This window comes from Calliphora vicina, chromosome 3 (assembly GCF_958450345.1).
Source record: "Calliphora vicina chromosome 3, idCalVici1.1, whole genome shotgun sequence".
Lineage (NCBI taxonomy): Eukaryota > Metazoa > Arthropoda > Insecta > Diptera > Calliphoridae > Calliphora > Calliphora vicina.
The window spans coordinates 129,627,321-129,915,678 of record NC_088782.1 but is presented as its reverse complement, the minus strand read 5'-3'; the positions used below and the strand labels follow the sequence as shown (position 1 = coordinate 129,915,678).

The 288,358-nt window shown below is 28.6% G+C and overlaps 12 protein-coding genes across 20 annotated transcripts; 7 read left to right on the top strand and 5 right to left on the bottom strand.

Moving 5' to 3' along the window:
- Window positions 1–51,444: 51,444 nt before the first annotated feature.
- Window positions 51,445–53,392, bottom strand: LOC135954441 (mpv17-like protein). Its single transcript, XM_065504616.1, has 4 exons — window positions 52,986–53,392; window positions 52,791–52,888; window positions 51,940–52,052; window positions 51,445–51,881 (listed from the first exon to the last, which is right to left on the bottom strand). The coding sequence occupies exons 1-4, from the start codon at window positions 53,112–53,114 to the stop codon at window positions 51,637–51,639; spliced, it is 585 nt and encodes a 194-aa protein (XP_065360688.1). The 5' UTR covers window positions 53,115–53,392; the 3' UTR covers window positions 51,445–51,636.
- A 1,967-nt stretch (window positions 53,393–55,359) lies between these two features.
- Window positions 55,360–56,660, top strand: LOC135955849 (uncharacterized). Its single transcript, XM_065506217.1, has 3 exons — window positions 55,360–55,769; window positions 55,991–56,192; window positions 56,432–56,660. The coding sequence occupies exons 1-3, from the start codon at window positions 55,360–55,362 to the stop codon at window positions 56,639–56,641; spliced, it is 822 nt and encodes a 273-aa protein (XP_065362289.1). The 3' UTR covers window positions 56,642–56,660.
- A 545-nt stretch (window positions 56,661–57,205) lies between these two features.
- LOC135953556 (uncharacterized) lies at window positions 57,206–63,793 on the bottom strand. Its single transcript, XM_065503502.1, has 5 exons — window positions 63,511–63,793; window positions 63,050–63,134; window positions 58,109–58,218; window positions 57,970–58,050; window positions 57,206–57,892 (listed from the first exon to the last, which is right to left on the bottom strand). Exons 1-5 carry the CDS (start codon window positions 63,560–63,562, stop codon window positions 57,720–57,722), a joined length of 501 nt encoding a protein of 166 aa, XP_065359574.1. The 5' UTR covers window positions 63,563–63,793; the 3' UTR covers window positions 57,206–57,719.
- A 7,740-nt stretch (window positions 63,794–71,533) lies between these two features.
- On the top strand, window positions 71,534–72,277 carry LOC135955762 (protein twisted gastrulation-like). Its single transcript, XM_065506119.1, has one exon. The coding sequence runs from the start codon at window positions 71,534–71,536 to the stop codon at window positions 72,275–72,277; it is 744 nt and encodes a 247-aa protein (XP_065362191.1).
- Window positions 72,278–72,763: 486 nt separating this feature from the next.
- Window positions 72,764–74,735, top strand: LOC135955263 (uncharacterized). Of its 2 annotated transcripts, none has more exons than XM_065505599.1 (3): window positions 72,764–72,947; window positions 73,006–73,599; window positions 74,591–74,735. In XM_065505599.1, the coding sequence occupies exons 1-3, from the start codon at window positions 72,818–72,820 to the stop codon at window positions 74,599–74,601; spliced, it is 735 nt and encodes a 244-aa protein (XP_065361671.1). In that variant the 5' UTR covers window positions 72,764–72,817; the 3' UTR covers window positions 74,602–74,735. The 2 variants fall into 2 exon arrangements, with proteins under 2 accessions (XP_065361671.1, XP_065361670.1); XM_065505598.1 differs by having other exon boundaries at window positions 73,003–73,599.
- A 751-nt stretch (window positions 74,736–75,486) lies between these two features.
- LOC135955609 (receptor-type guanylate cyclase Gyc76C-like) lies at window positions 75,487–161,727 on the top strand. Of its 6 annotated transcripts, none has more exons than XM_065505964.1 (17): window positions 84,767–85,133; window positions 85,772–85,955; window positions 119,162–119,249; window positions 150,730–150,973; window positions 151,041–151,238; window positions 152,846–152,911; window positions 152,980–153,192; window positions 153,248–153,402; window positions 153,559–153,781; window positions 154,396–154,573; window positions 154,636–154,796; window positions 154,981–155,277; window positions 155,338–155,670; window positions 155,734–155,899; window positions 155,958–156,267; window positions 156,333–156,561; window positions 156,624–161,727. In XM_065505964.1, the coding sequence occupies exons 4-17, from the start codon at window positions 150,782–150,784 to the stop codon at window positions 158,619–158,621; spliced, it is 4,719 nt and encodes a 1,572-aa protein (XP_065362036.1). In that variant the 5' UTR covers window positions 84,767–85,133; window positions 85,772–85,955; window positions 119,162–119,249; window positions 150,730–150,781; the 3' UTR covers window positions 158,622–161,727. The 6 variants fall into 6 exon arrangements, with proteins under 6 accessions (XP_065362037.1, XP_065362035.1, XP_065362036.1 ...); XM_065505962.1 differs by having other exon boundaries at window positions 150,727–150,973; XM_065505965.1 differs by lacking the exons at window positions 84,767–85,133; window positions 85,772–85,955 and adding an exon at window positions 75,487–76,179.
- On the top strand, window positions 149,405–150,454 carry LOC135955197 (uncharacterized). The gene has a single exon (XM_065505522.1). It carries the CDS (start codon window positions 149,607–149,609, stop codon window positions 150,339–150,341), a length of 735 nt encoding a protein of 244 aa, XP_065361594.1. The 5' UTR covers window positions 149,405–149,606; the 3' UTR covers window positions 150,342–150,454.
- Window positions 161,728–162,350: 623 nt separating the features above from the next.
- LOC135953162 (mucolipin-3-like) lies at window positions 162,351–167,362 on the bottom strand. Its single transcript, XM_065502883.1, has 3 exons — window positions 166,660–167,362; window positions 163,523–164,373; window positions 162,351–163,458 (listed from the first exon to the last, which is right to left on the bottom strand). Exons 1-3 carry the CDS (start codon window positions 167,047–167,049, stop codon window positions 162,717–162,719), a joined length of 1,983 nt encoding a protein of 660 aa, XP_065358955.1. The 5' UTR covers window positions 167,050–167,362; the 3' UTR covers window positions 162,351–162,716.
- A 30,465-nt stretch (window positions 167,363–197,827) lies between these two features.
- LOC135953575 (ankyrin repeat and BTB/POZ domain-containing protein 2) lies at window positions 197,828–219,543 on the top strand. Of its 2 annotated transcripts, none has more exons than XM_065503524.1 (5): window positions 197,828–198,419; window positions 214,901–217,920; window positions 217,988–218,351; window positions 218,413–218,737; window positions 218,796–219,543. In XM_065503524.1, the coding sequence occupies exons 1-5, from the start codon at window positions 197,848–197,850 to the stop codon at window positions 219,069–219,071; spliced, it is 4,557 nt and encodes a 1,518-aa protein (XP_065359596.1). In that variant the 5' UTR covers window positions 197,828–197,847; the 3' UTR covers window positions 219,072–219,543. The 2 variants fall into 2 exon arrangements, with proteins under 2 accessions (XP_065359596.1, XP_065359597.1); XM_065503525.1 differs by lacking the exon at window positions 197,828–198,419 and adding an exon at window positions 211,312–212,149.
- Window positions 219,540–220,370, bottom strand: Cpr78E (Cuticular protein 78E). The gene is made up of 2 exons (XM_065503526.1): window positions 220,242–220,370; window positions 219,540–220,171 (listed from the first exon to the last, which is right to left on the bottom strand). Exons 1-2 carry the CDS (start codon window positions 220,251–220,253, stop codon window positions 219,671–219,673), a joined length of 513 nt encoding a protein of 170 aa, XP_065359598.1. The 5' UTR covers window positions 220,254–220,370; the 3' UTR covers window positions 219,540–219,670.
- A 15,968-nt stretch (window positions 220,371–236,338) lies between these two features.
- Window positions 236,339–237,024, bottom strand: Rpb8 (DNA-directed RNA polymerases I, II, and III subunit Rpb8). The gene has a single exon (XM_065503835.1). The coding sequence runs from the start codon at window positions 236,990–236,992 to the stop codon at window positions 236,540–236,542; it is 453 nt and encodes a 150-aa protein (XP_065359907.1). The 5' UTR covers window positions 236,993–237,024; the 3' UTR covers window positions 236,339–236,539.
- A 1,280-nt stretch (window positions 237,025–238,304) lies between these two features.
- On the top strand, window positions 238,305–246,195 carry LOC135954009 (zinc finger protein OZF). Of its 2 annotated transcripts, XR_010576232.1 has the most exons (5): window positions 238,305–238,412; window positions 243,212–244,109; window positions 244,241–244,633; window positions 244,704–245,407; window positions 246,148–246,195. XR_010576232.1 is itself a non-coding variant. In XM_065504055.1 (4 exons), the coding sequence occupies exons 2-4, from the start codon at window positions 243,483–243,485 to the stop codon at window positions 245,298–245,300; spliced, it is 1,617 nt and encodes a 538-aa protein (XP_065360127.1). In that variant the 5' UTR covers window positions 238,305–238,412; window positions 243,212–243,482; the 3' UTR covers window positions 245,301–246,195. The 2 variants fall into 2 exon arrangements, 1 of the variants encoding a protein (XP_065360127.1); XM_065504055.1 differs by having other exon boundaries at window positions 244,704–246,195.
- The last annotated feature ends 42,163 nt before the right edge of the window (window positions 246,196–288,358 follow it).

Here is a 288,358-nt window from a genome sequence, read left to right as displayed (position 1 = left end):
ATAATAGATAAAATCTTTAAAATTTGTACTTTTAATTATCATTTAGCATTTATTACAATCAAAATCAATTTATTTAATTTTTTGGATTTAAAATATGTATGGCATTTTATGATTTTTTGGGTCTCAAGCTCTTTAAGGGCATCTCAGAAAACAAGTAAATGAGAAACTATTTTACCTAGTACCTTTATCTTATTTGTATACAAAATGTTTTTACTGAAAAGGTTTTTTTGCGTAGAAAACCATTCCTGGGTAAAAAAAAAAAGTAAGAGAGCGATATTCGGCTGTGCCGAATCTTATAAAGCCTTCACCAAATTATACTTTAAAATAAAAAAATTAAAAATTTATAGACAAAAAAATTTAAAAAAATAATTTAATTAGTAAAATTTTTTTCCAAAAATTCTTAATTTTTTTAATTTTCGACCATTTTAGATAAACAAAATTTTTTCCAAAAATTTTTTATTTTTTTAAAAAAAATTTTTTAAAAATATTTAAATTAATTAGAGAATATTTTTTATGGAAAAAAAAAATTTTTTGGTGAAAAAAAAATCGAGTTAAACAATAGTTTTTCCGATTTTGACTCATTCGACATACTATGGCGTTGCAAAAGTCTTTGAAATATCTATCATTAACGACTTAGTAATCCAGATATAGAACAAAAATAAGTCACAAAACGAAGTTGTCCTCGTTTTTTCTTATATCTCAGCCATTATTGTCCGATTTTTCTCAATTTTAAATAGCAACCGGTTCTATAGCGGATATATTGACGTATGAATCATAACAAACGAAATGACAAACTTATATATACCCTTACCACTGAAGGAAAATACGGAAAATATTTTTCGAAAAAAAAATCAAAGAATAAATACCGCGATAAGGTTTTTTAGGTAAAAGCCCTTTTTGTGAAAAAGGTTTTTTTTGGTTGAAAAAGTAAATATGTTTATATTACAAAAATTTAAAAAAATCTTTTTGTTGGAAAAAAACTTTTACGATTTAAAAGCTTTTTTGAGTGGAAAGCTGTATCTTGTGTTAAAAAGCTGAAACAACTTTCTTAACTAAAATATTTTAAAAGCTTTTCAAATGTTGCATTACATCGTGAAACCCACTATTATTACTATTATGAAACTTTACAAAGTAATTACTTTCATCTTTTTCTTTCAATACAAGATTAAATTACACAATTTTCCTCTACAATTTCACTCTACAAATCCTGTCAATTTCCATTTTCTTTATTAAATAAACGACATGTGAGTAATTTATGTTAGAAAAAACTTACTACAAATTACTAATATTTTCACATACAAGTAATTTTCAACCCTTTTTTTCCTGAATTCATAGTCATAGTAATGCAATGTCTACATATTACATATATAAATTAGAATTTGTGTGTAATATCTGTATAAAAGTATAAATTGATTTTTTTCCCACACAATACAGTAAATGATGACATCAGCATCCATGATTTATGGCATTCATTCCCCTACATCGAACAATATTGTTTGTTTGAATTTGATTTTGCTTTCGTTTTTTATTTTCTCTGTTTTCTTTTTTTTTCATTTAGTTTAATATTGACGATTACCCTTCTAAATTTTAATTCCATTAAAAAAGTTTACTTTTTCCAACCATTTGTTGATGATTACAACGAATAGGAATATTTATATTTGGCAAAGAAATAAAAAACCAAAATAAAAAAGTACGCAGTTTAATATTGAACTTATGGCTATAAAAATAAAAATTGTGGAAACTGCGGGTTTGGTAGACAAATTAAAGCCACCCTCTTTTTTGGGCAAAAGAAACTGTGTAAGCAGGAGTGAATACACCAGCAAACAAATACTATGAGTTTAAACAAGTATCAGAAACCAATCATAAAATTAAGAGCATTTTTCAATTTCCTCTAACAGAATTTTGACTCAAACACACTCACTCTAACTCACATACACTCTAACAAAGAAACACTTTAATACTTGTGCAATTGTATATGTATGTGTGGCAAAAACACATAAAAATATATGCTTGCAGGAAAAATATAAATTCCAAAAGGATTTCATTTGATTTTTTGTTATAATTTTGATATTTTATATAAGGGTTAGCGTTTCAAAGGGAATATTGCAAAAAAATAACTGTAAATTTTACTTTAAATGGGCGTTAAACTGTTTTACAGCTAACGTTTCAATTTCTAACAAATATATAAACACAAACACATACAAACAAATAAACAAACAAATACATACATACATAGATTTATACACAAATATTATTACGCTTCAAATGTACACAAATGGTATGAGTTTATATTTGAGTTGAGTAGAGATCATTGTTCAACAACACAAATATTTATTTAGGAAATTAATAAATGCGTTTTATAGCATTCAATGTATTTACAAGTATTGTTGCCTTTTTTCCCCCTGCTGTTACTTTTTCTAAAACTCTCTCTCTCTCTCTGTCAAAGGTTATTGGAAATATATACCAAACTTAATATTTTAATTAAATAATCTAATAACAATTTCTTAAATAAACAAACCAACTCAATCCCCTGTTTTTTAATGGAATTATTTAAATTCTTTTTTTGTTTTTGTTTTAACAACAGAAATATTTGAGTTAACTTATGCATATTAAATGCTCTAAGGACTACAATTAAATTGGTTATAGATTGATCGATTTAGTTTGGGACTTTTTAACAGCCACACGCAGAGACAAAATATAATTGGGCATGGTTACTGTAACCATTTAAATAGTGTTACAAGATTTTTAACAATATTATAGTCACAGTAACCATTTACATGATTGTGGTAACCATAATATGGTTAATTTACGATTCACATGATTGTATCATCCATATGTATGGTTACAGTAAACAGTATGTTTGTGACAAGCATATTTATGATGAATAATTTTATCATACTATGTTGTTCTCAGATTATGATAAGCCTTAAGCCGTGAGCACCATAATATGATAAGTCCTATATGTTGGTTGTCACAAACATATATTTGTTTACTGTAACCATATATATGGTTGATACAATCATGTGAATCGTAAATTAACCATATTATGGTTACCACAATCATGTAAATGGTTACTGTGACTATAATATAGTTAAAAAACTTGTAACAATATTGAAATGGTTACAGTAACCATGCCCAACTATATTTTTTCTCTGCGTGCAATATTATGGAAATGAGTGAAGCTCAACCATACGATTGAAGCTTAATTGAGGCTATATAAAAGCTCATGATTGAAGCTTAATTGGCGCTATATAAAAGCCCATGATTGAAGCTTAATTGGGGTTATGTCAACGCCCATGATTGAAGCTTAATTGGGGCTATATAAAAGCCCATGATTGAAGCTTAATTGGGACTTTATAAAGACCCACGATTGAAGCTTAATTGGGGCTATATAAATACCTATGATTGAAGCTTAATTGGAACTATATAAAGCCCTACAATTGAAGCTTAATTGGGCTATGTTAAGACCTACAATTGAAGCTTAATTGTGATTATAAAAAGACCTATGATTGAAGCTTAATTACGACTATATAAAGACCTACGATTGAAGCTTAATTGGAGCTATATAAAAGCCTCAGATTGAAGCTTAATTGTGACTATTAAAAACCTATGATGGAAGCTTAATAGGGACTATTTAAATACCTATGATTGCAGCTTTATTGGGACAAATTTGAGCTATATAAAGACTTATAATTTTTGTTTATAAATCTTTCAATTATATATATTTCATACTAAGTTGAAGGGTATATAAATTTAATTAAATCATGATCCACACTTTCACATTTTTTGTAATATTTAAAAAAACGAGAAAAACAAACCTTTTACCCTTGTTCATTGCATACATTTAGGGGTCAACTAATAACCTTCAAATCTGTAGCCATAATCAAAAAGAAGTCATCAAATTAAATCTTCTATTAACAATAAAAACAGCAAAAATAATAATAACAAAATAACAAACAACTTGCTTTGTTTTTTTTGTGTTGTTTTGAATTATTGTTACAAAAAATAAATTTACAGTAAAACATCTAAGAAATGGTTTGACTAATCATTCTAGTCAATGTACAAGATATAGCTGTGGATATTTTGATTACAAAAAAATTGGAATTTAGCAAAACTACAACAAATATAACATTTTTTTCTTAAATTTGAGCAACAAAAAAATAAATCTAAGTATTTGTTCCCTAGATTTAAGCAGCTTTGACTGTTTAAGCCACTTACATTGGTGACCAAAGAGAGAGTGAGCGTGTATCTGTGTTTACGTCTGGGGTCTTTAGATAGATAAAAAACAAGTCAATTTCCGACAATTTTATAAAAAATTCATTACAGTTTTTTTTTCCTTTGAGAAAAAAATCGGGATTGTTAAGATTTCTTTTTTACATTTTTCGTTTAAAATTCATAAATAAAATAAAATGAAATGAAATATAAATAAAATAATAAACAAACAAAAAGGAATTTCATTATGTATCTGACCATTTTTATAGGTTTTTATTTGTGTTTTTTCCGTTTATTTCATATGAAATCTTTACAATCATAATTTTATGATTATATTTCGGTTTGTTGTTATTATTTTGATGCCTTTGATGGGATTTCGTTTTGTTCTTTAAATTCAACTCTTATTAAGAGATTTAATTGGCTTTTGCTAATAAACCGCAGTATAAATGTATTGTACAACACTGGAGATAAAATGTGAGAGGACTAAAATCCACAAACAAAAATAACATGAAACGATAACGTTTATAATTTCTTGAATTATTATTTCAATTTCAATATTTTTTGTTAAATAAAAAAAAAAAAATATTTTTTATTTTTAAATTTTTAAATTGAATTTTTACCTTGACTGTAATTTTATTTTTTGCACTCTTATTTGTAATTTGTGTTGTTTTTTTTTGTGGAAAATGATGCTTAAAACCTGTTTTTTTCGGTTTTAGTTTATTTTTATTTCCTCGTGGTTGCTGTTGTTTTCATTATTTTCGTTTTTTCCCATTCACAGTGGGTGGATTGTGTTGCTACTTCATATTCATCGTTCTTTTATGGTGTTTGGTTGTTTCATGCTTGATTTTTTTCCAATGTTCATAAAATTATTTGCAAAGATTGTTTTCGTTTAATTCAGGGTTCCAGTTTCTGCTTTTTTCAGGGGTTTTTTATATTTATTTTATTTTTTTTTTATTTTTATGTTCATTGTGGCGCCTATTTTAGTAGTAGTTTGGCGCGTCTTAATAACGCCAAAATAACCATATCGAAAGAGAATAACAACAAAAACAAAAACAACAATAATACAATAAACATATAAACACATTTAATCACATACAATCGTACACACACACAAACACATTTCTGCTAATAAACGGAAGAAGTTACTTGTTTGTAGGTATGTAGGGGTCATTAAAGGCGAAATACCGTAGAAAATAACGTATAAATTTTGTGTTAAGAGGTGGAAAAAAATATTGAAACTGTTTAGTATGTCTTTTTTATGGGGAACGGAAGTTAGTGGGTTTTATGTTGGTTTTATCAGTTGAATTATTCAAATTAATTTAAAGACATATTTACGGCAGAGTTCAATTAAATGTTAAGAGTATCAAAGATTTTGAACACAAAAGTAATAATTTAATTAAAAAAAATACACAAAAGTAATAATTTAATTCAAGCTAAATTGGGACTATATAAAGTACTACGATTAAAGGTTAATTCTGACTATATAAAGACCTACGATTGAAGCTAAATTGGGACTATATAAAGAGGCATAAGCCAACAAGAAAACAGCCACTAAGGAAGGAGGAAATTTAAAGCTATATTAAAGAAATTCAGCCATATTAACGTAAAATGTTCATGAACAATTTCGACAAAAGAGTGCGTATGTGCCAGCAAATCCGTGATGGAGGCCGTCTGCCGACTGTGCTATTTCATACATAACCCTATCCCTTGTACTTTATGATTCAATAAAAAACTGTGTTTTCTATTATATTCAAATTAACGATAATTTTCGATTTTTACTATTGGTTTAAAATGATTTTTTTCTAAACTCAGCTTATAATTCTAATAATAGTTTCAATAAATATTTATTTAGTTTTTCTTTATTAATTTTATTACTTTATATACATACATATAAATGTATGTAAGTTAGATCGTCTTACTTCGTATGGAGAGAAAAGTTATTTTTTTACTCCCTTGGTTTGTTTTAGTATGTCTTCCAAAATAGTTTGGATCTAGTGATAACCGTTCATGAGCTGGGCCATTTTCAAAAAAAAAGCTTTTCTCATCACGAATATTGAAAATAAAATTAAAAAACTATTTTTTAAATCAAGTAAATTTTTTAAATATTTCAATTTACTTTCAAAATAAAAACACTTTCATAAAAAATCCTTGAAAATCGTATAAATTATGGAATATCACAATATAAAGGGTATGCTTGGACATGCATGCGATGTATGGAGCTGGAAGAAGAATGAAATGTGGGGTATCTTTAAATGATATCCCATATTATATGTGTTGGATTGGGAGATAATACAAATATTTTGAAAAAACCAAAAATATTTTTTCTCGAACGGTTTTCAATAGACCCAAAGTATTTTGCGAAACATCCTAAAACAAACCAAGGGGGGTAACAAAATAACTTTTTTTCTGTGAGTTGGCCTAATGTAATATGTTTTATTAAAAAAACAAGCGGCTAATTAGTTAAAAGTTCGTATTTGAATGCTACATTAAATGCAAACATTATGGAAAAAGTTTACTAGCAACCAACATGTATAAACAGGAAACTGTGCATAATTATTATAATATGTATGTACTCGTATATTTAAATAAAAAAAAAATCATATAATTGCCTATATAAGGCATCATATATTAATTAATTAAAACCTTGAAAAATGTGCCTTGTTTCTTTTTAATTTTTTTTTTCACAAAACAATCGTGTGCCTTTTATCCTGATTAATAACAAATGATGTATTAATTAACAAGAAAGCACTAAAAAGTCGTTCTTTTTATGGAATTTTTTATTAAATTATGTAAAAATAAACGAAAAAATATGATGAAAAGAAAAAAGGCACATCTGAAGAATGTGGAAATTTTAAATGAAAAACATCAACATCTTAAAAGTACTTAAGATTTGTACCACTAATAAGTATAGTACTTGTTGTACATGAGATGTTTTAAATGAAAAAAAAAACAAAAAGAATTGTAAAACAAACAAAGATTTCAAATTTTTGTATATATTTGAGTATATATAACCCAACGAACCATTAAAACAAATATAAAAGTTACGCTCTACATACAGACATCAACATTTCAAACTTATTTATATAAATAAACAGGGAATTTAGCTTTAAAAATTAAGCTAATGGCTATTAGATATTTAATTATTTGTTTATTAAATAATTGGTAAACAAAAAATATATAGTATGGCGAGAAAAACCAACAACAAAACTTTGATCATTAATTATAATTTCATTTAATTTAGGTAATGCTAACAATGCTTGAGGAAAACTTTTAATTTTTTCCCTTTGTTCGTTTTTTTTTTCACATTATCATCATTAAAGCAACTATGTATTTGCAGCAACAAAAACAACATGTAAGAAGGAAATCACAGAAGTAGTCTTGAGTAGTCATCTAATAACAACAAAACAACTTTAACAACCACACCAGCCAAAGAGTAAGAGAGAAAAAACCAAAAACTTTATTTTAAGTGACATGTAAGAACTAAAAATAACAACAAATAATGTTAAACTAACTCTGTATGCACACAGATGCAAACACACACACACCTATACACAGCAGCATATGTGAAATTGCATATTGTATGCACACTAGGCTGGCACCAAAATATACTTTTAAAAAAAAAAGTTCGAATTTTTTTTTTTATTAGAGACAAAAATTTATGAGAATTTTTTTTGGAAAAAAAATTCGGGTTAAAAAATATTTTTCCCGATTTTAACCCAAAATTCAATAGCCTTATATACATCGTTGCAATTGACTTTGAAATATCTATCATTAGATATAAATATTGTCCATATTACTGACTTAATAATCCAGATATAGATAAAAAATAGGCCAAAAATCGAGGTAGCAACCGAGCCGGGAGAATTCCCGATATTTTGATGTATCAATCATTTGGGGCTACGGAAACATACAGAAGGACATGGCTATATCGACTTCGCTATCTATAACGATCCAGAATATATAATATATAACTAGGTGATGGGTATAAAAATTTGCATGTGTATCTCAAATTTCCAATTATCCAAATTTTTTTTTAATGAAATTTCAAAAACCTTTAAACGAATTTTCGATTCTAGTGCTAATATGTAAAAAATGTATGGGCAAATGAAATACAAAAACTATGTTTAATTGGAACTCGAAACTTCATAATACTTCGTTATCAGATATTGCTAAAATTTTTCACATTTGGTTATTAGATAATGGAGAACAATTCTAGACCTTGGGAAAATCGAAAATCGAAATAGTGCGACCCTAATGCCCACATTACACACAATAGCTAACCACCGCCATCCATACAAATATCAGCACTGCACAATGCAAGTAACAAAGCCACAAAGTAATTCAGCATGAAATGGAAAATATTGTTGTTGTTGTTGTTGCTGATGTTGTTATTATCATTGTTGCTATAGCACTATACAACAATGCATTTTCCTTTACTTCCTGTTTCTTAGGACTATCCCCTCCCCTTTAAATCCTTCTCCTCCTCCACAGCTTACTTTAGCTGACGGGATTTTATTGTGAGAAAAAGCCACCAACAACCAAGAAAAACTTTTTATGCACTGTAACTGTAACGTAACTTAATGCTCAAAATTTGTTTTAACACACACACACACAAGTTCAGGAGCAGCAGCAGCAAAAAAAACTGCACTATACAATGAATAAAGCACGCGACCCTGTCAGTCTCACTTAAAAAGTTGGCTTAAGTTAAATTTTTCAATTATTTGTATATACATGTTTTTTATGTTGTTATTTTACTTATTCTCATCCTTCATTCTTTCCTCTTACGTTTCATTCCTTTACTTAACTTCCAATTTTCTTTTTGTTTTTTCTTATATATGAGTGTGTTCGTATGTGTATGTGCATGCCAGCATTGTTGTGTGTGTGGGTGCGAGTTTTTTTTATGTTTTCTTTACTTTTTTTATTCAGTTTAATTTTCTTTTGCTTGTGTGAAAAGAAATATAAAGTTTCTTAATAAAATTATTTATTTACTATTAAAAACAGGTAGAAGCTGCTGCTGCAAGCAGCAAGAACAATTCTTACCATAAGTATTTAATATTCTTTTAACCAGTCTATTAAAACGAGATTATACAACAAGATTTTATTTTATTTTCTTCTCTTACAAGTGCGGATACTCGTTTTTTTAAATTGTTTAAAATCTTTAAACCAAAAAGAAAAGTTGCGCAGAAAGTTTGCAATTAAATCAATATTTAATAGATTTTAATTTACTAACAAATATTTAAACATACGGCATATAGGAAAGTGCAATTTTAGTAAGTAGTTTATAAAACAAAATTTGTATACAAAATTTGCTTTATAAATCTAAATTCGCTAATAACTTGGCCAATAAGCGTTTAATCAAGAAAAAGAGCTCGATCTGTGATCACTCATGTTTCTAACCAAAAATCGATTTTTTATATAAAAACTCAAATATATAAATTCGCAAATAACTTGTCCAATAAGCGTTTAATCAAGAAAAGAAGCTCGATCTGTGATCACTCATGTTTCTGACCAAAAATCAAAAAACATGAGTGATCACAGATCGAACTACTTTTCTTGATTAAACGCTTATTGGCCAAGTTATTAGCGAATTTAGATATTTGAGTTTTTATATAAAAAATCGATTTTTGGTCAGATATTTGAGTGGTCACAGATCGAGCTCCTTTTCTTGATTAAACACTTATTGGCCAAGTTATTATCGAATTAAGCTATTGTGAATTTTTATATAAGTAATCGAATTTTGGTCTGAAATATGATTGATCACAGACCGAGGTATTTTGCAGATGTATTTAATAAGTGGGCGTATTAGTGGACGTGGACAATTTTTATTTATGTAAAAACTTTATTAAAAATTTAGTTAAATCGGCCCAGGCGTCCTGCGATTTTAGATACATTTATCGAAAAAAAATTGGAGTGGTAAATTTTTCTTTCAGTAAAAACTTAAATTGGATTACTATGATCATTTAAACAAAAAATTAGCCAAATCGAAATCGAATTTTAGATAAATCGAAAAAAGTGGGCGTGCTCAATTTTTCATTCCGTAGAAACCTAAGTTGAGATATGGCCAACATTTTGAAAAACAAATTGTCTAAATCGGTCCGGCCGTTCTCTACTGATGCAATTACCAAAGAACGACATTTGATTTTTATTTATATAGAAGAAGAAGATAGATTTAAAATTTCAAAATAAATATTAAATTAACATTAAATATTAATCTTTAAGAAGCTAAACTTCCGAAGAAAAAAACTGCAGTTCATTGAAGCATTATTCTAATCTCTTTAATCTCCTACAATTATTTATAGAAATTATGGCAAGAAAATTACGCATAAAATATGATTATCAATATTTATTTTTTTTAATACCCTTTTGACTATGGAAAACAAGGAGTTGTTTCAACTTTCAAACGCAAATCTAAAGCTATTAAAGTTGTTTTTTTTTTCTTCTTTTGTTTAAGTTCTTTTTACCTTTTATTTAGCAATGCTATGTGGCCTTAAAATAAGTAGAACATGAGTGTGTTTGGATATTATGTGTATGGATATTAAATAAAATAATGTATGAATAAATTTGAAACTGAGTGATGAAGAGGAGTGGTAAGAGCGGGGTAAAAATAAAAAATAAAATAAAGAAAAGTTATATTCTTTGATGTATTCTGAAACATGTTCTTTGTGCAGAAATATAAAACTGAAATAATTTTAGGTTTGCAATACGTGACAATATTATCGATAAAAACAACATAAACTCAAGTTGAGCTGCGCTGAGTTGAGTTGAAATGTGTTGAAATGCATATTGAGTACGAGTATAAAGTGATGTGTTTGTGTGTGTGTCTATGTTAGAGTAATGCAGGGAAAAAGATAATGAAATGATCGGATATATAATCGATTTCTTTTTATTATTTATTACACTTTGATAAGTCATGCATAAGGCTTTTTAATAAAAGACAATAATAACAAAAAATAGCTAAAGATTTAAAGCAGTTTTTTTCTTTTAATAGTGCAGCAGTCCCCAATTATAAAATATTTTACATGCTATTTAACCCTTGCCAGCCTTTACTAATTGTTTAGCTCTTTTGGCCATCCAGCCATCCCTAAACACTTAATTGCTTTTTTCCTCTTTAGAAGTTTTTTTTTAATTTTTTATTAACAAAAAGTTAACGAAATCTTTTTTATATATATTTTTGGTTTAATAATTTAATTTACCCTTTTTTCAGCATAAAATTAGCGCAAAAATTATCAATTATTTCTTATTTTCCTTTTCATGTTCTAATCAAGTTATATTTTAAATGTAGATCTTTCGAAATTCTGAGCTAAATTATAAAAAATGTTGTTAAAACAACAAGGAAAAAAGACACATTTATGTATATAAATTATTCTTTATGAAACAAGAGTTTAATGTATCCTTTTACAAATAAAATAGGAAAAAATAAAGTTCAAGGAAATTTATAATGATGGGTGGAGATAAGAGGATAGTAGAACGAAAAAAAAATAAAATAAAAAAGATTTATCAAACACAGTGTAATTAGCTTAGCCTTGCTGCGACTCTTTTAGCCTAGGCAAGAAACTTTTGCTTTTTATCATCTGCCTTTTCTATTTAAAGGGCTAAATTATGTAAAAAGCTTTGAGATGTGTAATGAAAACACAACAAAACGAAAATAAAACAAAGCTAAGAAAAAAAATCACACAAATTGTACAAAAATAAATATTTTTCTTACTTAGTTCTGGCAAAAAACTGTTCGAAAAGAGCTGATTATGTAAAGATATGCTCATATACTTACATATTTACGCAGACACAAACAAAAACATACATTAGGGTGGTTCTTATTTCGCTCTTTTGGGAATTTCAATAATTCCAAGTTCTAAAATTTGTCTCCATTTTCTAAACACTAAATGCTAAACATTTCATGAAATTGGGATAACGTTTAGAGGTCATTTGATGTTTCGAGTTTTGGGTCAAAGTAGCAATATTTTCAACAAATTTTCAAAATTAAATGTTGAAAAAATTCAATTAAAACAGTTTTTATATTTCATTTACCCATAGATGTTTAAATATAAACATTTTTTGATAGAAATAAACCATTAAAATCATAAAATTTCACGCGTATTTCAAATCCCAAATTTTATATTTTCAAAATTTTTATTAAACGAAATTTCAAAAAATTAAAAAGTTTATTTTCGATTCTAATAAATACTAAATGAGTATTAAAATTGCAAAACTATGCGGTTGTATCTTTTATGGATTGGCCCGGAGACCGATTTGAAATTAAAGAATTTCGAGGAAATTTTGTTTTTGGTCCCAGAACAGTTAAAATGATCTGTTCATTTTGTAGCCTATTTTCAAATATTTAATTTCAGATTGCTAACTTACGATTTCGCAATATTAAAATTCTCAGACATTATTAGCCCTTTAATATCTGAGCATTTTATTTTTGTGTGACAGAGATGACAATTTTAGACCAACAAGTGCAAAATAGGGGCCACCTTAATATATACACATTCAATCTTAACTTAAGTATGTCTACAGTTTATTTTTATTAAGAATATATAAAATACTTACAAACACATATTCGTAAAAAACAAAATAGAAAAAAGTTTTTTTTCTTTTAACTTAAAACTCCAAATATGTATAAAAACAGAAATAAAGAAAAAGAGTTTTTTTCTTATATATAAAGTAGAGAGTATATGTGTGTTCTGTATACAATTCCTAATATGACAAAGACTTAACAATTTATATTTAATGCACAAAAGCTTTTGTAATTTGACATTATCTTGACTACAAAAAAAATATTGAAGACAAAACAACAACAAGAGCTCTTAAACAAACTTTTTAAATATTATTGGAATTTTTCGAAATGATAAAACAATAAACTAAAAGACATAAAGAACAACAACATGATGCTTCAATTAATGTCAAGTTTAAAACAAATCAAGTTGGATATTTCAAATATCTGCACAATTTAAAAACGTTTAGGAAGCACTTGAATTTACAAAATCTTTTTAGTTTTAACAAACAATTAACAGCTACCTACATACATATAACAAAATATTATAGCAGTATTTTATGAGACAAATGATTAGAATTATTCAAGGTAAAGAGTCCCAAAATTGCATATATGTACTTAATTACCACTATCATATATATGATTGCTACACTCATGTGAATGGTAAACTTAAACATATTATGGTTACCGCAATCATTGTTTTTCCAATATATTAGCAATAAACTTGGTATCGAGAACGCTTTAAAATAATAAAACTATTTTTGGGCTACTTCTAGAAAAGCGCAAAAACTGAGAATTTTTATGCTAAAGTAGAATATTGAGAGCTCTCTATTGATAGTTGTCATGTTTGCATTCGTTTTTTACAGCCTTTGGCACGCGACATTTCTAACACGACATATTTTTCCATCACGTTTGCAATAAGGATTAGTTCAAGCAATTTTAACAATAAATTTACAATAGCGCTTCAATATTTTTAACTATTTAACTAAGCATACGGGTATTGCATTTTCTGCCTTCTCTACTGCTTTTCCCAATGCAGATATAAGGCTCAAACTTCTCTTTTTATTTCAGGCGCTCAACTTTTTCTGTCTTACACAATATGTTTCCCCTTTTTTCTTTCAACAAAAATAATAAAAGGTTTGTTTTTGAAAAATATACACTTACGATAGCGAACGCGACAAACCAAAATAAAATGTTTAGAGTGATTACTTATTTTAGTTAAAGCCACAAAATTTAGATTTGAATTAAAATATTCAGTCACTTGATTAGAACGATCTCAGAGTACTGATAACAAATGATGATATAGATACCAGAACGCGACATCAGAACATCAGCAAAATCAAATGAACTGTACTTGTCACAATTTATAACACAAAACATTGAATCCTATTCCTAAAAATCCTTTTAAACAAACCCACGAACTTAATCCAGCATTTATGTCTGTTTTTAACAAATTTTTATTTTTATAACACCAATAAACAATTTTATTAAGCAAAATATTGTACAAACAATTTTTCCAAATTCATCATATTTTTTTAAGTCTTTTAATATATGTAGATAAACTCTAAGCTCTTAGAAATTTCTTCGATGGAAACATTTTTTAACACAATTTGCAAAAAAAAAATATGAGCAAAATTTATTTAAATAAATAAAAATTATGTAAATTTTTTCGGTATCAAATATAAAGAGGTTGTAAAAACTTCTATACTTTATTTTATTGTTTAGAATTGTTGTTTTATACTTTTTGCCTCATATTTTGATGACATTTTATTTAAGCATAAAATTTAGGCAGAAAAACAAACCCTCGTTTGTTACAGTTTTGAGGTTATGAAATGATGATGACGATGGTTTGAATGGGATTGTAATTTGTAGCCCTGGCAGGAGTAATAATCGTATTGATTTGAGTAAATTTTTGTCATATTTTAACAATTGTATTGTTTTGTTTCGATACTAAATACAAAAACGAGTAAAATTTATTTTAGAGACGTTTTTTGCTTAAGTGCAACAGTTAGGCTTAAAAACACGTATTTTACCAAATTATTATAATGTTCGAATAAAATCAAAATATATATATGTATATGTATATATAATGTTTGACTATAGATACTGTATACTTACATTTGTTAGGTTGGATTCATTTTGGTTTTTTTTTGTCAAATGCCTGCTCTTCAAGTTGAGAAAAACAAAGACCCTAAAAATATAAGAAGGCTAAAGGAATTTTCTCTGATTTTTCTAAGACTTAATTTCTTTCAATTGCAAATAATACTTTGTTTATTAAAAGAATTGTTTAATTGCAAAATTATTTTCAAAAACATTATTTTATAGTTTAGATCTTCTATAATCTTTGTTTTTTTTATTGATTGTAAGAATATAATTGAAATTTAAATTTTATCAATTGTATTTGTAATAAAAAAGGAAATGAAATGTTTGCATTTCAAAAAAACAGATTGAATAAAGCAAGTAAATTTGCTATATATGTTAAGGAAGAATATTATATGCCCTTGCACGAATAATCGCCCAGAAATATACAACAAAACTGATGGGCGATTTTTTATTCCCATCCGTTTGAATCTTTTAACATGATTGCCAAAATTGGGAATTGTTCATAATATGCATATTTATGCAAGGTTCAGTACGAAATGCAGTTCTTTATAAAAACGACTGAAAAATGGAAAAACTTATTTTTCAAACAAAAAATTTTTAAACTTTTTTTTTTAAAACTTGGGTTGATACTGTCTATTAATCCAAATTTATCAGATTTTCTCCTTCAAATTTCCTTAATACAATTTTTTTAAATGTTATTGTTGAATGAAGATCGAATTATTGACTCCATGTTATATTTACTTTATTTATTAATCTATATTTGCAAATAAAACATTCAAATAATTGTAGCTCTGAGCGTATGAGTATTATCAATTTAATACAAAAATATTAAATATTAATCATACGCCTCTAGTTTTATTTCATAACTATTACAAATGATTTCATAGAATTTTAAGACAAAACAACACCTAACAATAGATTTAGTATCCCCTTTAGCTTAACATTAATTTTATTAACGAGATTTATTTTAAAAAAATTAAAAGATAAGCCACATTTAAGACCTTGTTATGACCAAATAATTCATTTTGTAGTTTAAAAAAGAAGAAAGTAAAAAAACAAACAACAAACAAATTAAATTCAACACAAGCAAACATTTTTATAGACCATACTAATAATAAAATAAATATAAATTACAGCCAATGTCCTAAATAAGCCACTTAAAATCAATATGAGCGTAAAGACAGACCATCAAATTCCCAGAAACAACAAAACAAAATCATTATTTCATTTCAGCAAACAACACTGAGGGTAACAGCAGAAAAAAAACTCATAAATATGAAGGCATTCCAATGGAATTCTGCAAGAAAACCTCAACAAAAATAGGGAATTATTCTTATAATTTGGTAAGTAGTATTTGTTACAAGTAAAATGAAAATGAAAAACATCCAAAATAAGAAAATGAGAAAAACATTAAATTTCAAATAAAAACAATGAAAGCGAAAACGAATATAATAATAAGCTGGCGAATTACTAATGCTTATAAAAGCATAAAATCAAAGCGCCCTCTATTCAAATGTATACAAGCAACAACAGGAGCAGCAACAACAACTTACAGATGGTTTCATAATTAAATAAAGATTCGCTTTATATAGGAAACAAACTGAAAGGAATACAAATTTTTTTGTTTTGCTTTAAATTTAGGACCTTCAAAATACCAGAGGGGAAATAAATGACTTTATCAACAACATTTCTTTACGTCATCCCTTGCTGATGCTCCGGCGGCAGCAATATTTAAACAAAAACAAAAGCAGCAACAACAAAACATTATTTTCAACTGAATGAGCGAATGAAAATCGTATAAAAAAATTAACAATTGTCTTTTGTTGCTTTTTTATTACACCATTTTCTACTTCCTCTTACTTTAGTTTTTCAGTTTTCAACTTGATTTTATTTATTTTTTTGTGTAAAATTTGAGAAGCGTAAAAATAAAGTCACTTCAAGTGTATACGACAATTTTGAAGGTGTAATATTTAATTTTGTGTGTTTTTTTGTTCTTTCTTTTTTTAGCATGACAATAATTTACGTAATTGGTAATTTAAGGCAGTTTTGTACAAGTGTGCAGCAGAGTATGTTGTCAGTTACAACAATTTACATATATTTAATCATTTACATCTGTATATAAGTATGTCGTTTCTACTGTTCTCAGTTATTTACTTTGTTTATTAGTCAGTCATTCGTATTTGCGAAAGCGGAAACGGAAATAGTACTTGTGTTGATATTAGCACAATGACTTAAGAATTATTTACTCGACAATACTTTCTTTTTTGCCTGGTTTTTTTTTAGCAAACAACTGTTTAATTTTATCACTTTATTATACGTTTTATTTACCATCTTGTAAATTAGACTTTACACACATTTACCTAAACTTGAAGTAAAATAAAAGTTTGGTGTTTAATTACGAATATTAACATTTGAAAGTAGTTCTAACTGCCAGCAAAGCCTGTTCAATTAAATTAATTGAAAACAGCACCATATTTGAGTTAAAATGATTTGAGTTTAAAGTCAAAATTTACAGGAAAATAATTTAAACAAAATAGCTTCATTTTATGAGCATTTTTTGTCTAAAATTTTCAACCGCTTTTAGTTTGATTGATACTCATTAGTGTGATCCTTATTTTGCATTTTATGTATTTTAGAAGTTTCCAAGTTCTAAAATTGTTCACCGTCATCTAAAAAGCAAATGCTGTACATTTCAGCTATATTGAATAACGTTTAGAGGTTGCACTTTTTGATTGAAGTTTACAGTTTCCGGTCATAGTAGCAATATTTAAAAAACAAGTAAATATTCGGCTGTGCAGAATCTTATTACCCTTCACCAAATTATACTTTAAAAGAATAATTTTAAATATTTTTAGGTTAATAAAATTTAAAAAAAAAATTATTTTTTTGGTTTTAATTTCAAATTTATATTTTTAATTTTTAGTTTTTAGTTATATCATGTGTATAATTTTTTTCAAAAAATTTCAATTATTACGTATGTTTTTCAATTCTTTTCTTACATGCTTTTGGTGTAATGAATAAAAAGTTGAGCCTGGTCATCAGTTTTTTATGCTGGCAGTTTTGAAAAAATCAACCAAGCTGTGATTTTTCCAACTGGGCAATGTTTAAATCATCAAAAATTATAACAAACTTTACGTCAGACTGATAAACTATGTACAAATGAAATAAGAATTAAAAACAAACCAATATTAATTTATAACTTATCTTAAGCAATTTTGATAAGTTTACTTACAGTTCAATTCGTAATTTTTTTCACAGAACACACCTTCTCCAAAAAAAAAGAAACATTAAACTTGTGCTAGTAGTACATACTCGCATGATTGTGTAAAGACAAAATGTTGCATGTTTAAAAGCTCCTACATAAAATACACATTTTCCTACCTACACACACATTCATATTGTATGCTTCCTTTAACCTTGTTAGCAACATTATCACATACGTTTAATTTGGTTGCTTTTACAAGCCACAAGTTCAATGAAGAGTATGACTTTTCCCCATCATCTTAATATGTTAGTATTTTTCTTTTGCTTCGTTTTTCAGCTTCTTTAAGTTTCTTTTCGTTTGTTTTCTGTTTTTTTATCATGCACACTCATACACTGCCAAAACATAAAAGGATCAATCAACGTGTCAAATCGACCTGAAAAGACATTTTGGCGGTAACCTGAAAAGACAGAGTGTTCTATACCATTTACTCCAGACGCCGCTCCAACAACAACAACAGCAACATCATAAAAAAATCTATCTATACATACACATTTTAGCATGTGAGTAAATATTCAACTAAAAACTTGTGGTTTCCGTTTTTCCTACAATCAAACAAACTCTATAATACTCAAATCACATGCACAACATGAGTTGGGTTGTGCTGTGTTTGTTCAAACAAAAAAAAATGTCTCTTTGGGACCTCATAAGCTTAAACTCGTTATGTTTAAGGATTTGTGTCAAACACTGTCAGGTGCTGAACTTGTTAAAATCGAAGGAAATTTATAAAATAGGAACGTAAATACACATGTGTGTGTTTGGATGCTTGCAAACAAAAAAGAGGTGGCAGCATTGAAGATGAAAAATAAGAAAAATCGCTCAGAAATCTTAAGAAAAAAAAAACAATCTATACACGTACAATTGACTTGTGACAGGTTCAAGTAACACTGCATATATCTGTACACGTACTTATATACTTTTGAATATATTTTCGTGTGTATTTAGCTTTATGTTAGTATGTTGAAATCAACATATGTTTTACACTCATCGAATACGTTTTGAAATGATGTAGATAGGACAAATAAATCAGGGGTTTAAACCCAACATTTATTAAAAATATTAATTATCAGGTTCCCTTATATACTTGCCTACCTATATGTTACTCAAATCTGTCCGATATTTTCTAAAATCATGAATTCAAAAATATTTGAGAAATATGAGATTTAAAGCTTTTTACAATAAGCTTTAATGAAAAAAGTTTTTCATCAAAAATGTTAAAATGCAAAAAAGCCCAGTTCTATCAAATATTTTTTTAAATCAGTCAATTCAAACCCAGCTAAGAAATCAACGATTAAAATATGAAATGCAGAAAGAGTCTTTTCTACATAATTATTTTTTTTACAAAAAGGTATAACAAAACAACATTTTACCAAAAATGTTAAATTGGAAAAATACTCAGTTCTGTCCGATATTTTCTAAGACCAGCCAACTCACTTTAAAACCAGCTATGAAAAATTATTTAAAGCTTATTTAAATACTAAAAAAGCTTTTTCCAACAGAAAATATTACTTTAGCTTAAAAGCCTATTAAAAATATTTGATACACTAACCCCCACTAACCAATTAACATTTTTTTATCGTCACGATAAAAAATAACCAAAGAAAAAAGCTTTTTTATTAAAAATTTTCAAAATACAAAAACAAACTTATATCTGACAGATATTTTCTAAAATCAGAAAATCAGCTCAAAGCTTTCTATAAAAAAGCGTTTTCTAGCTACTTTAATACATTTTTGACCAAAATTTTTACATACACGCAGAGAAAAAATATAATTGGGCATGGTTACTGTAACCATTTAAATAGTGTTACAAGCTTTTTAACAATATTATAGTCACAGTAACTATTTACATGATTGTGGTAACCATAATATGGTTAATTTATGATTCACATGATTGTATCAACCATATGTATGGTTACAGTAAACAAATGTATGTTTGTGGCAACCATATTTATGATGAATAATTTTATCATACTATGTTGTTCTCAGATTATGATAAGCCTTAAGCCGAGAGCAACATAATATGATAAGTCCTTCATCATATGAATGGTTGTCACAAACATATATTTGTTTACTGTAACCATATATATGGTTGATACAATCATGTGAATCGTAAATTAACCATATTATGATTACCACAATCATGTAAATGGTTACTGTGACTATAATATAGTTAAAAACTTGTAACAATATTGAAATGAATAACCATGAATAAAAATTTTAAAAAAATATAGTTTTTTAAGAAAAGTTGTTTTTATTACAAAAACTTTTTTGACTTTATAACTTCAAAAAAAAAACGAATGATTTACAAAAGAATCACATTTCATTCGAAATGGTATCAATTCCATAATTATAATTACTAAAAGATATTAATTACTAAAAGATTTAATAATTTTTTCTGATTTTAATTTAACAACGTTTTAAATATTAATAAAAAAAATCAAGCTTTTGGTAAAGAAATTGATTAATAATTTAAGAAAAATTAATATGTAATTTAACAGGAATGTTAGAATGTTAAAATGAAAGTGGTTTCAACAAATTATACAGATATGCATCAGCTGGTTTCAGTAATATGGCAATAGAAAACAAACAAAAGAAAATGTCGAAATGATTGTGGTTTGGAAAGAAGGACAGATATGGTCACACTTGTAGCCTATTGAAAATTGTATTTTTTCTTGCTCTAGTAAATTACAACCATTGAAAATTGGTAGTAGAATGTCAAAATAACCATAAGGTTCAATATTAATTTTTTGACAACATTTATTTGTTTCATAACTGTATAAATCTGTGGTTTCATTCAAAAAAAATCGTTTTAGTTTTTGTAAAGAAGCAATTAAAATTTCAATCGTAATAGAATTATTGTATATAAGTGTTTATATCTCAAATTGGTTCCACTTTAATTATCTTTTACTATTTCCTTTCTTCGGCTGTATTTCTATTAGTATTTATTTATGTCTATATAGCAATATTTAGAATGTATATAAACTTATAAAATCATTGTTATTTTTATATAGATAAACTATTGATTTAAACACAATATCTTTGACTTTAAATAAATTAAATTCCAAATATAAACGACTTCAAGTATAGATAAAAAAACCCTAACCAAAGAAAGAAATGGTTTGGGTTGGGTTTGGTTTGTAAAAAATTACGAACAAACAATTTTGTAACAAATTACTAAAAAGTTAAAGTAACAATTGATGTAGATAAAGCTGATGCTAAGTACGGAGATAGAGATGAAGATGAAGAGTTTACTAGATTAGGTTAACTTGTTACTTATTATCATCTTTTATTCTTCCCTCCCTAATTTGTCGTCTGCTTTCAAGTCAACATATTTGTGGATGAGAGCAAAGAATGTATTTGAGTTTTTGTATATTTTGTTGTTTTCAACCACTAGACATGTTAAATTGTTTAACATCAAAGTCAACGTTGACATTTTTCATTTGAATTCAATCAATTTTTAGGTTTAATGTGTTTTTTTTTGCCTTCGCTTTTTGTCTTAAGTGAGGAATCAAAAGATTTCTTTAATAAGAAGGTGTTGACTTTTGTTCATCAATTTTTATTTTACTTTATTTCTATTTTATTTTGCCACAAACCCATAGCTACATACATATAGCTGTTATATTTCCTTAGCTTGTTGTACTTTTAAGCCCTTAAGACGTTAAAAGCAAACATACACACCTAGTAATACAGAGAGTGAAAGAGCTAGAGAGAGAGAGTAGGCAAAAAGCACATTGAAATAAACGAATTGTTTAGATTCAAGTCCCTTTAGCTATGAAATGGTATCGAGTCAAATGCAAAGTGTGACTTTGACAGCTTGTAATGAAATTCGATGCTTCACACCCGTAAGCGAGTTTATGCCAATATTGTTACCATTGATATTTCTTGGAGTTAGTGTTTGTTTGTGTTCTTTCTTGGTTGTATTGCTGTTGTCCTTAAGTACTTTAGCAAATGTTCTTCTTGCCTTTATTTGCGTACGCATTCAAACGCCTGTTTCCTGTTATGTTTTATATCAAAATAAAAACCCCTGCTGTAGTTGAGTTGTTTAAACTGTGCACCGTCTTGACGTTATTTAAATTATTGAATTTTTCGTTGTGCGCTCGCTGTGTAATGGCATCTAAAGGGGCAGGTCATGTAAGAGAAGGTATTTTGATTGACATTTGATTAAACAGAAAAAATACCAACACACACACACAAAACTTTGGCGGTGTTGTTTAATGTAAAATTTTCTTATTGTCGTGGAGACAGCCAGACTCTAGCGTACTTCTTTTTTTGCAACCTTATTTATTGTACTTAATACTTGGTAATATTGATTGTCTCGTTGTCAATTGGTGGGGCGAGTCAATCAATTGTTTGCTCATAAATTTTCTTATTATTTTTATTTAATTTTCATTGTTGAGGTGTTGGTTGCCCAAGCGGAAGCATTCAAGCAGAGAGTTTGCTGAAGTTGTTGTGCTATTTTGTTTGTTTGCGATTTTAAATAATGTTTGTAAATTTGTTAGCTAATGATTAATGATTTAAGTTGTTGTTGCGCTAGACAAATATTGAAATTTGAGGAAAAATTACGACAAAAAGTTAATCATTTTTAAGAGGTAATTTGAATTTTAGGAAAACTTTGTAGCAATCATCAGATAATCTGGGAGGGAGGTGGAAATTTTAAAATTAAGTATAACAAGACTGTAGGTACAATTTAGGGCGGTTAATGAAGTATACGTTTTATTGATTTTATATTAAATTAGCAGAAATACTTGAGTAAATTAGAGAAATTCTAAGAAATATTATAATGTAGGTGGGGTTTTAAACAGTTGAAATGTTGTATAGAGAATAGAATATTCGTCAAAGAACAAGCAAAGGGTGAGACAAAATAAATAACAAAGAGTTACCAACAAAACAAACAGCTTCACAGTTGACATATAAATAATCTGCGTGTGTATTCTCTCTCGTTGCGGTTATCACAATTGGCTCGCTAGATCGTGTAGTTTAACACCATTAGAATTAATTGTATGGGGTTATTAGAAGTCAAAGGACTATGCCTGCATTGAAGGAGGAATGTCAGCGAAATTCAGACACATTATCATGCAAAATTTTCGTCAAAATAGTGCGTATTTGGATGATGTGCTATTCCATACAGAACCCTGCCCTGAGTACTTTATGATTCAATAAAAAAATAACAATTTAAAGAAATAAACAGTGTTTTCTATTTTATTCAAATCTTGCGTAAATTTTGAGACATTTCAAATATCAATAGTTCAATAGTGTGTGGAAATATTTCATTCGACGCCCACTTAATATGGGCATGACAGCATATTAAATGTAAAAATCACAGATTCATTTCAAGAATGTTCAAAGAAGTCACATTTCGAGTACCTCGCTTTGCAATTATATTAACATGAAATTTTTAGCCCTATTCTAAAAAAACGCACATTGAGTTTTCAAGTTGATAAATCACAGACTCATTTTCGAACGACGAATTTTAAAGCATATAAAAATAAATTTATAAATCTGATTAACTATAACTATGGATGGAGCACATTTGAGATTCACCACAAAAATGGCTTTTTAAAGTACTTAAAAAATACATTCCCATTTATAGAAGACACAATTCTGGAAATTCTATTGACTCAGCTACTTTTCCTGTTACCATAATTTTAACTTAGTGATATAATTTTTCTAGCTGAACGTAAAGTATTGGTTTGGCAGAAATGGATTTGGATTCAATTTTGTTATTATTTGCTGTAGGGTAACAGTTCACAGCTACTAAAAGCAATTATTTGCTCTCCTTATTGAATTTATATACACAAATTTAAATTAGATTACTTAATTTTCATTAATTAACAGAAAATTAATTTCAAATAACATTCCTGCAAATAAATAACCTTTCCTTAAATCCAGCTAAATAATAATTAACAATAAATAAACCTTGATAATTGCCAAAATATATATATAATTTCAATTTCAAGAATTTAATTAATTTTAAACACTTTTTTTTGGCAAAAAATAAAAATAAACACAACCAGAAAAACAACCTGATCCAAAATTAATAATAATTCCATAAATACAATAAAACCAGTTCAAGAGTCTGCTTAAAAGTAAATAAAAATCCAACAGAAAGACAGCAGCAAAAGGGAGAAGAGAAGAGGAGACAAAGCAAAAAGTAATTGTAAATATATAATAAAGTAGTAATATACCGTTAAATAATCCAAAAAACCAACACCATTAATAAAATGCCACAAACACTCGCACTCTGCGTACACACTCAATAACAAACTGGAATTGATAATAATAAAAAAATACAAGCGCGCATTTTCACATTACAACAAAGTAAACAAATAAATACTTATACAAAATTTGACACATACAAGAACAAGTACAAATAGCCTGATGGTCCTTCGGTCTGCGTAAGAACAACGTAACCAAACGACACAGTCCAATCAACTTAACAATTTTCTGGGTCTAATATAAAAATAAAAAATGAAAGAATAAAAATTAAAAAAAAAATACAACCAAAGGGAAATACTCGTTGGTACTGGTGGTGCTACTTCATTTATTAGACTTTACTGGACTTAACTTTCACAGAAACAGAGAGTGAGTTATGTCATAATGTCCCCTAAAATATAAAATATTGGGAAATAAAACAATTTTGACACTGAATTTAAAACAAGTTTTCTTGTTTTTTTTTTTTGTTTGTTTCTAAAATGTTAATCTCAAAGGTCTGTTAGACTGCAAAACCAAAACAAACAGAAAATAAACAACAATAACATTTGTTATTCTTTAATATTAAAATACAGTGTTTAATAAAAGCAAAACAACAGTTAAATTAATATTAAAATAAAAGTTACATATTTTATATATAAAACAACAACAAATTGTTTAGTTTTATTGTGTTGTTTTACTTTTATCCTTTACTGTAACTGTCTGCTTAATATAAAACACAACTAAATAAAAAGTATATGGTTATTTTATGATTACTTTTATTTAAAGTGAAAGATAAAAAGGAAAATAACAATTTTATTAGCCACCTTGTTTAAACAAAGATATTAAAAAAATACACGAATTAAAACGGCTCATTATTTATTAAAGTGACTTCAATATTCAGCTAATATTTTCTAGAAATTTATTTTTAAAGATATAAAGAAGAATTTTCTAAAATTTTTAAAACTCTTTAAAACCTAGCAATTAAACACAGAAGCATTTAAAAAAATCTGAGTTAAAGTACAAATTATTGGGTGTCTGACTTCAAAATGAGGGATTTTTTTAAAAATTTTAGCTTTTATTTTGAAACATTTGTACAATATAAATTTATTCAAAGTATTGGCCATTGTTAGCTATGAACTTTTTCCATCTTTCTGGCAATATATGAATTCCGAGCCAAAGGAACTGCTCATCTTTTTAGTTGGATGGGGCCCTGGACTGGACTATAAAGCGGGTGCGACAAAATTCGCAACCACATCATTCTTAATAGTTTTTAACAGGTATTACTGTGGCCGAGCGTTGTCATGATGGAATATTACGGCATTTTTCGGCCAATTTTCGCATGAAATGAATCAGTTGCGTTCGGTACAGTTTCCCTGTGATGATCTGGTCAGATTTCAGCACCTCATAATAGATAGGACCCTTTTGCTCTCACCAAATACAAATCATTACCTTAGCGCCATAGATATTTGGTTTTGGTATCGATTCGGCTGGTTGGCCGGGCTTCGTTCAAGCTTCATTTCAGACATACAAAAGCAGCGTCTTTCAAGGTCTCTAAGCTTCAATTCGTATGGTACCCATTTTCCCTGCTTTTGGATGAATCCTGCTGCTTGCAAACGTTTTGAAATTGCTGACTGAGTAGCTTCCAATGATTTAGAAAGCTCTTGTTGCCTCCATTTCTTGGTTTTCAAACTTTTTTGACTGTTGTTTTCAGTGTCAAAATCACCACTTCTGAACCGAACAAACCATCTCACTCACGTTGATTCCGATGGAACACATTCACCATAAGCAATCTGTGTTCATCAGCGGCACTTTTTTGGAAATTAAAGAAGTAAAGCAAAACTGCCCGCATATGACGCTATGTAGCAAATAAACGTTGTTGTTTACACTATAATGTTCAATAACTAAGAGAGAATAAATGACAGATAGGGTGAATTCCAAAATGTATGTATGCAATGCAACCTTAAAAAGTCAAGCGATTCTTAATGCAAACGTGTAAACTTTGAGGTTTCATATCGCAAAATGTATGAAAAAGTAAAAACAGGCAGTATGATAAGTTTTTTTTTAAATTTAAACTACGCGTTTGGGATTCACCCATATGTACCCTTCAAACAAAAACCGGGTTCAAAATATATGCCATTTATTGTGATGCACCCACTGAAACGTAATTGTCTATAAGTCGGTAAATAGTAGTCCAAATGAATAAAGTATGTGATCACCAAAAATCGGATTTTATATGAAAATTAACCGAAAACGTGGCTAAAAGTCGATGATTGATGACAATCTGTGGTCACTTGAAAATCTTCATAAAAATGCTTCATAATTTATGTTTCATTGAAGAGACTTCGTTAAATTTCAATTCCAGATAGCTTAAGACAATAATAAATACACTGAATGAAACTCATTTACTTCATTCAGTGCGATATTTTTGATGTGACCGTGAATTCTACAAACAAACATTTACAATTTGATTTTTAAGACGTTTCCTTTTTTTAATTCTTCTTTGAAGTTGCTACTAAAAATTATAAGCATTTCTATCATCTGAATCATAGAATAAACGCATAGAACGGAAGGAGAGAGTAAAAAATTACTCTGTTTTCACACATATGGGTGATACAAAAACAAAATACATGCAATACACTCTCATTAATTAGGTTTTTGACAACAGACTTAGGTTTTTGGCTCTAGTTACCTATCTAGTTGTTGTCTATGATCTGGATTATCATCACATTAGATGTAAAAAGTTCTTCTATTTATTTTTAAAATACCAAATAAACTAAAAAATTTAAATTATGTCACACACATTAAAGAGACACAAAAAGAAATAAAAAATTTAAAGTCTAAACAAAAACAACAATATTTATGCAAAAATTCTGTGTACTAGTTTGTTTATATTTATTTTCATTGTTAAGCCTTGACAACGACATTTACAAAATTAACTTCAAATTTTAAGCCTCTATTATTTTAGCGATTATCCGCAACAGCCAAAAAAAAAAGCAAATAATGATAAAAACAAACTCATAGTAACCCAGTATTCTAAATAAGTATGCGAAAAACCCCATCTCAAAAAAGCAAATACATATACATACACATACACCTAATGAAATAGTAGGGTGAGCCTTTAAAAACAATCAAAAAATGATTGCTAAAGTAAAAAACAAATAGAATTCATTAGAAAATTATAAATCAAGTTTAATACAAAAATCATTAGAAAGGTTTAAAATAAAAAAAAAAAATATTTAAGGGTTTCCCTAAAGTTCAACACATAAATACAGACAAATTGGTTCAAATGTCGAATTGTTTAAATGTATTAGTAAATAAAATTGCTGTATTTTATATTGATTTTCATAATTTTGCAAAATACTGAAGTTGAACACAAGTATTTCAAGCTTAAATATTTATATATTTGTACATAAATAAGAGCATGTATGATTGTGTGTGTGTGAGTGTATCTATGAGTCTATATTTGTGTAGTGGCATTTATTGTTAATTTAGCATTTGTATTTTGTTTATTTTCCTGGTTTAAGTTACAAATATTGAGTTTCCACATTTTAGAATTTTTCTATTTTAAAAACACTCATATACATATAAACTATCTAACATATTTGCTTTTAAATGGCTCGATGTATGAGTGTGTAAAGTTAATTTTCTCTTTTATTTCACCCTCGCTCTCTTTCCCTCCTACATTCTTTATTTGTTATTTAAACCAAAAATATGAAAGTACATTTTGAAAATCCCATAAAAATTCCTATAATCGCATGAAGAGATTTTATTTTTATTACTTATTTTCAAAACATAGTGGCAGGCAGCTAGCAATATTGTTGCCGTTTAGGAAGGCGATGTTGGAAATTGGTTGAATATCTTTTTTTTTCTATAAAATACTCGTAGAAAAATAGAAAAACAAATCATTAGTAAATTTGATTTTAGCTTAATAGCAATGTCAGGCATCAGCCAGTAAAGAGAATGATTGCCTCCATTTTTGGGCTAATAGACGAATAAACAAATAAAGTTTTTGCCACTCACTCACATATGTACATACACAGCCACATTCATACTCACACACAGATATATAAACTGAAGTTACTAAATTGGATTTATTAGGTTGAAATGTAAATAAATTTTTGTTCATAGTCAGCAATAAAAATTTGTATTTTTTTTCTTCAAACAATGTTAATTAGTGATGGAATGCTTGTGATGATTTAAATTTTAACAAAAAGGGAATGTTATTAATTCCTTTCTAAGGATATTATAATTTCAGAATGAAAACATCTGGTATTAAGGGAATATCCAAAGTTCTATTTGCCTGAAAACCTCAAGCTGACAATTAAGTTTGTTCCCAGTAAGCACCAAAGCCCCAAAAATTCAAGCACTTGAACATTTTGTTGGAATTTGACTTGAATGCAAATGTAATTATACTTTAAACATTTTTCAAACAAAAAACATTTGGCTTGAATTTATGTTTTCTTTTTACTGAAGAATGCTATTGAAATAAAGTTTAAGACAACTGTAATTCAATTGCTTGACTATAATTCAAGGCTTGAATTACACTTGCTTTCAACTTGAATGCTTAAAATGCTTATTGGGTTTACCATTAATATTTTAGAGCAACTCATTGGTTCATATTTAAAAGTACAAAACCAGAAGTACTTTGAAAAGTACCAGAAATTAAAACTAAATGTTTTTCTTAATTTATTGTCCCCACAAAAAGTCCAAAAAAAAAATGTAACAGAAAAAGTACTGACTAAAAAAAAATAAAATATCCAGACGCAACATGATTACATCTTGATTTTGGGGATTTTTTTCAAATTATTAGCTTTGAACTTTGCCAGTCTTCTGGCAACATGTAGATTCAAGTCAAAAGAACTGCTCATCTTTTTAGGCCAAGAACGACTCAATCCAATATCGGATACTCTGTTCCAAAGTGAAGTATATCCCAGTGAGAGCGTTCTCCATCTATCGAAACTAATAGTGCCATGGATATTTGGCTTTGGTGTCGATTCGGCTGGGCTTCGGGTTATCGTAAAGGATCCATTTTTCATCGCAAGTAGTGATTCGTAGTTCAAGGTCACTCGGCTTTAATTCGTATGGTACCCAATTTCCCTGCTTTTTGATGAATCCTGCTGTTCGCAAACGTTTTGAAGACAATCTACATGGAGTAATGCCTCCAATTCTTGGTATTCCAGCTTTTTTGGGTGGCCTGGGCTTTTTTGTTCCGTGTCAAAATCACCACTTCTGAACCACAGAAATCATCTCTAGCACATTGAATCCTATGGATCACATTCACCATAAACTTTGGTGAGCAATCGGTGTGCTTTAGCGGTACTTTTTTTCTTCCCACATAAGACGCTTTGTTGGCACAAAATTCAACATTTTCGAAGCAAAAAAAAACGTCATTATTTACACTGTAATGTACAATAACTAAGTCAGAGTTAAAGACAGGTATGTACCCTTCAAAATTACATATACAGGTAGGCCTCCATTTACGCGGTTTGTTGGGCCCAAAAAAATAGCGTGTAAATCAAATTCGCGTAAAACGAGGTTCTAATTTAGAACAAAATGCTTTTGTGGGCCAATAATTTTGGATTTCGCGTAAAACAATACATCAGTCACATAACAATAAAGAAATTGAGACCTATAAATCGCGTTAAATATAAAACACATATGCACATACATATCGTCACCTTAAATGAAAGCGGAAATAAGGCGACGATATATACTTTAAGTAAACTTATTTTATTTGTACTTTTAGAAACTTAGTTAAAACAAAAGTAAAGTAAAAAAAACTCAACTAAAAAAATGTTTTCTTATCGAAAATTATGGAAAAACTGTTAATTAAAAAAACAAAATATTCTAATACATAAAAGAGATCAAAACATAACAAAAAATTCATAAAAATTAATGAAGTTTTCAAAAAAGAAATCCGCGTTATATAAAAATCGTGTAAAAAAAGTCGCGTATTTGAAAAAATGGTTGCTAATTTGAGTTCGCGTTACCGAATTCGTGTAAATAAAGTACCGTGTAAATGGAGGCTTACCTGTAGATAGAAAATTCAAAGATACGCCATTTATTGTAAATCTAGCATTTTTAAGTCATACACCCAATAAAAGCAAAAATAGTTTCCTGTATAAAACAAAATTGAATAAAAAAAACTCCAATTAAATAACACTCCCAATATCTTATAAAAATAATTACACACAAATATATTTAACAAATTCCAACAAATGTAATAACAAATTTTAATGCAGCCACAAACATTTCATGGTACAGTTTAATCTGAGAAAAAACCCAAACCTCAATGAAATTTATAACCATAATTTTAACAAAATGCCATTAAGTTAAAAATTTGTCCTTTTATTTTTGCCAGAGATCTTGCAGTTTCTTAATGCCAGCCAACTACATACGTTTTTATGCAGAGCTAAACGAAGTGAATGTACTTTTGAGCAGAGTGTTTTTGTATATTTATGAATGCATGACCATTTTTAAGAAACACAAGACATACGAGAGCACACTTGTAGCAAAATAATGCATAAATGACATTCAGCTCTATGTATTCATATGCATAGTAGTAGTCTGAACACTTTTAGTTGGTGTATATTTGCATATCCAGCATATTTGCTTATAGACAATGGGAAAAAATTAAAACGCGCCAACACACGACAATGGCCAACAGCAGCAACAACTGCCACTACTACGACTCTACTACAGTCTCTAAAAGTTTTCCTAGATAATAAATGACCCACCATTAAATTGCAATTAAAAGCTCATATGTGTCCGTAAACTGCTACGAAACGTTAATTTTCGAAATGTTGCCAAAGCCAACAGAAAAATGCAAAAAAAAAAACAAAAATAGCTTCAACACAGCTACCAACCAACAACAAATAATAATAATGAAACGAAATAAAGCGAATGTTGTTGTTTGGTTGCTGGTCCTTGTTTTGCATTGTTGTTTTCTCATATTATTGCTAAAATTGTAGCAACATTAAATACCCAACCAAAGACGTGGTAATACATATAGGAAGGCGACTCATACATATTCTTTGGAATACTTATTGGAGAACAATTTGCATCTGCATATAGTTTATGCATGCAATATTCTTTTTTCATGGCCGCTATTACAGGCAACATTCTGCCGGAAACTTGAATAATGGCCCATTTTCAAAAAAGTTTCTCTCTGGCAGCCAAAATAAAGGAGCCCAACTCAGCAATACCAGCAACCAACCATACAGTTACATAAACAAAATGCAAAATTGTATTTTGTTTATCATTATTACTTTTAGTGCGGAGTCTGGTAATGCATTATTGGTCAAAAAATTAAAAGAATTATAACATTAAATGATCACCACAGATTCACACACGTAACACTAAGAACTTTAAAGGAATGCAATAATAAGTGATTAAAACAAAGCATTAAAGTAAAATATTCCACAAAAATTTGACAACAAAAAAGGTAAGCAACGTCCCTTTTTTAAAATCTCGTTATAAAATATTTTTTTGGCAGAAACAACACATTTGCCAACAAAAAATGTTGTTCCTAGTTCACAATACATATGTGTGGAAATCCACACACTAAGGTAAGCAACGTCCCTTTTTTAAAATCTCGTTATAAAATTTTTTTTTGGCAGAAACAACACATTTGCCAACAAAAAATGCTGTTCCTAGTGCAAAATACATATGTGTAGAAAACCACACACCAAGGTAAGCAACGTAATTTTTTTAAAAATCTCATTATAAAAAATATTTTTTGGCATAAACAGCACATTTGACAACAAAAAATGTTGTTTCTAGTTCACAATACATATGTGTGGAAATCCACACACTAAGGTAAGCAACGTCACTTTTTTAAAAATCTCGTTATACAAAATATTTTTTGACAGAAACAGCACATTTGACAACAAAAAATGCTGTTCCTAGTGCAAAATACATATGTGTAGAAAACCACACACCAAGGTAAGCAACAACGTCACTTTTTTAAAAATCTCATTATACAAAATATTTTTGAAATAAATGCGTTTTCTGTGCTAAATTAATAGATTAGTTCAAAATTTATGAGAATTTAATATTTGCTGTTATTGACCAGTATCATTTATCTATGCAATTTTAATTTTCATTATTTTAATATTTTCTTAAGTTTATCTTAAACAAATTTAGTCCTTGTTGGTTTTCAAGTCCGAAAAACAAAATCACTCATTTCATGCCATCTACTCTCCAACTTGCACAATATTGCTGCACAATTTATTGGCAATAGTCTCATGTGAATTTGATAAAATATGTGCTGATTTAACTTTAATACAACAAAAATCTCATGAATCATAATTAAGAGAGTCTTGGTTCATTTTGACCTTTAACACTCTGAACATTAAACAAATTAAGTGCCATAAAATAAAAAAAGCTTGGGATTTTCTTTAGTAATTTCAGTTATAGATCTCTCTCAAACTATCGCTACCGTTTCCATACCGATAGCCATAAACGAAAAAAACATTAAGCTTTAATGTAGGCAAATATGGTAGGAGTTCAAAAGCAACTAATACTGCTACACAATCTGCACAAACACTTATAAACACAGATATTAAATCGTACTCATATATGTGTGTAATTTTAGCTTCCAATATGAAGACAGACTGAAAAGTTATTTCACAATAGTGTTTTAAAAAATAGCAATAATATGGTTAATCTTCAACGTATTTATAGTACAAGCAGAGCGCTGGAATAATATATATATTCTCAAAACAATCAAATTAATGTTTGTCAGAATAATTTACATAATTATATACTTAATAATATATTCTATTATTATTCGATGCTGTACTGTATGATTAATGCAACAATAATATGACAGCGGCTTTATAACAATAACCAAATTATTGCTAAATAACTTGTGATCATGTTACAAAATTTATTAAAATCAAATCGCAACCAATCCTACCCTAATTTTCAAAACAATCTAATATTTACCTCTTTCAAACTACAATCAACCAATTATAAACAATATTTTCTAACATCCTTCTAAACATCCTTTGTAATTGCCCTCCTATATTTAGTAGTCTATAGAATTCTTGTTTACTGTATTCTGTTTTTTTTTTTCTAATGTAATTTTAAAAACATAAATAAAAATTTATGGCCAATAAACTAATAGTGGGTGGGAGAATGTTCATAAGAAATTATATTTGTAGGTTTATATATGTATGTTTGCATATAACAGCGAATGAGTATGAAGATGTGTCTGTTCATAAATGTGCAACAAAATTTGTACTGTAAACAAAGTATAGAAAAAAATTCCCTTTAATGAATACGAAAAAAAAAATCATTTAATGGATTTTCATAATAAATTATATGCATAAATATAAATGTATGTGCATAAAAAAGAAGCATTACAACAGTATTGTTAAAAATTGTAATGAATAGCTTAGTTTTGTTAATTTTTTTCCGGATAAAATTAAATAAATACTCAACGAAATAAACTAAGCACACAAAATAAAAACAAAAACATTAAATTCCCAACCTCTGAAAACCTCTAAAATACATTTTATACATACGTAATTATATTAATACTTGTCTTAAAGATGTTTACTTTTGGTAATTTTTATATTTTTTACATGGATTAAATAGTATTTACACTAGGTAAACAATTAAATAAATTACCTATGCATACAAAATAGTAAAATTTGACTTCCCAACATCCAAAAACCATGATTTACATACATTTTCTGAAAATTTTCTATAAAAAACCTTGTTTACATTGTTTTTAAGTATGTAGGCGAAATCGTGCAAAATATTTACATTGTTTACCTTATTTTTTACGTAAGGTAAACAAATGAGATTTTGAGTTTTATTATAATTATTGAAATTTAAAATGAATTTGTATAATATTTTGAAAGTATTTTTAATATTTACATTGTAAATTTATTGTATATGTATTGTAGCAAATTGTACAATATGTTTATCAGAATAAGAAATTTTAATTAAAACTAATATGATTTAAAAATACGATATTTTATAATATCTACATTGTTTACACAGTTTTTTACATTATGTAAACAATCGAAATATTTAGATTTATTGATGCATTTTTAATCTAAAATTAGTTTTATTCATTTAATTTAGTTCTACATTGAGTAAACTACTAACTATTGTGTGTATGACGGGATTAACAATAGATGGCGTATCATTTCAACGCGGTTTTTGTTTTTAATAATTTATATGTCATTATATGTTCGAATTTTTAAGAATGAATCGTCATACGCGAGAAGTTTTGCTTTACTTTTTTAATTTGAAAAAAAGTGACGCTGAAACACACCGATTGCACACCAATGCTTATGGTTAATGTGTTCCATCGGTGCGGTTCAGAAGTGGTGTTTTTCAAACGAAAGACAAAGATCGTCCTGGCCAGCCATAAGAGTTTGAAGACCAAGAATTGAAGGCATTTCTCCATGAATATTGTTGTAAAACTCAACAAGAGCTTGCAAAATCATTGAGAGCTACTCAAGCAGCAACATTTGCGAGCAGCTGGATTCGTCCAAAAATTGGAAAATTAAGTACCATATGAATTGAAGCCGAGAGACCATGAAAGACGATCTTGCATGTCCGAAATGATGCTTGAACGCCATAAAAGAAAATCATTTTTGCATATGAAACGTCCAGACAGACATCAAACCGTAATATTGCATCATATAGTTCAGACATTGCCCCGTCAGACTACTATTTGTTTCGAACGATGCAAAAAGCTCTCTCGGGAATAAGCTTCACTTTGGAGCGGAGTATCCGATATTGGCCTCAAACGATGAGCAGTTATATTGGCTTGGTATCCATATGTTGCCAGAAAGATCATAGCTAACAATTAACAATACTTTTAATAAATTTATATTATACAAATGTTTCAAACTAAGAGTAAACAATTTGAAAAAATTCCGTTTTTTTAATTTAATTTTATGGCATTTTCTAGATTTTTTTTTATTAACTTTCTTAAAACTGTTTTTAATTCATAGAATTTATTTGCGAAATTTTCAACTATGTACATTATTTACATATGTGTTTACATAAGGTAAACAATTGAATTTTTTTGGAGATTCGAGTAAATATGAAATAATTTTTCTGCACCCAGAGAAAAAACAACTTAAAATCAATAAAAACCATATTGAATCAATAAGAAACATTTACGAAAGTCTAGTAATGTTGAAATTTTTTACTTCAATATGGAAAAATATTAATTTAAAGATGAAAATTATTGATTTATCGTATTTTAATATGGTTTTTCTATTATAATGAAAATTATTATTGTATAAGTTGCAGTTTTTCCCTTAGTATAATTTTTATTTTTTTTAAAAAAATGTTAAAAATCTCCCTTAAAAACTGTTTTTAATTTATAGAATTTAAGTTTTCATACTTTCGTCAGACACTGTACTTTTAATATACTCACTCATATTTCTAATACATATCAAACATACAAATGTACATAGTAGATAAAATGTTAACTATTATAAAATAAAAACCTAGTGTATGTAAACCTTTTTATGTAAAATATACAAACAAACAAACTAAATAAAAGCCAGTAGTGGAAGTTAAACGTCATAAACAATAATCATAACCTAAAAATGGAATAATACTCGTAAAACAAACGCCACTAAAAACAACAACCACAGAATTCATTCATACCCATATACTATAATACAATTTACAATTTGTTAGTTTTACCAGCCTCTATATTCCTTTCTCTACCTACCAAACTGCCTCCCTCCCACTCACTGTCTGTATTACAAACAATAGCAGGCAGTACTTAGCGAAAAAAAGTGGCCAGTGTTAGCCTTAGTAACAGCTTTAACAAATACAGCAATAACAAGTACTGCATTTACAACAACTGCTAAAAAAATGTACAATTTAGACGGAAATAGGAACAAACGGACAGACAAACAAAGAGATCTTAACCACTTACATGTAATGCATTTTACACGCATTTTTCCAAAAATATAAAATCCACTTTCGCATGTATACATTCATAACATAAAAAAAAAACAAACAAAAATACTAGAACAAAATGAAAACAAAACAAACTGAAATTCATTTGCACTTATACACAAACACACACATACAAATGCATACAAATACATATAGAACGTTCGAGAGGTCCGGTAGTTTTGTATAGTTTAGGTTCAGTGAAGCTTACCGATTTTAATATGCAACTGATTGTGAGTTGTACAACCACAGCAAATCTCTTGATAGCCCAGTATATGTAGGAGTATGCAAAAACTGCACCAACAACAACTACAAAAACAAAAGTAAAAACTTTGTTTTTGTTGGTCCAGTTTTTTTTTGTTGTTTTTTGTTCGTTTTCGATTTGCTGCTGTAGTTGTTGTTTTAGTTTAGTTTTTTTCTGTTTCTTTTTTTCTGTCGATGAAAGCCAATTTGTAAAATCCTTTCACAATCAAAATCAACCGCAGAACCCAACAACATTTCAATGCAAAATTTAGTATTATATACGAGTATAGCTGGCATGCATGCATGTATGTATTAGTGAATGCATGTGACCTAAACCCACATATACACACACACATACAACACTAACATTCACACAAAGTTTCACTCACATGTGGACATGCACGAGGCAATATTAGTGTCATAATACTGACCAACACATGTTTATCAGCACACCAACACACATAACAATATACATAAATAAATCCACCCACACTTTCACAAAAACCATTTAAATCAAAATCTCAAATATGTATAAATGTAATCATTCACGTGCGCCTGTTTAAGTGGGTTTGTGTATAATGCCTGACATTTGTCCTTTTAGGCCAGAAAATTGTAATCTAATCTGCCGCAATTATCCAACGGTTTAGATAATGACCGCAAAATAAAAAGTACTGGGGATTAACAATTAATTTTATCTTGTCAATTCATTTAATCGTCATTAAATCCATTGAGTGGTAAAAATAAATGTTTTTCTTTTATTTTTCATCAAAATCATCAGAAACCACAAAAATTATGTTCTTAGCTAATGTGTTTTACAGGATTTTTTTAAGTTGTTTTAAATTGCAATAAATTGGATACATTTTGTTAAATATTTTAAAAGAACAAAAACTTTAGGGAGGAAACAAACATTTTCGACAAGGCATCGCACCTTACCCATTCAACATTTTTAAAAACTTGATGTACAGGTTCTTTAGGGTTTTACACAATTTGGCCAAGTTATTAGCGAATTTAGATATTTTGAGTTTTTATATAAAAAATCGATTTTTGGTCAGAAATATGAGTGATCACAGATCGAGCTCCTTCTCATGATTCAACGCTTATTGGCCAAGATATTAGCGAATTTAGATATTTTGAGTTTTTATATAAAAAATCGATTTTTCGTCAGAAATATGAGTGATCACAGATCGAGCTCTTTTTCTTGATTAAACGCTTATTGGCCAAGTTATTAGCGAATTTAGATATTTTGAGTTTTTTCTTGATTAAGCGCTTATTGGCCAAGTTATTAGCGAATTTAGATATTTTGAGTTTTTATATAAAAAAACGTTTGTTAAGAAATATGAGTGATCACAGATCGAGCTCCTTCTCATGATTCAACGCTTATTGGCCAAGTTATTGGCGAAATTAGATATTTTGAGTTTTTATATAAAAAAACGATTTTTGTTAAGAAATCACAGATCGAGCTCCTTCTCATGATTCAACGCTTATTGGCCAAGTTATTAGCGAATTTAGATATTTTGAGTTTTTATATAAAAAATCGATTTTTGGTCAGAAATATGAGTGATCACAGATCGAGCTCCTTCTCATGATTCAACGCTTATTGGCCAAGATATTAGCGAATTTAGATATTTTGAGTTTTTATATAAAAAATCGATTATTGGTCAGGAATATGAGTGATCACAGATGGAGCTCCTTTTCTTGATTCAACGCTTATTGGCCAAGTTATTAGCGAATTTACAGATCGAGCTCCTTTTTTTGATTAAATGCTGATTGGCCAAGAATTTAGAAATTTTGGAATATATAAAAAAATCAATTTTTGGTCAGAAATATGAGTGATCACAGATCGAGCTCCTTTAAATGATTCAACGCTTATTGGCCAAGTTATTAGCGAATTTTGATATTTTGAGTTTTTATATAAAAAATCGATTTTTGGTCAGAAATATGAGTGATCACAGATCGAGCTCCTTTTCTTGATTAAACGCTTATTGGCCAAGTTATTAGCGAATTTAGATATTTTGAGTTTTTATATAAAAAATCGATTTTTGTTAAGAAATATGAGTGATCACAGATCGAGCTCCTTTTCTTGATTGAAAGCTTTTTGGCCAAGTTATTAGCGAATTTAGATATTTTTAATTTTTATATAAAAAATCGATTTTTGTTAAGAAATATGAGTGATCACAGATCGAGCTCCTTTTCTTGATTAAACGATTATTGGCCAATTTATTAGCGAATTTAGATATTTTGAGTTTTTATATAAAAAATCGATTTTTGGTCAGAAATATGAGTGATCACAGATCGAGCTCCTTTTCTTGATTAAGCGCTTATTGGCCAAGATATTAGCGAATTTAGATATTTTGAGTTTTTATATAAAAAATCGATTTTTGTTAAGAAATATGAGTGATCACAGATCGAGCTCCTTTTCTTGATTAAACGCTTATTGGCCAAGTTATTAGCGAATTTAGATATTTTGAATTTTTATATAAAAAATCGATTTTTGGTCAGAAATATGAGTGATCACAGATCGAGCTCCTTTTCTTGATTCAAAGCTTATTGGCTAAGTTATTAGCGAATTTAAATATATTCAGCTTTTATATAAAAAATCGATTTTTCGTCAGAAATATGAGTGATCACAGATCGAGCTCTTTTTCTTGATTAAACGCTTATTGGCCAAGTTATTAGCGAATTTAGATATTTTGAGTTTTTATATAAAAAATCGATTTTTGTAAAGAAATATGAGTGATCACAGATCGAGCTCCTTTTCTTGGTTCAACGCTTATTGGCCAAGATATTAGCGAATTTAGATAGTTTGAGTTTTTATATAAAAAATCGATTATTGGTCAGGAATATGAGTGATCACAGATCGAGCTCCTTTTCTTGATTCAACGCTTATTGGCGAATTTACAGATCGAGCTCCTTTTCTTGATTAAACGCTTATTGGCCAAGATATTAGCGAATTTAGATATTTTAAGTTTTTATATAAAAAATCGATTTTTGTAAAGAAATATGAGTGATCACAGATCGAGCTCCTTTTCTTGATTCAAAGCTTATTGGCCAAGTTATTAGCGAATTTAGATATTTTGAGTTTTTATATAAAAAATCGATTTTTGGTCAGAAATATGAGTGATCACAGATCGAGCTCCTTTTCTTGATTAAACGCTTATTGGCCAAGATATTAGCGAATTTAGATATTTTAAGTTTTTATATAAAAAATCGATTTTTGTAAAGAAATATGAGTGATCACAGATCGATCTCCTTTTCTTGATTCAAAGCTTATTGGCCAAGTTATTAGCGAATTTAGATATTTTGAGTTTTTATATAAAAAATCGATTTTTGGTCAGAAATATGAGTGATCACAGATCGAGCTCCTTTTCTTGATTAAGCGATTATTGGCCAAGTTATTAGCGAATTTAGATATTTTGAGTTTTTATATAAAAAAATCGATTTTTGTAAAGAAATATGAGTGATCACAGATCGAGCTCCTTTTCTTGATTCAACGCTTATTGGCCAAGTTATTAGCGAATTTACAGATCGAGCTCCTTGTTTTGATTAAATGCTGATTGGCCAAGAATTTAGAAATTTTGGGTTTTTATATAAAAAATCAATTTTTGGTCAGAAATATAAGTGATCACAGATCGAACTCCTTTTCTTGATTAAACGCTTATTGGCCAAGTTATTAGCGAATTTATATATTTTGAGTTCTTATATAAAAATTCGATTTTTGTAAAGAAATTTTAGTGATCACAGATCGAGCTCCTTTTCTTGATTAAGCGCTTATTGGCCAAGTTATTAGCGAATTTAGATATTTTGAGTTTTTATATAAAAAATCGATTTTTGTTAAGAAATATGAGTGATCACTGATCGAGCTCCTTTTCTTGGTTCAACGCTTATTGGCCAAGTTATTAGCGAATTTAGATATTTTGAATTTTTAATTTTTTGTAAAAAATCGATTTTTGTTAAGAAATATGAGTGATCACAGATCGATCTCCTTTTCTTGATTAAGCGCTTATTGGCCAAGTTATTAGCGAATTTAGATATTTTGAATTTTTATATAAAAAATCGGTTTTTGTTAAGAAATTGATCACAGATCGAGCTCCTTTTCTTGATTAAGCGCTTCTTGGCCAAGATATTAGCGAATTTAAATATTTTCAGTTTTTATATAAAAAAATCCATTTTTCGTCAAAAATATGAGTGATCACAGATCGAGCTCTTTTTCTTGATTAAACGCTTATTGGCTATATTTTCAGATATTTTCAGTTTTTATATAAAAAATCGATTTTTGGTCAGAAGTTTTAATGATCACAGATCAAGCTCTTTTGCTTGATTAAACGCTTATTGGCCAAGTTATTAGCGAATTTAGATATTTTGAGTTTTTATATAAAAAATCGATTTTTGGTCAGAAATTTTAGTGATCACAAATCGATTAAACGCTTATTGGCGAATTTAGATATTTTGAGTTTTTATATAAAAAATCGATTTTTGGTCAGAAATATGAGTGATCACAGATCGATCTTGATTAAACGCTTATTGGCCAAGTTATTGGCGAATTTAGATATTTTGAGTTTTTATATAAAAAATCGATTTTTGGTCAGAAATATGAGTGATCACAAATCGAGCTGCTTTTCATGATTCAACGCTTATTGGCCAAGATATTAGCGAATTTAGATATTTTGAGTTTTTATATAAAAAATCGATTTTTGGTCAGAAATATGAGTGATCACAAATCGAGCTGCTTTTCATGATTCAACGCTTATTGGCCAAGTTATTAGCGAATTTAAATATTTTCAGTTTTTTTATAAAAAATCGATTTTTGGTCAGAAATATGAGTGATCACAGATCGATCTTGATTAAACGCTTATTGGCCAAGTTATTGGCGAATTTAGATATTTTGAGTTTTTATATAAAAAATCGATTTTTGGTCAGAAATATGAGTGATCACAAATCGAGCTGCTTTTCATGATTCAACGCTTATTGGCCAAGTTATTAGCGAATTTAAATATTTTCAGTTTTTTTATAAAAAATCGATTTTTGGTCAGAAATATGAGTGATCACAGATCGAGCTCTTTTTCTTGATTAAACGCTTATTGGCCAAGTTATTGGCGAATTTAGATATTTTGAGTTTTTATATAAAAAATCGATTTTTGGTCAGAAATATGAGTGATCACAGATCGACCTCTTTTTCTTGATTAAACGCTTATTGGCCAAGTTATTGTCGAATTTAGATATTTTGAATTTTTATATAAAAAATCGATTTGTGGTCAGAAATATGAGTGATCACAGATCGAGCTCCTTTTCTTGATTAAACGCTTATTGGCCAAGTTATTAGCGAATTTAGATATTTTGAGTTTTTATCGATTTTTGTTAAGAAATATGAGTGATCACAGATCGAGCTCCTTTTCTTGATTCAAAGCTTCTTGGCCAAGTTATTAGCGAATTTAGATATTTTGAGTTTTTATATAAAAAATAGATTTTTGTTAAGAAATATGAGTGATCACAGATCGAGCTCCTTTTCTTGATTCAAAGCTTATTGGCCAAGTTATTAGCGAATTTAGATATTTTGAGTTTTTATATAAAAAATCGATTTTTGGTCAGAAATATGAGTGATCACAGATCAAGCTCCTTTTCTTGATTCAACGCTTATTGGCCAAAATATTAGCAAATTTAGATATTTTGAGTTTTTATATAAAAAATCGATTTTTGGTCAGAAATTTTAGTGATCACAGATCAAGCTCCTTTTCTTGATTAAACGCTTATTGGCCAAGTTATTAGCGAATTTAGATATTCTGAGTTTTTATATAAAAATTCGATTTTTGGTCAGAAATATGAGTGATCACAGATCGAGCTCCTTTTCTTGATTCAAAGCTTATTGGCCAAGTTATTAGCGAATTTAGATATTTTGAGTTTTTATATAAAAAATCGATTTTTGGTCAGAAATGTGAGTGATCACAGATCGAGCTACTTTTCTTGATTAACAATGTCTTTTCTCTAGGTGTGAATGTCTCTCTGTCCATATGTCGGTTGACATTAATTTTTAGATGATTGTTGATATCGGCTTGTAGTACTAGTTTTAGGTGAAGGGCATTTATCCAATTGTAACGTGTTTTATTTTAATTCGTTTAAGTAAGAAAAACACTATTTTCGGGAATGTCAAGAGGATATTTCTGGTTGATTTAAATTAATAATCATTAAAGTATGTGTAATTATGTTTGATATGCATTCCAACATAATTATATACCAATCATTACGTTACAATAAAATAATTTAAATGGAAATCAAGGAAATTTTTAATGACAAAATATTAATTTTTAATTAATAGCTTTCGATATACATAGTATGTATGTACTACATACATACTATGTAGTATTTGACAAGCAATTTCCAGAAAATGTTAATCATTTGTATTTTTTAGTTTAAAATGAGGCCTTTAGTTTGAAATTAAACCATGTACAATAGAAATTAAAAAATTTAATAATAAATGTTCATTCGTGGTAACTTGTAATTTATTTGGAAATTAATCCTTTAGCGATATAATCAAAATGTTTTTTTTTTAATTTTATTTATATTGCTGTTTTTATTTGTATATATACTAGTGAACATTATTATATTTAATTATCACTTTATTTCTCTGTTGTAATGTTTGTGATTTCTATTTCATAGTTTATATTTTTCGTGTTATTTACAGTTAAATAATCGATTATGTTCGTCGCCTGGTGGGTATGAGTGTCGACCATTGATGTATATAATCGAGCATTTTACTTTTTAATTATGTTTGCTACCTTTAACATTTTTATTTAAAATATAGTTATTCATTTGAAAGCTAGTATTTAACTTTATCGAGAACAAAACTTTATTTAAATAAAATAATTTACGTGGAAATCAATGAAATTATTAATGACAAAATATTAACTTTTAGTTTGAAATCAAACCAATTACAATGGAATTTAAAAATAGAATACATATTAAATTTCCATTAGTGGTAGCTTTACAAAGGTTTATCATGAAATGCACCATAGTGCTATTTAAGGAATAATTTCTATGAATTTTAAATGAATTGTCCCTGCTTAATTTCTTTAGAATATCAAATGATTGTTTGTTACACGTTCATATCCTTCACCATGGATATAAGGTACAAGTATTTACGTATTCTATTCTTAACTATGTCCGTCCGTGAGTCTGTCTTTTTATACCCTTCACCATGAGTGGCAAGGGTATATACTAAACTTGTATTCCATTTGTAATATCATTTTTCATTTTCGACCCCACATTCTGGATCGTTATACTTAGATAGCGGAGTCGATATAGCAATATGTCCGTCTGTATGTTGGAATCAACTTTCCGTAGCACCCAAAGAACTTACATACATGATTCATACATAAATATATCTGCTATAGACTCGGTTTGGTTGCTATTTAAAATCGAGAAACCAAAAATGGCTGAGATATAAGAAAGAAACCCGGACAACTTCGATTTTTGAACTATATCTGGATTACTAAGTCTTTAATATAAACAATATGGATATCTAATGATAGATATTTTAAAGACCTTTGCAACAACGAGTAGTAAGTCGTAGTAAAAATGTTTTTTAACCCGAATTTTTTTTTCACGAAAAAAATTTTTTTTCAACAATAATTTAAAAAATAAAATAAAAATTAAACAAACATTTAAAAAAAAGTTTTTTACAATATTTTCAACTAATAAAACATGATAAAATTTCCTGTTATTGTAAAGAACTTTTCAGGCTACTTTCGCAAGTGTACGAGTTAGTACATTTTGTTTGTATTGGCAAAGAACAAATGAACGAAACGAAATACAAATACAAATACAACTGTTAAATTGATTTCTAATTCGTTTTCAGCTTCGTTGTCGTTTTCATTACGAGAACATGAACAAATATCACAAAACATACGAGAATTCTCACCAGATAACAACAGCAACAACAACATGAAGATGAAGAAGTAGAAGTAGAACAACAACAACAAAAACTAAAACAACAGAACGTGAAATGTCTTAAAAGCATTTTTGTTCATTCTTCTTGATAACTCCTGTTTACGAGGAGCAAACGTATATGAATGAGTCTAAGATAAATAGCAAGTACATGTGTGTATAAATTTTTTGGTAAACATGTACACTACACACATTCTATCTATGTGTGTAATATTAGGATAGCCCTTATTTAGTAGTTTTTCGAAATTGTTCTCTGTCCTCTAAAAATCAAATGCTGAAAACTTGAGCAACTTTAGACAGCGTTTATAGGTGGTATATTTTTTAAAAAATTTCGAGTTTAGCTAAATGATGATTACAAATGCAAATTTAAGGGGTCGTACTAGGGTTCCTAAGCGGGAAAAATTTAGTTAGAACCAATAGTTGCATATCAAATTTTTCGCTTAAAGCATCATTTCGGATATGTAAAATCGTTTTTCAAGGTATCACGGCTTCATTTTTCCTGGTTTTGTATGAGTTCTGCTGCTCTCAGACGACTTGAAATTGCTGCTTGTGTAGCTCCCTCCCAATGGTTTTGCAAGCTCTCGTTGAGTTTTACAACAATTATCATGGAATAATGCCTCCAATTCTTGATCTCCAAACTTTTTTGGCTGGCCTGGGCGATCTTTGTCTTCCGTGTCAAAATCATCACTTCTGAACTGCACAAACAATCTCTCGCACGTTGACACCGATGGAACACATTCATCATAAGCTTTGGTGAGCAATCTGTGTGTTTTAGCGGCACTTTTTTTTCAAATTAAAGAAGTAAAACGACCCCAAGCACTCTTCACATGTTGTTAAATCGTGGTTAGCACAAGAAAGAGTTTCGGTAATGGAATGGCCACCACAATTACCAGATCTAAACCCGATTGACAGCCTTTAGGAAATCGTGAATCAAAGAATCGATGCCGAAAATTGGACTAATTCAGATATTATGTTTCAAGGATTGGTAGATGCTTGGAACGCTATTCCTGCAAATTTGATAGCTTCACTGCCTTGCCGATGTAAGACCGTCATTGAATATTCAGTTGTCAGTTGTATATACCCATACGACTAAACATATTTTTAATTCGATTTTTTCAACATTTATTTTTTTTTGGAAAATATTGCTGCCTTGACCCAAAACTCTAAGCTTTAAATTAAATATGTTATCCAAATTTTTAGCATTTGGTTTTTAGATGACTGTGAAGAATTTTAGACTTTGGGAGCATCGAAAATCGAAAATGTGCAAAATAAGGTCCATCCTAATACTTATTCATATGTATGTAGTTCAGTTAATGTAGTGGTGTGTTTATCCAACACATGATCTTGTACCGTTCTTCTTCATTTATTTGCAATGTATATGTGTGAGTCCTTATTATTATTTGTGTGTGATTGTATTACGTTTATTTGTATTGGTATGGAATTTACTGTTACTGCTGCTGCTACTTTTCTTGCTATTAATATCTCGTTTTAGTCTTATTATGTATTTGTTTTAGCGGTAATTACGAATTACTAACTAACTTGTTTGCAAACTGGGTCCCGCCAGTGAGAGTGGGAGAATTTGTTGTATTTTCTTTTATCATTAAAAGGTGGTTGCATGCGGGTATTCTTAATGGTGGCAGGGGGTTGAAGTTTTGGTTTAAATTCAATGTTTGTTGGTTTCCAGATTATGTGCCAAGATTTTACAAGTAGCTTTAGTAGAAAATTTACAGCAATTAAATGGCATTAAACAGACAGCAGCAGCAACAGACGAGACGCTAAAAAAACACACTAACAGTGGCAACAATTTCAAGCCCAAACATCTTTGAAGTGAGGCAACTGTTTAATTTTAATGAAAAACGGAACAACAAAAATAATTAAAATACAAGTCAAGTTTTTTTTCGCGTCTGACTTTATTTTTTCACTTTCAAAAGTGTTTATACGACAACAGCAACAACCAACACGAAAATTAATTTTTTAAATTAATATTTCAAGTTTTTAGCTTAAGTAATTTTTACTAAATGTATGTATGTAGCTGTATGCTTTATGGTAGGGAGAGGAGTTTTTGCATGTGAATATTTAGCTGTGTTGTGTAAAGTACTAGACTATAGTTTATTAATGCTGACTGACTGGAACCCTTGGTCACTTCCTTCCTTTGTTTTTTTTTTTTTTGTTGTCTATTTTTTTTATTTGCTCAAGTATACAAGGCAAACAATAACAAATATTTCGGAAAAAAACAACATCTATGAGAACATCTTTGGTAAGTTGTGAAGGATACAAAGAAAGTATGTTTTGGTGTGGCAGTTGGTTAAAGACGAATTTCGAAAGTACTACAATAAATTAAATAAAATTCGGATTTGATCTAATTTTGAATAACGAACACAATTAATAAAATTCGCTAAAATAAATTCTAAGTCGATTTTATTGACTGTTCGCTAACGAAAGCAAAATATCTCATAAACTGAGTTCGCTAGCAAATAGGTCGACCCATGTCAGTCGGAGTGGCCGAGTGATCATGACTAAATCGAACTGAATTTGAGCGTTTGCCTGGGTTATATTGACTTTGATGTCATCGGTAGTTTGAGGCTTATTGGCGACTTTAGATAACCCCTCCAAAAGAAGTCTAGCGAGGCAATTGAATTACGCGACCGGGACATTTTTCATAAAACATTTGTTTGGACGAATGTGTGACTATTGGTGTCGTCTTTTTGAAGACAAAGATTAGTAATGTCGAAGGATGAAGGAAATTTTATCGGTTCGGGACCGGGAAATTTAGTTTTTGGTCACAAATTTGTAAAAAAAAAAAATATTTCTAAAAAACACATTTCCTAGCCTATTGTCTAATATTTTATTTCTGATTGTTTCTTTGTATTGCTAGTTTACGTGTTTGTAATTTTAAATACAGTTAAGCCTTTATATACCTGGGGTCAAACCCGCCCAATATGGCAAAGTTAGACTTCTATACCAAAAATATAAAATAGATGAAATTTGTTTGATATATGCCGGCTTTTTCTTTAGTTTCCAACATAACAACTTTTATTGTAGAGCATTTAAAATTCGTTTAAATGTTATACTTTTACTTAATTTTCATCTCTTTTTTTAATTTGACCTCCAGCCTTGAAGCAAAAAATCCCCAGCCCTCCAACCCCAAACAACTGCTCGGTCACTGCTCTAAAAATCAACAACAGGACCCCAAAAAGAAAACCAAATATATCAACGTATGGAAGTAATAAAGAAGAAAATAAAAGTAGAAAATAAGTACACAATACTCACTCACACTTACACATATAAATAAATTCAAATAAATACAAGTAAAAATAAAAGCGAAATGAGGACTAACAAAATAATAAACTCAACACAAACTACGAGTAGATGTATGTTGTACATCTACTTCTATTTACACTTTTGTTGTAAAATAATACAAAAATAAAACTTATATATAGATACAAAATAAAATAAACAAAACAAAAAAACCACTGCTTACTAGTCAGTCAGTTTGTCTACTGCCTGGGTAAGTCAAGTTGTAGGAGCATACACAAGATGGAGCAAGCAAAAAAAAATGTGTTTTACAAGATAAACGGAAACAAGCCAAGATGGAATTAATTTTCCGCTTTGAACAAACAAGCGGAAGTAAATAAGAAGACCAACTTCTAACAAAAAAAATATATATATAAGAAAAAAAACACAGTGGCAAACAAACTGGTAGCAGCATTGTGGACGTGGCAGCATTGTGGAGAGCTAGCAGAGACAATGATGTTTGGTCTAGTATAACAAAAAGTATTGTAAGAATCTAGTAAAAGAAACTTTATTGTGTGTATTTAGGTTTGAAAGCTTAAACTTTCTATTTCAAAATAATAAGTAATTTAGGAAACAAACTCACACACACACATACTCTTATATATTTATATACAAAACAGGCAACCACAATGTTCAACCATATGAAGCCCAAAGTACGTATAACCAAAACTCAAGCATAAATAAATGAATGAATGAATGCGAAAATTCCCCAGTGATGGTGACCACTAATGGAATTATTGTTAAACATTAAATGATTGAGCATGTATGTGTTTAGAGAGCTGCTTGCTCTCATATAAAATTTAAATAACACAAAAACACACACAAGTATAGTCGCTCAAGTCCTGCCATTTGATACCCTACAACTAGTACATGAGTACAAACACTATCCTATTAAAATTTTGCAAATATTGCATATTTTATTTACATATGTACCAACCTTTTTAAGAAATTTATGCTCGTTAAAGTGATTTTCGGAAGTGGACCTTATATGGGATCTATGACTAATTATAGACTGATCGTCATATTTGTTTGCATGATTTTCGTATATATGAAACATATTAGTGTTGAATTTTATTGGACTACAAGCATATTTCAGAGATTACCGAAATTTTCGAGAGTTGTCCTTATATGTGAGCTAGACCGATCGGTACTAAAGTTGGTAGTGCGTATTTAGCTTATATAAAACCTTTTTGTATATATTTGTTTGGATATCTATATAGAGAGCATAACCATTTTCAGATATGGGAGTTGTATGGGGGCTAGGAGAAATAAAGGATCGATTCTAACCAAATTCAATGAACTTCATTCTTGGGACAATAAAATTTTGCCAAATTGTGTGGTATTAACTTTGAAGATGCGACCTGTAGTTTTATTACAAGGTTTACATTGACGAACGGATGGACGTCACTTAGTCAACTCAGAAAGGTATCCTGATGGAACAATATTTTTGCGCGTTACAAACATCAGTACAGTACACAATTGGTCATACCCACTTTGTTGGTGTAGTGTGTAAATATGTATAATTAAACATACCATAACAAACTTTAACTTCCATGTACACAAATTAAACACTGCTATAAATCATTAATATTTTAGTTTGTTTTTCCTCTCACTCTCTTTCTCTCTCTTTACTTTTCTCTTTTTAAATTGGTCCTTTTTAAACAAACAGGAAGTTCAATGGTTGTAGTGTACATCACGAGAAATTAAATAAATTATACCATTATAATATTCTTAACTATACTGCCACAACAACAAGATCTTATTAAGATTTTTTTTTTTTTGAGTAATTTACTTAAGAAAAGGTGGATTCCTGTTTTTTGTGACTGTTACATGAATTACTGGGTTATACGTGTTTTACAAAACTAAAATTACATAAATTTTACTCGTTTCACTGTACACAAGAGGATGTACACTAGTGGGGCCCCTATTTTGCACTTTTTAGATTTTCGATGCTTCCAAGGTCTAAAATTGAAGGCTCTTTCTTTTGGGCCAAAGTAGCAATATTTTAAACAGAAAAAATATTAAAATTAAATGTAGAAAATAAATTCAATTAAAGAAAATAAATTTTAGTATTTTTTTGATTTGGTATCAATAGTAAGTTTTCATTTGATTTTGTTCATGTTCTAGTATCGCGTTCTTGTACCTAAATCATAATTTTTGTATCAAACTCGCGATCGTTCTAATCAAGTGACTGGATATTTTAATTAAGAGACGAGAAGTAATTGTCAAAAACCTAAGTCTGTTGTCAAAGCCCTAACTCTTACAACAACAAAATTCATGCTAGTCAATGTATTTTGTTGTTGTATCAAACATATGATTTGTTGTATTTTTGTTTGACAAATCGGAGTGTCTCGTCCATAGGGAATAGACATAGAACGGAAACTCTCCTGTCAAAGACCTAACTCAGTTGTCAGAAACCTATGTGGTGAGAATGTATTAGTAGAAAAAAACTATGTGAAAACAAAAACAACACTCTTATGTGTGACTATTTTGATTAATTTTTTGTTTCGAGTTTTTTCTAGTTTCCGCTCTATGTTCTCTTTGGTCTCGTCTCTATGTATTGAGGCTTTCACCAAAAAAAGTTACTGAGAACCGCTGCTCTTAAGTATAAAGTATACTGCGAAAAGTATAAAGAAAACAAGAAGTTTTAGCCTTAACAGTGGCCTTAATAATTGCGAAGCTTTTGTTGAAATTACTTGAACTAATCCTTATTATAAACTTGACGGGAAAATATGTCGCGTACTAAATCATACTAAAGATTGTAAAAAAAAACCAATGTAAATATTTCAACTTAACAACTATTAACAGAAAGCTACAGTATTACAATTCGCACAATTTTTAATTTTTCTATATCCATGAAAATGAGTTATATTTTCTGATGAGTTTAGAACCCATGTTTATTGCTAATATATTTGAAACAACAAAATCTACATATTGCATATTACTACTAAAATGCTATCGCAAAATGGAAACAAGGAAATAAATTATTAAGATTTCTTTATTTGTTTCACTTCAAAGTCGTACAAATGTCGCGTTCTTGACCCATATTCAATAATGTTCAAATACCCTTGTATTAGTTGAAATTGTTCTTTGGATACCCCCAGATATCCTAGGGATTCACCATACATAATAATGTATATATCTATTAAGTTCTGTACAAAGAAAAACTGAAAATTGGTTGAGAAATTTTGTTTAGGTAACTTTTGAAAACTTTTCCAACTTCAACAACCATTATACCTCAAATCATGCTACTTCAAGTAAATGTGAATTCGTTTTAAAAATTAAAACATTACTCATATTCGGTTTACAGAACAGGGGGATATTTAGAGTAAAACTAATTTTATAAGCAACATGTTTGCTAACATTTCATAGAGAAATAAACTTAGAGCTGAAACTAGAAAATACTCCAAAAAAAATTACTCAAATTAATCACACAGTGTTGTTTTTGTTTTCACATAGTTATTTTACTAATACATTCTCACCACTTAGGTTTTTGACAACTGAGTTAGGTCTTTGAAAAGAGAGTTTCTGATGTATGTAACATTCTACTAATTTGTATATTACTTGGAATAAATAAATAAATAAATAATTAAAAAAATTATGACTCCCTTGGCAGGGTAGAAAATGCATTCCAATTTGCCATTTGCAGGAAAATTAATTTTCAGTGATATTCATTAATTTATTACAGATAATTTATAATAAATTAACTTAAACCTAATTAAAAATTTACTTTCAAATTAATTTAAAAAAAACAACAACATTTTTTAAATATTTTTCTTAGAAAAAAATGATTTATTTCCCTTACAGAGAAAAAACAACAACAACAAAGCCCCTGTAAAAATTGTGCTTATATAAAACTTTTAATTACAATACTAACTAACTATAAATTCTGTTATTTGGAATGCGTTTAATATCAATTCGTTTACATCTTCAGCTATCATCTTGTTACTTCATAACCTTAATTTGCTGTCAAGGCAGGTTGTTCTTCAGTAGTTTCAGTTTGTTGTCTCTTAATCCAGCATAAAATATTCACCCAAACAAAACCACAAACACCCATATAAATGACACGGAATTTGGGAGGAATCAACACGAAATTGAATACTTGAGCGGGCAGCCAAAACATGCAGGATCTTTCGAAAGTGGGCAAGAATTTTTGCTTTAATTCCAGAGTAATATCTTCACGACCCTCCATCCAGGACATGCCTAAAATTAGTTTTGTTTAGATTTTGATTAAAATTACTTATAAAATAGATTTATTTACCTGTATAAAACACTGTCAATAAATAGGGAGTCAACACAAATTGATCAATGAACAATTTTTTTAATATAACTTTCTTGGCTGTTCCAGGGAATGTACGATCCAACCATTTGTACCTTTAGTTTAGAAGGAAATGTATTAAAATTCTGTGTAACGTATGATTGATGTGTACTTTTGTAAATGACATGCCGCATACGTCTGGTGCATCAAAGACAGTGAGTGAGTTAGTGCATTTAATTAATTATGTGAGAGTGTTTCTATTTAAATTTAAATCGTTACCAAATTTAAAGAAAAGCTGATAAAGTGTAAGTTTTAGTTAGATTTTGTTGTTATCTTGCCGTAAATAAAGCTTTAAATACATTTCTAGTGACGTCATATAAAATATGTAGATGATTTCCATTTCTTGTTTAAAGCTTTAATTGCACGTGTTACTAAATTTGTTATTGTTTACTAAATAAACAATAATATAACACATCCAATGGTGTATTAAAAGCTTTAACAAAAGCTTAATAGCAAGTCTATGAAATGAGAGAAGAGTGTTTGAATGTTATGAATTGCGGACATAAAGAGTGATGGACATGACATAAACATACCTCTGGGCTTAACTAGTGCTCTTTTTTATATTTATTTATTTGTAATTTTTCTATATATAAACTAAATAGTTGTGCTTGCCGCAGTGCTTTCTTTCAATAAAAATGTCAATTTAATACTATAAAAACAAAAACAGTGATTTTTATATATAAAAAAAAGAAGAAATGTGATAAAAGAGAAATGTGATAATAAATAGGCAATGACTTGTAATAAATAAAATTCATAAATAAAGGAAATGAAAGAAAAATAAAGAGGAAACAAACCATATGTATAACGTAGGTGCATAAACAACAGTTCCCATTGCCGCATAACGACCCACTGTGGCATAATCAATGTCCTGTTTCAAGGAATCTTTATCCACCTAAGACATATAGACAGTAAATGTGTTGTTGTGTGCATGTTTGTTAAGTGTTGGTAGCAATTTGTTTATAACATATCTAATACTTTTAATAACTTACCAGCACTCTTTTGGTTAAATATTGTTGGGAAAATTCAGCTCCTACATAAAGACTGCCATACACTGCACTGTTGGTTAGGAAGGGGTGCTTCTTGAAAAGTGTACCCACCACATTAAATATTTTAGACATGATGGAAAGTTTTTGTTTTTTTTTTTTGGTTTGTTTTGTTTTACGGATAAGTATTTATTTGTTTATACTTGAAAACACTTAACAATTTTAATTGTTTTTTTTACTATTTTGCTTGTAAAAATATAACAAAAAAAAAACTTTATCAAAGTAGATTAGGTGACTGAATTTTAAGTGTGTTCTCCTCCACTGCTTGTTACTCAATTGAATTTTATTTCTGGTTTTGGTTTTGATTTGGACAGAAAGAACTTGTCTTCAATTGGGTTGAATGTTAATTTACTAATGTCGAGATATCAGTTTGTGTCTGGCTGAACGAGTGACAACCACAACAACAACAACAAAATTAATAATAATAACAACAGCAATCAGTAAATAAACATAAAAAATAAAAACAATTTATGGCATTATTATTAGTTTTATTGTTATTATTACTCGTACGATGAGTACCAGTGTATGTTGAGTAAGAACAAGAGTAGACAGAGATAGAGAGAGTAACAAATGTTATATAAACAATTACTATTTCTTATCACACAAAGTTTTGTTAGTGCCGTTATTTGCTGGCAAAGACTTGGCAGCACTTGGAGATAGAAATAAGCCGTTAATATGAAATTTAGATAGAAACAACGGTATTCATAACAAAAATTTCATTTTAGCAAAGCTTAAAAGTTTTAAAACAAACTTTGATAAATTTACGATATTATTATGAATTCCACCGTAAATATGTATTTAAATATGTATAACAGAAAAATAAGAAATTTTATTAAAAATTATTCATATTAAACATAAATAAGATTGTTATGCTAGGTATACACGTTACGATAAATCGTATAAGTATGAAATTAGTAACGTGTATCATGTTGTCGTACTAACGAAGTATGAAAATCAAAAATTTTTGATTTTTGTGATATTTTTATTACTTGTCATTTTTTTCAAAGGAAATAGTACGATTTGTAGTAACGTCTATCACAAAATCGTACTTCAACTCATACTACGATTAGTACGAAAAATAGTATCGTGTATACCCAGCATTACACAATCAATTTGGCAGCATGTCATTATTAAATGCTGCCAAGTCTATTGTATTGTATATAGAGTTGCCAAATACAAATGTACGTAAAAACCCGTTAATTTCAAATTGTTAGCTTTGTTTTTTTATTTTGTAAGAAAGCTGTAAATTAATACAAATTCTCAATTTAGCATCCTCAAATTAACAGTCAACAAAATAATCTTATTAAGTATTGTAATAGGCCCCCAAACTACCCATAAATACAAATTTATAAATATAACAAAAAATAAACCATTTTTATCTAAAAAAATTAAGAAAAATATATTTATTTTAATAAAAACAAATTTTTGAAATCAAATTTTTCAAAAATTTCTAGACAAAATATTTGGTGGCGAAAATTTTTTTTCTGAAAAAAATCCTAAATATTGGAAGAAATTATTTTCACATTATCGCAGTTAATAAAATTAAGAAAAATATATTTTAATAAAAAATTTTGTGAAATCAAATTTTGGATTCAAAATTTTTTAGAGGAAAATTTTAAGACAAAAAAAATTTTTTGGCGAAAAATAATTTTTACCTTAAAAAAAATCCTGAATATACTAGGTCTAAATCGTGTATAATGTAAGTCATATAGACATGAAATTCTATAGAAATTTCAAATGAAAAGTATGAAATAGTGTCAAAAAGTACGATCGTATCAACTTATTCATTTATCACAGGCAGTTTTTGCAATATTGTGAGAAACAGTTTTATATTTATTGGACCCACTTTGATATCAGGGAGAAAATCTTACCTTTTTCCTAAAATTGATATTAATTTGAAAATGTACTCTTTTTAATCAGCTTCCGTATTGAAAACATTAAAAATGGCGAATAAGTAAAACACAGTAGGCTTCGGAACGACCGAGTCTCATTCGACCATATTCTTGTTCAAACATGATCAGAAATAGCAACACGTTAAATTTTTGTGTTTAGACAAGCTCTTTAAATGAGTTAATAGTTTTAAATTCCCTAAATTAAAATATTAAATTTCTTAATCCCAAGATGTTCCCCTATATAGCTTTCGAAATTCAAAGGAACCCTATTATCATAAAAAATTATCGTTTTAAAACCACAACTGACAGAATTCTTAATTTATTTCATACATATATTTTTATTTTAAAGACACTTTCAACAATTTTAGAAAAAGGACTTTGTAGCTATTAATTTAAGTCTCAACTAGAATACAACAAATAAACCTAGAATGTCCCGCGATTTTACGTCGAGAAAACCTAGAATGTCTCGCGAGTATACACCAAGAAAATCTCGTCATTGTAATAAACCTATAAGCTTTAGAGAAGAACAATCACCACATAACGAGGAACTTAATTTTAATACAATTTGGCATACAATTTCACAACTGGAACATTATTTAAGAGAAGATCATAGGCAGAACTATAAATTACGCATGGCTTTGGATCGACAAACCGAAAGAGTTTTGGATTTACATGCTTGTTTACGAAATGAAAAGCAAAGAAATAAACGTTTAGTAGATTTAATTTTAACAGGGGACAATTGGTCCTCAGTGGAGGTTCAGGAGGAAGATGAAAAAGTAACATCAAAATTTGTAAATGAATCATATGAAACGATAAGTCCTTTGTTAATGCATCAAAGGTAAGCAAATGACATTTTTAAAAATATGTATATCTACATAATGATGAAACAAATACAGTGTATATTAAAGTAAAAGCGAATCTGATAATTTAATTGGAGGTTGTAGTCTAAGTTGAGAAACCACCTTACATGTTTCCATTAAGAATAGTTATAAAATTGTTTGTTAGCAATTGCTCTCTCGTTTTGAATATGACATTTAATTAATATTTCCTTAAGTTTAGATATGAAGAACTTTCCTGCTCTTATAATGTCTGCCGCAAACAGTTACTAAAACTGGATAAGGAATTAAAAGTTTACAAATGTAAGAGTGAAATTCAACAATCAAAATATGAGAATCTCTTGCAAGAATACAAACAAGCTCAAAAACGTTTAGAGAGAATATACAGCCACTGCTTGCGTTTAGAAAAATCTAAAAATTACAAGGTTTGCAATTATTTGAAAGAACTTAGGGGCTGAATTAACGCATTCGTGATCAATTAAAACTGATCGTAATTTTTTATAATTTCGATATCGAAATTATAAAAAAAAAGTAATTTCGATATCGAATTAAAGAATAATTTCGATATCGAAATTACTTTTCGATACGAAAGTTCTTTCGATAACAAATGCGGAGATTCCGTCTCATTTTTTTAATCCCTCTAACATTTCTTATATCCAACTAGATACATTATCTGCAAGAAGCCTTAACTTATGCTACAAATAGTTTACTAACAGCCCAACTAATTTTAGACATATTTCTTACTACACCGGACCAGAATCTTTCGTTATTTAGACAAGATTTTCAGCAAAATTTACAATTATTTTTAAATTGTCTACAATTAAGTGAATGGAACTATTGTAATTGCCAGTTAAACACTAGCAGAAGTAATTAATAAATTAAAGAAAACTAAAATTTTATAATTTAGCTTGTTTTCATTTTCTTTTCTTTTTTTAATTCTTACAACTCCAAACAATTGTGTTGATGGGAAGAACATTCATTTAAAAAAAAATAAAATAAAATGAATCATTATAAACTTATTTAAAAACTAAACTTAATGATTTACAAACAAAAACAATTAACAATAATTACAAAACCAATTTCGATATCGAATTAAAGAATAATTTCGATATCGAAATTACTTTTCGATACGAAAGTTCTTTCGATAACAAATGCGGAGATTCCGTCTCATTTTTTTAATCCCTCTAACATTTCTTATATCCAACTAGATACATTATCTGCAAGAAGCCTTAACTTATGCTACAAATAGTTTACTAACAGCCCAACTAATTTTAGACATATTTCTTACTACACCGGACCAGAATCTTTCGTTATTTAGACAAGATTTTCAGCAAAATTTACAATTATTTTTAAATTGTCTACAATTAAGTGAATGGAACTATTGTAATTGCCAGTTAAACACTAGCAGAAGTAATTAATAAATTAAAGAAAACTAAAATTTTATAATTTAGCTTGTTTTCATTTTCTTTTCTTTTTTTAATTCTTACAACTCCAAACAATTGTGTTGATGGGAAGAACATTCATTTAAAAAAAAATAAAATAAAATGAATCATTATAAACTTATTTAAAAACTAAACTTAATGATTTACAAACAAAAACAATTAACAATAATTACAAAACCAATTTCGTTTTCTTAATTTTTATGAATAAAGGAAGACATTATTTTCTTTGTTCTCTAGCAAATGACTGGCGAATTTTTTTACAATGATATTTTGTTCTCTATACACAGTTTCTTTTTAACGTACTTTTCTGTTTCTGTTTGAGGCATAAAGCTTAAATTAGAATTAATTAGTAGAGCGTTATAATTAAATTTAGAACTTAAAATTACAAAATATGAATTAATAAACAGATTACAATTAAATGAAACAATGGCCAAAACAAAGAAAACACAACAGTTCACGTATATCTGACTACTGTTACGGCTGCTAACGTTAAGGGTCTAAGCTGATGATTCAAAGACTTTTGGTGATGTTGTTAAATAGACGGCGACCCCACCATGATTCCAGATCAAAGGGTTTAAAGTCACTTAAAACAGGACTTGGAGGTTCAACACAATAAATGGAAGAAGACGAAGCTATTTGGCCACTAGTACCATTGGTGGCTGGTTTTATGATAAGGGAGGTAGCTAATAAGAACAATAAGAACACAATTATAAAATTCATTGCTAGAAACAAAGTTTTTTTCTTCTTGATTTGTAATTACCAGTATTATTATTAGCATCAGCCACAGCTGTTGTAGAGGGCGCTCGATCGTAGGGATTGTGGGCCACTATTATGTTCCAGGCTATTAAAAAATTAAATTTCATTATTTTGTAAGTTATGTGTAAAGTACTTGTACTTACAATCATTTATATATTTGATAATTTCCTCATGCTGTGGTGTCAACACTTCCTCTTCAACAATCTTTGGATGCGTATAAATTTTCTTTGTTTGAAAAACTGGACGTGGTACACTGATAAACAAAATTATTAAAAAAAAAAAAACAAAAAAAATCAAAGGTATATAATATTTATTTATGCATACGTCGTCTACACAATACCAAACAAAAAAATGTTATTATATTAATGTTTTTTGTTATTTATTATGAAACAAAACAAAAAAAATTAGGGATATTTATAAGTATTTATATGGAAAAAGCACTGATATTGTTATGAAATGAAAAGTGTTTTAGAATTTGTTATTGTTTTTGAAAACTTTGGCAAGATGTCTTTCTTTTGTTTATATTTTTCTTCTTATTATTATTAAAGCACTTAATTTAAGGGGTTATTTGTTTATGAAAATATATTTAAGTCTATGGAAATGTTTTACAAAAATTATCTAAATTGTGGGCCAGTGTTAGATAATGTTAAGTAATAAGCAGTTAGATTGTTAATTTTGTTTAAGTAAAAGACGATAAGATATAGCAAAAAATGTGGCAAATGATGTTTTCAAATAAAAACAATAATAATAATAATAGATTTTCTTTGTAAATTTCTAAATCGCTTGTAAGCATTCTTAAGAATTTATTTTTATTTGTAAACCTGTAGAGCACTTGAAAACATTCTAATGAATTTACAAGTTTTACATTATTTAATTGTTGTCAAGTACCTAGAACGTAGACTTAATTCGTATTACACTACAATTATAATAAGTTTTGTTTGAAAAGTCATAAATACATATGTATGAGTTTGGCATACAAATTATTTTGCATGGATTTTTTAACACAGTACAAATATAAATATAAAACTTGAGAAACGTGTAAAATGAATTAAAATAAACAATTTAGTCTGGCTCTTAACAGAATTCATAATTATTGTAGAGTCGTTGTTTTTTATGTTGTTCTTTGTAACAAAAAATCTGAAAATTAATGATTAAACAGTTTTAGAACTTTTAGATGAACAACAATTTGGGGTGTCAATTTTGCAATTCAAATTCAAACCATTATATTATAGAATTCATTACGAATGAACTCACGTCACCGTTTTTTACCATTTCGAAAATTCGAACTTTCGCACACATAACAACGTATGATTGTTATAATTGAGAGAAAATTCACATTTTCGGAATAGTAAAAAATGGTGACGTGAATTACCTTATAGGCAGATTTAAAACCTCTTGATGAACAACAATTTTGTGTCAGATGAGGGCAAAGTTTCATATTTTCAAAGTTAAATATCAATGTAATTATCGTTAAATTAAGAAAAGTTTTACAAATCAACCCTTTAATGGGACAAAATGTTGCTCTTTATGGCAAAAATGTTGCCTTTTTGCTTTTTAATACAAGTGTTTATGTAAAATAGATTAAATTTTTATAAATAGGAAATAACTCTAAAAGATTTCCCCCTATCGCATGGTATTAAAAGAGGGTCCTAATAAAAACCAATAAATTTAGCTGAAATGAAAAACTTTCCGTCGCAAAAAATTTCTTTGAGTGCGAAACTCTTCATAAATACATAACTCTAATATAATACATTGACGTAAAAAAAGGCCTGTCATCATTAATTTTTCAACCTTTTTTCTATTAACCATACTCTATTCTCTATATTAATAACAATTGATAAAAACTGGAGCATTGGAAACAAATTGTAGCTATTGACTGCTTATATTATGTGTCCCCATAGTTGCTTGTTAAAAATCATTTTCTTATTGTACCACAGCCACTTTTTGAAACTTATTTGAATAATAAATGATTAATGATTGACAATTCAAATCTAAATACAAAACACTTTGGCTCCTCACAAAATAAATAAGTAAAACAGAATCTACACATTCACACGCCAGCTTCCAAGTTAACCTTAACAGCAAAAACAAAATTTCCATTATAGTACAATACGCTTTTGCTTATCAGTTGAAAACAAATTATACAAACACATAGGTATTGTAAGAACGACAAAAGTACGGACGAACGTTTAGCTAGACGGTCAAACAAGATGATCTATATAAGATGATCAACAACAAACGTATATAAATAAATAAATTTACTATGGGGTAAAGTGTAAAAGAAAAGTTGTGCTACAATTTGAAAATATTAACAAACACGAACTTATGGGATTAACAGACCTTGGAAAGCTTATTTATGATTTATTTAAAGTAAAAATTGGCCGGTTTTTTTTAAATGTGTAAATTATTAAAATAGAACTTATAAATGATATAGCTATATTATATATACATATTATAAGTATATTTTAAATTCGTATATTATGTATAGATTAGACCCTGTATGAGTGCTATATACAGTCAGTCACAATACCATTAAAACTTAATTTCCTTAATTTCAGTTATCAAAAACAAAACCATTTACCATACCTTCATTATCATAAGGTATAGTTATGTTTTAATCTAAAGTTATACTGATAGTTTTCAACCAACAATTATTTTATCATGCTGTTTATGAGGATAAGATACCTAGCAAAAACTTGGTAATGACTTGCAATCACTGGACAACTTGCTTTTCACTGACTATACAGTTTGGTAATTGCTGACATATAATCTGATATATATTACTTTTTTACCAAATTCATAATTAAATCATTATAAAACTCATTATGACCCTTTGAATGATTACATTTTTGTTAATTTAAATTAATTTAAACAATTTTTTTCTTCATTCTAATTTCTTACTATATAAAGGAAGACTAATTTTAAAATACAATTTGTAATTGATTACTTATTTAAATCCCTATTTTTAAGCGAATGTGATAATGACTTATTTAAGTCCCTATTTGTAAGCGTTTGTGGTAAGTACTTGCCTCCAATGATATCAACATGTTAAAATAATGATTCAAAATGATAATGTATAAATATTGAAGAGTAAATGTATTAGCATTTTACTTCCTAGCATTGGGAAAACAATAAAAAAAATTAAAACTTTTGCAAGAAAAAAAAATAAAATAAAAATAATTTTTAGGAAAATTATGTAAAAAGCTTATTTTACTGTTATTACAATATTTATTCTTTTTGACATATTTTTTCGCACAATAGGTTTTTTAATTCGTCAGTAAAAATGGTGATAAATATGAGATAAATATTTAATTAATAAATCAGCAGTTGCAAAAATTATAAAAAAATATCCTGTAAAAACTAGTAAATCTATTCCAAGGCAAGATAACAATATAATAACAAGAAAGTTTAAGAAATTCTCTAAAATGACTCCCCGGGAGTTTATCAATAATCTAAAATTGGAAATTAGTAATCGATCGAAGGGCAAATGAGGCTGGTCTTGGTTGCTATCGCTCCGGGAAAAACCTCTTATTTGTGCTCGAATACAATTTGCCAAAGAAATTAAATACTGCTAGCTTTTCGGATAAATTCATATAAAATGGAAGAGGCAGTGATGTGAGAACATAAGACACTGAACCACAAGTATACAAAGAAGACCTTAAAGTTTGGCGGTGGCAATATTATGTTGTTCGGCTATCAGTGCAAGGTATAAGTCCAATTCATATAAAATATACTATGATTGGAATTGGTTACAGATCCATTTTAAACGTAGAAGAATATATGGCCCTAGTTTAGAGATTCCAACACATTAATGACCCCTAATATTCCTCTAGGTTTGAAACAGAATGGTTACAATCCAATAAGGTAAATGTTTTGAAGTGGCCTGCCCAATCTCATAGAAAACCTATTGTGGATCAAAATACGGATTCAAAATTATTTCACGAAGGAAGCTTTATCAAATGCAGTTATAAGGGAATAGCAAAATATTTCAAAGGAGACGATTGAGTCTTCAATTACTTCAATGCATGGATGCTGTGAACAAGTAATAAAAAAGGGATATGCTGCAAACCTACAATTTTTGTAAAAAAATTAATGCTAAGCTTCTATAATACCATAATAATGAATACTTTTAAGTTTATTTTCTATTTTCAGAATTTAATAAATAATGTCCTTATAATACCTATAAACCACAAACTCGAATTGATTAATTAAATTTTAGCTTAATTCACTAAAATCTTAATTCACAATTAAATAATAAAAGCCATTAATTTCCAAAATCAAATTTTTTGGCTTCATTCAGAGTTTTACTTAAATATAATTTATTCATTGTTGAATTAATTCGTGATAGAATTAATTCATAATAGAATTCGTTCAAATTTTGAATGATACAATTTTTGTTAATTCAAATCTATAGATAGGTATTAATAATTCAAATCTCTAGCTAAAAAAAATAAAAATTTCCTAACGATTTTTTTTTTTTTTGGATTGTGACATGTTAATTGAATAATTCGAAAAGTTTCCATTGTATTGTCAATCACTGTATACTTGACGCTGTATGTATTACATATCTAATAAAAAGGCAAGTAAATTTTTGTTGAGCACTGTTAGTTGAAGTGTCTTCTTCATAATATAGAAAAGTGTTCCTATGTACCTACTAAGTGTTTAACTATGACGTACATATTGAAATAAAAAGTGGGGACTATTTTACATATTAACATACAGACAGACACAACCAAAAACAAATAAGTATTTTGAAATTTCAGAATTCCTTGAAGAAAATCTGTATATTTTATACAACTAACTTGAAACACATGGTTATAAATCATTTGATTTTTCACTATGTAAAAATAACGACAAAAAAACTTAAAAAAGAAAAAACTATTAAGCATGTGCTTTGCTTTTTTCTGTTAAGTAATTAGCGAGGATGAATTAATTTTTTGTTAGCGGAAAATAAAATGTAAAACATGCTGTGTATTAAATGTGAGAAAGGGAGATGAATTAATGGTGAGGGGCAACATGATGATAATTTTAATTTTATTCATGACAGTTGTGTAAATTAATTAAAGAAAGTTTATTGAACTTACCTTAATTTTTCCGGGCTATTTGCATCGTTGTTACGTTTACTGCTCTCTTTAATAGTTTCGAATTTTTCAAAATTTTGTGATAAACCTTCAAATATAAAACATTAAACACACAAATTTCATTAATTTACTTTAGAATTTAAATGTAGTTAAATATTTTTAGCGCCTTTTAGTGCACAATAATTAATAAAATAAACAAACCGGCACAAAAACAACACAATTTAAAAGCAAATAACACTCAATTGTAATAAATGCTCGTTTTCGTGAAAATTCTCTCTCTTTGAGTCGTTACATTTTTTCTCTTACTCTTTAAAATTAATTTGTATTTTCATTGTGTCTGCTTGCTTGCTTATGTTGTGACATAACAATTTTAATAACATTCATTTTCATCTTTACAAAAAACTCCTTTTTGTTAACTTTATTAACTACTTTTCTAGAAATAATCCGTTCTTCCTTTCACTTACCTCTACGTGTTTTGGCCACAATTTTGCTGGGACCTTTAGAAACAGTATACATTTTCTTATATGTAGCTTGTTTGTTATATAGTTTTTCTTTGCGATTTTCTTATAGGAACTTTCTTGTTATTTTAGTTAAACACTTATTTTTCCTTTTTATACTAGAAGTTCTTTTTATTGTTTTCCAAATAACTTTAAAAATATTATTTTATATTGTATACTATCACCGAATTTGTATCCTTTGTTAACTCTATTGATTGGAATATATTTTTTTATATTGTAATAATAATTTTGTTATAAAAAAATCAATTTAACTGTATTTTTATTGCTTGCTTTCTGCTTTGACTTTGTAATTTATAATGAAATATCAAAAGTAACGTGCAATCATCTCACCGTACTTTTACAGGCAGCCGTGGAAACACTCAAGAGAATTTTAACACAACACACAAAGAAAAACAACAAAAAAAATACAATAAGTTAAACAGCTGTTCTATGAAATATGTCATTCAGCCTGAGATGATGACATGTTGGAGGGAAAAATACAAATACTACTGGAAACTAGGGTTCTACAAGTCGATTGTTAAAAAAAATATTTAATTGCAATAGTTTACTAAAACTAAATATGCATGTCCATATTCTAAATATTCAAAACAAAAGCGATAATATTATTTAATGCATTACTGTGATACATTAAATTGGAAAATGCTCATCAATAAATATAGAACCATGTATTTTGTTTACTAATGATACGGTAAAAATTTAAAATATGTATTCGAAAAGGTAATTTATATAAAAAAAGTGGAAAAGTCGACTTTTCATAAAACACCAAAGTCTAATAGTCGACTTTTCGAAAAATGGTGAAAAGGAAACTTTTTGTTTCGACTTTTCGAATAAATTCTCCTTTTTTTTAATATAAAAAATATATGGTTGTCTATAGTCGAAACAAAAACTCGACTTTTCGACTTTTGCCGATTTTTAAAATGTCAACTTTTCGACTTTTTTTTACATTTTTGAATAGTCGACTTTTTCGAATTTTCATCCTATTTTGATAGAAAATATGTTTGCTAGATTTATTGATGAGAAAAACTAATTTAAAAAAGTTTTTACCACAAAATTTTTAAAAAATCTACTATTCGACTTTTTAGTCAATCGACTATTCGACTCTTTTTAGCAAACGTAGAGAACCCTACTTTAAATTAACTTCAGTTATAATAAGGGATGGAAAAGTTGACCAATAACGCATTTTGATACTTTTTCGCTTAACATAAATAAATTTATTATAAAAAGCTTAAGCAAAACAGGAAGCTTATTTATTTCATTTAACTTTACACTAACACTACCGTATCCACTTGCGCACTAAACTCTACGAACAAACAAATGAACGAACGACATAATCTGTAAAGTTTTTCCTACAACTTTACAGACTTTCATTTTACATTAATTTTAAATTTTCTGAAAATATTTGTACACGCAGACGTTTAGAAACAATTAAATTATAATTTAATGCAAATATATTTAAACTTGAACTATTTTTTATTGCAATAATAATGATTTTCTTAGAGACTTCTAATTAGCAACCGAACCGATTGAAAAATGCGCGTAAACTAAAGGGCCAAAGTGCTAAAACTCACAAAGAAATAAACTCGTACTAAAAAGATTTTATTTGGGAAATGAGGTGAGAATGCGCTAGTAGCTTAAAGTCATACTTTTTTGGTACTCGTAAAAGTTTTTGAGCTTAAACTTCTTATAATACATACAATTCTTAATTTTGTGATTTTATATTTATATACACAGAAAAAAGTTTCAACTTAAATATTATGATTTGATTTCATTGATTTCAATTCATAACATTTATAAATAATTTCTTAAATATTAAGATTTTTTCATATTTTATGTTTTCAAATTAAATCTAGAAGGCTTGAAAAATATAATATCAATTTTCATTTATATTTTTATGTTGTTGAAAAATGTTTGAACATTTTTTGTTTATTTTTATGATTTTCAGCTACAAAATGAGAAAATATGCGCGAAATTGATTAAATTTGTTTAAGGCTTAATGTTTATGGATTAAATGATATTTAAAAGTTATGAATTAATTCATTAGATAATGCAATTATAATGCAATTTATTATAAAAGTCATGTTTTTGAAAATTGAATTAAGAAATATTTTTAAAAATATTTACTATTTTTCTACTAATTTTTCCTAAAAGAAATTTTCTATAGAAAATTCTGATTAGAACACAATAAGTAATATTGTGTATAACACAACATTCTACAATTGTCTTATACATATTTCAATAGTTAGCATTAAGCAATTAAAAAGCATTAAAATACTTTGATAATTTTAATTTTTAAAATTCAATAACATATTTTATTCAAATTTGCCATCCCTGATGCAAATACTTCATTATTAATTTAAACGTAAAAAACACTCAAGAGTTTTAATAAACCGCATGAAATAATAAACCAGAACAAAAACAAACACATTAAACAACTGTTCTGTTAAAAATATCACTCAAAATAAAATAACTAGGGGGGAAAATTGGAGACACTTGGAAACCTTCCACTCAATACAATTTGTTTTACTCAATGCAAGTGCTTCTTGTGTCAACGTTGGGGATGAAAGGAACTGACATCTACCATAAAGAAATAAACATTTCATTCATTCATGGACATCTACAACATTTTTGTTGCCCCCTCGCTCTTCTACATAAACAAACCACATAAACTAACAAATGTTAACAACATTTTTATAATTTTTTACCACCTGTCCCCCACTGTAATCATATTACTTTTAGTTTTCGCGCATTTTTCATACGGTTAGGTTGGTAATTTTGAGTGCTATAATAGAAATGCTTATTTTGCATTAAAAAATAGTTAAAGATTAAATATTTTTGCATTAAATCATAAACTAAGTGTTTCTAAATGTTTGTGTGTAAAAATATCTTGAAAAAGTTTAAAATAAATACATGAAAATATTGTGTAAAGTTGTAGGAAAAAAATTTGTTGTTTGTGTGCCGGTCGCTGTGTTTCTTTTATCTCATGTTCGTTGCGTTACTAAAAAAATGCAAGTGGATTAGTAAGGCGAATCTATAAATTCGCCTTAGGCATTAGTGTAAAGTGTTTCATTAAATAAAGCTTTATTTTTGTATTGAGAAAATGTGTGTAGAATGGATATTTTTATTTCTTGATTAGTGAAATGATAAATAAGCTTACTTAAAGGAAAAAATTAAATATTAAAAAAATGATAAGCTAATTAAAAAAGAAAGTAAATAAATACCTATGTAAAATAAAAGCAAATTAAAAAAATCATATTGTGCAATCAATTTTAAAATAATTTCAAAATAGGTATTATTTGCATCACCTAAAAATATTCTCTAAGCGGAAAAGGAAGCGATATAAATACAAAGTAAGTCCGTTTCCTATTATTTCTCACTATTTTTGAAGAAACTTTTATAAAAGATCTTATAAGCTGTTTCTAAAACAGAAACAAGTATGTTGGGTTTACCTTTTTATAGGTAATTTTTATAATATTTAATAAATTTTATGTTGTGTATAACACAACATTCTACAATTGTTTTACATATATATTTCAATAGTTAGCTTTAAGCAATTAAAAAGCGTTAAAGTACTTTAATCATTTTAATTTTACAAATTCAATAACTTATTTTATTCAAATTTGCCATCCCTGATGCAAATACTACATTATTAATTTAAACGTAAAAAACACTCAAGAGTTTCAATAAACCGCATGCAATAATTCGTTGCGTTACTAAAAAAATGCAAGTGGATTAGTAAGGCGAATCTATAAATTCGCCTTAGGCATTAGTGTATAGTGTTTTATTAAATAAAGCTTTATTTTTGTATTGAGAAAATGTATGTAGAATGGAAATTTTTATTTCTGGATTAGTGAAATGATAAATAAGCTTACTTAAAGGAAAAAATTAAATATTAAAAAATGATAAGCTAATTAAAACAATCATATTGTGCAATCAATTTTAAAATAATTTCAAAATATTATTTGCATCTCCTAAAAATATTCTCTAAGCGGAAAAGGAAGCGCTACAAATACAAAGTAAGTCCATTTCCTATTATTTCTCACTATTTTTGAAGAAAGTTTTATAGAAGATCTTATTAGCTGTTTCTAAAACAGAAATAAGTATGTTGGGTTTACTTTTTTATACTTTTTTTATAATATTTAATACTATAATAACAAAACCATCATTAAACTAACCGAATTAAATTGAACTAAACTAATATAGATACATAAACTAAAATTACACCGGTCACCTTCTTTGTTTCTTTTATGTATTATGTTATTTAGCACAATCTAAAACATACCGAAACTTTTAAATTTTAATATTAGGATTTTTATTATCTTAAAAAAAATCAAATAATTTGATTCTGTGTGTATTTATGGGCATATTTTCTTGACCTTTCACACTAGGCAATTTAGATGCGCAACTCTTGTGTTTGTAGATGCCAGAGGTAATGTCGGGTTAAGGAGAAGAAAATTTTACATGCTGTTTTATTGTTGGGCAAGAGACTTGCGCAACTAAATTGCCTAGTGTGAAAGGCGTCAATCTAAGTTTACAAATAATTGAAAAAAATTAGTTTAAATTTAAATACTCCAGACACTTATAAATATTTTGTGGTTTTGGCTAATTTTATTATTAAATTTAATTAATAGTGTGTTTTTTGAGACCTATACAATGTAAACTGTACCCAATACGCACAAAAGATCCAAAAATTCAAGCACTTGAATTTGACATGAATGCAAATATAATTGTGTTTTAAACTTGAAAAATATTTGAAAAAATTTTATATTTTTCAAACATAAAACGTAGATATGGCTTGAATTTATGTTTATTGTAATACTACTATAATTCAATTCATTGACTAAAATTCAAGCCTTGAATTACACTCGCTTTCAACTTGAATTCCACTAAAAATGCTTATTGGGTACACTAGAAGTACTAGTGTACCCAATTGTTTATGTACTTCGTGACAATAACAATTATTTTGAGAAAAGTTGTGAAATTCCAAAAATATTAAAGTAAAGTTTATAATAAAAAAAGCAAGGACAAAATAAAATGGCTTTATTTTTACTAATACATACTCACCACTAAGCTTTTTGACAACTGAGGTAGGTCGTTGATAGTAGAGTTTCCGATCTATGGTTATTATATTTTACAAATGGAAAACTTTAAAAATGAACTATAAAATGGCGAAATACAATTGAAAGATGGAATAAAATGGAAATAATTCTGAAATATAATTATAATTTTCTGAAATTCAATTAAAAAGTTTTGAATTATTTATAATTGGAAATTTCTGAAATATAGTTTGAAGTGGTAATAAATACTAATTATTCAACGATAAAAAGGTCTTTAGAAAAATCTCAATATCAGAACAACCGGATACATTTAAAATCTTTTAATAGCTTAAATATATTCGGACAATTCGTCAACAAATTTAAATATAATTTTTACATTTCCATGAAAGGGTATAATGTATATCTATATTTTTGTTCAAAATTGAGGTATATACATATGTAGTTTTGTAATGAGTAACTACTTCGATGAGAGTAAGTAGGAAAAAAAAACTTTATTTATTTTTCTTCAATATTAAATCTAAAAATATGTATGCTTATTTGATAATTTGAAATTGATGTCTAAAAAATATGCTTATTTGATAATTTCATTGTTTTGAAATCGATCTGAAGTTTATTGTTCCACTTTAAACAAAAAGCTTGACCACCCGCGATTAGTGATAATAATATTGTTTGTATGTATGCATGTTTGTACATATTGTTGTGGACAAACATGAAAGCAATTGATTTTATGCTGAATTTAAGTATGCATATTATTACGTATGTTTGTTTTAGTTTTTGTGGGTAAGCGCGTTAAGTTGCAACATTGTTTTCGTTTCAATGGAAAGCAATTGATTTTATTTTGAATTTAGGTATTAATATTTATATGTGTATTTGTTTTTATTGATCGATTTCAATAGAATTAATATACTTAAATTATTATATTATTAGGGCCATATCTCAGCCATTTTTTGCCCGATTTTCTTGGTTATAAATAGCAATCTAAGTTGGATGATAGTGGTCATGTTGATTTATCAATCTTGTGTGATAGTAATTTAAGGGCCAACGGTCCAGAATATATACATTATGAGGTCGCAAATGAAAAATGTAGAAATTAAAAACGGAATGATAAACTTGTCATGGTGAAGGGTATAAATAAATTTTGAAAATATTCATTTTAAAATAACTAAAACGCATCTGCAAAATAATTTTAAAGCATTTTTCGCATCCACCGATTTTAAAACATCTGTTCCACTAATGACATTTATTAAAATTCTAGGAACTACAAATTCAAATTGCCCAAATGTGAAAACCATTTTAGTGAGAATTGAATTGGATTTCCCATAAGTTTATTAGGCAGGTAATAAATTTGTGCAGAAAATAAGAATGAGAAATCGAAGAACAGGTAAAAGAAAACATCGGGAAAATATGCAAATATTTCCTAAATTCCCTCACTATTTAATCCCTTTATTAAATCGATATGATTTTTTGCTCATATCCCAGCCATTCATTTGTCGATTTATATGATTTTCAACTATCAAAATTCTTGAACGAATTTCTGAAATATGAACCAATAATACGGATGCGGGATACGTAAGATATGTATATGATAAGGACGGTGTAGGGTATTAAATAGGTATCATCATGCATTTGGGATAGATATATAACCATAACCAATGAGAATTTGCCACGTCCTAACATCGTAAAAATGTCTAGTATTGAATTAGATATACAGTCACATATTTCATGAATCGAAAGATTTTAAATGGTATTATGAATTTCGATTGATCTGAAACTTAATTTTAATGCCTTTTTATTAGCAAATTGCAGTATGTTAAAGCATTTACTTTTCCTAAGATTTTGAAAACATCTGTTCCACTAATGACATTTATACAAATTCTAGGAACTACATATTCAAATTGCCCAAATGTAAAAACCGTTTTAGTGAGAATTAAATTGAATTTCCTGTACGTTTAATAGATAGGTAATAAAAATGTGCAGTAAATAAGAATGTAAAATCCACGCAGGTAGAAAGCATTTGCAAAATGTGCAAATATTTTCTTTATTTCCTCACTAATTAATCCCTTTATTAAATCGCGCTGTAATATGTCGCGAATATCCTTCAAGAAATTGGTATATAAATGACCTGCTGATTAAGGTAAGATCATCAGTATCACAACATCGTTTTTACGAGTAACATCCGTTAACACAGGCAAATTATTTAGTAAATTTATTCATACATACAATGGATCACACTACCTTAGCCCAGCAATTGATCATCAATTTGAAATCGCTCAATTTGAATGATTTCGATTTCACCAGCCCTCACAATAAGGATGAACTCAACAGAACATTTCCAGCAGAAACCACGAAATTTGTGCCAGCTACTCCTAGTTCGGCTTCTTCCCACAGCACGGAATTGAAAAAGAAACGTAAGCAGCAAGCACGCATAACGCCATATGCTGCAAAATCTTCATACAATGCCAGAAAATCATTGAAATTTTGAGAAGGACCTTGGAGAGAGAAACGCAAGCCACCAGCAGGCATAACGTTACATTCCCAGTAAATCGTTGACAATTGGAGAAGGACATTGGAAGGAAAAATAACGCACTTAATTTAGTTTATAAACATTTTCATAGAAAATATTATCATTTTGCTAGCATAGCTTCATGTATCCTTATATTTAGTAAATAATTAATAATAAGTATACATAAATTTAGATAGAATTAAAAGTATCAACAAAACAATTTATGTTTTTCATTTTTACTACAGCACGCTCTTAGGTAAGTTGCATCTTTGATAGCACAGGTAAGTAACAAGTCATATTTTTTTACAGGTAGAAGTCGAAATTTTTCGTATAAATGGTCTCAAAAGTAAGAATTTCCCAACAGTATTAAACTAACATTCCATAAAGCAGCAGCTAACTAACAAAAAGAAAAATGTGTTTAAAAGTGTATACTATTCTAAACATCTTGTTGATATTAAACTTGGTATACAAGTATACGGCCGCATCATGCAACGAGGATATTTGTGGTTCCATAGTCTCAAAATGCACTTTAACGCAAAGTTGCAACTGCGAACAAAAAGATGTAACTTGTTACAAGGAGTGTGTACAGTGTATGGGTAAAAAATACTTTGAAGATTGTTGCGGCTGTGTTGATCTGTGTCCCAAGACCATAGATGTCAAAACATCTCTATCACAAAAATCCCACGTGGAAGACTTTGAAGGCGTACCGGAGCTATTTGATGAATTAGTATCATCACCAGCAGATGATTTGGGATACAGTTGGAATATTTTCACATTTCCTGTCAACTATGAAACTGTATTGTCTGGCTTCAACTTAAAAACCAACGAAATCTATAGCGGTCATACAGACAAGGAGACTGATGCCAATTTGACTGTCAACTGCACTGTGGTGTATTTAGATCAGTGTGTTTCGTGGAATAAATGCCGCCAAAGTTGCAGAAGTACCGGAGCCAGCAGTTATAGATGGTTCCACGATGGCTGCTGTGAATGTGTGGGATCCACTTGCCTCAATTATGGTGTAAATGAAAGTCGTTGCAAGTTTTGCCCAGAGGCGGATGACGAGGAGGAATTTGATGAAGCTTACGATGATTTTGAAGATGATGGATCATATGAGTTCGAAATATTCGATGGAAATCTAAAAGATAATACAATTTAGAATAATAATTATTATGATTAATAACATATACATATGTACTTTAAACTAATTGAAAATATATTGTTTTTAATATAAAATGAAAATTGATAAATCTATATTTCTGAATATCCCTGAAGACCTAGATAGTAGAAATTAGGCATACTTATAATACAAATCACCCTTCAAATCATAACAGAACAAATTTGTTATTCCCATCAAGACGATATTGTTTGACATTAACTCTAAATTTTTCTGTCAGGTGAATGTCAATCTCGATATATAACAAATTATTGAATTCTCTTGAATGTTCTCAAATTCGCCTTTGCAATCACCTATGTATATAAATTCACATTGAGTTTGATCAGGGAGCTGAGATACTGCCAGGCTTACATATATCCAGTCTAGAATCTAGTTTCTTTAACTTTTTCCTAAAAAATTTAAATCAAATTTACCTTGAATTTTTTCAAACAATTTAAAATTTTACATTAATTTTTTATTACATTTCCCTACTACTACACAAAAACGTATTTTTCAAAATTGTTAAAAAATAAACTTAAAAATATGATTTCTTCCATAAATTTTCTATTCCTACTGTCATTAGGCATTCTTTCGTGGTTTATTTTGTGTTACATTCAACAAATCGAGCAAATTTTAAAAGTTGATAGCAATAAAGCCCAGGAACTACCAAAAGGTTTGTAATAGCCATAAAAATTCAAGAATACTGTTTCAAATATTTTAATTTTCAGAAGAATTTCAAAGCATGACCACCGCTCAAACAAATCCTCAGATGGTTAAAATTGTTGACACCAATCATGATAATTACGATCTCTATATTAATTTCTTGGGTATCTTTGTGTGTATTTATGCTTTGGCCAAAATTACCCATATAGCAGAAATGTATATGGCTAAACGTATACGTCATAAAATCTACATACCAACAATTCACCAAACCGAATTGGAAGACTCGGAAACATTAAGCGATTTAAGGGAACAGCAAGAAAATCTTAAGTGGAAAATCAATCAGATGGAAAAGCAAAGTCGTGAGCTAAAATTGAAACTTAAAAAAGTGGTGGAGAATCAAACGCCTGTGCCTGTACAAGGGGAGTTGGAAGAGAAAATACACAATATATTCATAAACCATCGGCATATACATTTAAATCGTCAGATCTATGTGAATCAGGGCGGAACAGTTAATATGGAATTTGGAAAAGAAAAAAAGGAACCATGTAGCATTTGGGACAAGTATATGGAGCTGAAAAATTCTACGTCTGAGAAAAGCAATGGAAATTTGTTAAGTCATATGCCTGTGGTAATGTCTAGTGAAGAGTTGGATAATATAAAAGGTAGATCAAATGTTTAATATACAAATGTTTTGCGATGACACGACCTGCAAACTTTTGCAACAGATAACTAAATGATGCTTTGGTTGCAGAAATTTTGCAAATATGCATTTTCGAACGCTAATCTTTTAATTTGCTGCAGTATTATGCAATATTACTGAATTTCCGAACGTAGCCCCTTTTTCATACAAAAATTTTAAAGTTGTTTCTGAATTATTTTCATACCAACCACCATATTGAGAAGGGTTAATTGCGTTTGTGAATCACTTTCTAACAATGTCCGTCTGGCAGGTTGTCCATGTTTTTGCTATTTTGAAGACATTTCGATTAAATTTGGTCCACATTTTTACCGGACCAAGAACGAAACCTATTTGTTGAAATCGGCTCATTATTGCACCCAGCCCCTATACAAATGTTATCCAGAAGTAGGACTTTTTATGTCTGATTTATATAGGTATCCACATTAATTCCTCCACAAATAAGTTTAATATAAGAGAAATCACAAACGCCCACTTCTGAAAATCACTTTAACGAAAATTATTGAAATTTCAAAGGAAATATGATGTGCAGTGTAGGCAAAGGTTTGAAATAATTCATAATTCAATTTTAAAAATCAAATTAATTTTTATCTCCTAACAATTCCATTAATGAAATAATTAATAGTCTTACTTCCTTAGAACTTTAAACGTATTGAATTCATTCCTTTGAGAATTCATTCTTTGTAGTATTGAATCATTGTTCTTAATTCTGAATTAAGAGTTTTAAGTGAACTAATCTTAAATTGAATTAGCTAATTTGAAGCTCTGAGTGTAGGGTATTTCATAGTCGGGCTTGACTTACTATACTTTATTATTTAATTTAAATTTCTAAATTAAAAACCAAAAAACAGGATTATTAAACTTTTGTTAATTATTATACGTTTTTTTCAAAATTTGTTACGGACATTTAATTTTTAAGTCAAATTATTTACTTTATTTAATTTTATACTTTTTAGCTATCTTTTAAATTTCGGAAATATAACGGAAGTTCACCATATAATCTATCAAACTTTTTACTTATGTCTATATTTTATAAAAAATACCATTTATCTATTTTATACTGTACATATAAAAACTAATTTGAAATAAAATAACGAATAACACTGCAACTTTGAGTGTATGGCATCTCTTTAGTTTCAGGTAGATAAAACAGTTGATAAGGCAGTGCCCAAAAGCATTTTTGAATAATGCAGTGCACACACATTGTGGGACAAAAATACTTTTTTTGTTAAAATTTGTTTAATTCAATTTTTTTCTTGGTTGGTGTTAATGAGTATATTTTCATTTTGTAGATTATTTTTTTAATGACCAATTAAATTTGTGAATTCATGTCCCGCTTTGCTTGTATTTACTTTGTTGAAAAAGCTTTTACTAAAAAGCTTTTCTCTGAGCAAGATAAAAGTATGTTGCCATACTTACCTAATTAATTTATAAGCGGCAACTAGAAAAATAGTTTAAATTGTAATATAAACAAGTTAAGGGAAGGGTTGATGGCTTGATTTCCCATAATTTCTACTTTCATCTACTAAACTAAATCATTTTATTTACCAAATATAAAATTGTGCTGTTGACATCAATTTTTAGACAAATATATTTAATTTGGCTTAAAATTTGATATGTTTCATTAACAGGGTTTAACTTAGAAATAAATGTTTAAATATATTTGTTAAATCTTAGTTTTTAAATCTCTCAAAAGAATGTTCAAAGTCATTTAATTCAAAAAATTCATCAAATTTTTTATATGTCGTATTTGTTTACTTTAAAATAAACAAAAGCACTAAATCAACTGTTGAAAAAAGCACTGAAATGACAACGTTGTACACTTATCCACTTGTTGTCTGCTCTGCACTTTTACATTCAGTTGTCTTTTGTCAGTCGTTCGTGAGACATTACGAATCGGTAGTGTGTGCTTTGTTGTATTTAGTGGCATTCACTAAATTTAGTTAGTGCCGTGTTGTGTGAAAGATACAATTAGATATTAATTTAACTAAATACCGTTTAAATTAATGTAAATTGCTATAATTAAACATATTTCGGCTTTATTAACAGACAAAATTCAACGAAATCTATACAACAGATTAAAAATAAATAGTGTCTAATCAATTAATTTAACAAAAAAAAATAAATAAAAAAAGAAAAGTTACAAAAGAAATCAGGAAAAATAAAAAGAATATTGTTCTTTCTGTTCGTTCACCTACACTTGCATACACGATCCCGTAGAATATAGTAAATATCAAAATACGACTAAAATATAAGAGATAAAAGGGAGAACGAGCGCCAGAGAGCGTGCTGCAGAAGAGAATGAGTGAGATTTAATGAATAGTTTAACAAAAACACGCGCAGTAAAATAAGCAACGCGAGTTGAAGGGAAAAATATATAAAATTATTATTAATTATTGTTCGTATTATTTTGAAGTGATAAAATCTAGAAAAACCAATAAAAAAGTGATCATTTTTTCGAAAAAAAGTGAAAAATAATAAAAATAAAGAAAATTTTGTCCATTATCGCTGCACACGTTCATCGTATTTTTATAAAATATTTAATGTAAGTAGAAAGAAACTGAACAAAAATTTATGATTAAGTGCTATGAATTTTATTTTAAGAATTTTACAGAAATGTAAATATTGAAAAATGTTCTGCACTTGCATACGTATTAAACAGTATTTCAGTGCATATTGTTTATCTATGTCTGTCTGAAAGTCTGCCTTTAAATAATGATAAATGTTGTAAGTACATACTTTATGGTTTGATTAATATGATTCGTGTACATTATTACACTTGCAAGTGTCAGTGTTGGTAAATTTTGATAAACTGCATTTGGTACTAAATTTTATTTGTAAACTAGTACCTTCTTAGACCCATTTCAAACTAGGCAATTTAGTTACATAATATCATTTTTACTCATTATTTTATCACGCTGATATCATTGGGGACAAGTACTTACTACTATCGCTTATCTATAAGTCATTACTTTGATATCACTAAAACTATTTCCAAGTATGTAATGACTTTAACAACTGATTGATAGTTAGTTCTCACAGAAGCCGACATCAGTAGAAACCCAAATACAGAGCATTTCGAACTTCAAAGCATCTCTCGGTACCCAATTTCCCTGCTTTTAGATGAATCCTGCTGCACGAAAACGTATTGAAATTGCTGCTTGAGTAGCTCCAAATGTTTTTGCAAGCTCTTGTTAAGTTTGACAACAATCTATATGGAATAATGCCTCCAATTCTTGGTCTTCATACTTTTTTGGATGGCCTGGGCGATCTTTGTCTTTCGTCTCAAAATCACCATATCTCACGTTTATGTTAACAACCTTTGTTTAAACTTTAAATTTATCGTGAATTTTTAGAGCTAAATCTAATAGGATTATTTTACAGGGAGTAAAAGCGAATATCATAGTATAGTTTTAAGAAATATTTTTAAATGTATGTCCCTCAAAAAGTACCGAAAACCGTCCGAATGTATCAACTAATACATCACTGATACATCGTCTACTACATGCACATCGTGTGTGTGAGTTGGTGTATTTGTAAAAACTGAACTACAACAAAAACAACAACATCCACTACGACAATATCAATAGAAAAGAAACACAAACAACACAAGATCTTGTTTGTTTACATTTTAGCTGTGGCTTTAATTTGTTTTTGTTTTTAGTGAAACGCACTCGTGTTTTAAAAATAACTCTAATATGGCAGAGAGCTTTTTTCATTGTTTTTATATTTCTTTTATACGAAGTCCAATAATAATAATATGAAAAAAGTACAAATTGTACAAGATGGAATTTAGGAAAAACAACAACCTGCAACTTTTGTTTTTCATTTGTATCTACGTAAGTGTTTGAGAGTGTATTTGTATTTCAACTCTCTCACATTCTTATTATTGAATAAAATCAGTGTTGCCAGAACCAGTTTGTAAAAAAACTTTTTTTAAATTTTCGAAATCCTTAAGTGCCTCTAACGTATTGGAATGTTTTTCAGAACTATTACCCATATTTTTATTTAGAAATGTATCTATCTGATTTATGTTATACCCCCATATTCATAAACAATTTTTAAATTTATCACAGGTTTATAAGATAAATTGTGTAGCAAAATTTTGTTTTATAAACCTTTGATAAATTTAAAAACTGTTTATGAGTATGGGGGATAGTATGTGAGATTTACTTGTGTATTTATATCGTTTTGAAGGTAAAATAATATTATGTATCTTTAAAATCCAATCTTAATTGATAATATATGTACTTAATGAGATTATTGTGGAATTTAGAGAAGTCATATTTTGGATTTTGGAAAATTCATGAAAATCAGAAGAGAATATAGATTGATAAAAAAAATATCTTAGAAATGCACTTTGAAACACTGAACAACACATTTCATGCAGTTTTACTCTCACTTGATTTTGCTTCTCTGGCCACACTATCTTCTCTCTGGGTTAGTTGATCGTTTTGAATGTGAACAAAAGTGAAAGATACGACTGAGTATAAGAAGAAATTAAAAACAATAAAATTTCGAAATAATCTCGTTTTAGCAATAAAAATCGCCATAAAATTAAAAATAGGCCAGATATTAAAATACATAATTATGTATTAAAATTTTTTATTAGCTGGAGGTTAATAATTTGCTTGGCATTCTACTTTAAATACAGTTATATTGTTCTTCATAATATACACATGTACATTAGTTTTGAATTGATCAAAAGTTTTACGATTTAAATTAGAGATTTTTAACAGCTTATTTTATACATACATACATACCTATGTAGGTATTTATATTTATTTTATAATTTATAGATTTTTGGTAATTATTCAAACTTTTTATTTTATATAATTTGAAAGTAAATTTTTAATTAGGCTTAAGTTCATTTTATTATAATTTAAATTCAAAGAACATCACTGACATCACATTTTAAATAATTGGCAAATTGGAATGCATTTTCTAAGCTGCCAAGGGCTTTATCAACAATCTTTATTGTCAAGGTCTATTGTAGATATCATCTTTTTAACTTACTATTATTAGGAATTAGAATATGGGAAGCCAAATTCATATTTATCGTTTCAAAAGAATCAGTTGCGTTCGGTACAGGTTCCCTGTGATGGTCTGCTTAGGTTTCAGTAGCTCATAATAGATAGGACCACCAAATGCAGAGCATTAGCTTAGTGCCATGGATATTTGGCTTTGGTGTCGATTCGGCTGGTTGGCCGAGATTCACATACATACGATCTTTTACGCTTCGGGTTATCGTAATGGATCCATTTTCATTGCATGTAATGATTCGGTCCAAAATTGATTTTCTTTTATAGCGTTTAAGCAGCATTTCAGACATACAATGAATGGCCTGGGCGATATTTGTCTTCCGTGTCAAAATCAGCACTTCTGAACCGAACAAACCATCTCTCGCACGTTGAAACCAATGAACAACAATCACCATAAGCTTTGGAGAGCAAGCGGTGTGTTCAACGATTCTTGTCAATCTCAACAGGTTTTGTCCCCGTACAAAAATAATAATATTCATGGAATTATCTACAACATAACAAAAACATAAGCTTGTCTGTCTCACATGTTTATTAATTTTGAATTTAAGAGTTTTTTAAATGGTCGGACGATTGGGTTTGTAGGCCTTCTTGACTATATCATGGAACTTCATTTAGCTGTTAATCTCAGTGCGTTGAAATTTGTAATCATTACTTCAATGTCTACTAATTTGTAGATCCCTTACGAACTTCAATACTTTTACTCATTCAACTATTTAACTGTAAAATAGTCTACTGTAGCAGTTTTAAATTATTTTAATAAATTTACATTTTCTGTGTATCTTTAATGTTCAAAACTTTATTTCACTGCAGTATTTATATACGAAATTTTAAAACTCATTTGCTCATTTAAATAAAAGCTGAATTAGCATATTCATGAAAAGAACAAAAATATATGAAATTCATCGGAAAAAAAACAAAACAAACAACTCAAGACAGAACAGAACAGATCGATAATATGAATAAAACAAACTAAGAAAAAATGCTTTGATGTATTAATCATGCATATTTTCCAGTTAAATGTGCAACAATTTGTGATTTAAACAAAAAATAAATAAAAAAAAAAAGAATTTAACAAAAAAAATATTTTTAATTAAAATTTTCTCAAGCTCCACTAAACAAAATGTTAAACAATGCAAACTAAGTGATGCACTAATAATAATAACACTAAAATATGTGTGTGCAATTGTTTTCTAACAAATGAACAAACAAGAACAAAAACGACACAAGCAATAGTGTCACCGTTAAGCACAATCATACGAATTGAAATCTCCTGGATACGAAGAATGACAGATTTCTGTGTTGATGTGAGTGAGTGAGTGTTAAAGCGGAAATGTCATCATTGTTTTGTTTCTACGAGTAGAGCATAAGAATGTTTATTGTGGCGCTTACAGACATTTTGACACACAAACTATACACACACAGAGACCAATTCACACTGGCACCGCCACCACTTGCATACATACACAAAGGATTTGTATTTAATTTTTTTTTTTTATTTTCAAAGTCGCAAATTTCAATAGTTCGTTCGTTTTAGTTATTTTGCTTTCATACAAACAAACAAAAAATCGCTTCAAATTCAATTACGTCTTTTCATACAATATTTTCTGTGTTATTTTTATTTTCTACATATTTCTGTTGATTCGTTCCTTGTTTTTCTGTATTTTTTTTTTATAATTTTTTTTTCGTAGAGAAATGAACGTATGTATAAATGTATAAATGAACATTTGATTTAAATATAAGTCAATATAATAAAGATTAACTTGGTGCTGCTTATCAAACTTTTATTCCCATTTTTAAGCATTTTATTTGCCACCAATACATTCACACATACTGTGGACGTGTATGTGTTTACATGCATGTACATATATATTTATTTACATATGTATGTGTTAGTGTATCTGTGATCATTTGTTGCTTTGGTGCTAGCGGGTTAACTGGCGTTTTTATTATTTTGTTTTTCATACCCTCCACTATAGTCCAACCAGATGCTATATAGTATAGTCGTGCAATAAAGCTTGTCAGAAGGTTGGTAGTTTTACCTTGAATATACTATACACACCACACAGTGAGATAATATTGCTAAAAGTCGAAAGAAATCTGTAATTTCTAAAAGGATGGTGAGAGAATGGAAAAGATAATGTTTTTGAATGACATTTTACAGTTGTATAAAATGATTAGATCAGAATGCTGTACTGGAAAGAAGTTTGAGACTGTAAATCCAACAATCGCCATTAACTCCCAATAAAAATTTCGAAAATCCCTTTACAACATTTTAAAAGTGTTTGATTAAAGAAAATTTGGCTTAAAACAAATTATATCTACTTTAAAATATAAATTTTTAGACAAACAAAATTTAAAAAATTAATTTTAAAAAAAAATATTTTTTTTTACATTAAAATTTAATTTTTAATGACAATAAAATTTTATTTTCAAAATTATTTTTTTAATTTTTAGAAAATTTTTTTTTTTAATTTTTTAGTGAAAAATATTTTATGACAAACAAATTTTTTGGTGAAAAAAAATTAGGGTTAAAAAATATTTTGACCCATATTAATGACTTGGTAATCGATATATTGCCCAAAAATAGGTAAAAAATCGAGATTGTCCTGGTTTTTTCCTTATTTCTCGATTTTAAATAGGAACTGAACAGGGTCCATAGAGCATATATTGATATATGAATCATGTATTTAAGTTATTTGGGGGCTGCAGAAACATACAGACGGAAAGACTGATATGGTTATATCGACTCAGCTATCTATACCGATCCAGAATATTGTGTCTGTCAAATAGTATATTACTCTCATATATGGAGAGTTCAATCGGTTGAAGAAATATATTGGATCTGCACCTGTGGTTGGCACAAATAGCCAACTTCGGCTATTCAGATGTCTACAACACAACGAATATGAGAGAAATTCGTTAAATTATTAAAAAAAGGGAAACAAATTGGAGATTGAACTTCAAAAACGCATTCAGAAAATTCGTTTTATGCAACATTACAATGAATATACTAAGGTGTGAAACATATTTCAATTCCTATTTGTTAAAGTTATTGAACAAAATCGATGCTTCTTAGGTCCTAAATGGGAGAGTTAGAATTAAGACCCTCCTGGCTTTTTCGGAAACATTAATTTATAGAAGTGTAACATTACGGTCCCAAAATGGAGGATGCGAGAATGAAGAGAGTCATTTTTTACTTATACTTTTTATAGCGCATCCACAAGTCGTCTTAAATGAATATGTCAAAGACGCTTTAATATATTTTCTGTAATTTATATTGTGTGTACAAAATAAACACTTGTTTAAATATGGAGAAAATGAGAGCAATAATACTCTAAAAGGGATTAACTACAAAATAATAATAATAAAATAAAATCAAAAAATAAATAAATAAAGAAAGTCTTTGCAAAACAATGTCTGCTATTAATAAATAAGTTAACAGTGGTGGCAAAAATAATAAAGACAGCGACTATAAAGTTTAATAAAAATTTATAAAATTCCTTTTCCCTTTAAATTCTATTACTAAAGAGTATTTACAAAGTCGTTAAGACTGCCCTTCTAAACACATACAGGAGCACAGTGGCGTATGATACGTAGATATACGAGTATGTACGTTCAGATGATGATTGTCAAACACTTTAGTTCTACTACTCGTACACAGAAAGCAGCTGATAAAATAAAAAGAACATTGTTAACACGAGTTTAAAAATAGAATTGCTCTGCTAATTGATGAAATTTCGCTTGCACAAGAGTGTAGGGTATTTTCGCTTGATACTACTTGTGTTGCTGTGTCTGCTCGAGTGTGTTTATATTTCTCAAGTACTCTATAGTATCAGACGTTTGGTTTGTGTTGACCGTTCGCCGCATCGGCAAAGAGGATGTCCAATAAATTTTGTTAAACGTATGTGTATTTCTTTTTGTTTGTTTATTTTGTTTTTTTCTTCTTTATTTTGGAGCATATAGAGTAAATTCCTTACATTTTTATTTTGTTTAGCTTCTGGCGATACGAATATTGAGATAGAAATTATATGCGTATATTTCTTCATATTTTTCCTATATATTCTTTACATACATATGTATGTAAGTATCTGTGTATGTAGGCTTGAGTGCTAGTAAGTGTGTAAGTACTTTCAAAATGAATACACACTATTCGTACGTACTTACAAACATGTAGATTTATTTTATATATATTTTTTTTTGTATAAATATTATTTATATGTATATTTAAATGTATGTAGTTAGTAATATACGCGACATCACGTTATTGGAATTGAGCCGTTGAGAGTATGATCTTGCAAAACAAAACAAAAAAAGAGCGCACGATTTATTAAACTCTATAGGTCTTGGGTACACCCAAAAAAAATTTACTGTTAATGAGATTTTGAGCATTATAGAATATATAAGTATATCGCTTGAAACACAGGGACCTAATGTTAACAAATAGTTTGAGGGATGTTCCAGTTTATCGCACGATCATATTTTTACTGATCCCTTGGAGATTACAGACCACTTTAAGATGATTCTTAAAAATGGGACATGCTCCAAACTTAAAGCAATTAAAAATATACTTATAATAGGATTCGACTAACTGAACTATTAGAAGGTTGTGGGGGAAATATCTAAAAACACATGTACAGAACTTAGAATCTGAGAAATAGGCAAACATTTCGAAAAACATATTACACAAGGCCAGACGGAAATGGTTAAATCGACTTCATCGGATCTAAAATGAATTTGTAGAAATTACAAATGTCAAACGTATTCACACATACTCATCGCTCAAATTCGGATCAAATTCTGAACCATGTTGTCATGATCATAATTGAACAGTGTCATATTTTGATTGAATTTTATGGTTACTGCCTGTTTATATTATTGTTAGTCTTAATCATTGCTTGTTTATTAATAATCATAGTATAATCATAATATTCATATTATAATAGTAGCACAACCACAATACGATTGTATCCAACCATATATACATATATATTTCACCACAACCATACAAGTTCATGTAAATACATAATAACTGATATAATCATATGATTGCAGACAATCATATTATGGTTGTACCACAATCATATTATGTTTGTGGTATAATCATATTATGGTTGCAGCACAATCAATATGGTTAGATCCAACCATATTATAATTGTGGTAACCATATTATGGTAGAATCCAACCATACTATGATTCTAGCTCAATCATAATATGATTTTAAAATAATTCATAATTTTATTTGATAACATGATCATATGTTGTAGCCAGATCATGTCAAAATTATAAATATAACAATATTATTTTCATAGTTATCATAATATAGTTATAGTTAGAATGTTCACACACATATGTAAATTGGTTCCAAATTAATCTTATTGTCAACTATATGTATAGCGACAGTAATTAAAAATATGAATCAAAAAATTATTGATGAAACGAAGTTATTATTGAAATAAAATGTACACAGAGAAAACAGATTCGTAGTAGCAACCGAATTTGTTGCTAATCGAATGATTCGGTTGCACACATAAAATTTTTCGGTTCTATCAACAGAAAGTCAGTTGACAAAGAAGAATTTCGCTTGAAGCAACCAAATTTTTGTTACCCATTCTAAAATTTGGTAGCCACAACTGTAAAATTCGGTCACTAAGGTAGAATCATTCGATTGGAAACAAATTCGGTTGCTATCACGAATCTGTTTTCTCTGTGTAGGTAACAGGGTTGGTTGAAATGAAGTAAAAATTATTTTACATTTCGGATTTGCGTCTGATTTTTTAATAAGGTTTATTTCCAATTTTTTTTTTCACTAAAATTTGATTCCCCAAAAAATTAATTTTCAATATTATGTTCAGTGCTTATTTATGTGAAGTCTATAAAAGTTTCAGATTTAATTTTTGCCAAAAATAATCTTTCACTTTTTCAACACAAACGATTTTGTAACAAAATTTGCAAAATGTTACAAACCCCATGACTAACTTAAAATGTTTTGCTACGCCATCATAGGTGGCAGAGTATTAAATATTACGATTGTTAATTTGTTTTTCTTTTATCCACATCTACTACATAAATATTTGTGTATTTTTTAAATTAATAAATGTTTTTTTGCGGTGTGTATGAAATTTTCTCAGAGTTGGTTGGTAAATTCATGAAAAAGTGTCCATCTCTTCTTAAGGCAGATACCACGACGCACTCTCAATAAATACAACCAACTCAGTGTGAATTTGTTTTCTTGTTGTTGCTGTTTCGGGTGCTATTTCAGTAGTGTTGTTGTATCAGTAAAGTAGAGCGCCGCACTTGTGCTTTGCGAGCAAATTCAGTATTATTCTACATGTCTGCGATAATAGTCGTCTTTATTTTCTGGTACTAAAGACATACGTCGTCGTCGCGTGCTGTAATTGAGTAGTTGAAAAAATTAAAAAAAAAAATTATTAAAAAAAAAATTCAAGAAACAGAAAAAGTAAAAAAAAAATATTATAATAAATAAAACAAAATATATATAAATAAATAAATATATTTTTTTATTATTGTACATAAATAAATACATTTATATGTTTACGTACTATGCATATATTTCTTCTTTAATAAATGCTTGCATTTGCAATTTCTTTTTGTTTTTTCTCTTGGTTCTTTCAACGATCGCTATTCAAGTGAGAATTGAAATTTAAAAGATTTTCTTTTACTATTTAAAATATTTAATATGCATATGTATGAATATGAATATTTTTTTAATTGTCGGTTTATAATATTATTTATAATTATTATTATTTTTCCATTGCGCCTGTTTGTTAAAGTAAATAATTAAGTGATTTTAAAATAAATTTTAAACATGATTATTATGATAAAGAATAAAAATAAAATTCCATAAAAACAAATAAAACAGAAATATTTCAGTTGTGTGATTTAATAGAAAATTATTAAATATTTATTTGCTCATGTGAATTAAACAATATTACCTATCACACTGTTTAGCCATATAGTATTACATTATTAAATTATATAATTTATTAAATGTTGTCTTACAAAAAATATAAAATAAATTTTGTTTTCTATTTTTCTATTTTAAACAATGTGTTGTTGAATCCTTGAATCTAACAGCTATCTGATACCGTTAGTTTCAATTTATCATCTTATTATCCAAAAGGGAGAGAAATATTTATAAAAAAAGTAAAACAAGTTGCATCTTTACACTTTACACTAAAATCGATAAAAAAAAAACAAATAATTGCACCATTAAAAAAATTAAGTGCGAAAATTGCAAAGAAATTCAATTTTGTTAAATGTGAGTATAAAAAAAATTCAATTTATATACAATACATTCATTTATTTATTTAGTTAATAACATTGAACATTTATAGTGAATATTTTAAATCTTCATTATTTTGTACAAAATGTTATTTTATTGTTAATACCCTTGTATAGCTCGTTATAAAGTATATTTCACTAAAGTGACAAAATGTATACTGTTGAAGGATTAACTTTGTAATACCATATCAAATACATAGAAGTGATTTTATTTATTTTTTTATTAAAAAATACAATTTTATAATCAGGGCAAGTTTAAATATGCTAAAAAGAAATTAAAAAAGCTTAAACAATGTATGCAAAATAATAAGAGCTTAAATTAATTTAATTGTACATTTTTTTTTAACTTAAATGATAACTGAACTTAATGAAAAAAATATTATTTTTAGATCGTTTTTTTCTTCTTTTTTCATAAACCCAAAAAACTTACTTTTCAAGCTTTATGTTTGAAAAACTTGCCCTGTTTATGATATATAAACAATATTTTTGATTGATTTTCCATTTTAGAATATAATACCCATCAAATACTTTTATTACAAAGTAAAGGGTTAAAATTGTAATATATGTTTGTATGCAATTACATAAAACAGTTTATACATTTATTATTTTATTGGTGTATAAAGCTAGGTACTCTGTTCAAAATTTCGTGCGAAATGCTGTCAAACTACATATAAAATATTTGGAATGAAATATATGCGAAATAATTTCGCAAAAGCAGTACTCTGTTTTTATTGTGGAAAACATGTGAAATAAATCTGGCAACCTTATTTTTCCACACCTTATTTTTACATGTCAAACAGCATGTAAAATTGTTCGCATGAAAAAACCATAATTTTTCGCAAATATGAACAGAGTACTAGGCTTAACTTAAAAATGCGTGACTTTATTTAATTTTATTTAAAGTATTGGCCATTGTTAGCTATGTCCTCTTCCCATCTTTATGACAACATATGGATTCCGAGCCAAAAGAACTGCTCATGAAGGAATCAAGCCAATATCGGATATTCTGTTCCAAAGTATGCCAGAGAGAGCGTTTTGCATCAGGTCAGGGCCCGGTCTGGACTATAAAGTCGGTGAGGCAAAACTTCCCCACCACTTCTTTCTAAATAGGGATTGCAACATATGGCTGAGCGTTGTCATGATGTAATATTACGGTTTCATGTCTAGCCGCATATTCTGGGCTTTTTTCGGCCAATGCTCGCTTCAAACGAAACAGTTGCGTTCGGTAAAGGTTCACTGTTATCGTAAGTGATTCGGTGCAAAAATGATTTTCTTTTATTACGTTCAAGCAGCATTTCAGACATGCAAAATCATCTTTCAAGATCTCTCGGCTTCAATTCGTATGGTAACCAATTTCCCAGCTTTTGGATGAATCCTGCTGCTCGCAAACGATTTAAAATAGCAGCTTGAGTGGCTCGTACTGATTTTGCAAGCTCTTGCTAAGTTTTACAACAATCTTCATGGAGTGATGACTCCAATGTTTGGTTTTCAAACTTTTTTGGGTGGTGTGGGCGATCTTTGTCGTCCGCGTCAAAATCACCACTTCACAAAATTCTACATTTTCGAAGCAAAAAAAAAACCTTTTCGAAATTCAAAATTTCGAATATTATATTGCGTTGTCATCAGGTTTATGCTTAATCTAGAGATTATTTTAATAGTTTTAAACATTTTTCGAACATTATTTCTAATTTTGATTTTTGATATCGAATTTTCGAACATAATATTGCATTAGCATCAGGTGTATGCATGAATACCAAATTTCAGCCTATTAGTGGTAGACGAACCAGTTGAAAATTTAATTAAAAATTTTGAGCTAAAGCTGATTTCGGTTTGTTCGACTTTCAATAGTTCGGATGAGATATCTGCTGTATATCAAGTAAACTATTAGTTCATAGCATTATTAATATCGTACCAAGCTATCTGATTATTATAGACATCTTGTGTGTCAAATATAATCACAGTGATAAGGTATTTTTCTTCTAATTCTAACAAACTTCTAACTAATTGGCTTTTGCTCCAAAAAGTAAAAAGGAACCAAAATACTTCAAAATTAATAAATTTAAAGCTAAAAATTCATTAATGAAAATTAGTTGGAAACATATAAATAAAATATCTTGTACAATTATTTACCACAACTTAGCTTCTAATGAAAGTATATAGGACTCTTTGGTTGCTAGGCAAGATGAAAATTTCTATATATTTTTTTTTTCACATTTAGCTGTGAATTATAAGTATAAACATTTTTTTAATGAGTTTCTACAACAAGTGATTTAAAACTATTGAATTAAATAAAATTTATTATGTATGTGAGTTTGTAAGGAATTTTTGCTTAAGAGAGAATAATAAATTTAATTCGAAAATTAATAGGAATTTTGGATAATCTCAAAAATAATTTATATTTAATTAAAACACAACATAACAGTAAGTTTTCTTTTGTTAGTTAATGGCTAGGGAATCAAATTAGGTTTAAACTATAGTTTGTAAAACTAATTTGTAATTTACAAATCAGTGATGCATTAAGTAATTTTAAGTTTAAGAATATCATAAATTTTTACTGAAATTCTACTAAAAACTAAATACCATACAATAATTGCTTAAAGCTAATAAAATAGAGAGAATAATATAGGTTTAAAGATGGTTTAAATCCTTAAGTATTTACAGTATTGCTGGTTTAAACTTTAAATTTAAAACAAACATATCTGAGATAATCTTTCAATGAATTTTAACAGCTTACAGGATTAGAGTTGTGTTATTTAAATGGAATTCATTGGTTTACTTATCAACGGCAATGTGCCAGCTACTTTATGGTATATTTGTTTTCCGCGTTTGTTTCTGTAAGGTTTTTGTTTAATACAGAAAACAAAACCATAAATTGACCAAACAACAAATAAAACAGACCCCATCTAATTTCTATTAAATAAAATGTTTGTTTCAAATAAATATCCACAAGTATCTATTAGTATGTGTGTTTGCAAGTGTGAGAGTTTTAATTTAAATAAAATATATTTAATAACACTTGAATTAACATTATCATCAATTTTGTGGTTGTATTGTTTTTTCTTCTTCTATAAACAAAAGAATATTATACTCTTACATTTGTTTCTTCTTCCTCTGCTGGCGTTTCGTTTAAAAAGAAATTTCCGCAGAAATATGTATACAAAAATAAGCTTTTGGCAAAATAAAGCGAATTAAAAAAACAGAAAAACAGGCATATTTTCACAATCTTATAAGAAGCCAACAAAATTTATACTTGTATACATATTTGGGTGGCCCTTATTTTGCACTTTTTGAATTTTCAATGCCCCCAATTTGTAAAATTTGTTCTTTTATTAACCGTATTTCATTCCGTAGCAACCAAATTACTTGCATACTTGATTCACACATCAATACATTCGCTATAAACCCGGTTCGCTTGCTAATTGAAATCGAGAAAATCGGCCTACAAATGAGATATAAAGAAAAAACCAGGACAACCTCGATTTGTTTGCCTATTTTTTTTATCTATATCTGGATTACTAAGTCATTAATATAGACAATATGGATATCTAATGATAGATACATATATCAAAGTTATTTGCAACCATAGTAAGTTGGACCTACCAAAAATCTATAAACAAATTAAGAAACTTTTTTTTTAAAAAAATTATAAAAAATGTTTGAAAGAACCTACAATGGGACCTACAATGGGTCAATTTAGAAAAAAAATTTCTTCAAAAACAAATTTTATTTTATTACAATCAAATTAAAAATTTTTTTTTTTAAATAATAAAAAATGTTTGAAAGAAAATTAAAATTTTTTTTGAAAAAACAAATTTTTATATTTTTGAAAAAAAATTATTATTTTTTTTAATTAATAAAATTATGTAGGTACTTGATAGTCTCAAATTTGTTAAAATTATTTTGTATTTATTTGGTTGCTGATTTGCGATTTTGTAATTATAAATGTCTAGGACATTGTGGAACAAACATCCCGATCAAGTTGTTCCTGTCTTTTTAATGTAGAAATGTTCAAATGAATGTCCACAAACACTACTCCATCATTCCTCCCTCCAATAACCTATGTAATTTCCTAATTTTTTGAAATTTCGTTTTAAATTCGACCCTAAACCTAAAACTGGAATGTGAAACCTCAAAATGTTGTGTGATTTTGCTAAAATGTTCAGCATTTAGTATTTAGTTGACGGATACCTTGGGATCAGCTTAAACACATGAAAAATAAGGGCCACCCTAATATGTATGTAAAAATGTAGATATAATGAAAAATATATTTATAAAAATAATTTAATGATGGCAACGTGAAAATACTTAAATATGTATGTTTGTATGGATGGATGAATGGATGGATAGATAGATGTTTGTGTATAGTGAGGAGGATTGTGCTGTGATGATGTTTATTTAATTTATTTATATTGTTTGTATATAAATGCTTTTTTTAATTGACGGATATTTAAAAATACCGACTACTAACAAGTATAAACAATCAAGTGCCTACAGTAAGTAACAAAATATTCAAACAAATTAACAAATAAAGTAGAAATTATTGTGTTAATTAAGTTGTTAATTCAAACAACTTGAATTCAGATGAGATTTGTAATAAAAATCTCTCTCCTTAGATTTCTCAAGTTCTTGAAAGAACTCGTATATTCTTATCAACTTGGTGTTATGTCATGGAATTTTGGGCTTTTTTTTCAAAAAAGTTAAAGATCTCTACTTTTATCACACACTGTAACTCATACACACATGTATTTACTCTTACACATATTTGCAGTATTTTTGTTTAATACCCATTTAATAATAATATTTAGTACATCTGTAAATGGTCTATTTTAACAAGATTAATGGATAGATAGAATTATAGCACAAACCAAATGAAACGAGTGAAAAAAAAAACAGCCACAAACTACTTGTTATTTGGGTGACATAAAGACCCAGTTTCACAGAGGAGGTCCCTTTCTACGACCAGAAATATATATACATGTATGCATTTGCTTTTACAAAACCAAAAAATAAAATCTGTAAATAAACATGACATGTATAGGTATGTATCTCATAGACGAGCTATTAAAATTTGTATTACCAAAAAAAACCACAAAATCTGATGTTTTGCTTTTCAATAAAATCCTTTACATACCTACATATGTAAATTATTCATGATTTAATTAATATTAAATGTGTTAATAGAATTAAATTGATATTTTGCTAAGTATTTTTAAAGTGTAATAATTTAAACTACAAATATAAGATGAAAGTACTTAGTGGTCAGCAGAAGATGCATCTAGAATATGTACTTGAATCCAGAAGATTTTTCAATGGAAAACACACATTTGTATAACTTCCATCGCATTTACCATATATTTATAATTGCAAATTTACACAGAATCGGTTAACTAATAATTTATATATATAAACTTAAACAGAAATAAATATTTATCAATATTTTAAAGCTTTCAAAAATTACCATCGAAACCAGCATAATTGGTAATTGCTTCCTAGTCGCCTCTTTTTAAGGGCATGGTTTTTCAATAAAATTATAACCAAATCACAATTATCTGAACTTAGATATCGTTTAAACCCAAAAATACCAGTTTCTATTTTTTTTATATTTTTTGGTTGGAAAATATAATACTATTGGGTGTATAACATAAAAATGGGGGATTTTTTAAAATGTTTAGCTTTTATTTTGAAAAAATTTTACAAAATATATTTACTCAAAGTATTGGCCATTGTTATATGATCTTTTGCCACCTTTCTGGCAACATATGAATTCAGCACCAGAAGAACTGCTCATATTTTGAAGCCAAGAATGAATCAAGCCATCAATCGAAACAAATAGTATTCGGACGAGGCAAACACTTCATTCTAAATAGTTTTTAATGTGGCCGAGCGTTGTCATAATGGACTATTACGGTATCGATTTTCGCCCAATGCTCACTTCAAATTCAAATGAATTAGTTGTTTTTAGTACAGGTTTCCTGAGATGGTCTGACCAGATTTCAGCAGCTCATTTTTTTGGTCCCACCAAACACAGAGCATTAGCTTAGCGCCATGGATATTTGGCTTTGTTGTCGATTCGGCTGGTTGGCCGGGATTCACGTACATACAGTTTACATCGCAAATAATGATTCGGTGCAAAAATGATTTTCTTTTATAGCAAAATAGTCTTTCAAGCTCTATCGGCTTCACTTTGTATGGTATCCAATTTTCCTGATTTTTGGATGAATCCTGCTGCCATCTATTGTAAATCCCGCATTTTTAAGTCATACACCCATTAATTGGACCACAACCATAATGTGATTCCACCTCAAACATAAAATGGTTAGATAAAAAATGGTAGCTGATATGATATGATAATATTATAGTTGTAGCATAATCGTATTATAATTGAGCCTAACCATATGATTTCTCCTCAAAAATAATATAATTATTTTTAAAGATATTAGATGACATGACTCTGATCTGCTTATGGTATTTCTTACTCTACTCTCAAAAATCGTTTATTAATACTATTTATACATAACTTTGTTTTTATCTATAAAATACATTTTATAACTTAATAAAATTGAAAAAGAAATTAAAAACTTACTTTTATCATAAAAACCATTTCAAATCACATGTTTTCTTTGAAGACTTTTTTTACAACATGCAGATATTTTATTGCTATAAAAGTGTAGAAAAAAATGGCCATTAAAAAACTATGCAACAGCAAATGCTCTCAAATGTCTGGTATATGACCTTCAGTATTATAATCTTGTTTAATTAAAAGAAAGGCATATTTATTTATAAAAATACCTAGAAAAAGTAAATACATACATAGATACTAGGTATATTGGGGAAAACAAATTTAAACAATTGAAGTTTTATAACTTTGTTTATTTTATAATGTGGCAAAAATATGTTTTTTTTATGTTTATATATTTTGATAAAACTAAATTTATTACTTCAACGTGCTACGTACGTATTTTTATTCTCTGCTAGACATGAATAATATTTAATAAAACAAAAAGTGTGGAAAGATACAAAAGAATTTTGATTTTTGCCTGGAGACAACCAGTAATTTTCGATAATTTGGAGAATGAATACAATCTTTTAAATTCACTTTCAATTTTGCTTCAACACAGTTTTTATCTAGTTATTTTTAGATTAAAAGCAAAATTGCTTGTTGTTAGACTAAAATAGATTAAAATATAGGAAATTACATTCGTACTTGCAAGTTAACAAATTTTATCTTATTAATTTTCTCGATAGGTATATGTTTATATGTATTTATTTAGTTATTTATATGTATATATTCATTTGTATATAATAAGAAAAAATACAGGCGCTCATGATGTTTTACACAACAGTTTTGCTAATTTTATTGTTTGAGAGGATGCATCCACACTCTTCTAAAACAAAAACAACCAAAAAAAAAAACGTTTGTTCTTTTGATTTCTGATTTTTGTTTTGTTTATTCCGATACTTATTTTGATTCTTATTGTTTGGCATGATTTAAACATTTGTTTACATTTCAGTTCAATTCATTTCTTATAGTTTCTGTTTGTGCCGGTTGTACAATTTTGTTCTTTTTTTTTTTTCGTTTTATGCTGATGTTAAAAAAGCTTTTTAAAAATATTTAAACGAAAAATAAATAAATAAATTGTTTGTGCAAGTATTAAAAGTTTGCCAAAAATAATAAAGAAATATTATTTCATTGATGTGCAATGAATATTTTATTAAATGTTCTACAAAAATATACTTTTGTATTGAAAATACCCACCTAATATAACGCAGTGAGCATAATTAGCAGGTTGTTTTATGGATTTATATAAAGTTTTTTTTTTATTTGGATTCAGCTTGTATATACTGTTGGTATTTATTATAAAGTGTGTTTGGGCGTGTATTTTGAAGCATGTTGAAAAAAGTTTGTTTGCATACATTAATATTTTTTTATGTTTATTAGCTGTTTTTGAACAAGGTTATTGAAACTATTTTAAGTATTCGTTAACGGCATTTTAAATTGTTATAAAATAACTTATTGGTTTAACATGTTTAAAAAAATAAATTTCTTAAATTTAAATGGAAATAGAAAAAATAAGAGAATTTTTTATGATATTTTTTATTGCTATAAATTTTTTTTCAAAGAACAAATAAATGCATTCCAATTAACGTGAACATGCTGATCTATTATCAAAATGCATATTATGTTTAGTTATTTTTATTGTTTTCTACAAAATATTATTAATCATAAAATTAACTTTAGAAGCAAAAAAAGTTCCTGGAAATTTTCTTAATAACCGTTAAATAAACAAAAAATACAAAATTATATTAATTTTGTATTAGACTATATTGATTGTAAACAGAAGATTTTAAAATTATTATTATTTTTAAATTTTAAAAATAATAGTAGCAATGCTACTTTTTTTAAAAAAGTAGTAAATTTTAAATTTATTCTGCAGAATATAAATAATCATAAGATTTACTTTAAAAGCCAGGAAATGTTCTAAAAAATTGCTCATTAGTTGTTAAAAAACCTACTACTGTTTTGCAAAAAGTACTAAATTATGTTAAATTTTTAAATGATTTTATTGATTACAAAGAGTAGATTTCAAAATCATTATTATTTTTCCATTTTAAAAATAGTAGTAAAAATACTACTTTTTCTAAAAAGTAGCAATCTATAAATTTTCTAATAATTTTATATGCAAAAATTTTTTTTTACAAAAATTTGCCTTTAATTATTAAAAAATCTACTACTATTTTTAAAGACAACATTTAAAAATATTGTTATTTTACAATTTCAAAAAGAGTGTAATATAAATACAACTTTTTTCAAAGTTTTTAATCATGAAATTTGTTGTTTATATTATAATTATTTAGAAAATAAATTTTTCATGACAATTTGGTAAAAAGTACTAAATTATCTACTACGTTTTTACAAAAAGTTCCAAATTATGTTAAATTTTTGTCGAATTATGTTGTAAATACAGGATTTCAAACAAAATTCAGTTTTTTATTTTAAAAATAGTAGTAGAAAAACTACTTTTTTATAAAAAGTATTAAATTCATTATAATTGTTCAGGAAATAAGTTCTACGATAATATACATTTTCATGACGATATGTTAAAAAGTACTAAATTAGGTACTACTTTTTTGCAAAATTTACCAAATTATCTTAAATTTTTGTCAGATTATGTTCATTGTAAATAGCGGATTTCGAAAACATTGTTAATATTTAATTTTGAAAATAGTAGTAGAAATACTACTTTTTAAAAAAGTACTAAATTTTTTATTTCTTCTGTAGAGTATCGTTTTTCTATTTTATGAAAACAAAAAAAATTTTAAACAAATATGGACAAAAATTAAAAAATTTTTTTTTTATAATTTTTATCTGATTGTATTGAATGTGAAACTAATATTTAAAAAAAAGTACTGAATTAGGTTAAATTTTAGACAGATTATATTGAATGTAAATAGGGGATCAGGTATATAGGCTACGGTATTTGATGGCTAACAAAAGTAGGAAATACATATTTGTAGATTTCAATAAACTTAACCATTGAGATCAAGAAAGGCTTATTATTAAAATATAAAATTATTTATTTATTACGGTTTAATTTTTAAAGCTGCCAACAAAGTAGTGAATCCGTCTTTCTTTGGCTTAATAATGTTTGTGATTTTTTCAGCTGGATGTGTAGTAAACTTCAACACAACTTTAATACGCACTTTTTTTAATTCAAATTTCTATTTCTTCAACTAACAAACTTAAGCGATAATTTCAACTGAGCATCCGCAAAAAACCGCTAATTAAGATGCTGTTATTTTAAATTTTAACGCCACTTGTTGTTTTGAATATCTAAAGATCTACACGTAACGTAGTGCAGTAGATATTTTTATTTATTGCCTACAGCTAGGAAAGTGTGATAAATTATTTCCAACACACATTTAAGCCGCAAAAAAACCATAGCTATAGATGTCTCAGTGTTTAATAAATTAATAAATGTTAATTATTAAAAATCGTGTGATCATTTAGCACATAGATCAATGCTAATTAGAGATTTTGCATGAGTCTAAGTAAAATTTACTTTAAACGTGTTTACGGGTAATTCTGCAAAATACTTTGTATTTTTTTCAATTTGTCACTGGGAAAATTAGCTTTTTTCTTCATTGAACGAAAACGTGTTGAATGGCAGGTATTTGAGATTCATTAATATCGAGTTTGTACATATTTATTTAAATTCATAGTTTGTTGTTGTCACTCGACATCATCGTAGATCTTAAATATTTAAAGTATTTCTTAATGGAAAATGTACACAAAAAAAACTTAATGTAATTATTTCTCATTATAGTTTTATTTTACTTAACTTTTGCTACCAGACGTTTTTAAGCTGTAATAACGGACTTTGGGGAACTAGTTCGTTGTTTTGTTTGCTCATTTAATTGATAACGTAATTTGGCATATCGCTACGAAGGTGTACTTAGTTCCACTTTATAGATTTAACAATTTATACAGTTCGTTCGTTTATTTGTTTTCAGTTTATTAACTGGTTTTTCGCTTAACCATATTTTTTGTTTGTAATACACTCACAAAAATTTATAGTTTATTCAGATTAAAATAACTTAAGAGATTCAATTCCTGATTAAAGTCCCTGTTCGTATTTTCTTTCTATTTAAAACTGTAGCTGCTGAATGAAATGTTTGCCAAAATTTTAATTTCAGAATTACATTTTTTCTTATCTCTTGTTTGTCATTGAAAACTACTCGTATAAACTTACTTAGTTGCAAAATTTTTATAATGAATCATAATTACTGCCATAAAATTTTCGAGTGTAGTTATTTCGCAAATCATCGTTATTTATTTTATCCCTCAAACTTAATAAAACTCTACACTATGGTGATAACAAGATAAATCTACATTATTTTTCGAATATTATTGTATATAGACTTTTACACGACAGTCACTGAATTCGATCGAATCAGTTCCATTTTTGTTTTCCTATTTTGTTTTCTTAATATGTGTTTATAATAAATAACACTTTTTTTGTTGTTCGAAATGCAAACAAAATATTTGTGGAAATTTTCCATGGCACCGGAGAAATAAGAAATATCGTAAATTGTTATGATTTTATAGCAGATAAATAAATATATTCTTGTTTTTTTTTGTTTTTTGCTGCTGCTCTCCATCTTTTTTGTTCCAAAAGAGGAAGCAAGTTGGAAACGAACGTGCATGGATGAATGAATGAATGAATGAATGAACAAATTAAGCAAAAGAATAGAAAATCATAAAATTAAAAATTATTTTTTAATATACAATTTATTATTTTGTAATTTATTTTTCAATGAAATAAAAAATTAAATAGTTTCTTTAGCAAGCTGGTTGTGTGGTGGTAGACATACACATAGGATAGGTTAGGTTGAGTAGGGAAACAGTCCATATCGCCATATTGTAAGCTCTTGGGGAAGTGTTCTTTCCCGTTTTTGCGGAAGCCTAAATAAATGAGAACCTAGTTGAGAACTAGGTTTGGCATGGTATCCAAATAGAAAATGTGGCACAGATGTTTCAGTGTTTCGTTCTATTCCTCACACGTTATGCTGAACCTATTGGCGAATAGATCAGTATAAGCCAAATGAACCTTCTACTCTGTATCTCCAGTTAACACTTCCACTAGTATTCTGAGTGTTGGCTTATTTAAGTTCATAATCTCCTTCATTTTCATTAGATTTGAGTTTCCCCAAAGGATAGTGCTCGTTCTGCCGACTTCAGAGTTCTGCCACTCTCTGACTTGTTTGTACCTTAGTCTCTCCTCTCTCATTTAGTTCATCCTTAAAACTCGGGAAGGGTTTGGTATTTTGCAGATTGACGGTATTCATAATTCCATGATGGCTTGGGATCCATATTATACGAGTTGGAGTTTTTATATTAAACCTTTTAATGCTCTGCGTAATCGACATGATCTCACCCTGAAGTACTGTTTACTATAATCTGGTTGAAGAAAGTATTTACTTTCCTATTTGGTTACCTATTTTTGAACCGTCTGCATATAGATCAGTTCCTTGCTCTTGTTACTTCATGCTACATTCGAATTCAGTCAAATCTTTCAGTGGATAATCTGGTAAAATATGTATTATCCTCTGGTGTCAGGTTGCATGGTCATTCATTAGCCTCCCTCACAATAACATCAACCTAGTTGCAGTATGGTTTATAATTCACCTGTATTTCGATCGGTAGCATTGATCAAATATTCTCAATCGATTTTTAAGAAATGGTTTCCATTGCACCCCAGATGCTTGTCCCTATATTTTTTGAAGATGATTTTTTATTTTCCTTCATCTCTAATAATGTCCACTCGTATATAGTCACTGTGTCATCTTATAGTTTACACTCCATTTCGAGCCTATCGCTCTTCGGCAGAAAGAAAATATTGTATGTGCTTTTCTACTCTGCTATTGCTGTGATCCTTCCAGTTAGTCTTTAATCGAGTACTACTCCTATGTATTTGACTTTCAACGTTATTTGTATTGGTTTGTTTTGAAACATAATTTTGAATTTCCCGAATTCTAGTGATCATAAAAAATTCGTCTTTACATTCAATCCCGCCTCTCTGGTCCAATTATAAGATATTTTGAAGGGCTTCCTTAGCTTCCAAGGTTTTCAAACAAAAATGAGGATAAGTTTGTGGGTCTATATGCTTTTGGATTTATCTTGATCTCTTTTCCTGGTATTCGTATCTTTCCTGAATCCCTTGTAACTAGTTCAACATATGATAAATAAAGGAAACAAATTAGTTTTGTGTTCATCCTAGAAACCTACCTTTTCCACATACTGTACTCTACAAAGTAGATATTTAATAAGTCAATGTAATACAAATATGTTGACAAAATCAATATCAATAATAAGGGTATTAAATACAAACAATAATTCATCCTTATAAAGGCGGCTAAACCCTGTCTATATAGACAGTGTGTATAAGTGTAGGAATTTGTTGACTTAAAAAGGAGAAAACGCGTGTTTTGATTGCTTTTTGACAACAATTCCAACGAACTATGAAAATGTACACATATCAGCCACAATTAATACACATGTACATTAAACTACAAATAAATCTACATATCTAGGCAAAAATATCAATCTATACATTAGGGTGGCCAAAAAAAAATGTTACCAACTAAAATAAAAGTATAATTCATTTTATGATACCGTTTCTCAAAATGTTTGTTCTGTCGTCAATATTTTGATGAACTGGGTCCAAGTATAACAAGGTCCTTTAAGGTTTCTATGATTTTTTTCATACTTCTTGCAAAAGAAAACATATGAAATATTGGTTTTAAGCCATATCTGATAATATCGTGTAAGTCCAAAAAATCTTTCATATGATGCTAATATTTAATATGTTTCATTTGCGAGAAATGTGAAAAAAAATCAGAAAAAACCCATCGAAATAGAACCTTTTATCATTTGATCCATCTCCAAATACTCAAAAAATGAGAAAAAATTTTAAAATAAACATTAATTATAGTTGGGAATATTGCTCCATATAAACGGGGCCACCCTAATATACAGTACACACAAACACACCTAAAAAATAAAATAAATTTTTTTTTTTTAGTTTTTTGCAAAATTTACGTTGTCATTACATTGTCAACAAATTCAAAAAGTAACATGTGATGATTGATTTTCGACTGTCAAACAATAAACCGTCATTAAATGGGGAGAGAAACAAAAATATTTACTTTCTGCCGTCTATAGAGAAAAATAAACACTGGAATTGTGAAATATTAATTAGTAAGACATTTAAAGAAGCCCATACAAACTAACAGCTGGTTAGAGTGTACAAAATTTGAAAACAACATGTGAATTCCATCTGTTTCTATAATTTAGAGGACACTGTATCAATTCAAGAAAGAAAAAATGTATAAATAACGCTTAACTTTGGTCCATTTAACAAGTAGCTTCTAATCAATACAAATCAAATTAAAGTGATTAAGAGAAAAATCAAAGAAATCATAAAAAAAAAACATGTATTCGTATGAAGAAGAACTTGTATGATATTTAATTGAATTTCTGTGAATTTGTATTTGATAAGAATAGGGTTGGAACAACACCACTACTATTACATTAAAATATGGCAAGTGCATTCTGGTATTCAACTAAAACCGATTTTGAAAATCAATTTTTAACTACATACAAACATGAATTGAAAAGCTAAAGGTCTGAAATTTTCATATATTTTTGTTTTGTATAAAACAGTTTTATTATAAAGACACAAAGTTTTATCGGTTAGCTTTCAAATGTTGATAGTTTTTGTAGATATCAAACTCTAATTGCACACAGATATCTGTTTACCTACATGCGTAATTATTAGGATGACACCAAATATAAAGTATATAAATAAAAACCAACTAAAATACTTTAATATAAAACAATTTTGGAAAAAGTGAAATTTTGGTATAGCAACTTATTTTGGACTTGTTATTTGGGGGCTTCGGAAAGTTGATTTCAATAGACAGGCGGACATGGCTATATCGACCTAGATATCTATAACGATCCAAAATATTATACTTTGTATAGAAACCACTGCCAGTCATAACGATTTTACATTTTTTTAATTTGTATATGGTTTAATCAATTTAAGCTAAAAACATAGATCTAGATAACTAATACTCAACCTCATTAATGGCCAAACAATTTTTTGGGAAAATCTAAAAGAACTATTTAAAATTTGATTTTAGTTGCAAACATCAATACAATTTTGTATTCAATATAAACAGGGATTTCTTAATGTGCAAAAGTGTATCATATTATTATTTATATAAATAATTGTTCTATTCATATATTCATTGATTTAGTATCCTCATGACAGAATTACTATTTACCTAACCAATATTCATTTGTTACCCAACAACTGGTAGTTGCCTTTAAACATACATAGCAGTGGTTGGCACTCATAGCCACCAGGGGTAAAACATAACAACACGAATGTCAAGTTCATAAAAAATTATAAAATAAGAAATTGAAATCACATTAAAGAAATCATATAACAACAGAGAAAGAAAGTGCACAACATGTTTTATGTTCTTCTCTTTATGCCGACCACTACGTTGATTATATATGTACATAAACATATGTTTGTATGTACGCAACACATTGCATTTCCAACAAATTCAAATTATTATTTAATTTCAAATGTATTAAATACACATTTGTTTAAACAGAAAGTAGAAGAATTAAATAATTGCTATGTCTATTTGAAATATATGGTCATAACATTAATTACATACAAGTGTAATGGGTCAAAGTACTTATATAATCACTTTTCATCAAATTCATTCATACAAATGGGACTTAATATTTAAGTTACATAAATTAATTAAAATAAATCATGGATTATAAGGACTTATTATAAGTCGTTAATGGATTTAGACTTGTTAAAACATTACAAAATGGTCACAACGTAAACTGCTCCCCTACCTTTAAAGAAAGCGATACTAATTTAACTTAAAATATTCCAAACTAAATGAGACACATATTGATTCCTTCTTCTTCTATATCTGGAAGGAATAATAGGATAATTTTTATTTTGAAATTTCATGTAGGCGTGGCACTTCCCATACAAAGTAAATAGTTATTATGGAAAATCTGGTGAACTATTGTATAATTGTGAAAGCCACAAAACCATTGTGTGCAGCTTGGCTAAAAATGGGAATGATTGGATAAATGGGCGTGGCACCACCCATACAAAATAAATATTTTTTTTTGTATATTTGCAGTACTGTAATTGTAATAGTCTTCAAATTTTATACGGAACAATTTCTCATCAGTGCATGAAGTCTAACCAAAATTGGAACGGATCGGAACAGGGGGTGTGGCACCGCCCATACAAATTAAATATTTATTTTCGAATATCTGGGAACTATAATTGTGAATGTCTTAAAATTTTGCCCGAATATAACCCTAATTATCTTACATAGTTTGGGAGAAAATGGGCGGTATTGCATTAGTGGGCGTGTCACCTCACATACAATGTAAATTGTTAATTTCGAATATCTAAAGATCTATAATCGTAAAAGTATTTAAACTTTGCTTGAATAAATTTCTTATCACTGTACAGAGTTTGGCTGAAAATGGTATGGATTGGATTAGTGGGCGTGGCACATATCATACAAAGTAAATATTTATTTTCGAATATCTAGAGTACTCTAATAGTGAATGTCTTAAAACTTTATCTGAATCAATTTCATATAACGGCATGAAGTTTAACAAAAATGGGAATGATCGGAACAGGGGTTCAAAAGCTGACAGAACAACTAATATCCTATGATGAAACATAAACCTATAGAAAACAAAGAAGATTCTCAACCTAAATAGGGCAAACTGAACGCCCATGGCTAGCATTGTTCTATCTGACAATATATTTTTTATGATAAAGCGGTTTTAAGGTGGAAAATCAGATCTTGGTGAAACAAATATTGTTGTTATGGCAATTTTTTTCTGATTTTCTGATCGTATATCTGATATAGTATGGATCCGTAAGATAACTTAGGTCTTCGGAAAGTTGATTTTAACTAACATACAGAGATCGTTATAACAACTTTTCAAGCTATAATGATCGAAAATATATATATTCTTATATTCGTAGATCGTTTTAAAATTCTTGGTTTAAAATATTTTTTAAAATCTGTCCTTATCATTCTATAGGGTATTAAATATTGTAAACGAAATCACAATTAATAAATATTGTTTCAACATCATTAATTAACTAAGTATACCTTTATTATAATATGAATAACGTTTAGGCTGTTTCAGTAATTCTTTACGAATGCATGACAATTTGAACATTTGTGGCAGAGTATTGTATGGTTTGTGGTTACAGTGGTATGAATTACTCTCAGCTTATTTTGAGATTTAAAATAAAAGAAATGATAAGGCTGGACCCCCAGCATATATGAATGTTAAACAAAATAGGATTATTTAAGGATTTATATTCAACTAAACAAAATATTTTAAATAAATTTCAAATTGTAGCTGCTGGTTTAAAAAGGATTTGTTTTAGTTTTAAGTGTTTAAGCTGGAATTTAGATTGTTCTCTGTTGCTCTAAAAATCATATTTTGGAAAATATTTTAAATTAAAGTTGCTCGGCTCGTACATAAATAACTATCAACGATTTGGAAAATATCTATATGAAAATATACGAATATGAATGAGTTTATGGTCATTAAAAAGGATTTACCAACAAATTCGTATCCCCCTCAAGTATGAAACGAATGCAGCTAATGGTTGCTTAGGTAATGCTTATTTTTGGAACACTAAATTGGCGATATGCTATTATTTGGGTTTTTTTTCTTTGAAAATTAAGTTCCAGTATACATGATTTTATTTTGTTTGACTAAACATAGTAGAAATGATGTTTGTGTAAAAAATATGTGTATATATACGTACTTTATATCTAACATTTATCTAATCTCAATAGCTATTTTGTATTATTAAATGCTGACGCAGTTACACTTGTCAGTTGCTAATTAGTTTGTGTTTCCATTTTATAATGATCTGCCAGGAATTGAAAATGTAGTGTAAATGAAATGTGAGAAAAGGTTAGAGTGTAGCAAAAAAAAAAATAAAATAAACACCTTCCCATTACTTTACAACTTAATAATTTCTAATTGCAGAATTTCCCTTGTTATTTGTTCACATTATTTCTTGTTCACTTAGTTATACCAACTAACTACTTAATAATCTCAATTTGCCCTTTAGCTAGCTGCTGGCCATATTTTCCACTTATATTTTAATTTTTTACTTTAAACATTTCTTATCCTTAGTTGTGGTTTCCCTTTTAAAGGCTGTCATATAAAATATTGCTTTTAATTTGAGAAGAAAGTTTTGCGAATTGCCCAGTAAGAGAGAAATTTGTTTGTAGTTCTTTGTTTTTTTTAAAATTTTTTTAGTAATTACTACAGTTGCAGTAATTTTTAATAAATAAATGGTTTTATGAGAACATTTTTTTTTTCTTTATTTTATAAGCTTCTGTACTTTTGCTTTGAGCAAATATTTTCTTATTTAACTGAATGTGAAAATTAAAACTGTCTAAAACCCCCAGTAGCAGCCAAATAGCACATTTTAAATTACCATACATTTTTGTAGAAATTCTTAAATAAAAAAAATAAAAACAAGCTCATTAAATTTTAAATAACTTGTTACAAATATTTTATGGGAACTTAAAAGCCACATTGTTTTTTTTCTAATTTAAATTTCAACTAATAAGAAAAAATGTACTACAACAAGTAAATAATTAACAAAATGCACAACAATATTAAAAATATATAAACATTTTTGGTAACAAGTCCCGTGTTTAGTTAGACTGAAAAGTATTTATATTTAATCAATTTTCCAATTACCACTTTGATGTGAATATCTGCATTTAAATTGTAAATACTTATTGTTATTATTGTCTAGCAAAAATTCCATTTCTTTATTGGGGTAATGGAATATTTTTATTCGTTTTCGCTAAAATCAAACAATTTTGACAAATTTTATATGCAACATTTTCGACGAGTTTTCTACTATAGAAATCTTTTTATTTATGATTTTGATAGATAAGATTTATAAAGAATATTTGAAAAAAGGAACATTTTGTGTAACTATTCGACCCAATAAATTTTCTTTCAGTTTCCTACAGAACCTGTTTTTAATACAGATTTGTAGAAGAATATTTAATAAGTTTTCTGTAAAAAAAAAACATTTCGACCGCTTTCTTTATTCACATAATTATCTTTGAATTTGAATTAATATAAAACATTTGGGAACAAGTGGAAATAAGTCTCCTTTCCTTGCAGTAAATTAAAATTTCTTTACTACATTTATATGATTTTTAAGCAGTTTTTACAATTTGTTCAAAAAAATTCAGAATTTATTCCTATCATTCATGATAACATAATCAAAGGATAATTCAAATTTCATTAATCACCAATTAAATATAATTTCATAGGAAAGTATATAGAAAATATGCATAATTTCAAATTAAGAAACAAATCTTCAGATTCATAAACAAGTTTTTGAAATTTATCAAAGCAAATTTTGTCTTGTAAATGTTTTATAAATTGTTTATGAATATGAGGAAAAATCTTTAATATTTAAAAAAAGCCTTCACCTGTTAATTGTAATTAACTGTTATGTTGTTTTGCTTAACAAGTTTTCAAAATTCAAAATAATTGGTTATCATTTTTGTGTTGAACTTAAAAAATCTGGTTTTGACTTATTGAAACAGAATTGTAATTTAAATAAAAACACAAATTTATTACGACATCTATACGTGTCTTTAACTTTAATTTATGTCTTAACATTAAAGTTAACTGTTGGTGTTTAACCCTTGACAAAACGAATTGTTTTTATTAAATTGTTGGGGAGGTATATTGATTTTGTCATTCCGTTTGTAACATATATATTCTGGGTGCTCATAAGATTCTAAGACGATCTAGCTAGGTCCGGCCGTCCGTCCGTCTGTTGAAATCACGATAGGACCCAAATGAAATGAGCTAGCTGACTGAAATTTCCCACAAATATTTATTGGTATTATGTAATATTGGTACCTGATTTCACCTATCCCCCATACAAATGTACCTCCGGAATTATGCGACAATCCCGATAAAATGTTGATAATTATAGCGAAAATCGGGCAACATTTGACGCTAGTTCAAAATGAATTCAACATTCATAATTGTCTTAAAATAATTAATATCATGATGAAATTGGACATAAACCAGTTTTATTAAGCTAAATATTTCTAGCTACTTTAGTGAGGATCGGTTTGGATCGGTAGTATAGTTTTATTAAGTTTTCAATTAAAAAAATTATCGTTTAATTTCAACATTACTACTGTTACTGTGGGGGTTTACTGCAAATATTTCCAATACTTAAAGGAATGAAATGTTTCCTAATTTAATAGACAAAATCCTTGAAATGATTTTTTTTTTTGGAAATAATGTCTTGACAATAGAGCTAAACTTTTGATATATTTTTCCAGACACTAGACTGCTTCATTATGGAAATGTTGTTTGGTTGCAGTGCGAGTAAATCGTATAAAGAGTTGTGTTGTCTTTTATATAAACGATGAACTTGATTAGCCTTCATTTGAGATTACAGACAACAAGGTGCTTCTGTTCTGGTTACTCTCTGGCCATTTATTTCTGTTTTCTTCGGTTCGTTTTCTTATTATTGATTGTTGTTATTGTTGATGATGTTATATTTATAAATATTTAAGGCCAACCAGTGATGCTGTTTATTTTGTTTGTTTTATAATTCTTTATTTTGTGGCAAATTGCAAGTGCATTTGTATTAAATGTGCTAAGTATAGTATTTCATTAAAACTCATACATGTAATAAATTATTATTTATTGTATAAAAAACAATACATAATGAAATATTCACTAAACTGCGATAACGCATCATGGTTACGAATTATGGCTATTTATAAATACTTATATTTATTATGCATGTGTATTTATATCACTCAATTATTTAGAATTTAAAATTTAATATTCAACGTAAGTACACTGAAAGAAATGTAATGTGTGATATTCATTATTAATTTAGAATGCTGTGCATATTCTGGTTCCTTGTAAAGTTAGGAGGTTTATCTGGCTGTATATCGGTTGGCATCAAGTCTTGATAATCTGCAGAGCTCTGTGTACAGCTATTCTTTCAAGAATTTTACTATTGAAAATCAGAGAGACATTTGATTATTCACGAATATTTTTGGAGAGTTCAGGTGAAATATACATTCTAGATATAGCGCCATGATATTTGGCTTTGGTGTCGATTCGACTGGTTGGCCACGCATCACATACGATCTCTTACGCTTCAGATTATTGTAATTAATGCATCCATTTTTCATCATTGGTATGCTTCAGCGGTATTTTTTTTTGCAAATTAAAAAAGTAAAGCAAAACTTCCAGCATGTGATACAGACTTTATTTCTCTAATGTAATCTGACCAGCTATTGATTGAAATTTTTGTTTCTTATTTTCACATTTCTATGAATTTCGTTAATATTCGTGTTGTTTGTTTGTTTGTTTGTAAATAACCGATCATGTTTAGTCCCTAGTTGCTATCAGTGCCGACCACTGTTGTAAAGACGAGTGCTTTTGTCCTTCTTTGTGACAAAGCGAGATTTCGTATCAAACTTACGAAGTTTTGGAGTAATAAAAACAGCCTTGATTTCTCATTTCTGCACCAATTGAAAAGTTTTTTATAAAATACTGCTGCTTTACACTGAATAATTTATTATTTATTTATTAATTATGTGTCGTGAAGTCCAGTTTTTTAAATAATAAGTTAATTGACAATGTAAACAATAGAATTTCAATTCAACAATAAAAGAAAACCCCTGAAGAAGTTTGAAACAAACAAACGAAACGTTGGGTAAATAATAATAAAAATGAAAATACTTTGATTTTTATTTACACATTTGGTAACAAATGATTGACCATAAATAGCCCGTAAGATTGGAATCTTAAAAACTAAAATTATTTTTTAAGTTGCTGTGAATCAAACAAATACATATTCGGAATTGTTGCTAAGCAATTTTGTTATGATTATATGGCACTGATAAGATTAGTTAAAGAGATATGGGATTTACAGAAATGTTTTTTCACTCTCATTTGTTAAACAAAATTACTATACTTTATAATAAAATGTATAGCAATGTTTCTAATAATGTGTTCCAAAATTCACTCAAGATTTGTAGTTGTTGCCAAACAAAGACATAAACAATTTGCAGCTTTAAATTTTGGGTTAGTAAAAATGGAACATTTCACGAGAGAATAAAGCGTTTGCATTGTTGAACAATATTTCAAAATTAAAGAAAGTTTGGTTGAATTTTCGAGGACAATCATCAAAATTTGATATTCATCTGATGGCTTGTTAATCGTCAAAATTGTCGCATTTTGGAGTTCAGAGAACCAACATGTGTTTGTCGCGTGTCACTGTCACGTGAATTGTAATTACAGCATGAGACATTTCCTGGTAGTATACTCTCTCGTTCTAGTTATCAGAATTGGCCACCTAGATCGTGTGATTTAACATCTTTGGATTTCTTTTTATAGGTTATTTGAAGTCAAAGGTCTATGCCAAGAAGTTCACAACGTTTCATTAATTGAAGGAGTGAATTTAACGGTATATCAGTGAAATTCAGTCACATTTGGGTGCCACGATAGTGTGCTGGACTATCAATCCAAGGGTTGAGGGTTCGATTCTTGCCAGAGACTCTGGGTGTTTCTGCAGACAAGCGAAACGTTCGCAGTTGGTATTAAATTTTGAAGAATCTTTTATAAATATTTCAATTCCATTTCCCAGTGTAAGATATCTATGATTATATAAATATACGAATCTCTGCATGTTAATTTCTGTTTTTTTGTTTTTTATTGTTGCATAAATAACTCAACAAAATTTAATCAATATAAAAGCTAAATTAAATGCAAAAACTTTTTTGTCGTCACCACAACTACGCAAATAATACATAACTTAAACACACAAATGACCAATTAGACTTTTTTTAACGGTTAAGTAGTATCTCACAAATAAATTCATACAATCATAATTTGCTAAAACAATTTATCTGTATTCAATTCTTGTGTAGTTTAGTTTTTTCTTTATTTTTGGGTTGACAGAGAAACAAAAAAAACAACAAGAGAATCGTATTAATACAAGATAAAAAATGATTCTTATCTGCAAACACATTAAATTTGCGTTATAGATAAGGATTCTTTTTTTATATATTTTCATATAAATAAAATAAATTCTTACTTATCAAATAATTTACTGACGCTACAAATTCATGTACATTCATACGAGCATACATAAATACATTTGCAGTGGGTGGTAAATATGGCAAGGCCTTTGAATTCCGGCCCTTTTGGGCCTTTGAAAATACCAATATTTTTATAAAGTTTGTTATAAAAATATCTAAATGATATACATAAGTGCAGCTTGGCCTTGAGTTTGTTAAAATAAGGCCTTTGTTAAGGCCTTGTTACTCTCTATTTTAAGTGTTAGATAGTTGTATCTGATCTCATACATACACAATTGACTGTATGTATATTTTTGACAATATGATGGTGAAAAACAAACAGAGCTTGCAAGTACAAACATACATTCATAGATTGGTTATTATTATTTTCTCATTTTCCTAACAAAAGTAACTCACATAGAGAAACACATTAATACAAATACACTTCTTCATAGTGTGTGATTATATATGAATGTATGTATGTGTTGCTATTTGTATATACACTTAGTGCTATTCAATTAAAGGCGGGACTCTTATATTAGCTACAAATTTTTATTGATACTGATAACGCTTACTCAATGTCAGCGTATAAATTATTGCTATTTCAAAGCAATAAATTTATAAAATCTAACAAATTTGTTTCTTCCATACATATTTATGTGACACCCTCTATATGGTGCCAACTAACTACATTTTAAACATTAATTAAATTTACTGTTGCAATACAGACATAGCTATTTAAACAATATTCTATATTTATAATATTAAACCAGAAAATTATCTTGAGCACAAACAAGTGTACTAGAGATAACAAAGATAATCAGAACATCATGAATTTGCAGGTTAAATACGAGTATGTAGCAGGACTCACCTGCTATCAACAGTATTTTAAGATCTGTCTAGATAAACTAAATTCAAACTTTGTCTAAATTTAGACAAGCACTCTTGCAATCATAATTTATGTGAAATTTCTAAATAGCATTGAAATTTATTTTTAACCAAGTTTTATAATATTGTTTTCTTGCTTGTAGCAAAAGTTATAAAAGCTAAATTATAGTGCTCCACCTTGCTACATAAAAACAATAATTGATAACCAAAAAAATAAAAAATAAAAAGGTTGGAAGGTTTATAGACCGTCTAACTTAGTTCAAAAAAAATATAGTTTTATTTATTTATGTACGAATGGAAAATTCTTATTATTTATTTTTATACCCTTCACCATGAGTGGTAAGAATGTTTAAAAATTAAAAAATAAAAAATTAGTTTTAAAAAATTTATTTGCCATACAATTTGTTTCACTAATAAATTAAAAAAAAAGATTTTTAAAATTTTTTTTTAAAAATTTAAAAAATAAATTTTAAAAAATTCGTTTGCCATACAATGTGTTTCATTAATAAATTAGGAAAAAAATTCGTTTTTCTTAAATTTTACATACATGATTTATAATTGACTATAGTATTTATACCCTTTACCATGAGTGGCAAGGGCAGGCGCGGATCCAGGTCAACCATTTGGGGTGAAAAATTAAAATTTATTTTACATTTTGCTTTTTTTTCCCTTTTTCATATGAAAACTTTTCGGATCAGCGCCTGGGCAAGGGTATATATATATGTTTGTCCTTTTGTAATTTCTACATTTTTCATTTGCAACCCCACAAAGTTTATTTATTTTGGATCGTTATAGATAGCGGATTCGATATAGCCATGTCCGTCTGCCCGTCTGTATGTTGAAATCAACTTTCCGTAGCTCCCAAATAGCCTACATACATGATTTATACATCAAAATATCCGCTATTTATATGCTATTTAAAATCGAGAAAATCGGCCCACAAATGGCTGAGATATAAGGAAAACTCCAGAACAACCTCGAATTTTGACCCCTTTTTGATCTATATCTGGATTACTAAGTCATTAATATAGACAATATGGATATCTGATGATAGATATTTCAAAGACCTTTGCAACGGCGTGCATAAGGCCATTGTAAGTCGGACCTACAGTGGGACAAAATAGGAAACAATGATTTTTAACACGTACTTTTTTTCACCAACAAATTTGTTCGTAATAAAATTTATTTTACTAATAAAATTACAAAAAAAAAAAAATTTTAAAAAAATTAAAATTTTTTTTTTTAAATTCAAAAAAAAATTTTTTTAAATTCAAAAAAAAAAATTTTAAAATGGAAAAATAAGTTTTAAATAATTCATTTGCCATATAATTTTAATCACTAATAAATTTAAAAAAAAAATTTTTTAAATTTTTTTCACTTAAAAATTAAAAAATAAATTAAATAAAATTGGTTTTTCTTAAATTTTGTTCACCTAAAAATATTTAAAATTTTTATTTTAAAGTGTAATTTGGTGATGGGTATATAAGATTCCGCACAGGCGAATATAGCTCTCTTATTTGTTTTTTTTTACAATTTTTTTCTTCTGTATACCATGTGCTAATAATTTCAGTAGTAAATGGTTATGCTGATGGTGTTAATTGAACTTCTAACAGTGATAATGTGTAAGTTAAATTTGTCATTCAACAGTGGGTGGGAGATTAATCAGCGGTTGTAATGAAACTAGTTCCATGGCCTGCAGGACAATGTACTTATAAAATGTTTGCTGCATATGCCAAAATCCCACACGTCACAAGCACTAAATGCAGCTTGTCAAGCAATTTTGACTGTTGCTAACCCCCCATCATAATACGTGTATAATAACTTTCAAGGAAAAATTCATACATATATAATAAATTTACTTTAAACTGTGTTATCAAAATGCTTTTTCAATGTTTAGATTGAAAAAAGTTCCTAAAGTTTTTTAAGAAATTCATAAAAAGAAAAAAAAAACTTTTTGTATTCATGCATCTAAAATTTGTTGAAGCATTAAAAAGCAACAATAAAGTATTCATTGTTTCAAAGGCAAATAAATTACAGCAAAATGTAAATGCTGGCTAACACATGTAGTTAAAAAATTTAAAAATCTAGTTTGTTTTTAATTTGTTTTTAAGCAAATAAGCTATATAATAAAGAACTTAATACTTTAATACTAAGGAGTGAGATCGAAAAATTCTTAACATACATATATGTTTATAAAAAAGAAACCACTAAACTTACAGCTTTAATTTTTTTTTTATTTGATTGAAATTATTATTACAATTTACAAAAAAAATTATTTTTATAGTTTTAATCACTAGTGATGAAATTTTGAACCTTTTTCGGAAACCCTTCCATTAACGTTTTTATAGTGCTTTCTGTCACTTTGCTCGAACATGTAGTCCATCTCCGTTTAAAATCTACCACACTTTTGGACACCTTTTTTGTACTCTTCAATTCTCTTTTAACAAGAGCCCAATATCTCTCCACTGGCCTTAGCTCCGGGCAGTTTGGAGGATTTGCCTCTCTTGGTACAAATACCACATTATTGTTCTTGTACCACTCAAGGGCTTGTTTGCCATAGTGACAGGATGCCAAGTCAGGCCAAAAATAAGTGGACACATTATGAAGTCTTATGAATGGAAGCAGCCTTTTTTGTAAACATTCCTTGATGTAAATTTCGGTATTTATAGAGCCCGTTGTAACAAATGAGTGGCTTCTTTTGCCGCAACTGCATATTGCTTGCCATACCAAGAACTTTCTGGGAAATTTTGTCTGCTTTTGGGTCCTAAACTTTTCTTCAACATTCCCTCGAGCATCAGCAACATAAAATTTTTGACCTGGAAGTTGCGAAAAATCTGCCAGAACATACGTTTCGTCATCCATTATGCAGCAAGAATATTTTTTTATAAAACTTGACTTCAATTTCCGTGCTCTGTTTTTGGCCTCTAAATTTTTAGTAGCGTTCCTGTCAGGAACTTTTTGAGCCTTGTATGTTTTTAAACCTGCATTAGCTTTAACTTTTCGTACCAAATAGTCCGAGCACTGAGCTAACCGGGCTGCTTTCCTACCGGATGTGTTGGGAGCTCTTTTGAAAATGCGTTCTATTTTTTTGGCTTTAGAAACATCATGTGGACCATTCCTTCTACCTGAACCAGGTTTTCTATCAACTGACAAGTTCTCCCGGTACTGTTTAATAACATTGGAAATAGTTTGACGGCAGACCTTTGTATGCTTGGCCAACTTTTTGTAAGACCAAGTTGGGTTTTGTTGAAAATATTTAATAATTTCAGTACGCACTTTTTTCTGGTCACTCATTTTAATCAGATTAACAAAAAAATTAATATAATTGACATTACACATAATAACTGACATGTTTTTCAAAGGTAACTTGATCAAAAAAAAATTCAAATTTTACTTGGGTTAAAAAATGTAATGAAAAACGTGTGTTAAGAATTTTTCGATCTCACTCCTTAAATCCGATTTGTATTTTTTATATACAATTGTTTATAAAACAAACTCATATACTTCTATAAATTTGTAAATGCTCTTAAATTGTTTACCGCGAAAAAACCTCCTCGTTTGAAGTGCTTTCATACTTGTAGCAGGAATTCATAGTATCTACCACACATTAAACGACACACACTCATATCATATCAATCATAATTCCATATGATTCTTAATCCAGCAAAACTTTCAAGTAAAGTGTTGAAATGCTATTATTCTGACACTTCACGATTTATACAACAGCATTATTTTAGCACTGTGATGTAAGTCATTACTTGCATATCATTAAAACTAGTTACTGGTAATGACTTCAGTAACTCATTGATCATAAAAACTCACAAAAGCCGTGATCAGTAATATCTGAACTTGCTCATGCTAATAACTATTGGGTGTATGACTTAAAAAAGTGCGGGATTTACCATAGATTGCGATTTAAAATAAATGATTTTAGAACGTTTTTTTGATTCTCCTGTAAAATGTGTTAAAAAGCTTTGCAAACGATATGTTTAATAACTGTTTAGTTAATTATAATTTATCCTGTTCCTATGAAGCAAACATTTTAATAACTCCTTAAAATGTGTAAATTGCAATGAACCACACTTTGAAACTGCAAGCTATTAGAAATTTTACTTACATTTGACATCAACAGAAAACAAAAACTCTAAGAAACTTTACAATGTGGGTCGAGATAACCCAGCAAACAGTTTCTTATAGCAAACGAAAATAAGCCTACGATTTGCTATAGATTTGCTACAACATGTATGGATTTGAATAGTTGTTACCCGTTGTTTGCAGGGTTTATTTTGTGTCACAATAAAATTTATAAGCTGTTTTGTCTTGTTTGTAGATTTGTACCTTTAAGTAAGTGTTAATGGAAAATTGAAAACGGTGCATAGAATATTTAGTTTGAAATACACCGGAAGTGTAGCTAAGCATACAGGTTTTTAAAACACTCACTCTTTCCTCTTAGCAAGTAAGTAAGTGAGTGAGTGAGAGCATTTCGTTGTAAGCGTGTGTGTCAGTGTAGGAAGTTTAAAAAAACTGTTTTTTTTTTTTTTGCTGTGGCTGTATTGTAAGCTAATAATTGTCTTTAAATTGCAACTATTTTTCCAGCTTATAGTCTTTGCAGTTGTGTGTTCCTGCTCTAAACACATACAAAAGAATAGTTTTGTCTATCTTGTGGAAATTTCAAATGAACTTCAAATGTGTTGTTGCATTTGTAATACAGAAGAAATAATATTAATTCAATTATTTTTGTTAGTTTGTTTGTTTGTATAAAAAACTAAATTAAATATATTTTAATATATTCTAAGAAAGTTTGTGCATAATAATACCATAGCATAGCATAGTTTCATTTTACTTTTCTTTTCTTTTAACCAGAAAACAATAAGAAAAACTAACATTTTATTTAATATTGAACTATAAAAATCCTAGAGGTTTCCGTTAAGTGGATTCTGCTTTCCATTTTATTCTCTTTATTCTGTAGTTCATTTGGTCGGTTCTTCATCATTTGTTTTTTTTTTTTCAGGGACATTGGTTATACAATAATTTATAACAATCGTTGTTGGTAGTTTTAGTTTATTAGCAAACTATTTTGTAGGTAAATACAAGAATTTGGGCTTGTCTACTTTTATTGTTAACTGCTGTTTGTCAAGTAAATAAAAATTGACAAAGTATCCCCTAAGTTGCTTATCCCCCCTTGAGTAGCCATCAATTTAGTATTTTGTCTTAGAGTCTTGGTGATATTTTGTTTGTATTTTGTATATAAAAATGTTTTTTTTTTTATTTCAATTCGTTTCATATTAAATACTCGAGACATTAACTGGACATTATGAATCGCTTTCTTCCAAGTGCTTTTCTGCAAATTGTGTTTATCCTTTTGTGAATATTTATTTATTTTCTTTCTTTATTTTAGTTTTTATTTAAAAGACTTTATGACCATGTTTATTTATGCCTCTGGTATAAGTATTTCATATTGCTCGATATTTTCTTTATGTCAGTTAGTTAGTTAGTTAGCTGCTTGTTTGTTTGCTTTAATGTTCACAAAACTGTTTACCTTGCAATTTTCCATTAACATTTCTGTTGCCATAATTGTTGGGAAAATTTATGGGAACGTGCATATTTTAACGCTATTTTATTGTGGGGGTAATTAAGAAGTTATGCCTTTTATGGGGTTTGTATGGATGTAGGTGAAACTGTATAGCTCTGACTAATCGTATGTGTTCATATAATATTTTAGGAATTTTCCAACATTTCAGTTTATGTTAAATGCTGTAAAAGCGGTTTTGTTATGTGTTCCATTAGGATCTCCTCAGCAAATAAAATATAATTTTAAAATAACCCTTTAAAAAAGATGTTTGGTTCATTTTAAGTATAATTTCGAAAATTTTGTTTTAAAACCTTTGTTTAATTTTTACTCATTTGCTCCAAAATATGATTATTTCACATCATAAATGAGGGATTTGAAAGGCTCATTTACGGTTCGATCACTTCCTCAATTATGGAATCTTATATAACCTTCACAAACGTACACTTTAAGATAAAGAATGAAAAAAAAAGTTTTAATAACATTTTTTTTCATCCAAAATTTTTTTAAACGAAAAATAATTTTTTCTCCAATATTTTTTTCCTTTTTTTCAAAGATTTTTTCTAGATTTTTTTTCACCAAAAAAATTTTTTTTTTTAAATTTAATAAATTTAAATAACAATTCGAAAAAATTTTTTTCCAAAAAATTAAAAAACTTTTGAAAAAACATAAATTTTGTTTGCCTAAAAATATTTAAAATTTGTTTTTTGAAGTATAATTTGGATAGTTGTCTTACTTACCGTAATAATCCAATTTAGCGTTACCGTTTCGAATTTGTAACCAAACTTGCCTATAATATATGTATCTAGTCAAGGAAAAGTCCTAGATCAATCAAATTCGAAAGGTTGTCATATAATGAACCAAATTTAAATTTTAGGGGAGTCACTGTTCTAACTTTTGTTCGTGGACAGACCTAATATACACACATATGAAGTATTTTTCAACACTCCCAACAGCACTAGATTAATACACATAGACCCTAAACTCTCCTGTCAAATACCTAACTCAGTTGTTAAAAACCTAAGTGGTGAGAATGAATTTTTGAGTTACGTTTTTGTGAGTTTTTTTCTAGTTTCCACTCTATGTATATTTTCTCTATGGCTAAAGTATCTTAATATTTGCCATATAAATCAATTAAATTTTAAAGAAAAATCAGTAACGTATACTTTTAATCGGTATTTTGAGAAATATATTATAAAACTTAAAACGATTTTTTCCTGTTAAAAGTCATTGCTATATAAGGCTGCTTAAAACAACTGCTACCTTAAGAATCCACTAAACCTAAATATGTGTTTCCTTAATTAAATTAAAAATATATGTATGTATATTACTTCGTACATTAATTAAGTTCCTATTAATTGCATTAACAGGATGCTAATACAATTTATTAAAATAAATGAATTGATAATATGCACTATACTTGCTAATAACAAACATTAATCAATTAATATTTATGTATTATAATTTATATTTTAAATTAATACATTGTAGAGGGAGAAATAAAGAGCAAAAATATGAAATAATCTTGAAAATTTGTTTACAAAAAAAACTTAATTGTATAATAATAATAACAATAAAAAAAATCTATTTTTAGAACAAAAAACAAAAAGCTTTATTAGTGGAAGTACGTGAATTAGTTTATAATCTTTTGTGTGCTGTGACTGATAGACAAACAATGGAATAAATATTGTACAAGTAGTAAATATATTTACTACGGACGATTGTTGTATATAACAATCATGAACATTCTATTAACACTTTAATACAACTACTTATGCACTGCTTTTATAACTACTACTACTAACACAATATTTCAAATAGCAAAATTTAATAAAATTAAGATTTTTGCTAAGATTTCGTTTAAATTATTTTACACAACCGTATTAAACTGGTTGTAGAATCCTTTTTCATTTACTTTTTGTGAGTAGAAAATATTAAGTATATTTTTTATGTTTCCTTTATATGAAATTCATTTTCACTTTTAATGATTGATGGAGTAACAATGACTTTGGTTTCATGTCATTGAAATTTCCTGCAACTAAAAGCAAAAAAAAAGAGAATAATATAAATGATGCTTATCATAGTTTCATACTTGTTGTAGTAAAAACCCTGCAGTTTTAATTAAAGGTTAACAATGAAATCAGACAAACAATGAAAAGAGCAATGCACAAAGAATAGTGAGTGCTTGTTGCAATTTACTACAGATGAGTATGTACATGGGAGGCAAGCAGCAGTTACTGCATGGATCTGAATGCGTTATAAAGCTGTCGATTTTACGATTATATGAGGTGTTTCTGTCATTATATGAGCAGTCATAAGCAGAATATGGCATAACTATAGTGATCTTTGTCATGTCCGTGGAATGAATGACACCTTAATGGTGTCTACAGCTAGGAGCTTTGCTGTACGATATCCTATTACCCCAATTAAGGTGGTTTTAGACTTGACGAAGAGAAAATAAAATTAAATTTCATCCATATCCCTACACATTTGACAAAAAGTCGTATATCTATTAATTTTTCCTATTTCACGATCAGTACAAAGTAAAACAAATATTAACAGATCATATTATTTGTATGGCAATATCAACTATAGCCAGTCGAAAGCCTTGCAAGTAGCTTAGTAGGTAACTAGTGATAACAATTACTTATTTATAACGTCTGCAGGGTATAGTATGTCACTAAGTAAATATTTACACATCTCTCATGTACATGTAGGTATTTTTATAAGGATTCAGATTGTTTTTATATGCATTCATGTATACATATGAAATTCCTGATATAAAGACCATAAAACTATTTATACTACTTAATATCCTAGACATATGTATATGATTTTCTTCCTGTTTGATGCCTTTAAGCCTTAATAAGCTATTGTCATTGTGCCCAAATACATGTTAATACTTGTATAATTTATCATATTATAATCATAATTTAAATATACAATTGCGTACAATTTATTTTTGTTATTGGACACGATGGTTGATAATGTTGTGTTAATCAGAAACAGCTGCAGTCAATGTTTTTCCAAACAACTTCCGTTTGAGTGACAGGTTACAATGAAATTTAATAATATGAAGTTGATAAACTTCATGAAATGAGAGTAAATTACCGTGAATTAATTTATTAAAGGTCAACTGTTGGTTGATGATGTTAAAATAATTTAAATTTGAACAGTAAATTTTAAGTTTTTTTTTGTTTTATTTGCTAATAAAGGAATAAAATAAGACAAAACTTAAGTGGAGCCACATATGAGGCTATCAGCGCAAAAGTGGTGTAACCCCAAACTATTTACTTATTGGTATATTCAACTTACATCACTTTTGCTTCATTACTTTGTTATATTAACTGTCTGTTCCACGATGTCGTAAGAAAAATGAGTCGAATTAATTTGCATGAAAAACGCTCAGTTTTTTAAAATTCTTACGAATAGTTTTCATAAAAATTTTTTCGAAATATTTTTTCGACATCGTGAAACATGCCTTCAGCTCCATCTGATTTTGTATACCAATAGATAGCTTACCCCAATACTGTAAAAAAATTGTGGGTTACACCACTTTTGCGCTGATGGCCTCATATATAAATAATTATGAAAATCTTCGGATTTTCTATTATATTCCTACATTATTAATTATAATGTGGATATTTCGATATAAAAATTTATTATATTCTTAGAGGAAATGAATCTGAAACACTACAACGGGGACTGTCCAGTGTCAGTTCCCTTCATCCTAGGTAAATCATAACAAATTAGATTGAAGTGATATGTATATTCTCTTTCAACATTTTCATAACAGAAACGGAGGGATATTCCGTTTAATAGAAATTAATTGAGGTATGAAAACCAATTACATATATTTTTTTTGCAAAATACATAATAAAAAGTTATTTTTTATTACCAAAAACTATAACACAATGTTCTTTCTTTTCTTTTTTAAACTTTATTTTTCCCATTTTTTTTTTTACTTTCAGTTATGGATAAATGAAATCAGTAGTGGTTTATTGGTTTTTTACAAAATTAAAAACACGTCAACTGCTTCAATCATCACAATAACACCATGTGAGTAAACATTGGGGAAAAAATGCATTTAATACTACCACAATCACGAAAATTCATCAACACATATGTACATGAAAATATTTTAAGCAATTTGGGGTAAAATTGTTGATGATTTTTGTGCTAAAAACAGGATGGAAAATTGTAAATAAAATAATTAAATATAAAATTTCTACTATATTTACTTTTGTTGTGTATTCTATTTATGTATATAATTTTGACATTTAAATATATGTACATATATTTTATGCAACATTAAATGCAATCAAATGATAATAAATAAATTCTATGGATACGGTTCCAAAATAAGTTTGTTTAATAGACTGCAAACAAAATATTAAACAATTTTAAAACTTCTATTTCAAATAATTTTGAATTCCCATAAAATTTAAATTGGTTACACATCTAAATTATAATAGAAATTGATCCTATCCTGTTAATATCCTTCATCATGAATAGTAAGTTTGTCATTCTGTTTGTAATTTTCGACTGTTGAAATCAACTTTCCAAAACCTCTAAATAACTTACAAACTTGATTAATACATCAATATATCGATCGGGTATAGTCCTGCTTCAGTTGCTATTTGAAATCGGGAAAATCGGCATATATTTACATATTTTACATATTTTTTCCTATAACTTGATTCCTAAGTCATGTATATAAACAAGATGGATATAAAATGAACCACATTTCAAAGACCTTTCACACGACGATTAAAATGTCCTAGACATTTGGACTGACAATGGATCAATGATGGAATGAAATAGTTCTTAGGCGTATAAAGCACCGCTAGTGTAAAGCTTTTTGCTCTATAGATTTTTGGAGCCGTCTATTGTGCAATTCTACACTTATGTCTGTATTTATGAAACTACATATAAATTTAAATGCATAGAATGCATATATACATAGATTTCAAATTATTTTTTTCATATTAATTTTACTTTTTAAAACAACACGCTCAACACTATTATTATGTAAATAATTTAATAATGATTTGAAAAATAATTAAAGGCTTTTAGCTATTTATTTAAAACAAAGATGTTAAACATATTTCAAACATAATATGTATTATAAATTTCAATTTAAAAAGGCCAATAATAACCAACAACATTTTTTTGTTTCTAGTTGGTAACAAAACGCTGGCCTTTGTTAGTTAATGATTGTATACAAAGTAGATACTACTGTTTATATTGTTATTTAAATTTGGCTTTGTTGAAATTATTATTTAAATCAAATGTTTAAACAGTTTAATCATCGACAAATGAGCATTGATATGATTTGTATTATTAATTGATTTGAATAAACTTAATGTGACCAACTAGAGGAAGAAAATACATGGTTCTGGGGAAAGTCTAACTTCTGTTATCTGTGCAGTTTTTGTTTCCATCCGGGGTATGCTTAGTCTGACCAGGTCTGCTTCCTTTGAAATCATCTTTACCACAGAGCTTTCTTGTATCTTAGGGATATGTTTGTTAATAGACGAAGCTTTTAATAGAGGATTCGTCGAAATAAAAGCTTCGGCTCTCGGTCGACTCAAGACTTATTATCGGAAAGTAAATGCAACGGATGCAATTCAAGGAGATGAATTCGTTGGCTCTATAAGTTGGGAATAGCTAATGAGTACAATTCGACAAGATAAATGCTTCGGCTCTCGGTCGTCTAATTATGGATTTTAACTACGGCATTAGTACGAAGTAAGAATTATAGTCTCGTCTACTTAATCTTTATTACCCGGAAGCAAAGCATAACTAGATCGGGAGTTTGATTCTGGTTTCCTTTGTTCACGTTTTTCTTAGATGTCTTAGAATCAAATTCACATAAACTATTTGGGAATTATTAACAAAAATAGCCACAGAGAATTTCACATGGAAATGTGACACTTTTTATAAAGAAAAGCTTGTATTCTGGATCCTTAGAGGAAGGAGAGGTGATATAACGATTTCTGTCTGTCTGTCTGCCTTTCTGTCTGTCCCCTTTTACAATGCAGAAATTGAAAGACAGACATATTTCTCATTCTCTTTTGAACTAACCTAAACCTGTGTAATACACGCTTTACCTCTTCAATCCCTCGCCTACAAACATCGTCTGTCTGCCTTTAAATTTCTGCATTGTAAAAGGGGACTATGTAGCTTGAAATCATATTTCTGATGTTATCTTAAGAACTCACATCTTGTATCAATGTTAATTCGAAAAATTTCCTGAATGCAGCGAAGAATCAGTAACGTTAGTTGCATCTTTGCTGCATAACATTACATTACTGCTGGAAGTAATAGTATGGCCGAATTCATTTCGATTGCATTTATTTCATACTGGTATAATAGACCAAATTTTCAAATTTTATTTATTTTTATTCTGCATTGTTTTGGAAAATTGTACTCGTATTTGTTCTAAATATTACCAAAATTTCAAACAATATTTAAGCCTCCAGACAGGCACTTGGTTTTGTTATATTTAGTTTCTTTTTTATTAATATGTATTAGGGTCGCCCCGTTTGTATGGAGGAAAAATAAGGTGTATCAACACCTGGCATCAACATTTGGTTAGCTGAATCAAAGGATAAAAATGTTCTTTTTAAGGTTATTATGATTTTTTTATATTTCTCGCAAAAGCAACATTTGAAAGATTAATATCATATGAAAGGTCTTTGAAAATTTTGGAGAATTTAACTTTTATTTTAATTGGGAACTTCCACTACATTTTTTTGGGGCCAACCTAATGTATATATGTATGTATGTAAAAGGTTTTATAATATCACACATTTATTTTTATTTAGTTTTAATTATTTCAAGCCTTCAATGGTCAATTAATGAATGTTTTGTTTTAATTATACAATCACTTATGTATTATTACTTTTTTTTATTATTAGTACATAGACATTTTTATTATTATTGTTTTTTGCGATGGTGTTTATTCTATTATTAACTTTACAAATTGAAAGTCATTTGTCATAGACAATGTGACAGCTGTATAGTTGTGTTTTTAATAAACAAACAAATAAATAAATTAATTAAAAATACACATACATAAACGAAGAAGAAAATAACCATTAAACATTTGTTATGATTTTAAAAATAAAAATTATTGTGATAAAAATGTTTTGTTAATAGAAGAAACATTTTATTAATATTAATTAACTAATTTATGTTAACAATAACAGAAAATTAATTGAACTGTTATATTTAATTCAATTAAATCCCCTTTTTTGATTATTATGTTAATTATGATATTTTATTAAATACATATAGAAAAGAAGTATTAGACATGCCCCTAATTATATTTCATAAATAATAAATAAGTAACAAAGACTTTTCGAAAACATATATTCTTAAAGAAGTTAGTATGCAACCCATAACATATCAGCTGATTCGAAATGTATACATTTTTGTAATAATGTAACTATCTTAAAATAATTGTTTTTCCTTACAACAAAATACAGGTTTAATATTTATATCTTACTGTATTTGTTTCAATACTGCTCATTTGTTTATATAAAATAAATTCATTTCACAGTATGAATACATTACGCACATATAGAAAAAGGATTGAATTTCTACATAATTATTTATTTATTTCTTTATTTCTTTATACACATAAGTATTATGTAGAAACCAGCAAATGCTCATTAAATTAATTATAACATATTGCTATAATTAATGACATATGTATTTTTATTTGTCAAATAAACTATAATAGAATTTTCGCTTCAATTGATTATTGCTTATGTATGTTTATTTAACTATTCTTTGGAATTAATTCTTAATTCTAAGACTAATGAGTGAGTGGTAGGGTATACATATATGAGTGGACTTTTGACAAAACAAATGAAGTGGATTTTTCCGGAGAGCGTAAAAAATTTGAAAATTCCAATTAAGTTGTTTTGTCAAAACTACACAGATATATAAGTTTGTCATTCCTTTTGCAAATTATCTCTATTATGAATCGATATAGATGACGGAATCGATAAAGCCACGTCCGTCTGTGTGTTGAAATCAACAATCCGAAGCTTCCAAATAACTTGCACATGTGATTAATACATTAGTTTATCGGATATACTCCTGGTTCGGTTATAATTTAAAATCAAGAAAATTGGCCGGAAAATGGCTCAGATATTAGCAAAAAACCATGACCAATTATACTGTCCAACAAATTAAGACTTTTTAATTGGAACAGAATAGCGACCCTAGGACTATTTATATTAAAACATTTTAGCACTTTCGGGTAATAAATCGATTTTAGGCTATTTTTTCTAAAAAAAAAAAGTGAGACCCAAGGTGGAGTGTAATTTTGCTAATTAATCGTAAAGAGCTTTATTTACAACTTTGGTGTCTTTGGTGACCCCCACTAAAATTTTCCGGCAAAAATTTTCGTAGACTATTTTAATCCTTAAATGTCCTTTTTGAAAGGACTTTTTTTTGATTTTCTCAAATTGACCCCTAAAGAGAGCACCTCGTAAAATGCCACAATATAAATCTGACAATAAGAATTATCTCAGACATTAACTTACACCATTTTTTTTATTTAGTTTAAAGCTCCTTTCGATAAAAAAAATTTAAACATTGATCCACTGTAAAATAAACTCAGACCAGCTAGCCTATAAGTTTATTCTACAAAAATGACATGCCCTTTCAGAATTATACGGTCACTTTTCTGTTCCAAAAATGCTGCTGAGATATGCGCAATATATTACAGATATATCATAGTTGTGATATAATCAGAGCTATATTTTTAACATGATTATATGTTATTCTACAATACTATGGTCACTGCAATTATTTATACGATAGCCGTAACCATAACCCCAGTTACCATTCACAATACTGCTGCAGTCACATATATGGTTGTAGTAGTTAAGTATGTTATGTTTGTGGCAATCATGTCCATAATGAATGATTATATCATAATATGTTGCATTCAGATTATGATAACCACATATCAATAAAACATTTAGACATAATCATTAATCACGGAAATTATTGTCAAAGACATATATTAAATTACTACTACCATAAAATGATTGCAGCAATCATGTAAATTTGTTGCTCAAATTTTCAGCATTTGATTTTTAGATGATAGTGGACAATTAAACCTTGGTAGCATCCATAATTGCAATATAAGGTTGGTCTTGTATACATATTGCAACAGTATACAAAACTGTGTATTTTGAAATTTTAATTATTTTTTTTTCATTTGTGTAAATGAAATTTTTACTTTAACTATGCACTTGAAACGTCATTAAACTGTTATGCCTGATTTGTCACTGTTAAATTTATAATATTAAATTTTGCTAACTGCAAAACACTATTCTAACAAATGAAACAAATAAAATAAAATATGTTTGTAATATTTTTTTTATTAAAATAGAATATTTAGAATTGTTGGCTTAGTTTTCCATCGAAATGTTATAAATTATTGTTAAGGTTGTGAAAAATAAAAGGAAAAACAGTTGCTCATTTGTTATTGCTTTTGTTTTACAGTAATTTGTCAAGTATTACACACCCACACTCTCTGTTTTATTTTACATGTGTTTGTTGTGTGAGTGGTTATTGTTATTGTTGTTTGGTGTCAAGTGCAGTTATTAGGCCATAAATATCCATTTAGTTGTACATTTTGTACGTAAAAATACACTGGACTGCAGTGCAATTCTTACACAGTTACACTATAGTGTGTTAGTGTATGGCTTGAACGTTAATTTATTAACTTTATGTTTTTTTAAAGCACTTCTTTTTCCCTTACATTTAATCCCAATTTAAATTTCCGGTTTACACACCCACCTCTATGTAGAATTTTGTGTATATGTCTAGTTACATATGTATGTGTTAGATTTATAAGTGTTATTTGTTGTTTTTTTGTTGTTGGATTTTTTTTACAGATCTTTTTGGTTTTTATTAATTATTTCAAGTGTTTTTTATTTATATATAATTGTAGCAACACAATTGCAGTAAATTTACATACACATTCATTCATTTATATGTATGTATGTATGAGTATGTGCTGTGGTGTTTTGTTAGTTTTTTACTCCCTGTAACATTTCTATTGTTGTTAACTTATTGTGCTCTCTATTTTTTGTGGCCAAACAAACGAACAAATTTTTTAATATGATTTTGTGTTTTTTTTTCTGTTATCCAGCAATCTATGTTTTTTTGTTTGTTATTGATATATAAACTTTTGCTATAGATAGATACATACATACAGTGGTTGACAATACAATAGAAATTTTTTCAATTATTCAATTAATAGGTCCAAAAATCCCCCAAAAAATAAAAAGTAGATGGTATTTCTTTAATATATTTTTCATTCTATGAAATAATTTTTTAAATTTGTCACACATATACCCTATTTTGACATTTCCATTTTTAATTTTACGAATTTTGAAAAACTCGCGATTTTATTCACCATTTTCGATTTTGAAAAAGTGACAAAATTCAACAAAGTATGTATATAATATGAATTTATATATTGTTAAGCTGTGGTCTGATTGGGATCCATAGGAATATTTGAAAATAAATGTGCAATCACAATGCAAATACATTTTTCTGATGCAGTTTTGACAAATTTCTAACCTTTCTCTCTTGCTATTAAATTGTCTTTTCTTGGAGTAGTTGTACGAGATCTTACTACACCTATTTGTTGAGTCTTTCCAGTACTTGCCTAACGAAATTATGGAATATAGTTTTCCAAACAAAGGTTTGTATTGTATTGTCATCCACTGTATATACACTTTTTACGTAGTGTGTTTTTAATTATTTGTTTTTGTGCAAAACTCATACATGCAGACACAGTTATATTTACAATACATGCCATATTTTTGTTTAGGTGGCCCTTCTTTAAAAAATATGTGGTCAAGTTACCTGAATGCGTATCCCTTTAAACTGTATGAATTTCAGGTTAAAAATTAAATTTGATACACAAAGAGTACTCCAGAAGCTTTGATAACACCCCCTAATCCTCACTTAGATCTTCTAGATTTTCTAGGTTTTTTATAGAGACAGTGAAGTTAAATAATCTAATATATCCCCAGGTGTTAAAAAAATCCAATTAAATTCCAGAAATTTCTAATTATATTGCACAAGTTTTTAATTATATTTCGACTCTAGTCTCTTAACTTGCCTTGTCTCTAGTCTATTGTAATTTCGCATTGTTTACAGCTACAAATACTATCATGTTCGGCCCCTGGTGGCTATGATTGGCGACCACTGGTATAGTTAACCAACTAGAGACAGACTTGAAAAAGACTAGAGGTTAATAATAGGCTTGACAAATGTTTGAGACGTACAAAGGAAGCCAGACTAGAGTTCATTATAATTGTTTGCTGTCCAAGCATGAAATTCTTGCTTCATTTCGAAAAATTTGAATCTCTTACGGGATCATCCAGATAAAGTTTATATTCAGAAAAATTTTCAGATGATGTAGATTCTAAATTATTTTGTTTTAAAAGTTCAACCTAAATATATGTTCAAGGTCCAATAATATTAAAAATTTTTATTTAGAAACAAAATATCATATATATTTTATATTTGAAACATAAAAACAATTTTTAATTAAATTTTTTTTCAACATCTAATTTTTTGAAAAATATTAATATTGACAAATAATTTCTAAACGTTTTCCGATTTTACTTAAATGTTCCGCATTTGATTTTTAGATGACGGAGAACAATTTAATATCTTGAGAAATCGAAAAACTCTATTGTGCATCTAAAATGGACTACAAGTGGTATGAGTAATAAATATTCTTAATATTAATTCCCATTACACTTGCTAAGCACTAAGTAATTCAAGCTAATTTCTTATTTAAGGCGTTTAAATTTATTTGAAAAACCTCTGGTCACCTTAATTATAGTAAATATTGTTATTTTTTTATTTTTTTTTTTGGTTTAGATTTGTTTGTAGACTGCAATCTCCCGAGATTGTTATTGTTGTTTGGTGGGTGCCACAAAAACAAAAACAACCACAACAACCAAAGCAGTTTTGTTTCTGTTATTGTATTTTTTTTTTCTTCTACACAATACACTCGAAGAAAATATTTCATGCATATGTACATATGTAGATACATAAATATGCAATAAGTATTATACAGTTTTTGTTTGTGTATTATTTACGCCACACAGTGTCGCGGCAGAAAACTACAAAAACAAAACAAAAAAAAGAAGTTTATTTTTAGCTTAACGTATTTTTAAATGGCCTTGGATCGTGTACGAGTGAGCGTGAATTTGAAATAACCAAACGATAATCTTGAAATAACCAAACAATGATCATGTCTGTTTTCGTTGTAAAAAAGAAATACAAAAATAAAACAAATACAACAAAAAGCTGCAAACAAAAAAAAAAAATTGAGCGCCATCTAAAGTACGACAAATTGAAAACAAAATAAAATACAGACATACTAATAAAAACAACATGATGATAGTTAAGTATTTAATTTTGTTTCTTTTTTTTATTGTTCTTGTTGTAAATATGTACAAAAATATAGTATACTACGAGTATATAAAAATAATGTCGTAGAAAATTTTCAGCGCCAGTCAATGGCCAAATGACAAGAAAAAAAAATCAAAAAAAAAAAAATATTGTTTACCGACGAGCATTCAAATAAATACCTATAAACATACACTTATATGTAAATATAAATTGATTTATTTATTTTTTTTAAGAGGGTAGGCTTTTAAATTCCCTTCAAAATATAACCAAATAGAATTTCAATACTAACAAGCCACCCAGCAATAACTTGCTTTTCAATGACTACTATTTGCGTTCTGCATTACTTGGAAGTGGTTGTTTAATGACTTATTTGTTATCTATTCTTTAACAGCTTATTTTCTGGTAATTTCCATGAGCACATTCTGTTTTAACTGATAATGACTTCTGCAAGATCTACTTATCTAATTAGGTTATTTAAGTCTACTTGGCAATGAAAGTTTTAGCTTGGCTTGTCACAAACTTTAACAACAACGATTTTATATTTTTTTTAGATATTTTCTAAAGACTTATTAGTTTAAACTCGTAAAAATTTAAATTGCATTGCAATATTACATTTGTTCTAAGAAAATCTTGACAAAAATTCTACAAAATGTTAGTCACTATTACGTATTAATAGAAATATTTATTTATTTTACCCCGAAAAGTCGGACGTATGACAGATGCAATTTTGACATATGCAAAATATAACATTTCAAAACAGTTATTGAAGGACTTTTCATATGAATTTGTATTGCATAAAAGTTCAAGTGAATTTTTTTAGAAACTTTGTAAAATTTTATTTAGCATGTAGTATAATTGAATTTTAACAACTGTACTCATAAGCAAAACTGATACTGTAACACCCTGGTGTATAAAATAAAATGAAACTGAAAATGTTTCTGTTTCTCTATAATAAAATCATTTATCAAATGGTATTAGACGTTACATAGTGGCTCGAGTAGGAATATTTACAATTTGAGTTGTATTGTATTGTATTTATGTATGTTTCTAGTTTTCATATTCAGGAAATAAAGGACGCTCTTTACTTTTCTTTTACATGTATATATTTTATTAGATGACATTTTTCTCTCTTTAGTTTCTAAATAAATAAATTGCTAAATTTCTGGGAATTCATATGAAGGCCATTTGCAACAATTTGTTAGTTAATGAATCATTTTTAATTGATTGAACAATTTGCTGGTAGAAAAAGGCGGTATTTAATACTTTTTTCTTTTTTGTTTTATTAATGTACACTATAAAATCTAAAGTGAGGAAACAGCTGGAGCAGGGGGTACAATTTGTGGAGAAGCGATGGATGTAGTGTTCAGTGTTCATTACAAGATATTTAATTCATACGTGTTTATATGTATTATAAGCGGGTGACAGGGTAATTATTTTGGCTTGAATGCTTGGCTGGCTGGCTGGTTGTTTTTCTGCTTGCTGGCTTGATTGGTTGGCTGGCTGGCTGTTCGGTTGATGTTGTATGTAATAGATAAATGACTTTAGCTGGTTTTCTAAGCAGTTTGACCAGCTGTGCTATCTAATCAATTTTATTTTGATTCGCATTTTTTTGTTTTTGTTTCTTTTAGTTTAATTTAAACATCTAACGAGTTTCAGTCATATTGACACTATATAAAGTTTTAGTTGCGCCTTGTTGTCTGTCTTCTAAAAAAGTGCAAAAGTCTTGTTGCCACCATCAAAGTGCCACCATTATCATCATCATCGTCGTCGTCGTCGTCAAACATACTCGTACAACTATTGTAGCTAAAGAAAAACGAAAACTGGTTGCATCTATACAGATGTTGTTACAGATGTACGCCCTGTACGTTTATAAGTATCAGATACTTATGTATATACATATGTTCATAGATAGATGAGTATACATGATTAAATTAAACCAGTGATAGAAATCTAATACATATAGTTTATTTTTTTCAATATATATCCGGATGTTTAGGAAATTAAACAGACTATTTAATTTAAAGCTGTTTAAATCATTTGCATATTTGAATTTTATATGAAATTCTAAACAAAATATTAGTTTTCTATTTAATTTATTGATCTGTAAAGTCCTATCAACGAAAATATTCTCAGATAAAAGAACTTCGAATTAATTAATTCAATTTGAGCATAATTCACTAAAATCTTAATTCAGTATTTAAAAATGTAAAAAATTCATTCCCAACAAAACAAATCCTTTAGCTTCAGTCCAGACTTTTATTTGAATAGAATTCATTCATTCATTGTTAAATTAATAACAAAAATCTAGACACTCTGTTTGTCAAACAGAAATAACACAACTCATATGTCTCATACGAGAGTTAGGTTTTTGACAATTACGCCTCGTCTCTATGTTACCCTATGGTCTAAAGCCCATTTGTAATAGATTTGAATTAAAGGGAAATATAATCATTCTGGTTGTAGACCAATTCATAGAGAAATACACATAGAGCGGAAACTAAAAAAAAATCAAATCACAAAAAAATACAAAATAATCACTAATACATTATCACCACATAGGCTTTTGACAGCTGAGTTAGGTCTTTCACAGGAGTGTTTCCGATCTATGTGTATTTATCTATGGAACAATTTATTAAAAAAATTCAATTCATTGTTTAGCAAAGAAAATATGTACTACTTAATAAAAATAGCTCATGATTTTTGGTTCCAGAACCGTTCCAGCGAATTGGTACTTGTTTCGTTACGATTCCGTAGAATTTGTCAATTTCCGAAGGTGTCTATAAACATGAGTTCTATAAATGGTTGTGGGTAGTTTTTCTTGGTAAATAGTCTGTATTAACATAATGGTATTAAATTTTCCAGCATGAGACAATGATGCAAAACTTTTCCTGTTCAAAGCATAAAAATGCCCTCTTTTCATGTTAATCTGATTACTCACATAATATGGTGAATCAATTCTTTGGCATCATTATATCATATTGAAGAATATTTTTAGTTAGAAGAATGTAACATATGATCAATTTTATGTAAACCTAATCCGAGTAACGTTTTCGCTTTAAAAACGAATTTACATTTTTATACCCTTCACCTTCGTGAGAGAAGGGTATATATAAGTTTGTCATTCCTTTTGTAATTTCTACAATATAATTTTCCGACCCTATAAAGTATATATATTTTGGATCCTTACAGATAGCCATATCCGTCTCTATGTATGTCTGTTGAAATCAACTTTCCGAAACCCCCAAATAACTTACATACACGATTCATACATCAATATCTCCGGAATTCTTCCGTCTCGGTTTAAAATCGAGACAATCGGTCCATAAATGGCTGAGATATAAGGAAAAAACCAGGACAACCTCGATTTGTTACCTATATCTGGATTACTAAGTCATTAATATAGATAGTATGTATATCTAATGATAGATATTTAAAAGACCTTTGCAACGACGTATAATAAGTTGGAACTATAATTTTTTTTTTCACCAAAAGTTTTTTTTGCTCTAAATATTAAAAAGAATTGAAAAAAAAAACAAAACAAAATTTTAATTTAAAAAAAAAAATTTTTAATTAAAAAAAATTTTAAATTTTAAAAAAAAAATCGAAAAAACAATTGGAAAAATTTTTTTCCAAAAAATTAAAAAAAAACAACTTCGTTTCCTAAAAAATATTTCAAATTTTTATTTTGAAGTATAATTTGGTGATGGGTATATAAGATTCGACACAGCCGAATTAGCTCTCTTACTTGTTTTTTGTATTATTTAAATCGAAACCACATGATTTACTAGTTTTTCTTTTGAGTAAATAATCCTGTTTCACTTGATTTACAGAACAGAGGCGAATATAACAATGAAAGTTTCGTAATTTTTCGTAAATAAGTATTAAATGCTCTCGTCTATGTTCGGTAAATCGAGTGGCTTCAAGAACGGATGATTTTCAAAAACGATTAATTAAATGAATTTCTGTATTGTAAATCGAAAGTAAAACCAGAAATTCGATTTACAAAACACTAAAATAGGCCATATCATATATCAGATTGTATTATTAGTCACTGTATACAGAGAATTGATACTTGAATGAATGGCAGAATTGAAATATAAATAGCTTGAAATTTAAACTAGAAAGACTTTTGAAAAATCTTTATAAATCTTTATAAATATTTAAAATTTTATAGAATATTAGTTACTGGTAACTTATATATATATAAAATAGTAAAGTTATTGGTAATTTTCCTAAATAATAGTAAAGTTATTGCTAAATTTTCTATGGAATATTAAAGCTGATTGATAACTTTTCTATAGAATAGTAAATCTATAAATGTATACCCTCCAATGCTGCTGTCAAAGAAATTTAATATGATATCAATATTGAATATTGTTCATTTGAAATAAATATAAGATAAATCAGAAAAATCACTATAGTATTAAACTATTTATTAGGAATCAGCGACAAGGAATGATTGTACACTTTGGCTGGATTCAGAAGATAGACTAATAATGTAATAATGTAGATATTCGAATATTTGACGACACTAAATTTTAAAGTGTTTATTACACATGTATGTATAGTATAGTATATGAATGTCTTGTTGGTCATCAAACAACGATGTCTGCTGACTGAAGTTGTTGATCTGGTTTTTTGCAGGTGTTTATTATCATAATGTTTTATTTTTATTTATATATAGTTTGTTTTATTTTTTTTTTAATAATTATTTTTGTTTGTAGTAGGTATTTTTAATAATTTCTTGGGATTTTTGCATGTTTAAACTTAAAAATAAAGTAAATTAAGAAAAATGCAGTTTTAGTTTAATTGAAATACATATGTATTTATTTAATATTTTAGCCTATTTACTGAAAAGCTCTCTCGCCTATACAAGTACGTAAACACTCATTGAAACAACAATTGAAAAACTCAGACAGTTGCAGGGGGTTGGTTGGTTGTTTATTTTTTTTTTAGTTCGTTCGTTTGTTTATTTTTATTCCTTCAGTTTGTTTACAGCATGAAGACAGACGTAAACAAATTTTGAAGACAAAACGTGTTGGAATGCTGCTGCAATTTACTATTTATTGCATACGTTCCTTGTTGTTGTTGCTGTAGCTGTTGTTGTTTATTTAATTTTTTTTTTAGTTTCCAGTAAGCAGCGAGTGCAATGGTTTGGTTTGAAAAAAGGTTTTGTTGTTTATTTTAATTTGTTTGCCAAAAACTGGATTTTCTAAAAATAGACCGTGGGGAAATACTTGAATGCGCCCCACATGTGCGCCACACTTAAAGTAATCATGCAGACAAATAAACAATACATATTTACATCCACACACAGATACAAATCCATACATATACACAAACATGCAAAAACTCACTTAAAAATGCATACATGTTAAACGAAACTAGCAATAAAACTCTTGTAAAAAAAAAATAAATAAAATGCATAACATTCAACTAGTTATTCTCTTTTGCTCGGTTTGTTTGGTTTCGCTTTGTTTACAAATCTCTAAGCACTCTTTTGTTAAAACAGTTACTGATTATGCAAACGGTACAAGGAGATTAAATAGTACGAACATATTTTAGTACTTTATTTTGGTACGCAAAATTGTTTCAGCAATGTTCAATTTAAAATTGAGCCTTCATTAACTAAGAAATTTAAAATCTAATAATTATTAATTATTTTAGTTAAAAGAAATCAGTTTAATATTTGTAAATATAAAATAATATATATTTTGAAACGTATTTTAGTTGGGCATTACAATTATTCAGAAGAAACTTAAAGAACATTATAAGACCTTGAATTATATATTTCTTAGAAGTGATAAAAACTATGTTCATTAAACGTATACTCACAATTTCTTAAAATTTATATTTACGTACATACATATTGTCTGCTTAGATTGGAAAAGTGTCAAATTCATATTCACAAATTTTACTGGAGATGCAAAAAAGGTTCTAAAAGTTGTAGTTTTTATGAAGTATTTTTACTTATTTAATATTATTTATAATACTAAATAATTAGAGTTTGGAAGAAGTGGTTGACTTATAATTTATTTCTCAATTATTCTAAAGCTTTTTATTTAATTCAAAATTTTCTTAAAAAGTGGAGTTAACAGATTTGCTTACTAAGCTAACGATATGAATGTATGATACGATTTTTGTACACTCTTCACCATGAGTACTAAGTTTCGTCATGCCATTTGTAATTTCTAAAATATCCATATGCGACCTTATAAATGTGGATTCTTTAAAGAATTTAAAACTACATTTTAGAAGATTTCTGTCACTGTTCCACTTTATTCCATTTCGTTCCTTAAATAATTTTTTTATCAAAATCCAATTTAAATTAAGTTTTAATACCAAACATTAAAGAAAAAGTGGTAATATTAATGCTTCATCCAATTCCATTTCGTTTCTCTTTTATTTACAGGCTTTTTAACCACGTTTTCTTACTTTTTTAAACTTTTGAATTTATATTTCATGATCTGCTAGATTTTGTTAGTTTTAGATTAATTTTAGTCGAATTATGTTAGTGTTCCACTTTATTCCTTTTCGTTCCCTGAAGAATTTTATATCAAAATTCAATTTAAATTAAGGTTTTAATGTCAAACATTAAAGAAAACATGATAATATGTTTAAACAAATTCCATTTCGTTCCTATTTTATTTATAGGTTTTTTAACTAAGTTTTAGCAGTTTTGTTAGCATTTGATCTGATATATTTGAGCCATGATCTGGTATATTTGATAAAGATTTTAAACTAAATTTTAGCAGAGTTTTGTCAGTGTTCCACTTCCGTTCCTTAATTATATCAAAATTAAATTTAAATTAAGGCTTTTATTCCAGCCTTTAAAGAAAACATGATATTAATATTAATGTTTTACCAAATTCCATTTCGTTCCTGTTTCATTCAAATTCACTTTATGCTTGTTTCCTTAACATATCTTGTTCACAACTATCTCCATTTTTAGTAAAAATTTTTATATCTCGAATTCTATGTTCTGTATCACCAAAACAAAAATAAATCTATAATTTTTCTTTTAAGTTATTATAATGCGTAGTGTATATAAGATTCGCCACAGCCGACTATAACATTCTTACTTGTTTAACTTTTAATTTATTGTTACTTACCTTTCTAAACTTTGTTTTAAATTCTTAGATTTTCTTTTTTTTATTATTTTAGTACTAATTTTCCTGGTTAATTTCACCGTAAAAAACACAACTAAAGGAAGTACTTTTGTTTTTAAGGCGAAATTAACATCTCTGTCTGCGTTGAGCTGGTTAAATAATTCATATTTTATATGACAAGCACATACAATTTCTGTCTCTGACTCTTTATATCACAAGTTTTCAACATAAAGTAATTTAAAATACAATGTTGCAAGTCATCAGATTATATTATAGCCACTGTCTGTCTGTCTACAGAGGTTTAGTAGTTGCTGGGTCTAACAATGAGTGTGGCAGAATTGAAACAAGTAATATTACATGATTAATGTGGCAGATAGATACAAACTTTTGTAAACCCTAAGCTTAAAGAATTTAAAAAAATTTAAGCAAAACGTACTAATATGATATTTTAAACAAATATTTACAACAACTTAAACTTAAGAATGACACTTTAAATCAGCGGTCGGCCCGCATTGGCACCAGGGTCCGAACGCAATCTGGTCAAAATCACCAAAATGGAAACAAATTAAAAATTAGCTTTAAAAGCTGATTCTGAAAATTCGTTTTATGCAACACTAAAATATATATATAGTAATGTAGTATGTTCAGGTTTTGCCGACCACTGCTTTAAATTACTTTATTAAAATTTACACAATGAAAGACTGCAATATTCTTATGCAAAATAATCATTGTATACATTTATTCCTATCTACACCCAGACTAAATATAATTTAAATTTCACATTTTAAATCTCAAAGTCAGAATTAGGTAAACATATTTTTCAATAATCTTCTTATAACCTTAAAAATACAGATTTAAAAGTTTGTTTACATGTTATTTTTCTATTTAATAATAAGTATAACACTATGCAGTGTCAACATTACTTTGTAAAAGTTTATTTTAAAGAGCTCGAAGTCGATTTGAATTTTCAAATGAAGGTAAGAAGAATAATGATGACTGGACATTTGTATGCCTGACCGCACAAAATGTGTTTGTGTGTTTTTCTCTCGACCCTCTGCTCACTCTGTATTCATTATAATGTCACAAAAGTTAATCAGACACGTGCTTAGCATGACATTCGTTGTATGTGTTGTGTTTGTAAACAACTGGATTATTTGTAACAGAAACAATTGTTTAAATTAATGTTCTTTAAAGCGTACAAATTAAAAAAACTTTTTTAATAGCTATAGTTACTACATATTTATTTATTTATGCCATATTACCAGAACAACTAGAGATGAGTGCATTAAGCTGTAATACATTTAAAAACAGTTTAAATTATTATTAATAGTCCTTGAAAAGGCTGTAAAGGGTTACACTAAAAAATATATTAATTTGCGGCGGTATATTCAGGATGCTTATAGATATGAAAGATGACAGATCCAAATAGTGTATCAATATATCAAATATACGTTCGAGAATTATGTTATTGGAAATCAGGTAAATCAGTTCTGTACATATACAAAATGTATATCAAATGAAAGGTATTTCAAATGCCTTTCATGAATTTTTTTCTTCAACCGAAAATATTTTTTTTAATTCAAAATTTGTTTTTTAAATTTATTAGTGAAAAAATGTTAAAAAAAATCGTGTAAAAAACATTTTTGGCCGATTTTGACCCATTGTAGATCCGACTTAATATGGCGTTATATACATACGTAGTTGCAAAGGTCTTTGAAATATCTATCATTAGATATCCATATTATCTATATTAATGACTTAGTAATCCAGATACAGATCAAAAATGGATAAAAATCGAGGTTGTCCAGGTTCCCTATATCTCAGCCATTTGTGTTATTTATACATTTTTTATAATTATAACTTTGTTATTTTCATAAAGTTCAGAATATGGGAGATAGACTACTTTCCGAATAAACCAGTTATTAATTTTAACGATAAGTTATTGTGTTATGGACTCATGTGGGGTTTTAACTATATCATATATCGTCCCCTCAATAAAACAATATTGTATAAGCATAATAAGAATCTACATAACTGATTCTATATGTGGTCAAAATTTGGTGAAATTTTACTTCCACAGAGTGGGTCAAAAGATCAGTTGAAATGTTACTTTTGTTCTAGATGTCTACTAACACAAAAATTTAAAAATCAATCATTTCGAAATGGCAAAAAAATTATACACTATTGTTTTATTAAGGGACGATATATAAGTAGATAAGTTAAATATATTTAAACAAATATGTATGTACGTTTCCTTTAAAAATGAAAAACAAACTGATAGATATATTAAAATAAATTTAAAACCCCCATCCGTTTTAAATTTATTTAATTTTATTTGAAAACTATCAAATGTTTAAAAAAATGTTTCAATTTAAAGGGAAATAAGTTCAATTTCTCATAAGCAACTCTTCTCGATGCATTTTTACATATTCTATGGTTTGGTATTCAAATTTCAATTTTCATAAAAACTGGACTTGGCATGCTTGCTCATCAAGGATAATTTGTGTAAGAGAGTGAAATTAAAGTACTGTGGAAATTATCACATGTCACAAGTAATCACTTAAAATGGCATTAATTAAATTTTCAAATTAAACTTCGACATTTTCTTAATAAGAATGTCAATCAATTTATTATAATGCACCTACTACTGCATATAACTTTAATTAAACATGTTAGAAACCTCCACAGTTGGATATTAGGAGGATCCCCAAATACATAGGCGTTGTTGCAAACTGAATTAATGCAATCAGATCGGGTAGAATTTAAGTTTCGAATAAAATTCGAACTAGATTAAATTTCCAAAAACTGAAAAATCCGTTTCGGTGAATTTATTTCAGGAATAAAATCTATTACTATTTTAAATAGTTCCATGTCAAAATTTAAAAAATTTAAAATTTGAGTCAAAAACTACAAAAGTTTGAATATTTTTAAATTTACACGAACTTTTTTGATACTTTGCGAGAAATATGAACAAAATCATAATCCTTAAAAAGGACTATTTAATCCTTTTATCCAGCTCAGCAAACACTCAGTTCAGGACAAAAATTTTGAGAAATAGTGACATCAAACCAAATAATTTTTCATTTCCTCCATGCAAATGGGGCCACCCTAGTGTTTATTTATATTCAAGTCACTTATGAACATATTTTATTTTAATAAAGGATGCTTGTGGTCTCTTTTAGCATTTTTAAGTTAGTTAAACATGCAGTAGTAGTTGTTGGCAATAGCTAATACACCTTAATTTCAAAGAAAGATAAACCAGACATACTAGTTATGACATTAGATAAATATATGGATGTAAGTACATACACATAGTTGAGCTAAATGAAGTACGGAAGTTGCGTCTGTACGAGATACATACATACATATGTATGTATGTATGTATCCCAGCAAACCAATTAACAGTCGTTAACTTGTAAAAGTTAAGTTAACGAACCCTTTTGTAGTTGTTGTTGTTGTTGCTGCTATTGTAAATACTTCTTTTTGGTCGTTACAACCTTGTTACTATGACAATAACCATAAAAGGCATTGGCTGATTTAAGTTTAGTTTCCTTATACACGTACAAGTTTATTTCTTGCCGCCATTGCCATGTGTCTCAGTCAGACCATACTTATTCTGGTCATAACACATTTCCACTTTTGCAACTTACTGCTACTAAGAAGACGTGCTTTGTTACTTTTGCAATTTCACTTTCATTTCGTCAACGAATTGTAGAAGCTGCAACCAGCATCGTCATCATCATCATCATGTGCAACAACATATTAAAAGTTGTCCTGATTAACCATGTAGGGAAAATCAATGATACAAACAAAACAAATTATAAAAAACAAAACAAAACGTGCAACATGAGCGGCTTTCAAAGAGCTGACAGGAAGGTGCACAAATTCACTTAACCAATAGGACTTTAAAAGTAATGGTATTTTTGTTTTTTTTGTAAAACCACATACTATTTTATTTATAACTCTTTATGTTTAAAAATAGATTGATTTTTATTGCAATTGAAATAAAAAAAGAGGTTTATATGATTCAACATAAATTTAAATGTTGCCTATAAGATGATGAACTGGTTTTGCAGTAGCAAGGATATGAGACCTATAGATTTTTTTTAAATGTAGATACTCTCAGACCAATTCAACACAGGTATAGGAGCATAAATTCGTCATTATATTTACAGCATTAATAAAGATGCATTTAAAACTTAAAAAATACGGGTATTTTAATGGACTTTTATGGAAAACAAATGTTTGGCTAAAAATAAATATTTCATTTTAAAGTGTTTAACTACTATTTTGATAAATTTACAACGTTATAAAATCGTATATGGTTGGAGACTTTGACACTTAATCGTTAGCTTAGTGTGCAAATGTGCTAAGTACCTATTTACACATCCATATTACAAAAGACATACAAAATTTTAAAAAATCCTTTGTTTTACATACTGCTAAGCAATTTTTAAACTTATTTGGTGTGATTTATACAAAAGAAGAAGTTCCTTGGCGACTTAGTAATAGAAAATGTGTTTTTATATTACTTAGTTTGTATTTTTAGTGGACTTAGCTCTTTTTCTTATAACTACTTTTCATTATTTTTATTCATTTAACTGTGTTTTTTACATAAAGTCTCTATTGTCACTAAAGTTGCTCTCAAAAGGGGTTGGAGCAACGTTTTAGATATCAAATGTCTAGATAATAATAAATTTCAAAATGATCCAATATTTCCTTAACAGAATGTAGGTTCTTTGCTTTAATGAAAAGAAATAAACTAATAATTAAAACAAGTCCATTCGGCTTATAGCTTCTTGGAATTAATTTATTCAATTTCAGCTTAACTAATTAACATTTTAATAGGGAATTTTCAGCCATTCATTCCATAAATCCATTCCCAAAATCTAGTTATTTGGCTTCATTCAAAGGCTTTTATTTAAATAGAATTCATTCAACCTTTGTTTGATTAAATTATTGTTAATGCCAGTCTAATACAAATTGAATTTAAATAGTTTTTTCTTCATTCAGTTTTTGTTTTTGCTTTGCTTTTACAAAATGAATTGAAAAAAAAATGTCTTAAGCCTTTTTGTAATAGATTTTAATTAAAGTAAAATCGAATCATTCAATAAATTTTTAAAACTATTTTATAATGGATTTGAAGCTTGTATGCTTCAACTAGGAATAAATTCTATAAAGAAAGAATTCTTAAAGGAATTAAAGTCAATATGTTTGTAGTACTAAGAAATTAAGACAATAAATTAATTCGTGCTGAATGCTTTAATGGAATCGTTAATAGAATATATTTAATTTGATTTTAGAATAAATATGCCACTATTATATATTTATACTCAATTTCATTTGACTGACAGTTGGACTTAGTATTTAATATGATTGTGTCCATATTATGATTCCATCTCAACCATAATGTTGTTATATAAAACATGTTAGCTCATATGATCATATTATATAATTATGACAATAATATTATGGTTGAGCGCAATCATATTTTAACTCATTATTAGATGTCGTGATTATATTATGTTAGTTTGTGATCATATCATGAATATATATACAACAATATTATCATAATTTGCTTTTCACAAATACTGGGCTTTCGGAAAACTGATTCCAACAGACAGACGGACACCGTTATATCAACTTCCCTAGCTACAAGGATACAGAATATATGTATATATATACTTTATACAGTCAGAAATTAATGTTTGTAGAAATTACTATTTTATATGCATAAACTCTTAACACTTGTGGTGAAGAATATATGTAAGTAAAACAAATGTTACTGTCCTTTGTATTAGAAGAAAGCTACTTTTCAATCCGTCTTAGCCTGCATATGTAAGAAGTATAGACGTACTAATGTAGACAGATTTCGCTTAAGTCTAAACTACTATTTAGAGGTTTTATTGCAATTTATTTTTTTTTTATTTTTCATTTTATTCATTGTAATATATAAAGCCATTTAGGCCAATTTAAATATACATATATTACAAAGCTGTATTCCTGAATTAATAATACATTATACACAATAGATATACTATACAATAATAAAATAAAAATCCATACTAAATATATCAACATACTTTTTATATTATCAAATCAATGGTTCCCAAACCAAAAAATATATACAAAAATTCAAAACATTGAAAATTGATTCGATCCCAGCAGTGATATACAAATTTTTTATATACATGTTTCATTTAAATACAAAACAAACATATAGCCAGGAAAACAAACTCAAGTATAAAGTCAATCATAGGAAAATAAAACTATTCACCAAGGGCATTGATCAGTTTAAGACGAAAGGCATTATTAGAATGGGAGAAAACTCTCAGTTCCAAAGGTAAATAGTTCCAAGATCGAGCTATTCTCACTATAAATGATCGCTCATATAATGCAACATAAATTCTAGGAATTACAATCTGTGGGTTCCTGGAAGAATGAGTAAATGAAAATCTAGAACAAAGTGATATTGGCAATCTAGTCTTCATAGTTCTGTAAAAGAAAAGTAAACTGCGATATTGTAAATAATTTTGAAAAGAACAGCCAAGGAAACGTTTGAAATATTGTGAGATATGGTCCCTTAAACGTACGTTAAAAACAAATCTAATAATCATATTAAAAACTTTATTTAGTTTTGACAAAAAATAAGAATATGTTCCTGATATAACCTCAAGACCATATAATACAACGGACATTAGAAGGGAATGAGCTAGTCGACATCTAATTTGAAAAGGTAGGTAAATACCAGAAGAATACATTCTACGTAGAATACCTGAAATTTTACCGCATAAATGATCAATATGATTTCCAAAATTTAAACATTTATCAATATAAATTCCCAGACATTTTAATTTGTCAACAAAAGCAATAGGAAATCCATTTATAGATACACTAAGATTCGTTTCAACACTCTCAGTAACTCCAAATACAACAGCCTTAGTTTTTGCTAAATTAATAGACAGTGAGTTTCTAGATGTCCAGCAGAAAAAGCGATCAAGAGTAGAATTTATGTCAAAAGAAAGTATGTTTAAATTTTTTTTACTACCATTAAAAAGAAGCATTACATCATCTGCATATAAAAATGATCTAGAAATACTAGAATCAATATGAATGGGTAAGTCGTTTATGTATAAAATGAAAAGAAGTGGACCCAAAACTGATCCTTGAGGTACACCAGAATAAAGAGGAAGCATATTGGAATAGTTGCCATTAACATCAACAAATTGAAGTCGATTTGAAAGATAAGAAAAGATCAGCTTACAAGCAGTAGAAGAAAAGTGAAAGAATTCTCTTAATTTAAAGATCATTGTAGAAAAATTAATCGAGTTAAAAGCTTTAGTTAAATCGAGGGATACAAGTGAAGCCACTTTTCCATCATTCAGATGCTTCCTTATCTCATCCGTCATATTAAGTAAGAGAGATGTTGTGTTATGACAACGTCTAAAAGCGTACTGAGATGGTGAAATAATAATAACGTTTAGACTAGACCATGCTGGCTCATCTACAGAAATCTGATTTACTTGTGGAATAAAATAAACTCAACTTTAAGAACATTTAAAATAAAGAACCTACAAGAACCAAAATATTAATACATATGTATATTCATCAGTATGGTGCTGCATTAAAGGCAACAACTACTAAACTGTATTATTTATTTTTTTACTCACACTCACTCATTCTTACACATACATATGTATGAAGACATCTGTTGGTCCATGTAGAGCGAAATATACCCAGAAGTTCTAGGAGACTGTCCCGAACTAGTGATTTTACCTATAATTATGTGTAACAACTAGTTACATAACTAGCTACGTGACTAGTTTTTTAACACGTCCCTTTTGTATTACAATGCATTGGATTCACACACATAGAGTCAATTACCTTACTAGCAACCTAACTGATTACTTAATCAGCTACATTACTAGTTATTGCAACATGTAAGGATGATAATTTACCCTATGTTACATGGGATGTATAAAGTAACCAATTGACTTCTCTCTGCACTACAAAGAGCACTTTCGTGTCAAATTACCCAATATATATAAATTGCAGTCAGCCAAGTAATCTGAAATTAGTGACAATTACAGTATATAAGGGATACATTGACCACTTGCTTAACTGCTGGGTATTGAAGAACTTTACTTGCATCTGCATGAAGAAAAATAGTGTAAATATGCAAATATTTATTTGCGCCTTATGTGTAGCGAAAGCTGCAAACATATTGTACTGTGTAAACCTGTGAAAAAGAATTTTGCAAAAATTTATTTTAATATTTAATAAAGATTTTTCTCATGTTTAATTTACATCGTGTCGAAATTAAAGTAATTTCATTATAAAATGATTTTAAATGATTTCAATATTTCAAGGTGTGACTACATATAAATACTCACCTTTACATATACTAGATTCGACCATTTTGTTTGAAGCCAATGTTTGTACAGAAAATCATTCGAATTTGTATGAAAATATAAAATTCGAAAATATTTTCTTTCGATTCAAATAACACACAGTTTCAAATAAAAATATAAAAATTTTCATTTAAAAAAAAAACTTCTAATTACATAAGAACTTTTAACTTAAAGCACCCTTAAATTAAATCAATTTATGTGTATATATGTACTTTTTTTGTTCCAGTGTATTTTTTATTGTTAGTACAAATCAAAATCTTTATTTGTGCTGCTACTAATAGCACTTCTGTTGCTCTGTTGCTGCTGACGCTGTTGTATTTTCTGTAGTTGTCGTTGCTGCTGCTATTGTAGAAGTAGTTACACAACTTTGTAACGATCGCACTCCGTTGGTTGTAGCTATTTTTAGATTTTGAAGTTTATTTTTATTTTATAGCTGGTTTTTTGTTATTTATTTATAGACTGCAACAACAACAAGATGAATAATAATAATAGTGACAACAACAACAATGAAAACTAAGCTCAACTATTGCTTTGTAAGCACGTTATGGCAGTAAATAGTAAATACTTACTTGCACACACTGTCACACACTAAGTACTTACTTACACATGTACATGCCCAGCAGTTTAGCAAGTAGTCAATGTATCCCTTAGATACTGTAATTTCCACTAATCTGATCACTTGGCTTCAATTTATATATGTATATTGGGTCATTAAATGTCTGTAAGTAATCTAGTCAGTTTAAACGATTATTTTGTACAGCCCTTTTGTGTGCGTGATATGTACAAACTGATTTTATACAAATTGTATTGATATAATTCTCATACAGTTTACTTTCTTTTTGCATAAGTAAACTTACATCCCATATAATATAACATGCAGTCAATGTCACTTTGGTGTTTCTAAGTAATCTAGAATGTAGTCACTTTAATGGTTTAAAGTTTATGGTTTAATGGTTTAAAAACTATTTGAGGTCAATTAGTTTCCGCTTAGCACCCATAGCTAGTAACTCTATGTAATCGGTATGTGAATCCACTGCCTTGACTACTACGGAGCAGCTATTAGACAGGCTATTTGTAATCTATGTAGGGTCAACATAACTAGTACGTAGCTATTTATGTAACTACTGATGGGTAAAATTACTAGTTTCTGACAGTCACCCAGAACTGCTGGGTATATATCTAAATCCAAGTATGAAGACATTTATACAAATGTATTTACAAAATTTACATTTATTAGTATTTTATGTATGTATGTGTTTTGTTGTTGCTTTATTATAATTTTTTTGTAAGCTACAGATTCTTTTCTTAGATTTGTATTTTTGTAAAAAAAAAATTAAAGAAATACCTACATATGCCTGAGTTTTAAATGTAGTTTGTATTACAAGTATAAAATTTTGTTAAATATTAATAAATTTGTTCAATAATTGCATGTACTGGTTGAAAACTTTTATTTTTAGCTAATATTTTATACAAATTGATCATGTTTTTTGACAACTGATTATGATCAATTATCAGTGCTTTGTGGAGATTTCGTGGAATTGTTGATTAAACATATAAAGGCATGATTTTTTAATAAAATATCGTTGCGAGTTTGCTAATTTTTTAAGGCAATAGTAATAGAATTTCTGTGATAAAAAGTGTAAACAAGTAGAGTTTTATGATTTTTTGTTGTTAGATATTATTTTTAGCATTAAAAAAGTATTCACACCTTTTTTTTTAGGTTTATTAACCAACCCTTTTGCATTTTACTTATCGTATATAAAACAAATTAATTTGTCTTTTAAAAATGTTCTACAATTTATAACATATATAAATTCCTTTCAAATTGACAAAAAAAATGTCGATAAAATGTCCTCGAAATTTTTTAAGAAACTCACAAATTTCAAATCGGCCCCCATCCTAATCCATAATAGGTACATCCGTTTATTAGAATGGACAATTTTTTTTGGAAAACAAATTTTAAAATGTAGAATATAAATGCATGATTGAAATGTTGTGATTTTATTGGTTACAAGCAGAGATGTAGATTTTGGTAAAAAACTTTTTTTTTTATCAAAAATCTCTTAAGCGTCAAATAGCAATGAGGACCACTTTATTTAAAAATCTTAGAACATTTCTATATTTAACATCCATAGGTTAATGGGTTAATGAAATACAAAAGCTATTTTCTATTCAACATTATTTTATTTTAACTATTGCTAGTTTGACCCAAAACACGAAACATCAAAAAAATAAAAAAAAGTGTTGTTATACGATTTTGGTAAAATGTTTTGCATTTAGTTTTTAGATGACAGAGAAAAATTTTAGACTTTGGAAGCATCGGAAATGGAAAAAGTTCGGTCGGCTCTAGCTTATAATTTGAATAGGTTTACTGCACTTGTAGTGCACTTCTATGATCACTAGCACCTCGTGCATTTGTGTATTTTGTCACGTCTCTATAAACTACATAATATATTTCTGTTTGTTATTGTTTTCGTGTTTTTGTTTTCTTCTGTTTCTTTTCATTGTGTTTATAACTTTGTTTTTCGTTTGCACTGCATTGTTTGGTTGTTTATGAATATACGCTGTACTCGTTCACACATACATACATTTTAGTAACTAGTGTGTATGTAGCCGGCAGTTCTAAAATTACCAATTGCCACGTTTGCTACTAGACAGAGTCTGGACACAAATTTGATATAAAATATCAATATCTAAGTCTTTCCGAAAAATAAATATACTTTACAATTAATCAGCTAATTCTCTGTACTACCAATAACTAGCAGAATCACTTTACTAGCTACTGGTAGTGCAGAGAGTGTCGCAATGACATATCTGTCTTTAATTAGCCAAAAAAATACTAGAAAATAGACTCTTGGGTAGCAAGTAATATGCTTTTCAATTAAAACAACATAATCTCTGCTCTGCCAATAACTAGCAGAATCACTATACCAGCTACTGGTAGTGCAGAGACATGCCAGTGGTTATTTAGCCAAAATAGAAAATAGACTCTTGGGTAGCTAGCTACTTTCAAAATAAAACAAGAATTGAGCAACGCACAACTGGTTCCACAGACTGCAGAGTATATTTTGTGTGAATATCTCTCATTTATTAGACCCATTGCTTGTCATGTACAAAGTTCTTAATACGTAATGATAATCATACAAATGCTAAACAGTGGGAATACACTAACAAACACCACAAATAAATTCTAAGCAGAAACTACCAGTAACTAAATACTTGCTTAGTTTAGTTACTCTCTGAAATAAGCACTCAGTCAAAAGCATGTAAATTTAAAAATACCTTTAAGTAAAACTCTGTTAAACTAAAATATTTATTAAATGGAAAACAAATTTGTATACGAATTGAGTAAGTTTATTTGATTTGTACAAATCACCGCCCCTAAATATGATCGTTATTGTAAGTTCCTTATTGAAAAATTTAAAAGAAACGTTTTAATATTTACTTAATTTTCTGTTTTCCCTTTACTTTTTCCTATAAATCTTAGCATGTTCTTTATCGTACATTGGTCTTATCGTTTGTAATGTTTAAATAATACCTAATCAATATTTTATCAAATTGTTTAGCATTAAAAAGGGGGGAAAATTAAAATTTCCCAGAACTTTTATGTATTTATGAAGAAATAAAGTTATTAATCAGAAAGCTGAACAAAAATAAAATTGTTTTTGTTTTAAAGTAATTCTAGAGAATGTTTAAATAAACAGCTATATATTTCACAATATCAAAATAAGATTTTTAACACATATGGAAAAGCTATAAAATTATACACACAGTTACAAAAATATCTAAATCTAAATACAATTTCAATAGAATATCCTCAGTGATTTACATTTTCTAGTAGAATTTTTATACAGTAAATATAAGCCAGTAAAAATTCGGCAATGGCTAGTTATGATTGACTAACATACTTTGTAATGTTTTATATAAAATATTAAAATTGTATGATTAGAGTTTGTGATTTTCCGCCAGGGATTCCTAGAAAAATTAAAATTATTTCCCTATAATTCCTTGGTAATATAACGGTCTGATGAGCAACTAATAATTTTATTTTTAATTTACATTTCTTTTTGTATCTCTTAATAATTGTCACCCTGTTAGCATATGTAAACAATTTTGATTAAATTCAACTTTAGCTGGTATTTAAAAGTTTCTCTTAAGGGATGCATGTCAAATATTTCAACACAATTTAAATAATTTCATTGCCAAGATCTTTTCACAAAACATTTTTCATCTAAAGAAAACAAAAAAAAAAAACAGACTTTCGATTGATCGTGTGTGTAAATGTTGGTGAGAGAATGTGTAATATATCGTATGAGAGATTATTCATAAATGCGTATGCAAGTAGATTTTTTTGTTTTCAGTTTTAATTGAAAACAATTTTCATTCACATGTTTACTCTGTTGTACGTGTATTCACTCGTACTCGTATAAATGTATGATGGCTGACTACATGTGAATAAATTCGTATCTATGTACGAGTATGTTTCATAAATATGCATGTTTTTGTATGAATGTGAATGTAACTTGTTGTCATGTCCGTATTCACATATTTGTCTGAGTAAATGACATTTGAAAAGTTTGTAATCATTGCTTTTTTGTGTGTGTGTGTGTGTGTGTGTGTGTGTGTGTATGGTTGGTGTTACTCGTAAAAGTTTGTTTATTATAAAAATTCACATGTCTGCAACTCATGCATTTTCATACGAATGTGCTCTGGTCTACATGAAAACAAACAAAAGTAAACAAATTAATTTGTATTTAAAATATATAAAATTAAAACAATATTTAAATGCCCGCTGAGTGTGTTAATAATATTTACAAACAAATTAGCAAAGAGCTCAATAATAAAATTCACCAAAAAGTTTTTAATTTTTTTAAATAAAAGTTTCATTATTTTGTTATCTACATGATTTTTTTATAAATATTTCCAAATGATTTTTTCTATTTAAATGTTGGAAACAATTTTCCATAACTACTTTTTTGAATTTTTTTTAAACATGTTTCTTAATTTTTTTTCTATAAACATGTTGCAGCAACATTTTCTTCTGTATATATGTTCCTACTACATTTTTGTCTGTAAACTGTTATTGCATCATTTTTTCTATAAACATGTTGCTGGAACAATTTTTTCTACAATCATGTTCCTGCAACATTTTACTCTATAAATATTTTATTGCAGAATTTTTTCTATAAACATGTTGCTGTAACATTTTCTTCTGTATACATGTTGCTGCAACATTTTTCTCTGTAAACATTTTATTGCAGCATTTTTTCTGTAAACATGGTGCTGTAACAATTTTGTCTGTATACTTGTTCCTGCAACGTTGTTTTTGTAAAATTGTTTTCTATAAATTTAAATTTTTTCTGTAAACTTGTACATATTTTTCTATAAACATGTTGCTTATTGTAGTAGATCTTTATATATATTTCTTATTAGTATTATAAACTTTGTTACTTTTAATTTAATACTCATTGAGATTATGAATTTTGTTAATTATTTTTTTGTCATATAAATATGTAAAAATTTTCATTCGAAACTATTTCTCAAACATATAACATTAAAAATATTATTTATAAAAAATAGAAATATTAATTCTAATTATTATTTAATATAAAATAATATTACCCACACTTATACAAATTTAGCTTTATAATTTTTTATAACCATGTTACAGTAAAAGTTGTTCCATAAACATTGCGTCTATAAATATTTTGCAGATATATTATTTCTCCAAATATTAATAAAATTTATATGTTATTTATACAATTTGTTATTGATACAATTTGTTTGCATGTTGCTGCTAAAAGTAAGAAATTCAGAAAATATTTTCTATAAACATGTTGCTGCAACCTTTTTTTCTGTAAACATGTAGCTGTTTTTTTTATATACATGTTTTTATGAAACGTATAAACAATTTTTAACATGTTGCTGCAAAATTTTTTCTATTAACAGTTTTTTGAAAAATTATTTATGTTGCTTAAACAAATTTTTACATATTGCTGCAACATTCTTTGTATATTGAATAGTTTAATCACAAGTGCAAAAATTGCCAACTTTTCTTTTGAAAATTAAAAAAAATCTGAAAATATTTGACAAAACCTAAATAAAAATATGGTAAGTAAAAGCATCCCAAACAGTTTTTCATAAAATTGTTACTTTTACTCTTTAAAATTTCCTAATGAAATATTTCTTTATATTTCTGTCTTAATAAAATTATCATTTTATAATGAATTAATAAAATACAAATTAAAAAAAAATAAACAAATATTTATCATTATCTATTCAAAATTGTCAGTTCTTACGTTATTTTCTTCCTCACAAATGTTTTAAAATCTTTTCAATTAAACATTTTCCCAATATGTAAAAAAAATATCTGAAAAATTAACTACATCCGGTGGAAAAAAATCTGTTAAGCATTTATTCTTGGCATGGCGGTATTAGAAAAACACAATAATGTTAATGTATGGTGGTTTCCTCCAGAATTTTGCCAATCACGTTATGGTGAATATCACGAAAGTGGCACTAATTCCTGTACTTTGATTTCTCTTATACTGGCCGATAAAATGGCCAAAGAAAGAGTTTTTCAAGCTTTAAGTCAGACTTTGCCAAAACGTGCCATTGAAATATTTGGTGATGCCATGAATGAGGGCAACATAGTTTATGCCAGGATATTCAGTACTAACAAGAAACGAACTCCTAATCTTAATATACCCGAGGCGTTGACAGCTTTAGGTGGCCAAAGTAACATGCAATTTGATTTACGGGAATGGTTTTATACCCATTTAACGGCAAATCCCCATAAAGAAACCTATAATCAGTCCGTACCACATCGCATAACACAAGTTTTAAGACTGGGAGTACAACTGTTTAAACAACCGCCCAGCAACAGCAGAGCTAGAAATTTATTTGCTGCTTTAATAGCTGACAGTCGTACCACGGTATTTATATTTGAATTCCCACAGAATGTTGTGTCATTTTTTGACTCACATCAACATGGTCGTCGGGCTGGTGCCGTGGTGGCCCAAGCGGCTATGAATCATTTGCCAGATTTGAGTCATTGGTTTGTTAACATGCTGCATGAAGTGTACAAAAGCCGGCCTTCAATTTATGAAATATCATTTCTTACTACTAGTGCTGATGCACCAAATCTGGAAACACCTTAAAGAATGAATTACTTAACAACAGAAACACTGGATGTTAGTTTAAGAAGAAACAATGATATTTTCTAAAATAATAAAAACTTAAATAAAAAATCATCATTAAAAGAATTCGAATTCCACCACATTTTGTAAATATTGATTTTAAATAAATTTTGGTTTATAAATAAAATAAATCTGAAGAAATTTTTGTGTTTATATAAAAATAAACAACCGTGTGCTCATGAGTAACATTTTATTCTTATAAATATGACAAATTAATCATACGCCTCCAATGAAAAGTTAGATACAATTTATGTTACAAACATGAGAACGTATGATTAATATTTATTTGCCAAGAGTAAATTAAAAATCACTTATATGTCTTATTTATAATATATTTCTTTTTTAGTAGAAAACATTGCTACTCATAGGTGTCGCGCTGATCGGCCCCGGCCTAAGGGGCCATGACGCGGTGGCCCTTTATCATCTTACAATTGCTCTCGGTGGCAGTAATACTGGTTCCGGGTCTTAATGTGGTGCGCGATAAGAACAATCGCATTGTTGTCAATGTCGGCTATCTAACCGCCTTAACAGGTGAGCTCAAAGATAAGCAGGGTCTAGCTATATCCGGAGCTCTTACCATGGCCTTGGATGAGGTAAGTTTAAAGTTTATTTTTTATTTTTATAAATAAATTTTACTTTATTATGTTTTCTTTTTTAAAGATCAATAATGATACAAATTTACTACCCAATGTCTCGTTGAAACTGCGCTGGAACGATACCAAAGGTGATACCGTACTAGCCACCAAAGCCATAACGGAAATGATTTGTGACGGCATTGCCATGATATTCGGTCCCGAGGGCCACTGTTATGTTGAAGCAATTGTCACTCAGAGTCGAAACATTCCAATGATATCCTACGTAAGTATCTAAATATATTAAAAACAATATTTTATACGAAAATGTGTGTGCAAATTTTATATGTTTAACAAAAAAAAAAAAAACAATTCAAAGTACATATTTTCTACACACTTGTGCAGTTTGACAATAGATAAATCCTTTATTTATGCTTGAATTATTTTGTATAAAATTTGTCATGTTCATGTAATTTTATACATATTTCTTCGAAAAGTTGAAAAAAGTCTTTAACAAAAATGTAGTTTTTCTAGTGTTGGTGTGCTTACATTCCTTAACCAACAATACAAATGTTTTCATACATGTAAAATTCATTTCCTTTTTAATACGCTTTCATGTAACAAAAAAAATATAAAAAAAAATAAATTCAGTATGTCACAATTTTCATTTATCTTGGAGATTGCATAAAAGTCACAATGATTATTGTGGGAAAAAGTTTTCTTGAGAAGACAAAAATATCACTTGTTAAATACAGTTCCAAATTTATGAACAACAAAAAATACTACTCAACAGATAGGGTTCCTAATGGGAGGAAAATTGCCAAGAATATTTGTTTCTTTATATGTATGTTTTCTTCTTAAAGTGACAGTATTATTTCTGCACACATAAAACAGAATCGTTATGATTTGTAATTCGATTTTATCCATTGATTTTTTTCGATACCAGCAACAGAAAATCTGTTGACACAGAAGTCTTATGATATAAATAAACGAATTTTCGTATATTTCGGGGAATTGAAAAAAGTCCAACAAATTAGGAACCCTAGTTCCAGAGTATAATTCTTAAGATTTGTTGCTGTTACATATGAAAGAAATATTTTAACAGTTTACTTTGAGATAACAAGAATTATATTATTCCTTGAATAATATTATTTGTTTAATCATTAAAACTTTTAAGGCAAAAATACTTAAATATAAAAATACAAAAATAATATAAATTAAGATTTTTCTTTTAAATTTCAAACATAATTCTTTTTTAACACAAACCTCAGTTGATGACTACAATTCTAAGTTAAACTCTTGCAATTTCAATTTGTAAAAGTACTTAAATTTGAAAAACTCAAGGGAACAAGAACAAGTATGTATATATTACAAGGAAGAAAGAAATCCACAAAATTCTTTAAACCCAACAGAGAAGTTAACTGAAGTTATTAAAATTAGCAAGCAAATGATCATCATATTTATTTTTTTTTAATTATTAACAGCAAACTGTCGAAAGTTTCACAACTGTTATTATGGCTCACAAATCTTATCAAATTTGTGTCTAATTAATTTCAAGTGTTGTTGAGTTGAACACTTATATTTGAAGTAAAAGTAAATCTAAAATACTTTAGTTTCTGGGGGGATGCCTTCCTCTTTAAGCATGTGCAATATTGATAAAATGAATGAATACATATTCATTCGGCAACAATTTTCTCGTTTACTTAAAAATGTGTTCGATATTAAGGTTTTGGAACATTGCATAAGACTACCATTTAATCTGTTTGCAATTGATTACTTGTGTGTCAGAGAAACAGTAATGAAAAATTGCTTGTAAATGCTTTTCAAAAGACTTTTGTTTTCAGCATTTATTCGTAATTGGAAATAATCAAGTTTCTTTTTTTTTCATTGCAGAAATGTCCTGAAAACCGAGCCTCTTCCATACCCACATTTGCACGTACTGAACCACCAGATACACAGGTAAATATTTGTTTTTTTCTTTTTTAAGGAGTGCAATGTTTTAATGTAAACATTCTTTCGTTTTACAGGTAATTAAATCGGTCATATCGCTGTTGCGTTATTATGGCTGGAAAAAGTTTTCCATATTGCATGAGGAAAGTTGGAGCATGGTGGCCGATTTGCTGAAACAAGAGGCCCACAAAAAGAACATGACCATTAATCACAAGGAATCATTTATTGATAATATGGCAAAGTGTTGTGAGGAAATGTTGGCCTGCTGTCGTACTGGTTTCTGGTATCAGGTAAGTACAATTAATGAAATGAATGAATTGTGAATTGAATGAATTTCTCTGTTAGATTGTACAAAACACCATGAATCGTACACGCATCTATGTTTTCTTGGGCAGTGCTAATGCTTTGGTTGAGTTTATGGCTTCCATGGACACGGCAAATCTTTTCTCCAAAGGCGAATACATGGTGATATTCGTCGATATGATGACCTATACGCCAAAGTAAGTATTTCACATTGTGTGTATTGTTTGCAACAAACAAGCCAGTTATCTTGATTTGATTTGTTGCATAAACTCAAGATCACTGAGCTTGCTGTGCTTGCAAAGCTAAGCAATTATGTTGTGTAATTTAGTCATACAAACATCACTTCACATTAGAGAAGCCGAAAAATATTTGCGTAAACCGGAACACATCGAGCATATGAAAAGTTGTGGAGAAACTGACAATTTAATACAACGTGCCCGCAGTCTTCTAGTGGTTGCCTCCACCCCACCCACAGACAGTTATGAAGAGTTTACCGCCAAAGTGAGAGAGTACAATTTAATGGAACCGTTTAAATTCACATTGCCACACATATTTTTAAACAATAATTTTATTAAGGTGAGTTTACAATTGTATGAAAGTAAATACATAGTTTCTTTCTACTAACTAGTATTTGAACATTCTAATTACATAATTGTTTGCATAGTTTGGTTATTATACATAAAAAGTTAATGCTAGTTAAATATTTGCAAAACAGATATAGGATATATGTAGTAAACTAAAGGAAGTAACTTAATTTGCATTTCTTTATTTCTGCAAACATTGTTAAATATTCAAAATGTCAGTTTCAAGCAATCATCATAAATACATACATACATACATACATACATACATACATACATACATACATACATACATACATACATACATACATACATACATACATACAATGCTAGACATCGTTATGATTTTGAAGGAGAAATGCTCAAGTTTATTTTAATTTTCTGTCTTCCTTTTCCTTTAATTGCAAAAATAAGGTGTGTGTTTTATAATACTTTTCTTTTGTTGCCTTAACTTTACACTATACTGACAATTACATTGAACTGGAAGACTTATTTATTTGTTTATCTTTGTTTTACAAGGAAACATTTTAATAAAATTTCAACTATCTTTCTTTATTTTCTTTTCGTTTGGCCAAATTACGCCTGTAATTGATACAATGATAAATGCAGTTTGTTTCTATATATGCCGCCTACCTCTATGATTCTGCCAAATTGTATGCCTGGGCCTTGGATGAATTGCTGCGCAATGCTTCAAAAACGCAAAACTTAACGGATGAAGAAGTCTATAATATAGCACGAGATGGTAGTAAAATAATTGAGACAATTATCAAGAATGGAACCTATAAAAGTAATTATATTAAATCAATAAAGAATGTTAAATAAATCATTGAAATTATTTTTAAACAACAGGTGTTACTGGCGCCACTATTAAGATCGATAATAATGGAGATTCGGAGGGCAATTTCTCCGTGTTGGCCTATAAACCGTTTAAGTATTCGTATCGTGAAAATCTATCATGTAATTTTCATATGGTACCTGTGGCACATTTTCAACAAGGATCTGATATTCCAGTGAGTGAGTCGTCATTTTTTGTTCTTGTTTTATTATTTCTACATTTTACACTCATTCCTAATTTCCTATTTAAATCACACTCATGTTTTTATTATTATTATTTATGTAAATGGTGTTGATCATTAACTATTTTGTGTTATTATAAACAGAAATTAAATGTGTTAATTTTGTTTTATTTTCTAGGAATACAAACTCATCAATGGTTCTATGCGTGTGGATTGGCCTTCTGGCGGTGATCGTCCGTTTGATGAGCCCATGTGTGGTTTTGCCAATGAATTGTGTAAAAAGGACGATCGCCATATAACATCTTTGGTGGCAGCTGGCATTTTAGGTTTATTGCTCTTTTGTGCCGGTGTTGTTACCATGAGTATCTATCGTAAATGGAAGATCGAACTGGAAATAGAAGGTCTTCTATGGAAAATCGATATATCTGAAGTGAAAGGTTATTCGGGCAATGATATTGTCTCGTCACCCAGTAAGGTAAGAGGCTTAAATTATGATTATTATGCTTTAAATATTATAAAAATTTTATAATTCCAGCTAAGTTTGGTTAGTGCCCAATCGTTTGGCTCTAGATGCTCAAATCAAGTGTTTACATCCACGGCTCGTTTGCGGGGCGCAGTGGTGCGTATAAAAGAACTGAAATTTCCACGCAAAAAGGACATGTCACGTGAAATCATGAAAGAAATGCGTTTGTTGCGTGAATTACGCCATGATAATGTTAACAGTTTCATTGGTGCCTGTGTGGAGCCCATGCGCATATTACTAGTCACTGATTATTGTGCCAAAGGCAGTTTGTATGACATCATCGAGAATGAAGATATCAAATTGGATGATCTGTTTATAGCTTCTCTCATACATGATCTCATTAAGGTAAGTCTTCCGAATCACTAATAAATCTAAATATGTAATAATAATGTCTTAAATTTATTTTAGGGTATGATTTATTTACATGATTCGTCGTTGGTTTTTCATGGTAATCTGAAGTCGTCCAATTGTGTGGTCACTTCAAGATGGATGTTGCAAGTGACCGACTTTGGTTTGCATGATTTAAGGCACTGTGCTGAAAGCGAATCCATAGGAGAACATCAGCACTATAGAAGTATGTTTAATTGTAGCAAAATTATAATAGAAAACTAATTGAAATTATCATTTAATAGATCAATTTTGGAAAGCTCCCGAAATTCTAAGAAATCCCCATGTGTATGGCTCCCAAAAGGGTGACGTTTATGCTTTTGCCATAATAATGTATGAAATATTTAGTCGTAAGGGTCCCTTTGGTCAAACTCTATACGAGCCCAAGGAAATTGTGGACTTGGTTAAAAAGAAACCCATTAAGGGCGATATGCCTTTTCGTCCCGAGTTGGAGTGCATAATCGAGGGTGAGCTGTGTCCTGATTATGTTTTAAGTTGTATAACGGATTGCTGGCATGAGGATCCTGAAGTGAGACCTGATTTTCCCACAATAAGGTAAGTGTAGTACGATTCTCATAACGTCACTAAAAACTAATATGTGACAATTTGCATATACATAGAACCCGCCTGAAGAAAATGCGTGGTGGAAAAACGAAAAATATTATGGATCAAATGATGGAAATGATGGAAAAGTATGCCAATAATTTGGAGGATATTGTTACCGAACGTACCCGTTTGTTGTGCGAGGAAAAGCGTAAAACTGAAGATCTGTTGCATCGTATGCTGCCGCAATCTGTAGCCGAAAAATTAACCATGGGTTTGGGGGTTGAGCCCGTATCCTATGATTTGGTTAGTTCAATATATTTGTAATAGTTGTGAATTTATTTAAACTAAAGTTTGGTTTCTTTTAGGTGACCATATATTTCAGCGACATTGTTGGTTTTACGGCTATGTCAGCCGAGAGCACTCCTCTGCAGGTGGTCAACTTTCTTAATGATCTCTATACGGTATTCGATCGTATCATACGCGGCTATGATGTCTATAAAGTGGAAACAATTGGTGATGCCTATATGGTGGTATCGGGTTTGCCCATTAAAAACGGCGACAGACATGCTGGCGAAATTGCCTCAATGTCTTTGGAACTTTTGCAGGCTGTGAAACAACATAGAATTGCCCACAGACCAAATGAGGTACTAAAACTTCGTATTGGCATGCATACTGGTCCGGTGGTGGCTGGTGTTGTTGGACTAACAATGCCGCGTTATTGTCTTTTTGGCGACACTGTTAACACGGCTTCTCGCATGGAGTCAAATGGAGAGGCTTTGAAAATACACATCTCTGGCAAGTGCAAAGATGCCTTGGATAAGTTGGAGGGTTACGTAACCGAGAAACGCGGTTTGGTCAATATGAAGGGCAAGGGAGATGTGGTCACATATTGGCTAGTGGGAGCTACCGAGAAAGCCATTCAAAAGAAAGAGATCGATATGACAGACTTGCCACCACCATTGTTTTGCCGTCCACGCAAGAGTCCGAAGTTGAATTCGGATTCCAGACAACCTAGTATAGTGGGGATGCACTACGCTGGTGCCGGCTCTAGGCGTCAGTCCAGTGTACCTCGAGCCGATGTCGAGTCCAATTATAGCCTTCAAGGATCAACGTATCAGGTGCAACGGGAATCGCCACGCTTGTCTATGAAACGTTATGAACGCCCTGCAGCCAATGGTGTGGGGAATTTTCCAGGCAATAGCATACCAGAATATATGGGCTACGGTGGCAGTGGTGCTACTGGTGGTGGCGGTTTAAATGGTAGTGGCGGTGTTGTCAACTCCGATAATATAACGGAGGCTTCACATGCATCGCATAGCACTCTGGAGCATTCCGAAATAAACTGTGATAATAACGGCGTGGGTGTAAATGGCGGCATTGGATCGGCCTTTAGCTCATCCCGCCTAGCTAGTCCCTCGCACAAACCTTTGGCCATGGTGCGCCCGCATCGAATTGTCAATTCTCCCAACTTTACTCAGGATATGTATGGAAGTGGTATTATACTAGGAAGTGCTGTGATTGCTCATCATAATTTACGTGAAGCCATATCCCTTGATCCCATACCATTTCAATTGCGCAAGCGTCACGAGCCAAAGATACTGCCGCCTTCAAAGTTGAGCAAGAACAACTCGAGATCTTTGGATACAGGAGTCTCGCTAATAAACGATAATCCCAATGGTGAAACGGACGAAGACTCCACACAGCATCAGAGATACAACGAAGCTACAAATGAAACGAACAATGTACCTGCTCTAGAAGAATACGAAGGCGATGATGTGGGCTTACTGATGTTGCGAGATAATGGCGATATAAATAACCGCAGTTCAGCCACAATTGTTCCTGTGGGTTCCTCCCTTCTCAACAGGCGACGTAGCGGAGGTGGCTACTCCATAGGAGGAGTCAGCACTGGTACCGGTGTCTCCATGTTGCCTTACAAACACTTGAATAACAATTGTAATGGTGGCATGACGATTGAAGAAGACGTCCAATCTCCACTACTGCAACGACAAGCTTCCCTTACGACACCCACCAGCATGGAGAAAGCTAAGCGATGGCACTCCTTAGAAAACATTGAACAGCATGCGGGCAACAGTGTCAGTTATGCCCCAGACATTGATGGCCGCCAAGCCGGCAGCTCAAATAAGGCAGCTGGCAAGAAAGCCTCTCGCAATAACACCACCGGCGGCGATTCTGGCAATTCGTCTTCTATAATAGATCGTTTAGTTAGTATTTTCCATGGTAATGGAAAAAAGACCAGTGAAGCTTCTTTAAGACGCGTGGGTATTTTGCCAAGTGCTGTCAGAGGAGTGCCCGGGTTCAGTGACATCAGCAGTTCTTCGAGAGACCGAGAGAGCATAGTTTAGTGAAAATTATATTACGTGTGTTATCATAGAGTATGTTTGTTTATATATTTAAGAATGGAACAATTTTCGTTATGTAGAATTGTGTCTAGTCACAGTCTCTAGACTAGTTTATTATTATTATAATTATTTTTATTAATACATATGTATAATTATTTATATTGCTAATTTGTTTCCCCCTCATGCAAAATGTCCCTCAACGCGCCCCAAACGGATCGTTTTAAAATGTTAATTTAAAATTTTGAGTTTATTTTTTTAAAAAATCGGTCAAATATTAAAAAAAAGAAAAAATGAATAAAAAAAAACATTAGGATTTTTTTTATTTTAATTATAAATAACAGTGTTTGATCACTTTATGCGATTTATATATTTATTTTTTAAATTTGTAAAATGATTTGATTTAACACTGTTTAATGGGTTTATTACAATATTTCAAATAATGCGAAATTATAAGACTTTTCCACCAAACAAAGATAAATGTATTTTTTTATATAACATTTTCTTTATATTTTTTTTTTTAGATTACTTTATTATTTTTTCATTAATTTAATTAACAAAAAATATACGTACATACACTACTGGTAAAACAACCATTTAATTAATTGTTTTAATAATTATAAGAAAATTTAATTAAACCTCGACATTCATTAACAAAAAAAAAAAAAAATAAAAACAAAAACAAAAAACTTCAAGTCAATAAATATTAAATTTTAGTAAAAATTTAGCCATTCATATATTTTTTGTTTGTTTTTTCTTAGTAATTGTAATTATATTTCATTAGTTATAAGTATATAAATAATTTTAATTTTAGCTTTATTATATTATTGTTGTATTTAGTTTTTTCCCTTTTCTTTTAATTTAAAATCCACAATTTTTAGGCCTTTGTACATACATAAATACCTACCTACCTACCTACCTACATATAAATAATTTAAGATTGTGTGTTTAATTAATAATAAGAAAACAAGCTAATTAATCAAAATTCTTTGTAAGTTTTTAATCAATCAATCAATTGTTTTCAAGTGATATTGATGATAATGTTTTCTGATAATTCCTTTAATCGACGATTGTTTTGTTTAATTATAAAGAAGATTGGTTATTTAGAAATATAAAATTAAAATTAATCGCGCAATTAAAAAATTGTTGTTAGAAAATTATACAGAAACCCAAACGGAAAACAATTTTTAAATTTTTGAATGGAAATAACTCAGTTTTCAAATTAGTTTTATACAAAAATTTGAAAAGGTTTTGCGGTGGTGTTTCTCGATTAGGCCCATAATATTGTGGTTAGTTGTTAATTATAATTGTAATAATAAAAATATATTTAGTTAGAGAAACAAAATGTTGTGTCTGCTTTTGTATCATAGAATTGTATGTGTATTGTATGTACGTGTATATATGTATTGTTGTTATCTGTGAGAGTAAATGTATGTATGTTAGTTTAGTTAATTAATAATTATGTTTATTATTATTACTATTATAATCATGTTGTCATATACAGATCAATACTGTGTTATTAGCATGCCGTAAAAATTAACCACGATGGTTTAATCGTTACCTAAAACATAGATTTTGGAAGTTAAAAATAACGTTTTGAAAAAGGTTAAATATAATTTGGAATATTTTTTCTAGGACCACCAAAATTGTTGAACAAATCTTTAAAACTTTCTAAATATGTACCATTAGAAATTGAATTCCCAACATGTAACAGTGCTACATTCGGCTGTGCCGATTTCCTTATGCACTGTTCATAAGTATTATTGAAAATAACTCTTTTATGCAAAAAAAACAAATAAGAGAGCTATATTCGGCTGTGCCGAATCTTATATACTCTTCACCAAAGTATACTTTAAGATAACTATTGAAAACAATTTTAGTTGAAAAAAATTTATTATTGAAAATTGAGGGTAAATGCAAGTTTAAAAAAAAAAATTTGGTGAAAAAAATGTTTAATTTTTTTGAAAATTGTTGTTGAAAAAAATTCTGATAAAAAAAATATTTATCCCGATTTTGACCCTTTGTCGTTTCGAATTTCTATGGCGTTATCGTTGGAAAGGTCTTTGAAATGTCTATCATTAGTTATGCATATTGTCTAAGTTAATGACTTAGTAATCCAGATATAAGTAGGTCAAAAATCGAGGCAGTTGTGTTTTTTTCTTTTACTTCAGCTGATTTTTCCGAATTTAAATACATACATACATGTATCTATCATGTATGTAAGTAAGGTATGGGCTTCCGAAAATTGATTTCAAAATACCACTCATGGAGAAGGATATAAAAACCATAATTTTACACAATAAACTAACATTTTTCCCTGCGATAATTATAAATTTGTATTGTAAGAATTCAAGTACATAATTATAAAATGCATTTAAAAGAGAAATACATATTCAAAATTCGAAATAAAATCGTTTACAATTAAATTCCTCTTCCTCTGTATTCAAATGAAGTGCAGCATGCTAATTTCACAAGATTTGTTTCAGTATATTTCAACATAAATCTTTCTGAGTATATGTGTAGTAGTAAACATGTATACATTATTGTTTTCTAGTTTTAATTAAATAAAGAAAAAACCAACTACTTTGTAAGAAATTATCATCATAATTTGTAATCATGTATTTAGGACAAGTTTAAAAACAAATAAATTAAATCAAATAAATAATCAAAAAAAAAAAGATAACTAAATATTTGTAAAACATACATAATAACAAATGTACTAAATGTATGTAATTATTAGAAAATATTTACATAAAAAATGTTTGTATTGTAATTTAAATCTTAAATAAGTATGTTATAATAGTCTATTAAAACAAAACAAACAAAAAAAGAAAAACAAAAACTGAAAATTACCTTGAATTGTTTAAACAAATAATGTTCATCAATTTTGCTTGTATTTTTGTTTTAGTTTCATAATATGTTTGTTGTACAATGTGTGTAAATGTTGTAAAGTTTGTAACTATATATAACAAAAAAAAAATGAAATCATGCAAAAAGTTAAAAAAACGATGACCATATAAATTCTAGTTATTTTTGTAATTATTCTCAAATGAATTGCCATATGAAAAATATGAATATTTTCAAGTTTCAATAAATAAAATATGAAAACAAACATTTTTTATTTCACAGGTTAAAAAGGGGTTAAAATGTTTATAAATAAAAGAAAGGTGTATTAGCCGCTGTATTTTTATTAAAATAATACACAATTGGTCAATTCACAAGGTCAATTATCAGTCATATTGTCATAATGTCCTAATATATCAGGACTCGGCGGCTCGGCTTAACCGACTCTTAGGTATTCCGCACAGGTCTCTGCTGGTTGGTTACGATAACACAATAAACATAGCATACAAAGTAGTATTATTTCAGAACATTTTTTGCTTGAAATGCTATAATAACGATTGTGAAATATTAGGACATTATGACAATATGCTACGATAAGAGACCTTGTGAATTGACCAAATATTTCTAAAAATACCAAAATATATGCATAAATACGATAAATACTTGCTATTCCCTAAAAATTAGTTATTTGGTTTTTCGCCCGCGCTCCACTGTATTTTTTTTTCTAGATTTTGCAAAAATCCGTAAATTTCCATCAAATACCAGGAGAACATAATTTAGCAGGAAGTGTTTTATAATTTTTTTATATTTCCGCCTAAAAGTATGTGAAGCTTTTTTAGTATTACACATATAAGTGATGCCAGATGGTTACTTTATAAATAAAAACAAACGTTTATTGTTTTTCGTAAATAATTACTTGTTTGTATATTTTTATTGATTTTTTTTAAATTATTGTTGTATTTACTATAACTATTAAATGTTTTTTCAATATTTTCCTCAAAAAAAAATGTATTCGAAAAATAATTTAAGATCCTTTGGCTATATGTATTTGTGAAGCAAATAGTTCATAGTTTTCTTTTACATTTACAGGAAGGTTAATTAATTAATATCAAAACTTAAAACTAGTTTTTTAAATTTTACAAAAGCATTTTCTTTCTTACATTTAAAAGCAAGAGCACAAAAAAATAACACATTTAACTAAATAATAACACAGTGTACATTTAAACTACACGAAACAAAAAAAAAAATCACTTGTATTCATTTGATAATACTTGTCAAAGTGGTATAACCGGTGGGACCATTATCATTGGCCGAGTTCGAATTACGGCAACAGCCACAACAGCAAACTTTACGTACCACATCCAAGAAACTGCTGTGATCAAAATCATCCATAGTGTTCATGAAAACACCCGATGTCAGGTCCTCTTCGGTGCGGGTACCCACAAATTCTTTCAGATCTGACACTGGGAAACCATCGCGATAGTAACGTTTGATGGTGTCATAAGCATCCATTATGACAGAGATAAAGAGTGATAGCACCACATATATATACAGGGATATAAAGGAATACAGATAAATCTGACAGAACCACCATAGCCAACTGGCTTTCGAGGACATGGTGGCAAATGTGGCAAACATATCATCGCCATTGATCAATGAAAACAAGCACTCTGAGGTGGTGGCCAAAGAGCGGAATTTCATGTGGTATGGTCCCAATATCAGCCAACCGCAAAAAGCAAAGCCGGCATATATCAAAAGAGCAGCCACTAGGAAGCGGAAAATTTTGGGAGCCGCCTTTTTCAAAGTCAAAATTACCACATTATAGGTTTTAAAAAAACCTAAATAACGCAAAACACCAAACCACACCAGCAGATTGCCTATACCCAAAAATAAAGAACAAGTATCCCACTGATCCACCACCAGGAATTTTCGTTCGATTTGCTCCTTCAAAGCTGAACCCAAAATCAGTAAAACATCATTGAATAAAATCATAATATACCTAAAATAAAGGAAATTAAATAAATTACATAAAAAATTATTGATATTTCCATAGTAATACCCACCAGAAATTAACAAATTCCAGTCTACCCTCAAAGCTCAATTCCTTGTTGAAATGGCTGCGGAAAAAGCCCACCGTTTGACATCTCAGCAAATAGGCCCGGTACAATGCTCTGGCACACAATGCAAAAGACAGCAAGCACACCAACAAAACAAATATATTCAATATTGATCTTAAAATGGCATCAAATTCAGCATCTGATATAAAATCCACATCTCCCTTGCAATGCAAACGTGTAGCATCCGCATCTAAAGACAATAACATTTGGCCATCATGATCTCTATTATCGAAGAATATGGTTATATCAAATTTAAAACAATCGGGAGCCGACAAAGGACCGCCATAAGCTTTAAAATTAACCGTCTTTATGGCAAATACCAATGTAGCCTTAACCAGTGAGGAGAAACTCACTTCCACGCCGCGCTGCATTAGATATTTTTGCACTCCTATGGCGGTAACATTGGAGGGCAATTGTTCACAAACCAACTCAATTTGGGGATTAAAAATATAGGATTCATTAAAACCAAATATGGTGCCTTCACGATAATTGTACAGACACAATTTCAAAGGAGCCATACTGTTGTCCTGGGTTGGATAGTCGTAGGGGCCAATGGAACGATTCATAGCGGCATAACCGTTTAAAGCGTAATCTATGGTATCGAAAAATTCAGTTTTCTCATAGAGTGCAAATGGACCCACAGAAGGTGGATAAGATTCAACTTCACGCGACGAATCCCAACCACGTAAAAATAGATGTGAAAATGCAATACGATTATCCCAGGTGTAGTTGATGTGATTGTAACGTGAGTGAGCAAACAGACACAATTGCATGGTGACCAAAACGATTTTAACAATCTGTAAAAGGAAGAAAAATGGTAATGTTAAATATGCATATATAATACAATGTTTTCAAATTGTTTATAAAATGAAATCATTAAATATTAGTTTATAAAGGTATAGTATAACAATTCATATATTTTTACAGTTTTTTTTTTTTAGGGAAATCCCACAATACACTAATACTGTTAAAGTAAATTAAAATGTGTATTTTATTTGTTTTGTTTTTATTTATTCGTTTTTAAACATTTTAACAAAAAGATGACGCAAATACAAAGCAAAACATCGAAATGCAATTAATAAATATACATATATTAATTTAAAGCATGCTAGTTGTTTATATATTTCACCTGCATAAGTTTATAAACATTAAACGTATTGCGTACTGAGTGTTACGAAACAATATTCAAAAACATGCATATTTAATATATGCAAAAAAATTTAACTGTTCTTCTGGTTTGATATATTTGATCAAAGTCTAATTCAAATTTGAAATTATGTTCGTGGAATTAAAAGACATGTTCCTGAATTTTGAAAAAGATGAGAAATTTGTGTGCATGACTAAATAAGTCAGATGAAATAAGGACCGATTTCAATCAGAAATCTTTTATATCCCTCAAAAAAGTATGAAAACTATTTTTTGTTGAACAAATTTTTTGAACAAAATTTTATCCCTTCACGCATGAAAAAAATTAGTTGGATACATTTTTTTTGCTGGAAACAATCTTTTTTGTAAAAAAAAAATGTTTTACTCATTGTCGGTACGAATTTCCAATGCATGGGAAAAGTTTTGGAAATGTCTACCATTAGATATCCATATTGTCTCTGTTAATGACTTAGATCCAAAATAAGTATAGATCAAAAATAGGTAAAAAATCGAGGTAGTTACAGTTTTTTGCTCATATCTGGCATTTGTGGGTCGATTTCTCACTATACATTTAAGTTACAAATTACATTATTGATTTCAAAACGGGTATAAATAAAAACAACTAAATAATTTGAACATCTAATTCTTAGAATTGTAATATTATATACAAAATCATTATAAAACTAAATTTTCTTGAGTACATATGAAATTTCAATTTAAAATGTTAGTTATAAATAAACAAAACTATTAAATTAAAACTAAACTAAACTGATAACTAATACACATAAAGTTTATTCTTTATTATCTGTTGTACTTGCTTAAATAACCCATGGAAAACAGAAAAGAATGATGGTATAGGTTTATACTAAATATTTTAGTATATTAAACAAAATTTGTTTTGATTATTTGTAAAAGATATTGAATTATTATGCCCAGATTACAAAACAGTAATAAAAATAAGTATTAAGCAAAAACTGCAAAACAATAGAAATTTATTTAAAACAACCAACTTGTATATCATGTCGTCTGCTTGTGTTTATTTTTAGAGGAGGGTGGCGTAAATATAATTCGTAATAAGCGTTTTTTTGTTTTCAACGTATGTTTATTTAACTTGATTTTGTTGGTAAAATTAAAACAAACAACGTATTGTGCTACTAAGATAACAACTGTTTAAAAAATTAACAATTTCTACTATAGTATGAGTAATATTTAACAGAATAAGCTAAAAATTGTAATATTTTTTTAAATAAAAAATTAAAAAAACATAATTAACAATTAGAGTTAAAAACAGACGGACACACTTTGGAAAACAAATACATACGACTTTATCAAAAACTTTAAAAATAATTATCAACAATTTTAACTCAATTTCTAACATTTATAACAATTGCTAATATGTAGCAAAATTAAAAAGGCCTAGTTATAATTTGGTTGCTTCACTGTAATAGCAAATAAAAACCAAATTTTCCCTAATCTTTTTTTAGATTCGCATGGCTGGTTTTTATTTGCTTAAGCTTGAACAAATGTTTTTTTTTTAGCAGAGCCAACGAAAATTTTCTGTTTTATCATATCTATTTTTAAAATAAAAACTACAAACTGAGCATACAAGTAAAGTTTTACGCCCTTAGTAATATAAATGTTTGTCAGCGCTTTGATTTCTATATTAAATTTAAAACTACATTAATTAATGTTAAATTCTTAAACAAACAAAAATGTTCATTGTCATTTAAGTATGCATAAATTCAAAATTACTTCTCACAAAAAATATAGTGTGATAACAATGTGGGTTTTATGAGAAAGTACAGACTATAAGATGCACTAACAGCAGAACACTTCTTTATCAATTTACAACAATAATAAACACATTAGTTTAGAAAACATCAGCGTTTTAATGGCCTTCACCCGCATTATTACGATTATCAACAATTTAAATTTACCTGCACTACAAATTTGTAGGGAAATTTTCGTCTGGCTTGCCACTTCTCAATGGGATTCATAAAATAGAATTGTAATTTGCGTCTCATGCGCTCTTCATTATACATGGCCATAGGAGAGACACCTTCTATACATGTAGATGATGCAGGCATTTCATTGAATCCACTGGCATTTCTGCCAGCAGCATCGGATAAAGGCGTATTCATAGCTTCCTTATAAGACTGTCTCGAGGCTGCTGTATGACTGTGGGGACTGGCAAATTCTTCATCACTTTCACAGCGTGAATCTTCCCCACCACTTGGTCTGCGACGGGTTACCACTACATCTGGTGCTTCTGTTTCATTTTGTTTACGGTCTTCCTTGGTGGCAGCATTATAATTGCCTGTTGACATTGTATAAGCTCCACTGCCGTAATTTGTTAATTCAAGAGACTGCACTAAGTTTTCTTTTAGAAAGGCAGAAAATTTCTTTTGCTGTTCGGACTAGGTGTTGAAATATTTGTCACCTTGATCCGCTTACTCACAGCAAAAGAAAATTTCTACGTCGTATATCGTTTATTTAAAATTGAAATTTTAATATTTTTTTTTAAATTTTATACAAATAGAAATGCTTTTAATACATCCGTTATTAATTAATTTATGTTTTTCTTTAGCGTACACTTTAAATAGTAAAGAAAATAATGATAAAATCGTACTAAATGAAACTTTCGCTTGTTGTTTTGATTTTTTTCTATGTTCTTTGTTTTCATACGAATGAGAGATGTAGAAAAGTGACAGAGTAGTCGTCAAAATACCGACTACTGTTTTAAGTGTTTCTCAAAAATATGGCAGCATAGAGTTCAGCGTTGTCAACTTTTTAATTTAAAAACGCTCTCAACGTATATTTTCATTGTTTATTTTTGAAATATTTACATTGTTTAAAGAAATATGTTTATGTAAATTAACCATATTTCATCTCATTATGTGCTACCAAACTTATTAAAAGGATATTTTTTGTAATTTATGCCTAAATTTAATAACTGCTTTTAAAATCTGTAGATTTGTTTAATAAATCGCTAAATTAGTTGCACTTGGCGGGAGATTTTAGTTTCTATCTTAAATTGTTAAAGAGTAGAGTAAAATGCATAAAGAAAATGGCTTAAAAGTGTTTTTTATAAATAAATTATTTTATTTCTTAATTTATAATCTATTATCTAACAAAACCTGATTAGGAAAGTGTATTTAAAAAAAGGTACAAATAAATATTAAGCTTATTGTTAATAATTTGTCTTTAATCAATTTCTTCTTTTTTTGCACAGCCTGTAGTTATGAAATGTTGGCAAAATATTGTAAATTTATCAATCGTGTAATTTAAAGAAATTAAGTGAAAAAATATCAATTTAAATCTATTATTATAACATCCTCAACAGGATAAGTTCATTTGTGTTATTTCCGGCAGCCGTTCTAAGTGCCTTAATGTTGCCAGCTTATCCCTGTCATATAAAGTGGTAGAACTAACCCGGGAACAGTTTTGTGTCGGTTTTGCTTCCGTGATAATATTATAATATCAAAAAAAGACAAAGTTCGTTTGTGTTATTTCAGCCGTCTATAAGTACACTAACAGAAGAATTCTAATGACTGTCCAATATTGTGTAAAATATAACATCCAAAACAGAGCAAGTGCGTTTGTGTTAGCCTAATATTGTTTAGTGTCTAATTGTTGTTGTTACAGCATAACTGTTGTCGAATCCATTTGGACAAAACTTTCGGTTGATATAGCTGTTGCGGAGTTGACAATCTTTGGGCCAGGTCATGATACAATAAGGGCCGGGTGAGACTCGAATTAAATGCCTCTATTTTCCCGCCAATGCTTTAAATAGTAAAGAAAATAATGATAAAAGCGTACTAAATGAAACTTTCTTTGTTTTCTTACGAATGAGAGATGTAGATAAATGGCATCAGTAGTTGAGTAGTCGTTGCAATACTTATTACTTGTTTACGCGTTTCTCAAACATAAGGCAGCACTAAGTGTTCAGCGTTGTCAACTTTTGAATTTAGCTGTTGCTGAGTTCACAATATTTGGCCGGATGAGACTCGCTTTTAAAAAATAGACCTGTAACTATTCCCGGGAAAAGTTTTGTGTCGGTTCGCGTCCGTGATAATATAATAACAAACAAAAGTAAGCAAGTTCGCCGCCTATAAGAATACAAAATAATTAGAACGACTGTCCAATTTTGTAAAAAAATATAACAAGTTCGTTTGTGTTATTTTCGCCACCTGTTTCAAAGTGTATAACTGTTTTAAATTTACCTCACTTCATATAATGGTTCTGTGTCGGTTCGTCTGTGGCTCTGTCTCTGTTCGTCTCCGTCTAATGTTATGAGAACACTTTTGCTTTTATTGTTGTGTACTTAAAGAATTTAAGCTGTATGTTTTTAAAAAATGTGAGTATATTTTTGTTTTCTAAATAATGCTAACATATTTTAATAAATTTTATTACAAATTAATAAAGTCTGTATTAGAGTGCCTTGTAGGCCGAAATATTTTAAAGGCCTTATTCATAATCAATTTTACGATTTATTATAGGTTTATAAAGCAAATTTTGTGTTGAAATTCTGGTTTATAGACCTTTTATAACATTAAAAATTTATTATGAATGAGATTGATGTACTAAATGTAGGAAAATTTAGAAAAACAATTAATTAGATTTAATTGTGATTAATAATTTGAAACAGACTTGGTAGTTAGTTAGAAATTTTTTACAATTCAAGTTCAAAATTATATCGGGTATAGCCGGGATCGCTGAGATATAATAAAAAAAACTAGACAATTTTGATTTTTTGTTACCTATTTTTGATCTCTATTGCTAAGTCATGCACATAGAGAATAGGGATAACAAATGAAAGACATTTCAAAGACGTTATAAAAATTGTCATAGAAATCAACATTTAAAAAAAAAAATATTTTCTAAACCGATTTTTTCATCTAATTTCATCTAATAAATAACTTTTTTTTAGGAAAATTTAAATAGGTATTAAATTATGCATTTTATGCAAATTACCAAATAATTGTCTCTTTTTGAAAATAAAATATCTTTATAAAATGTTTTCCTAAATTTAAAAATTCTTTTACTTGTAAAGAATTAATTTACTGTTTAATCAAAGTATATATTCAATCTTAATATTGCTTTTGTGTAGTTGTTTACAAAATTTGCATTACAATTAAATACCATGAAATAAACCCACAAACAAGTTCACAGAGCTCAGACCTTAGGGAAGGTCATTTTAAAACCCAAATGAATGAACAGAATAAAAATAAAACTGTAACTAATCCATAAAACAAGCTTAAATAAAGAGAGAGGAGAGGAAAAATATAATAAAATAATAATCACGTTAATCATTTTAAAACGCTTGATTAAAACATAAAATAAATAACGTTTTATAAGGTTTTAAGCACAGAAACAATATCCCTAGCAATAGTCTATGAAAATACACAAATACATGACCATACCCACATGCATTATGATTTTTAGTGTTGCTGTTTTGTTTAATTTTGGGGAAAAAAATTATATTTGTAATTATATATGTAATTTTCAAAGCTTTATTTTTTAAATAATTTAATTCCAAATAAGTCGATTTGTTAATTGTGAGAATATTTTTAGTTGCATATGTGCAAAATATTTTTATACCCTTCACCTTAGTGAGAAGGGTATACATATATAAGTTTGTCATTCCGTTTGTATTTTCCACAATATAATTTTTCGACCCTATAAAGTATATACATATATTCTGGATCCTTATAGAAAGCGGAGTCGATTAAGCCATGTCCGTCTGTTTATTGAAATCAATTTTCTGAAGACCCCAGATATCTTCGGAATCCAAATCTTCAATAATTCTGACATGACATGCTTTCGAGAAGTTTGCTATTTAAAATCAGCAAAATCCGTCCATAAGTAACGGAGATATGAGGAAAACACCAGGACAACCTTGATTTGTTACTTATTTTTGACCTATATCTGGATTACTAAGTCATTAATATAGACAATATGGATATCTAATGATAGATATTTCAAAGACCTATGCAACGACGTATATACGACCGTAGTAAGTTCGACCGACAATGGGTCAAAATCGGAAAAAATATTTTTTAACCCGAATTTTTTTTCACCAAAAAAAAAATTTAAATTTAAAAAAAAACAACTTTGGAAAAAAATTTTGGCTACCTAAAAATATTTAAAATTTGTATTTTGAAGTATAATTTGGTGAAGGGTATATAAGATTCGGCACAGCCGAATATAGCACTCTTACATGTTTTATCTCTTTTTTTTTTACTGCTTCACAGCGGCGATTGGGCGGCCACTTTAAAACATGCACCTCATTAAATTGTAACCACTCTGTATCACAAATGTTCTTCCATCACCGCCTCATAAATTGTTGCATTAGAAGGGCATAAATGGATTCATCTGAAAAGAGAACAGTATTCCATTTCTGCTATCTCGTGACCTAGCCATTTTGACTATTTTGAAAAAAAAAAATACAAAAATTCCTTATCAAAACAAAGAAAATATTGATATAACGGTTATACTTCTTTTGACTTTTTTTTTTGCAAAAAAAAAACTTTTTTGAATTTTTTTTTTGCTCAAAAGAAAACTTACATATTTTCCTTTAAGAGCTTTTTGGTCGCTTAGTGGGATGCGAGTAGGATATCTATCTAAATAAATGTTTACTTTTTGTCTAAACTACTATCCTACCACTAATCTTGTTCCAAATTTTATCCCGATCGGAAGACATCGGTTTCAATTTCCAGTGCAAATATTTTTGGGATACAAGAAGGTAGAAGAATAGTTCAATAATGGCAACACTCCAGCTAATATATCATAAGATTACTTTATATTCATAAACTTACACATCTACATACATACATACGTACATATATGTATGTATGTATGTAAACCTTACACAACTATGGTTATTAAAAAGCTTTTCCTTTCCAGCTATTTTTTGTTAACTGAGTTTTTATGGTAAAGGCCATTGAACTTAGGAAAAATAAAGATACAAAATCAGAAACAGAAACACTGGAGTGGAGTGGGTTCCTTTCAAAGAAGCAAAGTGGGCAGATTTAAACAAAAAAGTAGTGGTTTAAACAGCTTTTAACACCATACATCTACTAAGTGTTTACCTTTTAGTCTTTCTAAGGTACGATACACTACACCACATACAACTTACAACTTACATACAGGCTCACATAGATACTCTTACATGTTTCCTGCAAGTATGTGTGTGTGTGTGTATGTGTTTGTTCATTTGCTTCTATGTAGTTGACTAGTTTTCCTTCCATAAACTATAAAAACAATAAAAATTCCTCAAGTCTAAATAAACAAGCAAACAAACAGAAAAATTCGGTAGCTCACAAAATTGCATACCAAACCACAAAATAACAACAACCATGATGACAACAGCAACAACAACCACATTAACAGAAAGTCACATTTTCTTGCAGAGTCTTAAAAGTTTTTTCTTTATTATTTTTTTGCAATAAAAACAGCAACAACAACTTCTACAACAACAAAATCCATTTCTCAAAAGTAACAAAAAGCCAGGCAGGCAACCAGTCAAAAACAACAATGTTCAACATTAACAAATAATAACAGAAGCTTAAAATTATATCTATGTATGGATGTGTGTGTGTTTGTTGCTGATTGTTTTCTTTCTTTCTTTTTTTTTAACGAAAGAAATATTAAATGTACAATAACAACTACAATAATAAAACCCAAATGGCATATTTAAGTGACATGTCGCGTGTGCCAAACTTGAAAACCCTCTCTTCATAACAAGATTTATTATTTTTTGTATTTAGTTGTTATTGTTGTTGCTGTTGCCTCCTCCTGTTGCCTCTACACATCTTCTTCTCTTCTGCCAAAGCAAACAATAAAAACAAATTTGAAAAAGGGAATTTCTTGAAAACTTTGAGTAGCTTTTAAACAACTCTGGCTGCATTGAGTGAATTTTCAAAACTAGATATGGCGATGCCAGGAAAAATCTTAAAGGAATGTGTGTATAAAATAAAAATAATAAAAAACAAAAAAAAAAAACAATGAAAAGACATTGCAATCAATGTTAATTCTAAACTTCCTATAAGCATTTATTTCTGTGAAGGTTTATATTGTAATTTGTAAAATCTTTGTTATTTTTTCCTTTTTTTGGATGTGGTTGTTTTTTTTTATGGTTTTGTGTATATGTACTTAGATTTTTTCCTAAAAAATGCTTTTACATAGTTTTTAAAAGAGTATGTTCTTTGTCAAAGGCAAATTCAAGATTTCAATTAAATTAATAGCAATCCTTTATTGTGTTAAACAATTGAATATGAGATTTGAGATTTTAAATTTTTTTGTTTTTTATTTTTTTTTAATATTTAGCGAAAAAAAACTTTTGTTGAAAAAAAAATCGTGTTAAAAAATATTTTTCCGATTTTGACCCATTGTATGTATGTCCAACATACTATGGTTTTTGAAATATCTACCATTAGATATTCATATTGTCTATATTAATAACTTAGTAATCCAGATATATGTACATAGGTCAAAAATCGAGGTTGTCCTGTTTTTTTCCTCATATCTCAGCCATTTGTGGACCGATTTTTCTCGATTTTTCTCGAAAGCATGCCATATATCTGGGGTCTTCAGAAAATTGATTTCAACAGACAGACGGACATGGCTTAATTGACTCCGCCATCTATAAGGATCCAAAATATATATACTTTATAGGGACGGAAATGAAAAATGTAGAAATTACAAACGGAATGAGAAACTTTTATATAAAAAATAAAAAAATTTTAAGGTGAAAAACATTTTATGTTAAACATTTTTTGGAACCATGTATTTTTAAAAAAATTTACCTCTACCAAAAAATGAGGTAAGGACGGACAGTTGGAAATTTTTGCATTAGGTAAAGGATTAATCAAAGAACTTATTTTGAAAATATATCAAAGTTGAGAAATATTGAAATATTTAGCGGAGTAACAAACTTATATATGCATACTCATAGTGAAGGGTATAATAAACTTAAAAATTGGATTTTATCCTAAATATTTCCAATTTTTAAACATTAGCAGTAAATAAATTTATTCGAGTATTCGATTGAAATTTTATATTTATTCAAGTAAAAAAATAATTTTTTCCTCGATTATTCGAGTAATTTTTATTCGAATGAAAACAATTTACATATATTTCTATAGACCATGTTTCCTTGTTTGCTTCTGAATTTCTATAGCAACCATTTCCATTGGCAGTAAAATGCCTGATATTTATATTACTTTTAATTATTTTAAAGTCGAATAAGGGGAGGATTTGAAAATTCATAATATGTACAACAAAAAAACATTGAAAATCTTCTGATAGGTTCCTTCCTTTAAAAATATTTGCAGCCTTTGAAATGTAATGAAATTCTTCCTGCCGAAAGAATGACCTCTTTAAAACTCCTGAACTTACAAACTTGTAATGAGTGCTTCTAAAGCTTGTGTAACAGGTTTCCTTTGCTAGCACAAAAAAGCCACTCACACATTCACAAATTCCACTCAATTTTCATAATCAAACAACTCAAACTTTATTGCCACTATCGAATAACCAAATGCCAAAAAACACAAAATTGAAAACAGACCAAACCAAACCAAACACATACTTAAAATACATAATAATATAAGAAGAAGTAGAAAAAACATACATACTACAAAACCAGGCAGGCACTAGTACTTCTTGTACAAAAATTTACAAATAAAGTCAGCTCTTGTTGCTGCTGCTTGCTGCCTGTGGTTGGTTGGTTGGTTGAAGCTGTTGGACAACTAGTCGCAACCACAGTTACGATTTGAACTCTCGAAGAGAAGAACCATTCTGTTGTGAACTGCGCGCACGCGTATTAACACATTTAATGTTGAGGTGAAAAGCAAAACACAAAAACAACAAATAAATAAAAATAACAAAAAAAGTTTTAAAAAAGCCAAACAAAAAGTAGACGAAGAAGCAGAGGAGTTAGTCTATGAAAAAAGTGCATGCATGTATGTGTTATAACATCTATTTATTGCAAAAAAAAATAATTTCAAAAGCCTAGAATTTTTTTATTAAAAATAAAGCAAGCGAAAGTTGGAAATTAAAAAAAATTTAAATAAATATTTAAAGCCAAGCCAGCAATTATTTCCAAAAAAAAATACTCATACAAAAATTTTGTTTGCTAAAATTGTTGCTCACAATACTATATAGTGTAAATAGTGAAATCTAGTTTTGGTCTGTTTTTTTGCCACTTTGCACAAAACCAGTAATTTGTATTTTTTGGCATTAACAAGTACCTAGTTGCAAGTAGTGTTTGCTTAAATACAAACAAAAAAATAAATACACTAGAATTGTTGTTTAAATAAAACTAAAAGAGAATTATTGTTAATAAACAAACCCAAACAACGCATTCATAATATATACTGAGACAGACAGATAGATACCTGTGGATTAAAATTAAAAACATTTTTCCAATAGCTGGAAATTTTATTTATATTCGTTACAATTATTTTTATTAAAAGGTAAGTTAATTATTTTTAATAACGTTTTTTTTATTGTATTTTTTTTTTATCAACCTGACTCCTGAACCTGAACAAAATCCTAAAAAGAATAAAAAAATCATAATAAATCATAACAATTGTCCACTTATTTATTATGTTTAGGTATGTGGGGATTATAAAATCATGTATTTTGTTCATTATTATTTATCTATATTATGCATCTAGCTTTATTTAACATATTTCTGGTAAAAAAAACACTCCTCTATTAAGAAACAGAAAATCACTAATGATTGTTAAGATATATTTGTTTTATTTAGGTTTTGTTCATTAATTTATTGACCTTAATTTTTGCCTTATTGAAATTTATTAGCTTTTCAAATTATATATTTTTTTTGCCTTAGAAATGTTTCGAGTGTGTATGTAAATGAATAAAACTGAAAAAAAGTCGAAAATTCTTTACTGTTTATAACCTGTTCAAAATTAAAGCATGAAATCGTGTTCACACTAAAGCTTCTTTGTCTTATTGTCTATGACAGCGTAGAAACTATTTTTGGTTTAGGGTTTACAGCCAAGGGTTTTGTAGAAAATGGAATAAAAGTTTATTTTATAGGGTTTTAAAATGAGCTTTGAACAAGTATTTTTATATGAAATTGAATTTTCTATAAATAGGTTGTTAGTAAACAAGTCCTTTTTTTTAAAAAAAAATAGAGGTTTGTATACAAAACGTATGAATAAGTAAAAACGTTTAAAATTATTTAGTTTTTTTCTCATTGTTATGCTGTGGTATGCAAATATGTTAACTCCACATTTTTGCAAAATCGATAATTTATTATCTTAGTCAAATGGAATTACATGTAATTCCATGTGATTGTCTGGTCATATTTCAGCAGCTCATTACAGATAGGACCCTTTTGGTCCCAACAAATACTTTACCGCCATGTATATTTGGCTTTGGATTCGATTCGCAGGGTGAAGAGATGCGTATCCCAAAGAGAGCGTTCTGTTTCGATATTAACAATTAGTAGTCGGACAGAGGACGGTCTGGATTATAAAGCGGGTGAGGCAAAAAACTTCTAAATACTTTTTAAAAGGTATTGCAAAATGTGGCAGAGCGTTGTCATTATGGAATATTACGGTTTCATGTCTGGCCGCATATTCTGGGCATTTCAAACGAATCAGTTGCGTTCGACACACGTTCCCTGTGATGATCTGGTCAGATTTCAGCTTGGTCCCAACAAATACAGAGCATTACCTTACCGCCATGGATATTTGGCTTTGGTGTGTTATCATAATGAATCCATTTTTCATCACAAGTAATGAATCGGTGCACAAACGATTTTCTTTTATAGCGTTCAAGTAGCATTTCGCAAAATCGTCATACAAGGTCTCTCGGCTTCAATTCGTATGGTACCCAATTTCCTTGCTATTGGATGAATTCTGCTCGCAAACGTTTGGAAACTGCTGTAGAATTCGGAAACCCTACATTAAAGAAAAAACCCTACAAATTATACACAAGAAATAAAATAAATAAATATTTTGTTACGCTTTTAGAGCCAACCACATACATTATTTTCTTACTTTCAAATATGTACGAGCATGTATGCATGTTTTTGTTTTAAACACACAACCCAAGCTTAATGAATATTCAATATATATTGAAAATATTCTTGCATGCTCATACCTAAAAGGGGTTGACTATAAAATAAAAATGGTTAAATCTATGACAACAAAAGAAAAGTTAATATTCAATGTTTAAAAATTTTAACACATAAATTATTAATATAAAAAAAATCACACACTTAAAACGAAATAAAAATAATATATATAAATTTTAGGTTGATAACAATACATTGTTATCAGAACAACATGAAATTCACCACCAAAATTGTTTTTTTTTTTACATAAAAAGTTTCTCCTCAAGTGCTAAAGTGTCTTGAAATAAATTCGTAAATTCCTAAGCAAACAAAAGAGTTAAGATACAAACATTAACTTTATACATTGACACCTGAAACGAGTTCAGCAGTTTTTAGACTCTTTATTTATTACAGAAAACCGCTTTAGCACCATAAAAAGAAATAAACAACTAATAAATACAAATATACATAATTAAAGAAACACATAATGAAAATATGAAAAGAACTGCCTACTAGTTTTATTAATCTTTTAAATCAAACTAATTAAACACTTTTGGCATATTTAACTCAATTTTAGATTTTCACTCAATAAACTAATATACACCCACCTTAATAGTTTTTAATTTATAATTAATAATTACAAATAAAAATAAATATGTATATCACGTCATCAGCTTCAATCGAAGGCAAAGAAATCCCATTCAAAAATATTTTATTTATTAAAGTCCTTCACATTTTGTGAAAAGCATTCACCAAAATAAAAATCATTTAAAATTTTTGTTGTCATTGCTATTGCTGCTGCTGTAGCTTTTGTTATTACTGCTATAATATGAATAATGATTTAAATGTCAATGGGCGTCTGCTAACAATCAAAACATAAACAATAAAGGCCTGCACATATTTCATGACAACACTGACCCAATTTTTTCTTTTGTACCAAGAAGTCAAATGGCCGGGAAGACAAACAGACAGGCAGGCATACAGACCGAAATACCAATGGACATTTACAAAATCATACACGAGCATAAAAGCTGCAACCTAAACACTTTCTCTGTTCAGGCTTCTTTTTAAATATATTCTTCTTCATTTAAGCTTTTGCTCGTCGTTCATATGTTTGTATGTGTAAAACAATTAAAAGAAATGAAATTTCCAAATGATAAGAATTACAACAAACACAACAACAACAAAAACCCAACAATAAATATACAAAAATGAAACATTAATTGATCAATAAGGCCACAAAAGTCCCCATAAAAAGTATTACCAAAACGTAGCTTTCTTGGGGTGACAGAGGAGCTGCAGAGAGGCAGATTGGAAGAAAACAAAACATACTAGTAGATTTAAATTGATACTGGTTGGATGGCATTGTAAGTGTTTGTTTGCTTGCGAGTATGTTTTTCATTTCTTGTAAAACCCCCAGCAAAATTATTTTACACAAAAGTGACAGACATGTAGGTATGTTCGTTTATATATATTGTATATGAACGCATGCATATGTTCGTTTATATATTGTATATATATATTCATGCATTCATTTATGTATGTCTTATATTCGATAAAGATAAAGTGAAGGAAATAAAAAATGACAGCCAAAAATTCTTTGATTGAAGATTGCAAGCATTGTTACATTGTATGAAAAGACAAATATAAACAAGAAACTACAAAAATTTAATACTTCCAGTAACACATATTAACAACTACTTGAAGGAGTAACCCAGCAAACATTTTTACAAATTAAAAAAGGAAACAAATCATATAAATTCATTTAATATTTCCAAAAAATTATGATTTTTGGAAGAAAAGTAATAAATGTTGTAACGCATTTTATAAAGCATCTCAGATCTAGAAACTTTAAAAAAAATTTCTAACTATCAACTTTTTAAGGATTTGTGCAGACTTTGTAAAATCTATTTTATATACATTTCAAACTTTAGTAGAAAAAGTTAATTTATTATTTAATATACAAAAGCCTCAATAGTGAGTAAACACCAGTGAATTTTTTCATTCTTTTAAGATCATGAAAATCATAATAGTCCGACGTAAATTTTTTTTTTTCAGAACCGAATCTACTATGCAGGCCAGTCTCCAACAATCCGAAACTTTTAAATTTCAATCGATGGACAGATTTTAGGATTTTCATTATCTTAAAAAAATCAAATAATTTGTGGCGTTTATTCATTTTTGAGGCTGTGTGTAGATAACGTACTTATTAGGGTGGCCCTTATTATGCACTTTTTCGATTTTCTAAAAATTTAAGCTACTGATGTTTCTCATTTTATTTGAAGTTCGAGTTTTAGGACAAAGTAGCAAGCAATATTTTCAAACAAATTCCGATTTTGCTCAAAATTTCAGTATTTGGTTTTAAGATGACGGATATCACTCTTAGACCTTGGGAGCATCGAAAATAAAAAAGTACAAAATAAAGACCACCATAATATTAATGCATATACGACTATACGTTATTTTATAAATGTTTTAAAATTAAATAAGTGATGGTATCATGATTTTCTATGTTTGTTTCTTTCAAAACAATTTTGTAAGCGCAACTACATTCTCAAGTATTTTGTTTACTCAAGCTCTTCAAACAGTTTTATGCAATAAAAATAACTAATACTCGTACTTGAAGTAATAAACTCGTTTGTTGTTTGTGTTAAAACAACGAAAAATAATTGTCAAAACTTAAAATCAAATGTTAGACATTAAACATCAACAGAGATGTTAAAAAATCACCATGAACAAAAACAATACCATACAGAATATATGTACCATAAAAAGGAATATTTTTACAATGACATTTCAAATTTAAACCAAAAAGTTCATGCAAAAACTGTTCAAACCCTACAAGTATTTTATTAGTACTTAAAATTTTATTACACATTCAATTTGAATTTATGGCACAAAATCCAATAAACATACTTTCAGTTGTTTTTGCATTTTAAAGTTTTGATTGTCATTGTAATAAGAACAAAAGCATTAAACAAACTGTACTTAGACATTAAATTTAATGCCCTATATTTACTTTGACTCTAATGTTTTAATATGTATAATTTTGGCTATAGTCGCCGATGTAACGAATTTAAATTTATTTGAAATCATAATTTTTGTTTCTTGAAATTATATAAGTAACCACTAAATGAAATGTATTTTATTAAATAATTTTTTCTTAAAATAGTCGTTTTCATACATTCGCTCAAATGACAAAACTGTCATGTTGTCTGTAGAACTGACATATTTATGACATTTCCTTAAGTCTAAACCAAACATTTTATAATTCAATGCAAAAATTTATTTTTTTAGTGATAAAAACAATGACAAAGTCAACGTGATAGTGACAGGTAAATATCCAATACAAAACACAATAGACATTTTGTTTAAATGTGTGGCAAACCAACACAAAATACATATGTACATATTGCTTTTATAATTATTTAGAAATTTCTGTTCAAATGTCACTATCTTGTGCAAATGAACGATTTGGTTCATAAACGTCACAATTTTAATTAAAATTTTCTACTCCTAAGCTTCGTCTTTTAAATTTCAGAAAAATATCCATGAGTAGACTTGTCTTCCAATTTGTTAGTGTCATAATCAGATTACAATTTGTGTACTCTAAAATCATGAGTAAAATTAGACTGATCATTTTAGATTATATTGCTATTGTGCCAAAATTTAAAATTGAAAGAGACAAGGGAAATATAAATAAATTCATGAACTGATCGAACATCTAAGATAGTAGTACCTACATATTCCTACACTCTGACAAAATGTTTCTATATCCTGTAATCTAGGTGATTCTATTATTGGAGGGTTGCTGAAATAACTTAAAAGCGGATCTATTAATGATACAACATTGGTGCCTAATCAATTTTTATTTAATCAAAGATAAAGGCTAAATTAGTATTTCAAAGCAATGGCTGATAGCTTTTGAATAAGGAAATCATTTAGGTCATCTATAAGTCGACTTTTTGTGACTATATTCTGCGAATGGCAACCAGTTTACTAAAAGTTACTAATACTCTCTACCACTAGGGATCATTACATACTGATCTATCACACAACATCTTATTGACAATGCAGTTCTTAATGGAAAGTCATCAGAGAGGAGCTTCAAAGTACAAAAAATATCATCGAGGGAGTAATAAGAGGAGATCAATGAAGTTGGGTAGAAGTATTGGTTTCACTGCCAAGACAGTGTTACTTAAAATATTTTAAAATTTCGCCCAGTTTTCGAGAAAATTATTATAAAAAAAATTTCATGTTGCAAACTAACCCTATCGATCAAAATTTCTGACATCCCATATAATCAATTGGGGAAATATTTCTGGATCTCACACTTCCGAGTGAAAGTTCATAAAGAGTTGCATTACAATCGTTCATTTCAAAGTGATTTAAAAAAATAATAAACATAACACAATTTATGGTAAACCGTAGATCCTATGTACATACATCTCAAAATCAGATTAAATTAAGGTAAAATAAGACAAAACATAAATGAACAGCGTTATATTATAATTGGCTTTTATGATTAATATCAAATTAATATTACTAATAGGTAGCGTTATAAAATATCGGAATATGATCTTACTTAACCATAATTTAATTTTCTTGGACCAGTACTCATGTAAATCATTGTGTTGGAACTAGAAAAATAGGTTATGGCGGAGGAAAGAGGGTTTGTGGACAACATGGCGCGAACGCCATTCCACAATATGATTGTATACAACCATATTATGTTTCCACATCAACCATAATATGCTTATTTAAAAACATTGTAGCTGATATGGTCATATTTTTGTTGAGCCCAACCATAATATTGGATTCAGCTCAATTATGATGATGATGGCGTATAACATATCATAGTTGCAGCAACACTATCGTGTCTTTTTATGCAGCTTTTAATAAATGGAAAATATCTTAGTTTTTTAAAAATATTTATTTTCAATGTCGAGTTCTTTGAAATGCAATTTGGAAAAAATTGTTAGATAGCTTTAGTGGAGTTTTAAGTTTGTTCTCCATACAAGATCCCAACTTCAGTATATATTTAGCCCCCAAAAACCCATGAATGAAGAGTTTTAAAGGAATTTAGTGAGTGTGAAATGTCAAATGATTTCAAGACAAATCATTTGCTAAACGATGTAAATTTGATGTTTAATAAACTAACTAGATACAAGAGTTTCGTGTGGTGGTTATATAACAAACATAACTATATTTCAAATTTAAAAGAAAAAGTAAAAAAACGTGACTTATTTTAAATAACGTTATTGTTTAATAACTTAACAAATACTTTTGTCTTAAGTTTTTTTTTTATTTATAAACCAATAATTTTAAGGAAAAGTGTCAGATGTTAAAGAAAATTATACAAAACAGTTGTACGAAAAATATGTTTATATTTGCCCAATTCAAAATTGGTGTCGTAGCGTTGTATCGTTGTATGTAGTAATTTTTTTTGTTTTTGTTTCGAAAAATTTGTTTGAAAAATATTTATGACATACAATGCTACAACACTACGGCATCAATTGTGAATTGGGCAATTAAAATAAACATGCTAACGAAAAACATGTTACAGTTGTTGATTACAAAGAAATACTAAATACATATTTCATTCTAAAAATAACAGTAGTTTTTTAAATTATCTCTTTTTGAAATTTTTCTAAAAAAATTTAATCAATTTTCCATGTTATTTATTTTCAATATCATGCATGATTACCTGCATACATGTGTAAACAAACTGCCAAGCCAAGCCAAACAAACAATAAGAAATTTAAGCTTACGAGTTTGAGGTTTATGTTTATTTAAGCTGTCATTCAAGCAGCCATATTTAATTTATTAACAATTTTACAGTTTTTAAACTCCACTTGGATCTTAACTTGAATTGAACAGCTACGAAAACCCATAAAAAAAGTGAATGTGTAGTTTTTTTATATGCTTCTTTTTGTGTTGAATATAAATTCACGGAGATTTGTATAAGGTATTGATTACATGATGTAAATAATACCACAATAATTGTTTGTTTTTGTGTTTTGAGTTTGCTAAATATATACTAATATGTCAATTTTTCACTATAAAATAATAAACATCAAACATTGATTCCGTCTTTTTTTTTTAAAAAAAATACGTTAGTAAATTAATCAGAAATGTAATCGTATATTAACTATTTATCTACCTATATAAACTAACCCTTGGGGTGGCCAAGTGACTATCGTGTCATGATGTCTATTAATTACCTAAATAAAAAAATATCATAAATAAATATCAGAGAAAACATACAATTAATCTTAAAACTTTAGATTTTTTTTATTAGCTTTTGAAATAGTTTTTATTTAATTGTTTATTGTAAAATATATTACGAAAATGTTTATAGGAAATCATAAAAGTATGGCGGGTCTCATGTGGTGAAATCATAATGTTTTAGATACTCAGTTTTAGTTAATAATGATAAATGTAAGAATATACCATAATTAAATTTATATTAAGTGGGCATTAACATGTATTTAATGGAATTGGAAAAACAACATGCATATACTAAAAATAATATCTATTAGGTTTACGGTTATTGGACTGAAAATACAAAAATGACATGGAAATGTATATTACTACAATATTATATTAACGAAATCGACTTGTTTCAATATTAATGTATTTATGTGTCTTAACTCTTTTGTTTTTCAAAATTGTTATACATCAGGCTATCGTGTGTACACTTTACACTTAATTCATTTAATTTTATGTTAAATAATCCAATTAAGACCCGTTCTAGGGCACCCACGCTATTGTGTAGTTATTTGAAAATAGCTTATTTAATATAGTTTAATAGATCTGGTACTTATTTTTAAAACACATAATGTACTGTTTATATCTTTACAAAAATGCTGTTTATTTCAATTGACATGTTTGTATTTATGGCTACAATTAACATTTAATCATGCGAATATTGTAATATCATTGTGACAACAGCAACCACCACAACAAATTGCATATAAAAAATAGTTGAAATTATTTCAAAACTTTGGAATTTATTTCATTTTATAAATTGCATACATACAATGTGGTTTTATGTTATTAATGCACCTACCAGCAAACATGCACATAAGTAAATTTGCAGTTTCTTTTTTTTTGAAATTCCTCGATTTGTGTAAATAAATTTAAACTATGCTCGATTGCTAAATTATTGTATGTTATTTATTTAAGCAATATTTGCTACTGTGTGCAAAATGTTTATTTTGGTTAATTGGTTTTTAACAAAAAATCAAAAACTAATTATGTTTTTTAAACGTTGTTTTGAATGACTCAGTAAATAGTGGAGTTAATGTATTTATTTGCTTAAAGAAGTTTCATATCGTTAAATAAACATTAATTGGTGTCAATTTTCTTAAATTTGTTGGGGTTTTAAACATATTAATAATTGAGTAGTTTAAAAATATGTGAGTCTTGATGATTTTTCAATAATAGTGTTATGGTCAATAATGTCTTTCTGTGTCGAAGATCTACCCATAACAGTCACCTTGGAAACAAAAATTTGGTCATAAGACTTTCTGCAATAATCATAATATAAACTAAACTTTAATCTTATATTAACCTTCCAATAGTAATACTCTGATAAGAGATACATTTTATAAATCGTAGGATATTGCAATTTGAAATTAAATGTTATTGTTGTTAATTCAAGATACCTAGTTTAGTTTCAACTAAAACCCGAAAAAATTAAGTTTAGATTAAAATTTGAAAAATCTAAATAATAGCTGAACTCTTGCATTATATGTGTGAATATATAGCAAATTTCACTAAAATCAAAGACTTAAAACTACAGATTTTATACTTTTTGGATTCTACTAGCAGAGGACATCACTACACTCTTTTCTTCAAATTGGGTGAACTGAACGGCCCATCACCATCCTCGTGTAGAGCTGCATCGATCAATGCACCTTGCTTGAGTTATCTAAGCTCCGCCATTCACAATTTTGACCGCTAATGCCCTCGGTCCAATTTAGTCAACCTTATTTTTGGCCCCTGACCAAACCACACCGTTTATTACGTTCGAGAGCCAGCCATTACAGTCCTCAAGCACCAATTCAAATGACTATCAGTACTTTCCATGGCTCTGTTAATTCGGCTGCAGGTTTGGGTTAGCAAAGTTGAAATTTATTGAAAAATCAATTTTATGGGAAGTAAAATGAAATATTTTTTTATTTTTTATGTTTCTTTTTAAAGGCTTTTATGATTTAAAATTATTCCAGAAAAGATTAAAAAACTAAATTTAAAAAAAAAAAATATTTTGGTTGGTTTTTCACGGTCATATGTAATTTTTGAAACCATGTCTTTTTTCAAAATTTTACCTCTAGCAAAAAATGGGGCAAGGGCGGGCAGCTGGGAATTTTTGCATTATGTAAAGGAGTAATCAAAGAACTAATTTTGAAAATATGGCAAATATAGAAATTGATAGATTTTTATTTTTGAAAAAATGGATAGTTGGTAAATATTGATTTACCTGGACAAATACAAAGCAAACAGTACAATTTTTGTTTATTCTTTTCTTAATAAATATATCTATCAAAAGAATTAAAAATATTGACGATCAGTTACATAGTTTTCGATATATTGTACCTGAAAGCGGACCAAATTACCTAAAAATTGTCTGTTTTTTTGAAAACTGAAAATCAGACAACTTTGAAGGGCTATATCTTCTGAACCAAATTTTTTTGAAATCGTTGGACAATTTACTGTTTAGAGGTTTATTCAAAATTTTGATATTTGCAAACTCACTTGTTCTACGGCCGCCACTGTGCGTTTGTACAAAAAATTTTAACTACATTTTAATTATGATAACATTAAAAATATATTGTTTTATTTGTAATCATGACATGATCACAAATACTCAATAATATGGTCATGTAATATAATAGGTGTAAAAATAATTATAATATGATTAAGCTTGAATAATAGCATGATTGGGACCAACCATAAAATGATTGTGCTATAACCATCATATGATAATGATTGAGGTGGAATCATAATATGGTTGGACATAATAATATTATGGTTATGCTACTAATGTGCTCGGTGAACCATTTTTTGATAATATTATGATTACCAATAAAGAATTTAATATAACAAGGATTAAAATTATGGTTAATTATAATATGACGTTGTTCGAGTATGATCACCACAACCAAGTTATTTCTTTGCCTGTATAATTAGGTCACTGTGGGTAGGTAACCAACATAGATAAGAATAGTTTTCTTACTTATTAGACATTAATAAGACAGGACTTCTTATCATAATAAAAAAATTAAAATAAGAAAAACAATTTGCTTTAAATTAACATTTCTAAACACACTCGTATTATAACAATAAATATGGCTTAAATTTCTTTAAAAAATCTTTCAAACTTAACACCTTAAGAAAGCTGTTTTTAACCAATAAGCGAGAACATTTCTCACTTTTCCAGCTGTGCAAAGATAATAACATTTTCGCTTATTTCAAGTCAAAAATATTTAAGACAACAACAGGTGATATTTTCAATAAACACCAAATACAGAGAAAGACTTGAAAAAAGTTTAAAGTTTGGTATGCGAGTTATTTTCATTAGAGATTTTTTGTGTGCAGCTGGCGTCCTAAAGGAATACACATATTTGTATTTTTAATAACCTTGTGTATCTTTCTGAGCATTCGTATGGTGTGCAAACAGTTATTTTGTATTTTATTTCTGATGAGGCGTTAAGGTAAAAGCCAACACTTGTGCTCGAGTGATAAAAACACCGTTAAAGTTGTTGCAGGTAAATGTTATATAGGTATTTTTTTTTTGCTATAATAAATGGCTTGAAAGACTAACTTTTTGCTAAATATTTAATTATAAGTTTTTAGGCTTGTGAAGAAAAAAATATTCTCTTTCTTTATGGGTATATTTGAATTTTTGTTATTGTTCTATTTATTAACATTAATTTTTGTGACTCTTAACATTAATGCTTGATTTAAGCGCCTAATTAGTTGGATTTTCGAATTTGTTGTGAAGCTTAAATTTGTCATTAGTTGGTTTTTGTTTTCTATGAAAACATTATATCATTAGCATAAGCAATATCACACAAAATCAATAAACAATTAATCATCATCAAGTATTGGAAAAAAGTTAGAATACAACAAGTTCAACACAAGCATGAAAAAACCTGGCTTAATGTGATGATGGAAAAAAGCCTAATGCACACATACACCTACATACCGGCATATATGTACAATGTACATATACAAATTCATACATTTTGTTAAAGTGTTGGTTTACAACAAATGAAATAAATATTTATGGTTATACCATCATTATTAGGCGATAACTTTGACATCTGGTTTTATCTTTCTTTGTTGCTTAGTCTGTGAAATATGACTATTGGTCATAAACTGAATTCTTTTAATTATCGTTATAAAATTGTGTATTTCAAACTTAAGAATTTATTTTATATTAAAATGTATATTTTATCTATAGCCTCTTAAGAAGCAGTATTAGTTTTGTGTTTTTTTTTTTTGGTAGAGAAATGGAGTAGACGAATTATTGGATTTAATGTGTTTTTAATATGAAAAAGTTAATTAATTTATTGTATATAATCAGTTTTCTAATATATACTCTTTAAAATATTTCTTTGAAATACGTATAATGTTCTGTTTTCTCAAAATTAGTAGTATTTGGTAAATGCCTAGTAAGTAATTAGGTTATTTCTTTGGTAAAAAGAAAACAGTTTTGTTCAGAATCTTTTTTCGTTTATAGCTTTGGAAAGTGTTCGTCTACTTTCCAATGAATCCAAAATACATTTATAGTGCCCCACATAAATAATGTATAAATCACACAGGGGATGACAAACTAATGGGGGCATACAATTTTAGTCTTAGGTTAGAAGACGACCATATAGAATTCTGTGTGCATACAAAAGACTATATTCATCTCAGCTAAACAGTTGAATATATATATTAGAGTGACAATCAGTTGTATGGAAAAAAATTTTTGTTAAAATTTTGAAGAGTGCCGGGCGGAATATTGTGACACTAGGCCTAAATGTTAAGTGCTGAAAATTTGAGCCAAATCGGGCAACGATTTCTGGACGCGCATCGAGGTCAAAGTTCAGATATATGCAAAATTGTACTGTTAATATGGAATAAATAGGTGAAACTCGTTAGCTTTCTGCATTGTTTTCTAGAAATATGTAGATTTATTTATATTAATGAATATTACATTAAAAAAAAAGTTTTGGAAATTAACCCTGTATCTCCTTTGGTTCAAAATGACCCAAAAACTGTATTATCGCCAAAATTAGAGAAAAATGCAAATTTTTCAGTTTTTGAAAAAAATTTGCTACTAAATAAATACTTTTGCAATTGAATGCAAAAGAATCGAAATATGTACGTAATTATCGTTGTAATGAGATATAAATGACAAAATTTGATTAAAAAATGTTAAAGTTATTACAAATTCGCCAGACCATTACCGTGTTTCAGACCACTTGAACAAAAAATTTAGAAAAAAAATTTAGATATTTCGAGAAAAATTAAAATAAAAGCTCATTTTTACTTAAAATATGTCCATATTTACTTGTATATGAGTTTTTGTCTTCGTAGGATACCGTTAACCTATTCGCAGGTATGGCCAAAAAAAATATTTTTTTTTAACGGCTGTTTCAAAACTCTATTTTCAAATTTTTAAAAATTTTGTTAAACAAATTTCAGATTTTTTCGATCATCACATTGGGGTTTATTGAGATCAAAATAGGGAATAAAAATATGAAAAAATTATGTCAATACCTCTTACAGTTTTTCCGTACCTGCGATTGAAATTTTGCGTTTTTCAAGAAAAACTAATTTTTTGTCCATATTTAGGCGAATGAGTCCAATTTCCTTACTGTTATAAATTTTAAGTAAAACCTATTCTTAATATTATAGTCCTTGTAATTTTAAATATGTTCTGAAAGTTTTACTAAAATCGGAAAACGATAACCTTTGAATCGTGAAGGTCAAATGCCAAATTTTTCAATATTTGGAATTTCTAATGAAAAGATAGCGAAATGTTACATATTTTTGGGCCGATTTTCATGAAACTTGAGGAAAATATATATTGGGGTCTAGCATTTACAACAACAGTGCAAAAATGAATTTTAACCTTTAAGAGGACTTGGGGTCAAAATGGTTGTGTTTTTCTTGATTTTAAAAGTTGAGAATAATTTGGACCCCAAGTGCTGCTAAGGGTTAATTTCCATTTTTGTGCTGTTATTTTAAATTCTGGACTTTATGTTATATTTTCCTCAAGTTTCATGAAAATCGGCCCAAAAATATGTAACATTTCGCTATCTTTTCATTAGAAATTCCAAATATTGAAAAATTTGACCTTTGACCTTCACGATTCAAAGGTTATCGTTTTCCGATTTTAGTAAAACTTTCAGAACATATTTAAAATTACAAGGACTATAATATTGTGAATAGGTTTTACTTAAAATTTATAACAGTAAGGAAATTGGACTCATTCGCCTAAATATGGACAAAAAATTTGTTTTTCTTGAAAAACGCAAAATTTAAATCGCAGGTACGGAAAAACTGTAAGAGGTATTGACATAATTTTTTCATATTTTTATTCCCTATTTTGATCTCAATAAACCCCAATGTGATGATCGAAAAAATCTGAAATTTGTTTAACAAAATTTTTAAAAATTTGAAAATAGAGTTTTGAAACAGCCGTTAAAAAAAATATTTTTTTTGGCCATACCTGCGAATAGGTTAACGGTATCCTACGAAGACAAAAACTCATATACAAGTAAATATGGACATATTTTAAGTAAAAATGAGCTTTTATTTTAATTTTTCTCGAAATATCTAAATTTTTTTTCTAAATTTTTTGTTCAAGTGGTCTGAAACACGGTAATGGTCTGGCGAATTTGTAATAACTTTAACATTTTTTAATCAAATTTTGTCATTTATATCTCATTACAACGATAATTACGTACATATTTCGATTCTTTTGCATTCAATTGCAAAAGTATTTATTTAGTAGCAAATTTTTTTCAAAAACTGAAAAATTTGCATTTTTCTCTAATTTTGGCGATAATACAGTTTTTGGGTCATTTTGAACCAAAGGAGATACAGGGTTAATTTCCAAAACTTTTTTTTTAATGTAATATTCATAAATATAAATAAATCTACATATTTCTAGAAAACAATGCAGAAAGCTAACGAGTTTCACCTATTTATTCCATATTAACAGTACAATTTTGCATATATCTGAACTTTGACCTCGATGCGCGTCCAGAAATCGTTGCCCGATTTGGTTCAAATTTTCAGCACTTAACATTTAGGCCTAGTGTCACAATATTCCACCCGGCACTCTTTGAAATCTAAAAAAAAAAAATCGGCTGTCACTCTAATATATATACATATATGTTTATATTGAGACAGTTGATATTTATTCCAAATATTCGGTTTAGGATTGTAGCTAAAATTCCGGAAGATTATCAGGTATGTGATGGAAATTGATTTAAAAATGATTTCAAAACTATTATGTAAGAGTGTTATATTCGTCTATGCCAAATCTTATATACCCAACATCAATATAATACGGGCACTGATTTGTGTTCATTTTTTATAAAAACATTAAACGATAGAAATTTTCATGCATTTAAATGTTATCGGGGAAAAATATGTGTAGTTTAGGTCCGTACAAAATATTATTTTTTTTCCGGTACAACCTATTAGAAATAACCATTTGTGCTAAATTTAGGAGGTTTCTATCTAGCTCACCTTGTTTAGGCCAAATTATGTTTTCAGTACACTTTTTTAAATCGATCGTTTTGAACACGATCGATTTTTATCACGTGTCTATATTCAGAAAAACGTAGGAAATCATTATACAAACCCTAGGACATGTACATAAGTTATGGAAAAATATACAGGCAAAAACCAATGTATATTTGAAAATCATTCAGGAAAACCTATTTTATGTAAAACAGTAAAAAATGCATGACTTAATTTTCAAAATGAAGTTACTATACACTGAGAAAAAAATATAGTTGTACATTTTTACTGTAACCATTTCCACGTTTTTACAAGTTTTTTTTTTAAATGTTATGGTTACTGTAATTATGTGTATGATTGTGGTAACAATAATATGTTAAGTTTACCATTGAAGCAATCATATATATGGTGGTAGTAAACAAATATATGTTTCTGGCAACCATTTTGTGTTGTTATGGTAATCTACTATGAGAACAATATATTATGATATAATGATTATGGCAACATGATTGCCATAAACATATATTTATTACAATCATATATATGATTGCTACAATCATCTGAATGGTATATTAAACATATTGTGGTTACTGTAATCATATAAATAATTATAGTTACCATAATTTTGCAGAAAAAACTTGTCGCTGATAACTAAATTAATGTATTACGTAAAAAATGTGAACATATTTTTGGAAGTTAATGTATTAGGTAATTGATATTTTTTTTTTTTATTTAATTTATTAATTTTAATTTACAATTCAACCAAATCTATCTATCCACTTTTGTGAACAATACGAACTTTGACAAGCTTGTTACTGCTATTGGATATTGGTCATCGTAAACATATTTATTATCACTTTTCCTGATCTGCCTAGCGTTACATCAGGTTACAGTTTTCATAACTTTAGACTTTTATGTGCTAATCCATTACATGCAAAGTTTCAATAAATGATTTCTTAGTACAATTTTCAAAATTAACTAGAATTTAATCTCTTTCATTACAGTATTCATAAGGAAACCTATGACATTAATTATATAATCCTTACATGTAGTACTTTCTTTTTCTGTTGTAATTTGACTATCTATTTATTGTGATTTTTGTTTCGTTGACATTGATGAAGTTTACACGTAAATAACCAATCACTTTTGTCCCCTGGTGGCAATCAGTGTGATCACTAGTTTAGACACATTTTCTAAAAGATTAAAAAATAAAAGCAGTTGAATGTACAATGAGTATTTTCATTAAATTTGGATTAGATTTGTATTAACAAAAGTTGAATCATTCAAAGCTTGAATGAATTCCATTATGCATCAATTCAACAATGAATGATTTCTATTTTAATATAAGCCTTAAAATGATTTTAGAAATGGTTTTGAATCAAGAGCGGACATTTTTGGATTAGATTTGTAATAAAAAAAATTGAATCATTCAAAGCTTGAGTGAATTCCATTATGTTTTACTTAAACAATGAATAATTTCTATATAAATATAAGTATTTGAATGATTTAGAAACGGTTTTGTGGAATCAAGAGCTGCTATTTTTAAATTCAGATTTATGACTTTAGTGAATTAAGCACAAATAATTAATTCAAAGCTATTTTTTTAACATATAGAAAGTAATTTTTGTTACAAATACTTTTACGGTAATCATTTGAAAATAAAACGATTTGTTTTAGCTAAAACCAACATGTGTAAATCAAAACGTTACAAATTGAGTTTAAATATCAAAATTGTAAACAGACTACCATTAATCAAATTGTAGTAATATAAAGAAGTAATACAATATTTTTGCTGAAATTTACCACATTCATGTATACCCTCATATATGTATGTATGTGTGCAAGAATATCGTTAAAGTCATAACTTTAGATCATAATTATTTCTATTATTATAGCGTTTCAACATTGGCCATACTCGTATGTATGTTTGTTTTTGTTTGTTTGTATTAAAGAAGAAAAAGAGCAACCTTTAAAAATTGCCATGTTTAGATACAAATGCCCCACAGCATAAATTCTTGGATGATGTGTTCCTTTAAACATAACATATGTTTGTAGAGACGTATAGACATATACTAAAATATTTATACTTGAATTTTATTATCATGGTAGTCTTAAAGCCCCAAAGCTGAGATGTTCAACAACCAGTTGTTTGTTTGTTATTTTTTGTTCTTCATTGCTGGACCTGGTTTAAATGTTTAAAGTCCTAGTAAAATGTTTTGTTTTTGTTCATTTATCAAAATTTTGGTTTTTACTTAAACCCATATGCTAATTTAATATTTGATTAAACCAACAAAAATATTTATGTTTGTACGTACGTACGTATGTATGTAAATGTTTATGTTAAAACTTGTGTTAAGTTTTGCTTGGTTGTGTTTTAAACAAAATGGAGTCAAAGAAATTATAAAATATTTTAAGAATTTGTAGTTTTTTTTTGTTCGTTTTTTATATGTTAACAACCGGTCATTGTTTAGTAGTAGTTGTTTTTGTTGTTGTCGTATTTTTCCATTACAGGAAAAAACTGGACAAAAATTTCTCACCAAATAATTGGAGTTTTGTTTTTTGTCGTTTGCAAAAAAAAAAACAGCTGCAAATAATCATGCATGTTTCTTATGTCTTTTGTTTTTTGGGCAACTCATTTTGTTTGTAGCCAAAATCTTTGCCACTGCTTTTGGCTCTTAAGATTTTCGAGGTTTTTTTGTAGCTTGCCTTTAAACATAAATATGTTTTTTTTTTCGTCTTATTTTAGTGTAGCATGTAATTAAGAGACCCTCAGTTTTTGGCCACTTTAAGCAAACTTGTAGTATGATGAACAAACTTGCCAAGATTTCTTTAAAAACTCAAAAAATAAAAACAAATTTTTATATATTCTAGATAGAATATACCATAAATAAGTTTTTTTTTTTAAAAAAAAAAACATGAAAAGAAAAATAATAATAATAAATGACAAACAACCATTAGATATAAATTTTTCCTTGAATATAGAAATCTTTATCGTGGAGTACTTGCCTGCATACATAAACATCAGTTTGTTGTTTTGTCTCTAATTATTCATTCGCAAGTTGAATTGCAGCTAGCTAAATGTCTGAAGTGTGCAACTAGTAAGTGATTAAGTGTCAAACAACATGAAATTATGGCCGTGTTTGTTTACAAAAGACAACAATCTTATTGCATTAACTCTACTCTAGCCAACTTAGCTCAGCTCTGCTCTGCTCAACTCAACTCAACTCAACTTGGCTTAGCTCTCCAATCAAGTCTAATGGTGTATAAAGATTAATTGCATTTTAATAGTTCAACTTAACTTACATGTTGATGTCATTTGTTTGTTAAATGAATAAGAGTTGGAAAAACAACATAATGTTCTTTAAGTGGAACTGGTAAATACTAATAAAACAACAACACCAAGAATAACAAACAAAACAAAAATAAATAAACTTGAATTTCTAATGAAATCATATACAACAACAGGTGGTAATATTTATGATCTAACATTTTCTAATCTCTATTCATTAATGTAATTTGTGGGTGCAAAATAAAGGTATAAATATTCTATATTATTAAAGTTATAAATTTACGAGCGTGGTGAGAAAAGCTTTTTAGTTTAAAAGGTTTCCCTTGTTAATATTTTTGATAAATAAAAATCGTTTGTTTATTAAAATTAACTTTTTAAAGTCCACAGATAATTGAGAGATGTATTTGTTATATACAACAATTTACTTTGTGAAATTGGTTTATAAGTGCCTGATTGAAATTACGATTGCCTCTTTTGTTACCTTTTAAAAATGGTGGTTTATTTTCATTAAACAAACCGGGTATTTTAAAATTGCAAATAAAAGTGCACACACTTTCATTACGCCCTTCAAAAACACACTGATTTTACAGTTTGATGTGCAGTGTTTACAATATTCCGAGTCTTCAGCAACTCGCCGTTACTATTTATAAATACCGCTAGAAAATTTCAGTATTATCTGTTTCTACAGTGATCACCCATATCTTTTAAAGTTGCTTCACAGTTAATGTTGTCATCAACATTGTTTATAAGTAGATGTTTCTACTGATGGAAATGTTGATAAACATGATGAATGTTGCAAGCAACCGTTATAGACCATTATTTTTATTTTCCACCTATACGACAAAATTTAAAGAAATATTTATTTTTCATTTTACAATATGCATGTATTATTCTTCTAAATACCCTTGCAAGGAAGTTACTATCAATCGAGATGCCTTAGAGGAATGGACCAAGCTTGATAATCAACTAATGAGCACATTAATGCCAAAATGTTTATCACAACATTATTCAAATAATCTGGCGATTTCGCTCAAAAAAGTCCCTACTTTAACCTCTAAACCTCTGCCACTTGACTTTTCTTAATACCCTCGTATGTTTAACCCCTTTTCTAAAGCCATAAACTTGTTATTTAACAAAAAAAATAAAAATCATGAATTAATTTTCTAAATATTTGTGGCCTAAATTAGTTTTGATAGGCCACATTTGTGCGTGTGCCTGTGTTTTTGTATTCTTTTGATATTTTCATGTTACCTGTTCTAACGATTTAAAGAAAAATTGTTATATAATTTATAGTCTGTAAGAGACATGAGTCACTAAGCTAAAAATCTTGATAGTCTCCTGCTGTTTTAACAGATCGAATATATTTATTAATTGTGCTACTGATTGGTTGCTGGTCAGTTTAAGATGCCCCAGCAGATGTTAGAGTAATTGAATTAAATATGTTTTCTATTTTTTTTTTCTACAATACCAATACAGTTAAAAAACTCATCACAATTTTCTTTTCTTTAGCAGACTCTGAAACAAACAAAAAAAAAAACCAACGTAGTTTTAAAAGAAAAGCAGAAAAAAGTGTTGTGATAAATACCAGCTACTCGTTTTACATTTTTCTATGATTTATGTTCTAAGTAAATGTGTAAAGTAAAGTTTATCATATAGGAGGAAACATACAAAAGCTAGACGGCAAAATTTGCTTGCTGCTATAAATCATAGTTTGGTTTTGCTTTTTAATTTTTTTTTACTATCCCGGTATTGTGACTAAGTTGTGGCAATAAAATATTTTGACTGACAAACAACGCCTTTTAAATTCCTGTGCAACTTCCTGTTGCTGTTCTGTAAATGTGCTCTGCGAAAGGAATAGAATTTATAGTGTGCCATCATAAACTGTACACTGTATACAGGATGAAAATAAGGCAGTAATTACAAATTAGAGTTTTTTGCATTTTGACAATAAAACTGAATTACCAAATACATAGCAAGTTTAATTTCTTTGTTAGAATTTACAACACAATCGTAAAAAGGCAACATTAATTAACAACCAGCGTTTATGTTTAAATGCTTTAAGAACGATAGTCTTAAGACATAGAAATGTGGGCAATTTAAAGTATTTTCTTCTGTTTATTGTGCAACATACACAAGCAACAACACATTTACATTAGGGTGGCCCTTAGTTTTATATTCTTTGATTTTCGATTCTCTTCAAAGTTTCGATTGTGTCAAATAAGCTATATTCAAAAATTTAATGTTAAGAGAAAATCCAATTTAAAATATATGTTTAAATAGAAAATCGATAACCCATTATAATTTGATTCCCAAAAAAATATAAAATAAAATTTCATGCATATTACAAATCCCAAATCCCAAATTTTACATTTTAAATTTTTTTTAAACGAAATTTAAAATTTTTTTTGTCGATTTTAATAATCAATAAATAAGGATTAAAAATACCAATTTTAACTGATTTGAAATTGATGGATTTCGAGGAACTTTTTTATCATCACAAATTTTATTTTATTGAGGATTAAAAATCACAAATTTAATTTTTTGAAAATTCATTTAAATGAAATTTTAAATTGTAAAATAGGCTTGAAATTTTATATGTTTTTATTGGTATCTAATTTATCGTCCAAAACAGGGAACTTTAAATAAAATGTTCAACCTCTAAACGTTAAATGATTTTATTCGAACTATCAGCCTTTGGGTTTTAGATGACGAAGAACAATTTTAAACCTTGTGAACATCGAAAATCCAATATAAGCTAAGCAAGGGCCTCCCTAATGTACATACATCTGTACATATGTATCTATTGCTGTGTGATGCGTTGTTATGTGGTTGTAATTTAAGGCGCCTACAACATGTCTTTACAATAACAAACTGTCTCTATATTTGTTAATTTTTTTGTTTTAGCAGAAAAACTAAATAATGTTACATTTTCTTGAGATTCAGTAGATGGCTGTTGACTTGTAGAATGTACAATATTTCAAATATCTCATGACTATTCTGTCGGCTTAAAAGTCTGTGTTTTTTTTATTGTTATTCTTGTAGCTGGCATTTTTATATTATTTTCAAATATGTCCAGACAACTTGTGTTGAAGTTTATTTCATATTTTATAAGGTTTTAAACAGCAAATGCCAATTGACGATCATGCATTGTGTCAGTCAGTGGTTTGTCGTTGGAGGATGTCTGATTGCAGCCAACTGATTGTCTTTAGCTGCTGTCGCTGTTGTGTTAAGTCATTTGAGGCGCTGGCAAAGCGTTAATTATGTTGAGTCACTGCAGCTAGATGGCTGGCTGGCAGCTACATACATATAATTGTAACTAGAATGTCAGTTAATTTGTAGCTTTTGCTAGCTAGATATTAGTGATTATGCGTACTCGTACACAAGTTGTAAACATTTATAAATAGGAATTTGTTATAAATTTTGTTTGGTTTATGGAAGCATAAAGAAATTCCGCATTATTTTGTGTGAACACAAGTTTCTGGCCTAAAGTCTTTTGTTTAGCTACCACAATCTGTACACTTTCGAATATTTATGGAATATTGGATTGTGATTTTTAAACGAGTTTTTTTTTTTTGTTTAGATTTTGCTTTTCATATCGTATTGTATTTAGATCTGTTTTCGAGATTCTATTTAAGAAAACCAGAATGACAGTTTATATTTGGAACCAAGTCATTAATTACAATATAAACAATATCTATGACACTTTGTTCCATTCAACAATACCGGGGAATGAAAACAAATTGTATGAATTATTTATTTAAATTGTATTCAATAGCTGTATGTTTGTTCGAGTTTGTTATTATTATAACGTGATAAAGACCGTTAAATAAACTAATTTTATTTTAAGTTTTTATGTTAATAATTAAATGTGTAGCTTTATAACAATACTTGATATTTGACCTCAAATTAAATATTATTCTGATTTTATGTTTTGTTTTTTTTTTTTTTTGCTTTCTTCAATTTATAGCTGAACGGACAAATGCTGTTTTCTAAATGGTGCTCAATCAATCGCTAAGTTCCCCTGCTACACAACAGGGCACGGTCAGAGCCAAAGTCTCCTCAACAACTACAGCATTAAATAATAATAATAATAGTAGTGCATGTAGTAGTAGTGCCAGTGGTAGCAGTAGTGGTAACAATAACAATAACCTAACAACCAAAGTACATACCACAAATTCCATGCAAACGACAAATGTGGTCAACAATAGCAGCAATAATTATCCCTCGAAAAACCTACAAGTGCCATTACCTGCCGCAAGAACCACAATTAACAATAGTAGCAGCCACAGCAATAATAACAACAACAACAGCAGCAATAGCATTGCAGTTATAAAATCAAATGTCAACTCACCTAGCAGTGGTTGCGGTAGTAGTGCCATAAACACTACACGTCAACAAGTGACCAGTAGTAGTCGAGCGAACAATCAAAGCAACATACCAAATTCAAACATGCCTGGACGCCACAGTTGGGATCCCGGTCTTGGTGTAGAGCACTTAGCTGGTGCCCTAAGTCCTTTATGTATAACAAATGCCAATCATGAGATAGTAAGACCAAAGCCAAGACGGTAAGTAACACTATCTATGTATATAAACACATTTCACAGTAGGGCCGAATGCACAAAGAAATGATATTTACTAGATATAAATCATTTAAATTACTGTACTGATTTGATAATATGATTTAAACACAGACCTCACTACATAGATTTTATAAATAATAACAGATTTTAAAAATTTAAGTTTTTTTGAGTTCTACAGATAGAATGAACGAAAAAATCGTAATTTAAAAAATTAAAAAGAAATTGTTTTAAAAATCATTAAATCTGGCAACTATGCTAGAGCTGATCTCTTTACTATTTATACAACAGCTCGAAAGTAGGCAATTGAAATGTTTAGCTTTGCAACATGATCTTACAAATTTAAAGCATAACTTAAGGCTTGTCACAGAAATATGAAATAATAAATGAAGATGCCAGATGAAATAATAAACGTTATGCAAAGAATATAAACCTTTAACATAAATCGATATATTATTCTAAACATAATTAATGATGTATTAATATATACATACAAGGTCATTTTACTAAACTTAATTAATAGTTTTATCAAACAAAAATGATCTCAAATTATAATTTAAAATTTGTTAATATTTGTTTGTCTCTTTAATTACATATTTTCTTATATTTAATTTTCATAAAGAAAATTTCCATTTATTTATAATAATAGTACCTACCACTTTCAAGCATCAGACCATTAAATTGAGAACATGCTAATAATAAATTTGCATTAAATCTTAAGAAAATTATTAACAAACAAAAATTATAAATATTAAACTTTCTTAAATTTTACATTACGTTCTAAAAGTTAAAACAATTCATTCAACTGGCAAATTATTTTTGAAGATTAAGTGAAAATAATATTTTTTCTCTTTATCTGGGCGGGTTATCTTGCTAAGAAAAAGTTTATCAAAATGATTTCATACCTGGTCATGTTATCAAACGTTGATGTGTGTTCAAGTGTTTCGTTGTTTTGTTGGTTATTGTTAGAAAAACAATTTCAATTTAGAATAGTAGCACAATAAGATAAATAGCATACAGTTAAACGAATTTTACGTTAAGATTTTCTTTATAGTTTTTGTTGCTATTTGAAAAGCTTAACAAAAACACAATTTGGTCAAGGTAAATATGTGAAAATTGATATTATGACTGTAGTGAAATATGAAAAAAAATTTGTTGGTTTGTTTGCTTATGCGAATACATTCGTTGAGCTCTGAGAGTGTATTTATAAGCACAAGTGTTTCTAAGTCTTAAGCAAAAGCTATTGTTGTGTTTTTTTTTTGTTCATTTAAAAAAAATAAAATTATGATACAAGTCTTCAACATTATAGTTATAGTTAGTTATACTGTACATGTATGTTTAAGTATTTCTTTTGATGATGTATGATGATTAAGTTAAGCATAATTTGTTAGCGCACAAAAATCTAACGTTTAAATATGTGTCATTGTGAAAAATGGTGGTCTGAAATGGAGGTTTGCAGGGAAAACATACATAGATAGCTACAACTCAAAGAGAAACTTAAATGTAACAGTTAAAGGTCAAACTGTGAAAAATGGAAAAATATTTATTTATGCTAAAAAGAATAATTGTTTAGAAAAAGTCATATATGTATATGTACGAGTAAAAACTGAAACTGAAATAAACTCGAACATTTACACATAACTGACCATAAGATTGTTAGGTTTGTTTCTTAAGTCTTTTGTTTTAAGATTAAATTACAATTACAAACACAAAATATTTATTTATTTATTAATATGCCAGTATACCTTAACATGTCCATTTTTTACATCTTATGTAACAAACATCAAACAATTTTCAAACACATGTAATGTATACATACAAATACTCTATGTAATAGATTTATTTATTTATTGTATTTGTAGAATTACAACAAACATTCAACACACAAAAAAAAACATAAAAAAATAACAATTGTTGTCTAATGGCTTTTCTATTTTAATGCTTATATGAGCTTTACATACAAAAAAAAAAACTAACAAAACCCAATGTGGAGCAAACACTTTAACAACAATTGCTTTTGCTGAAAATTAAAAAATAAAAATATATTTATTGCTTTTTGATTAGGTTTGCTATTGTTCATTGTTCAATAATTTTTTGTAGGTTTTTTTTATTGTTTTGTTTGTTGTGTTATTTTAGATTGTGGTATCTATACAACACCTGCACTTTTAAGGCTTAAATATGTACCTACATATCAATACATACTAGATTATTTCTTACAAAATGCTATAACGCCCCCTCTCACCCTTAAGTGTGACAAGAAATTTTTGGAAGAAATATAAAAAAAATTTAAAATATTTTGTTGCAACTAAAAGTTTACATTAATAGTATTCAAACATACGCAGTTTGGTGTATTTTTAAATACTATTTGAAAAATTGTGTATCTAAAACGTATACAAGATATTCTAGATCTCAGTATACAAAATAGTTTTTCTTTAGGCCATTGGTAGGCAAATAGAGGCATTTAATTTGTGTGCTTTTTTGGGTAAAAAATAAAATATCCACAACAACATCAAGCAACTGAATGAAATGGGTTGTTTGACATGTTCACATTTTGTTTGTTTGTTTGTATAATTAAGCTAACATTCACACGATTGCAGCAATCATATATATGATTGTAGTAAATAAATATATGGACTGAATAAAAATAATAGGTTCTGCATTACTTTGTTGTATTATTCTCAAATGTTAATAAAAATAAATCTCAAAACTTTAAATTTTTACATGTTTGATGTCAAACGCAGAGTATGAAAATAAACAAAAACATTTCGCAAACGTTTGCAAAATGTACAAAACAAATCAAAAATTTTAAATTGTATTGTACATGAGCAAAAACAAAAACTTTTCAAGTGACAAAGAGAGAAAACGAAACGATTGGCTTATCACTCATCTGCATTATTTAATTTACCATTACAATCGTACATTTAAGTACAAAACAGATAGAGACACGTATTTTTTATTTGATTGTTTTTTTTTTGTTTTGTGTTCTCTATTATAAAGAGTAAATCAATTACCAAACGTTTGTTAAACGTTTTTTATCAGAATGTTTCAATATTGTTCTTACTCTTTTCTTTTCTAGTTGCGTACGTTTATATTAATGTACAGTTTGCGCTCACGAGCAAAAACAATACAAAACAAAATGGCACAATCATTTTCATTGTTTATGTTTGGTTTTTGTTTTACTCACTGAAAAGAACAAAACAAAACGATAGCAAACGTTTCGATTTGTTTATTTCCGTACTCTGGTCAAACGTAATTGGCAAAAATTTCTCAAACCTAAACAGTTCAAGGCATCATAATAATTTTTGAAATTTTAATGGATTGTTGTAAATATTTTACTGAATAATAGAGAAAATAATTTTGAAAAAATAAATTTTATAGTCGTATGACCTAAAATTGCAGATTTTTTTAAATTTTTAGCTTTTATTTTGAAATATTTGTTCAATGTGACCTTTTCCCATTTTTCTGTTAACATATGAATTCTGAGCCAAAAGAACTGCTCATATTTTGAGGCCAAGAACGTATGACAGAGATAGTGTTCTGTTTCGATCGAAATAAATAGTAGTCGAACGGGGCATGGTCTGGACTATAAGGCGTTAGAGGAAAAACTTCCCAACCATTTTATTATAAATACTTTTTAACAGGTATTGCAACATGTTGCCGAACGTTCATCGATTTTTTACCTGCTGCATTGTAAAAGGGAAAATCATAGACTAACATTTTTTAGCAATATGGCGGAGGCAAACAAAAAAATGTACGAAAAAGTAACAAAAGAAAATGTATAATGTATGTAAACAATTAACAAGACGAATTTATACCACGTGGTTTATTTAACAAAAGAAAATGTATAATAAAACACGGAAGATTTAAAAGAAGGACAAACATATAATACTTCATCACTTATTACGGTTTCATATCTGGGCTTTTTCGCTTCAAACGAATCAGTTGTTGGTTGGCAGGGCTTCACTTACGATCTCTTATGCTATCGTAATGGATCCATTTTACATCGCAAATAATGATTCGGTGCAAAACTGATTTTCTTTTATAGCGAAAGAAGCATTTCTGGGTCTTTCAAGGTCTCCCAGCTTCAATTCGTATGATACCCAATTTCCCTGCTTTTGGATGAATCCTTCTGCTTGCAAACGTTTAGAAATTGCTCCCAATGATTTTGCAAGCTCTTGTTGATGGTCTTCATACTTTTTTGGCTGGCCTGTGCGTCAAAATCAACACTTCAGAACCTCACAAACCATATCTCGCACGTTGAAACCGATGGAACACATTCACCACCATAAGCTTCGGTTAGCATTCCGAGTGGTTCAGCATATGACGCTTTGTTGGCCGAAAATTCGACATTTTCGAACCAAAAAAACTTTGTTTGTTACACTCTACTGTTCAATAACTAAGTGAGCATAAACTACAGATATGTACCCTTAAAATGTATTAAAATTCCACAATTCATTCATTTTTATCATAAATCCACAAAATTTCAAGACAGTTTGGAGCCGTTTGGATTAATGTTTAAGGCATTAGAAGGCCCTTGCTAAGATCATTCCAATGATATGAAAATTTAATTAAATTGTGTTTATTTACTTCAAATCGGATCTTTCTATCCTGTGATTAAGCAAAAACTTTCAAATTGCTGTCTTACACAGAGTGAGTGAAATAAATACATATGTATTTCGTATTAGCCGGTTTTAAGTACATACATACATACATACATACATGTGTGTTTAATTAAACAAATACGTAGTATGGCCATAAAAATCTAATTTGTTGTTAAAGTCTAAAATAAAAAAAAATTTATGTATAAAAGTTTCATTCCAAAAATGTCAACAATTTTTGATTATTATAATTTTGTTTTTTGTTTTAATTTATCACAAAGTTAATAATAATTGGCTTTTATAACAATTATATGCGTACTTAGATTTAATTTTTATATTAATAACTCTTAACCCTTTAAAGTATAAAAATGGCCTTCACTTTCTAAAATAAAAAAGGAATAATAATTTTTAATATCTACCATGAAAAAAGTGATTTCAATTTCTATATTTTACTCAGACCTTTTATATTCTAGAACAGTAGTTGTATATTTTGTTAAACCAAAAATTATAATGTAATAAATAGAGTTCAATAATCAGACAAAACGGCTTGTATCGTCAAGCTTCTCTTAAAAATAATTGGTACTTAATCAAGCTAACCTTATGAAAGTTATTTCCTCACAAAGAGGGTTAAATATTTATAAATGTTTAGTTTTTATGATGAGGCCAATAAACTTTTTTATTTTCCTTTTTGTTTAAAAAAAAATAACTAAAAGTATTTTTAAATAATTTATAAACTTTATCTTCACAGTCATTATTATTATTATTATCTTCATGTCAAAGTGTGAGAATTGAATGTAATTGTCAAGTTGGCAATTGTCGTACGAGTATGAACACAAGTGAAACAAAAAATTGAAAAAAAAAAAAATAACGCAAAACACAAAACAGAAATACTATAAAGTTAAATAAAGAGTATAAACGAGTAAATACAGCAAGTAAACCATGAATGAAATCAAATATATGTATATGAGAGTTCATTTCTGTATAAGTATGATTGTATAAGTATTAGCAAAAAAAAAAAAAAATTAGCATCAAAACTTTCAATGGATTTTATTTTATTTTAAATCGACCACAACACGCACTGCAGTGGTTACCTTTTTCAATTTAACGATTTGTTTCAACTGCCACATTAACTTGTGGCCAAATTTTATTTGGTTGTTAAACTTTTTTTTGTTAAACATACGAATATATAGAAATCTCTGTAATCCAAAAATTGTGGTCTTCATCTTTTAAATATATACATAAATATTTATATGTAGATTCATTAGCATCCACTCTCGTCTCTTACTAAAAGTTTCATGTCTGTACTTGAATTTTGAATTTTTGTTTCATTACATTATTGTTAATCAAAGCGAGAAAGTGTGGGAGTTATTTTATTTGTCTACAAATTCATAAAATCTGACTTTGTTTGAATACTCTATTGTTACTTTTTTGCAGTTAGTATTTTTTTTGCCATCTAAAATTTCAATTACATGTTGTTATATTTAGTTTTTTTCCCTCATGTTTATTTTTCTACATATTGTAAAATTTCAACCTGAACTTTGCCTATTGCATTGTTTTTTGTTTTTTTTTTTGTTTCAACTATTGTTGAATTTTTGTAGTCTGTTTTTTGTACGATCAGATTAAATTAATTTAATGCGCTTATTTCACGCTTTTTTGTATACGCTTGTCAAATGTGTATATGTTTGCTGTAGCCTGGAGGGGTATTTTTGTTTTAAATAGTAGCAACAAATCAATTTAAATATTAACAAATATTTATAGAAGAAATAGAGATTATTTATATGTATGTTTACAGATATACAAGATATATGACAGTTCATATAAGAAAGCATATGACAGTAAATGCTAGGAGTTGGCATGACATCAAATATTTGTTACTGTGATATATTACTGTAACCAATTAAATTTTCCTTCAGCAGTATTTAACATCAATCAAATGATCACATATTGTTCTTAGTAGAAATGCATACGCATAAAAAAGACATTCTATGTAATCATAAATGTTTGTATCAAACAACTTTATCGTTAAATACATTTTATATCAATAATATGGTTTCATCACTAATGTTCTGGTTCATATTTTATAATTACATGATTGCCACTATATGGTTGACGACAATATGATTGAATTTGAATGATTTCACAGTGCAACATTTTTGAAGTCATTTATCGAAATTAACAAAACCCTATATGGGTTTTGATGATGTGAGCTGTTGTTAGGATTTTATGGCCTCATGAATATTATGGCTAAGACTTGGCATTTTTGAAGAACATGCCATTTTTTTCACATTTATATCTCGGAAACCAATTGGAATTTTGTTTTCCTGTCATCGGCGCAATTGTACCTAAATAGTAAGAAAAAAGTGTTAAGTTTTAATTTTTACACAAGACTTCTGTGCCTGCACCTTCATCTTGGGATACTTGATGATTCCACCAGCTAACTTCTGCAAAAAATGTTTTGTATCGTTTTTCCATTGGCATGGTGACCTGAATCGGACGTCTTAGATTCCCAAAAACCGAACATTGACAGAGATAATGTTAAGTTATTGTTGTTGTATTGACAGTTCCTCCCTGAAAAAAAATGCCGGTTGATACAGCTGTCGCTGAGTAGCCAATCTTTGGCTGGGTGAGACTCGGATCGTTCTGGATCCAATTGTCGCGGAAACGTGGGATGTTCAGTTGTCTTAATTCTTGTCATTGCAACTTCTGCAGAAGTCATTGTAAGGGATTCGTTACCTTTGAGAGTGTTTACCCAGATGCTAGTGGCAAGTAATGATCGGATTTTTAGATGGAATCTAGGAAAATTTATCGAATGTCATGTCCTCATTGTGGTCTCCTTGTAAGTGACTTCTTTCATCTTCCTTTGACAATAAGGTGAAGTTTGAATTCATTTGACTCCACTGTTTCCTGTCCATATATGTCCTTCTATTATTTTAATAATCATGATTTTGGCATGAATTGTACTACCGTAATCTGCTAGCCTAAGGAACAGTCTTAGATTCAGCTGGTCTGAAAATATCCGAACATTTCGTGCCATCTTGATACGTCATTGCCTATCAGGATGATATTTTTCGAAAGATGGAGGCCATTGTCAGATCTATCCGATTTATTAATCATAAATCCTGGATCAAAAAGGGGTACAGGTATTGTGTAGTCAAGAAGAAGATTCATATTGACGACACTTGAAATGTTGGCATAGTTTCCATGATTTAGTGGGATTTAGCTTGTTTGTGATATTCGCGGCTATTTGTTTTGATAAGATTTTTGGTGGATAACCTGCATTATAATCGCCACCATTTCCATAGTACGTTCAAACCTATTTTATAAGTTTAGTTTGTCTGTTGAAATCAAGTTTACAAAGCCTCCAAATAACTTACAAACATGATTGATAGAAAAAATCAGACATAAATGATTGAGATATAAGCAAAAAACCATGACTACCTCATTTGTTTACCTTTTTTCCAAAAATTGTTTTTCGTCTAAATTATTTTTCATAAATTCAGCAAATTATTTTGTCCATCAAATATTTTTTATCAATATTTTTTTTCACCAAAAATTGTTTTTAATATAGGGTGAAGGTTAAAAAGATTCGGTATAGCCGAATATACAATGTATCAGAAAGACTATGAAAAATATATTTTTTGTTAAAATATGATTGTTTAAGATTGATGACAACTCCAAGAAGAAATGTCATATGTTTTTCAGTTTTATAAGCAACTTGTTGGAAATCGATGATAACATCAAGTACGAGATACATAGCTAAAATTAGTTTGACAAATACCTTCACTTCGACACATTTTCTATATATTTATTAAGTAGCAAATAGATTAACTCCTTAAAACATAAAGTAGCTAAACCAATCTTGTCATTAGTTTTTTTAGTATAGTAATTTGTTTCATATAGAAATTATTTTGTATGAAAATAGGCTATTGCAGAAAGTGTAGTTAATCGATTTGGAGAATAAGGCATTCAAATGTACATACATATATATTAAATTTATTATTCTTGCAAACAAAATACATACATTCATATGTACATAGTATATATATACATAAATATTTAATTTCTATTGTTTTAAGTTGTAAATGCATTTTAAATTAATGGCAAAAAACAGCAATTTTTCTTTATTAAAAAATTTCTCCTGTAGAAAAGTTTCTTAATATGTTTGTGTTACTTGTTAATCCAGTGACATATTCATGATTATTTTCAAAATAAAAGACTTGACAGTTGCTAGATTCAAACATACATACATACATCTAAATACAACTTACAGAAAAATAATAATGTTAATTATATCGTTAGTTATTTCAGTTTGCTTCACTTACACTTTTCATTGTAAACTTGTGTTGTGCAACAACAAAATTGCTCGAAATTGTGAGGGAGGCTCAAGTCTGGCTTTACACCTCAACCTCAACATGTTGTTGTTATTGTTGTTGTGATTGTTGACTGCCTGGCACCTTATATTAACTAATTTACCACGAAAATATTATTGTTGTTGTTATCATTAAAATGTCTTGTTGCCTATTGTCAGAGTATTTCGAATTTTCACGCAAATATTACATTAAAATTTCTAATAATGTATAGCATTTCTTTAACATTGTTGCTGCTTTTTTCGATTTAAGCTATAAAGCATGATGTTGTGTGGAAAGCAGTTGGGGGCAATATTTTTCCCACCACCAAAAAAAAAAAAAGTAGAGAGAAAAAAATTTAATTGCATTCGCATTTGTTTTCCTGTACACAATGTTGGTTGTCTGATATTAAGGTATATTTTTTTGGTTGTATAATAAATTAATTATCATTTTTATTCATAATTGGATTGAAACTGAAAACGAAAACGAAAAATATCAACCAAAAAAAACAATAAGTCTAACGAAATGTTAAAGAAAAGAAAGTGTGCATTAAATTAAAGTTTTCCGTCTTTTTGGGTAGTTTTTTTTTCTGTAAGAAAATTGATGATAAATAATAATACTTAAGTTGGAGGTGGTTTTTTTTTGTTTTAGATGAAAGAAAAAAAAACAGAAGTGTGTGAGTAAAAAATGTTGTTGTTTTTGAAATCAAATCCAAATGATGATGAGCTTCATTTGTTATCTAAGTTTACAAATAACGCACTTTCAAAGGGGAGCAGTTTTTTTAGTTGCTTTTGTTATGTTACTTTTTACACACTTTGTTTTTTATAATAAGTATTTAATCATATTGAGTTTGAAAAACTGAACATAATTTGTTATGTTTTTTATGTTTCTTACTTATAATGTTTGTTGCTTAATTCTTTTGTTTTGTGTAGAGCATATCCATTAGGGTTACTCTTTTTTTCAGCGGCACTTTACAAATCAAAGTAGTAAAGCAAAACTTCCCGCATATGACGCTTTGTTGGCACAAAATTCGACATTTTCGAATCAAAAAATTACTTTGTTTTTACACTATAATGTTCAATAACTAAGTGAGAATAAATGAGAGATATGACACTCAATAGACACGACATTTATTGTAAAGTCCTCATTTTTAATAAAATGTGCCATCTCTAAACGTTTTAAAACTTGGTAAAAAATTCAAAAAAGTGTAAAATATGGGGCCACCCTAATGTCCAGCTATGTATTTTCTATGAATTGTTTTTATTATTATTATTATTCCTTTAATAACTTTTATTTCAAAAAGAAACTGGTTTCAAGTACTTTGTAAAAATTTTCGTTTTTTTTTTTATTTGTTTCATTGAAAATAACTACCAGAAAGTGTGTATTTTTGTTAACCATTTTTTTTCAACGGAACTCAAATGTCATTTGAGGCGAAATGCATTTTATCAAGTTTTTTTATGATTGTTTGGCATTTTTGTTGCTGTTTATATATAACTAATCATGATAATCTATTTTTGAGGAGAACCCGTAAAGGTCTTTGGAACATGACACAGCATGCGTAGAATATATAAGAACAAATTCTGGAATAGGTTAATAAAAAAATAAAATAAAATTAAATTATACGAATAAAATAAATTTATATTTATATGATTCTTTTAATTGAAAAAAATAACACTCACTTACGGTAGCGGCTCCCAGCTATATAAAGATGTAAAAAATAATGCAAAGGCATCCCAGCAGTTCTAGCTAAGTGTCCCGAACTAGTTATTTTATACATCAATGGGTTCACCACTAATTACAAAAATAGTTATTTTAACAGATGCTTATCCTAGGCGGAAGTCAATTGTCCCCACATAAATTACAAAGAGTAAACTTCTCATTAGAAAAAGTTCTGGGCACTTGTCAGGAACTATTGACCACTGGTTAATAAATAGCTACGTGACTAGTTATTCAAACTGACTCTTTTATATTACAAAGAAACTGTCTAATAGCTGGTCCAAAGTAGTCAACGCATTGAATTCACATACTGCTTACTTAGAGTTAGTTACCTTACTAGCTACGCCTGCTAAGCGGAGGCTAATTGACCTCAAATAGTCAGTTAAAAAGACATCTCCTAGACTGTCCAATAATCGATTGCTTGTAAAACAACCTTCATCCGACTATATTGCATCTGGTGGGTAAAATAACTACTTTCTAAAGTGCCGTACAAACTAAAGGTTTAAAGTGACTACTCTCTAGACTACTGGAGACACTTAAGTGACAATTGACTTCACGATAGATTACCATGGATGAACAAAGTAACTAATTTATTCTCTTTTTCCACTACAAAGAGCACATACATACAAACTTGTCAAATGACCCAAAATATATAAATTAGAGTCAGCCAAGTGATCAGAAATTAGTGACAATTACAGTCTCCAAGGGATACATTGACTACTTGTAAAACTGCTGGGTACTTTTTCTATTATTTTTATAGTTATTCCAATTATATGCTGCTCGTACTGTATGCAAGTGTTAAGCCATCACATTATGCTCTGACATGATGTCTAGGCTGCGTGCCTCTTAGTCATTAGATGGACTTTTTTTGTGTGCTTGTTCTAATAAGAACACAGTGTCTAGATTCGTTTCGGTTTTAACTGTGCATAGTTAGATATGACTCCAAGACAGTTTAGTTCAAATTTAATTTTATTTTCTTTATTTTAATACCGGGAAGTAAACAACAATAGCTCTAACAAAAGGGGGGAATGTTTCTTCGTAGAAAAAAAAGAATTACATGCAAATTGCATGTTACATGAGAGCATAAAATCATAGTTAACGCTCATAACAAAAACATATTTTTATTGTATGTAGTTAGTTGTATTTAAAATGGAACTGAGTATTTAAACAATCACCACAAAAAAATCTAAGAATTTAAAATTTTTCAAATTCAAAACTATTTTCAAGCACTAAATTATTTAAACACTCTAAATAGTTCTAACATGTTTAAAAGCTTTGAAAAAGTAAAGAAAATATTAAAGTTTCCGTTTATGTACGTACATAGTTTCCTCTACAAGTGCATACAAAATGTTTTGTCTTACAAAATTTTCTTTAACGAAACTTCCCATGGAGTTTCAAGTCAAATGGAAATTGTATAAATAATAAATTTGCATTTGCAGTTTTTTTTCAGCTGTTTTGCCATTGTTTTCTGCTGGCTGTATGTATATTTTACGAAACAAAGACTCACACTTTAGTTTCAAAGATTTTCAAAGTCTCAAAGCATACAAAACTTACAAAGCAGCTACACACAGATACACTGACAGTTAAGTTTAGTTCAGTTCAGTTCATTGAGATACAATTTGAAACGCCTATTAAGCGGCGCAGCTGCAGCGCTTTAAGCTCTAACTATGATACTGCTATATTCAAAGCAAACTATCGTAAGCCGTAAACAAGTTTCAGTTTCATTTTGCTGCTGGTCATGAACGGTTGTCTGAAACCCAAATAGAGGGGAGAAAATTCGAAAAAAAAATGAAAATCTAAAGAGAACCCCTCTAATGTAGCCGTAATAGTTTGAAAACGGAAAAACTAATTTGGAAATTTGTAGCTAAAAAAAAATAAATAAAAACAAAATTAAATTATTGTGATTTTTAGAGTTTCCAATACATAGCCTTTTTTCAATGTTTATTAAACGTTCGGTCACTAGTGAAGTGTGTCTGCAGGAAATTTTGTAATAAACAAAATTAATGAATGGAACGAAATTAAAAATAAACACAACACAACACAATAATACAAAACAACAATTTTATGTTTTTCCAAACAACCGAAATTAAACGCGAAAACATTAAATATTTAATATGAGTGTGTAAATAAAGTAACAACAAGAAATAAAATAAAAATACTATTAGAAATGTGAAAACTTAATTAAAAAAGAAACTTTTTTTGGAAAAGTACTTACTCACTAAATACCATTTATATAAACCAAAGCTTTTGGATATTTATCCCAACTTCTTGCAAGTTCAAACATGTATTGCGCCAAAGATTGTAACTGCAGTTTGTGCAGAGAACTGAGAGGTTTTAAACCCATTAAAATTCCCAAGAAACCAGCACCTCGCCCTCCTAGTACCTCCATTTTTGGACGACTTAATGAGAATTTCATTTTACGCAGACGTGGTTCCAGTTCCCTTAAAACATTTCAGCCACAGTCCCTGAAATGCAGTGAAATGTGCCAACAGCGCGATATGGGACACATTTATGATTTCTGCAAACGCCAAACGAATACACCATCACCCACACCTGTAACACAAGCTCCCTCATCTACTTCGCCCATCTTAGGCAAAGACAAACCCGCCACAGCGCCAAAACCCAATCACAAGGTTGTCATTTACTTCGGTGACTCTTTGGCTTATCGTGGTAAATCCAATTTAATAGATGCCACCAAAGAATCAAAAGCGGAGGAGGTGGTGATGGAGCAGAAGCAGATGGCGGCATCGTTACCTTCAACACTAGAACTGCAAATAACTAACAACCAGCTGCAGAATGAGGTCATGAGTAGAAGTAGTGAAGCGTTAAAGAACGATGAATTGCCGCCATACATTGAAAGTGTGGAGAATGGTGTGATTAATATTAAAATTGAAGGCAACTATCAGCGAGCTACTGCTTTGGTGGAAAAGGTATCGAAACCTACCCAAGCTGTGGTGGGTAAACCAAAGGATATTAGTGATGATGAGTGTAGCGAAGATGGTGATGATGTTCTCAGTGAACCTTGTGATTGGAGTTTTGTGCAGGAATGGAGAGCACGGTAAATTGTAACAGTTATTAAGCTTTAAAATATTTAGTAACTTTAATTGGAAGTAGTATTTGCATCACTTAGTAATGAAACTATTTGTATACCCTACACTTCCGGAGTCGATATCACCATGCCCTCTGTCTGTTGAAATTAACTTTCCGAAGCCCCCAAATAACTTACAAAAATCATTGATATATCGTATTATCGGGTATAGCCGTGGTTCAGTTGCTATTTAAAATCTGGAAAATCGGCCGATTTGTTCGCCTATTTTTTAACTATTTATCTAGATTACTAAAACATCTAAATAGACAATATGGATACCAAATGAAAGGCATTCCTTTCCAAAGACATATGGGTCAATACCGGAAAAAATATTTTTAAGCGGAATTTATTTTTCAATAATTTTTTTTCACCAAAAATATTTTTTAAATTTTTTTCAATCTTTAACTTAAATGTTATATAAGATTCGGCGGAGCCGAATATAGCGCTATTACTTGTTTTATACTAAAATTTAGATTTAAACTAATACATCTTACACTATATACTCGTATATATTGCTACCCAAAACAATTGCTCTCCCCCGGAAACAGTTTTATAAGCTTTAAGATTTCAGTACAAAATTATTGCAATGCTGATAAACATATCCACAACATACTGTTTACCAGAGTTGCAATTCCGCGACTATTGTTTTTAATGTTGCTGTAATACCGTGACTACAAATTAACAGCATTGTGCAATGATAATACAGGAATGTTTTACATTCGCCTTGATTATACCTTAAAGTAAAATTTTACTAGGATTAATAAAAAAGCTTATTTCAAAGCTTAAATTTACTTATAATGTCGACTTGAATTGCACTAAGGCATGAAAGCCATTAAAGTACAATTTTTGCTGGAGAATGATACTGAAATAAAGTTAAATGTTGACTGGAATTCAACACTTGAATTCCAGAAATAATGGATATTGGGATACAAAAGTGTTTTTAAGAATAATTTTCCAAAAAAAATTCAAATTTTCATTTTTGTTTTAATTACACAATAGGAATAAAATTAATTAAATTCTGACAATGGGAAACAAAATAAAAAGTATTAAACTTAGGTTTAAATTTTTGTAAAAATTTTCTGGCCCTTTTAGTGACTTTGTTTTTTGTTGGATATTCCCTCATAACAGCTTCTGCTAAAGCTTCCTTCGTGGGCAGACTACTTCCTCATTGAATTGTAACCACTCAGTTAAAATCCTAGTAGTGTGTTTGTGGTCATCTCCATACTAGCATATGGATATAGTCATGGTATCATTTATGTTATGAATTGCCCTGAAAAACAGCGCCACTCCCTTCCCTTTCGGACGTCTTACAAATGTTCTTTCATCACTTCATCTTAAATGGTATTTGGATTCATCTGAAATGAATACAGTATTCAATTTCATTATTTCAATATTCAATAAAATAAATATTGAAATAATAATGTAGATGATTGAAAGTTTCCATTGTTTTGTCAATGCTAAGATGAGTAACCACATTCTATAAATATGTTTTTATATTTTAATAGAAATCTAGTAAATTTTAATTTATCTCAGAAATATACATTTATATTTAGTAAAAGGTCTTGTTTTTGAAAACTGAAATTATGTAATAAAGTTTTCAAAAAATGTTTTGATTGTATTGTCACCCACTGTATATTTTCATAACTATATTTTCATGACTCAAGTATGAACTAAAAAACGAGTATATGATTATTCAACTAAAATTTTGATCAATTTACATAGATTTGGAATTATCGATATTGAGAAGTTCATTAATATGATCGAACGATAAAAAACCTAAATTTTTACAATTAATAACAAATGTTCAACACAAATTTTAAAATAAAAAAAATTATTTCTTTAAAAAAAAAAAATAATTTGCATGAAAAAATTAGTTTGTAAAATTAAAAAAAAACTTTTGCAAAAAAAAACACAAATTACAACCTTTCGCCTCTTCGTAAGCGAGAGATTAAAGCTTAAGATCATTTAAATTAATTATGTACTTAGAACTATAAATTAGAACTGCTATAACAAGCATGACACAATTTCAATTTAAAAGAATAAATTGTATTCGGCCTTAGGCTTGGAAAATAAAAATAACCTACAAACATTTGGAGATTTTAATTGATGGGTTTTAAACCCTAATTTAAGGTATTATAGGAATACAACGTGCGCGGTTTGAACTCAATAATAGTGGTATTAGTAATAATTCTTTTGTAACAAAACAAAAATTCCTAAATTAAAAAATAATAAAGCAAAATATTTATGTATGTATGTATCTGTAGAAATATATGTATCTTTAATCATATAATTTCTTCAGTGGGCATGTTCTTTTGATTTTTATCTTTTCTTAACAGTTCTTTTTGTAGTTGTAGTCAGTCAGTAAGTCAGTTATCTTTGTGTTCGTATTCGTATTCATATGCAAATGCAGAAGATGTGTTTTATCTGAATGCCGGAGCTAAAGTTTAAGTGTGAATTGTGCTAGAGAGCCAGCTAACAAACAAAATAGTGACATAATTTCATTTTGATTGTCAGTCAAGTGTTAGAACAACAGTTATCTTTGTTTGAATTTTTTTTATAACAATTTATTTGAATAAACAATATACTAACTACATACATACATACATATATCATGGTGATTGGTAGCAGTGTGAGCTGTTATAAGTTTAGGTCAAACTGTTTTGTTTTAACGGTGTTTTGGTGTTATTAATATGTTTGTTGTGATTCTTAATTTAATTTTAGGCCAATTGGTAATATACGCCCCGATATAAATTCACAACAGCCTAATGCTGCTGCTCCCTTTTCCTATACATCGGGTTTGCCGGTTACAACGAATCACTCAAGTGCCAATATTTCGCCATTGAATGCATCCGCACTGCAGAATCCTTCAACGCCATCGGGACGTATACAAAATCCAGCTGTGGCCACGCCAGCACCACGAATACCCAAAGAAGTGGCTCAAAGGCCTTTAATACCCACATCGGGAGGGCATAGTAATGCAACTCCGATAAACATCTCCTCTAATGGTACAACATATTTTGAGAATTCTCAAACAAAACATCACACCTCTTCGGCTTCCAATTGCAATAATATAACCAAACCCATACCACAGCGAGCTATAGCTGGACCTGCACGTTTAACGGTACAAAGTACTCCAGTTAGATCGCAACCGCCCATGTTAAGTGGGAGTCTGAATCAACAACAGCAGCAGCAGCACCTAAATACCAGCACACCTCTGAGGAGTTCTGAAAAATCATCTATGGATTTTAGTTCGGCCAACATAGGTATACCAATCGATTCGGGTTATCAACACAGTCCAAACACTTCCACAAAACCCAATCATTCGACACGTACTCATCATCATGAATTCCGCGCTTTGGAACGTGTGCAAGAGTGTCATAGTTCCTCAGATGAAAATCGCTCATCTGGACATGCTAGCATGTCAGATACGGGAGGCCATGGTAGTTCTTCACCAGGTGGCGTGGCCTTAGGACCTTTGCCAGAAGATCGTTTAGCTGCTGGAGTTACAAACCGCAGTACGCGGTCACGTACTACTGCCAATCATCCTAGAGCCAGACATCGAGCTACGCCTGCTAAAGCTCCCTGGAGCGGCAATGGCTTGGAAGATATTAAGCTAGCCATACAGCAGCTTACAATGCGTTCCCAGACTAGTACCAGCACCTATAGCAGTATCAGTGCCGGTTCAGAGAGCTCCGAACCAGCAAGACGTTTAGGTCGTTATGCTTCCTTGGAAACCGTGAATACAAATGTAACCAGTGCCGATGAATTTGTTTGGGTGGATTCCCATAATCGTTTGGTGGAGTTGCAACATCCTCCCTGGAGCCAGCATTGTATAATGAAAGTTGTACGTGATGGTCGTTGTAAAGATCAAGCGGATCGTGTGTCACCTGATGCTGTTTCACGTTTGGGTTACCTATTACAAAGAGCTCTAGTGCGTATAGCTCGTGAGGTTCAACGTCTATCTTCCAATCTTGGTTTATGTTCAAAGCAAGAAGTTGCAGGTGCATTTAAAATTGTCCTGTGCCCTGTGCTGGCAGATTCCTGTATTAAAGCGTGTCTTAGAGCGGCAGCTATGTTTGCGGTACCAGGTGATAGTGCTCTCAAGCAAAGTAAATCCTCTAGAGCCGGTATTCAGCTGTCGGTGGGGAGATTTCATCGCTGGATGACTGATTCTCGACTAGGAAAATTTATACATGAATATGCTGCTGTATATTTGTGTGCAGGCATTGAAAATCTGCTGGAAGAAATATTACTTCAATGTTTTCTTACTGACTCGACTTCACAATTAACTGCAGCTGCTCTGGAACATGCCATATCAATATCTGGTGATATGTGGGGCTTACTTCAGCCATTTGCTCATCTGAATGCAGGCCGCATAGCTTCAGGTGCCCTAACAATGCCGCGATGGGCAAGTCAGTCGTCTTTAGGTTCGGGTACTCATCAAAGTGGTTCGTCGGCAGGCAGCAGTAATATAAGTTTAGAACCTTGTCTACTAACCACCTGTGTGGGCAGTGTCAATGAGCTGAAAGAGCTAACTTTAAGAGCTCAGCAAAAATTTCAACATTGTGCAATATCAAATGCCGCTTTATCTGCTCTTTTCTATTTTATGAGGTGTTCGCAATTGGAGCACAGTGAATTTGGTTCTCAGCAAGGAGCTGTTAGTGCCAACAACTCAAATGCTAACAGTAGTCAGAATGTGCAAGAACTATGTTACGAACGTGCCTATGTAGTGCTGCCCCCTTTGGTGGAATGGTTAAGAGTAGCATCGGCTCATGCTGAATACCGCTGTGCTGTTATGGTAGACAAGGATGATATAATGCAGGCGGCCAGACTATTACTACCAGGAGTTGACTGTCCCATGCGTTCCGTGTCACATGACGAAGAACTTCCTACGAAAAAGGCACACTTTCCCCACTTAGCCACGGCTACACCCATACCAATGAGCATAAGTGAAGACACCTCCGAGTTAGGGAAACGTGCAACAATTGCTTTGGCTTTTAAACTAATGCTAACGGGGAGAGCTGAACTTCTAGCTCAGGCTTCAAACTTGCTACCGCCAACTACCCGCTATGATACCCTCAACCATGCTGGAATGACGGCTTTAATGATTGCCAGCATAAGAAATGATGAAGTGGTCATACAAGCTCTACTTGATGCAGGCTGCGATCCAAACATTGAAGTTCCTGCAATAGGTAATCAAAACTATCCCGCCATCCATCCGGATACACAGCACTGGACTTCGGTAACATTTGCGGCCAGTAGATCGAATTTTTTGGCTTTAAGATGCCTATTGGAACGTGGTGGCAAGGTGGAAGGTGGAGCCAGGCAGAGTGAAGATAAACATACTTTAACACCTTTGCAAGTGGCATGCGGCTCTGGCAATATTGAAGTGGTTTCTTTGCTGCTAGTGCATGGAGCTAATGCTTTCCTGTCTACCCAACAAAAGGACTCAATGAGTTTTGCTGGCTCAGCACAAAGAGGCTGTTATTGTGCTATATCTGTAGCGGCAGCTCATGGTCAACGTACGGTATTAAGAAAACTTTTATCGACGCCTATATCCCAAGGATCCAAGGATGTTTTGTCCTTGGAAGAAATGTTGGCCGAGGGTGATAGTCCAAGCGCTAGAGCAACCACGGTGGCAGATCGTTTAGCGAATAGCGAAATTGCAAATACTCTAAACAAAACTCAGATCAAGAGTCTACAAGAAGCCATGTACCACAGTGCTGAAAACAATCATTTGGGTATGATAAATAAATAATAAAAACACAATATTTTGTACATAGTTAAATTAAAAACATTGTTTTATAGATATTACGATTGAATTACGAACGCTAGGCGTGCCTTGGACTTTGCATTGCTGGATGCATGCTTTAGCGGCAGCTCATGAAATACGCCTCGATGCTGTTATAGATCAATTGCTCCAAGACTTTTTACAAGTATGCCCCGACGACTATAGCGTTCAATTTGTTAGCGAATGCTTGCCTTTGCTGTTTAATATATTCCGTTATAGCAAGAATGAAGGCACCACCCTGTTGCTGGCCGACATATTTGCCACCTGTTTCGGCTGGCAACAAATCAAAGTTATTAAGGAGCCTGTTTCACAACCTGTAAACAGTTCTCGCATAGATCCGAAATTTGTAAATAATCCAGAATTAAGTGATGTTACATTTAGGTGAGCTGAATATTAATAAATCTGTTTTTTATATTAAATTTAACAACATTCTGTTATTCAGAGTTGAGGGCAAAATATTTTATGGTCACAAAATCGTATTGGTAACGGCCTCACCAAGATTCCAAAACATGCTCTGTTCTAAGTTGAGTGAGGGCAGCACACCCACTGTACAAATCAATGATATACGGTATCATATATTTCAATTGGTCATGCAGTATTTATATAGTGGAGGATGTAGCAGTTTAGATGTCTCCAAAGGAGATGTTTTAGAACTAATGGCCGCCGCTAGTTTCTTCCAGTTGGAAGGTCTACTACGCTACACCGAATCTAGATGCTCCGATATGATAGATATTGACAATGTGGTGGCCATGTATATACATGCAAAGGTAAGAAACTTTTGAATTTGTGTAAATTATGAATATGAATAAATTTGTGTGCTTGTAGGTTTATAATGCCCTCAAATTGTTGGAGTTTTGTCAGGGCTTTTTATTGCAGAATATGGTGGCTCTGTTGACTTATGATGACTCTGTTAAGAGATTGTTATTTGCCAAAAAGATACCCAATCATGATGTATTAACTGGACTTTTACAGGCCTTGCAGCAGCGCATTAAGGAACGTAAGTCCTTGGGCTCTTGCAGTTTTCGCCAACACTTAAACACACCTTCTTTGACTGGTTCATCCATAAATAATGCCAATACCTTGGGAGTTGGCCAGAAGTGAAAATTAAACGAAATTTCCATAAGACTCTGTTAAATGAATAGTTATTTAGTTTTAGGTTTTTTTTTAGAACGAAGTAGCGATATTTAAATCAATTTGATTGGTCGGTCGGTCTACTGTCATTTTGACAAGCGTATGTATATTTATATGTCTATGTAAGTATTGTATCTTATTGTAAAGAACCTTTTTGTATTATTTAAATAATTATTAAATCTTTTTCTTCCAAGAATAGAATTCATTTTATTTATTTTTTGCTATATTTTCTTTTTATATACATTTAGAAAAATGTAATCTATATATTTATATAAATACTGTATGATGAAAACAAAATAATTACCCTTCGGACTGTTATACTCATACTATTACAATATAATTTTATTGAAAACAAAAAAAATAAACAAAATTATAATAAACAGTGCACAGTTTTCATAAGTCGTAATTAAAAAAAATAAATAAAACAATATGTTGTAGTTAATTTTTATCGTGAAATTTTTTTAATAAATGTTATAAATTTAAATGCGAAATAATAATAATTAATGAGTGACTATTTTATGTAGTTTTTAGCAATCGTCTTAGAAACATTGTCTTGGCTGGCTACGAAATCATTCATCGTCATCATCATCGTCGTCATCTTTTTTGATAGGAGGAAGTTGACTGTTTTCCCTGGCTGCCAGTGATATAGCATCGGGTATATTATTACCTACTGGAACAAAACCTTTATCATCTGCTTTGTAGTGCACTACTACCTCTTTGCCATCAGAATCAAAGAACGAATAAGCACCGTTTATCTCCAAATACTCGTTATCCATACCCTGATTTTTTACAACAGCTGTTTCTTCGCGGAAACTGCCATCAGCTCCACGATAATGGAAACTATAAGAACCATCTACCTGATGTTCAGAACCAGATTCTAATATTTCCACAACTTTTGGTGGTTTGGTGGTCAGCTTTTTCAGGTCACCCTCCTGCACATGCTCGTCAACAGCATGTGAGGAGATATGCAAAGGATTTGAGTTGACATGAGTTGGATGTACATCATGACTGCTAGCAGTATCATCCACTGGAGCACCATAAATGGTGGAAATCAACACTATTAAACACAACTACACATAGAGTTTAAAACCAGGTTATTTTTGAATTCTTATGATTTGGTATTTATTTTTCAACACTTACATATCTTAACATGACGATCGATACAACTTATCCTTATTGACTTTGGGCATTAATTGATTGTTTTGCTTGCCAGACCTGCAAGTTTTATACCCATTAAAAGTAATAAAACCGTCAATTTATTGTTTTTATTTCAAAAAACAAAAAGTATTGTTCTTAAAAATTCTTTATTTGTATTTTTAAGTAAAATTTGGCTGAAAATAAAATATGAAGCCGGTTTGTCCCCATGCTACATATAATTTAATTCAAATTTAATTTTAAGTATGTATCATTATGGCTCATCAGCGCCATTATACATTCAATAAGTCATGCACAGGCTTATTAAATGTGCCGCATTAACCCCATTTAACCGCATGACGTTGCACTGTGCATTTATTGAATGTTTTCAATTTATGAAGAAAAAAACCTAATATTCTGGTTTTAAATAAAAAATTCATATGAAATGTATGTAGTGTTAATGAATGAATTGATTTAGTATTATTTCTGTACCCTACACCACCATAATATTTACGTTAATTTAAATTTATCTACCAAATATTTTATGAATCGGTCTAAAATTTATGGATTTGAAAGTTAATAAACCTTAAAGATGATAAAATTTAACTTTTTGTACTAAATTGCTATTTAATTAAATGTTTTTGAACTGATGTATGGTATTATATGTTCAGTCTTGCTGGTCAATTACTGATTGTTTAAAAATAAATTAATCACCATAAATATTTTTTTAAAAAAACTAGATCTTGTGTTAAACAAAAATACCTAAATTCTATGAGTAATAAATATTTAGGTTGAGGATACACCTTGTATAAGAAATACTGCTAGATTAATATTGTCTAATATTCTGCTACCTAAAACCGTGCTACAGTGAAATTACTCTTGTATAGGTTGTATTTGGACTAATTCTGAATCTTGTAAAAATACTTTCAGACTGTTAATTAAAATTTCATAAGAAATTTCGTAATAAATTGCTTTTAATGTTGAAAAAAAGTAAACTTCACATCTAAATGTTTTTATACATAAATTACTATTGACTTTACTAACCTAAAGATATATTTAAAACTATATTAAAAAATGTTCTACTTTTTATACCCTTCACCTTCGTGAGAAGGGTATAAGTTTGTCATTCCGTTTGTAATTTCTACATTTTTCATTTCCGACCCTATAAAGTAAGACATGTCCGTCTGTCTGTCTGTCTGTCTGTCTGTTGAAATCAATTTTCTGAAGACCCCATTTATCTTCGGGATCCAAATCTCAATAATTCTATCAGACATGCTTTCGAGAAGTTTGCTATTTAAAATTAGCAAAATCGGTCCACAAATGGATGAGATATGAGGAAAAAAGCAGGACAAGCTCTATTTTTGACCTATAACTGGATTACTAAGTCATTAATATAGACAATATGGATATCTAATGATAGATATTTCAAAGACCTTTGCAATGGCGTATATAAAACCATAGTAAGTTGGAACTACAATGGGACAAAATCGGAAAAATATTTTTTAATCCAATTTTTTTTTCACCAAAAGTTTTTTTTTCGGTAAATATTAAAAAAAATTAAAAAACAAAAAAAAAAATTTTAAAAACAATTCGAAAAAATTTAGTTTTCCAAAAAATAAAAAACTGCAAAAAAAAAAATTGTTTACCTAAAAACATTTAAAATTTTTATTTTGAAGTATAATTTGGTGAAGGGTATATTTGGTATATAAGATTCGGCACAGTCGAATATAGCTCTCTTACTTGTTTGATTACTAAATGTTCTAGGAAATATTTGATAGTCATACATTTTTATGAAATAAAAATCTCCTTTAAAAGTTTTGCAATAATCTAAGAATAGTAAAGATTTTTTATGATTTTTTTTTTTAAAAAAAATTTGAATATTTAAAAAAAAAATTAAATTAAAAATTATTTGTAAAGCAATATAAATTCTTATACAATGAAAATAATTATATATACCAGCAAACAGTGGCATATAAACTATTAAAATTTGTTTGTTTTTGGCAAATTTAAATTTATTTATATTGATGAAAGATAGAAAAAATCGATTCCAGTAAATTTTCATTTTATTTCGTTTTTGTTCTTTTCCAAAAATAATAAACTATTTCGAAATTCTTTGCTTGTGTACATTCTGTTTATATTAAAGAAACAAATAAATATTTTTAAATGTTGCTTCAGAGTAGTGGAATTTGAAATCTAAACATTTCACGTTTCATATAATTTAATATTTATATGTATGTATGTATAGCTATTATAAGTTAATTTCCTCTATATACCTCTACATAGAGGTAATTTAGTTTTTCTATTAAAATTAGGTTAATTTTTGCTTCCTTTATATTATTTATTTGTGTTTTTTCTTTTTTTTAACTACATTGTTTTTGGAAAAATTGTGGCTTGCATTTAAGAACAAAAATTATAGTATGTATGTATACAGTAATATAATTTATGAAATTATAGAGAAATAAAAATAATAAAACTGAAAACATTTTTATGAAATAAAACAGACCACAATTTTCAATACAATAAAAATACATACTATTGTACATACATACATAATATAATATAGAATACAGCATCGGACATCGAACGGCATGACATGGGCAACAGCAACTAAACAATTCTTAATGCTAATGCTTGGCAACAGGCCAATTTTTAAGCCATATATTATTTTAAAAAAGTAAAATACTACAACAGCAACAATATCTATCAGTAATAGCAAATCGCAAGAAGAAAAAAATTGGAAAACAGCCTTAGCACCACTGGCATCTTAGAGGCAACAGTAGCCGAGGCATGAGCAACAGCAGTGGCAATAAAATATAATTGACTACAATTGCAAATGTAAACAAAAAAAATGTATACAAACTTAAAACGAATACATACATGTATATTTTTATATATAAGAAATACATATTTAAATACTTGCTGGTGTGTATATAAAAGGAAATTATAAATTGATTTGTTTCTATATATATTTTTTATTTTCACTGTTGATTGTATCGATGAAAGCTTTCATAGTCTATACGCCTTTTTCCCTTTCCTGTCGTCTTCATTTAATAGCGCCAGTAAGCGGAAAAAGACAAATCAACTAGAATCTTTTTTTACCAATCATTTTCAAATATTTCTATTTGTCTAAATATTTACTTAGGCCCTAATTTTGTAAATCACGTCACCAAAGTGATATTTATATGGAAAGCAAAAACAAAATTTCAAAAATTTTAAAAATTTGTTTTTGTTATTAATACTTACTAAAGGTTCAAAGGGTGCCCATCACACATCAATTTTGTATTTCTAAATTATAAACATTTTTTTCCAAAGTGAATTTAGAAATTACTAATGGAGCTAGCTACATAAATGGCCATATGGTTTATTGTTTAAGAAAAATACTTTTAGAAATGTTCTTATATTTACGTATGTATGTACAATTCGGTGTATAATTAGCCATATGTTATTTACGTATGTATTTATATGTTTATAGATTTAACCTATTTAAAGTAGCTTCCGTAAAAAAATTTTGAATACACACATAAATTTCCTAATTTGTTTATTTAGTTAATTTAAAACATTTTCCACTTCATTTATGTATTACTATTAGTAGTAGTTTTTTTTTATAAAATTTTTTTCACAAATAAATTTTTTTACACAAAATAATTAAAAATAAAATAAATTTTAACTAAAAATATTTTCAATATTTTCACCAAAAATAATTTTTTTACAATCTTTGCATGTTTTTGTATATAAAAATTTGTAACTGAATTTTGAATCAGTTCTCGCAACCCGAATAGTCTGAAATTTGGTATTCATGCAAATACCTGAAGACAATGCAATATAATGTTCGAAAATTCCAAGTTATTATGTTCGAAAAATCTTGAAAGCTGTAAAAATAATCTCTAAATCATGAGGATTCTTGAAAGAAATAATTTTAGTTTTATTAAACGTCAATTTCTGACATTTTCCAATTTTTAACCTAAAATTTTTTAAAAAGTAAAAATGTTCATGAATTTTAAAGTGTTTTTAATGTAGTTTCAGAATAAAAACTTTTTAAATATGTTCGAAAATTCCAATTATAATTCGAAAGAGAAGAAAATAAATTAATAATAAAAAATATTTAAATATTTTTAAATTTAATCTTAAAAAACAATAAAAACAAGTTCTTTATATTCATTCAAGGCTTTTATTTGAATAAAATTCATTATCATGATTAAATGAATTCATAATAAAATTCATTCAATATTTAAATGGTTAAATGTTTGTTAATTTAAATCTAATTAAAATTAAGTGAACAAATTTTTGTATACCCTTTACCATGAGTTGCAAGGGTATGTATAAGATTGGCATTCCGTTTGTAATTTCTACATTTTTCGTTTGCCACCCCACAAAGAATATATGTATATTCTGGGTCCATATTTGTATTGAAATCAAAATGGCTGAGATATAAGGAAAAAACCGGGACAACATTGATTTTTGACCAATTTTTTATCTATATCTGGATTACTAAAGGTAGGGTCACACATGACAAATATTTGACGAAAAAGACGTAAACGCTAAATAAAATACAATTGAATTCATTTAATTATTTCAAAAACTTATTTTACTTAGGTTGATTCAAAACAAAAAATGTAGTTTTATTTTATTGAAGCTGTTTGATCTTACAAAACACTTGTAAGAGTAAAAAAAAATTGAAATTTTGAAAAAAAAAAACTTTTTTACCTAAAAATATTTAAAATTTATATTTTAAAGCATAATTTGGTGAAGGGGGATATAAGATTCGAATATAGCTCTCTACTTGTTCTTCATTCAATTTGTTTTTAATAATTTACAAATTGAAGATAAATTTAATTATTCAACAAACTTGAATAATTTAATCATAGGAACGAATTTATTAAGTTTGAAGTACTAAGGAATGAAGCCTATGAATTAATAAACAATTTAATATAATGTTTAAGGTAGACGCTGATCCAGGCCAACTTTTTTTTTGGGTGGGGGGGAATAAATTTATTTAACATTTTTATTTTATTCCTTTTTTATATTAAAAGTTTTCGGTATTGGGGGGTGAAATTTCCTTTTTTCACCCCTGAATCAGCGCCTGGCTTAATGTTCTCTCCATTTGATTTGATTTTGAAGTTTTTTTCAAAAATTTATTTGTTCGAAACCTGTGTCTTTCTACACTAGTGACAACTGTTGGGATTATTGAAATTTAATACTTTTGTATCTTCAAAAGTTATGTGAAAAGTATTATATTTAAGGACGTCTTTGATCCATGTTTTATATAAAAAAATTTCCAGTTCAAGCGAAAACAATCTGTTTATGGCCCCAAAAACTACCGGGTCTTTAGAAATATTCATAGTAATAAAATACCAAAAAAAAATATATTTTTGTTTTATCAGTTTCTAGTTTTAAAATAATTATAAATTATAAATGTATATTTGCTGTTTTTCTCCCCGAAAATGTTTAAACATTTCAAACATTAGACATTTGAACATATGAACCAATTTAATCAAACAATCTGTGAAAGATTTATTGAATATTCTCTATAATTTATGTATAGCTATATCTTTTTTGTTATTTTTTTTAATTTTTTTTGCTTAAAATAAATTAAAAATCTATACATAAGAGAGTTCAGATCGAGTATGTCTGTTTTATAACACAGCTATTATTTACTTTTGAATAGACAGACAGACATATTATACACTTGTATTATTTATAAATCTTTTTATAACAATTTTTAAATGTTTGATTTTTCTTCTTCATTGTGTCAATTTGTGGATATGAAGAATATACAAAGTAAACATTTTATTTTGTGTTCTCTAAACATTTTACTATACTTAGATGTTTTTTTTTTTCATTCTTATTTTGTTAATTTTGTTTAATTTTATCTTATTAGTGTATTATTGTATATACAAGTATTACATGTTCATGTGTTTGTATGCTGATGTATAATTTGGCAAATTTTCTTATTTAAACAAAAATCCAAAAAAGAAAAAAAAGAACAAAATTTTCCTCTTGAAGAGTTTTATGTGTCTGTTTTAATTAACTAGTTTGTTAAGAAATCCCCTCATTATTTTAGCCATGTTGGAGGTAACGTTTCAGATATTTCTTCATGGGAGACCAGCATTATATCAAGACATTCATTCATACATATGTACAAACATTTCAATGTGTCTTATATACCTGCAATAGTATGTATTTAAACTTAAATCCACTGACCACATAATGCAATATATTCATTCATTCATCAAGACTGTTGGCGCCAAATTGCGTAGATTTGACGTTTTTCTTTGCTTAATTTAAGTGCCATGTTTCTAGTTTCCCACTAAGGAGGATTATTATTAATGAATTTTATTCTAAAAATTTTTGTTTTCGTTATATAGGAGCACATAAATTGTAAAAAGGCCTTTTAAGTTTTTATTTTTTTATTATTTGTGTTTTGTGTTTCCCTGATATAAATGTGTCTAATTTAATGTGTTTCTGTTGTATGTGTTAAGAGTGTAGTGTGGTGGTTAGAAGATACATTTGGCAGATGAAGTTGCTCAAGCTTAAAAGTGTTAACAATGCTTTGTGAAAATTGTTGTTATTAATAATAATTCTAGCTAGCATATTTATTTGTTACAGTTTTTTTTATATATTTTTTTTTGAACACAAATTTTAAATCAAAGCGTGCTCCACTACCGCATTCCAAAATTAAAACACTAAAAAATAATTTGATGTGTAAGAGGGGCGGATATACACATGTGTATGGGACGTGCACACCCTGGTTATTATAACATCATCCCACTAAATGCAGACTTGTTCACAAGATGCCAGCCACACTTGTACATATATGTATTTAAACCTAAAAAAAACAGAAATATTCTTAGGAGTTCATGATACTATTTTTAAACGGAAACAAATAAAAATTCTTTATGTTCTGGTTGTTGTTGTTACTGCTGCTGTTCCTCATCATATTTTTTCTGGTTCTGCTGTTGCCTTTAGATTTTTCATCATTAAATGTTTAGCAAGATGTTATGATTGTTTACAGCAAGTGTAGTGTAACACAACTGCCCAACAAACAACATATTATAGTTTATTTCCCTTTCCAACGAGGCTAATCTTTAAAGTTATTTCAAAATTAAAGTAAGATCTCCTAGTTATAACTTGTACATCTAGAAATATTCAACAACAGTTTTTTTTGATATTTAAAGTGGATTTGGCAAATACAAAATTGAAATTAACCCTGCGTTTTATAAATCGAATGATTTTCAAAAACAATTAACTAACAAATTTATGTTAAAATAGCACGATTTTGTACACTGAAACAGGTTTAATTACAGAACACCAATATAGTTCATAGTTATTAGCGAATTAAAAATAGAACAACCTACATAAATTACCACTTCATACAATTGATGTTAAGTCTGCGGGAATAAAATAAATCATTAGGTTTCAAATTTATAATGTTCATTTATCTCATTCAAGTCAATCGTTCAATTGAACTAGTTCATTCATGAACTACCCAAGTCTAAATTTTGGTATTGAAATTCGAAACATGTTGATGTTTTAAACGAAAACAATTTTCAACATAGATATCCCCCCAGTCCATGTGTGTGCATGGTCATCAATGTTGTATCTATGTGTAAAGAAAAAGTTTTATAGGTAGGTGGTATTAATAACTCACAGGCGAGTAATTTGCTTTTAAATTGAACAACTTTTGATGATTTTAAACAATTGTGGAAAATGATAATTAATTGGAAAATTTCAATTAAATGATTTTTCAGCCTGCCTTCCTATTTTTTTTATAGATTTATGGATATGTAGGTGTATGCTTGAGAATTTATGAGCATTTTCTAATATCAACACACAAATATCTATGTACTAAGATAGCATACTAGGATGTTTATGTTAGACAAACTGGTATAAAGAAAATTTGTTTCATGTTTCTCCTGGTTTTTGATCTTTTCAACTTTTATTTGTTTATTTTCTAGGGAATATCTAAAAGAAATAATGTTTACTAAATAAACTGAAAGGAAATTCAACTAAAAATGTCTTAAATGAAAAACTTGAAACATACAAATGTAAAATGTTTTCAGTTTTATTCAAGTCAGTTTATTAACAGATAATGTTTCGTTTCAAATATTTAAAATTGTTTGATATTTTATCTCGATTTAAAGGTTTTCAGATTTGGCCAAATTATTGAAATCCAACTAAAATTTGACAAAAACCAGTAAGATATATATATTCGGCTGTGCCGAATCTTAGATACTCTTCACCAAATTATACTAAAAATATTTTTAGGTGAACAAAATTAAAATTTTTTTTTTCGAAATTTTTTCCGTAAAAAAGTTTTCTTTTCGAAATTGTTTTTTCCAAATTTTTTTTTTTGGAAAAATAATTTTTTAGAAAAAAAAATTTTTGATTAAAAAAAATTCGGGTTAAAAATAAAAACTATTTGTCCCGATTTGGCCTATTGTAGGTCCAACTTACTATAGCTTTATATACATCGTTGCAATGGACTTCAAAATATCTATCATTAGATATTAATATTGCCTATATTAATGACTTAGTAATCCACATATAGATCAAAAATATGCCAAAAATCGAGGTTTTTTCCCTTATATCTCAGCCATTTGCGGGCCGATTTTGTCGATTTTAAATAGCAACCGAGCCGGTAGAATTTCCGACATATTGATGTATGAATCATGTATATAAGTTATTTAGGGGCTACGGAAAGTTGCTTTCAACATACAGATGGACAGACGGACATGGCTATATCGACTTTGTGGGGCCGCAAATGAAAAATGTAGAAATTACAAACGGAATGACAAACTTATATATTCCCTTGCCACTCATGGCGAAGGATATAAAAAACAATTTCATCCAAATCCGTTAATTACTAGATAATGTATTGTCTCAAATATTTTAATTGTTTTTCTTTGATCTTGTCTGTGAAGATTTAAAAGTTTCCAGATTTGGCTAAAATGATCAATATATAAGGTGGTAAATCAGGAGCTCTGTGACAGGTCACGTAAATAAGCTAAATCACTTGTCCTGTTTTATTATAATATTGTCAGCAATACTTAATGCAATGTGGAAGTTGGAATATAAATAAAAATGATGAGTAAACGTTATCATAATTAGGCAAGTATTCAAATAAAATAGAGACTATCCTGTTCTATAAACCGAATCCTAGTAACGTTTTAATTTCTAAACGAATTCGCATATTTTATTGATTTGTAAATCGAATCCACACGATTTACTCGTTTTACTTTCGAGTAAACAAAAGTAAGCAGAGAATCTAACCTGTCCTTTATTAGATACGTAACAAAACTATAAATATTGTTTAATTGGGTTTTACCTTAAGGTCTAAACAAATATGAAATACCCCCTTTTTTGAGAAAAAACGATTATAAAACGAATGTGTTAATATTAATTAAAACTCGTAAAAATTTCACATTTAAAAAACATGGAAAAGATAAATGTTTATTTAAAGACTATAATGTTAAGTATTAATAACTCTAATTAATACTGAAATACAGTAAAGTATGCAGTTATTACAACAATAATTCATTTTTGTAGAACTTTTGCGACAAGATCGTTGTAAATAAAATTTACTGATTCCATTAGTATTTCTATTATTCTTTAAATTACTAGTATATACCCCCTTGCGTTTAAATTCAATTAGGTGAATTCGTTTTGAAAAAAAATTCCAATATTTTGGTGTTCTGCAAATAGAATCGATTTACTTTCGAGTAAACAGCTGTTTCAATATACAAAATCGTGCGATTAGCGGAACAATAATTTTTCGTTTTTGATAATTTAATGTGGATTTACAGAACCAGACGAGTTATCCCCCGTCTGGTTGATATTGATAACAGAGATTTATATACCGAAAAACAAAAATTTATACTTTTCTCTTACCCAAAAAACAGGATGTAAATACTTAACCCCAGTTCTGTAAATCGAAACCTAGTAACGATTTCGTTTTTAAACGAATTCACATATTTTGATGTTGTATAAATCGAATCCATACTCGTTTTACTTTCGAATAAACAAGCCTGTTTCAATATACAAAATCGTGTGATTTGCAGAACTTAAATTTTTCAACTATTCGTTTTTAAATTCGCTCGTTTTTGAAATCACTCGATTTACAGAACCAAGGGGTTAAATTTAATTATCGAAATGAGTTCAATCGGGAGATTATTTTGTCATCTTCAGTTCAAAAAACATAAATTTTGAATTATAACAGCCAATATAATATTTAAAATTTATGATATATCATGTAAAAAAACATTGGTCAACAGTTCTTATATTTTGAACATGTACTGTTGTACAGTATCATTATACTGAAATGTATGTTAAAACAACATCATGCCATTAAAATTCCTTTAAAAGGAAAAATTAAATTGACTAAACAGTTTGCTAAACTCATTTTAGAAATTTTCAAGTGGCTTTATAATGTTTAAGCAAAAATATTTTAAACCAACAAACTGTTACGTTTTGACAGTTATTTCAAATATTTAAACAAAAATTATTCAAATGTTCCTTATAATTAAACTGAAGACGTCAGTGCAGCGTATAAATAATTCGTCTTAGATAATGTGTAGCAAGTGTTACTTGTTTTCATTAGTCAATTAACAAATTTGTAAAGTGTGTATGAATAAATTACGTATTACACTTGGAGACAGTCGACAATTTGTGATAAAATGTTGGCAATTAATTGTTGGCCAAATTATAAGTAAATTGTGTGGAACCATGAAATAAGGAATGTAGTATTCTACGAAATAGTTCTTCAGACAAAAAGAAAAACTTTTATAAAAAAAATAAAAGAATATGATCTTTTGATTGATGTGTGATGTGAACTTTCCTTTTATATATAGATATACATAGATATATTTATCATTTATTACTATATTTTACTTACTTTCATACATTTATTAATATTTGTTAAACATCTTTTTCACTTTTTATTAAATTTTTTTGTACAATTTCTTTTAATATTTTATAAAATTTTTAAATTTCACCATAATTATTTAAACAGTTTTGCTAAAAGAAAGAACAAAATATAAAACGTTTATAACGCTTGTGAATTTTCTTAAAAATAGACTGACTAATTTCCAAAAATATATAGTATATGTATGGGTATGGATAGACTACATCCATACATACAATACCACGATCACGATGTTGATGATGATGTAGAAAATATGTATTTTAATAAAATAATAAGACAGAAAAAAAATACACTTTTTCTTGATTTTTTTCTTAGATGGAAACACAAGAACGGAAAAATTTACTTGGTGTGAACTGTTAAACGCGTCGCGACGCACTGCACCCACACTCCAAAATTTGTAGAAAATACAACATGAGGAACGTTCGTTTTTGTTTCGTTTTCAGAACAGAAAAAAAACCTAAGAAAATCATTAAAAAACATTTTGTGTTGTTTTTTTTTCGAAATGTTTATTCAAAATTTTGAAAATCTACAAGCTCTTCGAGCGTTCGAAAGAGTAGGCAATAGTGTAGTGTCATTTCAGTCGCCATCATTGAACAGTCATAACGGCCGAATAAAATAAACAATTATAGAGTAAGATGCGCAGGATCATTAGATTGTGTAATACGTCAGCACCCCCATAGCAGAATTTTAGATTTAAGAGAAGGCAAATTATGGAGAAAATAATTTGTATTAATTTGGCATACCCTACATTAAGCAAGGTTTACAATTCCAATGAAATAGTCTAAATAGAAATTGTAACCTTATATAGAATTATATACTCAATATGAGTAAAATATTTGGGGTTAAAAATTTTCGAAAGATCTTTTCAAGAACATGCAAATATGGATTCAGTAATAAATTTTATTTTACAAATTTCTTTAAAATTTTTTACCACATCTGGAGAATAGGGTGTTTCTAAAACATTCGTTAATTTATTTCTTCTCCTTTTTTTAAAAAAAAAATTTATACATTTACCCACCATAGAGAGTGAGAATGATCTTAAACAGAGAATTCGTATGTAAATACAAAGTGAAAATTGTACAAATGTCTTTTCAAAAACATAAACACCCACCCACACACGCCCAAAACATGCGATCATGACGATTGATCGTTTCCGTTTTGCTCAATGCATTTTTGTATCCTCAGAAAATTAAAAAAAAATTATTAAAGAGAGAAACGAAATGAAAATCAAATTAAATACCAAAAATAGCAGAAATTTGAAATTTATAAAAAAAATATATAGAAAATGGAAGTAGTTTTTAAGAATAGTATTTTTTGTTGTAAAATTCATACAGCCACAAACAAGTGCATATATTGCAGACATACGAGTAGAAAAATTGAATTTTAATTCGATTTCTTATAAAAAAAAACACAATGCAATTGTTTAGCAGAAAGAAAGAATAATGCTAATCAATAAATTGTCTGTATATGGAAAACAGATCGGTTAAATGTGTATGATTATTTTAGTGCAATGATCATAGAATGTTGGGGAAAATATTCTAGCAAAATCAAATCAAATGTTCACTTTAGATCAGTACTTTGGAAAGCAAAGTAAATGATGAATATAGAAATATATTTATCGATAACTATCGGCACTTTCATTCTAATTTGTCAATACTATTTAATGTATTTTGAATGAAATAATTTCTAAAGAACAAAATTGGAAATTAATAATAAATAAACATCATCAAAACCTAACAAATATCGGGTTTCCAATGCTTCCACAAAAAGTTACTATTTTGGTCCGGCTTCATCATTGGTCCGAAGTTTTTCAAAAACGATGTATAAAAACTTTTTATTTTGGAAATAATTAAGGTAGCTCGTGAATGAATAAATGAAATTTCACATAGTTAGTGCTGAGTTGTTTTTGAGTTGATTGGTAGTTACATGGGTACGTAGTTGGAATAGGGCCTAGTGAGCAGATCACAAGGACCTACAAATATTTAAAGTCACCATAAATTCAGCTTTTATCCGTATGTCAAGAAATTTTATATTTAGATTCATGAGATATTTCTGTGAATAATTTTGTTCAATTTTTGGACGCCTTTTTCTGATTTTTTTGGTGTGAAATTTTTGGAATTATTTTCCTCGTTTTAGGAATCTCGGAATTTAAGTCCAGAATATGGCAAAAGTTTTCAACCCATTGATTAACTGACCTTTCGATCTATAGAAGTTCCAAAATTTATTATTATTAATCTGTTCAAATTTTAATTTTTTCTTCACGAATTAATGGACATTATGCTTCAACGATATGTAGGGTTTTCTGGAGTCTCTAGCCTATGCCAAAATGCCGCAATCGACCAATGCCATCAATGACAAAATAACCACAGCTCATATTACAGATAATAACCCTTATAATAGTCACTTTGAATTTAAGCTTTCCAGACGAAAAAATCATTTTGTCTTAAGCTATGTTCAATAGTTCAATATTTTAGTTACATACTTCTATAATTTTTGTTTGGCTCCATTAATTAAGAAATTATAATAATCTGTATCTACATTTGTTTAACTAGTTTCTAATATGAAACAATAAAGAATCATATAATTTGTATCTATCTGTAAAGTCAAAATTAAATACTCGTTCAAATACAACCGCCCACAAACACATACATACATAAATAAAAACATTAACAATTCGATTTTATTTAATAAATTTCTTCACACCTTGTAAACATTTCACTTGTTCACACTACTGTTCAAGCAGAAAGCAAAACAAGATCAAGAGTTTTTTATTATTGTTAAAATTTAAACAAACTTTTTTTTCTTTTTGAAATACTAAAACAACCCATACAATTACTGTAAGTAAACTCACACATTTACAATAAGAAAATTGGAAAATTACCCGTAAATTGTTTAGAAAATCATAAACAATCGATGTTGAAAAGTATTTGTTTTTCTTTATTTTACTAACAACTAGTCTTTTGAAAAAGAAAGGCACGCGATGCAAGCGGAAAATCTGAAACTATGGTAAAAGCGTAATTGTATGTGTTTCATTCTATATATGTTCTTAGAAATTTTTACCCAACCCATACAATTGAACTGAATTTTATTATTCTTGTTGCAATGTTTTAAAATTGTACATTTTTAATGATCTTTATTTCCTTATAAAAAAAAATTGTATTTTTTTTTAAATAGAAATTTGTTAAAGTAAACAATTGATTTTTGTGTTGGTACTTGTGTCTAAGTTTAGAATTGTTTAGATTTCCAGCATTTCAATGCAACATTTAGAAAATTCAATTGTATGAAAGATTTTTCCAGAAACGAAATTCAAACATTTCTAATGTAAATGACCGCAAAGTAGTGAAAAATCTAATGATTTTACTAAACAGGATATGATTCAAATATTGTATGTACTTTTCATAGTTTAAATATCTATAATAAATATAGAATTAGCCCATCTTCACATAACTACGAATTGTATGCTGTTAGCTTAGAGTGAAAATATTTAGTAAGGTTAATTCACGTTTTAAAAACTAATTCAATTTGATCTCATCATATTTCATTACTTCGTTGGTACTTTAAAAGTATTAAATTATTTTTTTATTAATTATTTACACACTTCTTTAAATATATTTCAATTGGCATTCGAATAGTTTTTTTTTTAATTTTTATTCAAATTTTTTTAGGAAAAACAATCAAACATTGGTTCTAAATCAGTCTCTAAATCATCAGAATTTCGAATTTAAGTTCGGATTCAGAAACGAGACCTGAATACAATTTTCAAAATTCTGTATGAAAAACACTAAAAAATTATTTAGAAAACTTAGTATATGAAAATATAAAAATTGTTTTCCGGAGTTTTTGTTTCCAAGATTCAAAAGAATTAATTTTTAATATAAGTTTCGAAATCAAATTAAAATTTGTCTTTTAACTATTCCGTTAATGAATTCATTACGAATTTATTCATATGCTTAATTCCTTATTACATCAAACGTATTGAATTCATTCCTTTGAGAATTCATTCTTTATAGAATTAATTCCTTATTAAATCGTTCAAGTTTTGTTTAATTTAAATCCATTACAAAATTAATTTAAACATTTATTAATTCTATTACAAAAAGACTTTAGACAGTTTTTTTCCATTCATTTTGCAAAAGAAAAACAAATTTATTAAAAATATATTTAAATTAAATTTGAATTAACAAAATTTTAATCATTCAAATAATGTAGTATGATTCTGTTATGAATTAATTCAAAAATTACTGAAGCCAAAGAATTTCTTTTCGAGAATGGTTTTATAGAATAAATTGCTGCCATTTATAATTCAGGTTGGTTCGGCATTGAACCCATTTTCGACATGTGAAGGACCTCTTGAGGCCCTGAGCATGATCCTTATGGTAACACAAAGTGACCAATTTACTGCACCCAAGTGAGCTGGTTGATAACTAGCTGCCTTTATAACCTAACCTAATTCAGAATATAGATTTTAGTGAATTAAGCAAAAATTTAATTAATTCAAAATTTCAAATAATTCGTTTGAAAATTCCCGCAACCCAAATTTATTTCGTTACTATGACAAATTGAATCAGCTAAAAGTTTTATAAAAAACTTAATTTAAATAAAACCCTAAAATCATAAACAAAAGCTTTAAGTTTGTTCATATTCGAAAATGTTTAATTATGAATTAAGTTTTGAGTGAATAAAACTTAAGTTAAATTAATCAAAGCCGAATTACCCACAACAGGCTCAATAGTATATACATATTTACTAACAAGTTTTAAATTTATCTAATATTACTGTAAAATCTATTTTTTGTTTTGGATGATTTTCTAATGTAAATCTTACTTTTCACGAATTCAAAAATGCTCAGATATACAGTTGATACAGTTAAAAGCTTAATCGAACCATTTCATAAAAAATTGCAACTTCTTAAATTATCATAATTTTTTTCGAATTTCTTATTGAAAGAATATGCATATATCTGTAGCCATAAACAAATGTTAGTTTTCGAATACGAAAAAGTCTGGGCTCTATTAACTACTTCCATATATTGTTTAATGTTCTATTTTCATATTATTCAATAAATGTTTATCAAATTCCTTTAAATTATTTGGCATTAAGTCTGTGTTTTGAAATCGAATGAATATCCTCACAATTCGCTTGATTTCATTCACAACCTTAATAAAATGAAACCACATTCTCATACATTATTTTAATAAAAAAAATATTAAATAATCTTAATTTTTATTTAAAAATATAATTTGTTTACTTAAACCACCAAAAGTGCAACACAAATTGTTTATTTTTTTGAATGTCCTTCGATTTTTTTATATAATTAAAATTTGAGTCCTTTTACTTGCATTACACTTTCAAATATCTACTTAAATGAAAAAAACAATTCAATTTAAAATGCTAATTTCTTCATTAATAAATACATTTGTTGGTCCACTTCGAAACCATGCAAATTGTTGGCATCTCCCTGCAGACGCATTAACAAACCACCAAACGAGACATATGCCGACAGTCTGGATGAAGCTTCATTATGCGCTTCGTCACCCTCAATACGATAGACTTTGCCAAACATGACATATTCAAAGCTATCGGCTCTAGTGCCCTCCTGTTCGAGAGGATTATATTCGCCGGTATCAGGACAACCATCTTCACGCAATGTTGTGGCCAAAACTAAACGGAATTTATCTCCCAAATCCATGGGGTACAACCAGGAATTTATATCTAAAATCAGATCCATTTTAAAAGATTCTGATTCACAGTGCAATCTGGATACACGATCGAACTTTTTGCCCTCTGGATCCATATCTTTCACGTTGAAAATATCTTCAAACAAAACGCCAGCCATGACTTTGTTTTTTTTCTTTTGTAGGAGTTTGGCTAAAATAAATTATAATTATTATAAAGTTATAGCTATTGTTATAAATAATATTAATAAAACACTAACCTGTTGAATTTATTTAATAATTTACTAAATAAATGTAAAATGTGTAAAAAAAAGTTAGTAGCGCGTGTTGTTTACTACTTTTGACAGTTCTCTTAAAGTAATGCCAGATCTTGATAAAAAGAAAAAACGAGATGCCACCAGCAGTAAGAAGGTTTGTGTCTGTACTTACAAACAACAGTAATGCCATATTGGTCTAGTGTTTTTTTTTTTTTTTAATTTTCGCTAGAAAGCACTAAAATTTGAGGAAATTTTGTTAAATGTTTGTTTAACTCCTGTATTCTGAACTAAAAAATATAACAAAACTAATAATTTTACTATTGCATGGTAAATGTTATTAAAAACAATAAATTAAAAATGGTTAAATTTTTTTAAATTATTTATGAAAAAATTGGTGGGAAAAATAACTCTAATGTGGCAACATGGCCACAATATTACACGTCAGAGATGACAAAATAACATAGTACTTTTTAACTTTGAATCCTATTAACACGATATCTGTTTATATGTTAACTTATAGTTATACTGGCGGTTAAATTAAACAAATTAACAGAAAACCATAACTTTCTTATTTCCAAAAAATTGTGAAAAATTTATTTAAATTTTATTACTTAAAAAATATATTTATCATTATAATTATAAGATGCAAATATTCTTTTAGGCAATATTTTTACTAAAGAAATATGTATTTAAAACAAATAAACAGTTTTCTTTAAATTTAAGTTATAAATATTTATTATAACTGTAACATACGAGTCACTGGTGTTCAATTACAATTTTTTTAACATCAAATGGTACCAACAAAAAAGTACAAATGTACCAACTTTGTCAACCCTGAAAAGAACAGCCGTTATGTGAATTAGATTGAAAGAAAGAAAAGAATTTATCAACGCACAGTGAAAAAGTCGTGCTACAATATTAATTAATTTAATTGATTCTAAATAATAAAATATACTTTTAAATAACTAATTGTGCAGTGAAAATAGTTTAGAAAATGGAAAATATAAACTGTAAGTAATAAAAAAGTGTGGGAGTGGTGAATGATTGTTGTATCAACAACCAGCAACCAATATATCACCCCATACCGTCCACAACCTCCACCCAGTTTCTAACTAAACGCTAAGAAAGAAATAACTTTTTATTAAATTCGGTAGTTTTTTTTTACTAGTAACAAATACAATAAATTAAATAATTAAATATCTTTCATTTATTTTAGTTGCAGGCAGAAATACTTTCGAGAATTGTGCAAAAAAAAAATAAAAGCAGATGTTGAACTTTTGTGATTTATTTCATGTTGTTTCGCAGAGGGTTGAAGTGCGGAAGGGTAAGTTTTTCTTTTTATTAGTATTTTCTGTTTTGTTTTGTTATTGCTTTACAATAACAATTCTTATTTATATGATTTGCTTTGTTGCCTGCTTTCTATAGAGAGTGTTTTTTTTATTCTGTATGATTAACGCAAAATATTGCCTGCATAAAATTTAATTTTTATTAATTAAAAGTAAGAGTTGGTGGAAGTATTTTTATTCAAATCTATTAAAATCTAGTGTGTTAAGAATTATTTTCAAGTATGTAGTGTAAAGTATTAATATAATAATAAGAATTCTAAATAGTTTGTTGAAAATTGTATACAAATACAAGGTTCATATTATTTGTTTGGACAATTGGAAATTTTTAAATTTAAATTGATGCAAAGTAACCTACAAATTAATTTTGTTCAAAAGTGTTTGATTTTTAAAGTTTATACATATAACATTTTTAATTAAAATCTATGTAAGCTCCTAAATTTTATGGATTTCTTTTAATTTTTCTAAAATCGAAAGACTTTGATCACAAACCTTGAAAATATTAATTTATTTTTTAAAAATTAAACAAATTGAAATTCATTTCCTGATTTTAATGTAGGCATATTTTAATATTCTTAAGAATAATTTAAAATTAAGAAGTACGAGAGCTACAATAGTGATATAACTGCTATACCTTTCAAAAACACGACCGGAAAAAAATTTTAAAATTTTTAATATGAAAAACTTTTTAAAAGTTATTTAAAAACTAAGTGATTTTCATAGAAAAATTGTAAAGATTGGAAAACTAATTTGATTAAAAAAATGTTTGGTGAAAAAATATTTCGTTAAACAAATTTTAAAATAATTTTTGTTACATTTTGGTGAAAAAAAAATTTTGAAAAAAAATCGTGTTAAACCCGTGTTTTGTGTTTCCCGATTTTGATCCATTGCTGTTATATAAATGTCGTTGGAAAGGTCTGGAATTCAAGTGAAATCCAGTGTCAAGCAATTGAATTACATATATGTAGTTGCATTACACTTTATATCAAAAGCATTCGCCGGTAAAAAGAAATAATAAATTAAAGCCCCATGTTTATTTGGAAAAATTAAATATTTTTCCAACAAAATATTCAAGTGCTTGAATTTGTAGGGCTTTATTGGGAATGACTTAGTAATCCAGATATATAGGTATAAAAAATACGTCTAAAATAGAGGCAGTTATTTGTGTTTTGCTTACATCTCAATCATTTGTTGGCTTTAAGGGGTCGCAAATGAAAAATGGCAAACGTGATATAAAAATTCGTTAAGAAAAAATGGACTTTTGCAAACTACGGTATAACAATATTTTTTTGGACAATATTTTTAAAACATAGTAGATATTTCGGTTCACTTTTCATATGACATCGAGAAACAGGCAGTTAACATACCTATTTGTTACCAAAACTAACTGAACCTTTTAATATAAAATTTATATTTTATGCTAACTCATTTACAAAACTACATTCTTATTAGGCTTTAGAAATACATAAAATTGTAGGTACTATGTATAATAGGCATTATGTAGTTTATGGCTAAGGTCAAAGTATAGCATATTTACAATTCGTTTTACCCAACCATATAAAATTTGTTTGTTTATCTTGTAGTTTGCCTTTGCTCAAAAACTTAGTTTTTTTCATTTATTTTTTTTGCTTAATTTGAATATGCTTATTCAGCACCCTTAGTACCGTTTTGACAAAAGAAAAACCGAAACACAAAATAAAGCACAAGCAGAAACAGAAACATTTTGAAATAATATGCATTGATTTCAATAATTATTCACCAAGCCAAACACAAATTGACAAAACAACAGAAATATAAATTTACATTGCATTTCTGTGTAAATAAAAAACTGAAACTTACATTGAACTCAACACAAATACCACTACAAAGGGTCGAACAAATTCACTAAAACCAAACAGTGTTAAAAACCAGTAGTTCTATTGTGGAAATTAATGTTAAAAAAGCATTTTAAACATTAATTGCCGTTAAACTAATGATTTTTAGGTGAGGACTTATTCAAGCATATACAACAAAAAAAAGTGAAATAAAAAATTTTATTTTTTTTTAATACGAGTAGAAGAAAATGTGGCAATTATGTATGGAGGAAAATCCCATTTTAAAATTGTTGGGCCTGGGTGAAATTTTTTAAGTTTGACTCAGTTTTGCTTTATACTATATAGGGAGTGGTGATCTAAACACGTTTATATTTGTATTAAATATAGAGTTCATTGAAAACATATTTTTAGTTTTGTTTTTCTTCTTTTCGAATATTCCTATGAATGTACCAGTATGTTTGTGTTGGGTATTGACGTGCAGTCATCAATAAACATCTGCTACACACATGGTCTAAGGAACAATCGATAATATAAACACATCTACATATGACTTTATACTTATTTTTAAAGTAATAATAACTCTGTTGTTTCTGTCGTCTGATTTTTTTTTGTGTTGTGATGTGTTTTTTTGTATTTGTTCTGTTTCCATGTTTAGAACACTACTTACTACTACTCCACTCTACTTCTACTCTGTTATATTAGACGTGCTTTATTGTATATTTCGTTTTTTGTGTGTGTTTGTTGTTTTCTTCTTCATTTACTTATTAAGAATTACTCGACACTGCTCTGATTGTATGAATCTTATTGTATTTGTCGTAAATTCTGAATTGCATTCATTAGTGCACAGTGGGTTTTAGAGGGTAACAAATTTTGATTTTTAGCCTAGGTCTCTTTTTTGAAAACGAATTTGTCTCTTCTGCTTGTCATAAAATGGACTTACCATTTCTTTCGTGACCAAAAAAAAAAACTTTAAAAAAAAAAATTTTGGTGAAAAAAAATTCGTGTTGAAATTATTTTTCCCGATTTTGACCCATATATTTTTGGTAAAAAATTTTTTAAAAAAAAAAAATGTTGGTAAAATATTCGGGCTACAAAATATTTTTCCCGATTTTTGACCCATTGTTGGTCCGAATTTATATAAATTAGTTATCCAGAAGGTTAAAAAAATGTGTGAAAAAAGAATTTGTGAAAAAGTCGCGGTTTTTTCTCATGGTCTGGTTTTCCCGATTTTAAATAGAAACCCAACCTGGACTATAGGGGATATATTGATGTATCAGTCATGTGTGTAAGTTATTTGGGAGCTTTAATTTCAACATGGCTATATCGACTACCCAAATGAAAAATGTAAACAATTGTTAACGTTTTTTAAGCAACCAGTATATTTTTACTTATTCTAGCGTTTTTATTAAAATCTCTTAGCTCACTAAGCTCTCTATATATTTATTTTATTTTATTTTATTTATTATTTGTATGAACCACACTAACCACTAAGTGTTTCATACAAAAATTTCAAAATTGTTTTACGGTCGTGTTTTTTGAATAAATCCCTTATTTTTTTCAAACAAACGTTGAACATTTCCGGTTGATACAGCTCTCGCTCAGTTAAAATTCTTCGGTCGGATGAGACTTCGTTCCGGGACGAAGATCACAATTTTTTTTGTGGTCCTCCCTAATTCTCTTAAAAACTGCTTTCTTAAATGCTGATAAACAAATGTTATATTAAGTATATAAATTTTCCTTTAATTTCGTTATCCAATTTACTTCTTTAGACACCACTGTTCTGCTTTAGTTTTCTATGGTTTTGTCACTTAAAGGTTTGGACTACTTGAAAATCGTTTCATTGTTGTTAAATTGCTGCCGTTGCTATTGCTTTATTTTTATTTTTTGTTGTTCAACTCATATACAAATAAACACAATATTTTGCTGTTTTTTTACACGCTCTACACTGTTATATTTGTTTTTATGACTTTTGCGCTTAATTTTCAAAATTTTAATTTCAAATGAAATTCGTTTATTTCTTCATTTGTTGATTTGCTTTTTACAATTTGTTCTATAAAAATCAGTTTCTAAATAAACGTTGAGTCTACATAAGCTAAATATACAAATTTGTTAAGAACTTTAAATTTAAAGTTTTTCTTTTATAACAGTCACAATTCCAACTACCATATTTAAATAAAATTGTTCTAAAACAATATACTATATATGTATTTCTTATCATTAAAACAAATAAAACAACAACCAGATAACACATTATTCATTATCTAAATTATTATCTTTATATAAAGAAAATAAAAAAAATGTTGTTTTAATTTGATAAATGCAGTTCTATGATAAACGACTGGCAGACGGACGGACAAATATTTTATTTGTCGCCTTTTGCTCGAAAGACTAAGGAAGGAAACTTAGCAAACCAGTGTGTGTGTTCTCTGCAGTCAGTCGTTGCCGTCGTCATGTGTGTAAATTTGTGTCTCTTTATTTATTTTTACTTAGACCTTGTAATTGTTTAAGTGTTTCAGTTTTTTTGTTTTATTTTTTTTATTGATAACATTTCTATAACAAAATAAAAGACAACAAAAAAAAAATAAAACGAAAAAGAAATGGGACATTCAGTCTGGAAATGAATTTCAATTTAGTATGATTTTTAGCTTCATAAGTAATAAAGCTTAAGCTCTGATATCTGAAAATAAAAATACTGACTGAAAAATACTCTGCATGTGTTTAAACAACTTGAGGAAACAACAAATTTATCAACAAATATTATTAAACAAGTGTCTTAAATACACGTAATTAAAAAAAATAAAGAAATAAATGAAAACAGTTTCAAAATTGTGACTCAAGCAAATTGATAACAGTAAAACCTCTAAAATTATTAAACAATTTTAATTAAATTTTTTTAATTTTCCTTATATACCTTCAATATAATGTACATATAATTCTTAAAACCTAATATTAAATTTCTTTTTCAGTTGTGCAAAAAATAAAGAAAAAATCTAATAAAATGTACATTATAAAAATTATTCTCGAAAAATTTTTGGTGTTGGTAACTTAATTAAAAATTAACAAAATCTCTAAACAAAAATCATATATATTGAATGGTAGTTGCTACAAATTAAGGCTTAAGACCCTTAAAATTCTAAAAATACATTCTAAAGGTGAAGGTGTTTTCTAAAACAAAACAAAACAAAAAAACTGTACAAATCAACTAATTTTATATAAAAAAAAATAATAAAAACAAATATGGTACGCAGTCGTCGCTCTATATCCAAAGAAGATGCTTCATCGGTGTTGGCCGACAGTGGCATCTCATTGTCTTCACCCCCCGCCAATCGTAAACACTTTCCTCAGCTCAACGAAGACGAAGAAGAAGCCATATTGGGCAAACTATGTGTGACAGATGATGAAGCGGAACCCGAAATTATCGAAGTAAATAACATAGAAAAAGTTGTCATCAGTGATAATGATGTAGATGACAACGACGACGACGAGGCAGAAGAACAGTCTGAGGATTCGGAAAAATGTAAGGTATATCCCACACAGCCTGGTGCTAAAAGGGCACGTAAAACCTACATCTGTGCCACCTGTCACAAAGAGTTTCGTGGCAAATCGGATTTAACACGACACACGTTTGTACACACAAACGAAAAGCCCTTTACATGTGAGACATGTAATAAGAGCTATCGCCAAGAAATCAACTTGAAAAATCATATAATATCGGCCCATAAGAGGGAGAAAGAATTTGCCTGCAAACTCTGTCCTAAAAAGTTTGCTCTTAAGGAGAGATTACGACTGCATATGCGTTTGCATACGGGAGAAAAGCCTTACGCCTGCAAGCAATGTGATAAACGTTTTGCCAGGGGTGGACAGGTGGGTTAATCAATATTTTATTATACATATGTATGTATGTATGTTAAAATTAATATTAAAATTTATTATTTGAAGGCAGTTTTGTTTTGGTTTTAGTTCAGTAAAACTAAATAATTTATTTAAAATTCCAGTTACACCAGCACATGGTCACCCATCATCATGATGCTCCCAAACAATTTAAATGTGAAATTTGCTCGGAGCGCTTTTCAACATCCTCCAATTTGAAGGCCCATGTGCAGGGTCATGAAGAAACGCCCGATTGTTTTTGTGAAATATGTAAAGAACATTTTGCCAATGATGTGCTGCTAAAGGCCCATGTCCATAAATTGCATTACAAACTCAAGCAACTGGATTGTGATATTTGTAAAAAACCCATCGAAGAAAATGATTTGCTAAGTCATATGAAAACTCATAGTAATGTCAAGACTTATGTTTGTGAAATCTGCAATTCGGTGTTTACCCAAAAGTCTCAATTTAATGTGCATATGCGTATGCACACGGGAGAAAGGCCCTTTCAATGCAGAGTAAGTTCGAATACTATAAAAACAACTATGTTAAACCATATTAATTTATTTTTGTTTTAATAAATTTCAGATTTGCTGTCAAACATTTGCCCATTCCAGCGTTCTGAAACTACACATACGCAAACACACGGGCGAGAAACCCTTCCATTGTTTGCTGTGCAAAGATGATGAAGTGGCCTTCTCACAACTGGCCCATATGAAAACTCATATGAAAAAGATACACAAACAACTAAAACCCTACATGTGTGAGGGCTGTAAAGCATTCTTTAAAGTAAAAATTGATCTAGAAACCCACCAGCATAAATGTAGAAAGTATACGACTACACCAGAAGAGCAGGATGCCCAATATAATGAAACACAAACCTTATCACACATACGTTTCCTGATGGCCATATTGCTGAAGAAAATCTCTTCGGATCAAAAGCTACAACAACTGGGCTTTGAGAAACGTTTAATTGATAATGTGGTTATAGCTGCCTTAAAATTGGCCAATCGTAAGGCCCATGATGATTCGAAATTGTCATGTTTGGAAAGAATGCGCTTAAATGTGGAAGAATTTCTCAATTGGATTGTGCCCGTCAAAGTAATGGAAAAGTTTCGCGAAGAAAACCAAACAACAGATAATATTTTGGAAAAGATAGTTTCCATGTACATGAAACAAAAATAAACTAACTATAACAAAACTCATCTCTTACATTTAGAGTATATTTTTATACTTGTTTACATCTTTACACAACTAACTCATCAATCAAATTCATTTTTAATGTGCCATACGTAAGCATTTTATTATTTAAAATTCATTTTTACATCCACTTTTAATAAAGCTAGGTATGTGCGTTTAAATGATTTAACAAAGAGATAATTGAATTAAAATTAAATCATAAACTATGATTTATTGATTAAACGCACATAACTGCTGCTTTATACTGAATAAAAAGTAAAAATATAGCTAAATATATTAACTAACAAACCAGTTGTTTGTTTTTATTAATATATTTTTGCTTTTTATAATTTCATTTCTCCCTTTTATATTCCCTTTTTAAGAGGAATATATTTACTTGCCATTTGTTTTTAGTTTAAATCCAAAGTGATTTTTTTTAATTTAGTTTCCCAAAGAATTAACTTTAAGTTTTCCTACATTAAATCCAAAGATTATTATAGTTTTTAATTTTTTTATTAAAGCAACACCCACCTTTAATAACAAGAAAAACCAAAAACAAATTAAAACATTGAAATGTTTATTTAAAATGAAAATAAATTTCAATTTCAGTTCAATGAATTTTATGTGAATTTTTTAAAAAAAAAACGTTTAAGTTTCTTGCCACTATACTTTTTAGTCCTCATTTAGTCTATAAGAAAACATATAAACCAAAATACCAAATTTAAGTTTAATACAAAAAATGAAAACAAATAAATATAACTTATTATATGTACAATATGAATGTACAATATGAATTTAAAAAAAAAACAAAAGAATGAAAACTTAATTGTAACTTAATTTTAATTATTTTCAGAATTCAAGATACCCACAAAAAGGTTTGCAATTCCATTTAAAGTTTAAATACTAGCAAGATTCCAAAAAAAGAACATAAATCACTAACCTGCTTATTAAAGAAAAAAAATGAAGAAGTTTTAAGCAAAAGGGTATCAAGATAAATTGCTAACAGGTAAATCGTTTGATTATGTATACAATTTAAAGCCAATAATACTATGAGCCAACATTGTGAATAAAGTTCATAAAATGTTCTACAGAAATGTATATATTGTTTGTTTATTGATTGTTCAATAACATTACAAAATGTTGGCCCATGGTGCCAGTAATATCTAGAAGAATATCGAATATTTAGCAAGCAATGAACTCTCCAAACATAATAATTTTCAATACCCTACAACATTATTAGTGGATAATCTAGACATTTGTCGTAACATGTATACCAAGAAAAAATCTGTTATACACAACTTAAGAACTTAAAGAATTCATTGCTTTTCACAAATTGTTTGTTTTTATAGCATTATCGAGGGTGTATTTTATAGAGAAACCGCTTACCTTGAGCATAGCATCTTATAAAACATAAAAAATATAGATTTTTTTAATATTTTATTCTTTAACTTATGAAAAATATTAATAGATATGGATTAAATTTTGTCTAAAATATTCATAACAATCATAATTCATAAAATCCAAATATTTTTGAGAATATTCCAAGAATTCGTAGAAAATTGAACGCACAAAACGGGGGCATACTTTTAGGCAGTTATAAAAATAGTAATTGCATTTGCTTTATATTTAAATGAAAAAAATATTGGGATGTTGAGAGAAATATTTTATTTCACTCTCTTTATAATAATATAATAGTTAATTTTTACATTATTTCTTTGAATTGTATTGCTAATACGTTAGTTTTGTTAAACTAAATATTTGTTCTGATTATGTGTGAAGGGCATTTAAAATTCCGCACAGCCGGAGGAAATATCATTCTAACTTGTTTCTCCTCAGTCACAGACATAACCCTCAGTCTACCAAAAACAAAATATCAATTCAAAATATATGTACATATGTACGTATAAACAAGGACTTTAGAGAAAAACAAACTTGTTTAATAATGTTACGTATGCAGACAGACATTTAGAATTGAACTTATGTATGTAGGTATAAATAAGTTAGTAATGACAAACTATTTGTATACGATTCATTGACAGCTTCATGCTAAACAGTTGACAAATAAGGTTATATTGTGATCTCTTCGGACTGTTGGACGACTGTTGCATGACATGATTTCACTATCTCTGCTGCATTATTAAACAACTTCAAAAGCGCTCTTATCCTCCGTAGCCATGTGTTTAACAATTTGATTGACAGGTCGGTTAATGTTTAAAGTCACATAAAACAAACTTGAAACAAATTTCTTAACAAATCGCAAAAGCAAAGACACAAATGCCATACTTCCTTCCATCATCACCCAAGTAATTTATTGGTGGCCTTGAAAAAAAAAAAATAAAAAATCGAAATAAAACCAACTCATTAATTGTCAAGACTTTGGGACAATGTTATTTTGCCAATGAGTATGTACAAATGTCTGCGTGTATCTTAAAGTCAAAAACTTTTATAGAATTTCTCAAACGAGAGTAATACTACGAGTTAATGCATCTATGTATCTGCAATATGTAGTTGCCCATGGCTTTTTGAAACTGTTAGTAATATTATGTACAAAATGTCAGGCATTTTGGGTGGTCAAAGTATGTTTATTGCAATGACAACAATAACGAAAACAACTACATACAGACAGCAAAAAGTGTGTATGCTTAGTATTCGTTTGGTATGCACATGCATGATGTCCAAGCTTAGTCGTACTGCGACCATGCCGTGTCTCCATAATAGGTAAATTGACGATATTGATCTGTTCATTCTATTCGCAATGCCACTATCATCTATCCATAGTTGTTGTTGCCCAATGGTGGTTTGAATACATAATAATAAAAATAATAAAAGAAACCCCTATGACTATTTCAGTTTATTATATTTTTTTTTTGTTTAAGGAAATAATAAAATGAAAATTATTTATCGGCAAATAAAATTTATATAAATGTCTAGTAAGAGCATTAAATTTATGTTTGTTTATGAGAGTCACAGTCAAAGTCAGAGCTAGAGTGTGACTTAAGTTTGATGTGTAAAACTTAGATATTATAAATATTTTTATTGCCTACCATCAAACTATCATCATAGGATATTAGAAAATGGTGTACAGGGAATTTCCAAACATGTATTTACGCATTACTTAAGGAACCCATTAAAATATTTTTATTATTAATATTGTGGTTTTTAATAAGATTTTCTGCAGCTATTACAACAATTATTTATTTATGTATGTATTTAGTTAAATTTGTAACTTTCCTGCTGCCAAGACTACTGCGCAAATACGTGACAAGTTTAATATTATTACTTAGCTTTTCATGTTGGCGGAAAAAGCTACTGCATGATTAGCTGTAATGCATGTAAATAGCATTAACACTATTAAATGCACATAAAACGCAATTTATGTCTAAAAGGATTTTGCGAAATAGGCTTAGGGAAAACAGTTGGGTTTTACAATTCTTATGTAAAACTATATAGCGTTGTTGAGAGTTTGCTAAATGTCATAACTTTTATTTGCCATTCAACAAAAAAATTCACAGAATTGAATTTTTTGCAACAATGCATTTTAGCAATACTAAAATGCATTGCTCTCTCTCTCTCTAATTTAAAATGGTGAAATAAAATATCTAGCCGGCTGTGGTGAATCTTTTGAATCCCTTACTTGTCATGACAAATAATTTGAAATAACAAAAACAATTTTTTCCTGATGATGCTACACATTGATGTAGCGAAATATTGAAATAAAAATTTTAATATTTTGAAATATAAATAAAAAGGTCAAATAAAGTTAACTATTGGAGACAATTTTACTCCGACTTCCACTATGTCAACATAAAAAATATGTCAAAATTTAATAATGGTCCTCCCAAATTGAATCTACTTTATGACCAAATTACAGTTTTAGCCTAATTGTTCTAAAATTTCAAATCAGTGAATCCCTAACTCCATGAATACGTGCCTGCCCTAGAGTATATAAGCATTTAATCACCTCGGATAAAATGTGATCTCATGTGATCCAAATTACAAAATTCACATTTTTGGGATTTTGTATACCCTTTACCATGAATTTGTCATTCCGTTTGTAATTTCCACATTTTTTATTTACGACCCCATAAAGTATATTCTGGATCGGAGTCGATATAGCATGTTATATCTTTCCTTCTATATATTGAAATCAACTTTCCGAAGCACCCAAATAACTTATATACACGATTGATAACTCAACATATCCGCTATAGTCTAACTTAGTTTGCTATTAAAAGCAAACAACTATGACTACCTCGATGTTTTCACATATTTTCACGAAATTCTTTATTCACAAAAATTATTTTCAATATTTGGTGAAGGTGAATATAGCACTCTTGTTTAATATTTTTATGGAATTTTTGTTTTAAAGCTGTAACTTCGTATCCATTTACCATTTTACGATTTGTTTCTTAAGTTTTTCGTTGGAAGAAAAACACATAAATTTAATCATAAAATATATATTAATTAATTAATAACTAGTTTAAATTGATATATTATTTTTGCTGTATAAAAAATTAATTAATATATTAAATAAATTACAAACGAGTTTTTATTTTATAAATCAAAATGCATACAAGCATAAATATGTTGTTATATGCACTAATGTCTATTTATCATTTTATTATATCTTTTTTAAATATTAGATATAACTTTTGAACAAAAAAAAAGTTCACACAATAAAATATTTATAACAAATATTGGAAGTATAAGACAATGCCGGTTCCACAACAAACAAAAGAAAGCAAAACTTAAAGCGGAAGGCTTTTAGAGAATTTTTTGTAGTTTTCATTTTTCACATTTGATGTTTTTTTTTTTCGTTTTTTTTTTCAATGTTTTTATGCAGGTGAAAAGATTTATCGAAACTGTGTTTATGAATGAAAATCACGTGCAGTGTTTATAAGCGTTTATGAGTGAGCACTCGTCAAATAAGCACGTCGAACATATAAAACAACACGTTTGCAACAGCAAAACGACAACAACAAACAAAACAAACAAAAAATCACTTTGATAACATAACTGCAATATCACATACAAACTCCTCCTATACATATTAACGTATGTATGAATGTATCTTTATAAATAAATTTATGTATATAGTTATTGTCAAACACCATTCTCAAGAACAACAAACGTCAATGACTGTTTCCATATCACATCATAAATTTCTTTAAAACTTCAAATTTGACGTTGCTTGCTTGTTTTTTCCGAGTTTTTTAGTTTTTATACAAAAAAAAAGAAAAAAATCAAGAATGAAAGAAAGAATCTTTGTCACGGTAAAATTGATTAAAGTTTTGTTTTTATGATTTTTATGCATTTTAATTTCTGTTTATATTCCCTGTACGTATTTCTGTATTCCGAAAATTTTCAGTGCTTTAGTTCACTTGTATAGTTTGAGCTTTTTTGTTTTGTTATATATTTTTTTTTTTGGTTGAAATTAAAATATTTTCTTATTATTAAATTCCACTCCTTAGTTTTTTGTAGTTAGTTAGGCCGTTCGAAGTGAGTGCTGTTATTATAACAGAGAGGTGTGTATATTTAACCACCATAATGTGAGTAAATTAAGGAAGTTATTATTTAACGAAAAATTTAACCGTTTTTACTTTTTGGTTTCGCATAATTACTTTTATTTGACTGCTACAGTAGGGGGCTTGTGATATTAGCATCATATACAAAAAATATCTAGAAATTATTTCATTAATAATGGAAAATTAATAGTATTTTTGGTTTTGTAATTTTGTAGCCATTTCTCTCTCCTTCCCTTCTATGTATTTATTCTATGATACATATTCTTATACTTTGACAAACGTTTTACACTGCTTTCACTTTCAATTCCATAAAAAATAATTCATTACAGAACATTAGAGTATTAGAGTTCCCATTTTTTGGGGCCTAGTATTTCCTATCAAATAATTTACAATACGTATCTTTTGAAAGTGGTTTTTGTTTTTCATAACTTATATGTCATTTATAGAGTATATATCTGTCATTTATTCTCACATTTAACAACGTTTTTCTTTGCTTTGAAAATGTCGAATTTTGTACCAACAAATCGTCATATGCGGGAAGTTTGGTATACTTCTTTAATTTGAAAAAAAAAAAAAAAACTGAAGCACACCGATTTCTGACCAAAGCTTATGGTGAATGTTTTTCATCGATTTCAACCTGCGAGAGATGGTTTGTGCGGTTCACGGAAGACAAATATCGAATCGACACCAAAGCCAAATATCCATGGCACTAAGGTAAACTCTGTATTTGGTAGGACCAAAAGGGTCCTATCTATTATGAGCTGCTGAAATCTGGACTGACCTTCACAGTGAACCTGTACTGAACGCAACATATTCGTTTGAAGCGAGCATTTGCAAAAATCGCCCAGAAAATACGGCCAGACATGAAACCGTAATATTCCATCATGATAACGATCGGCCACATGTTGTTTTTGCCGGTACAAACCGTGCCCCGTCCGACTACTATTTGTTTCGATCGAAGAAGAACGTTCTATCTGGGATACCTTTTGACTTTGCAACAGAGTATCGGATATTGGCCTTATTCGTTCGTGGTCTCAAAAGATGAATAAATTTCTATTGAACAAATGTTTTAAAATAAAAGCTAAAAATTTTAAAAAACCCCCATTTTCTGAGAAAAAAAAAATTTTATTAATAATATCAATTCCTTGATTTGATTTCAGAGGATTTTCCTTTAAATTGTTGCCAATAATTCGGTGGATTTGCAAATTTGATTACTGTTTAATTTTATTTAGTTTTAATAAAACCTTTTCTGAATATCAGGCCAATATTTGTTTAAAATAAAATAACATTTCTTTCACTAAAGACGTTAAAGGTTACATTGTTAGATAAATGTTTAAGGTTTTTGATTAGAATTTAAAGAAATATTTCGTAAACTTTTTTGTAATTTTTAGAAAGATTAATGTTTTTCATTTAAAAGTTTTTTTAAAGTCAACTAACATTTAGCCAGAGTACCAATAATATTACCTCAGACTGTATGTTCAAGACAGCATAAAAATACGCATCCAAAGGGTAACAGCAATCTTTCAAAGTTGAAGTGAAGTCATCGTTTAATTTGCAGTAAAATGCAAGCAAATTACAGCTTTGTTATTTAATAATGTCTTTTGACTTTACAACAAACATTTGATTTTTTTTGCTGCTACTTTTAATTAAAGCTAAATTGAAAAAAGGAAGTAATTATTTAAGAAAACTCTTTCAATCCAAACAAAAAAATAAATAAAAAATAATAAAAACATCTTCTGTCCAGTCATGGCCTGGTAAACCCTACAACATACACAAGCTAATGGAAAAATAAATTAAAATGGTCTTCTCTTAATGTTTTAAATGCAATTAATGTCTAGTAATTTTTCATATAGATTATCTGCTAATTTGAAATAATTTTATTTAAATTATATTGTTAAATAATTGGCAGTAACTCAATGTCAATGTGAATGAATGTCAATTTAAATGAGAGACACCCAACAAAGGGACAGACAGATAATTGTGGCCAACCAAGTTTGTTGTTTAGCTCTTTTGTTTTATTACATACATATGTATGTATGAATGTATGTATGTATGTATGTAAATATATGTGGTTATAAACGTACAAACAATAATTGCCTGGGTACTCAGTCATATAGCAATTCTTTTTGAGATTTCATATATAAAATATAAATATAATAAAAGCCCACCTTGGTGGTTTATCAAACTTGATATTTGTAAAGTTAATAAAGATTTGCGGTTTTTACACAATAAACATACATATTTATTTACAATTAACCAAAGCACGTGATTGGAAAAAGAAATACATACTAGTACAAACGGACTAACATCCAACCAGCACCAAACAAATATGTTGTATGTTGGAAAAATAGACGAAAAAAAAAATGAAGGAAAAACACATTTGAACATGCGTATTTACAAGTTTAAACAAATAACAACAAGAAAATCTTATCATGATTTGAATACTCAAAGAATGTAAGAAAATATAGACATACATTCATATAATAATTGTAAAAATAACAAATAAACAAACAAAACCAAAGGCTACAAACAGCAAATAACGAAATCCAGCCTATAGAAAGAACTTTTACAAATAAACCTAATTGTGTGTATACTGGGCTGGTCAGCACTAGATAACCAACTGCTAAGATTTTTATTGAATTAAGGGGAAATGAAATTGGTGAATATTTAAGAATATGTCTTAAGTTAGCACGGCCATTTTAGGAATTTCTGTATTTAAATAAAGACATTGCCAACATTTATCAACCCATTGATTAAAATTTCGAAGTTCCCAATTTCATTACAATATCTTAATATATCGAATTTTTCAGTTTTATTTCATTAAAGAAGCTTTTAAATTTTTTATAATAAGCCAGGTTTTCAAAGTCAAAATTTAGTGTCCCTTTTTGGGAAATTTAGATTTTTCTTTACATTTTCCAGTCCAGGAGAACTTGACCAATTCCAACTTGGCAGCTCTATTTAATATTGTCTGCAAATGTTGTAACTATCTATCTGTATGAGCAACAGCAAAAATAAAAAATAAAAAAAGTTTATCATGCATGCATACATTACATGTCATGTAGAAATGTATGTTGTTTGTCTGTATATGAAAACTTAAAGAACTTTTTGTTGTTATCTAATGCTTAAACATTTAAATGCTTACAATCAGTTGGTGTCTAGGGCTTCAGAAAAACAACCTAAAAGCAAAATTTAGCTAAGAAAACTTTAGCGTAAAACACGCAAAGCCAATTTCCATACGCAAATGCAGACATTAGACGCAAAAAATATACTATAAACATAAAAAGAAAAAGCCATATTTAAATGTTAAGGTTAGTTGGGCTCTTAGGCAAGATTCTAAGCCACATACATACATTAAATGTTGGCAAACCTAAAGGCAGTTTGTTTGCTTCACATTATCTTAAGTGCGTGTAAGGGTTTGTTGGCATGCTGCAACAACTTTTTACACAAAATTTGTCCAAACGTTTTCATCTACATACATATATTTGAAGGAACAACAACAGCAACACAGAAGTAAAAAGTACAAACAAAAAAAAAAAAGTAACAAACATTTTCAATCTTGTACTTCACAACACGCAATTGCCTAGTGTAGCATTTTGTTTTAGTCCCAGCCAAAATCAGTGCTAGACATACATTTGTACGTTCTTTTACATCCAGATATCAATAGTATTTATTAGAGGAAGCTGCAAAATTTCGTGTTGTACAATGTAACTAATTTGTTATTTACTTTAATAAAAATAAATGTTTTCAATTGGTTTGTTACTCGTAAGCTGAACAGCAAAAAAATAATACAAAAATAAACATAGAAATTCTTTTTACAATTGTGTTAATAGTTTGATTTGTTAAAAGTATGCTAAATACTTTTTCTTTGTGCCATTTGCTTTCACACAGAAAAAGTAAACTTAGGTCCTCAAAGATACGTACGAGTATATAAACATATATTTTTCAAATATAATTGGTTTTAGAAGTATGTGGGAAGACTTCCATTCAAAAGTTTACTGTGTTCTACAAATATGGGTCATGAGAGAATTATAAGCAACTCTTTGAAACATTTGCCTAAAGGCGTAAATCATATTCAAAACTGTCCAAATATTATAGTTTTGCCATAAGTGTCTGTTGCGTTCTATTTACACTTTAATCCTTTTATTTGTTTTTTTAGTTTTTTGTATTATGTTACATTATGCGTACTAGGAAAGGCATGTGCTCGCAGAGGTGGTGCGACAAAATGAAAATCAAGTTTTATGCAAAAACCTTCTTTTGGATTTTATTACATTGCACGTTAAACTGTGTATCGTGTAACACTGTTTCCCATAGATATTTTTCATAAGTATGTTGAAAAAAAAATCGGGTAAAAAAAATGTTTCCAATTCTGTCCAATTTTCTATGGAGTTGTATACGTCGCTGGAGAGAGATATCCAAATTGTCTCTGTACATGACTTAGTTTGTTTTGCTTCTATCTCAGCCGATTTTTCAGATTTTAAATAGCAACCGAACCAGAACTATAGCCGATATATTGATGTATCAATTATGTTTGAAAGTTATTTGAGAGCTTCGGAAAGTTGAGTAGAACAGATAGTTAGGAGGGACATACGGACATGGCTATATCGACTCCGCTAGCTATAATGATCCTAAATGGGGTCGAAAACGAAAAATGTGGAAATTACAAACACATTTGTATAAAAAACATAGTTATAACGCTTTTTATAGAAGAGAAATATTGTATGTCAAATTTTTAGATAAATTTTCTGGGCAAAATTAAAGTTGCATCTTTTTCTTAATATTTCAAATTTATCACAAAATTAAATTAATTAATTGTCTTATGCAGGCTAAAGTCATATGCAGACTAAAGTCTTAAACAGACTAAAGTCTTATACAAACCAAAGTCTTATACAAACTAAATTCTTATACAGACTAAAGTTTTATACAGTCTAAAGTCTTATACAGACTATAGTCTTATTCAGACTAAAGTCTAATTCAGACTAAAGTCTTATTCAGACTAAAGTCTTATACAGACTAAAGTCTTATACAGACTAAAGTCTTATACAAACCACAGTCTTATACAAACTAAAGTCTTATACAGACTAAAGTCTTAAACAAACTAAAGTCGTATAAGGACTAAAGTCTTATTCAGACTAAAGTCTTATACAGACTAAAGTCGTATATAGACAAAAGTTTTCTTATACATAAAGTCTTATACAGACTAAAGTCTTAAACAAACTAAAGTCGTATAAGGACTAAAGTCTTATTCAGACTAAAGTCTTATACAGACTAAAGTCGTATATAGACAAAAGTTTTCTTATACATAAAGTCTTATACAGATTATAGTCTTACACAGACTAAAGTCTTATACAAACTACAGTCTTATATAGACTTAAGCCTTATACATACTAAATTATTATACAGACTGCAGTATTTTACATACTAAATTCTTGTACGGACTAGAGTATAATACAGTATAAAGTCTTGTATAGACTAAAGTCTTATACTAAATGCCTTATACAGACTGCAGAATTATTTGGACTAAAGTCTTATACATACCATCGTTTAATCTAGTATTAAATCATATACCATACTAATATACTAAAATCGTATACTAATCGTAGTATAGTCTATATTATACGGGCTGAGGTCTTATAGCGACTAAAGTCTTATACAGACGAAATTCTTGTACAGTACATAGTTCCAAGCAGTCTAGAGCTCACAATTTTTAGAATAATTCAATTTGGTTCAAAAAAATCTAAAGAGTTTAATACTTAACAAAAAAGATGGGAAGACTTTGTGGGCTAAAAGTTGTAAATGGTTTAGTCTGTGTTCCCTTATTGCTGTTTTTTTTCGAATTATATAAGTTGATACAAAAGCATACAATGTATTTTTTATTTGTATCATGCAGCTATATTTCAATGATAAAAAATTCATGCTGGCTAAAGAGTGAAAAGTAAATCAAAAACAAAACCTAAAATTTCAAAACAAACTAGTCGAATTTTAAATACCCTTTACAACTAGCTAAGATTTAGATCAAGAATTTCCCAGAAATTTTTCGTTTTCAAAAAATTTTAGAACCTATGACATAAAATTTTATTTTTCTTGCAAGAAATTTCTCGTAAAGTTTAATTGGAAGATTGAGTTATATTTTAGCATGTTACATTTCTTATGACACAATTTATATACTCTCCAGTCTAGGGATTAGGGTATAATAAATAAAAATTTATAGTGACTGGTATTGATAAAACTCACACCTTTTTATCTCAAACTTTTGGTACCTCTTCCCTCGACTTAATGCGTATAGTTTTAGTAACTCTTACATGCCTAGAGACTTTTAATCTAAACAAAAAATTCTTAGAATAAAAAAAACTTTTTCATACAATTTCAAAATACATATTTGTGAATATTTAGAACAGCCAAGGTGCGTATAGATTGCAGGCACACACGTACTTGTAGCTATTTAAACAGCAGGTCATGGCTAAAGTCAGTTCTATGTAAAATGGGGGAAACATAACTTTACATACTTGCATGTATGTACGTCATATGCGTTTTCTGCATTTTCTTTCTTATAAGCAGGAAGTTGAAGGTTTAAACATTAAAAATGTGTTTTGAATATAAATCACTCAAAGTTGTAAATTTTTGAATAAATATGGATTTATTTCAACAAAAGTTAGACAAAAAAAAAAGAAACATTTATGATTGTTTAATTAAAAAAGTCATCACATGTACTACTATTATTATGGTAAAATAATTTCCTAACTGTCTGCATAAATGTAAATGTTAATGTGGATAGCAGGATTGAATGTATGTTTTTGTTCAAAAAAATAATCTTTAGTAATTTTAAACATTCATATGAACATCGTCTGTATGTATAAAACACCATCACTTTGCTAAGGAATTAATTTCAATAATAAAATTGCTGTAGGCATTTATGATGAAGATGAAGACTACCTACCAATATGATTTCTTTTGGAAGATTTACATTCAACACAGTCACACAATACAACCAGACAACAAAATAAAAAAATAGTTATTATTTGGTCATACATATACGTTGTAACGAGTACTAAATATTTAGTTGTGTCAGTGGTGCTGCGAGTATGTAACGATATTATCAGTGAGAAGGTTGCCTTTAGCTAGAACTTAAACCAAAAAATAAAATAAAGTAAAAAACGGTTTCTTTGTAACAAGTTGGTTTTTGTGAGCATTATTTTCGCCTGGGTGGACATGTTAAATACATGCTGACGTGCTTCTGTTAAAACAAAAAATAAAAAATAAATATAAATATATTCATTCAAATGCAATATTCTACAAATCGAATTTTCTACTCGCAAACACCACACACAATACATACTTACTTACATATTTGTTTTAGTTAGCAACACAACAATCACTTTAGTGTGGTTACAAACCATATAAATAATAAATATTTGTTGTATAGCAAACATCATTGCCTTCAAAAATATTGTGCCAAGAAAGCGCCACACCAATTACTGGGTATTTGTTCGAGTGCATATGAATTTATGTGCATAAATTACATCTCTTTTACTGCCTGTAAACTCAATTTCAATTTTGTATTGTATACAGTAAAATATACATATTTATCAAATTGTCTTTATTACTTTATTTCCACATATAAAAAAAAACATTGCAATTGATATAAAATCTTAATAAAAAATAAAATAAAAATTACAGCAGACATCTTGTTGTCTTTATACGTTCGCTCATTCAGCGGAGGGAATTATTAATTTTGTTATAACGTTTGTAACTTTGCAAATGTAGAGCAATTCTCATAAGAAATAGTTTTAGATTGATTTTTGATGAAATGATTTTGAAAATATTAAAATTATCCATAACTATATAGAATGCTTAAGTTAACAACAATTTGACAGTTATTAAGTTTTCTAAAAAATTAAAAGTTATCGAGCATTTTTCTATAGAAATTTTCTTTAAAAATTAAAAGTTGGTGATATTTTTTTTTAAAATATTAAAAGTTACTGATAACTTTTCTATTGAAATTAAATGTAATGGGTCTGATTTCCATAGAAATTCAAAATTATCGATAAGTTTTCTGTGGAAATATAAAGTTATCGCTAACATTTCTATTTCATATTCAAAGTCATCGATAACTTTTCTATAGAAATAAAAAAAATTTTAATAAATTGTCTATAGAAAATGAAAGTCATCGATAACTTTTCTTTAGAAATTAATAGTTATTGATAAAATTTTCTGTAGAAATTAAAAGTTATCGATAATTGTTCTATAGAAATTAAAATTTATCGATAACTTTTCTATAGAAATATAAAGTTATCGATAACATTTCTATGGAAATCCAAAGTTATCGATAATTTTTCAAATTCAGAGTTATCGGTAACATTTCTAGAGAAATTAAAATTTATCGACAACAATTTTATAGAAATTAAATTTAAACTTATTGAAAGTTTTTCTATGGAAATCAAAATATATCGATAGCTTCTCTACGAAAATTAATAGTTATCTATAATTACAGCTAAAATATCGTTAGTGAAATAACTCAAATTAGCGTTACGAATCTTCGGGTTCTTCCAAATTCTACGACAAAATTTAGCCGAATACCCATAACGTAGTATAGAAAAACATACCACAAACCCATGGACTTGTAAGCTTTTTGAAAATGTCTGGACAAACTAATAGATATTTGAAAACTATTGAGATAAATTATTCCACAAAAGACAGTCATCTGATTAAATTTAAAATATAGTATAATGACATTCAACAAAACATTGCCAATAATATGTAATGATGCGGGATATAAGAAAAGTATGCTAAAACATGCTATAAAATGAATAGGATCAAAATGTTTCAGATTTCGGTTAGTTTCGGATTAGGGCGAATATTAATTTTTTGATTGAATATCAGTTTAGGTTCGGTTTCGGTTAGACTCTAAAAATGTGTAAATTTTACATTGTGAATAAATGTATGTTTATAATTCTTTGTGTGATCCATAGACCAATCACCTACTCTTATTAATAACCAACATTTTGACTTATTACCCATACAATTTATTCCTTATTTGTGATCGAAAAATTTAAAATCAATTGAAATCATATTTTCAAGATGATTTAAAAGAAAAATTGAAATATATTTTTGACATATTGTTTTGGGCATCTTTAAAAGCAACAAGCAACCAAACTATTACTAATATAATCATAAATACTTACAGTCTATGGATATTTGTTGTTGAATGCCTCACAAGACAATGGTTGGTACTATTTTCAGCATTTTATGTTGCAGGACATTCTTAAAGACATGTAGTACTTGGTTATATTCTCAAACATACAGACTCACATAACTAAACATTCATACATACTTATACTACTTATCATTTGGATATTGCTGTCATTGTCAATATTCTGTATTGTATATTGCAGTTGTTGTTGTTATTGTTGCTCTCTTTGTGGTTGTTGTTACATACTTATATGTATAAATACAACACATTTGCAATGCAAATCCTATTATGACTTGTAAAATTATATATATATACGAGTCTATACATACTGATATTTATAAGTATATTTTACATTCATGCATTTGGTTTATTTTTTTTTATTTAATTTTTTTTTATTTTTGGTTTTTCGTTAAGAGTGTTTAGTTTGGTTATGCAAGTCATAATTTTGTTTGTGTTACGTTTTTCTGTATATATTTTTTTCTTCTCTCTTTCTGCTTCTTAAACTTAATATTATTATTTGCCATATTGTTTATACAGACTGTGAAAACATGTACAGATGTAGTATGAATGTGAGAGTTTGTTTGAGTGCTGTTTCATTTTTTTTTTCTTATTTTCGTTTTGTGAAAATGTTGCCTACACCAAGGTTCAATAACATGAATAATGCATAAAAAGTTTTATTTAAGCTTACGCAGCGCTCAACTCGACAACAGAAACAACATCCAACAATAGCATTACACTACGCATAATCATACATATGAAAGGTTTTAATGCTCTTTTTCCCTCGAAAGAAAAACTAAACAAAAACATACATTTTGTTACAGTTGTAAGTGAAATAATGGCAGTGGAGGTAGGAATTTTAGAAAATGGAATGAAATTCAAACTAAAATTGATAATCAAATTGTATTTTATTTTTTGTTCATATCAGACTTGAATTGCTTTTTTTGATATTGAAATCCTTAATTTTAATAAAAATTAAAAAAAAGATCCTGAAAAAAACTTGAAATTTCCAAAATACCTTTTTTTTAAATTTAATTGTATTGAAATTTCCATATGATGGCACCAAAATGTAACAAAATTTAACTTTAAATAGAAATACTATGTTGTTCCTTATAAATATTAAAAATTCTCTAATTCCTAAAATATTTTTAAAAATCCCAAATAAGGGAAACTTTTTAAAATATTTTTAAATTTTCACATGTCTCTTACAAAATTCAAATTAAAATTAAATTTTTTAATTTTTTTTGTTGAAGTCATTTTTTTTGCAACATTTTCTTTTATAAACATGTGGCTGCAACATTTTTCATACAAATAAAAGATAGCAACAATTTATAATTCCTAAATAAATTTTGAAATACCCTTTCTTAATTTAATTGAAATTTTCATATGATTTTTTTTCAAATTTGTACTTTGATAAACGCAACATTTTTTTTATTATTAAAATGTTGCAACATTTTTTCTATAAACATGTTGCAGCAAAATTGTTTTTTAGTATTTTTAAACATATTGCAACATTTTTCTTTAAATATCATTCTGCAAAATTTTTCTTTAAACATGTTGCAGCCATATTTGTTCTATACACATGTTGCTGCAACATTTTTTCTATAAATATCTTATTGCAACATTTGTTCTACAAACATGTTACTGCAATATTTGTTCTATAAATATGTTGCTGCCACATTTTTCTATAAACATGTTGCAGAAATATTTCTTTTGTAAACATGTTCCAGAAACATTTTAATAAACATGTTGCAGCTAAATTTTTCAATAAACAAGCAAGATTTTTTCAATAAACAACATATTTGTTGAAAAAATGTTGCTGCAACATTTGTATTATAAATATTTTGCAGTTAAGGTTTTACTATAAAGGTGTTGCGCAACATTTTTTATATTTATTTGTAATTATTTATCGAATTTTCTTTAAATTTTTTTGACCGACAAATTTTTATTCACCAAAAATATTTTCATAACAACATTTTCTTTTACCAAAAACTTGTTCAAAGGACTTTTCTGTTTAAATTTTTATCGAAGGATATATAAAATTCGGCACTGTAAATATGTTATAGCAAAATTTTTTTACATAAAATTGTTGTTGTTTTTCACCAACAATATTTGCATTTATTTTTGTTCTATAATATTTAGAGCACTCTGCTCTTATTTTAAACACAATAGTTGTAAGGCAAAGTGTCACCTTAAGTTTAAACGAAAACCATGCACCCTGCATCTCAATCTTTCTGGGATTTATTTAAACATAAACATCGCAGCCGTTACCAGTCATATAAAAAACTGTGTACACCACTCAGCATTTGTTGGTGTGGTATCCGATGGTGGTTAGGAAACCAAAAAATGTTTAAAGCGCTGGTGTTGGTTATGATAACTTTTCGAAAAGAACATTCAGCTAGAACATTTTTTTTTCTCTCTTCTATGGAATCTTTCAAACAAAAAGGCACAATTTTTATTTCTAGTTAATATTTTGTATTTTTTTTAGTTTTGCGTACATCTTCTGTTTTTTTTGTTGTAAATGCAGCTGTTATTGTTATTGTTGTTGTTGAGGTTGTTTTTGGTTTCTTTATTTTAATAGTGCTGCTGACAGCTTAAAGCTGTTGTTTATTTGTTATTGTTGTTATAGTACTATTTGTTAGGAGTAGACGCTTTAGGAAACAAACAAACCAACGAACGAACGAAATAGATCCTACAATAATGAAACCCCTAGCAGAGAGAGATGCAACCAACAGCAGGGCAATAAGTTTGCATATTATAAAATGCAACGTATACTGGTGTGTCAAAGAGGCAGGATATGTTTATGGCATGGTAAATTTAGTAAAAAAATGACATTTACAATAGCTACTGATAATATACGAAGATGAACAAACTGAGGATCTCACACTGCTGCAAAACGAATGAAACAAAAAGGAAATTTCATATTTTGTTGAATTTTATAGATCTGAGTGTATGTATGCAAACAAAAGACTTGAGACACAAACACACACTTTGTTGGGGTATCATGCTAAGATTCTCATTTGCGTACATTCACTAGCTGGTGATGGTGCTGGTGATGTTGATGTTGATGATGATTATGATTCCCATAGTAAACTTGACAAGTCATTAAACTTATTTCTATGGGTTTCAGTTGAATTTGTATTTCACGTACCTTTTTAAGAAAATGACACAAGTTTAAAGAAGTATCTAATCAAGTCAATCATTTAATATGCATATGTATAGATAGATACTATGTGTATGTGCATGCCTGTGCGTGCAGTTGTTTGTGTACGAGTGCGTGTGTATTACCTAATTGAAAAAGTTTGTTTACAAATGTTAATTGATTTCGTAAAAGAAAAGAACTTCTTGCAGCTTTGCGTACAAAAATATGCATATACACGCATAATTTTGTATTCTTGAGAGTTTTCTCTTAAATTATACGCATTATGCAAGAACAGCAGCAGCAGCACCACCACCAACCATCAACCACTAACAATACAAAGTATGTACGTACTACTAGTCGTCCGTCTGTCTGTCTTGAGCACTTGTTATGTCTTTGTATATTATTTTTCTCTTGTTATTATTGTTCTGCTGGATAAACTCTTAAAAAAATGTAAGTAAAATCAAAAATAATTTTCAAAATTTGGTATGAAAATCATCTAGTTTTCCAATAACTTTTGAGTGCTTTTCATAAAAAAATTTAAGTATTGTTTTCTGGAACTAAATATTTTCTGGATTGTTTTCTAAACAACTAACATTTGTTTATTGAGTGTTTGTTTAAACAAAAATCTACGACTAGTTGAATTAACAAGAAGAAAGACATGCAAATTGTACAATATGTACAGCATAACAATCCTTTTGGAAACAGTCAGTTTTCCTTTACCTCCCATACCATTTTTGCTGATGTACACACTCAGACATACCTACAGAAATAAATAAGTGTATATGCGCATATATGTATGAATGTATATTTGCAGAAAATGTTTAAAGAAACTGCCATTACCTTTTTAAGTTATCTCTAAGAACTCTTCAAAATGATTCAACAGATCACGATTGTACAAAGTAACTAGCAAATAAAACAACGAAACACAACCAACCAACAAACCAACTAACTATGTAACAAATAAACAAACTTACTTAAACTAACAATTTATGTTGAATTTTCTAAAGAAAAATTTGCATTTCAACTTGTTAAGACCATCCTTTTCTCTAATTGTCAATCATACAAAAAATATACAAAATGGCAAAAAAAAATAAAAGCAGAATATTTATAATGAGAAAGAATAGAATATTATTGTACATATTAAATTTGGTTAAAATGTAAACATGTTTATAGTATGTAAATTTAAGCCTCATGCGCCAAATTGATTAACTACATTTTCTAATTTTTGTTGATTGGCTTCTATATAAGAAGTTGCACATTTTATTTGAATTTTTGAAAAATATAAAAAAAATATTGGGATTTACAATAGTTGGCGTATCTTTTGAACGCGGTTTTTGTTTTTAATAACTTATATGTCATTTTGAAGCATACATATCCGTCATTTATTCTCACTTAGTTATTGAACATTATAGTGTAAACAACAAAGTTTTTTATGCTTCGAAAATATCTAAATTTGTATCAACAAAGCGTCATATGCGGGAAGTTTTGCTTTACTTTTTTAATATGCAAAAAAACTGGCGCTGAAGCACAGCGATTGCTAATCGAAGCTTATGGCGAATGTGTCCCATCGGTTTCAACGTGCGAGAGATGGTTTGTTCGGTTCAGAAGTGGTGATTTTGACACCGACGACAAACATCGCCCAGGCCAGCCAACAAAGTTCGAAACTGTGAATGGGATTATGCAGCAATTTTATAGTAACAGTATTGAAGTGGTAAAGAATATTGGATAGAATCGAAATCTATGCCTGGACCATTTCCATCATTTAACCAGAACTTTTTTTTAACATCTCGAAAGCAATCCCATTCATAGATTCTTCAAAATTAGTATGGACTTTTATTTTCCAATAAATTAAACATTATGCTTATGGAATTTCCTGTTTCTAACAATTATTTTCAATTATTGCAGAAGACCTCTAAAATCAATAACAATAAAAACTAATTCCGAAATGCTTTAATTGAATTGCTGTGATTTTATTATAAAATACAAGTGCAGACATTAAATGGCCTGGGGATATTTGTTGATCACTCTGCGAATGTTTCTTTAAATGTTCTTTTAAGTTTTCTTTTTTTATTAAGAGGGGCGTGCTGCCACATGTAAAACCAATGAAATACATTTGCACTTACAAACTCAACTCAGATAAACATTTATTCGTTCATACTGGTACTTCGATTTTATTCAGTTGCACAATATAAAGATAAACTGCACTGGGAAAAGGATGCGAGTTGGGAACTTTGGAGCAAAAAAATAAAAAAATGCTACAAAACACTGGGGTTATAAGGAACAATATGTTTTTGTCTTACAAAATGTTATTATAAATTAACACAGAGATGACTTAAAGACTCGATAGGAAATAATTTGAGAATTGTTTACACCAATAACGTAAATTGCACTTTATTGGTATAAATATTTTGTGAAAAAGAGGCAATTGCGTTGGAATGGGATTTGAAGTAGCTCTAATTTAATATACATATTAAACTTAGTATCCGAGATATGTATAGCCAAATATATTTACAAAAATCGAGGTAGTCGTAGATTGTTGAACATATCTCAGCCATTTATGGATCGATTATGTTAATTTTCAATACAAAAATTCTCAAACGTATCATATATGCTACAAGGCAGATTTCGAATGTCTTGGAAAAGTTGATTTAATTTTTTTTAAACAAACACAAATTCTGAAACACAAATCTGGTAGGAATCGATTCCGCAACCCTCAGAAGGTTAGCCCAGCACACTATCGTCTAGTCTATCGGGACAGACGAAATAACATACTTCATTTATCGATGAATTTTCCTCTCTATTGTAAAAATTACAAACGGAATAAAAAACGTATATATACCCTTACAACTCATGGCGAAGACTATAAATATAGCCATACTTTTGTTTCTTTTGTGTTCAAAGAATTGTTGAAAAATAGTTTCCCTTTATTCATGAAATCCCATTCCTATTGGGTGTTACATTTCATCCTCTGTAATTCGTTGTGTATTTTATTTTAGCAAAAAAATTTTCAGATTTAATTGTAATGTACAAACAGGTAAAATAACACATGTCCACCCTCTATGTTTGTTGAATTGTTTGTTATTTTTTTGTATTTGTTAGTTTTTGAATAAAATTCCTGGTTACATCTACTCTTAGAAGCAGGAGTAAATAGAAAACAAGCACTGTGTATGTTTAAAGTTTTAAGGCAATAACGCTCATAAAATACTTTATAATTTAATTTATGCTAAACGTATCCCAATCCAATGTAAAGTCATATAATCCCAATATACGTTGAACACTGTTTGTACATTGTACTTTATCTTTTTTATGCACATTGTATATATACCTATATATGACGTATGTTTAGGATTCTGTACATCTTTCTTATAAACCACCACCTACTTTTTTATATGATTTTTTCAAAACCCTACATCCTGTCATTCAGAACTTATGAACTAATATGTTTTGTTTGTAACATAATTTCGCAGAGGCAAAAGTGAAGCTTTCCAACTAGTTTTCATTTCCAATGACCACTTGTGAAAGAAACCCCACATAGGTTTTGCAAAGTGGGTTAAAAATATCTCAACTTTAAAGGTCACACAAATTAAAATCGAAAACACTTTGTTAAATTAATGGGGGGGGTTTGTTTGTTGAAGGTATACTTTCATTTCGCCTTAAAACTATTGAGTATTACTCGAGGATAACTGTCAACATAAAACTAACAAAACTAAGAACATCAATGATATTAGAGGAGCTTTTGCAAGATTAATCTCAGACTAAGATTAATTTTCTACCATAATTTTTGAGGAATAGGTGCGCCGATAGACTAGAAAATAGTGCTGCGGATTCGATTTCCGCAAAAAACTCTAGGTGTATCTGCAGACAAGCTAAAAGGCTTTGCAGCTCTTGTTTGTTTAATAAAATAAAAAGAACAAACATTAACACAACTAAGAAAACAGATTCTTAAAGCTCCCAAATAACTTACAAACATAATTCATATTTTATCTGGAAAATCGGGCCACAAATGACTTAGATATAAGTAAAAAACCACTACTACCTGGATTTTTTGATCTATTGACCTATCTTGATAACTAAGTCATCTATATAGACAATGAGTATATCAAATGAAAGGCACTCCCAAATAACTTAAAAACATAATTCATACATCAATATAACAGATAGTCCTGGTTCGGTTCCTATTTATCCTAAGATATAATCAAAAAACCACGACTACCTCGATTTTGTGATATATAGACAAAAAAATAAAATGTTTCTGATTATTCTGAAATACAATCCAAAATTGTGTAGTTTAAATATGACAACAGTTCAAAGAAAGAGGCGTTTAATCCCCTCTTATTATTGCATGTGCTACGATTACTAAATGAATTTTTAACATTTCGTACTTGTTGTAGCGTGCCGCCTAGAACAGCATGATCGTAATTTTGTTTAATTTTAGTAGACAACTTTTACACATTCTGACCGTGTACTGAAAACCGAAGTATGTATAAACCTTCCTCCACTTAACTTTGGTTATCGATCCTTGGCAAACAGCAACAAGAATTTCTTGCGTCGATCTTAAGTACTTGTATGCTATGCATGTCTATATACGAGCTGTGCAATTGAAGTTGGTACTGGCATGAAAGAGTTTCTCTTAAATTATGATTTTATAACCTAGCGGCAAATTTCCACAGTTCATTTATCATTTAAACTAAATTGTAAATGTCACTATAGGAAAAGATTTCACAGACACAGGCCCATAAGGACATAAGTTGCAGCATACTGCTCGTAGATAAAAGCTAAAAAAATATCGTTTTTTTTTGTTTGTATTTACTTAGACCAAGCTCATAAATTGTTGGCAAAATAGAGGGTGTAGTGCGTGTTTAGGTTTAATAAATTGTACTCATTTTGTTTGACAGTTTAAAAAGACCGCCTTAAAACCCAAATGACAACATAAACGAGAAACACATAAAAAACATACAAAATACTTCTTTTGGTTTTTTGCTTTTACGTACGATGTCTGCCCTAGACTTTATTTGTTCTGAACGTATTCTTTAATTAATACATACAATTATGAAATGAACTAGAGATGTTTTTGCCCTTTTTTTGCCAACATTTTGTAAATAAATGTTGTGTCTTTCTCTGTGTTTTTCTTAAAGTTAAAGCAAACACACATTTTATGGTTTTTTATTTTATTTTCTTGTTTTGCTTTTCTTTGTTGCAGTTGTATGCTGTGTGTTGGTTGGTTAAGGCTTTAGCTTGCAATCAACAAAATTGTATGTTGTCAAGTGTCGTGTTTATCATTCTAGAGCTGGAGTTGAGCTGGCTACTGCACATAGTACTACGTACAACTTACAACATCAACAGCAACAGAAACAAGACAATGTCACAAGAGTCAACACAAACAACAAGAATACTAAAAACCGAGACAACAATAACACCAACAAAAAACTAAGTGAAAAAAGAAAAGAAAAACTACAACAAACAACAGTAGCTGCTAACATTAGCTGCAACAGCAGCAGCAGCAACATGAAAACAAACAACATTAGCGGCATAGCAACTTGTAATATGGGATGTTTATGCTTCCAAGATACAAAAAGGTGATAATTATTATATAAAGTAAGATGAACTTAGAGGATATGCAAAAATGGTAAGTAGTCATAGTAGAGTCATAGTACAAGTTGTTGTCATTGTAAAACAAATAAAACAAAAACACACTCACACACTCACACTCTTACACACACACATTTACACATTTTAATGCAAGTAACCCAGCAAAAAATAGAGATCAAGAGTTTAGGAAGCCCCACTCTATACAGCACCTAAAGCTATACTACAATTTTATTTCTTGCCAAAATTTATAAGCTTGCTATTCGTTGGGATGTAGAGGATGTTAAGGTACTAGAGACACTACTTTAAACTCTTCTAAATATGATGAAATGTTAACGATGACGACGACAATAATTGCAAAATGTTTGGCGTGTTGTCGCGACTCTATTTGTTGAAATATTCAAACAAACAAAAAATATCATTCTTACATACATTACAATGTTAATATTTAAGTAGTAAATTACGTTGTTGTTTGTGTATACACATGTATTTGTTGTTGTTTGTATTGCATTCTAACAAGCACTTGGAAGATAGCATGAAGGTTATTCTGACTAAGATTAATTTTCTAGCATCATTTTTGCGGTCTAGGTGCCACAACAATTGTGCAAATAAAATAACCTTTGGTTTGTTTAGAAAGACCAAAGTCGAGGTCTTTGTTGAATTTTAAGTTGAAAAATGCAGGCAGACTTTTAAAAGATTCATATAATGCAAGTTCAAAAATTGGGTAGAATGTGTCATACTCTCCCACTATCAGAAATCCAAGGAACACAAGAAGACACTTCACGCCGTAATTAGGCTTATGGCGTATCAGTTTGATATTTTGAATTCTCAAAATGTCTCTTATTTGAACCGATCTGAAAGAGGGTGTATTGTTGTCGTGGAGAATAATATCCATAGATCAGTAATTGGCACAATTATGACAAGTCACATGATATATTGCATAAAATGAATTTTCCGACTTTGTTTTTGAAGCATAAACCCCAAATTTGTTTCCTTTTGATAATTTTAATGAGTGTATTCGTATTGTGTACTTTAGTCAATCGCATTCGGCCCCTGGTGCGTATTAGTGCCAACCACTGTCACTGACACGAGCTTTATTTAATTGACGATTGTTAAACTACCCGATATCCAATTCAACAATTTTGCTAAGTCATTAATATAGACAATATGGTTACTTAAAAGACCTTTACAGCGATATCGGACCTACAATCAGTTAAAATCGCGAAAAATATTTTTTAACCCAATTTTCATTATAAAATTGTTTTCTATAATATATAAAAAAAATTTTTAAAAATTCCAAAAAAAAAATCTAAATTAAATTTAAAAAGAAAATTGCAATTAAATTTGTATACCCCTTCACCTTCGTGAGAAGGGTATATATAAGTTTGTCATTCCGTTTGTAATTTCCACAATATAATTTTCCGACCCTATAAAGTATATATATTCTGGATCCTTATAGATAGCGGAGTCGATTAAGCCATGTCCGTCTGTCTGTTGAAATCAATTTTCTGAAGACCCCAGATATCTTCGGGATCCAAATCTTCAATAATTCTGTCAGACATACTTTCGAGAAATTGCCTATTTAAAATCAGCAAATATGGATATCTAATGATAGATATTTCAAAGACATTTGCAACGACGTATATAAGACCATAGTAAGTTGGACCTACAATGGGTCAAAATCGGAAAAATTATTTTTTAACCCGAATTTTTTTTTTCACAAAAAAAAAAAAAATTAAAAATCCAAAAAAAAATTTTAAAATAGTAAAAAAAAAATTAAAATAATTCGAAAAAAAATTTTCCAAAAAATTAAAAAAAAAAATTTGTTTACCTAAAAATATTTAAAATTTGAATTTTGAAGTATAATTTGGTGAAGGGTATATAAGATTCGGAACAGCCGAATATAGCTAGCTAATTTAAATCAAAATGTTCAATTTATATTATGTTTCGATTTTCTGATAGATTGATTTCGGGTACTCGTTTAAATTTTTTTTAAAATATATTTTTTTTTCGCAGATTCTGCAAATGAGTAATGAGACTCGTAACAAATTTTAATGTTTTCTAGAAAATTTTATAGAATAATTTTAATATAAAAATTGTGGATTTTTGGTCAATAATGGAACTTTATAATACTGCTATACTATTTATGTTAGTATACCTACTGATGATAGCTAAATAAATTGAACGAGACGAGTATTGAAAACAATTCTTTCTAATTTTTTCCAAATCTGCAACTTTATGTTAATATCTTTGCAATTTTTAACGAATTGAAGCAAACAATACTTTGCATTTCAATTAAAAATTACAGAAGAAAAGCTTTATTTTTGCTGTTTGTTACAATTATGATGAATAATGCAATATAATGTTTTTAATTTGAGTATGGCACTCTGCCAAAAACATCACTCTCACTTGTTGCACAGTCAAATTTGATGACACAGCCAACAGTAGCGATCTTAGGCTCAATTTTGATACAAAATAGGTTAATGCAAGTTTACACTTTCTTTTATATGCTTATTTTCCATTAATTTCGAATAGAAATCATTGCTTTTTTTTTTTGCATTTGATTTTTATTTTCTTTTATGCAGTGCACTTTTTTCTCTTTGCTTTTGTTTACAGCCATATGCAGTTTTTGTAGTATGTTGTGCTCCATTGCCTCAGTAAATTACTTAAGTTTTTCCAACATTTATTTAAACAATTTTTTTTCTTATACCTATTGTGTGTATTTTTTATTGCAATTACTTTCTTTTAAGTAAAGTAAATTAACAACAATACAAATAATAACAATTTAAGGCCAATTTTTGGGGTGGCATAGACGAATTGACGGGATACTATGGCAAGATTTTTCTAACGTAGCAATTCTCAGTTAAAAATTGAACATACAACATCCTTAACCATTACAATACTTCAAAACTAAATCCAATTTTCAGTAATCTATGATTGTTAGTGTTACAACTTGAATATGGGTTGCAAAATCCCTAACCAACTAACTATAACTTCTCATTTTATATGATGTAGGGTTTAAAACAAAATCCATTAAAATTATAGCTGTTTAATGGCAAATGTTTTCTATTAAATATTTAATAAATACAAGCTTCTCTGCTATATATAGTAAACTTCATTAAATATTTAAAAAATGCAATTTTTCTATTTGAAAATAAAAAACAGAAAAAAAATAATGTGTGAGTGTGTATAAGAGCGAGCGATCTTGCAGCTTTTTCTAACTTCATTAAAAATTAAAAAGTGTTTTTTTGTTGTTGTTGCTATTTTTGGTTACCAAAGCTGAGATTATCTACATTATAAGTATCCACATTCATTATTATACTTGGTAAGCAAGTCACCATACAATCCTGACACAAGATTGTAATCACTGTCTTTAGCCAAGAAAAAGGGTTTAGTGATTTAAGAAAAATATAAAGAAGCAGCAGCAGCACAAACCAAAAAAAGAAAAAAAAAGAAAAAAAAGAAAACGACGACTAAAAGTTTTCTTCTATTGGGGAGAAAACTCAAAATGAGCCCTACAAACAGCCATCCTTTTTGGAAGCGTTAATCTGTTGTGGCAAATCTATAACTCTTAACTAGACCTACTACAGTTTGTCTAGGTCTATGTTGTCTCGTATTTTGTTACTCTGTGCTTTTCTCTCTCGTTTAGTTTGGTGTCCAAAAAAAAGAAAAACAAAAAAAAAAAATACTGAGCCTTAAGGTTTTTGGTTTCATTAAAAGCCAAGTGATTATAGCAAGTTCATCGGTTGTGTTAAGCATTTAAAAAAGTTAGTAAGCAATGACTGACGGCAACCAAGAGTGAATAAGTATCTGCAACATTTTACACTTATCTGTACGATGAATCTGGCCGTTAAGTATGTGTATGCTGGTGATCATTGTTAACTAACAATAAGTGGAAGAAATAGTGTTTTGGCAATGGTTTTCAAAGTGTTTGGGAAATTTCCGAAAAACCGGGTTTATAATTTTAAAGATGAAGAACACATTTTCTTCTCATTGGATGGTAGAAGTTTTCTAAACTTAAAATAAGATTTGATTATTTAAATAAGGCAGAGTGATAAATTTGATTGCTTCGTGGCTTACCCCATGTTTTTATAAAACCTTTAGCTCATTCAGTTCTCCTGTGATAGACCTAACTCAATTGTAAAAATCCTATGTGGAGAGAATGTATTAGTAGAAAAGAGAACTATGTGAAAACAACACTCATATGTGTAATTATTTTCAGTAATTTTTTTGTTTAAGTCTTTTTCTAGTTCCTTCACGATGCGTATTTGTCTGTGATTTGAACCATAGAGAAAATGTACATAGAGCGGAAACTTGAAAAAAAACTCAAACAAAAAAATTACTCAAAAAAGTTACACATGCGAGTGTTGTTTTTGTGTTCACATAGCTTTTTTTACTAATACATTCTCACAACTTAGATTTTTGACAACTGAGTTAGGTCTTTGACAGGAGAGTTTCCGATCTATGTGTATTTATCTATGATTTGAACCATAGAGAAAAATAAAAAAAAAATTTTGTATGGAATTTTTGTTTTATAAATTTTTGATAAATAAAGGTTTGATTATGAATAAGACCTCAAATATTTTGTTAAGCGAATTCATAATTATAAAGGATGGTTGTTGGAAGTCAGGCCTAATGCAATTTGAATTCTCCGAAAATCGGGTGAACAGGAAACAATTTCAGATTATTATAATAACGATAAGTGGGGGTCTAAAGACAAAGGAAAAATTTGGATCAGTCTGTGTTTTATTTATGTTCATTTCGGCCACAAGTTCAGCACAGGGTTAATATTAAAGTTTTGCCCTAACCATGAATTTTCTGCTATTGCAAACTTTTTAATCATTTTTTTTTGGATTTGTTAGGTTTTCAAATAACTCGCTCATTTAGCAGCACTAGATATTGTATAGTGGAATTATATTTTTTTTTGTTTGTTTTCTACTTTGGGTTGTGGCCGCAGCAGTAGCAGTGACGTACTTACACCAACTAAATGTCTGTCTGGCTGGATTTTTTTTTTAAGCAGACTCTTCAGTTAAGTCTGACTATTTGTGTCTTTGTCTGTTTGTCTGACTATCTGTCTCTTTGACTGTCTTGTCTCATTGTTGATCTTTGTTTAAGCTTTTATACTTATAAAGTTTTTTTTTTCTAGCAGCCTGTTGCATCTGATAGTAAAAATTCTTTGTATTTTCGTGGCGGCAATTACAGTCTAATGGTTCAGTTGCCGCTGTATTTCATTTTAGTTAAGTTAAGTTCAGTATAGTTTAGTTTGTTTTTATTGTTGTTGTAGTATTTTTTGGTAGTTGAAGATGGTAATGACGAAAGTGGAATGAACAAGCACATCTATCTATTTGAAATTTCTATCTTTAGAATTTGATCATCTTTAAAATTTTGCACGCCTTGCAAATGAAGATGAGAATAGAAAAATGTTAAAGATCAGCACAGCACACAATAGCAACAATTGTTGTTGCCATAAATGAAAGTCTTGAAAAGTAAAATAGAATGCAAAGGAAAATTAAATTGTCAATACAGTTCAATTTAAAATTAACAGCTTTATTAAACTTAAATTTAGAATATTAACTGCATGAAATGGAAAAAGGGCAAAGATTTAGAAAATGCTAAAAACTAAAATCATGAGAAATGTATACATATATGCCAATCATATATGCATAATACATATGTGAACCCTAACGACCTATATAATCCATAACAATGTGAAATATATTAAAAAAAAATAAATACAAAAATGCAACTAGTTTTACTTGTTATTTCTTTAACTGAAAATAAATAAATAAGTGTTTGTATATACGAGTATTTGTTTATGACCAAACAAAACAGAAATACATATACAATATAAAGAAAAAAATCTCTCAAATAACTTAAAGTAGTCGCTGGCCTGCTTTAACAAATTCGGCTATAAATTTCAATTTGTGTTAAGCCTTAGCCTGCAACAAAAAGCACTCCAGAAACGGCCACAACCAAATGAGAAACAAAAAAAGGCTAGAAGTAGAAAAGATGAAAAAAAAAGAAAAACTATTCGCCTAATTGAAACAAACACCAAAAACAGTTCGAGAATAAACAATTTTCAGGTGTGAAAATCAACACGGAAATTGAAAGAATAACATTTTTGTTGCCATTGTCGGTTTGTTACAGATAGCGAGCCAGGCAGCAGCAGCAACAGGCAACAAACCCTTGCTATGAATTGTTGCTTGCCAATGGCCCTCTTTGGCCATTAATCATGCTCAATGTACTTTTTATTTATTTTTTATACGATTTTTTTTAACTAGACAAAAAATTTCAAACCAACACTGCGTTGGTGCTAGTCTGGTAGTAGCAGTTTCCCCCCTCCCAAAAAACCGAATAGAAAAAAAAACTCTACCAAATAATGTAGAATAGTTCAGACAGCTTTCGGTCTTTTCGTTGTCTGTATCTATGTATGTGTCATTGGCCAAATATGGCAGGAAAATAGGCGAAAAAAATGGTTAGGGAAACCTCAAACTCTCAATGTGCACGCTTAATTGGCTGCTATAATGGCAATGGCAGAAATAAAAAACGAAAACTACAGAACACAACAACACTACCACGATACTACAGCGCATCTAATTGGATTGACCTAAGGTAGAAGATAGGATGAAGGCTACAAACAGCTGGCAGAGAGTTTAAAGTTTGTACGTGCATGGCCAATAGCATTATAAGGTTTGTTTTCAATATATCATAAAAAAAGGAAGAAAATCAGCATATACTTAAACACTTGAAGGAAATTTCTTTGTTGAAATCATATCGTATTGTTGTGGTGTTTTATGTACGAAACAAAAAAATAACCAAGAAAATTCCATATTCAACCTAAAAGAATCATACAAGAATCTTCAAATATTTTGGTATTATTTTCGTTAACAGTGTCTTTAACCCGGTAACGGGCTAATGGGTCGTGAGTGATAAGTTATTCTCTCTATAGTCTGGTTCACGTTCACGTTCTAGTTCCGGTTCTAGTTCAGGATCTAGTTCAGGTTCTAGTTCAGGTTCTAGTTCAGGTTCTAATTCAGGTTCTAGTTCTGGTTTTAGTTCAGGTTCTAGTTCTAGTTCAGGTTCTAGTTCTAGTTCAGGTTCTAGTTCCGGTTCTAGTTCAGGTTCTAGTTCAGGATCTAGTTCATGTTCTAATTGAGGTTCTAGTTCTAGTTCAGGTTCTAGTTCAGGTTCTAGTTCAGGTTTTAGTTCAGGTTCTAATTCAGGTTATAGTTCAGGTTCTAGTTTAGGTTCTAGTTCGGGTTCTAGTTCTGGTTCTAGTTCAGGTTCTAGTACATGTTGTAGTTCAGGTTGTAGTTCAGGTTCTAGTTCAGGTTCTAGTTTAGGTTCTAGTTTAGGTTCTAGTTCACTTCTGAAACAGTGCATTGTTTTATGTTCTGTGATTAAAATTAATTGTTTCACCATGGAAATAATCTTTGTAATATTTTCTGTGGAAATTGTTTTTAGAAAGTCGTGCTTGTATTTAGTTCAATTCACCTAATTGAAAATATCAATAAGTTAAAAATATGTCTGCCTGATAAGGGGTTAATATTGTACAATTTGCTATAGTCGAAACTATCTGTTGGACGTGACTTTTATGTTGCCTTCCCAGTCGTCGTTATTGTGCATTATTCTAAGCATTTTAGCCTTAAACTTGAGTTACGTTATGCTAGTTCTTATTTGATACGTTTGCAGTTCAAACGTCAGTCTACAATGCCAATCACACCAAGAAAAGCTTTTGCAAACAACACAACAACAGCAACATCAAATAAAACTTCAACTTGAAATCCAACAATATGAAAAAGAAGAAGGCAATGCTTTTAGCTAAATAAAGTTAAGGCAAATCAGATCGTTGCGCATTAGTTTAGTTGAATAGGATTTGGATTTGGCAAACAAAATCAGTTACAGATCGAAAGCTGTCCATATGTTGACTGCTAACATTCCATCAATTGTGGGCAAATTTACGTTCTAGTTAACAATGTTCCAAAGTGCATACATTTATGTTCAATTCTTTTTTTTTTTTAGCTGCATTTCTAAACCAGCTACTTAAATTTTGTTATAGTAACAAAAAAAAAAACAAAAAAGAATAGAAAAAAAACATAAAAACTGCTAAAAAGAAAATGTCTGTAAAGAATGAGAGATTTATGATTAAGTTAATAACCTTTAATGCAAAAATATAAAATTAAAATGGAAAATACATTTTCAGAATCATACAGAAAAATTTAATGTAATAACAGAAAAGAAATGTTGAAAATTTAATTGACAGTACAAACGTGTACTGGGTACCTGAATGATTTAGAGTTTTAGGTAATAATTTTCCAGGAATTTGCAACACTTTCTATTTTTGGTTTCTGTGGTGTTTTTCAAACAATTATTTTGTTTTTTGTAAATTTTATGTTACCACAATCAAAAGACATTATAATAGTTATGGTTTATTTTCAAAATTATGTTGAAAAACTAAACAATTTTCAACACCATCTTCAACAGCTTCATCATGAGTATAAAGTATGTGTAAGCTAGTAAAGCTGGAAAACTAAAATTAAATAAAGTTGGTAATTTTCACATTGTTTTAAATAACTCATGTGTAGATTTCGATATATTTTTTATAAATCAGGCACGCAAACTTTGGCTGAAAAGAAAACAAAAAAACTATAACTGAGAGATACATAAACAATATTTGAAAATTTGCACGCTGCAAATGAAAAAAATATTTCTGTTTTAGTTGGGCTGTTGTTAATATTGGCTTATGCATTCATAACTAAGTTAGTTCAGTTTTGACTTTAATTAATTACAACCTAATGTGCAATGAACACGCAGCCAGCATTTGCTAAACAAAATCATTATTATACAAAAACTATGCTACACATACTTAGTTTTTCTAGCAGCTTTTGAAGGGCAATTAACCATTTTCACTTTTCCAGTTTGCGCTTCAATGGCTTGAATACATGTAAAGCTCAGTTGTTAATATCAATATCGAACAAACATTTCTCAGCATAAACACGTTGTATTCAGTTGTATACTTTTCCTTTAAAAATTTTTGGTTTATTTTCCTTAACAAGTCGTTTCTTAGAATAACAAGGTGCTACTACCTACACTCAGCATTTAATATAATTAAGATTAAGTTATACAACAAAACCGTGTATAATTAAGAAATTTCATTAATACTCAATAATTCAACAGTGATCGTGGTTTCATTGAGAGTACTTAAGTAGTTTGCTTAAGTCTTTTGTTTTGTAGTCAAGTTTGTGTCTACAAGTTTGTTGCCGGTCATTAACTAATGGATTGGTTATAGTTTTCTTGTGTTTAAAACATTTTTAAAGATGTTGTTGAAGTTTATTTGGCAAAAATACTTCCGGTTTAACATATTAGCTAAACAAATTACCGACTAAAAATTGTTGTATTTACGCAATCAGAATTCGTTCGAAATTTTCTTACAAAAATAGCCTTTCATTTTAGGTGTTACACTTTTTATTGAAAGAGTTTTCAGAATTTATTAATTGATTAGCGTGTAAATACTTTTGGAATCTAATTAGGTCCTGTTCCCGATACCTAAGTTAGGTTGTCTAATATATATTTACTTGAGAGGCCCTTATTTTGCTCTTTTTGCTCCCAATTGTTCTTCATCTAAAAACCAATTGCTGAAAATTTGAGCAAAATCTAAATTTATCTTAACAAATAAATTTTATGTATTTCAGCTGTCTTGGGAAATGTTTGCCCCAGATAAAAAGGGGTTAATGTTGTCCTAGGAAATTAAATTATAAAATCGTAAAAAAGCAATCCAAAGAATTTAAATATTAGAATTGTTTTTTTTTTTGTAATCCAAAACAATATTTCCTTAAAAAACCCATTTTTTTAAATAACTCCCCGTTGAAATCGCAAATAATTTTTTTAACAAAAAGATTAGAAAATTTGGAATTTGAGATATTAAGTATTGAGGAATCTAATGAGGTTGCTGTATCCAATTCTCAATATCTCAGATAGGTCGGCCAATATATGTTTACTCAAGAGATTATATTGTCACGTCAACGTTGGCAATATATGTTTAATCAAGAGATTATATTGTCCGGTTAACGTCGGGTACTAGTAGAGGAATACTACATCCAATCAGTGGGATTGTTTAATCTAATAAAGTCACTCAGTCCAGTTCCCTATTCCTCAGATAGGTCTGTTTAATATGTCGTCCAAAATCTTTCGCAGGATCCCAGCAGCTGCAACATTTATTCATTGAAAGGGAGCTCGTGTCTACTCTCATGTTTAGCGATCAATGACCCTTTAATATTGTAAATAATCTCGGAGTATCTCTCCGATTCTAATGTTTGGTTTTTCAATGTTATTTTTATTTCGCTACACATATGATATTTATCAATAAGAAAGGACTGTCTTTTCTTTCCCAGGATCTCATATTCATTGAAAGAGACTACTTGCATGTTTACCGATCAATGATCCTTTAACACTGACATTAGCTTCCATCTTTCTGAATTGGAAGTTTGGTATTTAAAAGTTATTTTTCTATCAATAAAATCGTTTTTTTAGAAAAAGATCTAAAATATTCTCAACTTCATAACATAGAGTTCACTTTACTTAATCATCAGTTTGAACTAATGTTGAACTTGCAACATACAAATTTTACATCCTCCTCTCAACTGTAACCTCAAATTGATTGCAAAACTAATGTGTAGGGTACTGCAAGTAAAAAAGAATAATTTTTCAAAAAACTTTTCAAATTTCAATTGGTCTAATTTTTCAACAACTTACAACAAAAGGCCAGACCACAACAACAGACCATTTATTTTGAAGCATAATCTTGGCCAGAGAAATATGTTGGTGGTGTTGATGCCAATTGTTATTTTCAAGGTTGTTTATTTTGTATACAGACTAGAGATACAATAATACTTAATAAAAAATAAAAAAACAGCAAAGAAGAAAAACTTTTGTCTAAAACAGCCTCAGAAGATAACAACAGATGTAAAAGTGTTCTAGTCTTCATGAAGTCTAAAACTCTAGGGATTTTATTGTTCTTTTAAGTTGTGTTTCTCTTAACATTATTTTTATTATGTTTTGTATAAGTCGTAGTGCAACTGGACATGCACATACATGCATTTTAAGAAAAATGCATTTAACGCTCGACATTTATAAATTGAATTCAATTTATTCTTTTTCAAAAGTCACACAACAAACAGACCTCAACAACAAGCAATAATGCTTGGGAAATTCTCTAAGGTATTGCAGAACTTGTACGTTCTTATTCTTATTTGTGTTGTAGTTGTTTTAGTTTTATTTAAGTATTATTTCTTTTGCTTCACATCTCTACCATATAGAACTAGAACTCGTATAAAGAGGAGTAATGGAGGTGGTCGTCGATGATGTGGCCATCATCAAATAACCACAACATCAGCAGCAGCATCAGCAAAACTGAAAATAAATTTAAGAAAACTTTAAGAAATTTAAAGTTGAAAAATTGCGACAAATTACTAAGCAACACGCAAAAAAAATTACCTTCGTTTTCAATAATTCATTGGTTTTTCTTTAGTTTTCAGTTTCTTTATTTGTTGCTTTCATTTTGATAAATCACGGCAAGGCAAACAAAAAAGATTAATCGATTGGAAATGTTTTTTCCTTGTTGCGCTAAAATGTCTTGTATTAATTTTAAGATTTATGTAGGAATCTAAACAGAAAGAAAATAAAGGCTTAAACTGAAAAAAAATATTGTTAAATTTCAACACTCCCACTATTTGTAGAAATTATAATTTACAAATTACCGGCCTTAGACTTGAATTGAATTGTAACTGTTAGCGATAAATTATCAAGGCAAATCTAAAATAATCACTAATATTAAAAAGCCACAAATTATGCTGTTACCGTTACTGTTAGAGATTATTTTGTTAAAAAAAAACTTTAAACTATTTAATGTTTTATTATTAATTGTTTAACAATTTGAGCAGAATTCGTTGTAGCATATTTGTATTTAGTGTTTTTTATTGGTTTTACTCGCTTTTTTATCTAGACTCATTTTTCTATTTTTTTTTTGGCTGAACATTTACCGGTCTGTCCATACTCTAGAATGCATGCACGCTGTTTTAAATTCTTTTTGCTTTTGTTTCATTAAAATGTCCACAGAAAGGATTGAAAATGAAATGCGACAAGCGTGCAACAGAAAAAAAATTTGCTACGAAATTTATAGAGTGTTTACGGATAAAAGTTTAAATTTACTTTTGAAAAATCAGGAGAACTGATGCTATTTAAATGAAATATACATCATCTTCTCCTGTTTCCTGATTGTCTGACCAGCTTTCATCTCTCCAAAGAATATTGCGAGTTTGAAATCTTTTGAAAGCTTTTCTCTCCAGAAAGTATTTTTCTCAAAAAGCTTTTTGCTTCTTTTTCCAAATGTTTCTCAGCCAAAAATTTTTTTCACAAACAAAATTTTAGTCAATTTTTCAGATCAAAAAAGGTTTTGCAACCAGAAATCTTTTCTCATCCAAGATATTTTTTCAACTTTTTTCAAAAAAGCTTTTTGTCAACATCCAAAAAGCTTTTTCCATTTTTTCCAAAATGTTGTTTTCACCTTTTTAAGACAGATTTTTTAACTTTTTACCAAAAAGCTTTCTATATTTTTTTCAAAAGCTTTTATTCGAAAAATTTTCTCTGCAAAACTTTTTTATCACAAAATAAAATATATTTTTTTTAACAAAAATTATTTTTTCACAATATTTAAGAAACTTTATAGCAGTTTTCAGGTGAATCTTTTTTACCATAGAACAAAACTTTTTTCACCAAAAAAAGCTCTCTTTCACTTGAATACTTTGTTCACGAAAATAACTGTTTTTGACAAATCGGATTGTCTCGTCTCTATGTATAATTCTCTATGAAATTTTAGTTTTTCTTGTTACCAAGTAAAATATACAAATACTTTTTTTACTGTATTGTAAAAACCACAATTCGTGCACCCACTTTTGTACTTATGAACTCTGAAAGAGGATGTGTACCATGTATGACTGGAATATGAAAGCTAAACATCTTGCGAAAAAGTTCAAATAAGCGGCGACGACCAGTTAACCTTGAAGTTTTCAATTCTTCTTCTGTATTGTTAAGTGTATGTACTCTTGTATGTATCTATCTATGTACAGATAGATGCATGTACCAACTATACATATGTATGAAAACCATGTATGTGCGTATGTACAAGAAACAGAACATATTGCCAAAGTTTTCTTTTTTTACTTTAAGTTTTTGTAATTTTTTGTAGACGTCTGAGTTTTAAGCTCCCACAGAGGAGGTCCCTCAAATAGATAGACTTCTAGTTTATGGGTTTGCGTTAAGATCTATGCTAAGTAAAGCTTTTATGGCCAGATGAATGACACTTCATCTGTCTCTGCACTGTATCACTGCTCATATATCTGTATATCTGTTGTTGAATGTCCTATTGTAGTACGTACGTACGAATATAAATAAATGTATGTAGTGAATTTTATAAAGTAGTTGTTGTTTTTGCTGTTGTTGTTGGTATTTTAAAGGAACCAAGCACTCACTCACTCAATCTCTTACTGATGATGGTGATGGTGGCACTTGTGCGTGTTACATACAGACATTTATATTTTCGTAAACTGGTGTAAAGAATACAAAAAAATAAAACTACTAAAATGAAACATCCTTTGCATTTTACAAAAAAATCTCTTAAACTTAAATACAAAAAAAAAAAAAAAAATCTACAACCATTTGTAACATTGAGTATCATTAAAACATATAATGTGGTTTGGAGTCACCATCTAGGAGCATTAAACTTTACAACATACAGTGGAACAAACCTATTACATTCGAATTGTTAACAAAAACCATAAAAATGTTAAAGCAATAAAATGAAATAAAATCGAAATAAAAATAAAAAAAATCACCAGTATTTATGGTGGCATCTTTTTGTTCCATACCAGCAAGCCGGCACTTTCGATAAACTTTCGGTTTAAAAATGATTAAAAGGAAAAAGAGAGTCACCATTTTAAAACATTAAATGAACATTTTCATTATAGTACATTCATTATACTTTTATCTTCTACAAGTAAGAGCTAATAAATCTCTGTATTCCATCTTAATTTTCTTTTTTAATTATTTTACAAGTAATGAGTATTAAACATTTAGATGTTTTAGAATTGCTAAATAAGTTTCTTGCATAAGAAACTTGATTAAAAATCACTTTGGTTTTTACCAATTACTTTATACTTAAGATACATTAATCTTTAGCGTTTTTATGGGATTCACTAGTTTTATTATTACAATTTTCTAGCAAATAAAGTATTTAAAAAAATGCATACAAATTTAAACGAAAGGATATTTATTAAGACCCACCGATCATGTTTCGGGTAATTTTTAGTAAACTTTTTGCTCAAATTCATCTTGATCGATTTTTAAATATCTTTGGCTTTCTTAGACATTTTTTAAATTCACATAAGGTCTCGGATTTGAGTTATGCTATTATCAACTTGTTAGTCCTTAGAATACTGATTTTTTGCCGAAACAGAAAACAAATATTCAGTTGAACTGTATTTTAAAAATGCGCAATAGATTAACGTTTCCGAAGTTGTATTTTTCTCATAAACCATTTCAGCGTATGAGTAATATTGATCATCCATAACAAGTATACTCAAGAATAATATTTTTATTTTTAGCTTTTATTTGGATACATTTCCACAATATAAATGTATTCAAAGTATTGGCCATTGTTAGCTATGATCTTTTCCAAACTATAGATTCCGAGCCAAAAGAACTGTTCACCTTTCGAATCAGAAAGCAGATAGATGGTTCTTCATCGATCGAAACAAATAGTAGTCGGACGGGGCAAGGTCTGGACTACAAAGCGGATGAGGAAAAACTTCCCCACAACTTATTTCTAAATACTTTTTAACAGGTATTGCATCATTTGGCCGAACGTTGTCATGATGGAATATAACAGTTTCATGTCTGGCGGTATATTCTGGGCGTTTTTCGGACAATATTGGTTCAAACGAATTAGTTGCGATCTGTACAGGTTTCCTTTCATGGTCTGTCAAGATTTCATCAGCTTATAATAGATAGGATCCTTTTAGTCCCACTAAATACAGAGCATTACCTCTGAAAAAACCTATGAAACACATTCCTCATAAGCTTTGGTGAGCAATCGGTGCGCTTCAGCGTCACTTTTTTTCTAATTAAAGAAGTAAAGCAAAACTTCCCGAATATGACGCTTTGTTGGTACAAAAGAAATAAAACTATTTTGTTTACACTATAATGTTCAATACTTAATGAGTTAATCCCGCATTTTTAAGTCATACATCGAATATAAAAAAGGCAAAATATTCTTTAATAAGCCAAAATATGCCATAACACCATATTTAATAAATCAAAAAAATATGCTCTTAAGGGCAAAATATGCAAAAATATGTAAAAATATACACTAACAAATCGATGCTAAAACTCTTAGAATGTTCTGAAACGGTTAATACCTTATGCACGGCCCCATAGGACGTATAGGAAAAAACATGCTTTTCCATGATTCCGGTTTCTTGCGCATAACTAAAATATGTGAGTTTTTGTACAAATAAGCTTTTGTTTTTGCTTAATTAAGCCTTATATGTATCACTGTGAATTGTTGTTGAAATTTTGCACGATTATAGAAGAGGTTTTAGATATCCTTACCTATTTCTTTAAAAGCTTTAAATATATCGGTTTTGGAGTTATAGGTGTTAGAACTTTGATTTTTTAACTATTCAAAGGTAACATTCTAATCTTTTAAAATCAAATTAAAGGCACATTTCTTATAGTTTTGTTCATTATCCACATTTTGTTATCGGAGAAGGTCTCCCATAACATATGATTTATGATTTAATGCATATCCTAATACCAATATTTGTGTTAAATTTTATTGAAATCGAAAATGATAAATCGCATGATTTATCATCACAGAATTCGTTTTCTGACCATTTTCTGTATAAATTCTCTCATTAAGCAGTTCATTAGGCAGTCAGTCTCCTTGGTAACATTTGTATTATTTTAACAGATTTTTTTTTTCTTCTAATTTTTCGTCTAATCGCCTCTAAGTGTGTAAACTCCGCACCTTAATAATAATTTATTGCAAGATTTTGTCAGAAAAATATCTTTATTGCTGTGGCAACTCTAAAAACAAATGGTTTTTCTAGGATTTTTTTTAGATCACTTTTTGTTTTCTCAACAAACGAAATATTTCATTTCTTTCATACGTATGTCTGTTAGTGATTGACAGCAAAATGTCGTTGGTGAAAAAAAATACATATCTAGTACGAATGAAACAAGAATTAACACAAAAACTTAAAAGAAAAAATAAAAATAAGAGCCAAACAAATATAATGAAAAATATGTTTGGTAGCTTTAGGCATATAAGAATGTCCAGAAACGTAACGAACAGATACCAGCAGAACCGAACCAAACAGAACAGAGCAGATTAAGATTGTTGTATGGTGCTAAGCATCACCTTAATATAAGCTATTAACTCAGACTTAAAGTATTTTTTTTTGTTGCTTTAATTACATTTGCAAATGTTAAGTTTTGAATATTTATTAATACAAAAAGCTTAACTTAAAATCCAATTCAATCCTTACAAAAAAAAAACAAGAGACACAGACCTTTATTTATAACTTTACTAGATCTTTAAGGTTTTTGCGATTTTTTTTCTGTCTATGCGTCCGTCCATGTGTCTGTCTTTAAAGTGATAAAGCTTGTAATGTGTTACATGTATAAACTGACGTCTGGCAGATATTTTTCATATTTTTTTTTAAAACAAAATTTTACAAAAACACATGTTGTTTTGCATTGACAGCATTCAGACATGTTCATAGTTAGAATCATAAATTATAACTGAAATAAAAAATCATCTAAAGTCTCTAATGAATACTAATATTGCAATTCTTTCAGCAAAAAAGATTCACTTTTAATAAACTGATTTTCAGCGCATTGTATGTAAGTAAAATGCCACATTTTCATTTCTGTTTCTTTTTTATGTTGTTGAGAGAAAATTACAAACTGAAATTGGCAAAATAAAACAAAGTTTATAATTTTATAACATAAAGTGTGAAAAACAAATTGTTTGCTATTAAACTAGTAGCTGAAATAAAGTATGTAACTTTAGTAATGTAATGTTCTGCTAGTTCTTCAAGGCGGACAGTCAGGCAGGTTGGTTGGTTGGTTGGCTGGCTAGCTGGCTGGCAGACAGGCATCTGCAATATGCAACCAGCATGAGTCTTCTATAAAAAGATGCCTGTAAAAAAAAGTGATCTTCTATTTATTTATATGTGTGTATCATGTATGTACGCCGTAATGACGTAATGAACTTAAATTATCTGCTTCTTGTAGTTGTTTCTCTTCAATTTCATTGCAATCCATGCAACACACTGACGTTACTTTGTTTTGAGAGTGTGTGTTTGTGATCATGTGAAAGGATGTTAGAACATTTCGTTCTCTACTCGTAAACGTACGTGATCATGAAGTCATAATAGTAGATATATTTCTAACACTATTTATTACATTCTATTCACAATTTTCTTTATTTTTTTTTACAGTTCAGTTATTTTTTTTTCTCTTCCTCAGTTCGTTTCGTTTCATTTCATTTCATTCATTTTCTTTTCTATAACACTTTCGATTAAATGCAACTTTATATGGTATAATATCACTTACTCACCATCTACCATGTGATAGTTGGTTGGTTGGCTGGTTGTTTAGATTTAGTTCTAACCTTACAAGAGGTAATCAGTTTTAAACATAGTTAAGAATTGCTTTTAGATTTCTATAAACGTTGGTGGTTCCGGTGAATTGTTGTCGTCTATTAATTTAATAGGGGAAGACCCGGTAGGAAATTTTTAATAAATTTGCAGTTACTGCATAACATACTTTTCAATGGCTACTACATATCCTCTGCATTACTTGTAAGTAGTAACATAAACAGGTAAAAGCAGATGCGAATAATCAATTTATCTTTTAGTTAAGACATTTTTGTCATAATTTATTTTCTGTTTTTGCCAAAAGTCAAAGATCATTTTACGTTGTCCATAGTGTAACACTTACTATAACTTTTTCAAACTAGAAAACATTTCGTCATCTGATCCGTTACTGAATCGTACCGTAGTAACTAATCTGACGTTCCCTAGTTACTGGTAACATTTTTTGAAACCATATATGATTAAACCTTTTTTGATTAAAAAAATTTTTTAAAAAATGTTTTTTTTTAGAAAAATATAAAAAAGCATTTTTGGCAAAGTGGATTTAAAAATGCATTAATGATGCTTTTTTAAATTTTTTTTGTAGATTCTTTAAAAAAGGTTTTTAAATGAAAAAAGTTTTTTTGCAAAAGCTTTTTTAAATTGATTTTTTTTTTACAAAAAAGCTTTCTGATTTTTTTTTTATAAAAAAGCTTTTTTGGCAAAGTAGTTTCTTTGTAAAAGCTTTTTTGATGAACGCAGCTTTCATTAAAAAAGCTTTCTTAAATTGTGTTTTTTATATAAAAGCTTTTTAATGAAAGCAGTTTTTTTAAAAAAGTTTTTTGGATAAAAGTGCTTTGTTTTTTTTTAAATTTTTTTTTAAACATCATTTGTTTTGAAAAATATAAAAAAGCTTTTTTGATGAAAATGTTTTGATGTATGTTTGTGAAAAGTTAGGAAGGAGATGGTGAAAAATTACAGAAATAAGAACAAAATCCATAATAGAAGGATTACCAAGATAAGAGTAAAAATACAAAAGTAATTAGTCAATTTCCAAAATATTAATATTAAATTTTAAATAACTATTTACAAGAATTTCTAAAAATTTTGAGTTTTATTTCTTTTAAATTTCAACTAATTTTCCACAAGGCATTGTAAATATGCCTAAGATAAATATCTGCATTTAAATATGTCACTTTGCATATTTATTCAAATTAAACAATTTTCCTGGTTTTTATTAAGGGAAATGATAGAAATTACTTTCAAAAGTCATTAAATCTATAGCAATTTAAAAAATTGTGCACTTAAAAGTGAAAATTAATTAAATTACTTTTTTAAAATAGCTGGTATACATATGTATAGCACACAGAATACTTTAGAATGCTGTGTGCTATTTTATAGACTTTTGCATAAATATATTTTTAGTACACCACGAATTTCATGAGTTAGTTAAATTTCCTTTTCTTACAGCAAAATTTTTGCGTCTTTTAAGAACTATTGTCTCGCAAACCTTAAAGACTATTTAAAGAGACATCATCATGGTGAAACAAATTTATATTCTACTAAGTATCTGATTTTTTTGGATTTTATTCTGCAATTGTATTTCAATTGATCACGTTTTTGTGAGGGTACCTTTATTTTAATATAGTCATATGTGGTTAAAAAGATCTCTAAATACGTATGTATTGCATTAAATCAGCCAACAAGTAGGTTGCTTGGTTTGGAGTTTAAACCTAAGATACAGAGATCTTGTTTAGATAGCATTCGTTTTGAGTCTGATAAGGTAAACTTATAATCAGAGTTTAAATTGAATAATCCAACAAAAAGAACTTTCAGTTCTACATTATGATCCAACGAAATTGTTCTAAGCATTTGTCTATTAATGACCATAATTATGTTATTTGTTTAACTTGTACTATTGTACCACCAACCAA

Coding starts and splice junctions, on each gene's coding strand:
- LOC135954441 (XM_065504616.1), bottom strand. CDS start 53,114: ATGTCTAAAATATTTAATGTGGTGGGTACACTTTTCAAGAAGCACCCC. Junction 52,889..52,985: donor ATTTAACCAAAAGAGTGCTG/GTAAGTTATTAA, acceptor TATATGTCTTAG/GTGGATAAAGATTCCTTGAA. Junction 51,882..51,939: donor ATTGACAGTGTTTTATACAG/GTAAATAAATCT, acceptor AACTAATTTTAG/GCATGTCCTGGATGGAGGGT.
- LOC135955849 (XM_065506217.1), top strand. CDS start 55,360: ATGTCCCGCGATTTTACGTCGAGAAAACCTAGAATGTCTCGCGAGTAT. Junction 55,770..55,990: donor CCTTTGTTAATGCATCAAAG/GTAAGCAAATGA, acceptor CCTTAAGTTTAG/ATATGAAGAACTTTCCTGCT. Junction 56,193..56,431: donor AAAAATCTAAAAATTACAAG/GTTTGCAATTAT, acceptor ATATCCAACTAG/ATACATTATCTGCAAGAAGC.
- LOC135953556 (XM_065503502.1), bottom strand. CDS start 63,562: ATGTATACTGTTTCTAAAGGTCCCAGCAAAATTGTGGCCAAAACACGT. Junction 58,219..63,049: donor AATAGCCCGGAAAAATTAAG/GTAAGTTCAATA, acceptor TTTGTTTATCAG/TGTACCACGTCCAGTTTTTC. Junction 58,051..58,108: donor TATCAAATATATAAATGATT/GTAAGTACAAGT, acceptor ATTTTTTAATAG/CCTGGAACATAATAGTGGCC.
- LOC135955762 (XM_065506119.1), top strand. CDS start 71,534: ATGTGTTTAAAAGTGTATACTATTCTAAACATCTTGTTGATATTAAAC.
- LOC135955263 (XM_065505598.1), top strand. CDS start 72,818: ATGATTTCTTCCATAAATTTTCTATTCCTACTGTCATTAGGCATTCTT. Junction 72,948..73,002: donor AGCCCAGGAACTACCAAAAG/GTTTGTAATAGC, acceptor TTTAATTTTCAG/AAGAATTTCAAAGCATGACC.
- LOC135955197 (XM_065505522.1), top strand. CDS start 149,607: ATGGCGGTATTAGAAAAACACAATAATGTTAATGTATGGTGGTTTCCT.
- LOC135955609 (XM_065505965.1), top strand. CDS start 150,782: ATGACGCGGTGGCCCTTTATCATCTTACAATTGCTCTCGGTGGCAGTA. Junction 153,403..153,558: donor ATGATGACCTATACGCCAAA/GTAAGTATTTCA, acceptor ACTTCACATTAG/AGAAGCCGAAAAATATTTGC. Junction 154,797..154,980: donor AACAAGGATCTGATATTCCA/GTGAGTGAGTCG, acceptor TTTATTTTCTAG/GAATACAAACTCATCAATGG.
- LOC135953162 (XM_065502883.1), bottom strand. CDS start 167,049: ATGTCAACAGGCAATTATAATGCTGCCACCAAGGAAGACCGTAAACAA. Junction 164,374..166,659: donor CCTACAAATTTGTAGTGCAG/GTAAATTTAAAT, acceptor TTCCTTTTACAG/ATTGTTAAAATCGTTTTGGT. Junction 163,459..163,522: donor CTGGAATTTGTTAATTTCTG/GTGGGTATTACT, acceptor CCTTTATTTTAG/GTATATTATGATTTTATTCA.
- LOC135953575 (XM_065503525.1), top strand. CDS start 211,374: ATGTATTGCGCCAAAGATTGTAACTGCAGTTTGTGCAGAGAACTGAGA. Junction 212,150..214,900: donor GTGCAGGAATGGAGAGCACG/GTAAATTGTAAC, acceptor ATTTAATTTTAG/GCCAATTGGTAATATACGCC. Junction 218,352..218,412: donor TTAAGTGATGTTACATTTAG/GTGAGCTGAATA, acceptor TCTGTTATTCAG/AGTTGAGGGCAAAATATTTT.
- Rpb8 (XM_065503835.1), bottom strand. CDS start 236,992: ATGGCTGGCGTTTTGTTTGAAGATATTTTCAACGTGAAAGATATGGAT.
- LOC135954009 (XM_065504055.1), top strand. CDS start 243,483: ATGGTACGCAGTCGTCGCTCTATATCCAAAGAAGATGCTTCATCGGTG. Junction 244,110..244,240: donor GTTTTGCCAGGGGTGGACAG/GTGGGTTAATCA, acceptor TTAAAATTCCAG/TTACACCAGCACATGGTCAC. Junction 244,634..244,703: donor AAAGGCCCTTTCAATGCAGA/GTAAGTTCGAAT, acceptor AATAAATTTCAG/ATTTGCTGTCAAACATTTGC.